This window comes from Aythya marila, assembly GCF_965140915.1.
Source record: "Aythya marila genome assembly, chromosome: 14".
Taxonomy (NCBI): Eukaryota; Metazoa; Chordata; class Aves; order Anseriformes; family Anatidae; genus Aythya; species Aythya marila.
In genome coordinates, this window is record NC_139055.1 from 5,312,903 (window position 1) to 5,556,695 (window position 243,793).

At 35.3% G+C, this 243,793-nt stretch overlaps 3 protein-coding genes across 10 annotated transcripts; 2 read left to right on the forward strand and 1 right to left on the reverse strand.

Annotated features, from left to right (window-relative positions):
* Window positions 1–26,801: 26,801 nt before the first annotated feature.
* On the forward strand, window positions 26,802–52,171 carry SPDL1 (spindle apparatus coiled-coil protein 1; the record flags this gene model as incomplete). 8 transcript variants are annotated; one of them, XM_082771630.1, is made up of 14 exons in its annotated part: window positions 26,981–27,103; window positions 27,482–27,558; window positions 27,847–27,894; window positions 28,920–29,095; window positions 31,746–31,922; window positions 32,494–32,688; window positions 32,963–33,112; window positions 34,636–34,734; window positions 35,585–35,695; window positions 38,434–38,574; window positions 40,542–40,648; window positions 42,014–42,201; window positions 42,754–43,099; window positions 51,323–52,171. In XM_082771630.1, the coding sequence occupies exons 4-14, from the start codon at window positions 28,937–28,939 to the stop codon at window positions 51,471–51,473; spliced, it is 1,824 nt and encodes a 607-aa protein (XP_082627756.1). In that variant the 5' UTR covers window positions 26,981–27,103; window positions 27,482–27,558; window positions 27,847–27,894; window positions 28,920–28,936. The 8 variants fall into 8 exon arrangements, with proteins under 8 accessions (XP_082627754.1, XP_082627755.1, XP_082627756.1 ...); XM_082771631.1 differs by lacking the exon at window positions 35,585–35,695; XM_082771624.1 differs by lacking the exon at window positions 51,323–52,171 and having other exon boundaries at window positions 42,754–43,304.
* A 2,874-nt stretch (window positions 52,172–55,045) lies between these two features.
* Window positions 55,046–243,127, forward strand: DOCK2 (dedicator of cytokinesis 2). Its single transcript, XM_082771334.1, has 52 exons — window positions 55,046–55,259; window positions 63,643–63,726; window positions 66,815–66,855; window positions 68,189–68,244; window positions 68,397–68,493; window positions 69,555–69,703; window positions 71,736–71,871; window positions 74,145–74,299; window positions 75,746–75,827; window positions 76,297–76,432; window positions 77,032–77,107; window positions 77,993–78,069; window positions 78,460–78,585; window positions 79,455–79,579; window positions 82,632–82,730; window positions 83,798–83,870; window positions 83,946–84,049; window positions 86,027–86,210; window positions 86,325–86,422; window positions 88,042–88,131; window positions 88,387–88,487; window positions 91,988–92,122; window positions 94,197–94,305; window positions 102,022–102,092; window positions 102,691–102,797; window positions 120,181–120,323; window positions 129,161–129,256; window positions 171,879–171,977; window positions 173,705–173,799; window positions 188,708–188,786; window positions 196,731–196,831; window positions 196,928–196,986; window positions 199,576–199,724; window positions 207,912–207,997; window positions 212,344–212,500; window positions 213,631–213,671; window positions 215,623–215,713; window positions 216,852–216,971; window positions 218,738–218,827; window positions 220,130–220,234; window positions 220,910–221,051; window positions 222,494–222,575; window positions 225,280–225,364; window positions 226,952–227,038; window positions 228,446–228,622; window positions 229,913–229,996; window positions 233,529–233,666; window positions 235,183–235,310; window positions 237,127–237,307; window positions 239,548–239,668; window positions 240,724–240,866; window positions 242,238–243,127. Exons 1-52 carry the CDS (start codon window positions 55,220–55,222, stop codon window positions 242,310–242,312), a joined length of 5,505 nt encoding a protein of 1,834 aa, XP_082627460.1. The 5' UTR covers window positions 55,046–55,219; the 3' UTR covers window positions 242,313–243,127.
* INSYN2B (inhibitory synaptic factor family member 2B) lies at window positions 136,097–143,883 on the reverse strand (the record flags this gene model as incomplete). The annotated part of the gene is made up of 3 exons (XM_082771335.1): window positions 136,097–136,283; window positions 139,814–139,888; window positions 142,493–143,883. 3 exons carry the CDS (start codon window positions 143,881–143,883, stop codon window positions 136,097–136,099), a joined length of 1,653 nt encoding a protein of 550 aa, XP_082627461.1.
* Window positions 243,128–243,793: the final 666 nt, after the last annotated feature.

A 243,793-nucleotide genomic window follows, 5' to 3' on the forward strand; every position in this document is an offset into this window, starting at 1 on the left:
TCCCTCACCACCAGTTTTCTCACTACAAATAAACATGAATAACCGTTGGGTCACAGACAGGTTGTGAAACATGTAAATTTGAAAGAAAGAGAGGACTTATGTACTGCCTTCACATCTGTAACAGAGAAGAATTGTTAAGTACTTGGCTTGAACTCTGCATACATTGGCTGTTTTCATTAGTCCTAACACGAGGACAAATTTTTGCAAGGAAATGTAAGAACAATGCAATCAGCATTAATCATAATGGTACCATACATATCAATAATTCATCTTTGATAATATCCAGCGGAAAACAAAATGTCCTTGTTTTCTTTCCCTCATTTCTGAATCATCTGCTGTTTCTTATAATATATTCCTACACTATGTTCAAATTACTGACTCTTAACAACATGACAAGATTCTAACTGATTATCTTAACAGTAAGCCTTTACAAATTCAACCTATGTATATTAACCTCATCCATCATGCTAATGATCTACACCTGTTAAAAGAGCTATACATAGTAGCTGAGAGCCTGAACATTTGCAAAACTGGCAGATTAAATACTAGCAAGATTTCAAGCTTATGATACAGGTAAGGAGTGGTTATTGTTCCCTCATGGGGTTCAATATTTGCAAAAGAACTACAGATATCCAGTTCATTGCCTGAAATGGGGGAACTGTGGAAAAAGAGAACTTTGACAGATTATGTTGCTCTTTATATTTTCCTTAAGTAGTTATCCTTAAAGCTCTTGTCACACTAGCAAAGCTTTCCATTCTTATAAGGACAGCTACAATGCACCGAATTATTCCCTCATCCAATTGTCTATTTGTAGCTACTTTCACTGTACACAAATCTACTCCTGATAAACACGGAACACAAAATAAAAAGCTTGCCATTAATAAACATGATCAGAAGATAAGGGGGGGTTGTTTGTTTTTTAAGTAATTGCTTTGAGGTACACAGTGTTTTGACAGAGTTGCATGTACCCAGTTTGGAACAGCAGAAATTGAAGTATTGAAGATAAATTCCTAGTACAGCTCTGAAACAAAGGACTTGTTATCATGTTAACACAGATGATCTTGTTATTTTTAATCCTCATAGTTAAGAGCAGCTAACTTTCCATATTCTGTTATCTCTTGGTATCTCTTCTTCATGTCACTGTCCTGCCCATAAGTATGGCACTAATTTTGCACATGGTCAAGGCTTCAGTCTCACACAACGTAAGTGGGAGCTACCAACCTATACGGGAGCATCATTCCACAGAAATTAAAGAACAACTGGATTTGGACCCCCCACTAACAGTAAAGGGAAAAGTGGATGATTTAAAATTCAGGAGATGATAGACCTAACTGCGTTTTCATAACATGGATAAGATCTTAAAAACTTCATAAGCACTGGAACACATCTACGTCATGTTCAAGACCCCAGTCTCATTTGCTATGATTAAAGAGTCTGAAAGAAAACAAAACAAAGTATAAAAAAAAGACTCTTAAGCCCCTGGAGGATGAAGAGGCATCTGCCAGACAGCGTATCTCTGGCATTAAAAAAAAAAAAAATGTTTATCTTGCCTAATCAAAATTAGGAAAAATAAAATTAGGAAAGATAAACCTTCAAAAGCATAAGTATCACAAAAGCATAAGTATCAGGCCTTGCTTTAGAACAACTGTTCAGATGCACCTAAGACCCCATGTCTCTAGCTTGCCTTAACCTACTACATAAGAATTGTTTCAATCACATTGGAGTTGATTGCCTTACAGAGGGATCAGGAAGCAAGGACACTACGTGAAAAGAAACGCAGAACTACGTGAAAAGCAGAACTTTGACTTTGCCAGCTGAAAAATAATACTTGAGTATAACAGCAGCATAAACTCTGACTTGTTAACTAGTATACTACTTTCCCTGAATTTCACTCGAATGAAAAAAGACCCATTTATAAAAATTAAAATGGAAGCAGGACAAATGTAGGGATGTTTGCTGATGAAATACCACTGATTCGTAATTCAACCTTAGCTTTTCTTTAAAAATAAAGCTACTTATTTGGTATCCCATACAAATACATCAGATGAACAGTTATAAGGAATTTTGCTAATAGCAAAGTTGCCTTCATGTTTTTCTACCCTAACCTCTTCTCTGTGATTGCATATGCTTGCAAAGAGGACAACTGAAACAGCTGACATGAAGATTTGTATTCCATTCAGGATGTGGTAAGCTGCTTGATCAGTCATTCCACCTTAATTTTGCAGTGACAGCTTTCCAGTAACTTAGCAGCATGCTATTGAGTATTGCTTTCAGAACCTGGAAGAGGTAATTTTTGCCAGAGGATAATACTATGACTTCATTGTTGGAAGATAAGCTATCATTGTTTAAAAGTCACTGGCAGAATTTCATAGTATAGAAGGTAAAAGATAAGCTTTCAGTAAAGTTTTCCATTCAGGCACATATCCATATCTTTATCTGTCTTTTTAGAAATTGCAGCTTGTCTGTGATTCACCTACCAGATTTTCTAGTATGGATTGCTTGAAAAAAATCCATCCCATTAAGCACTCAAATAATTGAAAAAACCCTAGGTGAAAAGACTTCAACCCCTTAAGATCTACACAAGATCTGTATCAGAGTCAGAAAAGGATACCAAAAATAACAAAGTGAACTGTCAGGAATAGACAGCAAGTCTATTGGGTCACATCAGGACTGTTGTATCCTTAGAAGATGTGTAATGATTCTACAAAGAAGATTCACATGAACTGGTACATATACCTGGCCCATGAACAGCTATGCAAACATAGTAACTTCAGTCTTCATTGTGTGTTAGCTAATTACCCTTCACAGGAGTACTAGGGCTAGCCTGGGTAATCGAGGCCCTGGAATGTGTCCAGAGCAGGGCTATGAAGCTAGTGAAGGGCCTGGAACACAAGTCCTACAAGGAGCAGCTGAACGAACTGGGATTGTTTAGTCTGGAGAAGAGAAGGCTCAGGGGAGACCTTATTGCTGTCTACAGCTATCTGAGACGAAGGTGTGGGGAGCTGGGTTTTGGCCTCTTCTCACAGGTAACTAGCAATAGGGCTAGAGGGAATGGCTTCATGTTGTGCCAGGGGAGGTTTAGGTGGAAAATTAGCAGAAATTTATTCTCTGAAAGAGTGGTCAGGCATTGGAAGGGGTTGCCCAGGGAAGTCACTGTTCCTGGGGGTGTTCAAGGAAAAGTTGAAAACTTCCTAGACAGTCTGTTCATGATAAAACTTTAGAAACTACCATGTTTGATAATCTCAAACCACTACCTTTACTCCTCCAATTGTTTTAATGACTCAGTCTGTGTTCTTTTCTTTTTTTTTTTTTTTTGGCAAAAGGTCTTATACGCTTTTAAGTGCCAACACAAATAAACATTCTATTTGTACACAGAGGAAAAATTGTGCAGATGGCTCTTAAACCAGTAGTTATTCAGAAAAAAAAAATAATAAAAAAATAATAATAAAAAATTAAATGTACTTGAGAAGGGCATAAAGATTTTTTTTTTTTTTTTTTTGTCTTTGTGTTTGCGCTTCTTCATTGCCAAAATAAAGTTAATGGGCTTCACAAAGATAGAACTATTTCTTTAAATGGTTTTTGTTACGAGATACAGCTCTACTAGCAGGAACTGAGATGATGAGAAGCCTTCAACTTACAGCACATATATATTGATGCTTCATAATGACTACTAGTCATAATACATTGATTTCTAGACAGCTCATTAAGAGTGAAGTATTTTAATATAACATACCCACTTATATACAAGTTAAACAGTCTGTTGAGGAGCATTAGCTGTAACATGCTCAAATATGTTTGACTAAAACTCAGATTTAGAAACAATAAAATTCTCAGATGCAGAGAGTCTCAAGAAAAACTTACCTAAACAGGACAAGCTATGGGTGAGTTAACTTTGATCGCTTTGCAAGGAGGAGGTAATACACTACATAGGATGAAGCTTTTTTTTTTTTTTTTTTTTTTTTCCCCCCTACAGATTAACTGTAAACTCCTAATTGTTGTTTTGCTGGATAACTTGAAAAACCTGAGATTGAATGGTGTTTTGTTTTGCCTTTTTTTTTTTTTCCCCTTTCTCAAGAAATGCATTAAGCAGCCCCTGTATTTAAAAACTCAATAGAAGTCGAAGATTTCATTATACTTTGCTTACTATCCCATTACACCAGGAAACATTCCAAACCATCAGCATCTACAACACAGATTCAATACCAAGACACAGCCAGTTTTCTAGCTTCAAGCAGCATCACCCTTAGAGAAAACCCACCACATACCTTGAAATCTAAAACCAGACATAGTTAACCGAGGCATAAAAACCTTATAAAGGGTTTCAGGCCTGACAATTTCTATAAACACATGGTGTAGCAATGATGTCACCACTACAGCTGTCCAAAGCAAATATAAATGCATCCCTCAGAAGTGACCAGATGATACCACAAAACTAACGTAACTCTTAAGTCCAAACAGTAAAAACCTCACAAATGTACAACCACCTAAATAAATTTTATCTGAGTTCTAAGTCTTGGGTCTCAAAGTCCAGTGGCCTTCTTTAAGCAACATTGTGTCATTTCATCACTCAGCCTTGATGATTCTGAGCACTACTTTGTCTCACTTTCAGTACTGTTGCTAACTGACTGGCAACCAAGAGCATTCAGAATAGTGCGTATGTTGCACAGATCAGGCCCACCATGCAGCTAGTTCTGAAGAATGGATATAAGAAAGTTTATGAGAAACTTTCTCTTAGAACTCACTGTAGAAGACGAATCAGAAAAGTTACACGGCAGCACTATCTTTCTACAATGAAAGCCAAACAAAATATAGACAGTGACCATCATTTAATCACTGACATTGGAACTACAGAATTCATGGTCCACAGGAAATCAATTAAAATAAAGGTAAAGGAATAATCATGTTTCCTTTTAAGAGCATTCCCAGACAGAAATTTTGTGAAGTTATAACTAAGACCAAAAAAAAAAAAAAAAAAAAAAAAAAAGACATTTAATTGCTTAATTACTTATTGGTCAAATACCACAAATGGTGGTTAACTGCTTATGTTCCTATTAGGGTAATTTTACCACAACTCTTCCTCTTCCTCCTACACCTCTTCCATCTATCACAGATATTCTTATTACTTCAGTAAAAAACTGCAGCTTGAAGTATTGCCTTTTTCAATGCAAAATACATCTACTTGAGTAGATGATATCAAAAACATATACTTGATTTAGAGATGCCTGTCTTATTACAGAAAGTTCAAGCCATGCACAAGTTTGTATGTGCATCTGTTTTAGTGCAAAACACTTAACCCATTGTATAGCGTAACCATTCAAGAGTAGCTACAAGTGGTTAGATTTCAGAAATAGAGCTAGGTGCAAGTATTTGCATTTAATGACAACAGTTTTGGGGGTTGGTCGATTTGGTGAGTAAATGTAATCAGAAGTGGTCAATGCCTTAACATGAAAAACTTAAAAACAATTCCCTTCAGTAAACAGCTGTGTTAAATCTCCCCAAATTAGTAAGCAACAACTACAGGTGAACTGTCTAAAAATCTGTATTCATTTTCCAAGACACTTTTCAATTAGCAAAAGGAGCAATCACAACTTTTGGATACAGTAAGGTCATACTGTATGCGCATAGTCAATGCTGGCAAAGGCACACAAAATTGATAATTTCTACTGTGGCTTAGACAATACAGATTGTAAATTGCTAACTGCTATCAAGACTCCAAAGGCCCCATCCATGTATGCTACTAGACAGACACTCACTCCACTAGCAATTTTTACTGTTAGAGATGTTGATATTTAGACAACTTAGGTAATTTAAGAGCTTTATATCTGGGGAAACCTGAAGTCTGTACTTTATGTCCTTAGGTGGCAACTATGAGCCCTCTTTACTCTTGTAAATCTTAGTTAACAGTAGTCTCCTGCTACACTGAGGAAGTTTTAGGGAATGTTTTTTTTTCGCAAATGTGATGTTCTCCTAAACTCTACAACAGGTTTATCCAAGGAGAGGACAATTTTCTTCTCAGAATTGACACTTAAGATGATCTCTCTCTAACAGGAGTCTTGGAGTATAAATATTTACAGTAAAGATGGATTTAAAATACCCATTTAATAATCAAGCTTTACAGGGCAAAGTAACTCAGTGTTGATCAGTTAGTAGTATTTCAACACATTTGTTGAAATTAACTCAACTGCTTTAGGACTAAATTTTCACTTGTTTGCTCCCATCATATCAAAACTATGTTCTTTTACACCTCAGGATATAACCAAGTCCTGTTGCTAAATTATGATCTACTTGCTAGAACTATTATTTATAGTGAAACAACTGAGTTTTCAGGAAGAAACAACTGAGCATTCAGGAAGATTCACAAGCTGAACAAGGTAAATAGTTTAACAGTAATAAGCAGAGTTTTTGCCTGCACAGAAAATAGAATAGAAATTATTTAAGCTATTTACTGACTGGATTTGACACACAGCTTATGTCCCAGCCAAAAGAGTAAGTATTTTGCCTGTTAATGAAGTAAATAAAAGGAAAAAAATAAGTTATAGAAACCATATAATGACAATACATTTCCACTAAAATTAAAGAAAATGAATACTACATTTCAGCTTCCAAAGGAAGAAGTCAAAGGGTTTTCAACACAAATACAAGTTCAATAGACATAATTTCCTAGTTTAGGATTTTAATTATTATTTTTATTAATAATAATAATTTCCTAATGTTGCCTCTTATCAGGGGGAAAAATACAACAAGGTAGCAGTTCTACTTCTCACTGGAACAAAGTTACAATCCATGCTCTCTAGGAAAGATCTATGAATCAGTGGAATTAACTCATCTACAACTATTTGACAATAGCTATGCAGCATATTACTAAAGGCAAGGATTTCCAAATGAAACAGTCCTCTAATTAGACATAAAGAGTGTTTTTTTGTTTCTTTTTCAGAAGTCACTGCTGTGAGGCAAGACAATAGAAATGGCACCATCTGCTAATAATTAAATTAGAGAATTTCAAAGCAACAGCTAAAAACACTAGCTGCTAGTGATTTATTTTTTAAACATATTTTTCAATTATACCACATGGAGGTCCACATTCTAATTATGTTTTACCTTGGAAACTACAAATCATGTGATCAAGGAATAATTACCTCATGGTCTAAAACAAAATAAAAGCTTTTCCCATTTTTATCTACAGTTATGACAGAACACATCTATGGCTTTACCACCTACTCCTGACTTTCTTCTCAATACGTGATAGTTAAACATATCTCAGAAATCACTTTAACCAGAATGTTGTCAGGAACAATCTAGAATATTCTCTTCCTTCTTGGTTTATGGTCAATATTTTATCAGATGCACAAAGATGATGTCAACATATAAATGTCCTACATTAAATTTTATTCTAAAAAGAAAAGAAATCAGCTTTACATTTAACTTTTCGGGGGGGGGGGGGAAGGAGAGGAGGGAACTTAGATTGCAAATTGGTTGATGAGCAAAGTCAGTTCATATAGAATTATCACAGCCAAATGAAAATGATTATTTTAAGTGAGCACTAGAATTGATGGCCTGTTGAGAACTGTTCAAGTGAAAACAATCTAAACTGAACAGAGTTTCTGAAAACATAGTTTTCACTTAGAATTTATTTGAATGAATACATAATTCAAAGTTATCTGCTAACTGTAAGTAAGAAGATCTATCACAGGGAATTAAGACCAGCAATCATAATAGTAACCTACAACACTCGAGTAAGAACAATAAGCCTTACGGCTGCCCCATCCCTTGTTAAGGGCAGCTTGCATTGCAGATGCTGGTAACCAGAATTCCTCATCCCCTCATCCAAAGATTTTTTGTCAGAATATCAATATAATACTACAAAAAGTGTGAAATAATTAAGATCTGGCTTTTGGTTACACTGGCTCCAAAATAACAAATCATCCAAGAACGTGAAGCAGCATCCTGTTTAAATCAAGGAGGTGGTCTTCTAAGCTGTAGAGTTTTTGATCCAAAAGATGATTTTATGAAGGAAAAAAAAATAAATCTGTTAAAAGAGTTATGTCTGGAAAAAGTTCGATAGCTACATATTCTCCTGTGGCCAACAGCTGCCAAGTCATAAGCCATGTCCACCATTAACAGGGTAGGCCCAATTCATTATTTGTTCCTCTCACTTTCCTTCCCCCGGGTTAACCTCCAGACAAAAACATAAAACATTAACAAGTCCCAGCTAATTACATTAACACTGCTATATCAGGCATTCGGAAGATATAACCTACTAGTGAATGAATGTATTGGATACCTCAATTGTGATATTATATAACCATTTGGGTAGAAAGAAAAAAAAAAAAAAAAAAGTAGCACATGGTACATTTGAAAAATAATGTATCACATATGCACACAACAGGTTTGAATATTTTTATTTTTCCTCAAAAATATAAGTGAAAATAGCTAATTTCTCCATAACCAGCAGGACATTTTTCCAGGCACCTACACCTAGTTACCCATTCATAAACATTACTGATGTGCATTCTCATGTCTAAATGGACTGCAATAGGTCAGCTGTACCCAGCAATATCAGAAATTCAGATAAGTCACTTTACTGATACTGAACTTGAGATTGTGCTGTAAAAGAAGGCACTGACAGACAAAAGTAACCATTCTCTAAATGCATCATTAACTTGCAAAGCCATTTAAGTGCGATGAGTTAAGAAGAAACCTAATTACCCTGAATTTTATAAATATAAGACCAATATTGTAGCAGACCCGTGGAAATACAGGCCAGTCAGTCTCACTTTGTGCCCATCAAGATCACGGTGCAGATCCCCCTAGAAGCTGTACAAAGGCATATGGAAAACACTGGTAATTGGCGACAGCCAAGATGGCTTCTTCACTCAGGGCAAGTCATGCCTTGCAAATCTGTCAGCCTTCTATGAGGGGATTATAGCACTAGTGAGGGAAGAACAACTGACATCATCTACGTGGAATTATGCAAAGCATTTGACACTGTCCCCCATGATAAACTTGTCTATAAATTGGAGAAACATGGATTTCATGGATGGACTGCTCAGTGGGTAAGGAACGGGCTGGATAGTTGTGCTCAAAGAGTTACAGTCAGAGACCAGTGACAAGTGGCATTCCTCAGTGACTGGTACTGGCACTGTTTAACATCTTTATTCATAACATGGACAGTAAAACTGAGCACATGCTCAGCACATTTGCCAATGACACAGAGCAATGCAGTCAGCACACTGGAGGGAAGGGATGGCATCCAGAGGGGCCTGTGCAGGCCTGAGTGGTGGGGCTGTGCAAACCTCACAGGGTTCAGCAAGGCCAATTGCAAGGTCCTGCAGCTGGGCCGGGGCAATCCTAAGAACAAGGGCTGGGCCAAAAACACATCGAGAACAGCCTTGAGGAAAAGAATCTGAGTGTGTTGGTTGATGAGAAGCTCGACACAAGCCAGCAGTGCGTACTCGCAGCCCACAAAGCCAACCATACCCTGGTCTGCACTAAAAGCAGATCAGAGCAGCAGGCAAGGGAGGGGGATTCTGCCCTTCTCTTGTAGGATCGCACCTGCAGCCTGCGCTCAGCTTTAAGGCCCCCAGCCCAAGAAGGATGTGAGCATATTAGAGTGAGTCCGCAAGAGGACCACAAACATGATCAAGGGGCTGGAGCAACGCTCCGGTGAAGAGAGGATGAGGGAGCTGCGCCTGTTCAGCCTGAAGAAGAGAAGGCTCCAGGGAGAGCTTACAGAGGTCTGCCAGTACCTAAATGGGGCCTACAGGAAAGCTGGAGAGGGACTCTTTGTCCTACCACTTCATTACCTGACAAGGGGTAATTAACTAAAAAAGGGTAGATTTAGATTAGGTACAAGGAAGAAATTCTTTACTATGAGGGGGGTGAGGCCCTGGCCCAGGCTGTGCAGGGAAGCTGTGGATACCCCACCCCTGGAAGTGCTCAAGGCCTGGCTGGGGGGGCCTTGGGCAGCCTGGATGAGGTGTTGGGGCCATGGCAGGGGCAGATTGGGAGTTGGTGGTCTTTAAGCTACCATCTAACTTAAGCCATTCTAGGATTCTTGCAATGTGGAAGGCTAGATGTTGGTCAGTGTTGCACAAATCCCCAAATCCATCAGGACATCAGAAAAACAGCATTTGCTGCTCTCACTGGACAAATACAGTGTTTTTCTCTGAAGTTTTTAGACTTCAAGACTTATAAAACTGAAAGTCTTTTAGGGTTGATGAGAACTCCAACACAGCCCACTTTACATAATCTATGAAAAACACCGCTTGCTTTTTCTCTCAACTCTAGTGATCCCACACTAGTGGAGTGCAAGCCTTGCTGCTAAAGAAATATCAGCATGGAACCACGGGGAGTAGGAGAGTGTTGTTTTTATTATTATTAAAAAAAAAAAAAAAAAAGTGCCTCATTCAGGCCTGGCAACAGCTTACAGCTGTCCCATATCACACCAAAGTATATCAAACCCTGTATCTTCTAACCATAGACAACAGGAGAAAACTAGAATACATCAAATGAGAGTATTCATGTACATAAACAAATGCAGATATTTCCAAGACAGCTTTAAATTGGTTTATTTAAATTAGCAACAGCATAAAACTCAGTGCATGCTAGTCAACTGTGGAATGATAGGCAATATGTCAACATACCCTGGGTTTCATCACCTCCTTTCCTGACAGTATTCCTTCATTGGATATAATTGTTACTTCTTATTCAACTATTTCTGAGTTGAAAAGTATGTTTATTAGGTCAAAATTACAATCAACGTATTTACTTAATGAACCATCTGACCCTAAGGTATTTTGTGTTTCTTTCTTAGATGCTTTGGGCCAGAGACTAATATACAGCTTCTTGCTTCTACTGCTTGAACTATCAGGGCTTGTCTAGATAGCATCAAGGCTACTAAGATACTATCAAGACTTGAAGTGAAATGACTTGGGCTGCTTTCTCATGTACTTCTGAACTCCTGTTAACTTGTTCTGAGTAGGAAATAACACTGCAATTATAAGTCTTAGATTCTATGTCCCTTCATTTTTTAAAAAGTAGATTTCTTTTGATTGCCATTATGAATATACATAAACCAAGTATTCAGCTGTGACATGTGTGAAGAGTTAATAAATTAGGAGTAAATTTCCAAGTAGTAAAAACAAAACTTGGGCTCAGTACTTTTGCGTGTATGCATCATTGTATTAAGCTTGTCATTCCCAGCATCTCTAAGATGGATTGTTTTGATTCTTTCCCAGGATCAAAGCACAGGAAGAATTTCCAGTTCATCCTCAAGATGAATTATATGACACACATTCATTCAGAACATGAATTGTTAACATTCATTACCTGCCACAGAAAATTTAACAGTATCCACTTCTAATACGTTCCAGTGCATCAAATAAGCAATGAGGAAAAACCACAAGCTGAGGATGGCAGAGAAGTCTATGAAATTAACTGTACAAATAAGTGGCTTACAGAGTGGGCAGCTACACGTAGCCAAGCTTACATTACTTATAACCTTATAAATTAGATTCAACTAGGATGCACCTAATTTGTACCTGGTATTAATAATAATAAATCATTGAGAAACACCAGTACTCTAACAAGCATCAGTGAACTGCCTTTTTTGGTTTTGTTTTCCTTAACTTGATCACAAAGGTTAAAGCAGAACATGAGCCTGGGGTAAACAGACTTGATTACCACATTTGGAGATATTTAGAACTGAGCAGATATTCAAGAAAAGCTGTCCAAACATAATGAGCTGCAGATGAAACCTATATACATGAGAAAGTTTAATACCCAAGCCAAGTCCAACTCCTCACAAAATGCTAAATTAATGTTAGATATACATGAGAGATACTGAATGTTAAAAATATTTTCATTTCAAGCCAGCAAGATGTATTGAGCTCATTTTTGCAGTAGACTGCTACTGTCAGTCTTAGGCCATATGCCTTCAGTTCCTCATTGTTCCTGTTCTGAGTTAAAGCTTAAGCCAAAGATGGCTTCATAGACTGGAGTTTAAGAAACCCTGGTCCAATGTGATCCATCACCATTTGTTTACTTGGCCTTCTATTAAAAAAAATGGGAAAAAGAGAGTCCTTTTCAAGCAGTTCAACTGTAATAACAATGCATCTACCCACACTATAAATAAAACACCTCAGTAGTTTTCTTCATTGCCAGATTACGTTTTTTTTTGTATGAACAGCCTTAGCTTTAACATTTAAGTGGCATGGTTCCAATATATAACTACTGAGAAGAATATTTGACCTTATTTATTAGCAATTAGTGGAAGAATAAACAGAGGATTAATTGATAGTGAGCTGCTCCACGTAGAAGTGGAAGTACATTGCTGAAGGATTAAGAATTATACTGTAAATCATACCAGTTACACTCAATGTAGCCCATTTCTCCTAACAGCAGTCAGGTAATGCTGTCAGGTAACTCCATACTATTACACTGTCCATACTATTACAATGTCCAAGATGAAAGACAGGTTTAACTCCTTCCAAGTTACATTTAAAAAAAAAAAAAAAATCAACTGAAATGATCTGTAAAAAAAAAAAAAAAAAAAAAAAGTTATTTCCATAACCAGTGGACAGAAAGACACCTCCAGAGACTTATTTGGAGAACAAGTGTTACTTATAAACTGAAACCCTCACATAAACTTGGGATATTTCTCTAGATCAGTCTCTGGAGGAGCTCTTTTACCTATTGTTCTTAGGTGGAACCTAGAGAGACTAACATCCCTAATGAATACTCCCTCCTAGGAGCTTCCTTTGACAAAGCTAGCTATGTTCTGTGCACATCCCAAAAGGATGAGAGGATCAAGCCATAGAAATATTTAGAACACTTCACTAGTGAAACATTTTGTTCCTGTTTAGCTCAGAAAAAAAAGTTAAAAATATCAAACAGTACCTTTATGGGATGGTTCCCTAAATCCCTAATGATCATCCATTCTTCATAACATATTCTAAATATCTGTGAGTTTACACGTGTGGGACAGGACAAAGTAGTTGAACGCATTGTGAAAGAATGGCTGAAAAGCAGCAATTCAAGAATGATTTTATACTATTTAACAAAAACATCTCAACAGCAAGAAAACTTCAGTGGAATAGTGAAAATCTGCAGCCACTGTGCTGCATATGAGAGCACAGGGTGTGTAAGGGTACTGTGAGTTCACAGCACAGAAGTGAGCTGGTTCATGACACAGTATGAACAATACCATGGACTAAGCACTGCTCTTGTGCACCCCAAAAGCTAACAAAGTTAGTTGGCAGTTTATTTATAAGAAAATGTTCAGCTTACATTATTTTCATGGTTTAAAAGGCACAGGCCAAAAAGTCATGTCAGGTCAAAACATTTGTGAATCAACCTTTGACAGTACTGGAGAAGACATCCCTCAGTGCAGTGCACTGGAGTAACCCCACAACACACTGCTACAAACTTAAACTTCTGTATTTTTTATTCAGCTCATTTACCAAGAAAAAATAATTCATACACTAAAAATACTTTAGTACAATCTGCATATTCAGTATGTGATGAGCAAATGAGATCACATATAACAGAAGATCTGATATTCACTTTAAGATTTAGTTTTCTACTTTCCTTAACTACACAATAAAGGCAAGGAGAGAACACAAATAACCAACAGACATGTCAACCAGAGGTAAAGAATTAAACAATAAACTAAGGCAAAAAACAGTAACACAGTGCTACCAGACAAAATAGTTTTTTCTGTCTACTTAGAAAAATTGCCTTGCTTGCACATTTGATGCTGATAAATGATTTTAAATAATCTTTGTGAACATCTGATCAAAATATGAAGTTTCACAAACATTTCAATTTAATATTAGTTATTAGAACAATAGCACTTTCTGCAGAATAGACAGTCAATTACAGACTGACTGAAGGCAGTTGGGCTGCTGATTCAGGTTATTTCAATTCTTGTCCTGAAATCTGGACTGGATACAGACTGCTACTACGAACTGATGCCTAGTATTTGGATAGTTGTATAAATAGCTTGTTTAAAAGTAACATAATGGAGGACTCCAGCAAACTTTAAGAAATTCATGCTAAAGCCAAACACTTCAGACCCCAGTTTGAAAAGCAGATAGCACCACCATAGGTAAATAGCTCCGTGCAAATATCTACACTTTCCTTTTTAACTGCAACTATCCATTATGTTTTGGTACCATAATATGCTAGAGGAAAGACACAAATACCAAACAAAAATGTAATTATTAAAAATATAATTAAGATCTAGATTTGCCAGTGCAGGTTTTATACACTGTTTCAACACATTGTTTTCCAGCTTGCTATTCTATTAAAGTTACACCACATCTATATATGCATTCTGATCATTCTGAGTAATATCCCAAATGCCTACAAAATAAAGCAGATCTTGGTTATTTCATACAACTTTCTCTTGCGATAATGCAACCAAAATTTCTGTACCTGAAAAAACAGTATAGCAAATTATGAATGGTAATTTAAAAACAAATTATTTTCTCCTTCATTCTCAACTATAAATTATGTTAATAATCAAAATGCCTTTTACAAGACTGCTATATTAAAAATAATCAAAATAACTCTTTAACAGTTCTATTCCAAAGGAAAAAAAATACATCTGTTTCTAATAAAGCTAGTTTACTACAAATGACTGCTTTCCACATTGTATTTTTTTTTTTTATTTTTTTTTTAAATTTTCTTCACTCACCTGTAATTCCAGAGACAAGATGCCTAAATAAAAAGAAGTTAAAAAAGGAGGAAGCAGCTCTGACAGCTAATGAGTTCTAGGGTCTGGATTATTTGCACGTAACAGGCTAAAGATCAGAAAGGAACAAATTATCTAGAAGCCAAAATATGTGAAGACCTGTAATGTCTACACTGAAGGCATCTTCAGAACTCTTGAGGAGAGGCATGTGCTCAACATTTAAGTACCTCAAACACTACTTGTTTGAAGATGCCAGCCAAAAATACTAAACAAAATGTGCTCCAATTCTTTTAACTCATATTCTATTGGAAGGAGTATTAATTACACAACCTTTTGCCAGTTTTGTGCCTAAAAATTAAACACATTTGATTCTATTCCCCCTGAAGGAAAAGTAGGAGTAAAGAAGCTATTACAAAGGTGCATAAGGAGTCAGCATAAGCTCTCTCAAAATAAAACCTGTGGTAAACAACTGAGTCAGTGGATGATTCTTCCTACTCCTCCCATCACATTTAAAGTTTGCCTAAGGAAAAGCCTTAATTGGGACTTGCATTGTCTAACTGGGAAGTGACTGCCAAAACAGTTTGTGCTAGATTTTAATTTTATATATATAAAATATATAAAAGTACTTTTTAGAAGTAACCTGAGATAATGCAATCTGTAAAATTTAAGGGCTTAAGTGATACTTAAAAGTTAAGTAATTAATGTTTTTCTTTTATTTGGTAGTGTATTGCACTTGTGTGACACAACAGGACAGAAGAAGTAATACATCCAATATTAACTTGGTTCAAGTTCCACACCAGGCTGTCTGGCTTCAGAGAAAACTATTTTGTGTTCAGAAAACCTCTAAAAACAGTAGAAAATTTCACAGAAGATGCATGCTAAAGACCCATCCTGAGGTCTGTCAGGATCATCTTGGAGGAAGCTGCACTCAATGAGGTGAAGCCAGCCCAACTGCATGGTGCAAGTATGAACTATTTAGTGAAGGTACTACATGTACATGAAAGTAGAAGTGTACCTTCCTTGTCATAGTCACTCTAAAACTAATCATACTTGCAGAAAAAAGCTTAAAGCAAAAATCTATTAGCTTTTATGAGACAAGATAAAGGCCCCAGGGCAACTTATTATGCTTTAAAAGAGAAGACTGTAGAGTTTGTTATCCTATATATGGGAGAAAACTAATGTAGCACTCGTTTCCTTTTTTTGACGAAGTTTATAGTAGTTATTTCCATCTCTACTATAACACATTGCTGGATGGATCCAAGCAATATTCAGTGGTTTGACTTAGGCAAGCACCTTATACTAGATGACTAATACCCTTCTCTCAGAAGATATGGAAAAATCTCACTGAATAATGTGTTATACTGATCAGCTAAAGCAAACATTTAAGATAGACCAGTGGAATCAGTCTACTTGATTGGTTGGACACATCAAATTTGACATGGAACTTAGTTATAATATAGGTGGCTTGCTTATAAAAGTGCCTCCTAATGAGCAAATAATATTTGAAAAGTGCTTAAGAGTATGACTACACTTACTGTTGTTTTTTTTTTTTTTTTCTTTTTTTCTCCCCACTCTGCAGATTCCTGCCTTTATAGGAAAAGTGAAGGGCTTATCTTCCAAAAACTCTGAACAAAATGGAGGTCTATACAGCTCAACAAATTAATCTCACACAAATTTAAAGCATCTGGTCTATAGAGAAATTTACTCATGCAAAAAACAACTTTGGTTGAGTTAAACCCTCTTCCACATCTGTTGCTCTTTGAATGAGCAAGCAAGTATATTGGAATGGCAAAAACTTAAAGGTGAACAAATCTCCTCAACTGATAAGATGTAGTTTGATTTCATAACAACTTCAAAGTCATAGCATGAAGTAGCTTTCTACTATGCCACACTAAATATAACATTACTCAGCTCACACAAAATACTTGCAAGTCAATTCATAAAACACAGCATAATGGCTCAGAGAAGTTATTCCACACATCATGGATTGACAGAGAATACAAACCCTATATGGAAAACCTTTAAGCTTCCATTTCTGAAGCCTGAATTCACTCAAAACATGATTAGAATATAAAAAAAATCAAAAGGAAAATAGTCCATTAAGTTAATATGGAATTATGTCATGTGAAGTACCACCACCTTCACTATGCTGTCCTAAATTCCTACAATTAAGTCTAAATGATAGAGCAGTGAAGGTAGAGTTTAAAAAGGCCTTAACAAGAAAAACTGTAACCTTTGCAATGAGTCATTTAATCACAAAGCAGAAGTCAGAGTTGCACAGAACATGACACTTAAGATTATCACTTCAGGCTGGATTAGTTTTAAAATCATTGTAAATCATTTCACTGAAGAGTTACAGAAATGCTTTTATTAGTGTTATCAAAGAATCAAGCAATCAGGGACAGGAAAAAAACCAACCAAGTTCTTCAATTGCAGCACTGATTTACATCCAATTAAATAGTTCACAACCACAGCACTAGTATCTGTACTTTCCTCACCAAATCTATTGGCTCTAACTACAGTATATAACCACAGCTGGCAGACCAGTGGAAAAAAGTCTGCATGTACCATGATAACAAGCCAAGAGTTGGAAGAAAAAGCACCTGGCATTGCTGGAGAAAACCAGCAGTTAGCTCAAGAGCTGAACAAGAGAGAAAGCTTATAAGACACATAAAATAAAGATAGAGGAAACGCAGACTGATTAATTTTGTTGCACATGTAAGTCACATGACTTCGCATCTGTGGCTGTCAGCATTTAAAAGCATCCAAAAGAAAAATCAAAAACCAACCCTGTGGACAAATGGAACATCTTGGCTATAGACCAGAGAATATGAACATCAGAATATGAACATCATATGGATAGGCTGCACCGATGGGCTGAGGTCAACTGCATGAAGTTCAACAAGGCCAAGTGCCGGGTCCTGCACCTGGGGCACAATAACCCCAAGCAGAGCTACAGGCTGGGAGAGGAATGGTTGGAGAGCTGCCAGGCAGAGAAGGACCTGGGAGTGATGGTGGATAGTCAGCTGAATGTGAGCCAGCAGTGTGCTCAGGTGGCCAAGGAGGCCAACGGCATCCTGGCTTGTATCAGAAACAGTGTGGCCAGCAGGGCTAGGGAGGTGATCGTCCCCCTGTACTCGGCTCTGGTGAGGCCGCACCTCGAGTACTGTGTTCAGTTTTGGGCCCCTCGCTACAAGAAGGACATCGAGGTGCTTGAGCGGGTGCAGAGAAGGGCGACGAAGCTGGTGAGGGGCCTGGAGAACAAGTCCTACGAGGAGCGGCTGAGGGAGCTGGGCTTGTTCAGCCTGGAGAAGAGGAGGCTCAGGGGCGACCTTATTGCTCTCTACAGGTACCTTAAAGGAGGCTGTAGCGAGGTGGGGGTTGGTCTGTTCTCCCACGTGCCTGGTGACAGGACGAGGGGGAATGGCCTAAAGTTGCGCCAGGGGAGTTTTAGGTTAGATGTTAGGAAGAACTTCTTTACTGAAAGGGTTGTTAGACACTGGAACAGGCTGCCCAGGGAAGTGGTGGAGTCACCATCCCTGGAGGTCTTTAAAAGACATTTAGATGTAGAGCTTAGGGATATGGTTTAGTGGGGACTGTTAGTGTTAGATCAGAGGTTGGACTCGATGATCTTGAGGTCTCTTCCAACCTAGAAATTCTGTGATTCTGTGATCATCTGAAGTGCCTTCATCATTTTTTTCTCTCTTTTTTTTTTTTTTTTTTTAAATATATGCATTCAAAACACAGGTTAAAAGCTGGTTAGGTGCTAAGGGGGGGGTTCAAGAAAGCTTACAAGATTAAAGAATTACACAGAAGGGAAACTGCAACTAAAACAATTGTGAAACCTACTAGAGAGTCAAATGGAATTAAAGGGGTTCAAGAAATGGTACCAGTTCTACTAATTCACATTGTATTTTCATAGCTGAGGAGGATGGGAGGACAAACTATCTTCTGCTTGAAGTCCCATGTCCCAGCTTCACTCTAAGTTGAGGAAAGCACATCTGTTTCGGTATCTATCACATAATACACTGTGCAGCAAAATAAGGGCATTTTCACTGCTTCCTTCATGATTACTGCTGTTTCTATAACATTTAAACTTGATATCAGATTGTAATTCTGTCTTATGACCCAGTAAGCTACGTATTTGAATTAGCAGAACAAGAAAGATTTAACTTCATTTCTATTTATAAACTGTCTATGCAGGATTTTACTAAGAGAAACTTTCCTCTAAAGGAATAGAAAACTGAACAGCACAACAGCACATGGGCAGAAGACAGTATTTCCACCATTCAACCTTGAATAACAGAATAAAATTAATGGTAGAGGCAGACCTGCCATAAAAGCAGCTTATTTAAATAGTCCAAAACAGGTGATGAATAAGAAGATACTAAGAGATACTAAAATTTTAGGTAAACAGGATGAATGCAAACCTCATTGTGAACTCAACACACACAAAAATACATTCATGATAAAACACAAATAATTTTTCAGCAGACATTGAAACCAAGTGGTACTCGCATTCTAGCTAAATTACCCATATAAGAAATGGAGACAGGTAAGCTCCAGTTCAGGGGCCTGGCTTACCCAAAGAATCAAAACAAGTAAGTCCACCTTAGTACTTTATCATAGTACTTAAAAAAAAAAAAAAAAAAAAAAAAAAAAAGCTTTGCATTTGGAGAAAGACAGTGACATCCAGTGGTACATTAGTTAATCAGGACCATCTTCTTTAGCTAATTTTGGAGATTTTGTTAAAGTCCTATTAGATAGTATCATTTACACCAAAGCTGGATCTCAGCTGCTAAGGTCAGCACACAACTTAAAAGGTCCCAAGACATTACAGACATATAACATACCACAGGTTTAAGAAAAAAAAAAAAAAAAAAAAAAGCAAACATGGTTTACTATTCCTTGATATGATCAGTGTGAAAAAAACAAAAAACCCATGAACTGTTAACACTTAACAACAGATCACTGTACCTCAAATTCTTAACAGAGGTTAGCTGTTTCCACTGCTACAATCATGAAGAAATGGCTATTTAATGAACACAAACATAACAATATCTGCTAATTCATACTTTATCTTAAGTATATGTATATATTATACGAATAGCATATGAATATAGTTTAGCTACACAAAGTACAATATCCTGATGAAGAGTACAGGAGAACCCAGGTGAATCACTAAGTTAAATGAATGCAATAGGGAAAAAAAAAATAAGAAAGCTGATCTAAGTTACATTTTAGCTTCCCTACCACCTTAATCTTCATTACTGAGAGTCTTTCAAGTAGAACTGCTAACCATCATACTGAACTTAAAGAGAATAGCACCCCCACAGTTTGTATTATGTAGTTATATCTTACGACATTCTACAATGAGGCAGACTCCTTAGTACTGATTGAGGGCTGAATAATGCGACCGTTTTCCTCCTTTCCTAATACTGAGGCAATCACCAAAAGGAAGGCTACATAGTTTGAATAAAAAGTGTCTCAGTGCTGACAAATGCTTGCATTTCTACTTTTAGCTGAAGAAAGTATGTGTTATTACTGCTGAGATATTCTATCTTCTGCCCAATTTCAAACTAGTACTTTTAGGAAACAGAGCCCGAGTTGTGACTTGTGCCAAAAACACACACACGCACCAATTTGTATATATTTATAAATTAACCAATTTACATATAATTTATATATATAAATTAGTATTTTAGCATGTAATTGCTATATAAAGTGATATTAGTTTTCTGAAGAGGTATGTTTGGCCCTAAAGAATGTGAATTTACTTGAGTCTGAATAGCACATCTAGACTAATTTTGGCTGAAGTAAAACTTCATAAAAGCAGATGCACTGCTTCACACTGCACGACACAGGAAGTCTTTCCCTTTGTGCTAACCTTTCAAGCTATTCATGGAATTTGGGTAAGAAGATCTATTATATTGTTAAAGACACTATAATCATAAATACAAAGCAGAAAATATTACTACAGTCCATGTTCACTGAAACATTTTTTGAACTTTTGCACTCTAAACTTACAAGATTAAACAGTTCTGTACATGAAGGTACATCATAAACATTACTTAGGATTTTGAAATTGAACTAGGATTATGCTGCTGATTTTCCATTAAAGCTATCAATTACTGTCATTACATAGTAAAGAAGTTAGGACTAAAAGTCCCAGAATTTTGCCGGGCTAAGCATGTATACAAAGGACACATTCAAATGATTAGAACCTTCCATTTTATCTTTCTAAATTATCATATCTTATTCAATACTACTCATTCCCCTACTTCTACTTCTCCTCTGTTTTCAAAAACAAATAAGCTAAGAAAACAATTCTGTGAGTGGGAATGGGTGGGGTGTTGGATCACAATTTTTTTTATGTATTTATGTATTTATTTATTTATTTTACAAACCTTCCAAAGTCTTAAAGAGATCTTTTAGCTGTTTGCTGTCAAGACTTTTACAGGTCCAGTCATTTTGAGCCTGCCAATCACAGAATGAATCTATTGAGTTGCTGTGGTTGATGACATGCTTGTAAACTGGCAGGGAAGCAGGCAGCTGAAAAGAAATTTAGATATTGTATGACATACCTTAAAGCCCCTTAAAACTAGTAGCTTTTCAGTCTGATAATTCTGAATGGGAGCTGTCAGGTATCAGATGTTATTAGACTCATTAACTTTAAGAACATCGGGTTTTATCCAGTTCATGCAGTCTCACATAGCATTATACACTTCCACGCTGAGAACAAGACCGCTTGATCCTAAATAGTATAAAAACACATTCATCAGTTCCACCTTAAAAGCGTTTAACTGCTTTTACTTTTTAAGAGGGGCTGGCACAGGGATAAGCATTGAAAGTAAAATCACAAGAAATTACTTTAAATCAAAAGCAATCATAAAAGTGGGAAAAATTGAAGTGAAATAAAGTACAGTTCAATTCATTTGTCTTCCTTATTACAGCCTAGGATAAACACACTTAAGCTTACCAAAATAGGAATAGTGAACAGTGCTGATACTAACTTAAGATTCTAGAATTTCAAGTTTCAGCTGGTTATAGAGCAATGAAACTCGATCACCGGTAATATTACTGATTATGGTTTGTGCATACCTATGTAAAATGACCACAAACTATTCCTATATCATGTTGTTTATAACATTGCTTTTATGCATAACATGTGGTTGTGTTTTGAACCTTAAGGAACTCCTTCAAGAAACAACTCAATTTTACTTTTTCACAACAATACCTTTAAGCATTGAAATATAGCTCTTAAAGCTTACCACTAGCTTTTTATTTTTACCATGTTTGTCAGTCATATATCTCTCAATTAGCATTTTTAGAAAGTACACACTAAACAGCAAATAGATGTATAGTATTATAGTATTCCTTAACAGGAAACTCATCATAGTCTTCTAAAATTTTCAAATGCTACCTAACAACAGTGAAAAATCTTATGAAACAAGAAAATTAAAACAGTAAACTACAGTTGAAGATTAACCTAAATTAACATTGCCCATAATTAACAACAATAGTTAGACAAAAATGGAGGAAAAAAAAAAAAAAAAAAAAACAACACAACAAGTTGGTTAGTGCATGTTTGTTCTCTCCCTGCACTTATACAAAACTCCTAATCTGACATACATTTGGGAAAAATGAAGGCATTTTATAGTAAGCCTGAAAAGCGGTTCAGGTGAAAGCTAAATTGGTTTTGATAGCTAAAAATCTAATGAGTTCCAGCTTGGAAAGCTGATTAAATGTTATATTCCATTTCATTCGAAATGCACAGTAACAGTGCTATAAATCCTGTCCAAAATGTATTGAAAAAATGTGATCATGTAATTTAATTTGAATTAAACTCATTTTAATGAAATTGAAGTTTCATTAAATAAAATTGTCTTAACAATTAATAGGTATCACCTGTTTCTCATTATACTCGGTCTTTATTATCACAAAGAAGGCTTCTAAGTAGCAACAACTGAGTGCTGTCCCACCTGCGCGGGGACTGCAAGTTGTACAAGCAAACAGTAATTAAGTGAGATACCCACAAGGTGGTGCTGGTGATACGCAACAGCTGGGTAACAAGCCAAGGCGATATGCATCTTCTGTTTCTTGTGAATTCTGGAAGACATTTCAAAGACGGGTAAACTATAATTTTGGCTATTTTATAAATACATTATTAATAATGCTAATGATGATATATGTATATTCTTATATGTGAAATGTGAATTTTGATGCTTGCGTGATGCTGTTATCAAACTGCATTTTTGGTGACGAGCAGAATAATACCTAAATACTGAGTTAGCTAAATATCATTGTAATGATTTAAATGATTTAAACACTAAATTACATCAACTAATGTTAATAACATGGAAAAAATAATGAAAATTTTGGATCAGTGTTAAATTATGGATCGATCATAATGGGTATCTAAACTGATATTGGATGTAAAGTTTAAGAGACCTCTTTAAGTACCACTTCAAAAAGGAAGTTTAAAATTCATTTGAGTTGCAATGCACTCCATGTGCTGTTAAACATGGTTTTTGAAAACAATTTCAGGTTAGAAATTAGGAGAAATTTATTTTTGGATAGAGTAGTTAAATGTTAGAAGGGTTTGCCCAGGGAGGTGGTAGAGCACCCATCATTGGGGGGTGTTAAAGGAAAGGTTGGACCTAGTGCTTAAGGACATGGTTTAGTGGGTGATATTGATGGCAGGGACAGTTGGACCAGATGATCGTGGATGGCTTTTCCAATCTTAATGATTCTATTAATTTAATTTGTTATGAGATTGATTTCTAGAGCTCCTAGGTTTAAACAACCATATTGCGAAACTTATTTTGTTATCTTTTACAAATTGTAACAGCTTTGTGATTCAATATTTTACAACTGTTATTTTAACCATAAATGTTTAGTAAGCTTTGAATAAACATCTAATTTGGCCTTGTTTTTTTACGGAAGGATGAAAAATATAAAATAGTTATATAAGGTACTAGTTTAGTTATAATGTAAATTTCCACCACAGCTTGACTCTGAATTTGTCCACTGAAGTATATATCCACTGAAGTACACGCACTTCTATAACTGGACCCATCTACTACATACATCTAAGAAGTTTATTGGTAAGGCTCCTAGCCCGTTTAAGCAATAGCAGAAAACATGATAAATTTATAATGGAGGGGAAAAAACAAACAAACAAACAAAAAAAAAAAAAAAACAACTTTTTTTTATAGCAGAGTAGCTGAAAGTCTGTATTTAGAAGAGACTCTTACCCCGAATGGATTTTTTTTTCCCCCTAAGCAATCATGTGAAGTGTCAGAAGGCTAGTTAATATGAAATTAGCAAGAAAAATGCAAAAGGTCTCTTTGTTTAGCTAACATGCTTGAAACAGTGAGATGAAGTGATTTGGATGAGGTCAACCACTAATAGGTTAGAGAGGATTAGAAACAGTATGTTACTGGCCCTCAATCTGTTGCTGTAATTACTGAACTGAGTGAGTTCTTTGCAAGAGAACCTAAGTATTAGTGTACTTGGAATTCACAGTAATAATCTACAGATCATGAATTCTGTTTAGTTGTAGGTGAAAGTGCCTCCTGTCAAAGAAAGCAGAACAGATATACCAACTAAAAAATGTGGAAGGGAATAAAATTTGGCTTTTAAAGGTTGCTCCAGCAAGTATATTAACATGGCTTTAGTACAAAATTGAGTTCTGAAACAATGAAGTATAGGTAAATGTCGGCAAATAAACAAAAAATCAACGGTAGTGTTCCAACAAGTTACTTAACCCTTGATCTGTTTAGCCAAAATGACTTAAGCAGCAAGTAATCAGCTTGTCGGTAGGCTGCTGTAACTCGCTTGCTTCCTGTAGTATTTGGGACGGTAAGTACAGTAGCAAAACAATCGTCAGCTCCCATGTTACACTGTCAAGATCCACTGAGCAATTAGCAGGTAAAGATTAAGAGTTGTTTTGAATGTGATTTGTTTTAACATAGATAAAGAAAACAAGCCTCCTCTACAGAATAAAGCCATATAATTGTTGTAATTACTCCATTGCTTAACACAGAATGCTTGCCTGCTAACAGAGATAAGACTTAGAAGGCATGCATTTACATTTCATACAGTCACCAGTGTACAGATTTAATTAAATTCATCTATCCAAATGTCAATGAACAAAACCACATAAGCTCCTTGCTCACAAAACATTAATGCATTAGTAACCCCTGGATTTGCAGAATCTCTATGGGAAAATAGCTGCTGTTGCAGTCATAAGCAGGAGAAAAGTTTCTACAACCAAATATATAGTTCCACTGGCAAGCTAACTGGCAAACTAAAGACAACCTAAGCTGATGTGAAACATGGAAACTGTCTTTTCAGAGCTAAGTGGGGGAAAAGCATTTTTCTCTGTAATGCCAAATTTACTACAGAAGATTAACTCAATGACCTTGTATTTCTATGCTCGTCTGCAACCACTTAAATTAAAATCTACTTTCCTACAAGCTAAGTACATTTCAATGCATCCTGGTATATAGCTGAGCTGCAAATACTACTATTATGTAGCTATTAAATTTTTTATCACTCTGTTGAATAATCATGTAGCACTCTGACAAAACAGTCATGCTACTTGACAAATGTGCATTGCAAGTAACTTATGAGCAACTAAAAGATGCACATATTTTATATTCACAAGTAGTATATGTGATCTGTAAAACAGTGTCTTTGTTGGTGCCAATTCAGGAAGGAAAAGAGAACAAATTCTGAAAATAATGGAATGGTTTAAATAATGAATTTGTAATTTTGTATGTAGGCTCTGAAGTCTGAAAAGCATAAATGAAAAATCTGGCCGGGGAAAATATCAAGGAGCTTGTTAATGCATTTCACGTATTAAATATCACCTACGATACACAACGGTGGAACTGAAGTGGGGGAGAAGCAAGCAGCTATTTTAACTAGTCTGTGGCTTAGCATGAAGTGATGGATAACCGACCTGGTGGAGTCATGGTGTTAATATAAAGTATTCACAATGCATTTTGCTTGTTTTGAAGCTGTACTCAGCAACTGTCAGGAGAACTACACGGATGTGTTAATTAAGTCGCTGTTATCTGTGTTTTTAAACCAGGGAGTTGAGCTGTGGGTATTTGGCATGGCTAATCACCCAGGGAATGCAGCAGAATCAGGATTAGAACAGAGGATTCTCTTGTTTCCTGCCCATGTTTTAATCAACTTGGCATTCTTGCCTGTCTAGACCACTTTGTATAACTATTAATTAATCCCATTTCTGTTGACAAAAGCTAGACCCACACATCTCGATTAAATAGCAGCATATATAATAATCTATGGTTTGGGCTGTTTTATTCTTGTCGTCTTCCTCTATAGTATTTCATGCCATGTGCTCATTTTCCAAGCCCTGGTTATCTTAAGACATCTATTTCTGTCCTCGTTGTTGCAAATAGGATTGTTACCCGTGCATCCACTTAAAGCCCATTGCTTGAATGTAACTTTGCATTAAAAAAGTTTTATTTCTGTCATGGTAGAATTTGTATTAGTATGTTTCTGTGCAGTGACTTTTGGTGTGGATGTTATGTCAGGTGCAAGAATAAGCCTACTATAGTCACAGATTGAAGGTGCAAACACAGATGAGTAAGTTAACCTTTTCCTGTAGAGGTTAAATTTAAAAATACTCAGGCTTCCTTTTAAGGTGGGGAAGAACAGCAGAGAGAAGTGTGCTTCCCTGTCAGTGTGCGGGTCCCAAGAAACACTCAGGGCTGGACATCAACAAGTGGTTACTTGTCGATGAGGTTTGCTCAGGGTGGATGTTATTCACATCTGTGCATTTTGGAGTACCTAACACCAGGAGATCCCTCCCTGGTGGAGAAAAGCAAGCTGAGCAGGTACTAAACAACATCGGGAGGCAGCCAAACGGTGGGAAGAAGTTCTGGAATCAGTGTTACCAGCACTGCACGACCCTTGGAGAGGCTTTAGGGAACCTCCCCAGGGCTGAGGGCAAGGCTGCTCTACGCCCCCTCAGCACCGCCCGCCCGCCTCACGTAACGGTCGCGGCGGGCGCGCGCCCCGCCCTCCTCAGCGGGCAGGCGGTGGCGGCTCTCGCGAGAGTTGGGGCGGCGGCGCGGAGGCGAGTTTGAACCCGGGAGCGGCGCGGGGCGGAGGTAATGGGAGGAGGGGGGGGGGGGGGCGGCGGTGGCAGCAACAGGAGGAGGCCGCCGGCAGCCGCCGCCCCTCACGGCACGGCGAGGGGCGGGGGGCGGCTCCTCTGTGCTCGGGGGGTTCCCTCCTGCACGGGGGGCGCCGCAGCCTGGGCGCGGCTGAAGTTTTCTGCGTGGAGCGGCGGTTGGGCGGCGGGTAGGCGAGGGCTGGAGCCTGCCGCGCGCAGCCTGACAGCGGGTGTGGGAGGGTGCCTGGCCCCGAGTAAGTAACTGGCGAAACTGTTCCGCTGTAGGATGAAAGGAGACGGGTTGTTTCATTGTCATTCCCTCTTATCTGCCCACCTCGTTAGCTGTTTATTCCCCTTAAAGCCCTGTTCTCAGGATCAGCCCCCGTAGGATTGGCCATGGGCGGCTGTGCCCCGTGTAGCAGCGTCGCCCTAAGACCGAAGCTGCCCGCTCAGTGCGCTGATCCCAAGCGGACAATGGAGAGCAGCGCTTCTTTGTGATCCTAAAGGCACGTTTCAGCTTCTCCCTAACAAGCAGTGTGTCAATAGGGAAATTATTGCTTTTCTTTTTCTTTTTTTTCTTCTATGTTTCTATCATAAAATTGAAAGCCTAAAATTCTCTTGGTTTTATCCAGTGAACGATTTGTTTAGAGCTAAAAGATCTTGTCTGTGGAACTGGAGCAGAGCATGCAGAAGAGCCTGGAGAAGCAGGGTGAGACCCCAGCCAACCCTCAGCACCCCTGCAGTGCTGGTGCAGCCCCCTCCCTGCTCCCCAGGCCCCCCACACTGCAGCCCTCCTTGGCAGCGCTGCCTGGTCTGGCGGTTCCTCAACTATCTGACAGCTGCCTCCAGAGACTTGAATAAGACTTGCATTTTTGTGGGGTTTTAGTTGGTAATCTGAATTTTCATGAGACAGCGTGGAGGCTGTACAGAAAAGGATTGCCATGAAGGACAGCAGCTTGTACTCTTCTGGACTAGACAACTGTTGCTTTCTTTGTAGGTGAGGTGAGAAAATAAGATCAAGCAAGATTTAAATGGAATTCTGAAGGTGAGTTAAAAATACTATTCAAATTTAATTTAGTAAGTTAGGAGCAATTAAATTACTGTATCTTAAATATTAGTGTGTTTTTGAAGTGAGGAGGAAGTAATCCCCTTTGATGTAAAGTCATACCAGGAGTTGTAGCTTAGTTTTGTTTATGTTACTATGTCTTGCTATTAAATGTTTAAATATTAAATTCTCATAGTGTAGGTGTACTTGTAGTACTAATAATGTTACTGATTATTCTTAGAGATTATAGGCATACCAACTTTGTGTCTTCCACTGGTTTATTTTAGTTTAAAGTTGCAAAACTAGTGTTTCAAGCACTTCACTAGGTAGATGTGGGGAAAAAACCTTTGTTACATAAAACTTAAAAAAAAAAAAAAAAAAAAAAAAAAAAATTGAAATTAAGGCATTGCACTTAAAATCATGACTCTTAGCAATACTCTTTTCTGAATCAAAGAGTCAAATTTACTTATGATTAAAACAAGTATCTTGGTAATGTTCAGAAGGGTATGTTCAGATGTGGTAGTAAGAAGTGGCAACAATTAATTTGTATATACAAAACCAAGATATTGAATGAGGAATGACTTGAATATTGAAGTAATATAAATTAGGAACATTGGCTTTGGATGACTTTGCATGAATTAAGTGTAATTTGTGTGCGCAAGTAATGTTATATATAGTTTGTGTGGTTTTGTTTTAATAACACAGAAAACATCCGTCACATGCATAATGGTGTTTTTAGAAGGTTGTTTCCTGGCCTTCAGTTACGCATCTCAAGATAGCTCTATGTAGTTGTTCCACTGCATGCTATCTATTCATGCTATATAGTCAGGAATCAGCTGACTGAATTTGTAGAGAAGCAACTATTCACAGGGTGGCATCTTAAGAGAGCTCTCTTTTCTGTCTTGTATTGATGAAAGATATACTCCTCTGTTTTGTTTAAGCAAGGAAATTCAGTAACTTCTTTAAGATTAATTACTGTAACTTACTGCAATACTTTCTTTAATAATTTGTTTTCAATCTTGAAGTAACAAAAGGAGGAAGAATGGAGACAGAGACCGTGTTAAGTCTTAGACAACAACTCAAGGAAGCAGAGAATGAGCGAAGGAAGGCAGCGCAATATGGCTTACATTTACTGGAGTCTCAAAGTGAAATTCAAAATCAGTTGGATCAAACACGTCGTGAATTGACGGAGAAAACTGAGGTGATGTTTTAAACTTGAAAAAAAAACAAGAAATTTCTTCTGTTTTCTGAAAGTCACAAGTTTTAAAGGCATTTAGGTTTAAATGCCTAAATGTCCAGATTAATTTTAATGAACTTTTTTACTTTAAGTATTTGTTGAGAGGGTTTTTTGTCACTTCTGTAAGATGTTGAGCACGCTCTTGTTTTCTAACTGGGTCAGGGTTTCATATTTTATTCTGCATCAAATGCTCAGTACCGCATAGGATTAATTGTCTCTATTGTGGAATGAATAATAGTTGCTTAAGTCAATTTGCTTTAGAATATGTGTATTGAATATGTTTAACAATTTGTTATGCTCTGCCTGTAAAGTTGGTATCACTTAAACTGTAAAAAAAAAACATGTTACCAGCGAGACTACAAAATGGGTTTCTTGGGCTGTATACTCTTTACAATTTTTAAATGCTAAGGCACTCTGAAATCATTAGTACATTTCTTTACAGTTTAGAAAAGAAAGTAGTGTAGTGTTACAGTATAGAGATATTATTTAGTCTTCCAGTCATCTTCTTGATAGTTGCACAAGAAAATTCCAGCCTAGGACATCCCTTCCACTTTTCCTAAACAATTTAATTTTGACTTTGTTTTTTCTCAGTCAGCCCATCCTTCAGATTTTCTGTTTCTCTTAATCTGGTCTTTTCCTGGCAGTACATTGCTATCCATTCCGTTGTGATAAAGCTAAAATGTGTTTCCTTGTGGCCAGCTGGAGTGTTGGCAGCACCCTGCTGTTGTGAATGAACACTAATAACTTATTTGATTGGTGTGCCGCTAGTAGGCTTAGTGCAAGAGGGGCAGTTGGAAAGCACAAGTAATGAAGAAGGCAGAGCAGGATCATCCTTCTCTGCAGGCAGCCTGTGGTGTGAACCTGCACACACAAGTTACGTTCCACTGCTGTAGACTGGAGCAAAGTTATGAGTTAAACTTCTGTGAACCAGTCCAACTTAGAGTTCAAGAGCTGGGGGAAAGAATAGTGTGCTTTCATCGAGTAGAATAACATCCTTTGTGAAAACTGCAGTTATTCAACAGCTTCTTAAGAACTTGATTTCCATACTTCTCGTTGGAATCTGACTTCCAAAGTAGTTATTGTGGACACATTAATTCCAATAGTAGTTGCCAAAATCTTTCAAAACACAGAAGTCTCTGTGCGCTTTTGTGAAAGTCCGCGTAGATATTTGATGGTAGACTTGCTTTACGTGGGTATGGCCGACAGTGCATTGCCAGGTCTTCATCATTGTTAAAGTCCATTCTGTATGTTTAACTTAAGCCTGTCCCTGATAAGCTGATGTCTAGGCAGCAGAGGTAGATTTCCTACTCGACGGATCTTAATTTTGTTGTTTCTTTTGCGTTCTGGTTTGTCTTCTAAGATTGATTTTAAAGAAAAATACTCCTACAACTTCAGAGTAACTACATTTTGGCATTTTTTTGCATTAGTTTCCTTGTTTATTTTCTTCCTTTTCCTTAATTGCTGGCTGAATGGAAAAGTAAAATTATGCTCCTCTCTATTGGTAGTGTATGTGTATGATCTGGCATACAGAGAAACAGATTAAAAAGCCCTTCATAAGTCTGGAAAGGCTGACAGGTTTTATAACAGAACACTAGGCAAGTTTGTCTTTACCAGGCATAGAACCCAACTGTTCTGTGGTAGGGGAACACTCAATACACTGTTACTAACTCTTAATACGATTGAGTTCCGTCTGTGGTAGAAATGACACATACACTCTCACTGTTAAACTTGCAAAAAAAAAAAAAAAAAAAAAAGAGGTGCCAATGCTTTATTTTGAATGGGAAATGCCATTTCCATGGAGGACAGAATACTACACAACCCACAACCAACTCACTCATAAAAATTGAGAGCAACGATGTAGGTTTTTTTTGTTCTTGGGTGTGACAATTCCCTACTTGGAACATCAACAAAAGGTTGTCCTGGTTTCAGTTAGAACAGAATTTTCTTCCTAGTAGCTGGTGGAATGCTGTGTTTTGGCTTAGGATGAGAAGAGTGCTGATAACACCCCGATGTTTTAATTGTTGCAGAGCAGTGCTTATACCAAGCCAAGGACATGTCAGCCTTTTGCCCTGTCCTGCCAACAGGCAGGCTGGGGGTGCAGTAAGAGCTGGGAGGGGACAGACCCAGGACAGGTGACCCGAACTAGCCAAAGGGGTATTCCATACCATCTGACGTCATGCTAAACAATATATAGGGGTGGCTAGGCGGGGGGAGGGGGCCGGACTGCTCGGGGTTAGGCTGGGCATCGGTCTGTGGGTGGTGAGCAATTGCATTGTGCATCACTTGTTTGTACATATTATTATTACTTTCCTATTATCACCATTGTATCATTATTATTATTATTGTTATTATTATTTTGTTATTATTATTTTCTTGTCTTATTAAACTGTCTTTATCTCAACTCACGGGCTTCACTTTCCATTTCTCTCCCCCGTCCCAGAGAGGGAGGGGGGAGGGTGAGCGAACGGCTGCGTGGTGTTTAGCTGTAGCCGGGTTAAACCACGACAAAGGTTGAGTGAGCTACAGGCTTTAAGCAGTTGGTGCCTTGGTGCAGAGCCTTTATTCAGTGCAATGACCATTATGTCTAGATTTATCACGATGTTATTTCTTGCAGAAATTTGAACAAGATAAATACTCTCTTCAAAGAGAAATTGAACTTAAGAATAGAATGCTGGAAAGCTTGAGTTTTGAATGTGATGCCCTTAAGCAACAGCAAAATATGCAACTGGAGAAACAGAAAGAACAACTTGCCAGAGTTCATGGACAAGAAATCAGTGACCTTAAAAACAAGGTTTGCACCTAATATACAGCTAAAATGTTACTAATAGCGTTTAAAAATGTTTTGAACTTTTAACTGTGTAGTTGTAACCAAAACAAATCTAATGAATAGTTGTAATATGTAGCCTTATCTTTCTTTGCCATATTCAGCAGTTTGATTTGGAACTGGGCTCACTTTTTTTCCAACTACTGTCACGGAAGTATTAAAACTATCATGATGGCTTTTATTAAAACAAGAACTAGAGTAAAAAGGTCAAGACAATAAGGCCGGATTTGTTGATTAAAAGAATCCAAGTAAATATTCTACAGCTTGCCAACAAGAAATGAATTATTGAGATCATAAAAGATGTCACAGGCCTAAATTATTGTTGTTAAAAAGGGAACGAGCTTGTTTAGTTGATGTTTAACAAAAATCTGCATAGCTACATTGTAAATTGCATACAATTCCAAAGCTTATTTTTAAAAGGTTACAATTTATTTTATATTTCTGAGACACTTCTTTGATTTGAACATGAGGCTGAAATATTGTGCTTCTAATAATTTACTTTAAAGTGGTACTACTTAATTGTCAAATGTCTTTTAAGTTGGAGAACCTGAAAGCAGAACTAGATGAAACCCGACTCTCAGAAAAACAATTGAGACACAAAGTGGATCATCAGAAAGAAATAATTGCTGCTAAATCAGAAGAGCTACACATGATGTCTGAACGTGTACATGAAACCATGTCTTCAGAAATGCTCAATCTTCAGATGGAGCTCACTGAACTAGAAAGTGTGAAGGTGTGTGGTTAGCACTTGAGTATTGTGTTTTTTTTTGCTCGCTGCAGTTTTAGGTGCTTTGTGTGTTTTGCTAGTTTGGCTTAGTAGGAAAAAATAATCACAGGAAAAAATATAGCAATAGCCTTAACAACTAGATTTTAATTCAACCTCTTCAAGATTATATTTTGTCTTAAAAAGTCATTTGTCAGTAACAAGCGTGTTTGTCTCATTTGGGTCTGCTTTTCTTGAATTTGCTTCATAAGCTTTTTATTTCATACTTGACTTCTGTATTTAGGCCAATGTTGAAGAAAAGCTGAATGAACTGCAGTACAGTAAAGAACAATTGGAACTCATAAACAGCAACTTACGTAATCAGCTGGAGCGTCTACAGGGAGAGAAAGAAGAGAGGGAAAAAGAAGTTGTTTCTTACTGTAACGCTTTAGAGGTATTCTCTTAATTTTATGCAACAGTGCTAGCTAATCCCTGAATTCCACAAGTGGTTGCTGCTAGATTTTCAATGAAGTAAGGAGAAGAGCTTTAAGGGGAGTTTGTTTTCAGGAGGGAGGAAGAGAATGCAGAAGAAATAAAGGCTAAATCATATTTAGTAGATCATAGAATCATAGAATATCCTGAGTTGGAAGGGACCCTTAAGGATCATCAAGTCCAACTCTTGACACCGCACAGGTCTACCCAAAAGTTCAGACCATGTGACTAAGTGCACAGTCCAATCTCTTCTTAAATTCAGACAGGCTCGGTGCAGTGACCACTTCCCTGGGGAGCCTGTTCCAGTGTGCAACCACCCTCTCTGTGAAGAACCCCCTCCTGATGTCAAGCCTAAATTTCCCCTGCCTCAGCTTAACCCCGTTCCCGCGGGTCCTGTCACTAGTGTTAATGGAGAAAAGGTCTCCTGCCTCTCGACACCCCCTTACGAGGAAGTTGTAGACTGTGATGAGGTCTCCCCTCAGCCTCCTCTTCTCCAGGCTGAACAGGCCCAGTGACCTCAGCCGTTCTTCGTACGTCTTCCCCTCCAGGCCTTTCACCATCTTCATAGCCCTCCTCTGGACACTCTCCAACAGTTTCATGTCCTTTTTACACTGTGGTGCCCAGAACTGCACACAGTACTCGAGGTGAGGCCGCACCAGCGCAGAGTAGAGCGGGACAATCACCTCCCTTGAGCTACTAGCGATGCCGTGCTTGATGCACCCTAGGACACGGTTGGCCCTCCTGGCTGCCAGGGCACACTGCTGGCTCATATTCAACTTGCTGTCTATCACGACCCCCAGATCCCTCTCTTCTAGGCTGCTCTCCAGCGTCTCATCGCCCAGTCTGTATGTGCAGCCAGGGTTTCCCTGTCCCAGGTGCAGGACCCGGCACTTGCTCTTATTGAACTTCATGCGGTTGGTGATCGCCCAGCTCTCCAACCTATCCAGATCCCTCTGCAAGGCCTTTCCACCCTCATTCAAGTCCACAACTCCAGATCTGTGTTAGCTGTTGACAGTTTGTCTCTGTATTGGCATTTCCTTGTGGAAGGCTGCACATGGAGATCCTTTGCATTGCAATATCCTGTTTTGTAGCAGGAACTTGTAACAGGTCACCTTACATGATTCCCATTTTTATTTCAAGGTCCTTTTGAATGCCTTGCAGAGTGCTGTTGGGGAGTGGAGTGCCTGTGACTACCACCATAGCAAGGATGATAGCATCAGTGTTGTCAATCCAACTGATAAATGTCCAAATTTTTCTTTAAAGGGTTTAGTTATGATATTATCTGTAAGAGCAAGTGGGATACTGGGCCTCCTAGTAAAATGATTTTCATTGTCTTTCTGGCTAGTACTGTATGTACAGTTAAATACTACTGTACAAGGTAATTTGTGCTAAATGTATGAGGAACAAAAAAGATAAAAGTGTTTGATTAAATGAATATGCAATACATCACATTTTTAAACTAGCTTTCTCTTTGCTTAAATCTAGAAAGCTCGTGAAGCTAATCAAGAGCTTCAGGTTCAGCTGGATCATGCAGTGCAGCAATCTTTGGACCCTACAAGTAAAGGCAATTCTCTCTTTGCTGAGGTACAACTATGCAACAGATGTCTGAGAATATGCAGAGAAGAGATCTTTTACCATAAGAAATCAGACTTATGTTATATTGAAAACATAAAAGTACCTGATCTATCTGGCACAAATCTCTATTCCTCAAATTCTTCTATTCCTTCAGTGTTGAACTGTCAAGGGACACCTCAGGAAAACAATTTGCATGCACAATCTAAAGCTGGGAAGATAATGACCTTAATGAAATGACTTAAAGTTGCCTGGTTATCAAGATGAAAGATGAAACTGAGGGTTCATAATAACAGTTCTGTCTGAAACTTTGCTCTAAGGAGTCTTGTTCAGCTGGTGACCTTTCTTTAATGCAGAAGATAATGAATGAAATTTTGAAAGATAATGTTAAATGCTACTTTTAAAGAGCATGTTGAAAAATGGTTGGATATTTGAACATTCAGGAGGGTTTTTGAATAAGAGTTTAGGTGGTATTAAATGCTGGCCTATATGCTGGCATTTTGTTTTCTGACCACCCTCACTGAATGGCTTCATTTGATACGCAGTTCATATCTATTTTAAACTATTTGTTCTGATACAGATAGTAAGAATCAATACTGGTACAGAATAGTTTTGTCTAACTGTTAGTTATTCCAATATCAAAAGAACAAAAGAAATCTCTTGTACTTGATTGACTAGAGTTCAGCTGCTTACAGGACTGTCTACTCAGTATTTATCTTGGAAGTTTTGACAGTAGCATGCTGTTGTTGGAAAAGCAGTGTTTTCAGAACCAACAGCAATTGCTAGTTAACTTTTTTTAACACTCAGAATCCAAGTGACAAGTGTTATTTTCATAGTAATAATTGTTAAAAATGTTCTATAGGTGGAGGACCGTAGGGCAGAAATGGAACGACAGCTGATCAGTGTGAAAATAAAATATCAGTCACTACAAAAACAGCATGCATTCACTAGAGAACAGTTGCAAAGAATGAAGGTATGACCGTTATTGTAATACTCCAGGGTTTCCTTGGGGTCTGATAAAGTAATGCTGTAAAACACAGGCTAGGGGATCTGATTCTCTTTGAACTGTGGTACATTAGTGCTGTTGTGTGGGTGGGGAGGAATGGGAGAGAAGACAAGTGGTATGTCATTGTGCTACTTAGCTTCAGTAGTATATCAACACTTTTTCTAATGCTACTGTTTAATTCTAGAATGCTAAGTTAAGCTGAAGGCACTGTCTGCTTATGCTGATAGTAGTTCTTAAATGGGTAAAACAGCTTCTGCCAGTCTAACTATTTTTTTTTGGCAGTTGCTTTTTCTTTTTCTAATTCTCATACTACATAAATAACTTGTGTTTTAACAGAGGTTCTCAGGAGTTAATGCCTTTGTAAGCAACAGAGAAAGCTTTCACTCTGTCATTTTATCACAGTTTTTCTTCCTCTGAGTTGCTTTTTTGTTGTTTCTTTTTTTGTTCCTATTTTTCTTCCTTCTCCCTATATTTAATGCAAGAATAGAAGTTATAAACGAACTGTAGTTAACACCTCTACTGGAGTATGTCCCTGCCCCTAGCAGGGGGGGTGGAATTAGGTTGTTGTTAAGGTCCCTTCCAACCAAAAGCATTCTATGATCATAACTTTCATCATAACTATTTCATCTAGACTTCCTTAGGTTGGCAACTTGTAGGTTAGTAAAATACTGTTGAGAACCATAGTTGGCCGAAGCTGCTCTATAAGACAATGTCAAGGGCCTGCTGCAAGATTGTCAACTGTTTTCATGTTGGCCTTATGGTTGCCTTATATGAGAAGGGATCATTCCAGTTGGATCATGCAGTTTGTCTGAGACGAGTACTGAAACTTAAGTGGTGATAAAGAGTAGCACTGAATATATAGAGCTGTGACTTAGCTTTTGTGGAGAAGCAAGTTGAAAATAACTAAAACACCACGAAGGACAATGGAAGAAGCACTATATAGCCAAGGAATGTTCATTGGAATTTCTCATTGAGAGCTGAAGATGAGAGTAAAATGGTTGAATAGAATCAGTTTCTTAGATTCCTTTTATCTCCTTGTATTGAGTGCAAGTCAGTGATTATATTGGCCGAATGGTTACATTTAAAGTTGTCATTCAGGACTAAGGCAAGTAGGTATCCCTTTTTTTAAAGTTAGTATTTGGAATTCCAGTTTGTGCTACTTTATCCTAATAAAATATCTGCTAGTACCAATGTTAGGGAGATGTCATTTGTTATGACCACTGTTTTGTTCAAGTTGGTATCTTAGGTCTCTGGTGGGATCTCTTCTGTTTTGCCTTGCATTGTGTAGCTGTGCTAAAACTGTGTGTATAGTACTGACTAGCCATCAGTTCACCTGACTCCAGTAGTGTAGTTCACATTGTTGCAACATCAGTTGTCAGCGTATTTGAATTGGGGTATTGACTGAGGACTTCTGAGCATCTGACTTCTGGACACAGTGTAAAGAATACTCCTCTAAAGGTTTTGCCATGGCTGGAGTATTTACCGCAGCTTGTAGTAGCCCTTCCAGTTTCTTCTTTTTTGTTGCTGTTGTTTTTATGTACTTGCACTGCACTTTGCAACTTTGACAGTTAGCAAGTAGGCTCTTAAGTGAGGGAGAAAGGCTATATGTCTACACCAGTGGGGAGTGCAAGTATAGTTTTAGTCAGCCATTGGCAGGTAAAATTTTATTTCCCCCTACATCCATTGGAAGTGAGGAGGAGGAGGAGATGACTGAATCTGTTTTAGATCTGATTTGGGTACAGAATCATCAATCTCTTCTATTTGATATACAAGATGAAATAGGGCAAATGTTCTTCGCTAGCTTGCTCTGTTAATCTGTAGTCTTAGCTTGTTTCAGTTGATCCTTTCTCTGCCACTTCTCCAAGTGTCTTATGGTGTTACTTCATCCATGCTGACTTAACTGTGAAACTTTCACCAGACATTTTTAACACTCCATTACGTGTTTACATAACTGCATTTCATATTCTTTCTTTAGTTGTTGGAATATCTGTTGTGTCCCTTGTAAATGGATGGGTTAAAAACCTTGTAGCATGATGTTATGCTAAATGTGAGAAAAATCTGCTCTAAATGCTAGATCTTGATTTATTTCTACTTTTATAATGAAAAAGGATTTTCCTGTGCTTGGAAGGGTGCCTTCTATGGAAGATGTAAAAGAAGCTGAAATTCTTGGATAAGTGTTACTGAGCATAAACTAAAGTGCTATATACCTCTGAATCAGAACTGCAAAAGAAAGTGTTTTTGTTTGGTTGGTTTTTAAACTTGTTGGGGAACTAGGTTTGTTTTTTTTTTGTTTGTTTGTTTTTGAACTGAGAAGTTCTTCATAGATGCATTTTAGCTCTGAATGAGCCTGCAATGTAGCTGAGTTCTAGTTAACTTGGTGTTTAAGCTTCAAATGCGAAATGTTTTGTGCACCTCCTTGACAGCATGGTTATAGGCTCTTTAGTCAATGAGGAGAGATGACACCTTAGGACCATGTTGTGTTCAGGAAGGTTTTGGCCGTTCTGGAGAGTTTTAGTATTAACAATTATAAGTTGACACTATGTTTAGTTGTCAGTATTGAGTTTAAACACCCAGTGGTTTTCTATATTTACAAATAGAAGCAAGAGGTTTGGGTATCCTGAGCTTTCTGAGTAAGAGGAAGACATGTTCTGTTGCTTAACTCAGTGCTTGTTATAAAAGTTTTTTCCTTTTTTTTTTTTTCCTAGCTGCAAATGACTACACTGCTACAGATGAAAGGCTCTCAGGCAGAATTTGAGCAGCTGGAACGCTTACAGTCAATGTTGGAGCAAAAGAATGGTGAAATAGAAGATCTTCTTATGAAAGTGAGACAATTAGAAAAATTTAAGGTATGTCATCTCTAAGCGGAAAACTCAGAAGGTAACGCATGAGGAGAAGGAACGATTAAAACTAAGGTCTATGCTTAGGTTTAAAAGGGATCCAAAGGCTTCTCATTCCTTGATATGACTGAAGTTCTTTTTTAGAACTGAAGAACACACAGTTCTGAAGTTCACATAAGCAAGAAACCCATTTTCTGTTCCCCTCCTTCCCCATTCCTGTTTAATGTCTTCATATTTTAGATAGTTACCTGTAGTGTTTAATTACTTGGTCAAAGTTCACTGAGCAATACGTTTTTTGTGTTTTTTTTTTTTTTTTTTTTTGAAGATGTATGCATGTCCTGGTTTCAGTTAGAACAGAATTTTCTTCCTAGTAGCTGGTGGAATGCTGTGTTTTGGCTTAGGATGAGAAGAGTGCTGATAACACCCCGATGTTTTAATTGTTGCAGAGCAGTGCTTATACCAAGCCAAGGACATGTCAGCCTTTTGCCCTGTCCTGCCAACAGGCAGGCTGGGGGTGCAGTAAGAGCTGGGAGGGGACAGACCCAGGACAGGTGACCCGAACTAGCCAAAGGGGTATTCCATACCATCTGACGTCATGCTAAACAATATATAGGGGTGGCTAGGCGGGGGGAGGGGGCCGGACTGCTCAGGGTTAGGCTGGGCATCGGTCTGTGGGTGGTGAGCAATTGCATTGTGCATCACTTGTTTGTACATATTATTAGTAGTAGTACTATTATCACCATTGTTATTATTATTATTGTTGTTATTATTATCATTATTGTTATTATTATTATTATTGTTATTATTATTTTTCCTGTCTTATTAAACTGTCTTTATCTCAACTCACGGGCTTCACTTTCCATTTCTCTCCCCCGTCCCAGAGAGGGAGGGGGAGGGTGAGCCAACAGCTGCGTGGTGTTTAGCTGCCAGCCGGGTTAAACCATGACAATGCATCAGTTTTTAGTCTCTCCAAGAGTTCTGATATATATGATATTTGCTGATATTATGATACCTTGACTCAGTAGCTGAAGTGCTCTTTTTTTTTTTTTTTATATCTGAATTGCTAAATGATTCTAGCAAAGCAACTTTTTCAGTATTTTTATGCAACTTGACAGCATCTTCTCTATTTTGGAAAGGGAGAAATACAGGACAACACATGTATGCACTATTCCAATGTTATTGATGTTTGTGTGTATTCAAAGTCTAAAACTGTAGCCTTGCTTACTTAATTAGCACTTTCTTATCATAGCTTTGGAATGCGAACTGAGGTTTATTAGCTTATGCTGTGGGATTAAGTTTTCCAGGATAGTGTCCTCTATTCTGCATTTAACCGAAGCAGCATAAAGCTAGGCTTAACCCATTTTAATAAGCAGTCAAGACAGCTTGGTTACTTTACCAGTTTTGTCACATGTAAGCTTGAGAGAGACTTTTTTTTTTTCCTTGTCTCTATGCACCAAATCTGTAGTGTCAGCAGGTGAAATAATAGATTCAAATAGCCATCAAAATTTCCTGTATTCAGTGACTGACAGGAGGTTCTGAGATCTGTCTGACAGTTTTTTAAATCTGAGTAGTCTTTTTTTTTTTTTTTTTTTTTTTTCCAAACCAAAAATTGTGACCAGAATGTCACATGAGACTCAAGTATTTTATGAAACACTTGGTACATCTGTGGCATCTTCAATGTGAACCGATTTTCTTATCTTAAATTTAATTGATTTTCAGATTTTTGGCAATTAAATTTGGGCTATTGACCAACGTGGCTTCTATTCTCTACCTTTGCAGGTCCATCTGTTGAATAACAGAGGACTGGCCACTTGCATGTTTGTAGCAAGTCAGGAAGTGCTCAGAGCAGCTCAGTTCTCTAGTATGTTTAAGCGTACCATGAAGCTTCTGTATAGAAGCACAGTGAAAGCTTCATCTGAGCTTATGTGCTTGTGAAAGTTCAGTAGTTAACAGCTTGACACTTCTTCTTCCGACAGACTTTATATGAGAATGTGGAAGAATGCAGAGCTAGTACTAGCTCGAAAGGAGAGTCCGAAGATGGTTACTATGCAGATTTGCTGCAAATGAAACTTGACAACTCGAAGTAAGTACCTAATGGTCCTAGGCCTAGAAGTTGGTTGCAGTGTGAATGTCTTCTAGCTATCTATTTCCCTTCTCCATGTTTTCTGTTCTCTGTGATGTTCACTGCATGTGGAAATATGCTCATTGCTTAATGCTGTGGAACCATCCTGTGTTTGTTACAAGAGCTCCAAGATGCTCTCTTTTCCATTATACTTATTGTTGTAACAAATGGCAGCAGAACCAGTTTGTATTAGTGCTGCTTCCTTTTAGAAACATTGTTAATACTCTATTACTTAGGTGATAACTCAAATATGTATGTATTCACATTTTTTAAAAGTACAAGTCTTTTAAGCTGTGTGGCAACTGTATGAAGCTTCTTCAATTCTATAGGCTGTATTTCTCTGTAAAAAGAGCCAGATAATACATAAAATGCCTTATGGCTCTACTTAGTTGAGCTGTGCTCTTTAGTTAGTGAATTCCATATCTATTCATTAGAAATTCTATCACGTCTGGATTCAGGACTGTTGTGAAGCCTTCAAATGGAAGTCTTGTGCTTCCTGGAGGAGACGATGGTCTGCTGTGGAAATTTTAGAGAATCACAGAATATTAGGGATTGGAAGGGACCTTGAAATACCATCTAGTCCAATCCCCCTGCCGGCACAGGAACACATCCAGATGGGTTTTGAAAGTCTCCAGAGGAGGAGACTCCATGACCCCCCTGGGCAACCTGTTGCAGTGTTCTGTCACCCTCACTGTAAAAAAGTTTTGTCTCATATTTAAGTGGAACCTCCTATGTTCCAGCTTACGCCCATTGGCCCTTGTCTTATCATCTGGACATAGAGAAGTTTATTACCTGATTGTTGCTGTTATGAGAAACTAGCATGATCTAAGTACTATAGGGTAACTGAAGAAAGATGGTTCTGCACTTGTGATGTGGAAATTAGTGACATATGAAACAGAGGCAAGGACATGCACTATCTTAACATAATTTTTTGTGTTGGTTACTTAGAGTAATACCTTTTCTTTATGTAAAGATTGTATTATCAATTACAGAAGTAGTTATGTAAACATACATGGACTTAAAAACAACAACAAAAAATAAACCCTAGTGAATTTGTAAGTCAGGGAGAGCTTCTTGAACCAGTTACATAATCATGTCTGCATTCTTGTAATACAGCTTTTTAATGCAGTTTTTAACACACACTGTGTCTCTGGTAACTCACTGTTCTTTGTTAATTTCAAGTAGGAAACTCTCCTTCTGCTGGAAGGTGGCTTTCTCTTCCTACTATTTTATAAATGTGAATTTTATGTGGAGTAGTTGAATGTTTAGTTAACTTTGTACATACTGCCTTAAAAAGAAACTGACTGTTGTTTTCTTCCAAAACAGTAAGGAAACTGAAACCTTGAAAAATGAACTGTCCTTGCAGAGGATGAAAGCTTTGTATGAAAGCCAAAGGGTTCTGGAAGTTGAAAGGAAGCTCTTCACAAATGAGAGGCATTTGCAAGCTTGTCAGAGTGAGAATATGAATTTGCGAGTTATGCTGGATGAGTTAAAAATGAAATATGAACCTGAAGGTAAAAATACTGCTTTTCCGTATGCAAAAAGAAAATACATGGATTTCTCAAACAGCCTGTTCAGTGCTGTTCAACTTAAGCTACTGCCTTCGTTCAAGATACAAATTAATGTTTAAATGGTGGTCTTTTGATAATAACCTGGTCCAAAACCTGTTGAACTGAAACAGTAACAAAAAAAAAAAACCCTACCTTGCTGAAGGATCTTACTTCAGTATGTATAGTAACGTTAATTTTAGGAGACTGAACAATACAAATATAGTGTTCTGAGGCAAATTTGTTTTGGTACTTGTCCAGACCCAAATGATTTGTTAGGAACAACAAAAAAAAAAAAGTAGAATGTATAGAGGGAAGTACATCTGGTCCATAGTTACCAATAATTAGTTATGTGAATGGGTGCTCTTTAAGCAATCTAAGTAACCTATTAAGAATTATTCTGAGGTCTTTAGTCACGTAAAATGCTCTTTACTAGTTTTGATGGCTATTAAGAACGGTGGAAAAGCTAATCCCAGCTTTTTACTTGTGTATAAAAAGTATATTGCTTTCTTTCCTTAGAGTTACTTAAAGTCACTAAAATTAAAAAGAAGAGGGAGAAGATTCCAGTGGACACTACCTGTGAATATCTGGACAGCAAAAATACTTCAGTAAAAGAAGCTGCTCTCACTCATTTGCCAAGTAAGGAGGAAGATAAAGTCACTTGCAAGAACTTGGAGCAAAGTGACTCTTCTCCCAAAAAACAAGTTCTTGAAGCACCACCAATAAACATAGCTCTTCAAATGATGCACAAAGTAATTGAACCTGACAGAGAAAGAAAGAGAGTTAAAACTGAAGATGAGAGTCATGACAACTACACTTCACATAGCAGCAGTGGAAATAATTCTTTGACTTCGACTGCCCCCAGGTCAGTGTCAACTTCTGTGTATGGTCAAGGCAATCAGCACAGACCTGCAACTCTTTTCTTTCGCTGCATGAACTATGCTATCCACTTCTTTATCTGTTTCCTCAGTGTTGCATGCAGAGTAATTCCTCAGCTCCGGCTGCCTGCGTTCAACCTCTTAAAGCCTTTTAGAAAGACTAAAATCATGGCTCATGGAAAAGACTCTTGAAACTCTAACAACCTTTGAAATAACTTTCCCATTACTTGAAAAAGTTTAAGGTGTGCAGATACTGTGACAGCTCACTCAGTTTGCTCTTCCTTCAGAAACAGGACTGTTTCTTGGTCCTTCAAAGCTGCTATATAGTTGGATTGCATCTTAAGGTAACAGTCAGTAGGTATCATGCTTCAGTCTCTGAAATTTGAGGACAGCTGGAATGAGGAATGATGTGGCTAAAAGCCTCAGAATTACTGAATATTTTAGTAATTATTAGTCCCACTTGGGTTAGCATCACTTGCAGTATACAAAATCATGTTTAATCATGCCACGAATTCATATTGGCAGGCCACTGACTTCACTAACCTGGTAACTTGAAATATAGCTGTTAAAATTAAGATCAATCTTTTCCTGAGGAAAAGAACTGAGAATTTTAGTTACTTTTTGTTAGATAGTAATTTGGCACAGTAATTATAACTTTTTTTTCACCTTGGTAAAAGGAATGTTGTTTTCCACCCACCAACCCCAAGGTGGTGCTTTTGTCTGCTGTTCATATTCATTATTACAATAAACGTAGTATTTTGGGGATAGCTTAAATGATACAAGCTTATATATCAATGATATTTGCTAGTAAAAATAACACTTCTTCCTAGCTTCCCATCACCCACCCCCCTTCCCTCTGAGCTTTCTTCAATATTTAAGGTGTGATTCTGTGCATATGTCTGATAGTTTCAATCACATGATCAAATAACTTTCAAAGAGAAAACAACAGAACATTTGTCAGAAATACAATGAAGTTGAGGGAATTTTTTTTTCCATTTTGTGAAACCTCCCACATGGAAGCCATTCTCTTTGGCTTTTCATGTAGTGATATAAGGCTGGAGAGAAAAGAATGGCTTGGGGATCTGAAGTGACTTGAAGCTTAAACCTTCCCTGTCTAGAAAGTTTTATTTCGTCTGTCCCCCCACAATCAAGCTTCCATATTTTTCCCCATGTCCAGTACACACACCGCTTTAATTTGTTGTTGCCTGCAGGGCTACTTGCTATGTTCTCCATAGCAGTAGCTTTGTATTCAACAGATTTTATGAACCATCCAATGAGGAAAGGGTGCGCTAAAATAACACAAACTTGAATTTAGTTGAGTATACAGAACTTTTTATATGTAACTTGTTACAGGATGAAGTGCAGATTCTTGATGATATCAACAAGGAACTGTTCACTGACACTGTTAAAATTAGCAGTGTAACCTGAGCTGGGATTTAAATGCTTTGGTTGAGGGGAAATGCTGTATCTTGATATCCAACATCCCAGAGGGCATATGTGTTTCAAACCAAGTCTCAGCCTGTTCTGGAATAAAAACGAAGAAAGCTTAAAGATACTCTAAGTTAATATGGCAATACTATACCTAATGCATAGGAAAGAATATGATAATTAGAACAGTATTTCAAGTCCTGTCAGTAACAAATACTTTTCAGACTGTTTTTATTGCATCTAGAATGGCAGAAGCTTCAAGGCTGGAGGAGGCCCAGCTATGTGGAAGTCTGTTCAGTAGATCCAAAGCTGCATTCAGATGTAATTGGATTGGTATTTTGACTATCAGATCAATTGTTCACGGTTGCATTAGATACAATTAACAGTTTTAAAGTAAGCAGACAGTGCAAGCTTCTGAAATGGTCTGGTAGAAAGAGCTGTTTAAATAGCTATGTCAGTGTATGCAGGGACTGTTCCTGAGGAGGAAGGAGCAGGGAAGTCAAGCTTGGGTGGTGAAAGTTGAGAGGAGTGATGTTGTTGTTTAATGATGGTGTTCTGTGCACATAAAGGAATAGCTATCATGTAACCTGGGTGTGAATATTTATCTTCATTTCCTCTTATTTATTTGGAAAAGAAGGTAAAATGTCTGCAAAGAGAAAGCTATTAGAAACAGTTTATGTGAATTGAAGAGGTAATCCTCTTGCGAGCTGAAGGGGTTGAGGAGGGAAAAATATGTTTTGGGATTGATGTGTTGAAAGTAGAGGGAAAAGAAGTGAAAGAAAACAGTCGTAGTTCAGGTGGGTGTTCGGTGTTGTAACTTTGTACCCATTGCCCTTGGTACACAAGAAAAATAAAATATAAATCATTAGCAGGGGAAGGAGGGACACCCCCACAAAACCACACACAGACACACAAATAACAGCACCATATCCACTTTTAAGGTGTTCAAAATGGTGTGAAGAACCAGTAAAGGGTAAATCCAGACCGAAGGTTCTATTTGTATTTGAAGTTACATTAATGGTCTATTAAATCCCCAATGAATGATCTTGTTAAGGAAACACTGAGGATTCCCTTAACCCTAATCTGTTATGACTTATTATGAAGTAGGAAGTTTTGGTAAAATCTGAGCTTTTGAGAAGCTGGCTTTTTAAACAAAGCACAGACTGTTCTGTGATGGACATGGGTAAAAACCCTACACAGTAATACTGCTAAATGCAGAGGCACAAAAATTGTGGCCAAGTTGAGCACAAATGTGGACCTGAAAATGGAGAGTTTGGGGGAAGAAGAAAATATTTGGCATTGGTGTGGTAGGTAATTGCCAGTATTGCCAGTATTTCCTCTATCTTGTGTGGAGGAAAATGGGATGCTTGAGCCAAGAAGGCTAATGTGGTCATTGGAGGGTGTTTTTTGTCACTGGAGTGGTATTTGTGCAATGATCTGTCTAGTTAAGTTGTTAGAGTTGCATGAAATGTGGCACTAGAAAGAGCCATAAAAAGTGTGAGTGGGTTGCAAACCTCATTTCTAGCACATGGTATTAGTAAGTGTTGTTATTCTAGCTTTGGAGTGATTGGGAAGTAGTCAGAGATGATCTGTATGTACTTAATGGTGGCAGATTTCTTTGCTTGTGGAAGTCTTGCTTGCTAATGTAATGCTTAGCAAGATAAAAATAGATAACTGAACTATTAGTATAAGTACACATTGCAGATGTGTTGACTTAGAAAAGTTTTACGGTAGCAAATGAAACATAGGAATTGTGATTGCTGAAAATGTGGTAGTTGAGACTAAAGGCTTAGATATTTTTGTGATTATTTTCAATTGTTACTGCTATTGTAATTGAGAGGTTATAGGTAGTGATATCTTCTTGGGCCAACTGTCTGTAAAAAGATAGAGATCTGTACAAAAATGCTTTTCTTCACTTCTGAAACTCAAATAGCAAGTTTCAGCCCTTGCTACTCAGTTTAGTTTGCCTTTATTAAAGGTTGTTTGTTTCAGTTTGAACTAAGGAAGGACTCGTGTGCCTAAAAGCTTACCTGTTCTTATAAGTTATTTAGATGGGTAGAGTATGGCAAACTTAACCTCATCTGGACTTGGGTTAAACAAGAATCTTTTAACAGAATGCCTGTGGCCATTTGGCTGAGCAAGAGATTCAGATAACTAATACTCCCTTCAAGGTTTTAAGCGTGACACCCATCCTCAGAAGGTAAAGTGGCATCTGATGAGACCAGTCAAGCTTCCTTAAGTGGGCAGAAGAACTATGTCATGCTTATGGAGTGTACAGAGATAAAACATGGTGGAATCATGTCATAGTTGAAAAAGGATTTATTTCAGAGTAAGTGTTTAATGGTCTTCTCTCTGCGTTATTTCCCTGTGCTGACACTGGATGGGATTCCCAGATGGTGTGGGGTTTGTTCTAGGAGCTGGCTTGGTATGAGGGTTGCTGGGATAGCCTGGGCTGGCTGCGAGATGCCCACCAAGCCATTCCTTTAGTCCCCCTTCCCAACAGGATGGAGAGAGAATAAGATGAAAAAGGTCATGGTGGAGATACACGGAGATCGAGTTTATTTTTGCCCAGTAATTTGCCCCGTAGGCAACTTGAAGATTAATGCCAATTAAATAATAGAGTAATAGTGAAAAATGAAGACAAAACAAAGATGTAAAAAATCACAATCATAAAAATAAAAAAATAACACAGTGAACAACTCCCGCCACTGCTTCCCAGGCTCAACTTTACTCCTTAATCCCAATTTTTACCTTGTCCCTTCTGAGCAGCACCAGGTAGATGAAGAGTGGCAGCTTGTAGTTGGTTCATGGCATGCTCTGCTGCTCCTTCCTCATGCTTTTGCTCTGCTCCAGCTTCGTTCCCTTCCATGGGGTATGGCCTGGAGATCTGCTCCGATTTGGTTCTCCATGGGCTGCAGGAGAACAACCTGCTTCACTGGGCTCATCTTGCTGGAGTGCAGGGCAGTCTCTGCTCGGGTGCCAGGAAAATCTGCCCATCCTTCTTTACTGACCTGGGTGTCTACAGGGTTGTTGCTCATGTGTTTTTTCCTCACTGTTGCTGTGCAGTTTTTTTCTTTAATCCTTTCTTAAATATGTTATCACAGGGGTGGTCCCCAGTGTTGCCATGAGCTGAGCCTGGGCCAGCAGCAGGTCTCTAGAGATGGCTCTGGCTGGCACAGGGGCAGACCCTGGTGCTTCTTGGAGGCCACTACTGCACTCACTTCCCCCACCAGCACCTTTCTACATAAACCTAATGCATGGCTTATCTGTCTTTATAAAACTGCTGGTGGCTAGCTTGCTTTTTTTTTTTTTTTTTTTTTTTTTTTGACTAGCTTGCTTTTTTTTTTTTTTTTAATAAATTAAAAAAATCGATTAGTTTTGCTTTGTGGCTGTGCAGCATTGTACTGGCAACAACAGCAAGGTACAGTTAGGAGTCAAGGAACAGGAAGTTAGTAGCTTCTTAGGAAAACTGTACAGTCAAGAGAAGAGTCCATAAAATTACTGTTACCTCTTGCTGGTCAACTATAGATTCATTTTGAAATTAACAATACTTCTTCAGAGAGAACTGTCTGTCACATAGCAGTTCTCAAACTTTTACACTAAAATACTTTAAGCAGACCTTGACTTTAAACTTAGAATAGTCAATAGATACTTACTCAATTACTTTGCCTTTGACTTTTATGAATTCAGAGTTGCTAAACTCACAGCTAGGTTTCTGTGGTGCAAAATGGGTTGTCTTAGAATATTGTTTAAGCTTTCTTATGGGAGGAGGTGAGTGTTGCTGAATTCAGCACTCAAGCACATGAATTGGACTATATGATTAAACAGAAAAGGTAGTTTAAAGTGTGACACTTCTGGGGCTGAATCTCAAAATCAAACATGCACATAAGCAGTCGTCAAGGCAGTATGGGTAAGAAGTGCAGGTGAGCATAAACTAATGTCACTTTTTAATAATACTGCTCATCAAAGTGCAGTGGACTGTACTAACACGTACATCCTTTTTAGAGTTAAATTGATGTGAACATTTATGCGAACATTTGAAATTACAATTGTATTTATAGGGTGGCTGCAGAGGTAGTAAATGTGGAGTTGAAACATGTTTGAGGTTCCCACTAACAGCAGTGAAATTATTTCTGTAATAGTCATGGCTGAGTATATTAAAAAGGTAGGAGAGCTTTTCCAGGATGCTCGAGATACATAGTGGTATTGTCTCCAACTTTGATTTGTGATTGAAAAACTACCCTTTCCAACTTCGTCCATCCAGGTAGTCATTGCTTGAGACACTTGAATGGCTTTGTGTTGTATTGGCGTTGTGGTGAACCCAGGAGTGGAACTGGTCAAGCCACTTTGTTTAGGTCTTCCAAAACTTAAGGCCTTGGTCTCTGGGTTAGAACTCCAGTTGTTCAGCAGATGGCAAGATGGTTCAGCTGGTGCATGGAGGCTATAGTTATTCTTTGCTGTAGACAGCAAAGAGCAGGTGAGCATTTTGTTACAAAATAATTTTGGAATTTAACTAAAAATGGATTTTGTCCCTTCTCTTGTTGCATGTAGTACCCTGAAGTATTTCCAGGCCAACTATAATACACTGAAGTGAAAGAGGTCTGGTGGGTGGAGCCCTGATGTGGGTTGCTGGTATTTATTTGTTTGGATGGTTAGCGGGAGCCTTACCTGTTCGTTATCACCTTAAAGCTTTTTTGTCACTTCTCAGTGTGTATTTACTGTAAGCCAAAATTTTTGTAAGTGGAAGTAAATTATGGTTATCTATTGCTGACCCAGATAGAAAAAAATGTAACCAACTTAAGGAGTTTACCACTATGAAATATCTCACTTTATTCTCATAAGTCAATATCAGTCTTCTGATATTGTTAACATAGTTTCAGGAACTTGGGTTACTTTCTGTTGACTTGTATACACATTTTGCTGTACTTTTGAAGCATAAAATTAAGTTGTTTTAATAGCTCTTAACTTTGAGATAGTGTGATGTTTCTTATAAAAATGTGATTTCGAGAGTTACTTTGCTACATCTACAGTATAGTATTAGGTGATTCCCTTCAAGGAGAGCGTTCTGTATAAATCAAATCATGCTGCTTTGGAACATATTTCAAGTTAATTCTGTTTTTGTTTGGTCTTTTTGGTTTGTTTGAAATTTTTCTTGGTTCTGTTTGTTTTTTTTTGTTGTTGTTGTTGTTTTTTTTGTTTTTTAAAATAGGGACTTGCTGGAAATTTTGGCCGCTAGACTCTTTGGATGGGCAGGGGGGTTGGACAGGTATTGTTTAAGGTGGAAGAGAGGGACCGCAGAAACAGATGCTTAGGCACGAGCAGTCCTTTCTTACCGATGCTAGGGAAACACAGGGTGAACTGCAGATTAAACACTAACCAGAAAATGATTACTAAGAATTCTCTTCTTCCCTGAATTAGGGGTTCTTGTTGTAATTGTGTAATTACTTGCAAGTTGCAGCACATCTAAAATGGAGTGCACCTGGTGGCAAGCAGATTATGGACAAAAAATGGTTACCCATCAGAATGACAGGTGTGGACTTGTTACCAAATGAATGCTGGAATGCAAACAGCCCTACAAAGGGGAGATGCACAGCAAACTATACTTGCTATTTAGTGTTTTGAGGCAGTGCTTATAGAAAACAATGTGCAGAATACTTAAAATGGTTAAGTGCTTTATTTGATATATGTGTGTGTAAAGATCAAGTTAGGAGGATTGGGGGAACATCTAAGTTGAGGCTCCCAAAATACTCCTATTCCAGTTGCTTTCATGTTTTTTGTCTTTAGGCATTTCTCTATTACAAATAAATCTCTAATGACTTTAGCAGTCCTTTTTGTTTGGAAAATTATTACTGAAAGCAGCTGTAGATTGTTGTGGACTGCTCACTAGTGGCTCTTCAGACTGCTACAAATTATTCAAGTTATTAGAGAACTGTTTTAGTGGAGATGTGTTGATAAGTCAGTGTAAAACTTGTGTTGGTATGTCAAGCAATGTGTAATTTGCAACTTCATTTTCCATAACTTGTTTTGCTGTTGAAACAATTATGTATAATAGTTAATTATTTGTAGGAGATCTGGAGATGCTACTATTAATTAGTTTTAATGACATTTGTATGCTTATTAAGTGATTCTTAATTAAAGCATCCAACTGTGCCGAGAGGTCTAATAATTGTTTTTTAACTTAACACTTTAACAGCTTTGCAGTAGCTAACACTGTATTCCTGTTTACATTCATATCAGAATTAAAACTTGTCACTGGACAAATTATGTAATTTCAAGCCTGAAGATCAAGTTCTTCCCATTTCTTGTTTTCAGATCTTCAGGAACTAAGATAAAGCAGTAATAATGCAAAAATGTGGTTGGAAACTAGTATCTTGTTTTATCTAGTCATCTTTTGTATTGTTAATGCAAAAGCTCAACTTGATCACACCCGTATAATGTTGCTGAGACTTCACTTGGAGCTTTATAGTGATGTGATCTTTGCATACATGGCACAATCAATGTGGTTTTTTTAAAGGCTGATCCCGACCAGTTACCAATTTCAGTAAGCTTTTTTGCTAGACTGCAGTAGATAAGAGGCAAAAAAAGACAATACGTGAAGTGATGAAATGTAAGGAGGAATGATACAAAGACAATTTTCACCTTAATTTATTCTTAATACTTCTTGCTCTCTTTGCACATGGATGCTCTTAAGCCAGTTGGCTTGCTCAGTTTTGCTTAACTTTTATATTAGCTCTGTTTTGTAATAACTAAATATGTATTTAGAATGGTTGCTTTGCCTGTAGGTTAACAACTGAATCCAGACTTGAAACTACGGAAAATGAAGATAAGAAGGAAAATATAATCACGACTGAGAAGAAAACAAAAAAGAAAAAATATACTACATTGTATGTGTCTTCTAAACCAACTCCTGAAACACAATGTGCTCAGCAGTAAAACTAATTTCCTGAAAGGAAGCTGGATAGTTTGGAGTCCTGCTTCAGCAGGAAATGCTGAGTAAACTTATGTTGCATGTAAATACACAGGTTGCTAAAAAAAAAAAATAAATAAATATTGATCTGCCTTGTTTTCTGAACAGTATGACTACATTAATGAAAGCTGCACTTTTGATGTCTTAACTTCCCAGAGAGCACCTGTTAAGTACCCTGGCAATGGGACCTGAAGCATTGCCTTGTCTTGAATCTTAGCTAAGATTCTACATGCTTGTTAGTCATCACTTGTTGGAAGCATAGTGCTATTCTGAATGATAAGTACTTGCTATAGAAACAGGGGTTAATGTTGATGCAGAAGGAAACTAAGTCATGAGCAATTGCTCCTGAATTTCTTTCAATTCCTGGATTCAGAATTCTTAATGATTTTTCCCCCTAATATGTAGTTGTTCAGCTTGCAGGCTGACCTGATTGTCAAGATGTATGTTCAATTTTTTATGCATTTTGTGGGTTGGTATACGTTTGAAACTTTACAGTCTTGTATTTGTATGAATAAATAAAATCAACTTTGCTTTTTATACCTTCATAAAATTAGTCTGTTGTGTTTGAGACAAAACATTTTTTTAAAATTGCCACTTTTTGATTGACAGATGTTTTCTTGGAAGTATTTTGTTTAAAAAGTACAACTCAATAAAAGCTAAGATATTGTAATGCATGTGCTGTGTCTTATTCTTAGATTAATCATGCCTTTCTGATATTTCATGCAGAATAATTTTGAGGGGAGCACATCTAAGCTAGTGCCTCTAAAGTTCCTGTATTTATATTGGCAATACAAGATTGAGCCTTCATGCTGTAGTTTAAGCTCCCTCTAGTGAATGGTTTAGCCATTTTCCAAGTAAAAGATTAAGATGAAAAAACTTTTTTTTTCTTCTTCTTTTTAAAGAAAATGAGGAAGATCTATGAGGAAGATCTATTGGAATAATCTTACAGCCCAAAGCTTTTAGTTTTTAAAGGTTGATCCACAACACTTCTGTCGGTATGTCTGAATCTAAGACCCCTGGCATACCTTCTTTACTCCAGAGGTGTAATTTTAAGCCCATGCCAGATGCTCATGGTCGGCATCAGGAGATAACAGAGTTGATAAAAGTCAACTTGCTGTGTAATGTTTGTTATATTCTAGTTTTGGTGAAATTCCTGTTCCATTTGGTAGCTGGCACTATAGCAGTGATGCTGACTGCCATTTCTTCACCACTCCCAGAAGAACCTCTAGATACTGTTTGTATAGGAAAAAAAAAAGCTTTTGCTGCAAGTTGGAGGACGTCTATCTCTTGCATAATCATAAGTGAATATATAATAGAATTCAATTGTATCACTTCCTCAAAATGAGAAACTTAATATCTCTCCATATCCTTCAGTCTTATTTATGAATTTAGTAAACTGAGAATCTCTCATTTCTGGTTTATAATATTCCACGATATTAGAGTAAGCTAGCAACTATCCATGGCCTAGTTCTTTTTCGTCTTGCCACTGATTTCACATGTACATACTAAATGAAAGAAATGCTTTCCATAGGGCAAAACATTAGAAGAAACCCTTTTATTATTTTCCACCAATAGTGAAATAGTTAATTTTGTTTACTGCACATGGTGATGCAACTAACACTACTAAAGTACGTAACAGTTTGAATTAGAGGAAAACAATATCACTTCAACAAATGAATGAAGCTGCTTAGAGTTATCTATTTATCCCTCAGCCCCCCCAAAAAAAGAAGGAAAAACAAAAACAAAAAAAAAAACACTATTGCTTTGCCTGCATTACTGTAGTTTCTTGAGTCTGTGGGTTTCACATAATAAATGCATGTTTACAACTCTCTTAAAGAATTTGATTTACCACATGGCAGAACATGGCCAGAATTGAGGCTTCTGTTGCCACAGCGTACTTACAGTATTGCTTTTTAAGTCTTTGGAGATGAAATTTCTGTATATCGTTTCTTTTCAAAATATAGTAGTCCTGTGTTGTGCCTGCTCTGTAAATGATGGGTACTTTAAAGCAAATAAATAAAGTAGTCTTATGAGACTTAAAGGATGAAGCATGTTTTTAAGTGAGTAAGTACTATATTGGAACAATTTTCTTCAGGACTTTTGTATTAGAGGGAAACATAACGAGGAAGACAAATATAGAACAAGACATTAAATGTGAGAATGCCCTTTAGGCCAAGTATTTTATGGGAAAGGGTGATTTGCTGCAGTAAGGATTCAGAGTAAGGAAAACAGTCATTGAAAGGAAGTTACAACTCAAAATCCATAGTAAAAAGAAAGATGAATTGGTTCAGTCTCAAAATCTACTTTTGAGAAGAGTATAAAATGGGTGTTCAATGGAAAAGAACAGTTAGGACACCATAGCTGAAATTGGTTGTCCTTAGATGGAGATGTTCTGAGTTGCTCTGAATCTAGCTCATGTTAATAAACAATACGGAGCTACAGTGTTACTTTTAAGCAAGTTAATTTTTCCCTATGAAATAATTAACCAAATCCTTCCACTAAGGTTAGCTAAAGTTTTATTTGTTTGTTTTGCCTCCAGAATAGGTTTTGGAACACAATGTGCAACAAGAGAAAGACTGGCAGTCTGGACTTCTCTTAACTGCTTGTTAAAATCAAGAACTGACAAGTCACGTGTCATGAAAGTCTATCCTCACAGATGCAGCACAGCACTGTTAAACTGTTTTCAGAAGCCATGATTGCTAAGATAGAAAGTAATATCCTGAGGAAAGGACTGTTATATGGATTTGTTGTACTGAGCTGGAGATAAGAATAAATCTTTCTATATATTTTCTATTTCTTAATGTTTTAAACTCACAAGTAAAGAATGTGAACTCAGGTGACATACTTGTTTTCAATCCCGTGCATTGTCCTTCATCCAAACGGTGAACAACTTTGCTTGATCTTTGCTTACCCAAAACATCACTATTTAAGTTCTCACACACCTATCTGTGTAAAGGTAAGGGCTGTAAATATTTAGTAATCCAGTTCTTGAAATTTTGTCTAGATAATGAGCTTTTAAGTGCTGATTTGTTTAGAAAATGAAGAGAAACTCCCCTTTTCTCTCCAAATGTAACATGAGAGAAATAAAGAGGAATGGGCGGAGTTTGAAATGTGGCTTTTTCTTCACCTCATTTCTCTGAGAGAATTTCTATTATGAAAAACAAATCCCTTTTCCAGGGCAGGTTAAAAGCAAGTTCATGTCTTGAAAAAGCCAAATCATCTAAAATCTGTTTATGTTGTAAGTTTAAGAAATGAAGGGCATTTCGAAACTGAAGTGTTCAGCGTGTAGAGGTGGTCACAGTGGCTGGGCTTTGCACATGCTACATGCCTTCCATGTAGGTGCAAGTTGAAGAGTAGTGCAGGAGAGCAGTGTAGTGGTTTTGCTTCTTTTCGCCTGCTGTTGTGTTACAGCCAGTATCATGCAACAGAAACACCCAGTTTGGGTTTCCCCTCCCCCATGACACTTGGGTACAATATCTCGAACTGAGAAAAGAGGAAGGAAGCTCACAGCTCAGAAGAGCAGCAAATCTCACAGAACCCTCACAGCTGCCTCAGCCAGCTTCAGGCTCCTCCTAGGCATCAGTAACAACAGCTGGGAGACAGATTTTGCTTCCAGCTCCTTTTGCTGGTTGCCCATCTCAAACTTCGCATCCTTTAAATCTTGTCTGCCTCAGTGGTGGGCATCCGTTGGAGCCTCGCAGACTCATGTACGATGGCGACATGGCGCAAGACAGACAAGAAGACTGGCGTGGGTATGTAACTCAGTAAACTGCTGTTTGAATTTTGTCCTCATAACTTCTGAACAGGATGTGGGCAGGTGTTTTCTCTAGTATGATAACATCCTCAACTTTATCACAGTAGTTTAACTGAAATGATCAATTTCATACAAAGTTTTAATTTTTCAAAGAGAATGGCAACTAGTGTGTGAATGCCAGCTTGGGAGATGTAACCCTTCCACCCCTCCGTGCTCCCACCCCTCTTGGATCTTGAACTCTAACAGTAACACAGCTTTTCCCACCTCTGTATTTTAGAAACACATTGAATAAGTAGCATATTGTTTAGTAAGCAGTAGCTAGAAGTTATGGTGAAACAAATGCTGGAGAAGGGGAATCCTATAGTCGCTTCTGAGAGATCATGAAGATGTTCACTTGAAGTTAGTGTTACTGAAAAAGTTGTATATGAGTAGTGGTAGTAAATTTCTTGTTTGAAAAGAATGCCACCTTCCAACATCAATTTTCCTTAAAATTAATAATGTTAATTTCCATAAAGGTCTGAATTACAGTTAAAATAAATAAACAGCATTTTAAAATTAGGAAGCAGCACTGAAGCACTTGAAACAAATACTCTGCTGAAGTTAACTGTGGGCTTCCAGTACAGAACATAGTTAATGTTATATTTCTTGTAGTTTATTTTACATACTACTGTGTAGTTATTAATCTGACATCCCCAAATTATTTTAAATGACTGTTATGTTAAGGAGGGTGTAACATTTTCATTAAAAACACTAAAAGCAATATTAAAAAAACATTAAAAAACCACCAAACTGGCTTCATGAAAAAATGAATCAGGGAATTAATAAGAGGAAAAGAATGTCTTCCTGTTCAACTTCCATGTGTAGCAGGGACAGAATTGTGAAATGGAAGTGCCTTGCTCTGGTGGCAGTTTATATTACAAAATGAAAGGTGTAAAGATTTTCATTTTTACAAATAGTAGAAAGTACTTCACTTAATTTTAACATATTTTTTTTCCTGGAAGCTACTGGTCTGGGGGACTATGACTGGATTTGTTGGATGTGGTGTCTGTATTGACATACCAGTGATAGATCATATTCACAAGAATAATAAAAAACAAATTTCACTTCTAGAGGCTTCTTACAGGGAACGTTATGATTGGAGTGTATTGGACATAATAACAACTGAAGTCTTATTTCTCCTGCACTAGTTTTTATCATGGGAGACCATTATGTGTTCTGACTTGATGTTCCGTGTGATGCATGCTAGTGAATTTTTGTGCATACCCCTCCAGTGGAGCAGCCTTGGGGGTATGACCAATGCATTTCCCCTGAGAAGGCCTGCTGTGGTTTGTTGACAGTGGAATTTGACAACATGTAACTTCATAGCCAGTAAAAGGCTGTTATGATCTTGTAGTCCTTATGGTATCTGAAAGCTGCAGCAAACCATGTATACTAAAAACAGTCTTGTGAAATCCCCCTGCTCTGGCAGGGGGATTGGTCTAGATGGTCTTTAAAGGTTACTTCCAATCCCTAACATTCTGTGATTCTGTGAAATATATTCAAAAATAAGGGTAATACAGTCCAGTGATGTTTGTTTCATGAAGGCGAAAAATGCATCTTGATTGAACAGTTCACTTCACTGTTCTACTTAAAATACCCTACTCAGGACATGCAATTTTACATAGTAGTAATTTTGTCTACCTCTGATCTAAGAATATTTAATTCAAAAAAACAGGAGTTTAACTAGAATCACTTATCGTGAACACTTTAATTTTAGCACATAAGAAGCAATCAAATACTAGCAAACATCTGATGGGTGTGTTTTAACATTGTTTAAACTGCAATACAGTTAACACGATGGGGAATTATCAAAAACTCAAAAGGAGTAGGATTTACTTCTGGCAATGAAACAGTGCTCTTGCTGCTTTCCCAAACACTGTCAGCTCTGACTATGGCATTCATTTCACAGTAGCTCATAAGACCTTACAATTGCAATTGTGATTATGTGCAGATACCAGTTCCTGAAACATGGCCTTCTAGAATACTGCTGCTCCTCCTCCCACCCGTCTCCACCCGTCTCCCCAATAAGACTTGTCTCCTCAAATCTGGTTATTTATGACAACCTGGAAGTCTTGAAAATGGTCTGTTAGTATAACAAGTCTATTTCAGCTCCTCATGTGTTAAAGACACATTTGTGTTACTCAAGTCAGTCACTTCACTGAATATTGCAATTTTTGTATCATGGGGGAATAGGGGGGCCTGGCACTTGGGAAATTTTCAGGTGCCAACACAGAGAACTGTACCTTGTGGACTGGGGGTCAGAACTAAGGAAACACTAACTGCTCTCATACAAGCATTTAGGACATCAGTGGTAGTTTAGTGTCAAAAAGACAGAAGATGGCGGCAAACTAAAATTTTATCTTTTTTATTTGCAAGTTATTTCGAAATCATTTCCTGCTGCGAATTAAGACGTGACTTAGCACTTGAACTACTGTTGAGTAGTTCAAAGAAGCCAACAGGCACCACTTGACAAAGAGATATCAGCAAATTGCTTGAATAATGAAATAAGATTAAGTGCATAAAATGGGAAAAGGTGCAATGGATTATCTGTGTTCTTAAGGAAATTCACTTGTGTTCAAACCTAGATGGGATTTATAGCTTTGATAAGTTTCTATTATGTATGTAATGGAAATGATGTATCCACTTTGTGAGGGAGCAGATGGAATTATGGTTAACACTATGATAATTCTCAAACACGGTACCTTTTCCTCTGCATTTATTAAAAACAACAAGAAAAAAGTAAACCCAGTTAGCCACAGAATAACTTGCTCTAAAGCAAAGACTATGACTTTGGCTGAGCCAGACTAGTAATGAACCACATGAGAACTGTTAAAAAAAAATAATAAAATAATCAAGTTTTGTGTTTGTGGGGGCTTAGCATTAGTCTGTAACGTTTGCAGCTGGCAGATATCAGATCTTAAAGAATCCATGACATGACCCATTTCAAAGCTGGAAAATAATAGCTGCTGTTTAAGATTGAGGTTGTGTGCACATTGAACATAGATTTCCTCTAATGTAGTTACCACAGCCATAACTGATTATTGCAATGCTCTACTAAGTGTTCTAGATGTCTCCTCCACGCATTCCAACTGTTTCTCAAAGAATGGCAGGTATAACTGTGGTTTCCAATAGGAAGTCCAAACCAGAATCTTATAATTAAAGCTCTAGAGTAGGTTGCTTGTGACACTGCAGACTTGGTGGTATTTCCTTCACCCCATGCTTGCTCCCATGCTGTTCTAGGGTGATTTTGATGTAAAAGAGAATCTGTGCAAGTTGTGTCATCACGTAGGGTAATAATACTATGACTTTACTCACAGTTTATATACCCACCCCAAGTCTGTTTCCTGGGTTATGTAAAGTTTTTCTATTAAACTCTATTAAAAGTCACTTCATACTTGTATGTCAGAAACAATGATATCAGTGTGTGAAGCTTATTCTTTACAAAGGGGAGTAGAGAAAATAACAATAGTCAAATGGACTTTCCAGCAATAATAAAATACCACTTAAATGAGTACTCACACATGTAATCTTTCCTTGTAGGCCTTCTTCACTAGGGAGCATTCAATTTCTGCTATTGCATAATCACTTGAAGTTAATAGATAACTACAAATTTAAGGAAGGTCAGCAAGGCTGAAAGAAAAGCTGCAGCTTATATACAGGAGTTCCTTTTCTTAGCCATGCCAAGAGTTGGCTCACACCCTGTTTTGTTTTCCTTAATTTATATTGGAAACTAAATGTATTTGTTCTTTAATTACATAGCTAGGTGAGAATAGCAGGAGAATCTTTGACCCAGAATAGGCTTAAAAACCAACCAGATAACAAACCAAAAAGTAATCAGGGATATAGTCACACTGAGGATTTAGTTACAGTTTTTTTTGGAAAGGTGTTCAAAGAGGTTTTTGGCAATTCAGTATTTTTATGCTCTTATTAATAGGAGGGAAAATAGCGTAACTACTTAATTTTACCTGTAGGAAACTCAAGGAATGATGAAGCCTGGAAAATAGAACAGCTATGCTGAAAGCACACTTTTGTCTCAGTAAAATCAAACAATATGGGCAAACTGAGTCTACTGAGAGGAAGTGCATTCAAATTGACAGTCTCCTCAAGACTGGAAGCTCTTTGACCTCTTTGGACTATTTTGTTTTCTACGTTTTTGTCTTCAAGTTTCTGATGAATGATTCTCATATTGAATTTGTGAGCTTTCAATTAACGGAGTACCTAACAACTTCCAGTTTGGTGTTCACTGATATCCACAAATTTTATAGTTTTTGTTTGTTTGTTTGTTTTTGAGAAATCAAGGAATACTGTTAGGACTGCATAGTATTTTCAGATGAGATATGTCAGTGTCCTTGCTGAGTAATTTCACACTATTTTTTATGAGAAGAAAACGGTAGCTGAACACAAGGCATTGATATGTCAAGAGAGAAGGTGAAATTTTTATATTACTACTCATAAAAGTAGAGTTATAATGTTTCAAAATAAAACAGAACAGGATTCTTGCTGAAGCTCTTCATTAGGACTCTTTGAATATTCAATATTGCTCCATGAGTTATCACATGGATATCATGCCAGATAATTATCCTACCATTGTCAAGTGAAATTAAGAGTCTACAGAATCACAGAATGTTAGGGATTGGAAGGGACCTTGAAAGATCATCTAGTCCTATCCCCCTGCCAGAGCAGGAACACCTAGATCAGCTCACACAGCAACACGTCACACAGGAAGAGCTGATTGAGCAAACCTGTACCTCAGAAGTCATTTTCAAATTCTTTTTAAGTGGAACGGTGGAAATTAGGCAAGGAAACCAACTAGTAAGAAAGCTGTGAGTAAAAAGTGAAAAAGGTAATGATCACACTTTTCTTAATAAGGAGGGCAAGGACTTCACAGGAAGTAAAATAAGCAGGAAAGACAGGTAGGAAGATTAGGTTAATGAATGGCTTCAGTGTTGCCAGTTTGTGAGATTTTCCTTGCTCACCATTCCTGTCTTGCATTAGTTTACAGTCTGGTATTTTTGATAAATACCGAGAATCTGGGCTTTTTAAGTACTTGAAGCCTGAGGGAATTTAGCTGGTTTTCATGACAGAATACTTTTGGCTGGATTAGTGAAGGGATCCTGGAGTGCTTTGTCTTTTGAATATTCCCAAACAAGCTACAAAGTATGATTTATTTATTTGTTTGTTTGTTTGTTTGTTTGTTTTATGGCTTGTCATCTTCTAAATTGAGGATGTGATCTAATTCAAACAATAAGTTAATTGTGTGTTTGTCCCAATAAGCAGTTCTTGAAATCTATATTTTAACAGGAATCCTACTCTGAACAAAAAGCAATTGGTTTCTTGGGAAGTCTATAAACATCTTGTACATGTTTTCATCATTATTTTGCTTTGGCAAACATATGCATACCTACGACATTTAATGAAAGAGGCTTCACAGTCATATATCTATCCAGTAGCATATATAAGTTTTACATATATCTAGTTGGAGGGATGATCATATGTTACACACTCCTATGTATGTGCTCTCACTGTAATCAATATGTAGGAATGAGATGGAAGCACAGGATATATTTTTTTTTAGCCTTCATACTCTTTTTTTTTTTTTTTTTTTTTTGCTACTGGGGTGGTTACTGTTAGATGTCTTATGCTACAGGTGCCTGAATGTCTGAGAGTGATGGCAGAGTTGGATTCTGAAGCTTCTTAGACTGTCTTTACAGCATGTCAGCATGTGTCACTTTCAGACGAACAAGAACTGATATGCTGGGCATGCTCCATGGGACTGATGGGAATCCCTTCCGTCTTCCATACAATTCAACACCTTTTTGTGCTTTAGTGGAGTTCTTCTTGGAAAATCTTTTATGTCAACAGTTTGACCTGTTGTTTTCTAGACTTGCTATTGGGTTTTAGAATGAATATTGGCATCTTCAAACAGATCGCACTGAGGCTAATCAGTGAATGCCCTGAGACAGCGTTCTTCAAAGTAAATTGACAACTTTCTTCACAGTAATTTGAAGGGGCCTTTATTTCAACTGTCTGGAGAGTTTGTTTTTATAAATCCTGTTGTGATTATCCTATCAGATAACATATGAATCCATATATTTGTGAAGTTGCAGTTAACAGAAGATACATTTGGATTTAATGGTCAACCTTTCATTGACTGTCCAGCTGTCCAGTGCTGTAAAAAATACATCTGGATGTAGCTGATGGCATTAGGTTGGTTGGTTGTAGCGTTTTTTGCAACTGTATAGGGGAAATGATTTCTTGTCATAAAATGTCTGGATATGTCTACAGTTAAGATGTTTTAAAGGAATTAGTTAAACTCTTCCTACTGAAAAATCCCAATACTACAGTAATATCTCTCTAATTATGTTTCCACTTACTCATTTAGAAAAGTCTTAGTTGGTAAAACCACTTCCGTAGTCAGTTAGTTACCACACTTTTCAATATATCAATTGCTATTAGATGAAGTTATTAACAGAGGTCTAAACCAATATGCAATGTAAATATGACTCAGTAATTTGTATCTATATTTTGAGACAGATGCATCTGGAAGTTGCATATTTTGAAATTTAGAGTATATTAGTCAACAGTAGTCTTAATCTACATGGACCTTTCAGGAAAACAGTAACAGCCTCAGCTCCACAATCTACACATAAACTCTGGAAACAAGTTGCAAATATCTGTAAATGTAATAGTACTTATAAGAGTCGTTAACTATCTTCATTTACTGAAATCTATTTTAAGACTAAAGCCAGTCTGAACGTAATTACATACCTACTACCTAAATTTAATTTTGTGTTGAGCTACGCCAGTTCTCTGAGAATGGCTCAGAAATCATCATAAGATTATCTTGAATAAATGGCGTAATCTGTAAAGCAGGCCCTCTCCAAGTTTTTATTTTATTTTATTTTATTTTATTTTATTTTATTTTATTTTATTTTATATTCAATCCCTGTTCTACCCAACCAGGAGAAGTGTTGACAAAAATAAGAACTTATTTTTGTTCAGATAAGGCTCTTAATTAAATATGAAATTCCTTCTAACTTGTTCCAGAAATATAATGAAATCATGGCCAAAAAAAAAAAAATAAAATATCCCAAGCTGGAAGGGACCCATAAGGATCAACTCCTAGCACCACTCAGGTCTACTCAAAAATTCAGATCATAACATCATTAATGGAACATATAAAAGTGAAAGGAATGAACTGATTTAGCTCTATGTTTCTACTTTGGGTGTTTACTTGAAAGGCAACTTCATTAGATATTTTAAACATGGTTTTAAGTAAAATATGTCACTAACATACATTTTGGCCTAGAGAAATCAGCATGCTTCATTCAGAAGCCTCAGAGAGAGAGAGGGAAGCAAAAAATATGTTGGAATAGGCTGAATGGAGGCAGATCTTTCTAGATGAGGTTCAAAATAGTTCAAAATATTGCATGTTTGGATTCTCTGTATGGATGGATGGACTGGGAGACTGTCATGAGAAAAGGAAGAAAAGCCCTGCACACTAGTATCTTTATGGCACAATAGACGTCATGGTTAGCAGTTAGTGTTCTGTCACTACTTGCACAGTTTAATTGTGGTTGTAGATTCACGTACTTTAAATAGTTTCTCTGGTTGATACTAGATTCAATAACCACTTCTAATCTGTAATGCTATTGTCTATAAACAAGCCCCTGAAGAAAAAAACGTACAGAAAAAAAGGCTTACCATAGCAGCCCACATCCTGCAGTCTTAGAATGTAACAACTAGCAAAGAAACTCATTTTTCTTGAATTCTGTCTGAAACTAAGTTGTTTTTTAAACCCATGCAGATAAGGTTATAATTGGAAGACTTTTTAAATCTGCCTCTTCTTTGTTCCTATTGGAGTGATTAAATACAGAAAATGAAGAAACTTTCTGCTGCTTCCAAATGAAATAGTTTCATGTTAAGATGAAGACAGTTTGCATGTGTTTCTCTGTCCCCATTATCCCCAGAATCACTGTACATTTCTGAAACTGTGCTTTAAATTCTTCGTCAGAGCAGTAGACAAATAGATTTGCATCACAATGAACATGTATATATTGAAGATATGCATCTAAATATGTGCTCTAAAGCATATAGAGTAGTTGCTATAAATGGCTTTGTTTTCTTGCAACAATGACCTTCGTAACATTTACATTTTCAGAAGAAAAGAGGTAAAAGTAATGATAGCAAATGAAGCTTGATGATAGAATTACAGTTCCACTTATTTATTTATCCTAGTCTATTCATGCTAGTATCAGAATCTTAATAAACATGTGCTTGTCAGTTCAATTGTAATGTATGGCTACATTGAAAACCAGTATTTTTGCCCTCTAATTTTTCAGCTATATACAATTTCAAAGGGACAGGAGCACAACAGCTAGCTCTACAAATTGGTGATGTGGTCCACATCTTGGAGTCCTGTGAAGGTAAGCCAGTGGACTTAAGGCTATAGTTTTCTTTATTTAAATAATTTAGTCTTTTTATTTCACACCAATTGCCTGTGTTACATAAGTAGTTGTCCAAATGGTGTTGGTATGTATTTGTATTATTGCTGCCAGTGTTCTATTTTGAGTAACGACTTAATCATTTTTGGAGAGCCACAACCAGAAATGTTACAGTACATGTGGTTTTCTTGGGATGCCATTATCAAATGAGGAAGTCATCAAGGTAGTTCGTGACATTCATGCCAGATTGTACTATACCTGACGGAAGATGCATTAGATTTGATGCAAGCATTAATGGAGCACATTTTTGCCTCTAAACTAAATATTTGTTGCTAGATATTTCTTATTGTTGCTAAATATTTGTTGCTATTCAGCACCATAGTATTCCTATATTATAAGAAGGAAATCAAGTATTTTTAAAGTATTCTGTAGGTCAGCATGATAAAAACACTTCTGAAAACCACTTGACATATTAAATGTACTAAACAACACAAGTCCACATCAAGTAATGCATAACAAATACTCAATATGCTGACCCGAGCTTGGGTATGTGGAGTTGGCATGTGGAGACAGCTGACCAACTGGCCTAAATGTAAAATAAGGACAAGCAGCAGAATAATAAGAGAGCATAAAACTTTGTAGATGTGTGAAGCTGAACTCATTGTTGATACCAGAGTGATAGTGTATTCCTTCTTATACCTTCATATATTTACTGAATTACCTCCCAAGTCCACTAAAGTGCTTAAGTTTTTATTAGTATAAAGCAAAGACATCAGAATTATATCAACTCAACATTTGGGTGTCTTTGCAAAAGTCACTGTAATAGATTTTTTGTTGTTGTTGTTCACAATCTGCAGTGATATAGTTGACCAGGTTAAAAATTAAAAATTAGATTTTAAAAGTTCTTCAAACTTTGCAAAACAACTATAAAATATCTTCATCCTACTTCCAGTGTCCGTTATCTGTATCATCTTAAATGCAGTGCATGTTAGAGAGCAATTGCTGCATTGTGCATTCTGAGAGACAGTTCAGAGTTGTAAGCCACTTTGGTCATAAGACTGCTAAGAATCTGAGGCTAGCTGTGCCCAGTCTATTCCACTGCACAGGTCTCTAAGCTGTTTGGAAATGGCAAGGTCTTTAAGAAAGGAGCATCTGAGAAACCACATTTCCAATGTTTCAGAGCTTTTTTTTTTTTTTGTGTGTGTGTGTGTGTATTCTTAAGAGTAATTCACTAATCACTATATTCACTATAAACATCACTGAAAAAAATGGATGTAAGTCATTAGACTACTAGTCAACGGATTGCATATTTAAAGCCATGAGTAACAATTCATGTTCTCCCCTAAAGGAAGAAGAAGAAAAGAACTCTGCATAATTCTTTAGGTTTTTTGCTGAAGGGAGAAAATATACTTGCAAACCAGAACCTCCTTATACTTGCATTGCCTCTGTTAATGGCAGAAACAACAATCATGTCAGGTTTCTGACCTGAAATGTGCTAAATTCATAGTCAAGTTTGTGAGGATAGCCTGGCAACTGAAGTGGTGATCTTATGGGGTTATTTTTTTATCTAAAAATCTGTTCTGAATCCTCTGCCCTAACGCCATGTCATAGCTTGTTTTTAAGAAATATGTTTGTCAATGAAGAAGTGCCATCTTTCATGTTGTGCACATGAGGAAGTAGATCTTCTATCAGATACCTTAAAAAGATGCTGTCAGCTGCAGCTGAAGGGTAACCAAGAGTAACAGTTTCTTCTCTGTGCACATTTTGTGCTATTTTTGTTTGTTTTAAATGTGCAAAATATGCATGCAGACCTTGTGTGTGTAGTCACAGCACATAGGATGAAAAGGGTTTTAAACATTTTTTTTTGTAAATTGGAGGCTATGTGAAAATCATTCAGCTTTAAAAGATTTGGAACTTTTCTTGCTGAGAAGATACTGGGGAAAAAAATCCTTGTGTTAAGAAAACACAAGGATCCTTGTGTTAAGAAAACACACAAAAAAAATATTCTTTCTTTCTTCTAGGTCAATAATTTCCCTGACTCTTTTAATTTTGCCTTTCTCACAATTCTGCTTGTTAACATTTGAGTTTTTTAATGCTTTAGTTGTATGGCTGACATACTAGTGCTGTGTTTGAAATTTTGAGGAAAAAAGGTGGTAGGGAAGAAGTATGTCTCTTCATGAAATTACAGTCAGAATAAGTAAGCTTCAAGTCATAAAATGCTTCCTTGGGAATGAACTAGAAGCCAATGCAAAGTCCAGTAATGCTGCTGTGCAGGTAATGTTTCATGATGATGGAATGTGTGTACAGTGGACATGGTTTCTGCTTTAATTTAGTAAGGTTGAACATGATTCTGTGTTCTTTGTAGAATTTTATTGCAATTTAACTGGGGCACAAATAGAACAGTCTGAATTTGTGTCCTAATTAGTACTGCTGCAGTATTGAACATCTGTTTCTTTCAGAAGGGGTTTCTAGTTGATGAATGGAGCAGGAGTCTTACAATAGCCCTTCATTTATTTTTTGACTTTCTGCCTTGAACTTTACAGTTAAAGCTGCTTACTTGAGTAAGGTCTAAAAGCTATAGTTTCTCATGGCAGAGTGACAGGTTTCTCTTCTAACACTGGGAAACTGTATGTCTAAGCTGTATACTGCCTCAGTTCAATACTACCCTTAGAACGCAATCAGAAATGCTTCACAGGCTTTGCAGTATCGTGAGTGATCTTAGTTGATACGTATATAAAAGGTAACGAAACAGCTTATCCTATCTTTTATATGCAAGTGTGGGAGTGTTATATTCTGCATAAGATATGTTCTTACTGTGCAAGACTTGAAAACAGATCACAGAATCATACTTGCCAATGTAAAAGTAGTGCCATTTCCTGCTACTCACTTGGCTTTAATCTACGTTTTTTTTGAAATAACTGGTTTTTTAAACATCCTGTGCCAGATGGTTCTTATATGGAGGGGAGGAAAAACAAAATGAAAACAAATAAACAACAATGAAAACTTTGTATGTTTCTTGAAGTACATGTTTTTATTCTAAGCTTCTGAGTGCACTCTTTCTTCCTTTTAGATTGGTACAAGGGTTATCTAGTGAGACATAAAGGATCAGAGGTAAGATCACACTATTCACTCCTATATGACGCTATTTTTAAAGAATCAGTTGATGAAGTGAGACTTCTTTTTAGAATGTCTTATTCTATTCTGATCACTGAAGCCAGCAATTTCCATCTTCATTCTTTTCAAGATGTAAAGAGCAGTGTTTGTTCTGGATAATGTTGGTAAATATTAAAAGTAAGCTCTGGGAGAAGGAAAGTAATGAAAAAATTACTGTGCTTTCAGGTTAACAAGCTTATCAAGGTATCAGTTGAAATAACTCTCTGGAATTAATTTGCTGCAAAATATTTCTGCATATTACCCCTTCCCACCCCCCCCTTAAAGGTATTAAAGGCTACATGCAATCTCAGGCTTTGTCAAGTACCATGTATGCATGTCAGTTATTGCATACAGAAAAATCTTACAAATCCCTAGCTCAATTACCAAGACTAGATTTGCTAGTTAACATGAAGGTTGTCATGTGTGCATTGATGATCAAACATTCCTTTAGGCTGTATAAAATGTTTTCACTGTCATAGAGCTAGGAATCATCAGATCATTTTGTCTGGTCACCTTTTTTCTACACAGGTCAATTGCATATCAATTTTGAGAATACTTTTCTGCTGCATATTGCTGATCATCTTACTGCATGGCCTAGGTATTACAAAATGAGCCCATGACCTCGATTGAGCTGGTGCCATTCATGCCTAGGAGGGCTTGAGAGTTTATGGCTTCATTAAATATCTCTATTTGTGCATTGCAAATGAAGCCTGTTATTTTTTCTTAGAATAATATTAGTGCTGTGCAGAATGATCTTGACTATTATGCTTGGAAGTAAGTTTTGAGTCTGAGTTAGCTAACCTTCCTGCCAGTGGGCATTTGTCTATTTGCCCTGAGCAATTTCTGCAGTCTATCAATATTTCTTTTACTAGATGTGCTGATCCTGTATCAGCATCTCTCCTTTGATAATCAAGCTGATCATAGACAAAAATGTTTCTTAACCGTATTTACAGTGTATGTGCTGTTTTCTAGGAGAGTAGAAGATTATGTCAGGAGATGGGGAAGTGAGGTGATGGCAGAAGATGTCCTTAATGAGAAAATGTAGTCCTATGCATTCTATTTTTGTACAAAAGGATATGACAATGCTGCTAATATTTGTCTGTCAAGCAGACAGGCATCTACGTGTGCAGAAAACCAAAGAGACAACAGTTAATTTGAAGACTACATGTTATGCTAATGATCATGGTTTTATGAAGAACAGTTGGTAGAAGTGTGTTTTGGAAAGCTCTCATTTGTTAAATGTTGGAGAATGATAACAAAGTGGATTGTAATTTTTCCCCTCTCTCAACAGGGAATATTTCCTAAATCTTTCATCCACATCAAGGAAGTTAATGTTGAAAAGAAAAGGTACTGAGTTTAACTATTGTTTTACATTAAGTATTTTGTCTGCTAAATAACGAGTCTTTACATACTTTATATGCCTTAAACACAACTCTAATAAACTTATTAAACTATGATTTATTTTTTTTCATTGTGCTAAATTTTCTTTCCTTTCATAGACACACAGAAAATGTAGTACCTGCTGAAATTCCTTTAGTTCAAGAAGTTACCACTACACTCTGGGAATGGGGAAGTATCTGGAAACAGCTCTATGTGGTATGACTTTGGTGTAACTTCCTGCTTTTAATTTCAACCTTTAGTATCATGTACCTGATGATTTTTTCATAGTTGTTCTCTGGGGAGTTGACAAGTTTCAGGATAAGCGTGTTAAACATAACTAAGTTGCATTTGAAAAATCTTCAACATGTTGGGGTGCTAGAACTCAAGTGGTAGTATGTAGCTATTAACAATGATCAATTTCTAGAATTCAGTCTCTTTCACTTTCAATATCGTAGTTTTACATTTCTTAAAGAGATAGAGACCTATTTTTTTCCAGCTTGGAGAAAACCATTTTTTTTTTTCTTGTGAACACTTTGGTTAATACATAAAATAAAAAGTAAAATGATTTTTGCATGTGTCTTTTTTGCATCTTTTTTGCAGAGTTTTGCATCTGTCTTTTGTATGTGATTGTAATTCCCACACTGTAGTGCTCTTACAAAAAAAAAAATATAGATAGATAGATAGATTACTTTGTAGTTTTCCCTCATTAATATATTCATTTTCTGAAGCCAGTCACTTCCCAGTCTTCCTCTAGTTAAAGTCGGGAAATAGAACACTTCTTGTTTCAGTGGATGACATTGGAACTTCTTTAGCGACTTCTAAGTGTTTTCTCACTTCTGTCTTAAATGTATTAATATCACAGTCAAATGTTTCCAGCATGCACTTATCAGTGTCTTACACAGAAATGAATTGCTTCTCTACTGGTGTCCCTGGATGAGACCTAGTTAATGACTTTCAGTCCACACACAGTTAAATAAAAACAAAATAATGTGTCTATCCTCATACAACATACTAGAAATTCCATGGGACGTTCTGTCCTTAAAAAACTGTGGAGGAAGGAAGTCAGGCTTCAGACAATTTCATATTGTCTAATAGGATTTGTGGAGTACTTAACAGATGTAAAGTTGCAAAACTGGACTTGGATTAATTGGGTATTTTAATTCTTGATCCTGCAATCATTTAGTATTAAATATGATGCATCCTTGAATTATCAAGGTTAATGTGTCACTTCAGCTTTCTACAAACCTTGAAAATTATTGTTTTCTTCTGTGTCCTAGACAAATAAGAAAGAGCGGTTCCAGCAGGTGCAGTCTATGATGTATGACTTAATGGAGTGGAGGTCACAGCTTCTCTCCGGGACTCTGCCAAAAGATGAGCTTAAAGAGCTCAAACAGAAGGTTACTTCCAAAATTGACTACGGTAACAAGTAAGTGGGCTATATTGCTTCTGAAAACTATGTCTTATTTTAAAGTACCCAGCTAGAACAGAGATGATGATGATAAACTTTTCCTGGTTGCAGTTTTGTAGGTCATTAATATGAGATGTGGACCTAGTAAATCATTCTTTTCAAACTTCTGTTACTCTTGAGGTAATAATATGTTGAGGGTCCTCATCCCACATGCATTATTATTAATTTTTTTACTATTAATTTATTTGTTAATTATAGAAACATGAACTTGTCAGTTGTAAGCATTTGAGGTCAGATGACTGGCCTTTATATCAATATAACATCAGTGTATTCTAAGCCCCCAAACTCATCTATCCCTTCACAAACACAACCTACCTCTGCTAGTGTTATGCAACACCTTGAGCAGTGGTGTCGAGAGACCTTAGTTGTACATAAATAGCAGAAGTCTGAAGTGTACAGAGCCTTTGTTAAAGGCAACTGTCCCCAGATATGCTAGGGAATTTCCAGACAGAAATCTGGTTCTGGTAATAGAAGTGAAACTACTGTAGATTGGATAGTGTTTGACAAAATGCCTTGTATGTTACTTGCTGAGGAAAGTCATTGTAGCACAACATATTTTTGGCAAAAATTTTATTATGTGGGGTTGAGCATCCACCATCTGATAAAAGGTGAAGAAAGTAAACCACTGCATAATAGGCATTTCATAGGCAGTAGAATCTGTTCATAAACTGTAAATGCTACTGCAAATGACTGTGGTTATTGTGGCCTGACAGCCCATATGCAGTTGAAAGTATTTAGCTGCTTGTGGCTTAGACACAAGCAATGACCTGATGTTATGAAATTCTTATCTTGTTCACTGAGGTTTGGATCTACAGATTTATGATAAATTGTATTTTTACAGAACATCCTATGGGAATATACATATCCTGTTATGCTATGTGGAGCTGAATGGTCAGTCCAGGACACATTTTTGCTTTGAAATGTTCCAATCAAAGAATCTTATTTCTGTCCAAGAGAACATCAACATTATTATTACTATTGTTATTATTATTATTATTATTATTATTATCCATCAGACGAGGAGGCAGTAAGCTGCTTTCTTGAAAGGAGCAAGAGTAAAGGTGATGTTTAAAATGGCTTGGGATTGGATAGAACAAGAGTGCAAAGTGGATAGTGTTTGCAAGTGGCTGAGAGTGTGGGGTTAAAAGTTGAGATATGTGAAGGAAACTTGCTGAACTCTGGAGAAGGAATAAAGGGAATGAAAGTGGAAATTGAGTGGTCATTGTGGGAGAGGAGATTGAACGCCAAGTCAGGAGAGGTGGCAGAAAGAAAATGATGCAAGATGAAGAGGGTCATCAGGTGTTACAGACTTCTTCAAACAACATAATGGTAGACAATACATTTTAGAAACTGATAAGTACAGTCTGACATGAAGTAGACCAGTTTTAGAGAGGGATGGTGGAGTAAGATCCTGGATAGACAAGAAAGTATATCTGACGACTGAGGTGACACCATAGCACCATCGGTAAGAACACATAGGACGTAGGGAGGTTGGACTTGAAAGTTATGAACACTGAAAAAAAATGAAGCAAAGGAAAAGAAAAAGGCATGACTTGTATAAGAGCAGAGGAGAAGAGAGTGTAGTTGTTAGTCAAGCAACAGGGCAACATGAGAAAAAGAGCAACAAAAAAGCAGAAGGTAACAGGAAAAACCTGTGCATATTGATTACAAAATTATGCATTAAAAACAAAAAAAAAAGATTAAGACTGCTTGAACTCATTGAACATAGTGAATCTATTTTAAATGCTAAGCATTTAAATGCTTTGACACCATCAGTTCCCAAAAAGAATAAATATTGGACAACAGCTTGAAAAGGAAATGGTAGTTTTTGCTTATTTTCTTTGTTCAGTAAAATATTGTTATATTTATTTAAACTTATTTTACTGCTTTAAAATTTGTTGTAAATCCTTGTGCATTGCATTTCCATGCTTTATTTTTATAGAAGGAAATGATTGATGAAAATGCCATATTGATCTGTCTGTTTTTGCAGGATACTTGAGCTAGATCTAATAGTTAGAGATGAAGATGGAAATATCTTGGATCCAGATAAAACCAGTGTCATCAGCCTATTTCATGCACATGAAGAAGCAACTAATAAAATCACTGAGCGAATTAAAGAGGAAATGGTAGGAATAATGGGCAAAACTTAAAGCTTCCTTTACTAAAAATCAAAATGAAAATTCAGTGCAAGGCTTGAAGGGTGCAAACTTCTACCTTAAAATTGCTAGAAATGCTTGCCTCTAACTTACCTTAGAGTAGATTCGCATTCATGTTTTATAAATATGGAGAAGCCTCAAATTGAGTTGTATTTGTGCACTGGATTCAGTCTGTGGGCTGGGCTGAAAGCCTGTCCATAAAGCTGGTTCTAAACACATTCTTTGCTTTCTAAATGCAAAAAGGTCTCCTAAATCCATCTGTGGGCTTACTCAGTAGGCTGCTTTGTGTATTGAGTAGTTACATACTTGGAGTTTAGGTTGTACCTTCTCACTAATCTAAGTTCTTTTTAAAAGAATCTTGTGAAAATGCTGGTTGGTTGCTGTAAGTTGCTGCTTATTAGTTGGTCTGAAGGAGTTAAAGAATTTAAGCTTGCTAACAAGGAGTTTGGTGAACTCAGAATAATCTTGTGGACCAGTACCAGTAGTTAACCACATCTAACCAAAGCTACTGAGGGCATATACATTTAATCTTCTAAAATACTAAGCAAGTGACTGTACTTCGTACTTCCTTGATCTCTTCATATTAAGTCTGTTCAGAGACTTAGAAGATACTTTAGTTCTTTTCTTCATTCATGAGAAAATAGTGATAAAGCAAGTACAATATCTGGCAAAAAAAAAAAAAAAAAAAAAAGGTGCCATCATGACACATCAATAATGCCCATGTCAAACTGCTGGAAAACACCTTTTGAGTTGTTCTCATCAGTGTCACTAAATAAATCTTGCTTCCCAGACATCAGCATGTAATTAACTGACAATACAAGGAAACTAAAACTTGTTTGTCTGCAACAGACTACATTGGCTTGTTTTAAAAACACAGCAAAACAATGGATAAGAAGAACTTTAGGACATCATCTGTTAAGTGGCTGTTTCTAGGTGTTTAAAATAAGATGTGGGTAGAATTTGGGTGTCTATTTTTGAGATGGTGATTCTGCTCAGCTGTGTCCTTTCCCCAGCATACCATTTTTTTGTTATTTGTCTTCAGAAAGTTGTATTTTTCTTATTTATGTTGCTGGTATGGTGAAACCTCATTACAATGCAGATAGTAGGCTTCCTCCTATATGCTACTGTGTTCGAAAAATTATATGGTGCAGATTTGTAGGTTTGGCTCTATAGTGGCAGCTTGACATTTTTTCTTCTGCTCTTTAAAAGTGACAGTTATGTCTCACCCTTCATTATAATTGTCCTGTGGCTAAAGAACTGACCTGGAGTATGGAAGTCAAATTAATCTCTTTTTCTAAAGGGCTTTAAGTTCTTACACCACTGGAAAAATATTCTGAAATCTTCTAGGCATGGTTCTTTATCAAAATTTTAATAAAGGATGTCAGAACAGTTCCACTGAAAGCAGTTCAATTTTCTTGGTAGTTAAGGTTTTGAATACATTGATTCAATGTGTGGAGGGGATATTAACCTGGCTTTTATCTCCCCAGTGAAATTAAGTATAAGATATTAAAGACAAGAAGATTTCTGGAGGTGAAGGGAAGAGAAACAGCATAACTATTGTGTTCCTTGAAAATATTTGTTAAATAAAGTAAACCCTGTTCCATTTCTGAAAGGAGACACCAATCGGGAAAGGATAATATGTTTAGAATCACATGGAAAGGAAATTCTTACTGATCATACTGAATAAGTCCTCTAAGTCCTGCAAAAGCTGGATTTAAGGCACCTCTGTCATCAGCTTTTTCATTATTTGCACAGTGAGGTAGCTCCCGAGGCCAGGTACAGTGTTTGGAAGAATCCAGTCTGAGTTTTTCATCTTCTTACATACATTGAAGGGTCTGGCAAGGGATCTTCCATACCTATGTCACTTCTGCATCTTCTAACTAACCTGCGAGCTTTCTTGCTTCATCATAGAAAAGGATGTCGATACACTGGAGACATATCGGGAAGCATCAGAAACTTACTTTCTGTTCATTTTCGTATTGCTAGACAATCTCTCTCTGAGTAACATACAGGGTAAAAGCTTTTGGTAGAAAGCAAGCCTTTTTTAAAAAAAAAAAAAACAACACACAATAAACAACAACAACAAAAAAACACAAATCTTGCTGTTTGATGGTTCTTTAAGTGAGCAGAATGTACTGATTTTTCAAGATCAACTACAATATGTAATAACAATTGAAATTGCTTCTGTTATCCTACCACTTTAATTCCTGGATGTAGCTTATGATTTTCCTTCTTCTGAATAGTCAAAGGATCAACCAGATTATGCATCATACTCCCGAATGTCTTCATCCCCCACCCATAGCCTATATGTCTTTGTGCGCAATTTTGTTTGCCGAATTGGAGAGGATGCAGAACTCTTTATGTCACTATATGATCCACAGAAATTAACAATTATAAGGTAAGTTTATTTATTTATTTAAGAGAAAAAAATCTAATGAGAGGAGCTGGCCATAATGAAGTACAGTAGTTGCCAACATGCCAGTAATGCAGAGAATATATAAATAAATGGAAGACAACCAAAAAAAAGGAAAGTGTGAATAGATTTAATTGCTGGCTATTAAAGCATTCTTGGATAATGGATCCTGAATATTTTGACAGATAACTTCTAGAGTGAGCATTTGAGAGTTTTGGAGAATCTCAAGACCACTTCAAAGTTAGAGATGACAGTACTGTTGGAGGGATTTGTGTTTTAAATAAAGACGATATAGTTGTCTTTAACTTCAGAGCTTTTACAGACTTCAGGAGAAAGAAACTTCATGTGGTAGTAACTGAGACATCATATATTGATGTTTATAAGACTGTCAATCCAGCCAATCAACTCAGTCATATTAGGTAGAGTCTGAGGCAGTTGTTAAAATGGGTTTTAAAAGGACGAAAAGGAAGAGAGAAACATGCAAATTCTAGAGGTAACTGTTCTTGTTGCTTATCCAAAGGTAACCTTGAGATTGTCTTCAGAAATTGATGGAGATCCTTCTTTTGTGGAAACATACCTCTCATATGACTTGACTGCTCATTTATTACTTTATTTTAGATGAAGAGGATACTGGAGTGCCAGAATACAAAACTGGAAATTAAGCATTGTCTTCCCTATTATACAGCTTTATGAAGTAGAATGAATTATACTGAACTCTGGAAGTTGCATAGTCAAACCTGCCTATCAAAGCAGAGCTGGCTTAGTTAAATCAGATAGTTCAAAGCCTTGTCCAGTCATGGTCTGATTATCAAGGATAGATAGTCAAGATCTTCTCTGTACTTTGCAAGTGCTCTAATCGCTCCATGTATGATCATTCTTAGTTGCATAAGGAAAAAGTAGTATTAGATTGCATCTATCTTTGGTCAGCTCCAGGCCTGAATCTGAAGTCTTGATTTGTTTTACCAGGCAATACGTACAGATGTAATTAACATTATTTTTATTCTTGCCATCTGGTAAAATTGGGTGCCTGGAAGAATGACTTGCAATGTCAGTGGATCGACTACATGACTTTCTTGATGGGTATTGTGGGTGTTGTGGGATCTGGAATGAAGTGCTGCAAAGTGAGGGGGAGGGAGAGAGAAAATGTGAGGAACTTCTAAACTCACAGGTGGAATAAGGTTCTGCTGACGATTCCTGTGAGATTATTATGATAACAATGTTTTCTCCAAAAAATTGCCATTCTGTCTAATGTGTAAGTTACTTTTCAGCGTTTACTGATGGTGTGTTGTATAGCGCTTGTCTTTTAGTCTGGTATTAGCTTCAGTCAGACTGTCTTCTGTTTTGCAACCTGTTTTCTATGTTTTCTTGATATACTGTGAAACAGAAGAATTATTAAATCACATGGTAATAAGAAATTTATCTTCAAAACAGTGAGAACTACTTGGTGAGATGGGGGAGTAAAGGCTTTCCAAAGGAAATTGATATGCTCAATAATCTGAAAGTAGTGTTCACAGTAAGTGCTTTCAGTTTTCCTTGTACCTTTCAAATCAGATTCTCTCTTTTCTGTGGCCGCTATCAGAATTTCTGAGAATGAGGAAGGAAGAAGTAGTCATCTTGTGATCAGCAAGATGATCACTCATTGGATGCTTTAGGGCAGTGCTTTTGATGTCCCTTCTTCAAATCAATTTGCACCTTTTTTCTAATGTCTGCTTCATCAGTTTAATGATGACTTTGATATTTTATCTGTTGTAGCTATTGATTGCTACTTTCTTCTTTTTATCTTAGCTTATGTTTTCCTCAAATTTGAAAGTCTTACACTATTTCTAATTTTCTGTTGACTTTTTTTTTTTTTTTTTTTTTCCCTTTCACTAGTTTTTCACTGGTTGTTGAGGCTTATTTTCTTACTGGAGAGCCTCCTTAAATTTCATGACCAAGTTCTTCCCCAAATAATACTTTAACTATCTTTTTTCTTTTTCTTTTAGGATCTTGGAAATAAAGACCTTAGCAGAGACAAAATTTATTTAGTTTGTCAAATAGTCCGAGTTGGAAGGATGGATCTCAAAGACAGTAACTCAAAGAAATACACACAAGGACTAAGGCGGCCTTTTGGAGTGGCAGGTAACTGATGTCTCCTGTACTCTATCTGAAGCAGGTGTTAAGTGATAATTGCCAACCTTGGACAATAAAATCTCTATGAAGACATGCCAGAATCTAAAATAGACATATCAACTATCTTGATAGTTGATAGTACTTTTGTACTTAACATTTGAAGTCCATAAAGACTGCACCTAGATTAGCATTTTAGTTATGTCAGAAATGTGCTTTTGAATTCCATTTCCTAATTATTCATGCTTACTGCTACAAAGTGCAAACCAAAACACAGTACCACAGTATTAATAACAAAATTCACTGTGGATGAAATAAAAACACTGATTATGTGCCAGGAAGACACATAACAGTGCACACACGTTATTTGCAAGATCAGATCAAAACTAGTCTGAAGCCATTCGCTCCTCACATAGCCTCACGTCTGTAGTGCGCTCTTTGCACTGAAAGTTCTCATCCACATATTTACTCCTACTGGGCTACGCCGCCTGCTAATGAGAATCTATATTTACCTCGAGGAACAAGAATATATAATACACAGTATTAATGGATAGGAGGAGATATTTAGCAATGCCATTTTATGTTTTGATAATTTTCTTTTATTTTTGTAGTTATGGATATTACTGATATCATAAAAGGAAAAGCTGAAAGTGATGAAGAAAAGCAGCACTTCATACCCTTCCATCCGTAAGACAATCATAAGTATCCTATTTCTGTACACGTTTCTACATCTGCTGGGTGGCAAAATGGCCCATAAATGTATACGTCTAGAAATATTCTCTTTCTGTCATCTGGTCCCATGTCCTATTTAAGAAAAAGCTAGTTAAATCATCATACCTTTAATGCAATAAGTTTTACAGCCATGAATGACTAGTAATTGATGTGCTTGAATTTACTTTGAACTTGAGAAAAATCTGAGTAAGAACTGGGTTTAGGTTTGAAAGTAGTTGAATTGTCACACGTTAACTATCTTGAAAGTAATTTTTAGAGGTTTTAGGCAACCAGACCAGCTGCCTAAAAATGCAACACTCAAAAGTCAAATGTCAATGTTCACTGGAAATATATTTGTGCATTCTACATAGCACTACCATTATGTAGTATGGAGAACTAATATAATTCTGGAAATAAACCAATGTATCAGACTTTGGCCTATTTTACTTATTTACAATTTTATCCAACTTGTCTGTTATTTGAGAATTTGGTCATAATTTCAAGAGGAGCTGAAATTCAAGTTCATTAGTCAGGCTGTTCATCAGGAAAACCTGGACTGCACAGGCATGTTGGTGAATGCTTTCAGGTTGTGCAAAATGACAGGCTTATGCATTGTGGTCAGTCTGTTACAGAGCACAGTTCCTTAAGTTGCTGAATTAATCTTTTTCTTCACTTCAGTCTACACATGGGTTTAGCACAAAAAGTCTGCAAATCAGAGCAAGAGATGATGAAATTACACAATTTATTATAATAAGTCCAAGTATGGCAAAGAGAACTGAGGCTGTTTGTTATCTATGTTCTGAATGGTATTTAAAATAGTTAGTGCTTAATTCCTAGTAGTCATTGTTTTTTCTCCTGCAGGGTAGTGGCAGAGAATGACTTTTTACACAGTCTCCTAAGCAAAATCACAGCATCAAAAGGAGACAGTGGTGGACAAGGTGAAGTACATTATTTTCTAAAATCAGATAACAAGGAATTTCAGTGGAGTTTCATTTCATATTGTTTACATTTTAGAGAAACACTTTTATGTTATACCTGTAACACCACCATGGACATGTGTACAACTTTGAAGCTGGAAGCGAAGAATCATGACTTAGTTGCAGAATGTAGGAGGCTATTTAAATTAGTATTTAAAAGTATTGGATGTTAAGCATTTATTTCCAACTAAAGCAAGTGGGAGAAATGAACTCTTGTAATTATTTTGGTCAGGAAATGAGAACACCATCCAAGGAGAGAGGTGTGTTTTTGTTGTGTGTTTTTTTCTTTCCTCTCTTTAGAAAAAGTGTGATTTTTTTCTTTTATTTTTTCTTTCCTCCTCCTTTTAATAGGTCTCTGGGTAACTGTCAAAATGCTTGTTGGAGATGTGATTCAAACTAGGAAGGACTATCCACACCTTGTAGACAGAACAACAGTTGTTGCTAGAAAACTAGGATTTCCTGAAATAATCATGCCAGGTAGGAGGTGCTTTGTTCTCTATCAGCAGCTGATTTTTGTGGTCATTCCTGGGTTAATGAGCATCAGCTATGACCTTAATTACTGATTTCAGTAAGGAGTAACTCAGAGAATCTAGAATTTACTCTTCATGTTAAACTCTGTTCCAAAATTACAGGTTTATATAAAATAGTGAAGTCCCTAGAAAGTATTACATAGTACTAAAACAGAAAAAATAAAATCAAGACAGTGAGGGATAATCTGAGGTCCTGATACATAGCTTCTTTCCTTGCTAAGGAAATGCTTACTAAAAATTTTAAGTTGCTTACTAAAAGTTTAACTTAACCTTATTTTTATTGTAACTTATCATTGTCCTTTAATTATAATAATAAATAGTAAATACATAAATGTTTTTACCCTCTCTTGATTTTGGATTTATGATTATGTATTTGCCAACTAAATTCACTCACTGTCAACAATTCTTCTTTAAAAAAAAATAAAAATCAATTCAAATCTCACTACTTTTAAGCTTAATTCACAGGAGAACTGTAATTTTGTTCACAGAAGACAATTAAAATAGTTCCTTCTAGAAAGGCAGCTCTTAATGTGGACAAAATTCAGTAATGGCATCCTGCTGTCACCTCACCAGCAGGTGTCAGTGCAGGATGAGAATCGGTTGAAGGCACTTTCAGGAACCTTGTTTGGTTCGTTTCACACGGCTCACTGAGATCTTCGCTAACAATAAAAGAGCTGAAAATTTTAAGTTCAGATGGAAAATGAGACGTTTTCTATGTTAATGTGTTCCACTGTAGAAAAACTCTTGTGAAGGTAATCCGACCCTTTGTTCTCACAGCATTTTCATTCATTTTTAACCTTTTCATTTCTTTTTTAGGAGATATAAGAAATGACATTTATATTACACTACTGTATGGAGACTTTGACAAATACAATAAAACAACTCAAAGAAATGTGGAAGTAATAATGTGTGTTTGTGATGAAGAAGGAAAAACTCTGCCAGTAAGTTTTTTTTCACTGCATAACAGAAAGACAGAAATACAAAAATGAAGTATGTTACAGAAGTAACCCTTAAACTTATTTAAAATTCTTATAAAATAACACAATAGAAAACATCAGTTCTCTCACTTATGTCATCTTTTGACAGATGAATTTTATGTTTACTGTGACAAATCTATTCAATTCTTGCACAGGTCTTGCATACAACTGTAAAACTACTGGAAAAGAGAAATGACACTGACCCATTTTAGCTGTGACTAAGGAACAAAGATTAAATGCTGTTCCTGACAATTATTACATTGTTTATCATCCCCCCCCCCCCCATTTTTTTTTGGGGGGGAGGGGGGGGAGGGAGAGAACGGAGGGGGAGGTGGAGAATTCTTGGAGGAACACATTTGTGCATTTAAATGTGCATTTACATTCTATTTCTTTCACTTATGTGAGCCTCTGATTTGTGCCAGAAGGACTGTCTGTTCTGTGAATAAAGTACATGGCAAATAACTACATTATTAGTGAAAACAGTGGAGTGTGGACACTGCACTTATACAACAAATATTTACAGTATCTTTTGTCTTGTCTATTTATGATTTTATGAATACTTGTCTTTTCCTTTGGATTTCTTAACATTAGTTCAATATTCAGTGGGATTTTTGGTCTTTCCTTTTTTGAGCTTTATACTGTTCTCTGAAACTCTACTGTGATCATGAGGGTGAAATCATTATGATAATTACTGAGATAAAATAAAACTGGAGAAATGCAGTGTGCTTCATGAGTTGCTGCAATGTCAGTGTGTTGATGAATTACAACTAAATATTTGACCTACAATATTGATTTAAAGCTTGAGTGAAGAAAACCCTAAACTCATGTAATGCCTAGGGTCCACAAAACAAATTGTAACCCTGATCAGAAAACACCTGACCATATGACTGGTGTGTATAGGAAATAACTGTTGTAATATAGACTTCACTGGCTTCTACTCTGTTGGTTGCAGTTACAGATAATATGCTTAAAATATATGCCAAAGTATTCACTAAAGAAATGAACCCAGTGTAATGCATTAAATCTTGCATTCATTCCAATGTTATATATTTTCAGTTCCATGGATGCACCTTTTCTCCAAATACTAGCAGAAAATTGGGTTGTCCCTTTGTCTATGATCTGACATAGATGTTCAAATAATGCCTGCTTTCTGGGGGCAATATGCCTTACACATGCTTAAATGACAATTTTTCAGGAACTGATTAAAACACTGTTGAAGACAAGTAATAACAAAAGCAAATGTTTTTCAATTTTAGCTTTCAAAAATAATCAAATATCACTAAACTTCTAAACCTATGATTTTTTTAAAAAACTTGGAAGTTTCTAATTATCGTACCCTATAATTCAGATTAAACACATGTTTATTAACATGGAACTTGCTGTTCCTGTTCAGGTATCAAATTAGTTTCAGGTGAAAGGGCTGGCACTACATTTTGTTGCAAATTAAAGGCCTTTTCTTTTCTAACTAAATGTCACAGAATGCATTCAAACATGTTGGTGTACAAACCTTGAAATAATCCCTTTGTGCAAATCGGGTATACCTTTATGTAGTTAAGTCACAGAGACCAGGCCTTAGAAATCAGGTATCAGCATCATACCTTACTTGTCACCAGATGTCCTTCCTGGTGTTTGAAGAAGATTTCTGTCACTGGATTTTTAACAGGAAAGTCGTAGTAGTTAGTGCAGTTTCTATGAGGCTAGCTTCATCTGTGCCATCAGTAGAGAACTTAGTATATTTGCTTCTTTCATGCATTGCAGTTTCACATCGATGCTTTATGAGGTGTCAGCAATTTTGCTTCATCCGCTATCATCGTTAGCAGTTATCCTACATGTACAAACCTCAACAGCAGTCAGACAGGAATGGGGGAAGTAGGTTGAGACTCTTTCCAGATTCACTAAGACTGAATTTCTCTGTTACAACAAATTTAACTTGACCAAAAGTCAAGTTAGAGCCATACTAGTTCTGACAGTCAGCATAGTGTAGTAACTTAGGCTGTCAAGTGTAACAAGGTAAGAAGTAAATAGCTAAAATTCATGGAGAAACAGGTGAATTGCAAGTTAAAACACAGAGGGAGAAAGTCCTTAAAGTGATTAGTAAGTACAGGTTATTGAAAAAAGAAATGCAGAAATTAAATTTAGCACAAGGGGCAGAAAATGTAAAAACAAGAAAAAATCAGAAATCCTCATTGGGAAAAAAATCCAGGAGAGTGTTATATTGGTGCATCTGTATCATTTTGTTCAGAAGTAACTTTTGGTACATAAACAATACTTATGAGACTGTGCTAAAATAGAGTATTTTAAAGTCAGGGGAAAAGTCAAAGAAATAATAAAGTGAAATAATTGTTGCATTGTGTTTCTTTCCCACTAATTGAGGTGATTGATGCCTTTGTTACTTCAGTTCCTCATTTGGAAGAGAAAGGGAGCCTCTCTGTTGGTTACCTAGCTTTCCTCACAGCCCGCTGTGAGCCTGTAAAAGGCCATCTACTTCTAGGCCCAGTATAATTCTGGAAAAATGTTCATTTTCCTTGTGTTCAGAGGGTTGGAAACAGCATCTCCTGTCAAAGCTTCCTTTCTGTTTGTTCTTTTGTTATCAGACAGGTCTTCCTGCCCCATGGTATGTGCCAGTCCCACACTTGTATCATTTCAGGACTGCATCTCCAGGCTCCCAGGCCTGAGAGAGGCCTGAGGGCCATGGCAGTGGCTTTGCCTTCCTGTTGCCCTGATTGCTGGGCCCTCAGGGAATGGTACTTGAGGTGTGAAGCATTCATTCCTTCAGTCCAGGGCTGCCGTGGGCTCCAGGGACTTTGGCCCTCAGTGAGCATGGCCTCAGCATGGCACAGTGAGGGCATGTAGTCCTGCACCCGTCCCATCAGGCGCTGAGGTAAACTAGGGGGCGGGATGGCAGAGGAGGCTCTTGATCGTCAGGTCAGCCGGTTTGGTTGGTTTTACACAAGTGACAATAACTGACAGAAATGAGTGAGCCGCTGTGAACTGTTTCTTTCCTCCTTTCTGTAAGAATGCTGTTTGCCTGGGAGCAGGAGACAAACCCGTGAGTGAATACAGATCAGTTCTCTACTACCAGGTCAAACAGCCACGCTGGATGGAAACATTAAAGGTAGGCTGCAGAAACTTTTCGCTAGCTCTATTTCCTCATTGCTTGTTGGTACCTCAGGTAATGTTGCACAGCATCAGCTTTTTATAAAATAGGTTTAAAATACCTTCACCCCGAATAAAACAAGGGTAGTGTCTTAGTCAGATATCAGTTATTAGGACTATGTGTTTACTGAGGTTTGAAATTTGGCTTAGAAAAATTATGTTAAGATCTTATCTAGCAAAACAAATGAGATCATCTTAGAAAACCTCACGTCCTAATAAGCTTCATGAAAGATGATATACTGCATTTGTTTTATTGCTGCGAAATATTAGAGATGAAGAACTTCAATTGCCTGAAAAAATCAGAAAGAGGCATTAAAAAATATTCTTTTAGACAGAAAAAAGCTGTTCTAAATTACTTTAGATATACACTACTAACTACTAAATCTGGCTTTAATGTATTTGAATAAAAAATACCTAGAAGCTTCTAGAAGTAGTTCTTATAAAGCATGTCTCTGGCTTGATAGTGTGATTTTTTTAAAATTTATTTTTTATGAAGACATCTACTGTCATGTATGGCAAGCCCACAGTCAGTAAGGGGTGGTGTGTCCCCAAGATAGCGCAGGGCAGGGAATGAATGTCATTTGTGTAATTTGAAATATTAATGTGTTTTTAAATGTATTTGTTGTTTGGAAAACATTGACTATTCCTGTGTTTTGGTTTGTGTACTATTTTGTTTTTTAAAATTCATATGTATTTCAGATGTCTGTATGGAAACATTTTAATAGAATTATTAACAGTAGATCCTTTTGTTAATAAAAGTGTAGTTACTATGAAGTGTGTTATGCAGTAAAAAATTTAAAGGGAAGTTGAGTTGTGAGTCAACTTGATGCAATACAGATCTAAATTTAGAATTATAAACATGTTGCTATTAATTTTTTTTTGTTAACAATTGGTCTTCTGTTGCATGCGTGTCACAATTACATATGCTACTTTAAAAATAAAGCAGTCATTATTTTTGGATACTACTCAAGGATTTGAAGAGGAATTTAATTATAAAAATATATGTATTTTCTGATTTTACTAAAGGTAGCAGTTCCTATTGAAGACATGCAAAGGATACATCTGCGCTTTATGTTCAGACACAGGTCATCTCAAGAGTGTGAGTAGAGAATTTTTACTTCAGTGAATTTTAATTCCTCGATCAGTAGCCAACTGCAAATCTTTTGTTTTGCAGCTAAAGATAAAGGAGAGAAGAATTTTGCAATGGCCTACATAAGGCTTATGAAGGAGGATGGAACAACTCTTCAAGATGGCATCCATGATTTGTTAGTCCTAAAGGTATTGGATTTTTTTTTTCTTTTTTCCTCCCTAAGAGACCTTTGTTTCACACTATCGTCTTTGACTGCATTGTTTATTGTCCTTGTGCTAAATTAATTTTATTAATACATTGAAGACAAGAATTATATTTTCATCTGAGGAAAAAAAAAGGTGCAACTTCTTCCTTGGCTGGTAAACATAATATTACATTTTAATTATAGTTAGATGATTTAAGAACAATGAGAGACACTTACTCTTCCTCATATTTTTATTGGGTATTGTGATTTTGGCTTTTCCTATTACAAAGGAAGTAATGTGAGAGCTAAGTACTTGGATATGTACCATTGTGCGGGCTGAAGAGAAGTGTTTTTTTGTTCACTTAGAGTCTTTATTACATGAACAATCACAGAATGTAATCTTAGAGAGTTGTTGATTCAATTTTATAGTTTCTCAGATACCAAACTGAAAGTTCCAGGAATTTGATTTTGGACATAAAGAACATTGTTTTTACTCACCCTGATTGGACATAGGTTGGATTTATGACTTTGTGACTTGAAGCAGGGAACGTATGTCTTGAGATTGTTTTTTGTTTTGCTTGTATTATTTCTTATGTTGGAGAACAAGTAGGAACTATGAACCAGGAAGCATTGCCAATTCACTAGAATATTTACTTGTTTCTTCTATTTCTTAGTGTTATTTTCAGTAAACTAGTTTGCTATAACAAATGGCAAGCGATACACATACAACTAAATCAAGTTGTACTTGATTTTCACTGCCTTCAGACATGGAATCTTTCTGACTTTTGGAACACGTTTTCAGGTCTTTTCAAAACGTCTAACTTGTCTCAAAAAAAATGGAAGTCAGAACCCTTCTGGTTCCAGAAATTCTGAGAAGTAATTACTTGGCAAGATTGATACAACCATGAAAGTCAGTAATACTGTCTTTTTTGCAGCTTAAGGATTACGTGTTTTGTCATTTTACATATATTTATAATCAGTTTTTTGAAACTTTCTTGTTTAGTAGGACAATGACTATAGTCATTGAAGCAGATACAAACTAAAACATTAGAAAATCATTCTAGATTGTTTTTTGCAAATCTTTGTATACATGCAATTGTAGTCTAAGAATATGATACAATGGATTGAATCAAATCTGTTGAGGTGTTATAGCTTCAAGTGACAGAGTTCATAAATGCATGGGGGGAACTTTCTTTACCAATTGTGTTAAAGAAAAATGATGTACTCTGTACAGTTAAGAATGCAGTTTTCATTGCCTCCCAGTCCTGAGTTGGAATCTAAAGTTGAGATGTAACAAATCTCAGTGAGAGCTATGGCATGCAGCTTGATGAAATGGTGTAGTAGGGAGAGAGGGGACATAGATCAGGAAATACATCTTGGGTCTTTGTGGTGTTCCTGCTATTGAAAACCATGAGTTCCATCATCTGTGTTGCTTATTCACTACAGCATATTGGCAAACGTAAAATATAATCTCACCATGTCCTTGTCTGTCCTGAAATTTTATGTTGAAGGTCCAGGTATGAAGCTGTAATAAACATATCAAAATAGAGTTGCTATTCTTACCCTATCAATCAATTTTTCTGTTCTTAAATTGTGTGCAGACATCATTACCATATGACCTGTATCCTGTGTACAGTCTTCAAGGTGATGCTCAGTAGTCTCATCTTCTATCTCTAGTCACATCTTAATGAGAAGTCTGATCTTGCTTTTATTCTGCTAGTGATATCATAATTCCTTCCTGAACCCTTAAAACACATATCTTTTCAATTTTTGAATTTTCACAGTATGTTCATTGTAGTCTTGTGAAGCCCATTTGCTGCTGGGGCTTTTGTTTTCTTTATTATTTTTATTGTGTTAATTTAATTGCATTCATTTAAGTCCATAGAAACATATCTTTTTATTTACTTTTACAAAATAACTCTACTTTTAAATCCAGTGTTGTGAAGTAAGTGATAAATGATAAATACATTATTTTTTTCAGGGTGACAGTAAAAAAATGGAGGATTCTAGTGCGTATTTGACATTACCTTCTACACGTCAACACATAGAAAATAAAGGAGCGACCATAGGCAGGAACTCAAGTATTGTAGGCGGCCTTTCAGTAAGCTCACGAGATGCATTTTATATTTCAACTCTGGTTTGTTCTACAAAGTTAACTCAGAATGGTATGTATCTTTTAAACAGGTAGACATTTTAGAAGGAAGACTTCTGCACAAATGAGAAATCACATATTAAATTTTAATGTTTGTCTAATTTTTGTTTAATTTATTTTCTATTAGTGGGCTTACTAGGTCTCTTGAAGTGGCGTATGAAGCCAGAGCTGCTACAGGAAAACCTGGAAAAACTGAAGATTGTGGATGGAGAGGAAGTTGTGAAAGTATATCTTTTGTTGGTGTTCTGGAAATAGTGCATAAGGATGCAATACTGGATTCCTTTCTGGACGCTTTTATCAGATTTCTACTTTGCCTTTTACTAATATTTTATGCAATATATATGGATGTGTATGTAGAAACACACATGATCACAAGTTTAAAATAATGCTGATAAGGACAGACATACATAGAACTGATCTTGAAATTAACAAAGCAAGAACACCTCTTTCTGTCTAGAACTATACTTTTTTCTTCTTAGTGCCTGATTCTACCCAGAGAACAGGCTTTCCATTTTGTCTTTGTCTTTCAAGATTCAGTTGATTCATCTGTTACGGGTTGTCAACTAGTCTAAACTTTGTGTGAGAGATCTTTAGTTGTATTGTGCTGTGACACATGCTAAATATCTTTGGAAAATCTTTCTGAAGTAAGAGTTTGTAATCTTATTTAAGATAGATTCTCTATTTTGATGCACAAAGAAGTAGAAGTAATAGTCTCCAAAATGACCAAAATTAATTATAAGATTGAAAGGAGTATTTTGCTGTGAAGTCTGAAATGATGAAAGAACAAATAAGTGGTTCTTGCTGTTAGATTTAATCAAATTAAGTGTGACTCCATTATTCAGATTAGGAGTCTCTTACATTTTTTGTTGTTTTTTTAAACTAAAGCAGTAGACACCTCTCCTGTTTCTTTGACACCTCTCCTGTTTCTTTTGGAGGAGGGAAAATTTATTAAAAAAAAAACAAAAACAAAAAAAAAAAACAATAAAACAATAGAGACTTATGAGTGGCTCAGGTCTTATGAGGAGTGGCTGATGGAGTTGATGTTTTTTTTTAGCATGGAGAAAAGGAGGTTTGGGGAGACCTTACCACACTCTACAATTACCTTAAAGAAGTCTATAGCAGAATGGGGATGAGTCTCTTCTCATAAGTACCAAGTGCTAAGACAAGAGGAAAGAGCCCTAAGTTGTGGTGGGGGGGGGGGGGGGGGGGGAGGAGAGGGAGGGAAAGTAGGTTGGATATTAGGGAAGAATTCTTCAATGAAAGAAGGGAATTGGTTGAGTTACCATCCCTGGAGGTCAAAATTCATAAATTCATTTAGATGTATAGCTTTGTGACATGCTTTAATAGTGGACTTGGCAGTGCTAGGTTAAGGGTTGGACTGGATGAACTTAGAGTTTTTTTCCAACCTAAATGATTCTGTGACTTGGTTTCCAAGTCACTGGGGAGCTATCCTTTGATTTAAAGAGATTTGAATATGAACACAGAAGTTGGAAGCATGTTTTTAATCACCATATGTAGGTAACAATAGCAACTACAATATGTATCGCTAAGGAACTAGGAATGCACTTTTAGATAACTATCATTAGTTTATGTAACATTTTTAGCTTAATTCCATAAGCTTTGAGCTATGTATATATTATTGATTGCTGATGTCTGAGGATTTAATTTCATAAATTAAAGAAACTAGAGCCTAAATCCTCAGAAATGTGTTCTAAATTTGGCTGATACTTCAGTAAAGGCCTCTAAAAATCCCCTCTTGAGAAAAAGTCTCCTATCTGAAAATTGAATTGTGTGGTTTTCAAGCTGAATTGGTTGTCAGTTTGTCTTTTCATGTTTTTGTATAGTTTCTCCAAGATACGCTGGATGCCCTGTTTAACATCATGATGGAACATTCCCACAGTAATGAGTATGATATCCTTGTCTTTGATGCACTGGTAAGAATGGGCAATGGGTGATTTAATCTGTCAATGTCAAGAATCCTATGAATGTGAATGAACTATCACATTGTTTATCTCAAGAAAGTAGACTCAAAATCTCTGCAGAGAAGATAGGATATTACTATTTCCAAAACTATTAAAAAAAAAAAGACACTTTAAAAATAGTGGTTTATCACAAATGTTTCAGGAGAGTAATGTTTTCATTTGAAGTGTGACTTTAAAAAAAGGCTAATTATGTCCATCTCTGTTCAGATATATATCATAGGACTCATTGCAGACCGTAAATTTCAGCATTTTAACACTGTTTTGGAAGCATATATCCAACAGCATTTTAGTGCAACCTTGGCATACAAGTAAGTCTTTTTCTTTTTTTTCTCTTTTTTCTTTATTCTAAAGCCTCTGCAATCAAATTAAATAAAGGAAATAGCGTTATTTTCTGATGTAGTTATTAAAATTGTTCTGACGCTGCTTTTGCTTATCTGGAAACAGACCTGCCTGTGAGAAACAGATGTGACCATAGGTAGAGTTAACTGACAAAAAGTAATTGATTTGTGGTTAAACAATTCTTTGACATTCATTTTTCTCATCTGAATTATGTTGCTGTGTCTACACATCATCTGTATCCTGTCAAATTTGTCAAAAATCTGCTATAAATCCTCTTCGTTTACATTCCTGATCTTAATCTGAAATGCTTTAAGTGGGGACCTGAGGATGTCATTAACCCATTTATTTATGTAGGTTTCCAGATATTCTCTTAGAGCAAACAAATTCACGGGGGAAAAAAAAATAAAAATAATCTTTGTATGCAGTTCACTATCTGGTACTGTACCTGAAAGGTTTAGGTGCATTTAAATCAAATTTTCAATTTTGTTACACGGTCTGTTGTGAACTGGAATCTTACTATTTACTACATGGTCCTTCCAGTGGGAAGGTAGAGTGGTTGGATCTTTCATATAATGCCCAAATGGGAAGATATGCTTTAATAGAAAAGAACAAAAACTGTGGGGACACATAGACACATTATGCAATAAATTTTATACTGGATTTGTTCCTTATTCTAAACATACTTTTGGAGGTGGCAGTAGGATAAAATTGCTTTGGCTTATGAAGAACTATGATGTTAATCAGTTTCTGCACGTCTCTGGGAAGTGCCAATAGGATATATATATTTCATTTACATTTTTTTTTATATATATATATATATATAATTGATGTATGAAATATAAATGCATATATATATATATATATTGTAAATATATATATATCATTCAGTCTTGTCCTGGCAGTTCAACTGATTGAAACAAGACTTTAATTGGAGATTTAAATAAAAGATAAAAGACCTTAGCTGAAAGTTTGGAATAGGTGAGAATATATTGTACTGTTCTGTGATGAATATGCACCAGTTCCAGTTCAACAGAAAAAGTTCCCCAGATGTTGTATTAGAAGATACGCTTGCTTGCAGTGCACAGTCAATCCTTTCTCATGTTCTAGGGAAGCTGAAGTCAGCTTTATTGAGCCCAGAAACCTCAAGCAACTAACTATGTGGTCTTTAATTCTCCTTCATTCCATATGTAATTAGCACATGCAATTTAATGCATTGGTATTGTGAAAGTAGAGAAGATCTGGTACAGAACCTCTTAGGACTGCCTAATTTGTTTGAAGTCTTTCGAAGACTTACCTGACTAGCATTTTCTAATGATTTAATCAAGGCTGCAGAGGCAAAATCATGGTTAAGGTTGTTCTCAAAATCTTGCATTTTCTTGGAGCCATTCATTCCTAGTATACCATGGATGATACAGTCTGTTTCAAGAATCATTTATGAAATACAGATAACTGTATATGGCCTAATTCATAGTCAGGAAGGAGATACTGTGTCTCAGACGTACTACGACCACTTTTCCTTTCACATGAAGGTGCCCCTAGGTTTGTGGAAAAGGAGAGTTGACTGTAGCAACTGCTTTCATTTCTGACATTTCATCATACTTGATGGCTGCAGTTCCTTGGAGGTGGACAGGAGGGTGATCTTGGAGTTCCATGCATCACTTCTGCTGATTCACATTTCAAACAATATCCATGATACATGAGAGGTTTAAAGAAAAAAACAAAACAAAAAAAAACTTTTTTGTTTCCTTCACTTGATATAAAGTAGTAAGACACATTAAACTAATTGTTTTGTGATCAAACATTAGTCTGATATTTTTCATAGGAGCATATTTTTAATGTTGGGTATTATCAGCAAAATATTACCTCTCCTTGCCTCTTTTCTTCACTTTTTTTCTTCACTTTTTTCTTTTCTTCCCTGCTCCTTTATACCCAGTGTCCAAGTTAAACACAAGTTCTTATACGCCTCTGGAGAGTTGAGCAGATACTCAAAAGCTCTGGATTGGAGGCGTGACAATTTATAGTACATGGAAATAAGTTGCCAGGTCAGCAGCAGATTAACTTTGGTCAGTAACTTTCCTGCAGTTAGTTGTCATTGTGTTATTAGAAGCATTTTCTGATGCTAGCAATGATGCATTGCTAATTATCCTTGCTCCAGTGTAATGTGAAGAGTTTTTGTAATAGCCTGTACTTAGACTGCAATGCCTAGATTCCCATTGTCAGGTGCCACTGATTAGGCCAATAGAATTTGTAGGTCAGTCAAGCAAGGAAGATTTGTTGAAAGTCATTCCTAAATAGATGTTTTGACTCCATTTAATGATACGGTCTTTTGGTCAAACTGTGAGGTCTTCACTCAGTTTCTGATTAGTCATCCATTTGTATGTAGTTCTTATGTAGAGTTACGAAAGGACTTAACATTGAGAGTTGAGGGACCTTGAGTGGACTGACACTGCATATAAGTTAGATAAATTTTATTCAAATTCAGTGTAAAGCTGTGAATTCAGAGAAGTGATATGAATCAGTAAATGGAAAAAAAAAAAAAAAAAAAAAAAGGATATAGTGCCCCAGAAGGCTGAGAGGCTGAAAGTATGATATTTTGGTTCTGCAATCTGGAGGCTGGTGCTGTGGGGCTGACAATGTTTATATTTTGTGCAGTAGCTAGAGGTTCTTGGAACTATTATTTCCATGTGAGTATGTCCCAGATAGAATAATTACTTCATAATGTTTCATCATTCCAGCTGGTGAACTGTTAAATTTCATCAACAACCAAGTACTCGTTTGAGTTTGTTTGGGGTAGGGGATAGTAGGTTCCTATCGTTGTATTGATCTGCAGGGAAAAAATAAAACACACTGATTTGATTTTTTTTTTATGGCCTTGTTATGATTAAGATTACATCCTTAATATTACTTCAATCATTTAGGATAAAACTAAAACTGTAAATATAGGGACTTTTATTTATAGATGAGCTTTTGCACTTTGATAACAGGCTATGTGTTGGTTTAGCAAAAACTACCTTTGGATACAAAACCAGGAGGTATTTTAAAAAAAAATACATACCTTAAGCAGATATTGCAGTGTACAGGAGAGTTGAAACATTTACAATTAGTTAATTTAAAGCATGTGGTGCTATTGAATCACTGGATTGCTACTTAATGCAGGTAGGTAGGCAGAAATAACATTTGTGCTAGCTTGCACATATATTTAATAACCATTTCTTAAAACACTTCCAGGATTGTGTGAAATTATGCTGCTAGTTTGAGATTTCAGATTTGTTTCTTGTTTGTGCAGTTAAGAATTTGCTCATTTCTTTTATTCTGATAGAGTTTGTGTGGCATTAACACAAAAGTAAATGCTGTATGTTTTGTTGTGTGAATACTTGATTAAGAATAAATATTCTCTTAGAGTTGGCAAATGAGTTAGAGAAATTAATTTTAGAAAAGGTTATTTTAAAAATGTCTTTTTTAACTACAGGAAGCTAATGAGTGTTCTGAAGACTTACTTGGATACCTCCAGCCGAGGAGAGCAATGTGAACCTATCCTAAGAACTCTGAAAGCACTGGAATATGTTTTCAAGTTCATTGTGAGATCAAGGACGTTATTTTCACAGTAAGTGCCCATGCTATAGCCACTTAACTATCAGTGCAATACCACAAAGAGTAGTAGACCTGTGAAACAGAAGAATTTGATTCCAGAACAGTTGTTCTTTTTTTTTTTTTTTTTTAATTATTTTTTGTAAATAAAACACAAACATTTTCTTATACTGCCACTGGCCTAAAATACAGACTTTGCTAAGATAACATTTTTTGAGAGGGAATGCTCAAATAATTGCTATGTGATTTACAGTGTAGGCTCCAGAGATGTATTTAGTAATAGCAGCCAATTTCAAAGGATGATTATTTCTTGTATCAGATGGCTTGGCCTAAGACCAGTGTATGCCCAAACATTGTGACAGATGGCATGAAGCCGTGTGTTTGTCCTTGAGATAGCTGTGTTCAGAAGTTCAGACTGCAAGGAACAAGGTAATTTTCAGTAATCATTGTCCAACTGAATGTAGAGTTACAGACAAGCAGGAGCTTATAAGAAATTCTAAAAGGACTAGATATGTATAGCTCAGCCAAACAGATGAGGTGTGTTGTTTATGAGTGGTATTCAGGTATAGGGAAAAGGGAGAGAAGGAGAAAGGAGTTGGAAGGAAGAAAACTATACTGTAATGACTGTGGCCCCCACTTCCTCCACTGGCCTTTAAGTATTCTCCCTGCATCCCAACGATCCCATCCACATCCTCTTTTTGCTCTTCATTCCTGCTCTCTCATTTATCCCCAGCTATTTCCCCCATAGTACTTGTTCCGTTGTTCCCCTGGAGATGCAGTGCCAGAAGATAGGTAGTGACAGATTCAGGACTGTGGGTACACCCAATTGTTGGCTGTAAAACTTGAGGGTTGGCAGCCAACAGAACAGGGAAGTGTTCTGGTTTTATCTGCTTTTTGGTAAGTAAGAGCACTAATACAACTTTTCTCTGTTACTCTGCCCAGTTTTTCAAAAACTCCACATGGATATATAGTTTTGTTAAATTAAGTATATTATTTGTTGAATTATGAAATTCTGACTGAAATAAGAGTAAATTCAGAAGTGGTTGGCTACTGGTAAATAGTCCCTTAGAAATAGTTTTGTCTCTAAGAACTTGCTATTTATAGATAGATACAGACAAACAAGATGAGAAGCTGTAAAAACAAAGGGGATGGCACTCATGGGGATAGAATATAGCTAGCAGTGCAAAAGCTTAGTTTTAATTTTTTTAATAGGTGTCATGGCAAAAGGGGATATTGTGAGCCTTGTTGGAGGAAGCATTGTGTAGAGCATTATGGAAAATTTGTTGTAAGGCTGATGGTCAGAGAAGCCAGGGATTTTTTGTTGCTTGTTTGTTTAAGTGTGTACATCTGACAGTCTATTATAAATGGAGTTGTTGCAATACGATGCATATTCAAGCGATTACCTGTACTTATCTATTTGTTTTAGTTTTCCTTACAACGACCTTAACCAAAGTTAACCAAAGGTCTGAAACTATATTCAGTTGGACAATTATTATTATAGACTGTAATTGTTCTTGTAAGAATATACCTGCTGAAAAAAATAAGGAATCAGTTAACAACAGTATATTCTGATACTGAATATCTGTCTCAAGTTTTTCTGATCTAACTTGTCACAGTCAAGACTGTCAGACTGGTCTATGAAAAAGGAGGAAATGTGGAAAAAATGGATTTGTATATTTTATTCCCTTGAAAGAAGTTGGGATTTAGGATTATTTTTTGAAGGTTTAAAATAGCCTTCTCTGAGACGAATCTTTTGTATTAATAGAGCTGAGACAGATCCTCACTTGGAAAGGGAACTTTCTTTTTTTTTTTTTTTTTTTTTTTTTTTTTTAAATAACTTAAAATATATGAGATTTTATTATTTAGAGGCTTTTTTCAAAAAAAAATCTGAAAACTTTGTTACATTGTGCTCAAGCTGAAGAATACTTACTAGAGTGAATAACAGATATAACAATTGGGGGAAATATCTATGTATGTAATATCGGATCAACTTTTAAAATCTATTTTTAAATTGTTTTTGAAACTTGGTACACTTAGAATGATGAAAGTTTCCTGATTCTGAAATGATAACACAGTGCATGTCTCAATAGATTATACGAAGGCAAAGAGCAAACAGAATTTGAAGAATCTATGAGGAGACTCTTTGAATCCATCAACAACCTGATGAAAAGCCAACATAAAACTACCATTTTGTTGCAGGTTGGTGTGTTCTTGGAAATTTTATTTTATTTTTATTTTTTAATTTGTTCTTGTATGTGGTTTTGTTTTGGCATTTTATTGTTTTCTTTCATTTTGGTTTTGAAATAGAGGGTAAGACACTCTTAGGTAGTTCATCTTTTGTTTCTCTTTTGTAACTGTCCTTTATTCAAGATCATGTTGCTTAGTAAAGTTGAAGTAGAAAAGGTCAGGAGAAGATAAATTTATATAACTTCAAACATGCAATGAGTGACTGAAAGAACTAAAATATGGATGCTAGAATTTCTCAAGGAATATAGGGAAGTGAAGCCTCCAGTGAGAGCTGAGCATTTCTTGAGTTTCTTCAGGTTGTGCTAAACAGGTATTCTGCCATCTTAGTTTGAAAAGTAAACTTGATAGTATCAGCATTTTGGAGGTGAGTTACTTAACTGAAAATAGTGTCAGTGTTTCCCATACGTGTCAGTGTTAATCATTCTTATGTTTTAGAACCCCATGCTTTAAGAAAACTAGAAAAGCAGGAACTATTAGGGCTATTAATATCAAACAATTGGTATATAGTTCCATATTGAAATAGAATGTTACCAGTGCTCTGTGCTTGAAGTAGGAAACAGAAGATTTTACTGGATTACTGCATTATTAATGCTTCATACATTCTTTCCCTGAACTCACTGTTTTATTAAGCTTGAGTTTTCCTTTGGTTCTGTGTTTTGATTCCTTTTGCTTTGAGGTTTAGTGGAAGACTGGATAAATTTTCTATCTTGAATAAATGTTCCCAGGTGACTGATGGTCTTGAGATTGGTATTCTCTGACACTGCCTGGAATGATGCATGCCTGCAAAAGAGCTAAACATCCGTACTACTTCAATTGTATAATACCATGATTATAGTAATGCTTTAAAAGCATTTGAAAACAATTCAGATTCTATCTGTGGTTATTTGACACTTATGTACAAATGTTCCGGGGAAAATTTTATACATTTGAAAGACATAGCATCAGAATCAGAAAACTTCAGAAGAAAAAAGATTTCTAACCAAAAGTAATACTGGAAGAGATTGTTTTTATAACACTGTTTGTTCTTATGGTAGTTATACTGTATTAGTATGTTAATCATCTACCAAATAGATCTTGGTGGCTTTTATGCTACTCAGGAGAGGCATGTCATGTCAGTGCATGAATGGAATGTGAAGTATCCCATTGTAGTTAAGGACCTGCTGCTGGAAATAAGTTTCTTGGAAAAACAAAATGAAACAAACAAACAAACAAACAAACAAACTGTCGTTAACTCAATAGGCATGTTGGTCACAGTAGCTTTCACAAAGGATGATACATATCTCAGTGACTATTTGGAGGAGACTTCAGTTATGGTACTTGAGCCTTCTCCTTTGGCAGGTAGATGAGAATTGTCTGTAACTGGCCAGAAAATTGGAGATCATTTCTGCGTTGGGTGAAATGGACCGGAAAGGGGTGGAAATAAATTTATAAATCTGCCTCTGCCTAAAACCAATACTGATTTTTCCCATTTAATTTTGGGACTTTAAACATTGTACTAGTACTTATTTAAATTTGCAGGGTAAGGGACAGGTTATTTTTCAGAGATACTGCAAAAGCCCATGATTTCATAGGTGTTATACCTTATAAACTCCCCAAATACCTGTGAAGTTTATTTGGGAAGATGTAAAGAATTATTCTGAAACCTAAAGTGTCTTTTGGTCTCTGCTGATTATTTTATTTTTTTAGACTCAGAAACTTGGAACTCAGTATTTTAGTATGTAATAATTTCTGAGTCACTTTTATTGATACCAGTCATACTCAGACTTGTGTCGAATATTAATTCAGTCAGGAGAAGATTGTTCGTAAAACTACATGTCATATGGAACAGCCTAGTCAGTGCCGGAAGCACTTTATTGTTTCAATTTAACTAATTTTATCTTCAGAGTGATATCTTACTTTCTAATCTGTAACATGCTGTATAAATTTATGAAAAGCTTAAAAATAAAAATAAAAATCTAGCTTTTCAATCTTCTGTTCTAAAATTAGCTGAAGTGAATAGATACTTTGATTTATCTGTCTTTCTCAAAGCTCAAGAAGCAAAATATGTGGTCATCTTTTCCAGTGTTATTTATGTAAGCTTTGAACAACCAAAAGGTTAAATTGTTAGTTTGTTGTAGGTAAACTAAAAATTCATATGTAAATCCAAATTAGCCTTTTTTGATACTAATGGAATCGATGAAGTTACCTCTTTTGCTTAAAGATGCAGACAATGCATTTCTCAAATTTACTACAATTAGGATCATCATTTCAGTATCCTAACTTTGCTGATGCAGAGCATTTTCTGATGTTTGAAAGCACTTGTATGAAGTGTGAAGTGGCCTGTTTTCAATTTTTAGAATGTTGATTTGTAAAGAGATTGCCACCGGTAGGCAAGATTGGGAATGTTATTAATTCACAAGTAAGAGATTCTATGTGGATGTGCAGAATTAAGGACTTCTCCTTTAAGGAGACTTAGTACATATTTACTTGTAATTCTTTAAAATGATAAGTTCAGAACTTAAGTAGTTCACTGCTGATGATACAGAAGTAGTCCAGGTCTTCTTCAATATGTAACCTGTTTGTTTGTTTGTTTTTAAATTTGTCTCAACAGGATGGTATTACAACTCTTGCATTTACCAGTTGCCTCTTTGTAGCCATTGCTGATGAATTCTTTAGATAGGGTTTTTCAGAAAGTTTATACTTCTGAGGATAAACCTTGTGAAATCTGGAAAGCTAGAAATAGATTTCCAGAACCTGCAAATAGTTCAAAGGAGAATTCAGGGGCCGGGGGGGGGGGGGGGGGGGTACTATGAAAACTGAAGTTTTCAGTAACTTTCCCTTCTGAAGATACGATTTCTATAAAGTATCTCTGTGTATATCATATCTTTTTTATTTTGAATAAAATCTGATCAATTACATGTATTTTTGAATTTCAGGTGATATGTTTTTATAAGGTCAAACTCTTGATATTTGATCTGTGCTCTGTGCCTATGCCTTTTCTCTGACAAGCCTATTCTCTGAACCTGAAATTAAAAGTGTAAGCCCTGCTTCTTTCCAAAAGTTGTGCTGTCTCTCGGGTGGATGCATCAGATTTGACCTACAGATAGTTTTGTCTTTTGCTAATATTGGCCATGCCCAGCTTGCTGTTAGGCCCTGATTTTAGTAAGTAGTACTCTCAATTCCACGCATGCTTTCAGAAACCTCATATGACACATTCTCAAGGTCATAGAATCAAAAAAAAGACGAAATTGTTTATGGCACTGAACAGCCTGAAAACAGTGTAGTATGAAGTTGCTATCTTATTACTCTCAATGTTTACCACACATTTTTGATCCATCCATACTGCTGTTGAATGATGCTGCAGTAGGTACTACGAGTTTAAAATGGTACAGAAATACATAGGTAATTTTTGAGAGAAGAAGGCTGGAAAGGTGCTGACAGTGATGCTTAGGTTGAGGTGTAAGTTGCAGTGTTGCCTTGATAGCAAATAAAATTAGACTAGGAAGCAAGGCATCAGTAGCTTCTGAGAATGTTCTTTTCATCTCATGCATACTTGAATATGTATAATGTAACATTGTAAATGAGGGCATCTAAAAAATTAAGCTTAGTCAGGAGTAAAGGTTAAAATAAATTTAACATTATATTATATATATATGAAATAATTCTCTACAAGGCTGTGGAGTTTCTGTGTCCCGCTTAAAAATTAATCTCTGAGGTCTGAACAATGCAGAACATTTTGTACTGCTTACTAGGAGATTTTTATGACTTCATTAAGGGCAGTGCTCAGTTGTGTCCATAGTGCATCATTTAAAGCAATTACTGCAAATGAAACTTAACAGTTTAAAAGAATGGATATACTTACTATTGTACTTCAGATGGTACTACAGATCTGAGTATAATGGTAGCTACATCCTTCCCTTTTCCCTCCTTGTACAGATACAAAATAGGTACTATATGGGAAGGCAAACAGCTTAATAATTCCTAGTGTCTCTGCAGTATTGCTTGAATTATTTCATGGTCACTGGTGGCACTATCCTTTGTCAAACATTTTTCAGAGCAACTGTGAATTAGTATAAAACAAAATTCAGAAAATCCTAATTGTACAGTATTTTCACCGACATATTACTGAAGTAAAACTGGACCTAGGACTAGTTTCTAGTCTACAAATTTACAGGTATCTGTACAGGTGTTTTAAATAGCCCCATTATTTCGCAGTCCTGTAGAGAATACATTTTATTCACCTATTTCAAGGAGGTACTAGTGGATAGTAGCAGAAGAAGATGTAATCTTGTTCAGGTGGCAGCAGCATTGAAATACTCCTTTGACCTTCCTGGAGTTGTGTATGAGTGGGGATGATGTATGCAGAGGAACGGTTTTATCTGAAGGCATTTTAAGCCAGCTTGATGTACTGTATATGCATCTTTGCCCCAGCCCAAATTCTTTCTTGTTGAATCAAGACCTGAATTATTTCTATGTAAAACAACAAACAAACAAACAAAAACAAAACAAACAAGTAAGAGCTGGCTAATATACTGCAGTAGACTCTCATAGGAATAAATTAATACAATAGCTTTATCCTTTTTAAAATATCTAAAAAGGAGCCAAAGAAAGCAACACCCTGATTGTATTTATTTTAATCTACCTATCCCCAATAAAGAAGAGACTAAGTTTTTAAAAAGGAATTTACAGTGTAGAGACTTACTGAGTCTACATAGGTTTGATTTTAAGACTTTTTTTTTGAGCAGCTCTTTCATCTTTGCAAGGTTTAGTACAGAAGCACTGTAATGTTGATAGCTAATCAGGAAACAGGAGACAGGTTCTTATTTAGTGACAAAACAAAAAGCTTGTCTAGCTATTGGCATATTAAAATTTCAAATTGATAACTGGAAAGAAAAACACTTTTTCCTTGGTCTTTTTCAGTAAAATGGGATATTCCTGCTAACATTCTCCTACTGCTGATTGTGTTTTCATGTGCTTTTCACTTTACTGTTGGCATTGCCTTGTTACTTACACTCCTGCTGCTCACTGGGAATATTTCAGTAAGCTCTACTTTTACTTTGCACATCTTAGTCCACCTATCATAACTGTTGTCTTATTCATGTACCTAAATTTCTTGTGAACAAACTGAAATATTGATACAGTGGTGGGATTGCTGTATATTTCAAACACTCAGTTTATGCATGTGAAGGGTCCATTCATAAATACTTGTTTGGACTAATCTTTGTCTGATAGTTTAAATATTTTTCTGGTTATATGAAACCAAGATCTAGAAACTCAGGAAAAGTAAATGTTTTGTGGCTGAGATTCTGTGACCTGTTGACTGTATGCAATATCATTCTGATACTTTTTTATTCAATGAGTTAGAATTCTCTCCATAGTAGCCAAAAATCAGATATTACTTCTGCTCTGACATCATTTGAGTGCAGCTTACCCTTTTCTCTTCAGCCACCAAAGTGATATAAGCAGTACAAAAAATTGTAAATTTTTTTAAAAGGATAGCATGCATACAGTAGTATGATTTTTTTTTTCCTCATTTATTCCATTTTATAGGAATGTACACCCAATGTGGCTCTGCATCAGATAGACACCAAGTTATGTAGTAATCCATGGAGTATCAGTATTCTTTTGCAGTTCCTGTTTTATGGTTGTTACACCTCTTGATAGGGCTTCTGCTGTTGGGAGAATTCCCTTCATGAGTTTTTGTGGGCTTGAGACTGTTTTCTAGTTTTTTCTCTGTTGTGTAAGTTTATGTAGGACAAAAACTTGGGTCTCATGGTTCAAGTACATTTTGGGGATTTTACTTCAAAATTTCCTTTTCAGTCTCTTCTGCAGAAGAGAAGAATTTTAGCTGAGTGGGTTAACATAGAGGTTGTATTGAGTTTTATTGAAATGACGGGAGAATCTCGTGTGGCACATAGCTGTAAGTATTAGCAAGACAGAGCTTTTTGCCCCATCATACTAAAATCATTGACTTTTGCTGTTTCTTCCTAGAAGCTATCAAATCACTTAACAGCAATTTGATATCAGCAGTCATTTCTGAAACACACATTGAGAGATGGAACATGCTTTTATAGTGTTGTTTTGGAAGCATATAATTGTCAAAACTCAGTGTTACCACTTGAAAATGCTTGGCCTGTGTATAGGCAAGCATAAGGATTAAAGAATTTGTATAGATGAGAGCGCTGTGGAGCCCTTTGTAATATTTTTTTTTGAATTAATGAATTTACTCTACATTTAAATCATTTGTTTTACCTTGTTTACAGGAACTATAAAGTGTTCTGAGACTTCCCCTGATGTGTATCAGTAGCTCATAATTAAAAAGCACAAGTACTTATAGTTAATCCAGTTCGTCATTTATTGTAATTTAAGTATGTATGGACTTCAGGGGCTAATGGCAAAACTCCTTTTTGGGCTTTTTAAAGTTAATTTGCGTTTCGTGTTTTGCCACTGTAAAGCTGGAAGTGCATTCTTTACTTATTACAATTCATATAAGCAAGTGACATAAAGCAAGAACTATGCTGATTTGAAAGGTGAGCAGTAAACTCCACTATTATGAGTGGAAAAAAAGTGTCTAATTTCAGCATGCATTTATTGGATAAAGGGCTTAATCAGTCCTGCAGTGTACATCGTATCACCTAGAAGAAAAGACACAGTCTTTGTGTAACCTGTAGTTTTGGGATTTCTTTTAGTAGCTCAGGAAGTATAATAGATGGAACATACCTATGATGGAAAATCAGAGCTATATCAGAAATAGAAGACTTTGCAGTAACTTAGTTCCCAGCAAAATGTTAGTAGCAAGTTACACCCTAAAGTTGCATAATAAGGTAAAGCAGCTATTAATTTTGTAATTCTCATTATCTGGACCATGAAGAGGTTAGTCAAATTAAAAATTTATATAATTTATTCTCTTTATTGTAGTTGGATTTATAGCAGCATGCTAATGTAATTCATGACTTCCAAGTGTTTTCTTCAATAGTAAATTCAGTGAAATCTAAAATCTTTCATCTCAAAAACAATTTTATGACAGTGAGTAGTGCAAGCTAGTCGTTGAGAATGTTTGTGTTTAAATGTTAGTGATGATTTTGAATTTGAGGATTACCTCTTGAGTATTCTTGTCCATGATCCTTGTCTTCTTTTAAGGTTTGCTGATTCCACAACATTATCAAAATACATCTCAGAAATGACTAGGAAAAATGATAACTTCAGATAGTTTAGCTGCAGAGGATTGGTTAGGGACATGATGCTCCATTTCATCTTCCACAGAAAGCGTAGCCTTTGGGGTGGTTAGGTGACTGTTATCCTTTCTGCCCTCTGCTTGGCACATGTCTGGGACAGACTGATATAGGTTATGATCAAATTGCTCCTGTAAACAGTGCTCAGTTTACATATGTGCATAATAAAGATGGTCATAGTGCCGGTGGTTTGCAAGCAGAATATGATTCAATTCATGCTATTGTATTGAAGTTCTTCTGCATATCTTCAGCATAAGACCCCTTGTGTAAGTACTGCTTTGTGATGAAATGGTATTAAAATATCATGTGAAGTTTTAGTTGAGAGAAGAAGCCCAAATTTATCACTTTGTTTTGCATGTTTCTGTTTCAGTGTTTGTATTCAGTGCTCTGTGTTGTGTTTGTACGACATATGCACAGATAAACGTACAAAAGTAACACGATTTGTATTTCAATTCAGGTTGCTGCTTTGAAGTATATACCATCAGTTCTTCATGATGTTGAAATGGTCTTTGATGCCAAGTTACTGAGGTGAGCTGATTTTGAACGTTTTATAGATGTATCTATCACATGATGTGTACAATTTAAAACTAATTTGTACCTGGAATTAATTATTAATTGGTTTATGTGAACAAAGCTATGGTTGTTTCTGCTGACTGAGACAGTGATAGAACTCTGGACATGTGTTGTTCTCATTTGATTTGACAGAATTGAATATTGAGGCCCAATTCTTAAGCAGTAACTCCATGAATGAAATGAACAAGTGGATGCTATCATTTTTTCCCCCTTGAATAAGTGCTATTCAAGAAAACCAAATCTGATTTTTGCAGTTAGAAATAAGTATGTTTATTTGTCAAAGAAGAATTGCCTCCACTGTACAAGAATAGTTTTACTGCCTTAAAAGAAAAAGGAAATAAACATTTGTAAACATGGCCAACATCTAGATCATTCTCATCTTGTTACTCTTGAAAATTATCTTTGTAACCTGTGATACAGGAAATAAATCTAAATCTTAAAAAAAATAAATAAATATTTAGAAATATATAGTACTTTGCTTTTGCTGTGTTTCTTATTAACACGTGATGAATTAATCTGTACTGTATTTATGACACTCTCCCTTTACATGCAGCCAACTGTTATATGAATTTTACACTTGCATTCCGCCAGTGAAACTACAGAAGCAGAAAGTGCAGTCCATGAAGGAAATAGTGCGCAGCAACCTTTTTAAAAAACAAGGTAAATATAAAATGCCTTTAAGGCTTTAAATAAGTAGGTGTGGAAATGTTGACTGACTTCTGTTTTGTGCAATTCATGTTTGAAATTGAGTAGAACTGATACTGAGAAAGTGTGAATTCTAGAAGTCTGACCTCTGGAGAGGATTAAGCTTTCTCAGATTGCTGTTGTGCAAAGCATAGTTGCTAGCAGAAAACACTGAACAGGTAGATCTCAGAGGAAGAGTTTTGTATTTTTCCTCTGATATAATGGTTAGATGGATAGAGCTTTATATCTATCCTTTGAACCCATTTGTAAACTCTATATTGAAATAGGAACATGAAATGAAACCTTGTGAAGACGGCTTATAGTATGTTATATAAGGCTTTTGCTTCAGTCGAAGAAAAATCCTGACTGTGCTGTAATATAGCTTAGCTGCAATGCAGTTCCTCTGTTTATAGGAATCAGTATTTTTCTTGACTTTTATCAGATCTTAGTGTCTTTTTTCATTCTCAGAACAGGAGTAAAAAATGATACCAACATGTTTATGCCTAGTTTGTGCTTAGTTTTCCTTTGTTCTGCTGCAGATGGGGAATTTTTTCTCAAGGAGTCCTAGCAGAGAAGCCTGGATTTTACCTGGTTGACTTCATCTTGACATTTAAGGGTTCTGCCTCCACTTTTGTGGACTGGATGGCTTACTTCTATCTTAGCATTGTACTGGTGTGTAAAAAGACCACAAGAGCTTTGAAAGGCAAAAGTTCTGCTCAAATGGTTGGCCATTCTCTCGTAATTTGTTTCTGACAATTTGTAGATAATGATTCTGGGAACTTTGCAGTTAGTGGCAAGTAGTACTGAGCATGGGTGGGCAGCTCTGCTCATCTCATTCTCATTGCTCTATATTGCCAGAAGAGTGATGCAGTTTGAACTAGCAAGGATAGATGGAAATTTGACTTTATTTTACAGCTATTAAGAGCAGATCAAACAAGTTAACTTTCAAACAGATCTAAAACTGTATTCATTTTTTTTTTCAGACAGTTTACTGTATTTCTATTTTCCAAGTAGTTACTGAGATATTATTGCACTACTGGTTACATTTACATCTGCTAAGATCAGAAGTATAAGTCTTAGCTTTTGTTTCTGCTTCTTGTAGGAAGTAGCATTTAAGACCAGAAAGAAAGACAACCTCTTCCAAAACTGAAAGACATTTGGGTTAAAATGGGTTAAATGGGTTAAATTTGGGTCTCCTCAAGAAACTGACTGCTCTTGCCTTGGACTGGCGCATGCTTCGTTGGGTTAGAAACTGGCTGGATAGCCGGGCCCAAAGAGTCGTGGTGAATGGAGTCAAGTCCAGTTGGAGGCCAGTCTGTCTCCCAGGGCTCAGTGCTGGGGCCGGTCCTCTTTAATATCTTCATCGATGATCTGGATGAGGGCATCGAGTGCACCCTCAGTAAGTTCGCAGATGACACCAAGTTAGGTGCGTGTGTCGATCTGCTTGAGGGTAGGAAAGCTCTGCAGGAGGATCTGGATAGGCTGCACTGATGGGCTGAGGTCAACTGCATGAAGTTCAACAAGGCCAAGTGCCGGGTCCTGCACCTGGGGCGCAATAACCCCAAGCAGAGCTACAGGCTGGGAGAGGAATGATTGGAGAGCTGCCAGGCAGAGAAGGACCTGGGAGTGATGGTTGACAGTCGGCTGAATATGAGCCAGCAGTGTGCTCAGGTGGCCAAGAAGGCCAACGGCATCCTGGCTTGTATCAGGAACAGTGTGACCAGCAGGGCTAGGGAGGTGATCGTCCCCCTGTACTCGGCTCTGGTGAGGCCGCACCTCGAGTACTGTGTTCAGTTTTGGGCCTCTCGCTACAAGAAGGACATGGAGGTGCTCGAGCGGGTGCAGAGAAGGGCGACGAAGCTGGTGAGGGGCCTGGAGAACAAGTCCTACGAGGAGCGGCTGAGGGAGCTGGGCTTGTTCAGCCTGGAGAAGAGGAGGCTCAGGGGCGACCTTATCGCTCTCTATAGGTACCTCAAGGGAGGCTGTAGCGAGGTGGGGGTTGGTCTGTTCTCCCACGTGCCTGGTGACAGGACGAGGGGGAATGGGCTTAAGTTGAGCCAGGGGAGGTTTAGGTCAGATGTTAGGAAGAACTTCTTTACTGAAAGGGTTGTGAGGCATTGGAACAGGCTGCCCAGGGAAGTGGTGGAGTCACCATCCCTGGAAGTCTTCAAAAGACGTTTAGATGTAGAGCTTAGGGATATGGTTTAGTGGGGACTGTTAGCGTTAGGTCAGAGGTTGGACTCGATGATCTTGAGGTCTCTTCCAACCTAGAAATTCTGTGATTCTGTCATTCTGTGAAAATAAGCCAATCTCTTGAAGTCTTTATCTCATTAGAATTCAGCTAGATACCTTGACTATGTTTAACATGGAGAAATTAACTGTAAGCAGTAATGTCCTTTTTGTGTGCATGTACAATACTAATGATGTTTGCAACATATATGTATGTAAGATACCAGCCTCAGCTCCTCAGATAATGACAATTTTATTCAATTTCCAGTAAACTAACTATCTGCCTCAATAGTTACAGATTTAAAGGAGCAGAGTAACTCTAGTTCTAATAGTACTGAGGATACTACTTGTTTTTGTCTGTATTTTGCTAAAGTTTCTGCTTTTAGTGTTGATACGTTAACTTCCAGCCAAATAGTTGTTTTGCTGAAAGAAAAATTCAGATTTTTATCATTCTGTCTGTGAATCTTACAAGCCAGAGAATAAGGGCAGGTACTGCTGTGGAATAACAATAGCTGGATATTTTTCTTTAAAGAAGCTTGTCATTGAAATGCATTTTTATTGGTTCATATATCAGGAGTCCTGGTCAGAAAAACAGCACCCTTTATAATAAGAAATAAATCCCTAAGAAAGATCCAGAAACAAGTAGCTGAACATAAAATAAGCTGTGTACTTCACAGTTCTGTTGACTTGCACCTTCCTCCTCCTGGTGTACACTAGTTCCTTCTTTCCATATCTATGTATGCTCCAGAAGAAAACAAGTGTTTTTTTCACCACATTGTTTATGACTGTTCAGGAGTAGGACTTTGTGCTGAGTGCTGTACAAAATCAGAAGAAAAAGCAGCTTGATAGGAGGAGCTTGCAGGCTCAGTAAAAGGAACTAAACAGTGTAACACTGCACGTCAGTGCACCAGCAGCGTAGTAGTTGTCTTTGCTGCATTTCTGCTGGGGGACACAGAGCTGTTCAAGTGTAGTTAGTTCTTTACAGCTTTTCTTAAACTGTCCAAATTCTGCAATATATATAGTTACATTGAAGGATGCCATAAATTATTGTGACCTGTACACTGTTACTTGTCTGCAGACTCTGCTCTTACTGGAAAACGTGGGAGCTGATGATTCTTAGTTTGGTTATTTAGGTCAGTCAGTTTCCTTATTGATATATGGGAACACCTATATCTTGCATTTGGTAGAAATATGTGTCAACTATACATATGCATCAATACAAGTCAACTACTGAAAATCAAACTTTGCTAGCAAGAGTAATGTTCATGTCAAGTAATATTAACCCTTGAAGCTGGATGTCTGGATTTGAATTAGAGAGTTTAGGATTTCCTTTATAGTACTTGAAGACAGATGTGTCTGTTTGCCTTAGTCTTATACAGTCTCTTTAAGTGTTTGTGCTCCCACAGATTTCTGCAGGGTGAAGTTATCTGTCTCTTTATTATTCATGTTATATGGTAATGTAAGATGCTTAATTTACCCCAGAAGAATATGTTGTCTTAACTTCATTTACAACATGTTAAGATCATATTTACATTTATTATGGAGATCATGCAGCATCATAATTTTTTCTCATAATAGTTTTTATTTATTTATTTATTTATTTTACATATTTGTTAAAGCACTAAAGCTTAGAGTCCAATCCAGTATTTAGAACATGATTTTCGGCGTTGTTCTCTGAATGCTCCACAAATGCATAAGTTACAGATTTGAAGATAGTGTCGCACGCTCAAAAGTATTCACTTGTTTTCAATAAATTAATGTTTTTATGGTGGGGCATTTGAGTCAGGTAACAAGCATGTGTATAATAATGACCAAATGCATCAAAAATGCATGGTAAAGTGGTAATCTCAACATATATATGTAGTATTTGAGAAACAGTTTTATTGACAAATATAGAAATAAAACAATATCTGAAGTATTACGTGAAATTTGAAGTATTCTGTAAGCTGATGCAAACTGTCAGAGGGCAAGTTCTTGGGGCATCAGCCTGTTGAGACAGACTACTTCCATTGGGCAGTAGTGTAATGTAGGCACCTTCAGTATTGACTAGGTTTGAGGCTGCCATATAAATATTATTTCTGTTTTCCTAATAACAGCTCTATACTTAATGCTTTCCAAGTATTTTGCTGCTTGTTGTCAACCGGAGCTTTATGTTAGATGTAGCTGAAAAAAAAGCTGAAAAAAAGAAACAAAACAAAACAAAAAACCACCTTTTTTAAAGTAATAAATAACTTCCATGTTTTCATGTACAGTTTAGTGCCAACAAGCCTTGAATCCAGGATCCACTGAGTATATGGGTATATGGCATTTTCTGACTGTACTGGTTTTGTAAAATGAGATTTAAACAAGAAATAAACTGTAGAACCAGTGCACAAGTACATCTCAAATCCTGTGTTCAGACAGTGGTCATCTGCTGGAGGGGGAGAAAGGCAAATAAAAGGTAAGGGAGATAGGGAAAGAATTATAGAGGAAAATACAATTTTGGCTAAATAAAACCAAACAATTTGCTTTATTTGTTGCAGTACATAATGGCTAAAGTATCCCTTAATCAATGCTTAGGGCAACTTACAGTTCCTTTTCTAGGTAGGAGACTTTGTTTCAGCCACCCTTGGCAATTTTTGCTGTTGCTTGCATTGTTTATATCATGCTTTTCTCATCAGTCTGTGTGCTTGTTGTGTGTCCTCCCTTCAAATCTGCAGTTTGTCCTAAGATGCACTTGCCCTTCTTTCTTAGATGTATTACTTAGTTGTGAAATGGTATCCCACTGTAAAGAGCCTGTAACTTTTACCCAATTGCACTGAAGGATATTTTCTTTCAGCTCTTTACTGAAGAATATGTTCGTATGTGGCAAATGTGTTTCTCTGGGGAATCTAGCCATTCTACAAACTTTCGATTTTTTATTTTTCATGTTATGGGAGTCATTCACCCTAGTTGATATTCTAATAGTAAATGAAAGGTCATTTCTATATTTATTCTGTCTTGTGCAACCACTGTATTTGTGACTTAAATATTGAACTAATTGCTGGTAGGAGAAGGGAATAGAGATGGGCAGGCTTTCTTTCCTTTTTGTTTTATCTAAAATACATGTATTTTTTTCCCATATTTCCTATGCTTACTTTGGATTTATCTATTTGACAGCTATCTGAAAATCATTTCATTGTAAGTATTTCTTTAGAATTTAGTTTAAATTCTGTGTAAAATGTTGTTTGGCAACTGTCCACAGTATGAAGTCATCACATTAGCTGAAAATCAGGTCACTTTAAAGAGGCTTCTGCAGATGATAATGAAGCAATGGTAATGTCTTGTTGCTAGTGAATATGTGTCTGTATATTTGTTAGACATATTAAGATCTCTGAGTATTTAACACTCGTAACTTAAAAGCATAAATTTCCTGGTCTGATATTTAACAACATGCTTTGGGCAAATGGTTGGGTTTTGCATGTAGTTAACCATTGCTGTCATATATTTAAACAATCTATAACAGTCCGTAAAGGAGCTGTGTGTAATAAAACAAAGTTGATTTTGCAAAGATAACAGAGGGTTATAGTTTAGAAGAACAGTTAAGAAATAGTCATCAGAGCTTAAGTGTGTTGCTTTGCTCTTGGTCTCTGCAACTCCCGCCCCAAACCTGCGGTCTTAATCTTTTCCCAAGCTATATTTGTGGTTTCTCCCTGTCAGCTCCAGATCTGGAACTTACTTTTGTATAAGATGGTTTTGTTTCTATTCAACTTCCATTCTATAAGGTTCCCAAAGGAGGAGTCAGAGGTTTGCTTTCCCATGACATGGCAAGTACCTTAATTTGATGCTTGTCTGTTTTTAGTGCTTTTTGCTGCTGATCTGCTGCAAATTTTCCAGAAGCAAAAGCAGTCTTTTCCCAGTTCTAAAGGTTGTCTTTATTCAGTGGTTATTAATCAAAAGTTAGTGAGATTCAAATCCAGTTACCATTATAGTCTGCTTAGCATGGTTTTTCTTTTATTACTCTAACAGGCCTTTGCTTTAGCTGCAGTCTGTTAATGCATAATGCTCTGTAAAGCTTTTATTGCTTGCAGATAAATAATAGTAATGGATTGCTGCTTGCTTGTAAATGCAGGTTGTCTGAAGTCAAGAAATACGTAGCTGGTATATCATAGAAAATGTCTACCTCAGAATATGGTGCAAGTTATATGAAGGGTATATATTTTCAATTTTGAAGTTTTTAGGGTAATAATGTGTTAAAAGTTTTGCTAAAAATATTTTTAATTCTGAGGAGCTTTTGTAAAAAAACAAAGTGGAGCTTTTGTGTACTGCTGACCAGATAATCAGCACGTTTTAATTTTTCCCAGACGAGTAGTTAGTAGATTCATTTAATCTTAGTTATAAATTCTAGAAGTGTACAAAACCTCCTTGTGCAATTTTGGCTAATATCAAACACTTGACAGCAAAACCATGCGGTGAGGACTGTAAATGCAGAATATAATACTTATTTAAAACCTTTACTGCCCTAGCTGTCTCACACTGGGTATTAAAATCCTGCTTATCTGAATAGGTCATTGTGATCCAAACTTGCTCTAGTAACTGAGAGTGAAAATCTATGCACTTTTTTAATATATACAAATCACAGTGTGTTTATATGTATATGGTGATTATATGCACAAGATCTACTTTAAGATGATCTTATTAATATGAAATATATAATTATATAACAATGCTGAGATGATAGTGTTTTTAGACGAGCCTGGGGAAATACCAGCTGATGTTTTTAATTATTAGTTTAAAATTAAAGATGATCCTCTGAAGAAGCAGTTTTCCAAAACAAAGAATTCAGGTGGATATCTTTTTAAAATAAAGCTAAAATGTATGCTGTGTAAGTCATTTTCTTGCTCATCAGAGAATATTTATGCTAACTAGAGAATATGCATTGAAAGATTTTGTATTTCAATGTTTTGATGAAGTGAGGGAATGATGTCTTTTTTTTTCTTCTTCTTTTTTTTTTTTTTTTTTTTTTTTTTTAAGAGTTTTAAGCTTACACATATCTGTACTTGACAATTTCCATTCACTGGGATGCATTTTTTTGCTGGGGTGCAGGGAATTTACCTTTTCCTATCATCAGTGCAACCCAGTGAGGGTCAAGTAGACTCTTCCAAGTATGTTTTCCTTTTCATGAGACCATTCCATGAAGAAGTTGTCATCCCTCTGACACTTACTGTGGCTACGTAACAAAGTTACTATTGCTTCGGTAGTATTCCCTTAATATGTGTTATGCCATTTAATCATAGAGCTTGTCTTTTGGGTGATGATCTTAGTATTTTCCTTTCACCTAAACTGTCTCTACATCACTAATGGCAGAAAATCAGTCTTGGGATAACTACAGGGTGTTTTTACTTGTAACTGATATTTTAAGATAATTTGCTTTTATGTTGTATTTTCATATTGTTTAGATTTAACCTGGAAGTTGTAAGTATTGCAGGGGAAAGTCCACAACATGTTTAATTTCTGGCACTGTGTAATGTGAAAAAAAAACAATATACAGTTATTTATCTGACTGATACTATAGTGGTATGAAAAAAAAATAAAAATCTGTACTGTGCTATTTTAATATTGAGCACAGTGAAGAGAAAACAAGTCCTTATTGTACATGACCATAGTTTAAAATAGAAATAAAACTCCAAAACCCAGCTTTTAATGTTCTACATCAAATACAATTGATTGTAAAATACATCACATTTAGCACTGTGTTTGTAGGGTGTGGACAATGCCTGATTCATTACTTGAAGCAATGAGGTGGAAGTAATTAACAAGAATGGAAGCACATGTAGTGTATTACAAAATACTATGCAGCATGATAATTTACAATATCATTAACTAAAGTTCACGTTTATCTAGAAGAGGTAGTGTTTTTTTATTTTGCTGAGAATATGGAATATACTTAACTAAAGTGCTAATTATGATGAAGTCTATTCATTTGCATTTTTCAGATTATCCATTTTTCCTCCAGCTTTAACACTTAGTCTCTTCCTAAGTAGTTCATTAGAGTACCAGTTGAGCTCATTCACCAATAGCAAGGTCAATACCCAGTGGTATTGTCTATAGATCCTACAATATAATTAGATTTCATATACTGGTAGTTCTCTTCCTTTACCCATTAATGTTCACCACTTTTTCTAAGGAAGTAGAGTTGAGATAACAGGAAAAAATGTTGTTTTGTTTGTTTGTTTGTTTTCAAAAAAAAAAAAAAGACATAAAAAAACTTCTTACAGATGGGTATGGTGGTTAATATGTTTCAGGGGCTGAATGTACTGGGAACTGCTTGTGCACTTTAACCATTAAGTTTTTGAATATTCTTATGTGATGTTTAAGCACATACGCAGACACTTTATCCAGTTTTTGCCTTCAGATAGTGTTGTGTCCCTCATTAAAGGACAAGAAATCTTAAACTTAATTTTGACATTTTCCTTGTAGATCTGTAGATGATTCCTTTTGTGAATATATCTGAGGGAAAGAAATGGTTGTCTTGTCCTTCATAAACACCCTTACTGGGATTTCAGTATCATTTGATGTAAGGAATGATCTCCTGGAAGATATTTTTCCCTTTGCATAACTGTATTTAATGGATTCATCTCTGTCTCTCTGGAAAGTCTCTTTTGGACCTGCTGAAAAAAGTTTTGGTAGAATTTCTTAATTTCTGTAAAAAGCATGTGTATTGATGCACACTTAGTTTTTAGGAAACCTATTGCCAAAATTTCACAACTACCTCTCTGTTTTTGACAAATAACCGTTTTTAGACATAAGTGTTTACCAATTGCATGAAATTTTTGCTGCTGTTATTGTTTCCAAGCTTACAGTGTTTGGAACTAGATTTTTATTTAAGATGAACATGGAATATTCACTGACATTATATTGAAATTTGTAAATCAGTTAGCCTTTGGAAAATTGTTTTTTATTGGTGTGAAATGAATATCAAATTCTTAATTGTACATGTATGTGAATATAAATAAAGTGTATATGTTCACATTGCTGCTTTTCACTTGGTATTCTCTAAAGGTCCACTCCCGACTAGGAGTTTGTGCAGTAGCAAAACACTGAGATCTGCTTCAAAGAATATAAAGTACAAGTAGGTCACACAGATGGTCATTGGCAGGGTTGGGAATAGAGCTTCAGTCTCTTGGCTCAAAATCCAGAGCCTCTGATCACTAGCTGCAGACATAGCTCCTGCATGTTCAGCATATGCAAAGCTCTTGCTGATTTCTGGAGGCAGCAGCATCAAGAGACATATGTTAGCAGTAGGGGTTAATTTGCCAAATGCTAGAAGAAATGCTGAAACTATAGTAATTGTTTTTCTAAAGGAAGAACTCCTATTTTATTTAAACAAAATTTTATTTAAACAAAATTTTATTTAAACAAAATTTTATTTAAACAAAAGTTTTATTTGTATTTGTCTGCAATTAGACTAGTTTCCTAATATTCATGTATATGTTACCAACTTCAGGTATCTGTGGAATGCCCTGATTCTTCAGTTTCACTGCTTGAAAGGTATCAATAGTCCATGTTGGTGATCTAGAAGAACAAACGTTTAGGTCAGATCTGAGATTTATCCCTTAGTACATATTTATATATGTCCTATATTGTTAAGATGTAGTTGAGTGAAACTGTCTGTCTGTTTGCAGTTGGTTGGTCCTATGCTATGTATATTGTGTGTTGTTACAGGTTAAAATGATAACATTTTAATTGCAGTATGATTTTCAATTCTATAATATTCAATTTAGTCAGTCCCATATAAAATAGGTAAACTGAAATTTGTTAGATTAGAGGTGCATTTCTGTGCCTCTAATTTTAATTGGCAGATAGAACCATAAATTATGCATATATCTAATACACAGTATATATTGATTTATATTTTTGTTTAATTTCAAGTTATGCTTCAGTAGCTGTTGGTCAGCTCTTTATGAAGAAACTGGGGACTGGATTTAATATAGCTCAGTAGATTGGAGTTATAAAAAGCTACATTGCCACTAATAAAAAGTAATTTTAACTTAGTAACAGGGATTAACACAATAAATGATGCAACAGCTGATTCACATATAATACTGTTGGCAGAAGCATTAATTCCTGCATCATTTTATAGGTTATACACTCTTCATTCTGTGTAATGAATATCCTCTGTCACATTTGTTAGAATCACATATGTTTGTTAAAACCTTACCTAGTCAGTTTGTTTCGTTGTATAGTATGATTCTTGAAACTGCTAACAGCAAAATGTAATGTATTATAAACAACAAATCTGAGTGATAGAAAACTTTGTCCAGTACGTATACATGTATTCCTGTAGTAAATGAAAGCGAGTTGTGAAATTCAAGCCACAAAGTGTATGCTCTGTAAAGCTTGTCCAGAAATCAAAATATTTTCATGACTTTTAATAATAAACTAGTGACAACTTGTAGGAGGAGAAGACATTGCTTTGTGTAATAAAGGACAAAGTGAATACCAGTGGGTTTGGCAATGTTTGTTTTGTACAGTGTGTTTGGTAATAATGTTTTTGTACAGTAGAGCCTCAGGAATCTAAGATTTTCCTGTTAGATACCGACATACGCTTTTGTGTTAGAGCAAAAAGGAAAATGACTCTTACTTTCATGTTCTTTAGAATCCTTGTTTCTCACAATTTGAATTTGATACATGGACTATGACCTCTTAGATAACATACATGTAGGTTTGCATAGCTGTATAATGCCTAACTTGCACAAGGAAGATAACTTCTGATCTTTTCTTCTTGTAAGCATCTACCTGAAAAATCAATGCTGTAAGTTCAGATAAGTGCAAGTAAGGATCTACTTAGGGAAATATTAAAGTTAAAATTATGACACCTAATTAGAATTATTTGATTTTTCTCTGCTGTTTCATCCAATTAAAGATGTGGAAATCTGTGTTTTGCTTTTGTCTTCAGGACTGATAAGAACTAAGTTGAAAAAAAAAGTTGAATGAATGCTAGTAATTTGATGAAGCATCTTTCAATTTTATTACTGCCAGAAACGAGTTACAGATAAAATAATAAGAAGAAGAACCTAGTTTCATAATAAGTTGTGATATGAGTACTTAAGCTGAAGTAATTTGTTTTTCATTTTCTGGGATTGTTTTCCTGCACTGTGTTCGACACAATTTTCCAGCATTTCAATATGTTTAAAAGTAGGAAATTGTTAATGAATTTTACTCTCCCTTTTTTAGCTACTGGGAAAACCCCAAAACACTGTTCATAAAGTCCCTTAAAAATATCTCTACACTGAAAAATAATCTCTCATGTGGATCTGCTCTTGAATTTTGTACTTAGCTTTAAAAAGATTCTTCTAAGAAACACTTCTTTATCCTTAAAGTATCACATCTCAAATCCTGTATTGCATACTTTTATTCATGCAGTTGTTTGACATGGATATGGAGGGCATATGCATATCTACAAGTATTTGTTTTCATGAATTTATAGTGACACATTGCGGGTTAAAGCCATTATTTTCTTGTGTTTATGGAGAAGTAAGTAACATGCTAGACATTTTGATAATTATCTGCTACTTGTAACATTTTCTTGGTCTTGACCCATTATGGTAAGTTTTTTAAATAAATACATCAAGATCTTTGCTTTTTGGAGGGAAATACAAATCTAGCTAGGTAAACTAACTTTAACAGTGAACTTCTAAATGTAAAACAGTCTGCTTATAACTCTGTCAAGTGGAAAAGAGAACAGCTGTATTACAAGAGTTGATACAAATCTCTTGCTTATTTTAGTTTAGTGTATCAATTAAACAAAATGTGGAAAGATGAAAGTTGGAATTCATCGATACTCCATTGTCCAAACACAAGGCAAACTTTTAAATCTGTTGGAGAGGACATGCTGACAAGCATTTGTGGCTGGCTGGCGGACTGCAATGATTGCGGACAAGCTGGAAAATGCACTGAATGCTCAGTGTTGCTTTAGCTATAGCAAAGGTGGCATTAGATGTTGTTTTGGCAGCCTTCCAGTAAATGACACAACTCAGCTCCCAGCCAGAGTTCAAGAAACTTAAAGCTGGGAATTGGATGCATTCTGCAGTACTTGAAGCTTGGTGGTGGTGTTCTGTGACCGTTAAGCCAGTACCTATTCTGCTGTCTAACCTTGCTGATGCTTGCCCGGAATGGTCAGCTCCAGCACTGTGTGCTGACTTTCTGCCTCAGTACTGGATTCCGGGACACACAGAACTCACTGCTTACAGTGCTGTCAGTCTATAGGTAATCTACAGTCTCTCTCCATCTTTGGCTTTAATTTTAACTTCATGACTTTTGTGCTCCCAACAAAGAGTTACATGGTAAATAACAGAGGGAAGACTTTCAGGAGAAGGATGCCTGCTGTTGTGAACAGATGTCCTTTGTGAAGAAGCATGGCACTGTAATTGTGCACTGACTGCCATCAGAAGTCTCTCCTTGTTGAAAGGATGTTGTTCACTGATTTTATTTTTAAGGCTTTGCTCTAAATCTGTATTCAAATGACACCTATGTCCTTATTAATTTGGCATGCCAGTTCAAGTGGGCATGAAACCATCCTAACAGATGGCTCTGACTGCAGTCTTGCCAGGTAATCAAGGGTAGTGTTTCCTAAGGGAGATAAAAGTGGTGTTAAATCTTTATTACTGTTTTGGCTGCACATATGAGGCAGTCAGGAATGAAGCACACCTGTGATTTTTGCCGAAGGAGACCCCAAATGTCTTTTCTAATGACATTATTGCATTAATGACATTAAGTTTGAGTTTCACTTACCTGGTACAGAAGAAATCATTAGCTATTTTCTAAAGAGTTCTAAATAGGGGAGTAACACAATTACACACAGCTATGTTTAATCCTTTACCAGAATGAATCTATCTGAACCTTAATGAAGCTATTACCAGGGAACTTTGCTCTGAGAAGTGTTAGAATTTGGGACTGATTAAAACGTATTCTAAAGAACAGTATTTCTTTTGAGGGACATTGATGGAACAAATGTTTTCTGTGTTCAAATACAGTTTGAGGCAATATGTTTTATTCTAGTTTCCAGGAAAGGCCAGTAAAACATTGATCAGTTATTTTTTCATGGATTTTAAAGTTTAAAAAGTGTGTATGTCTTTGCTGGCAATCTTTCTTCTTACATCATTTATCAAACAGAAAAAAAGCAACTAGCACTTAAATTTATGAAGCAAAAAAAGTAGCTAGTACCTTCCCCTTTCCGTGTCCCTCCCATCTGTGTTGAGCTTTCTTGAAAGGGTGTGTGGGTGTAGTGGGGGAAGATTGCTTGATGAACACAAGTTATCAAATACCATAACAGAAAACTTTACTTTGGCTATTTCTTTCTTATAGCTGTAAACTTTCCTTCCATAGGTTTCTTAATTCCTACTCAGCTTTTTTCTAGCCAATGATTTGTTGATGTTCAAATGAATACTTTGTTCATTTTGCTACTTAACTTGTGTGTTCATATCTTAATATTATAAGCTGGAATTTATATAGCCATTCAATAGAAATTTTTGTCCCATGGTAATAGGATTACTACATGTTTTATATAAAAAGCTGGTGAAATAGTGGTATAGTTTTAATGTAAATATCCTGTTGGAGGGAAGGGGGAAAAAAAAAAGAAGTCATGACTGTAGTTTTCTGTTAATATTAATCCATTTGCAAGCTCTGATTGAGATCAGGGGTCATTTGCTACAAATACTAGACCTTTTCAGTTATTTAGATTATATGAGTATCTTGGAATTGCATCCTAATATAGGATGACTTCAACTTATAAGGCTCTTACAACACTCATTTTTTTTTTCCTTTTCTAAGAATATTGTCTTTTATTTCTATTTAATACATTAAAAGTATATTATCTTAATTGTTCCCTACACAGAAAATGATGTAATTTTCCTGTATTGTGTTAAATAACAAGCTGAGTTTATGTAGGCGCCAGTCACAAAACAGAAGTATATAACCTTAATCTAAGCAAAGATAATTACCACAATCCATTCAATTTGCTTTTAAAAATGTATTGAACAGTTTTTGATTTTTTTTTTTAATGAAATAATATAGATAAGGCTAGTTCAACAACTTTTGAATTTCCTTATAGGTCAACCCTTCAAATTTGTTCACATCAGAAACTTCACAGTAAATAATTGATCGGCTGCATATGTTAAGTCCTTTTAATGGATTCTATATGTATCAGCTATGGACTTCTTTCATTTATAATGAAAATGTAATGGGAGTCATGAAGCTCACAGATAAATTAGCTTTTGAAACAGGAGGAAATCAATTATACTTTCTGCTTCAGCTGTCCTCTAAGGATGATTTTTTTTCCTTAGCAAGAAGCTCTGCTTTCTTGATATTTAACAAGTCTGGATGGCTTCATACGTAAGAGGAATTATGCCCAAGACTTATTTTTTTTACAAAAAGGTGTGTGTATGTTTGGTTTAGATGATTTGGACAGTTGGATTCTGGTTGGAAAAGTTTTAAATGGCCTCTGAAAACACTGGTATTAAGGAGTTCTAAATTCCTTCCAACAAAGAACTTTACTTCCATACTTCCTTAAGGTGGGCAGTGCATGGTCTCCTTTATACTTTCCAGTTATTGGTCTCACTGGCATGTGGTATTGCTGGCATGTGGAGTGAGGTGTAGTTTAGTGATTAGTACAGCCATAATATCTACCATGCAGTCCTGACAATTTCTATGTATAATTACAGATACAAAATGCACATCAACTAAAATAATAATAAATATTAACTAAAATACAGGACTTCATACACTCTCTTAATTCACTTTTGAAATGAAGTTCAGTAAGTACAGATTTTTATTATGATTTATAATGAAATTGCTTCCTGTAACTTTAAAAACTATCTAAAGACGTTTTTTGTATTTGCTACTGTCAGTCATTTCAAGGGTGATTTCAGTGGTTTAAGAGTTGAGCTGGATATTATTTATCCAGAAAAATGTAGAATGAAATTTTCGAAAGTTTTAAAGGTATTGCATATACCTTTTAACTTTGCTAATGATGTTTCTGTATTAGATTTTGGTCAAGAAGCTAATGGACTACATTTGTTACATTTATAACTGGTTATTAGAGGTGCTTCAAATGAGGAGATCAAGAAAGGAATGAATTTGCTAATTTGCATATTAAATCTGTTTGAGATAGCTGTATAATGTCTGATGTCTGGAGCTGCTGATTACATTATCAGTATTGGTAACTTTTGGAGAGGAGTTCTCTGTCTCCCTGGATGCAAATCCACACTGAAGTGCTTTAGGAGTGTTACTGTGCTCTACAGTATGATCCACTAAGTGCTTTACAAATACAGCTATTTTCTTGTTGAATTGGAGATGGATAGTCTGTGCCCTGCATTCAGTGCAGGAAAGTTGTGGGTTTGCATGTACACAAGCCGTAAGCTGTGTGAAATTCCTTTCTGTCTTGTTCCTTGAACAGGAAATGCAGTGTTGGTATATAGTCTATAATTGTGGTTTTATTACTGGGTTTGTAATTTAGTTGCTGAATAAGATTTCTCTTGTAACTTGGAAGAAGGGCTACCAAAAAAAAAAAAAAAAAGATTTTGTGGCATTACTAAGAGTAGAGGTACTTTCTGAGGAAAAAAATGATTCTGCCCTTAAGACATGATTAGAAGCTGCTGGCTTATATGACTAGGAGCTGTTACTTGAAATAAAAATAATCTTCTGCACTGGTGGCCTCTCTTGCTTCATCTGTAAAATTCAGGAATTTATAATCTTCCCATTCTTCTCATCCTTTACTTTCTTCCCCTCCTGCCATCTGGTATTAGTAGCCTTACTGGGGGGATTCCTAGTCCCTGCCTTGGTTTTAGATCACATAGTATAGTTTTGCTGTGGTTCACACTGGGTTTATCACTGAGTTCGAATAGTTTATATACAGGTAAAGGTTTTCTAAATAAGTCTTAAAAGGAAAAAAAAGTCCCATTTTCATTTTTGCTTGTAAAAACTGAATTTTCTAGTTACGTTCAATTATTTTTTCAGAAACACTGAGATCTCTTATTGACAGAAAATAGTATCCAAATGATGATATAAATATATTTCAAAAGAGTTAATGCTTACAACAGACGTAATTATAAGCAATAAGAATTCACTCAAGTGAAACAAGTAAGAACTTCATCTCTCTTCCAGTTAGTAGAATGTTTCTTTAGTGTCTTATAGACTGCTGCAAATTTCTTTTATTCTGAGGTAGAACCTTTGAATCTACATTTACTCCCGTTTTCTTCCCAGGTTATTTTAATATATTAAGTCTTTGAAGCATGTGCTTAGTATTATTCACAATGTGGCACTGTACTCTGTTTATGTAGCATTGTACAAGTAAGTTGCTACTTAAATCACTCCGTGATGTGTCAATAAATTAGGAAAAAACAAAAAACAAAAACAAAAAAAAAACACACAACTTTTGTACCTTTTATCCCTATTTAGTCAGTACTTTCACTGAAGTTATTTCAAATTTGTGCATCTTATCCCTAGAGCATTTCAGAAAGCACCTCTGTCCCAAAATGTCAATGTGTATGTGAGACCCTAATGTAATTTATTATAGTTTCTGTCACCTTCCTTAGATTTAATCGAGAATGGATATATGCGTAGCTCTCACTCGTCTGAGGCCTAAAAAGTTTTCATTAGTGTCCTTTTCCTGTCTGCATTTTTGTATATGTTCTTAGAAAGTATGTTTCAAAACAATGCAAGTAGAAAAATTCTGTTGTTTACAATAGAATATTACAATATTATAAATATTACTTCTAAGAGTATTTCTTCTTACGTTAAAATCCTTTCATTATTTAAACAGGGAGTATTTCTAGATGCTTTGTGTGTAAATTGAATATTTTTTCCCTAGGTGTTTGAGACAAATTAAACAGCACTCAGTATTTAGCTGAAACATTTTTTTTTTTCAGGGAGTTAATTTTTATTTTTATTTTTAGTTATTATATATATATGAGAAATACTGTAGACTTACAAAAATATTACACAGTAATAATTTACGCGTATCCCTGAGGCATGATTGCAAAATCAACAATTCCACATTGGAAGAGACTGTAGCTGTTTTAAAGGGTGTTATGTTTCACTGTTTGAAGTAGTATTTACTTGCAAATAGTGTTTCATGTATATTTGCTCTTAAGACATTTTTTTTTTCTTTCAGAATGTAGGGACATTCTGCTCCCTGTGATTACCAAAGAGCTGAAGGAATTACTGGAACAGAAAGATGATCAGCAGGTCCAAGAGAAGAAGTACTGTGTTGAATTACTCAACAGTATCCTGGAGGTTCTGAGCTGTCAAGACCCTGTAAGTATTGATGATGATGAAGATGGCCCAAGTCTGTAGTAAGCCTGAGCTGATTAAGTAATAAATTATTGATGCTGATGAATCTCATTTAAATTTTTAATATGAGTTAGTGTCAAATTGAACTTTTTTCTTATTTTTCATAAACTTTATTTAGAGCAGTTGATGTTTTAAAGGTGAAATGCTGAAATCTGTGCTGTGTCTTTCTTTTATTTCTCAGTTTTATGTTCCTTAGAAAGTCAGCTGCTGCAAATCACCATAGTGTTATTAAAAGTGCTAAGGTGGCATTGATTTTATCCTAACAGAGTTTCTGGCTAGTTTTGACCACTGAAGTTCTATGTTGTAACTACTGAAATTAATTAGAATGTGTTTCTAAGTATTTGGAATAATTTTCAAATTTAATACCATTTTATGAAAATCTTCAGTTTCTGAAAGGTATCATTTTTAATGCACAAATACTGTAGCTTATGCTTTCTGCTTTCAGCAACGTGCGCTGAGAACATTACTGTACATTTTGAGACTGTCATTTATCACTTGGGCACCTGTAATTTGGAGCAATTTAGAAATCATGGTCTGGGTGGTTACTGTCCTCATTTGAGTGAATATCTCATTGACTTTTTAGTCCCCAGCCTTTTAATGAGTAGTAGGTTATTCAATCAAGTTTCACCATCATTTGAGGAATTTCTTCTAGGAAGAGCTCATAACTGCATTAGGAAAGCTGTAATTCTTCCCTTGAACAGGTGCTTGTTTTATCCCGAGCTATACTTTTCTGATACATCTCCAAATTTTACAGGCCTTGGATAAAGGCAAGTTGTCTTTTTAGTCTGGTGTTCACTGTGGATCCTTGGGTCATTTTCTAGTAATGAAATCATTACAACATGCATCGTGATTTCATAATTTTTGGGGTATTCATAACAAGAGGCTTGTCTGTGCAGGAAAATCTGGACAGAGTGATCTTATAGTGTATATTATGAACTTTTTGTTTTTCATTTAAGTACCATAGGATGGATTGATATGAGGTGATTTTTGAGAGGTATTGGAAAGCTTGGATTTCAAATGGAATTCAAAAGAGGTGAAAGTACGATAGGGTAGAGTGTGAAGTTTTAAGTTTATTGGGCTATAATGTAAAGTAAACCAGTTATTTACCTTATGCTTGAACAGGTAAAACACAGCCACAAAGTGAGATAGATTTGTGCTCACTGCATGTGTACCACATACATTAATTTTAATTCCATATGTCTGTAGTAAAAGTGGCTGACATATCAAAGACTTGTTACCTCCTATTGAAAGTCTGGTTTGTAGTTCCCGGTTGCTTGAGTGAACAATAATTGCTGAATGCAGAACAGTATGAAGAAGCCTAACTCTTGTTGCTCGGTATTTGAGCAATCTGACTTAGGTGTCCTTGCCCATGGCAGGGGGTTGGAATTAGATAATCTTTAAGGTCCATTCCAACCCAATTCATTCTATGATTCCATGAGTATGCACGTATGCAGTCTGGTGCATTTTGAAGAGTAATTTCCAAGAGTATGAATTGAGATATCCCGAATGATGTAGAAATGCGATCAGCTGTTTTCCTCAGAGGAAGTATTTGAAAATGTTGATATTTAAAAAAAAAAAAAAAGCATTTTTTTTAAAGCATCTCATTTTATTAGTTCATTTAGCAAAAACCACCCCTTTCAACCTCTGTCTTGTTCTTTTTTTTCTGAGTTTGTTGCTGTTGGCACAAAGCCAGTTAGTAGTATGCTTGCTAACAGTAATTCTTGGAAAAAATGTCACTTAAATGTAGATATACACTTTAAAATACTTTAAGTGATATATTATCCTCAAAAATAATAAAGTCATAAAGTTTAAGGCATGGAAGATGATCTACCTCTGTATTGGTATATTTCCTGTATCCATTAATTTAGGAATAACTTGTAAATGAAGTGCAAAGATGATTGAATGGAAGAAAGTGTTTTAGTAAATTCTGTGTTTGAGAAGTTTGTTACTTCTGGTTTACGACAATTGCATGAATGAATTAAGCAGCGTATGCCTCGAGGATTTAAAAAAAAATTAGAAAAATATTCATTTTTTATTTGTGATCATTTTAGTTAAAAACTGCTTTGTTAGTGTGATACTGCTGAGAACTTCTGAAAGCTCTTACTTTTTTTTCTTGCTGATATTCTCCCTTGATATTAGACAGATGCTTAGCTGCATTTAAAATCAAATACACTTTTGTTATTGGGGAGAATATTAACTTTACTAATAGTTCCTTTGTTGATTTTTTTTTTTTAACCCATCAATATGATACATATGCTTAAGCAGATGGGCAACAGAGGTTTTGTGGCTAATTGTACTCTGTACATATTTGGACTCCAGTCCAATTAAATTTATATAATTATTTGTATAGAATGATGTTGTTTAAAAGCATAATATGAGTACTGTCCTTTTATTTCTATTCAAGGAGGTAGCCATGCAAGCTTGTTGCATTATGACAAACAACAGCTTTTTAGGCAACGTCACTAAATTTGCAGCTATTATGACAAAATTGAAGTATGTATCTTTAAAATAAATAAATTTACACATTTCTTCAATCACTTCTTTTAAGGAAGGTAGCCTATATAACTGGAGATGTTCTGTGAGATGTTTGGGTGGAAGTTATGTACAGACTGAGTTTGTAATAAATAATCGTGAATTTCTAATATAAGGAGAAAAGACTCTTGGAATGGGTTTAAATCTAATAGTATTATCAGCATATGACAACCCCTCTGGAGGAATTGTGTTCAAGTTTATAAGAAACATTGTAGAACAGCTGGGAAATCAACAAAAGAATCAGATTCTTCTGCTGAGGAAAATACATACTCTGGCTTGCCTTCTGGCAATGTAATTACTGATCAGAGGCAGCAAGGATGTTAGAATGAGTTTAGGTAACTGTCACCAAGTATGAGACTGCTTTTTTGTAACTACAACAGGAAATGGGTGACTATTAGTAGCACTTTTTCCTTTCCTTGACAGAATCCACAGATCATGATTTTCTTAAGCTGTGGTGAACACTTGTCTTTATTTAAAAAATAAAATATAATAAAAAAGAATTTTGAGGTATCTTATCTGAAGGAGGAAAAAAAATGACTAAAGGAAGGAAACATCTTTATAATGTGAAAATCACCAGAAGCAGAAGACAGACAAAGGTCTCAAAGAAGCCACAGTAGTTCTGTGTAGTCAAAATCTATATTTTGACATGCTCTTTAGACTTGATATAAGTTTTTAAACATATATTTCCCCTTGTTAAGGGTTCTGTGATATTAGCAGCTCTGCTCTCCTGTTTTGCCCTGTGTAGTTAGGGGAATGGGTAAGTTGGAATTGTTAGGTCCTTATCTTCAAACACTGTTCTCATCAGCTGTCTAGCTGCTGGGTTTTGTGGGTAACAAGTGCATTTTTAAGAACATTGGTTTATGGTAAGATCTATATTTTTCTGAATAGACAGTGTTAGGGATCTGGGTGAGATACTTAAGTTTGGTTTTCAATTGTCTCTATAGTAAACAGTTTTTGGACATAGATGACATTGTTTTGACTGAATCATTTCTAAAATCAGCTTCATAGCTTCAGTGTGCAAGTGCTTTCATCACCTGTAAAATACAGTTGTGGCTCAGAACTGCAGGACATGAACCACTGCTAAAGATCATGGTGAAATCTGTGACTTCTTGCTTCTAATTTAATTAAAATAGTGTATTTTCCCCCTTTCCAACAACTTCAATGTGTGCAGTCTGACAGTCTTTCAAAAGGTGACTTTGTCTTTAATCTGACATGTATCCTATAGTTTAATATTTACTGCATCAGAACCTTATTTTTTTTTTAATGATTACATGATTAAATGTAAACTTCTCTTGGAATCTGAGGTAAAATCTTGGTTGAGGCTACAGGTTGAAGTGAGATGCATCATCGTTTCCTATTTTGTTCACAAAGTCAGTAATTGTCAGCTGCATTTTAAGCTGTTGATTATGTTAGCAAACAAGTCTGGAAACACCTCAGAATTGTATAGACGTCACAGAACTGGATGCTTAAGACAGTACATAGGGTCTGGCTGGGGTAGAGTTCATTTTCTTTATGACAGCTCATATGATGCACTATGTTTTAGATTTGATACCAAAACAGTGTTGATAACTAAAATTTTCATTGTTGTTTTTTTCTTTAATAGTGCTTGCACAGTGTTAAGGCCTTCTCTGTTTGTCATTATTGTAAGGGAGAGTAGGTTAGGGTTGGGCAACAGTTTGGGAGGGGACGCAGCTGGTACAGCTGAAACAAATTGACCAAAGAGAGAACTCAAGTGGGTGTCTCAAACAGAGATTGTTTAGTTTTATAATTCTGGAGGAGTTGCTCAGTTAGTTCATTTTTTTCCCTGTCCAAATAACTGATATCTCTATTGTACTCTAAGGTACACAGTTGACTCTGAGACAACAGACTTGTTCTAATTTTTGTCCCACCCTGTGGAAGTTTAAATAGAACATGAAAGTTATTTCCAACAATAACTGTTATTACCCTGCACAGATGTTTTTAGAAAGTGAGATTTTGTTTGGTTTGGATTTTCTATTAACCAACTTGAGTGTACCATCACCCATCCTATCAATGAATCTGAAGGTAGTTGAACTCTGTAAGAAAACTTCCTGCTGCTGCCTGGAATAACCTGAATGAGCTTTGACTGTTTTATTCATTGGACACTCAGCAAATCCTTTTCAACACATAAGTCAAGCACGTTTTTGATGACCATTAAATGGAATAATACAATTCTTGTTTTCTAAAGCAACATTTATGTAAGGTACAAGTATGTTAATTTGGCTTCTGAATTTGGATTTAACCAAATAGACTGCAGTCAAATGGTGAGTTTTCCAGGTTTCCCTGGAAAGTATGTCATCCATGTGAAGTGAAATCTGATCTGTGGAAACACGTTGTCTATAGTGAGTTACTAAACTGTCTTCTCAAACTAGAAAATCTTAGTTAAAATAAAAGCTGAAATCTTGCACTTAGGCAATATATGAAATGTCAATATTGAATCCTTAATTGTTTCTTAGATGATCAAGAGGAAAGGCATACTCTGTTTCAAAAAGAAACCATTCTAATTTATGTCCTTACATTTCTCTGAAAATTCAAAGACTTTTGCATGCTTGAGCATATGTTGTATTTTCTTTCCAGGAAAGATATGTGATACACTACTTCTGAATTCAGAATAGAACTTATCTTTAACAATGGAGTCAAGGCTAAATGTTAAAACCATTATGTAATGTTCTGAATTATTATTAATAATAATGGTACAGCATATGCTGAAATGTGGAAGAAAGTGAAGCTAGATTATAAAATCTTTGCATTGAATTTATTTTTTTTTTACATGAAAAGGTGCTGTGGTTTAAGTTAGGATTTTTGCAAGCCTGCATTTTTATTTTATTAATATTTTTTATGTACTGATAATATTCAGCCAGCCACTTGGCTGTGTAGGCTATTAAGGTGATGTCTGCATTAGCAAGGAATGCTTCACAAGAGGAGTGAGCCTCTAGATTGATGTGGTTCCTCCTGCAGCTCCTGATGACTACTGTACAGGAGTTAGGTTGAGTTATATATGGTCTTAACATTATGTCTTCATTTTTAGCAGGGTTCCAATTGATTTAGGAAACAAACATGCAGGTGCAGGGTGTATAATTATATAAACCTGTGTTGTACTCCAGGTTGCTTTGCCTTTCCTCTACTGTTATACGTTTTATGACAGGTGACGAGCCATAGCCCCCCCCCCCCCCAATCTCCCGCTGTACTAGGATGCCTTTCTTCAACCATTGAGAACATTTGAAACAATATGCTAACTTTTAACTGGTACCCCCATGCACAAGGGTAACAAATGTTCTACACTTCAAAGCAAACCTTGGAATTATTTAATAAATATAATACTGAAAGAAAGGGTGGCAAACTGCTTTTGGAGTGAAGTACACAAAATCTGTCATTATTGTTAGAGTTCAAGAAAAACGTACAACAAAAAGGTTTGAAAACAAAACAGAAAAACTGTTTAGACCTTCGTAAGTAAAACTGCATTCATCAGGAGTAGGCTTTGATGATGCGTCAGAAACTTATTCAGAGTGTAGTTAAACACATCCTAATTATTTCCTGGAAATTATGTTTTATATCACAACAGTGCTAGCGAGTATGGAAAGCATTCAAGTTCAAAGAACAAACAGGATGCTGTTGACAGAAACATGAAATATCACTGAAAACAGCAAGTACTTGTAGCAAGAAAATGGTTTTCACTGCACAGCTCTCAAACATCTCCATGTCTGTGTACTAAAGTTGGCTGTTTCCTCCATTTTTTTGCTAATTTCCTCCATTTTTCTCACTAAGTGTAAGTTATATTTGTTAAGTAGACAACGTATAAATTCTGATAATGACCATACTTGATTGGAATAGGGTATTTTTTTCAGTAGTTTTCATTAACGTTTCCAGTGGAAGAGCAGGATTTGATGAGGTGGTGGTGTTTAGGCTCTAAAGGCAGCGGTAAGGTCAAACCTTATCTATATGTTTCCCCGTCCAAGAAATTACACTATTTCATGCACCTTGGTGGCATTTTTCTTTCCTGTTTTTTCTTTTTTCTTTTTTTTTTTTTTCTTTTCTTCCTCACTCTTGTTATGGTCTGTCTGCTTTTTTCCTTTTTCCAGCTTCTCGTGAGTTGATATCCTTTATTTTTCTTGTCCTTTATGCTCTGCCCCTAATTCTCAGTTGCATCGTCATAATGTGAAATGGTAGTGAAGAATCTGTGATCCAGCTAAATGCATTTGTAATGCATTAATACAGTCTTCAGAAACAGAAATACTTGAGATGGTAAAAGTAGCTTGTGTGGCATGTTAGTCCAATACAACTTGTACTGTTATACAGAGAATATTTCAAACTGCTTTTTAACTGTATAAAAAAAATAAATCCAAAAAGTGAAATAGTGAAATGCTTTTGAAGATACTCTGATGCCAAGGGCTTCCAACTGTTCAATAACCCAGCCTCAAGGCTGGATTTTTCTTTTGCTATTTAGAGATCAATTGTGCTGATACATTTCATCAGGAGGACTAAGCTATGTTGCTTCAGTGAATTTTAAGTTAGAGCTCACTGCATGTTGTAGATGCTTGTCTTGAAATAATATTGTGGCTCCTAGCACCCTCCTACTTCATTTTCAAAATCTGTTGACATATGCTGGTTCCTGTTTTAGTGTATGTAATACATAACTATACAAGATCAGTGTGGGACAGCTCAATGTGAGATCTTACAGAAAAAGAAGGTAGTTTCATGTTGGAAACACTGTAAATAACTTGGTTTTATACCTGATAGTATCTAATTACTCATGAGCCCAAGACTCTGAGATGACCAAGACCATTTTTGTGCAACACGGAGGATAAAAGACTTCGGTTGATATATAAAAGTTTATATATAAAGTCTCTCTCTCTCTCTATATATATATATCAACCAAAGTCTTTTATGTATATATATATATATATATATACATTTCTTTTCTCTAACAGCCAGCAGCTATGTTTTACTGGGCAAAAATGCAATTTTATCTCTTTTTTTTTTTTTCTTCTGGTAAATAATAATATTAAAGGCAACAGAAACAAGAACAATGTTTGATTAATTTTTAGAGTTGATTTGGGGAGAAATACACTGCAGGTTTTAATTTCACTCTGATATTTCCAGTGTTTTAAAATACATAGCCCCAACATACTGTATGATATAATACTTTTTTTTTTTATGTGAATACATTGTAGGTACTATCTAGAAACTTTTTAAATGCTGTGACAGGCTTGAATGTGTCACAGTGAAAGGACACAAAATACAATATACAATATAAGTGAAAGGACACACTGTCCCCATTTAGTCTTACTTCCAGGTATGAGGAAAGTCATATTGCATGAATTCAGAAGCAGCTTCTTCTGGGGTGGTATTGGAGCTCAGACACTTTACATATTGTACCCCAATGGTGTCTGTGGCTGTCCATCTGGGCTACACATGATGTTAAAAGAGGCGCCTTGTTTGGTGTATACTAACTTTTTATTCGTCTGAGCAGAAATTTCTTTAGAGCTTTTCTTTCCTCAGTTATATCACATGCTAATTTCTAAAGTTGTCTAGTGAGCAGAGTAAGCACGGTGAAGTTGGTAGGTATAAGGCTGTACTCCCCTACTCAATGTTTTAAAGTAAATCACCTAATATCCTTTTCCAAGCAACATGTGGGTAGTACTGATCATTTGAACCAAGTCGGTGATTATTTGCCATTGGGCTTCAAAGTTCACTCACACCATGGTGCTGACACCTGATGGGTCTCTAATGTACTCTCAGTTGACTCAACTAAACCAGTAATTTGGCAGTAGGGACAAAGAGCAGACCACTTTCTGTCCTCACAGATCTGCAAAGTGAAGTGAAGATAACATTTTCCACTAATAATTACATACTTTCTGACCTTAAGCTAAGAATATTTTTCATGTCCAAACAATGCCGAGGACCACTGACAGATGTGGAGAGCTGTGATTCAATTCACCTCAATCATCTGCTGCCAGTGTGTTGCTATTAAATTATAGTCTACTTATTGGGAAAAGAAACAAGTTCCTTGACTAAGAGATGGGCAGTGTCGATCTGAAACAAAAAAACAGGTATGGGATGCATAGAACTATTACTGGTGTCTGCCAAGTGGAAATTACTGGAATAATTGAGCAGTGCAAGCAAGAAGAATTAGTATTGTTCTTTCAACAGGGTGGTTAAATTAAACAGTTTTCAACATGGAAATCAATTTTTTTTTTGTCTTTTACAAGAGGTATAGATTTAATACAAAATATACATTTTTTCATTTACAGGCATCAACTTATCACCATATTCAAGAAATAATGGTACAGTTATTACGCACAGTGAACAGAACTGTTATTACAATGAGACGAGATGATCCCTTAATTGTGAGTAATATTTTAAAGTATTTTTAGTACTTTGAAACTCATTTCATCGTTATCCTGTAAAAATGCAAATACAATATTTTCAGAGACCTTGCTTGTGCACATTTATAGATTTAAAATTAAGAGCTTTACTCTTTTTATTTCATTCGACTGTGCTGCCATAGTGTTTTTCAATGTTTAGTTGAACACAGCAAGTGAGATTTGTGCTTTTTAAAACAACAACTAATAAAAACAAAATGCAAGCAAACAAAATCCCCTACATCTAAAGTTAATTGCTGTCTTATGTAAATAATCTAATTGGTTGCTCTGTTTCTTCTAGTTTTTCCACATCGTTTACTTTTTTGGTGAGCTTGAGTTGCTTGTGAAACGATTGCCATTCTTGGCTGTTTCTGTAGGAGGAAGTTGATGCCTTATGCGCACAGGGGAAATATCTGGGCATATGCTTGAAACAAGCACATGCCCAAGATTTTTGTGGTTATGCTGTGGCTTAAAAGTTGAATTCAAGGACAGATTCTGCAATTTATTCAGATTTAAGTATGCTATCTCACAGACTCTTCTCTGGACTTGGACTCTTTCTGAGAATGCAAGTCATTTGTGTTCAGAAGGAACTATGGAACTTGTCCTTCAGACTATGCACTTAAGAGAAAATGTGTATTATTTTTTAGTCTTAGAGAACTACATTATTCTGTAAAATCATGAACAACATTTATTTGATTGTTTCAACCACAAGAAGTACATTGCATGTCTTTGGAAGGGTACTGTATTGCCTTGTTCTGGAAAATTAAAATAAGTTTTTGATCCAGTTAGAGCATGGTTGTCTCCAAATAATCAGCCTCCTAATAACCTCATTCTTCAGAGGAGAATTTGAATGGTTTGAATGGTCTTGCCAGTGGTTGCTTCAAATATTCTAGTAGTAGATCTGAAAATTTCAGAAATATTATTACCTGTGCATCAGACTTCTGTTCTGGTGTGTGTGCAATTCTCTAGTAAGTATGTGTGGTCATAACTGGAAGAGGTTTTGAATGAAGGCGCAATGAGCTTGTCAGTTATCTACAGTGTTTGAAAACGCTTTCTGTACTTACAAAGAAAGTGTCATAAGAGTTATATGGATGATATAAACAATCTACTAAGGAGTATTTCTGGATACTGTGAATAGTAGATGAGGAAGTAAAATGAAACTTCTCATTATCCTATAATAAGTATCTTAATTGTCATGAAACAGTAGGAAACAAGCCGCTTACAGTCAGATTAAATCTGTTTTTTTTTGTTGTTGTTGTTGTTTTTTCTCCTGTGATTTGTTCATATATTTTATTTAAAAAGATCAAATCAATCGCGACTTTTGAAATTTGGATGTCTGAATGTTAATAATGCTCATCATCTGTGTGTATGTGTGTATTGGGCATTTTAGAGATTTTTTGAAGCAAAATTTCAAGTAGCTTTCTGGAGCTGAGGCAAGACCTCTCAACAGGACAATGTTTTACGTATGAAGAAATTGTAATGAACAAATTATTCTTCTACATTCATAAACAAAAATGAGCAAAACAAGCTCATGTCATATTCTGTGTAGTACTTCTAGTGCAGTCTCTTAATTTTGCTCATAAGCTTTAAAAGCTCTTGAAATGGCAAAACTTAAATGAAACAGTCAGGAAGTGTGGCTTTCTGCAGAATGCTTAGGTGAGCTCAAGTTGCTAAAAGTATGATGAGCTCTGCAAATAAAGGTGGGATGTGGAATAGCTGCAGTCAGTCTTCTGGTTTTAGTATTAATTTGCACCTGATGTTTTATGGATCAGAGTGATGTTTCAAATTGGACTACAACTCTTAGGGAACAGAAGGCTGCTCCAGATTCTTTGATCTGTTGCTGTGTTTCTGAATATTGCAAGTGTTTTAATTTTCTGCTGTGTAATTTTCCACAATTTGAAAATAGCGCTTATTGTGTGAAAAACAATGCCAATACCATCTTGCTAATATTGAGAATAATGGTTACAGTATAAAAGACCTCAGATTCTTCGGGAGTTTAAATGCTCTGCAGCTGATTAGAGTACTGGATTCAATTTGCCTGAGTGTTCTGTCTTCTGGCAGGGATAAGGTTTTCATAATCTTCTAGGTTGTTAGCAGACAGGGAGTTAAGGGGTTTTGGCTTAGAGTTTGCCTTGATCTTTGCTTGCTACAATGCCATTTGAACCTAGGGGAAGACTCTGCCTTGTGCTCAGCTGGTAACAACATGCTGCAAGCTTTGTTGGTGTAATTACTGGAAAGGGTCAGGCTAAGAAGGACAAGATCTCTTCAGGAGAAGTTGGTGGGAATGGCGAAGTAATTTGGCTATCTGTAGCTATGGCAGAGAAGACTTAAATGCCGCTGAAGGTTTCATTGTGATGTTTGGCAACTAAAGGCCTTAACAGTGTCTTGGTTATTTCCACTAGTAAAACAAACAAATAAATAAAACTCTCGAGTGTTTGTTCTTGAAGTGCTTCTAAACTTGTAATAAGGAAGGACAAGATTATTGTTGTGAGATTAGTTCTTCATGATCTGAGTCTCTACAAGGATTTAGGCTGTTAAAAGACATAGTGTTTCAGTCAAGTTCTACTTCAGTAATTATACAAGTAAAATGTATAGTAGTATGTAGAATAGGGAATTAGTTGTTTTCTGTACCATTTGGTTTATGTAACCAAAAATACTGTAAATGCACAGTGCACTTTTTAAAGGTCTCCTTAGGTACTCCCAAACTGGACTTTTGTTCACGTTGTCAGTTTAACATGGTCAAGAGGATGTAGAAAACGACTTTACTATACTGATACTGTCAAACAACTTTTCTGTGTAGAACGACTTTTCTGTATAGAAAAGTTTTTTGACAGTATCAGTATAAAATATTCTACAAATCATGACTTTGCTGTAAAGACACCAGGTGGAGATTCTTAATTATTATTTTTCAGTGATAGGCAAGATTAGAAGTTATCTTTCTGGACATACTAAGGACAACTAATATTTTGAGGGAAAATTAGTATCTCTTCAAAAAAAAAAAAAAAAAAAAGGAAAAAGTGAAAAGCCTGTAGCTGTTAACCAGAGCTACTCTAGACAGGACACTCTTGCGAAAACTATACTATTTGGGGAAATAATGACTAGAGGAACCATTCTGAGGAGTTGACATGGCTGGAAAATTCATTGTGTCCAGATAGACTAGCTAAAAACTTTTTTTATTCAGTTTTTAGATTGAGAAACTTTCTCTACCATAAAAACTGCAGAATGATCTCACGAAAGAACCATTCACTCATTTCACAGTTATTTTTCCTTTCTAAAGAACAATTAATTATTCACTTCCATTGTAATCTAAATACTGTTCGTTGTTAATCAACTTCTGAAGCTTAAGAAAAATCTAATTTTATTGAAAAATAAAATCTAAATAACTTAAAAATGTATACAATTTATATTTTATATACATTTCTTTATGAAGATAATCTGTATCTAAGATAGCATAATTGCTAAGTATTGTGGCTTTTTCAGAAGAGCTACAGTGAACCTTGTATGACCTGCTGATACATGACAGCAATCATTACTCTTTTCATACATTCTGTACTTTTAAAGAAAGTTAGCATATTCTGAAATTACTTTATTTGAAATTCCTTTTTAACGGAGTCAGCCTATGTACATGTTTTTCAGAGAAGCCTACAGCATTTTATGTGTAAGAGCTATCAAGTAGCTGTGGTGGTTTTTTTTTTGTTGTTGTTGTTCTGTTTTTAAGAGCATTCATATGTGTTTTTTAACATTTAATTCTTACTTAGGGAGCTAAGGAGTTTCAGGCATTGCAATATAATTTTCTAATTCAGAAAAATTATTTTAGCTGGTACCATTATTTGCTAATTATTTGTCCATTTAAATTGGTTTTCTAATCCTTACATCATATAGTTGTGTAGTGTGCATCTAACTTTATTATGTATATCAATTAATAATTCATTATTGAAATATTTTAAATAAAAATTGACATTACATTTTCACATAGTTTAGATGCTCCAGTTATGTCTTATGAATATATAATTTTTTACATATTTTGTGGGGCTAGGACAAACATATCTATGTTAAATTTAAACAAAACATAAACCAACTAAGCAATTTTACCTTCTTACAGTGGCTGATACATACTGTGGCTGATGTCTTATACTGTTACTTTTTAATGTAACAAATAGCCTTTTGCTCCAATGTCTTCAAAATTTTAAATAGAAAGCCTGTTTTTGTAACATACTGTGGAGAAGACTGGCTATAAAAATTTATTTGGTATGTTTGGTTTTATTGTGAAAATTTGATACTTATTCTGTTGTATGAGTAACTTCTGGCATACTTTTACTTCATTTTTGGTTAAGTTGTATTTTTTTGTTCCTGGTAGTCAGAGCTTCTGCAAGCCAGATGATGGTGGAGTCCTGTTCACGTTCTTTTCATTAAGGATTAACAATTGTGTACGGTTCTGAATTCCAAGATCAGACACTAAAATACAAAAAGTAGTAACCATTTAAATAAGTATATTTCAGTTTTTTAGAAGTATTGATGTTTGTTCAGATCATAAGAAAGACTTAGAGCCTTACTAGAACTTTTTTTTGGATAGACTTTCTCAAAGTAAATAGCATATTTTCATACTTCTATAGTTTTACTGACTACAAGAATTGATTTTTGTTATGTAGCAAACCAAAATACCATGGTTTGTTTAAATTCACTAATTTGGATTTCTTGATGCCTTTATTAAAGGCCTCATATTTCTGCAAGCCAAAACAAAATCAGGCAGCTTAAAATGAGCTTTGTTTGGTGCTTATTATTTGGCAAGGAGAAAGACAATAAGATGTTTCATACAGTAACATGTTATTGAAAATTAGCTCACTACAGAAAAAAAACAGTACTGATTTTGTTAGTATTACTCCTGCTGGTATTACTTATTATTATGCCTTTGACCCAGAAGGATATTCATCTTAAGATGATATTTTAATACACAAGAAACCTTTGCACACTAATAGATCCTTCAGTATATCAATTACACTAATGCAAAATAGGAATGCTGTTGGAATGCCAGCATAAGCAGTATGTGTATTTGAGTGTGATGTAAGGACATGCTCTTATGTAATTTAATTCTAATCTCTATTATATTCACAAATTGTTATTGAAGAGCTATCCTGGCTCACTAAAGGCATACTTGTTGCTAGTAAAATTTCATGTACAGCTTTTCTTCTTAAAAGCCTTTGAAGTAATGATAATTTTCTACCTGTCATTTCCATACTGACTGTACGTATCATGTTTTTTAAAACTGTCACCCTTTATAACCTTGGGAAATTAAGACCAGCAACAGAGCCTACTGACTTGTAAATGATGACCAGTTTTTGTCATTTCTGGTCTTTTCTGACATCAGTACAAAATTGTTTTTAAGGTGTCTTCAGATGTATAGCTAACCCTAAGAACTGGTGGAACACAGAAGTATAATAATACATTACAAATACATTTTGTTTTAAAAAATGAGGATCTAAGGGTTAATGTATTTAATATCATAGAATCATAGAATCATAGAATATCCTGAGTTGGAAGGGACCCTTAAGGATCATCAAGTCCAACTCTTGCAATATCATGGCACCATTTGAACTAATCAACTGGAGTAACTTTTAAGAAAGTTTATGCAGTACAGATTATTTTGTTAAATGTTATTTTTTATAACTGATTTTGTATTCTGTAGGCCAGTATGAACTCATTTACTCTTCTTAATGAGGGGAAAAAAAAAAAAAAAAAAAAGATATTTTGATATAGTGGTATAGATCTTAAATGTGTAGTGGCACAGGGTCAGTGTTGCTGTACAGCATGAACATACTGGAGCATGGTCCAGAGGGAGACCACCAGGGTGCCCAGACTGTGGGCTGCAGTGCTGCAGTGTATGGCACATGGAGACAGGCTGTAAAAATTGGGTTTGTTCAGTCTTCAGGAAGTGAAAGCTTAGGAGAAAGGTCTTATAGTCTGTCTAATTCTTGCCGAAGTAAAGGTGTGTTGGGATAGGGCAAGACATAACAATTACAAGTCATTTCAAATTCTGATCAGATGTTAGGGAAAACTTTTTCATTGTGGAGGTGGTCAAATTTTGGAAAAGGTCGCCCTTGGATGTTTTGAATTCTCTGTCTTTGACGATACCTGAAATTTAAATGCATCTAATTAGACCTCCTTTGAGAAGGGAATTAAGACTAGAATTAGTAAGGTATTCCCCCTTTTTTTTAATGTATGTTTTTAAGATTCTTTCCAGAGAAGTCTATTAAATGACAAACTTCTAAATGATTGCTCTTTAAAATGAACCGATAAAAGGACAAAACAATAAATACATGTCAGTGAGGATGTGAAATGACTATAATTATCCCCTTTGGGGAGAAGATTTTTTTTTTTTTGAACAATGTAAATTCCCCTGTACTTGCTCTTGATTATGCAGTTTGTTTAAAGATCCATAAAGTTCTTTCCATTTAGTTCATGTTGCTTATAAATAGGAAATGAAGATTGTACGTTTGACTAACATTGTCTTTTTAAAGTTGAAATTTAAACCTTATTTAAAAAAAAAAAGTCTTTGTTATAGCATATGAAAGTGTCATTGGGGAAAAAAAGAAAATCTTACAATTCCTTTTCAAAAAATAGTCTCTTCATGCGTCTTTATTCAGCGAGATGGTTTAATAAGTAAATTCAGTTCTTATTTATCAAACAAATGTTCTGTAGTGTTGTGAATTCATAAAGCCATGTTTTCAGATGTGTGCTGTCAAACTTCCTTCTGTTCTAGTGCTTTTTGAAATGTAAAAATAAATAAATAAATAAAAATAGTTTTTCCATATAAGGTCTGTAAGGAAGTCAAATCCACCAGAAACATTTTTTCTTCACCTTTTTTGTTTTTCTTCTTAACTCCTTTTTCTCGGGAACTGGATGATCAGATGATAGTTTTTGAGGTGAAGCTGAAGCTGGATTTTGCTCTTCATGTTCCAGTCTTTGCAAAATCTGATGAAATCTTCCTTCTTGTTGTCTGAAGTCATACTCTACGCTATAAGAAAATGAAGAGAGATGAGAAATTCCCTCTTTAAAAAATGTGTGGAAAAGGTGCTTACTTTGTTAGAATAACTTGGCATTATTCAATATCAGAGCCTGGTTAAAAGGCAGTAGAGGTTGCAGCCTTGAAAATAAGTTGATTTATTTACCTTTTCTAAGGGAATTCCCTTTCTTTACATGATATAAGAACTCCAGCATTGTGAAAAAAAAATGGGCCAAAAATCAAGGGAGAAGAAGTGAAATGTACTTGGATGACCTTTCAATGCATTTTATTCAATGGTTAGATTTTGATTCTGTGATCTAATTCACTCATATATTTGGCATGAATTCAAAACTCTCATATAATTAACTTGCTGAACGTGAGAAGTTTTTCTCCACTTGGGACCAAAAAAGAAAAGACATGCCTTTGAGATAGGTGGTATGAGTTAACAGGGAAGTAGATAGTAGAAGGCAACTCTCATTTTCTGTATGAAATGTCATAATTTATTGATGTCAAATAAGAGCTAAGATGATAAGAGTAACTCTGTGCACAGAAATAAAGGTAAGATTCAAAAGAATCAGTGTGGAAAATTATGAGTCTGATGCAACCAGTACAGTTAAGCAAAAACAAAGAAATGAGAAGAAGCGATGCTGCATGTCTATCCCTTATTTCAAACACCTTTTCTTGTCAGGTAAATGGGATTTGTATTGGCACTATCTGAAGTGGAGGCTTTTGCAGGAGGAATGGAGTGCAGGAAGAAGCTGTTTGCTTTTTTTTTTCCATAAAACAAGCATTTTTTTGAGGAAAAAATTACTATCTGAGGAATGCTGGGATGTCACATGTAGGCTCTGATCCTGCTTTGGGTACTGAGTAGGAGAAATGTCTAAAATTTGTTAACATGCATATTTTTAAAACACACTATTAATTGTAAGTGTGTGTATGTGCATCTAAATGTATAAACAGTGCTGAATTGTAAGTTAAATTTAACTAGAAGCTTGTTGCTCTTACAATTAATGTTTTTTTGTTTGTTTGTTTCTGTTTTTTTTTTTTTTTTTTTTTTTCTTTTTAATGAAATAAAGTAACTCAGTTGTCAAACAAAGCAATATCATTATTCTAATTTAGCAGAATTGGCTAAGGATCTCTTGGACAAAGAGTAATACATAATAAATATAAGGTATAGAAGAAAGTGATGTAAACAACAAATTTGACATGTCTTCCATTTTATCCTCTTAGGGCTAAAACTGCAAGTTAGTACTCCTCAGTCATAAATCAGGAACACTGGAGATGTACTCCTTTTATACTTAAGGAGTGCCTCTGTTCATGTTTCTTTTCTCTTCCCTTCTTCAAAGTTTCAAATTTAATGTTGGAGGGGTAAGTCTCTAGAGGCAAGAGATCAATTCGGTCTCAATTTAATACTTGGTCCTTGTATTCTGATATAACTGCTTGTTTTAATTTGCTATATTTATTTGTTTATTATAATACAAATATGTGTCATAGAGTCTAGAATGCAATTCCCAAGTCACTTCACATAACCCTGCTGATTAGGTGATAAAGGATAAGTGATGAAGATGATTCAGTGACACTAACACATCACTCTGCTGTGTTTGACTCACTACTGACTTAGGTTCTTGAAAAGCAGGAAAAGGGAGGAAGGTGAAACAGTTCCATATTTAATGACAATAGTGATGCTACATGGATAGAAAAAATACATGCACCGATCTTTTTGGCTACATGAAACAGGAATTACATGGGTCTGTCTAGAACAAAAACTGACGAGCACAGTTGCTTCCTTCAGAATGTTTTCCAATGGATCTGTAATGAACTTACAATGAATACTAGTTACTCAGAAGTCCTTTTATAATGGCCTCTTGTGGGATATCTCTGTAAGAGTGGAAACAATTAAGTTTCCTTGCTGTCTTCTGTTTTGTCTCTTAACGCTAGTAATTGTTCAGAGCAGGAACTGTATTCTTGTATGTATTCTGCTAACTATTGCAGTGTAAACCTCTAGGCAACCTTAACATCGAGAACTACCTAGTAAACCAAAAGGCACATCAATGTTTATCTGTTTCTTCTGTCCTTTATTTCAAATACTTGTGCTTTTTGCTCACAATCTCTCCTGTATTAGAACTAGGTAAACTGAAAGGGAGGGTAAGCATCTTAGTTTCTTCTTCCAAAGAGAGAAGATATCCTGTGGTAAAGGGTCAGAGATTGTTCAGTGGTTGTTCAGAGGCGGTGACTATGTAAAGGAAATCTTTATGGTTCCAGGTTTTCCTTTTTGTAGAGACTGAGTCCATGGTTTTGCATAATTCATGTAACTTCCTGCAGTAACCAATGTACTGTGGAGAAGACTAGCAATTTTTATCTCAGAGGAGATGTGTGATTTAATTTGTGATGTCAAGTGCTTTCAGAAGGATAAATATTCAATTCATTACGAGAGGTTTAGGACATCAGTTCTCAATTGAGTTATATGTAGGGCGATAATTTCCAATGCTTTGTCCAACCCTGACTTTACAGAACAAGTACATAAATCTGTTTAATATATTTGGCATAAGTAGAAAATGTGGTGTGAAAACCACATTCCTATGGGTATAGTCTATGTCTTATTTCCATTTTTAAAAGAATATTTTAAAGGCATAGTACTTACAAGCTGGCAAAGCTAATGGTCTGCCATACTCTTCGAAATGAAGAGAAACTTTTCTCTGTAAAAGAGTCTCCTACCCTTTTTTTTTTATTATTATTCTTGTAAATGTAAAGATGTATATATGTAAAATCTCAGGAACATATTAATATCTTTGAAGGGATCCAAATTTTCTAGGAGATCTTTCAAGTCAAGTTTATTCATTAATTATGCTGGGTCATAATTAATGACTCCAACACTTGTTTCTGTCAAGTTCATTTTCCACTAAGGTTTTGATTTTTTTTTCTCCTTTTTTTTTTTTTTTTTTGGTTTGTTTGTTTTGTTCCTTTTAATAAATGTTAAAATAATACAGCATATAAAAATGTGGTATGTATAGCAAAGTTTTTTGGTTTTGTTTTTATTGTGAGGGAGGAAGAAAGAAACAAATAAGCATCTGCTGATCTGCTGAAGTGAGAAGTGTGGGGGTGGTTATTGTATTTTGCACATAAACATGAACTGTAGCTGTAGCTTACTGGCATTTGTAGAACTCAGTGTTAATCTTTTCCAAAATCCAAATTTATTACAGAAATCTCAGCTTGAAAAATGTAACACAGGGCATTTCATCATCAGGAGCTGCTTCAAAGGTTTTCAAAGCATGGTGGTAATAGTAACACTGTGAAACTTTGGTGGAAATTCCTATTTGAGGCCTCAGATGTATAGTACTTCAGATAACACCAATCCTAATTATTCTGTATTTGAGGGGGAGAAATGGTTAAAACAACAACCCTTCACATATTCCCCTTGGTCTTTGGTTAAAAATTCTATTTATAGTAAAAAACAGACCTTTTATATCTGTGAACAGAACACAGTATTGTAAATTTGTGAGAGATAATCGGACAACAGGAAATTGTGCAGAGAAGTGCGGTACCTGTAAATGATACATGCGGTGTTCTGACAGGTGCTGCAGTTGTTGAGGTCTTGACCAGTGTGAAAAAAGTTGCGCCTGTAATAGACAGTAGTTTCATGTAATGCGTACTTGTAAATATATTAACATAGTTCTATGATTCTCTCATGAAGAAAGTTATGTTAATCATTTCTATTGTTCTTATTAAAAATTTCAGTGCCAAATTCTGTAATTCAAGGTTCCTTTACAAAACCCACCCCCCACACTTAATCATACTGTTGCTGCTTATAAACTCACTTTGAAATATTTGTATATCTATGCTTTTAGTGAATTAATTTGATTTCTACCCATATGCTTTCCATTCTTTCCCCTTTTCATGTCATCTCACTTTAGTATAAACAGTTCAGATTTTTAACATTAACAGCTAACAAATGAAGAGTGTTAAGAAAACAAGTAAGTGACTTAACAGTGACTAGAGGTGAATAAGTTGTAAGGTGGGGAGATTTGTATTAGGAACAATCTGAAGTCTCCTTACATCTCAAGAATGCAATAATGTTTATATTAAATACATTTTATTTGAATTAAAACAAATGAGGTGGTACCAAGATAATTTTCTGGTTCTTCCTGGAGTTAAAGGGGAGACTTTTCACATAGGTTGTTGTGCTACCTCCAGAAACACTTGCTTTGTTGAGTTTTGCTGCTGTATTTGCTAGATGATTCTAGCAAAATGGATGGATCTTGATCATGGAATCTCTGAAAAACTTCAGGACACTTGGCAAAAAATTTGTTTTCAGCCATGTGGTAACAGAAAAAAACAGAATGCTGAATGTATGCTTTACAGCAGGCTATTCTTTTTAATGGTTAGACACACAAACTTAATTGAAGCTTGTCCACTCTGTCATACATGATATATCATGTATACATAGGGGTAGGAATAGGAGGACTTGGTAGTGTTAGGGCAGAGGTTGGACTAGCTGATCTTGGAGGTCTCTTCCAACTTAGATGATTCTGTGATCCCTGAAGATCTCTATTTGTGTGGCAGTAGTAAAAAAGTAGTTTAGACTGCTTAAACTAGACTGCTTGCACTTGAACCTACTTGAATATTTTTCCCCCTTTGTGGTTCTTCTAAAGTAAACTTTTTTTTTTTTTTTTTTTTTTTCCTGTTATCAGTGTGTTTGTGGATTCTGTCAGCTGTGTCTAGGCTATTACAAACTTGGTGCAAGAAAATGGAGTGAAGATTACCACATGTATTCCTTAACTGTAGTCAGTTAATAGTATTGATACACATGATTTGATGCTAAAATGAAGGTTTTTGTTTTATGCACAAACCAATTATGCATAGATGATTAAATCTGGGTGCCTGAGTGTTGTAGTTTGTGCAGTATAGGGGCTGCTGGGGGGAAAGTAAACACCTTCCCAGCCAGACCCAGTACACTCAGCCAGTTGTGCTGTGTATGAAAGTAAATGTGTGGTAACCTAGACCTCAAAGTGTTTTGTCTTGTTTTGTTTTTAAAGGGGAAAAAAAAAGGAATTCTTTGATTTTCTTGATTCTTTGAAAGGTTTATTTGCTGTTTTCCCCAAAGATTAAAAGTACTTGATGAAAGTACTACATTATCATAAAAGATATCTAGGATACGTTTTAAAGCTATATTTATTGCAAGTTGGAACTGCTGGTAATGCTTTGTAAAGCATTATTAGGACATTGTAAAATCTTTTTTGAGCATAAAAATATCAAAAATTATACTTTGTCATATGAAAGTTCAGTTCTTCAGTCTTCTGATGTGAATTACATGGGTAGTATGATTATTATTTATAATGCATAAGTAAGTTACATATGTAATCATTGCAGCTTTGGCTAATAGACATGGCACTGTTTACTAAAAATAAATACAGATTGTGCATTCTTAATGACAGTACAGAAAGTGGTCTTTCTAAAATCTAAGATTCCTAAAAGATTTCTTGCTCAGAATCTTCATGCTGTATACTCATAGTTTTAACCCCTTTTAAGCACTAATCTCCACCTCCTGCAAAACTTTCCTTACACATTGAATATCTTGAAAGTAACCTGGCATTGTGCCTTTGTTTCTTGTAAAGACATTCTCCTTAAGCAGCTATTTTGTGTGTGCTATCATGAAATGTAACCAACAACGCAGTCCCCAACAAAAACAGGCTGCAGATGTTGTGCTTTGGCCACTAGTATATTTGCTTGCTCTTGAAGATAGGACTAATTTATTGAACAGAACATGTTTTTGCTGATATAAACTATTTTAGCAATAAGACTCTTGGCACTAAATGCATATCTGACCTTGATAGAGAAAGCTGGCTTGCTGTAGTTTTGTTGTATTGCATTAGTATATTAGACTGTTGGGTTTTGTTCCACAAGGTAGAGAGTTTAGCTAGATGGAAGCTGCCAGCTTTCATGTGTAGGTAGCATTGTATCTGACACCATAAATCTAAATAACAAAGAGAGTTAATAAACTGTCTCTCACACTGAGTTTACTAAAGGCAGTGTTAATTAAAGCCAAGCTGTAAAGAGACTTGCTTTTCTGTAGGGGCCTAAATATTGGAAAAACTGAATGAGATCATCTTTGTAAACTCATCTTTGAATATTTCAGGGAAAGATGTTTCAGTAAAAAAGGTTAAAAGAATGATAATATCTACTTCAGATTTTTGATATATTACCGATATTAAAATGCACCGTACCCTTCACTGAGGGCTCTGGATTTTTCAAGGTCTTGAATTACATTCAGAAGGACTTTAATCTTCTCCTGGTTCGACAGCAAGGATTCCTCTACAGACTGTAGCCTGCCTTGTAGGGCACATAGTTCACCATGTGCCAGATGAATTTGATTTATTTCACTAATCTCTTTGTTGGTTTGTGGGTCTGTTTCATTCCTTGGCAGATAAGACTTTATGTGAAATCCTTCTAAACAGCTGTTACACTGGGAAACGTCAGACGGGGGAGAATTTTTCTCAATTTCAGTATTGCATGAAGAAACAGATTTTGATGCATTACTGCTGGTCAATGACATTACTGCGTGATCATCATTTGTTAGTGTCACACAGCTGGAACCTGTTTTGTGCTCTCCTGCTTGTTGATGGTCTCTGAGGGAACAAGGAGATATGCTGTGATTTGATGGAAGTGATAATGGCGTAGTTTCCTGACTGCTTGCATCTGTGCTGACTACAAGCAGCTCAGAGTCACTTTTATCTCCTTCAAAAGAGTCAGAATGAGGATTACATTCACTGTAATTAGCAGAATGGTTTAGGCAAGCGTTTATTTTTTCACAATCAGATGACAGCATGCTCTTTTCATTGTTCTCATTGCTATTTATGATAGTAGAAGAATGTAGTGAATTACTTAAATTCACGGTTGTATCTGGTGCATCCGTGGAAGTATTGCTGTTTTGTGGAAAATTCACATAAATGTATTCAGGCACCTGTGTAGAAACAGTTGTCTTTTCTGTTACAGAGAAATCATCTGTATGGATAGGTCCATTTCTTTGTGCTTCTGATGGTCTTTGACTTAACTGACCATTTACCTTACTGTTCCTAAATCCATCTTCCAAATGATTAGTTATTCTTAAATAACAGAGGTCTGAAGACATAATGTCTTGCTCAGAAAGATTGCCATTTGCTTGGATGCAATTTTCAGCCTCGGTTGGCATTTCTGTTAATGATTTGCTTACTGCCAGTTTTTTTCTTCTAAAAACAGGGAAGTGTTTCCTGAGGCTAGGAGATGTTTGTATGGCAATATTTTGAAGCCCTTTCTGAGCCTTGGGAAAAGATGGAGACTGTAGCAAAAAATTGTGGTGCCTAGCTACTTCTTTATTTCTGGTCACTAATGCAATATCTTGGGCTGGATTAGTACCCAGTTCAGTGACACCTGCTGTCTTCATGTTCATCCCATCATCTTTGAAACGAACTTGCTGAGATTTGCTTCTGCGGTGGTGTGGCTGTCTCATAAAATCGACTGAATCCAGACTGTTTCTCTTCAGCAGCACTGGACGCATTTTCATGTTTTGCTGGGCCACCAAATCACAGTTTAAAGTCTGCAAATAATGTGTTTCTTTGCGACCCATTTCATTTGTCATTTGAGCTCTGTTTTATGGTTGTATTCCTTAGATGGAAACGAATACCTTACTAATGAAGCAACTAAGCCTTTCGTTCTTCTTCTTGTTATTGTATATCCATTTAGCTGACATGTTCTCTTTAGGGATACTCTTTCAAGTTTAATTGCTGATCAATCCAAACAGTAGAAAAAGATATTAAATATCAAATTTAAGGAAAGATTTTTTTGTAGCTGGAGAATCCAGAAATCCTTGTGTTGTGAAGCAAAGCAGACAGTTATGCTTATAGGTAACTAATGTAAAGGTCAGCTTGAGTCTATGGCTTTCCTGATGGCTCTTACTTGACAGTCAGCTCTCCATCAGTGATGCAGCTTTTTTATGTCTGTTACATATGTCTTACATGCATATTGTCTAAACAACAGGCTTTATAACTTTTTGGGGCACTTTCATTTCTGATGCATAGTTTTACTGATGGAATTACATCCATTAATACCAAACAGAATTGCTTTCTTTAGAAAGAATTTTTCTTCAGAAAATTTGTTAATGTTGCAGATGCAACTCATCTTTCCGTATAGTTAAGCAAAATGTAACCACTTCTGAGCAGGCAAAACTAATATCCAGTAGGGTTCACTGAGAGACATTATTTTGTGTGGTTGATACTTCCATTCATGTAAGTATGAGGCCAACTGTATCCAAGGGACTGTGTCATTTGGTCAAGTTCTGTAAGTACTTTGACATCTGAAGAGTGGTCCAGTGTGAATAACCAGCAAATGCACATTAATACGAAATGTTGCCTGAAAGTAAGAAGACAACAGTTGTAGATGAACAAACTACCAAATGTAATTTTCTTCTGCTACCTCTAACAACACTTAATTTCCAATGGTTTTATAACTTTGGCAGTGAGATCCTGGTATAAAAAATGATTGTTTTTTTCCTATAATTTTTGGAGCACCTGAAGTTTTCCTCACATGAAATGTCACAAAACAACTAAAAATGGAAAGAAAACATTCAGAGTAATAATTTTATTTTGTTGTGAACAGTACTCATGTGTAGGTTTGAATCAGGGGCCAAATCTAGATTTTAAGATTTAAGTCTTGTTTCAGATTTAACAAATGGCTAGTAAGTCTTGTTATGTATGAAGTATACAAGAAGTGCAAAATAAAAATTTGAGTACTTAATTTGGTGACAAGTTTTAAACTCAGCATTTAAATTTTTTTATTTTTAGTTGTTAATTTTTTGTGTTCATATCTGAGCATGATTCTTGCTTAAGAGAAAATAAGTTACTCTGATGTTTTAAAATGAGATTAATGCAAATGGAACTTCCTGTTGGGACATGAAATCTTTTCCTCACAGTATCCAATTTGTGGTGATCAGGACTGAAATCGGCTGCACAGGCATATAAAGCATTTCACTCAATTTGCATGCAAGAAACAGGACTCTAAAACTGTGGTTTGTCACTTCTCCAGAGCTCATAAAAAAGCAAATGTTAAATATTTTGAGTGACCATTTAGACTTATGGCTCTGAGAAAAAAATAAGATCAATTATATATTCATAGTGATGATGTATTGCATACAAAATAGAATTAGGAAGCACAGAAGTCAAATTGAACATTTTATTATGAGCTGACTGTTATCAAAATTTTACTTGCAAATGTTTTAGCCTTTCTCAATTGTAATACAACCACTAATTGTTTCTGTGTCCCAAAAATAAAGCTTTGACCCAATTGTCACAGCTGCCATTTCAATTATGAAGCTTCGTTTGCCACAAAGACACAGCATTCATAGGTTAAGGTGTAGTGAGCACTGACTACTTTCAAATTCTATGTATCTGTTACATAAAAATGGTATTATTAGTGAAACTTGAAGTGATAGTGAATTGTCACTGCAAATGCAGATTATGACCAAATCTCCTGCGTTGATGATGGTTTTTTCATAAGTTTGTGCTTAGGTGTAACATAGAAGATTCCTTTAAACTAGGCAGTCACCCTGTAGCAGGCTGAACAGTGGCATGTTCCAGTGACTCGAGGGTTACACAGTATTGTTTACTTCTCGGAATATGAAGCCTTGAGCAGCTAATATGTGGCACAACATGGCATGGGAAAGGCATCACAGTGCATCACTAATTCACTTACAATGTATTAGGGTTGAAGTAAGAAAATATAAAGGCAAGAGAGTAGGAAAAAAAGAAGACTGCTTCACATATAACTAGGAATCACATAGGCCAAAAGTAATCTTGTTACTTCAAGATTTTTATCTTAAGATTTTCATTTTAAGATTTTCATCTTAAAATTTGTTACTTTTATAGAATTTTGTTGGCAATCCTTGTTACACATTTAGACTCATGACTTTCTGAGTTAGAACAGAGGTGAGTATATACCGTATGTAGTTTTGTTCAAGTTATGTACATTTAAATTGCATGTGTTTTAGTCAAGACTTTTTCACTCCAGATGTAGTTTCTGTTCCTCACCCAAATAATCTGTGTTATAGATTTCGCTTCAAATGTGATTTCTCCTACCTACATTACAATAGTTTGGGCCCGCATTCAGACTATGCAACAAATAGTGCTAGACTGCTAAATCTAAAACTGTCTGATAGAATAGAATAGGGTTAAGAGGAGAAATTTGTGCTAAGTATGGGAAATATATTTAGGATTTTTAATAATCTGATAGGATTTGCTTTTATGATTACAGAATTACAAAGATTCTTAAGATTGGGGCTAATTTCCTAGCATGGTCTTAATTTAAGGCACTGTTTAACTGCTGATTTAATTACCATGACTGCTTGTATTACCTTAGTATACTTTTTTTTTTTTTTTTTTTTAAGCATTGCACAAACTTTACTATATTTAACTTAGAGGAATTGATGTAATGAGTGTAGTGGGAAAGATACTTTATTACGGGGTATAGCAAGCTTATATAGTCTTATGTAACTTTCTGGCAAAGTAATTTTAGCAAAGTAATAATACGCTATTCTATTATTAAGCTTTAGAAAAAAATGAGAATATCATGTGATTTCAATGCAGAGAAAAATGTTCCATAAAGTAACAGGAAACAAATATGTACATTAATTGTCAAGTAGCTTAAATCACTGTAATGCTTGTTCACTCTAAACAAATGCACACAATAAACAAGTCAAATAGTTTTTACAAATTAAGTTCCAGTGCCAAGTTATGAATTCTCATATTGTCCAGTAATTACTGGAGGCTTTTTACAGTTTTATTTGAGAATTTATCCAAATAATGCAGTAATATTCCCCACTTCCCATCACAGCTGCTATGCTCCAGGCAGACGGACTACTTTAAAGTTATAGTTACCCAATTAAATTCAGATAGGAGCTAACCCTACTCTAAATACAAGTAGAAAGCCTGTAAGGTTTTTATAAGAGCTCTCTACTTTGGCTATAGAAGGCAAGTGAGATAGATTATTGACTTCTTAATCTGCAAATTGCACATTTAATTCTGTACCATTTCTGTTACCTTTATTATCCACTGATCTGGGGTTAGTATGGATTGTTATAATGAGAGTTTCAATGCCGTTGTTCATATTAAAAAGTTGAAATATATATATATAGATAGCAATGCTAAAATATTTGTGTTTAAAACCCAAATTCACGAAATTCAGTAATTTACAGGTGTCTTTGTCTCCTAAGTCAACGTAACATTTCCAGTTAAAATGTTTAAATAGCATTGTCCCAAATCCAGCATATAATCTCTTGTACTTTTCTAGTACAAATATTTATGGGTTTTGTTTTGCTCATTATTTTGCATTGACTGAAGTATGAAGAATTCTAATGATCTATTTTATAGAAATTCCTCTAATATATTAATTATGTCACTCCTAAAAATGAATATATATATATATACACACACACATATATATAAAAATGCCAGTCTTAAATTTATCTGTTGTAATACTAGTAACAGTTTTGGTAGGAGAAATTTACTGGACTTGAATTTCTGCCAAGGTTCCATGACCTTGCATCCAGCCTCTTCCTTCCCTTTCCTTCTGTGGGCAGCTGCTCATCAATCTTGAGGAAGAGCCTTTTGCCATGGTTATTTTGCTTAATTAGCACAGTGGATTTGTTCCAGTCTCTTCATTCAGTGGTTGCTGAAGCAAGTGACCTACTAACTGTTTGATGGTTAATGCTTATGATTAAACACTGCTACTAATATGGTGCATATTTCATGCTCTTCATGACTCGAGTATGTGAATCTGACTATAGATATCATTAATTCCATTAATTACTCTTTATGGTTATTTTATACCATTAAAGCAAATTTTGATTTTTGAAGTCTGCTTTGTGCAGGTACTTCTGAACAGTGATTGTTAAACTACTTTTCTAATCTCAGAATCATTTCTGAGTATTTAGAAGTGCACAGACAGCTTAGTTAGTCAGCCAGGCAGAGAATGACCAGAAGAAATAGTATATTTTTCTTATAATTTTTCTTCAATCTTTCCTTTCCTCTCTCTCTTTGAAAGAGTCAAACATTATTTTGGTTTGTATTTTAGGTTAATGACTGAAGCTATGTGTAGAGGGATGCAGTTTTTAAGGATGAGTGGAGATTGTAGGAAACTGCGTAAATTGAAAAAGCATGTAGTGAAGGGCAGTAGTGATTTTGTAGGAGTATAGGTGTATTTGTGGTGGTTCTGCCCTTCTTCTGACTGAAGTGCAGCTGCAGTTTGATGAAAAAGTTGAATATTTGATCTGGTTTTCAGATTCATTTAGTTGTAGTTTGACATCTTGATTTTCCATTTTACTAGTCTGCTTTATAAAAAATGTTTTTTCTTTGTAGTGACAGTGTGTTGTAGTTGTAGTGTTCTGCTTTTCCTGTGTGCCAGAAAATAATTCTGGCCAAGCACTTAAAAATAACCAAAACGCTAGGCTAATAGCATTTTGTGAGGGCTTTCAGCAAGAACACGATCAGTGTAGTTTACCTTTTACTTCTGAGCATCAGAATGTTGTTGTACTTGTGTTTTGGCCAGATCCGAACTTGCTAGTTAATACCTGGATTCACAACTCAACAAGATGGAGGATTTTTTTCAAATGCAACTTTCTTACATCTTTGAGATTTCTGAAAATAGTGAAGAGCTCAGAGATTAGAGAGAATTCTGATGACTAATTTTACTAGTCATAGCAAAACTTGGCCCTAACTCTAAATATGCTAATGCTGTATTCCATCACAAGAAATTTCAAAAAAATAATCTAGTGCTGACTTTATCACAGTTCCACATCTTGGAAGAAAGATACTTTGTTGGTTTGTTGGTTTGTGGTCTTTTTTTCTTTTTGGAAAAAAAAAAAAAAAATCAGTGTCTGAAGTGGAATTTTTTTCAGTGACAAATATGAATTCACAATTTTTGTACATTGATTTGGATGTCAGTTGGCATCATGCTCACTTTCCATTTTGTTGTTTTGTGAACTTCAACAGTAGGTATTGGCCAAGTGGTTTAATTTAGTCTCTCTCTCTCTCTCTCTCTCTCTCTCTCTCTCTCTCTCTCTCTATATATATATATTTGTGTTTGTCTTTTTCTCCAAAATCATGAGAGATGTGAGAGATGTTGAGGATAAGCCAGATAGTATTTCTGAAATCTCTGCAGATTAAGTTGAAACACATAGCAGCAGATAGTATGAGGAGCTAGAGATGGATTTAAAATTTTGGGGGTTGGATGATTCTAACAATCTCTCCCCTTTTATTGCCCTTTTGTCATAATATATCCTAAGCTGAACTGCATTGGTTTCCCCTTATGCCTAAGCATAATCGTTAACAGTGGTGTGAAGTTGACTTTGTTTTCCGCTCCTTCCTCAAAGCTGAGTCATGTTTAGATGCTCTTTCTCTCTTCTTTTCAGTGCACAGTAAGTTTTAAAAGATATATGTTGGGAAAAAATACAAGACAGCTTGCTACATGTTTTTCTTTTTGAAATGTAAAACTTAAGGCTGGATGAAAAATACTCTATCCAAAAGGAAGTAATTTTTAAAATCTAAAAGTGTAATGTAATTTATTGGTTATTTACCTTTCAAAATTCTTACTGTTGTTCAATTTTTTCCTTGTTCAGTGTTCTCTCAAAGGTAACATCTAAAGCAACCATTGTTGTTAAGTCATTCTAGGATGATTTTTAATGAACAATTTAATTTTTTATAACATAAGAAACCCCAATGGAGTTTTTAGTCCTGTTTGTTTTTAACAGCATTTTTGTATTCAGTAAGGCCAGAAACAAATTCATCACAGTCCAGCAGCCTGCAGAATTATTTTTGATAGCTTCACCTTTAATTTAAGGTAGCCTTCATGTTTATAGCAGCCTCTTTTATAGTAGCATGAGGTTACTAGGGGATTTTGAGAGTCTGGAATAGAATAATAGAGAGACATTATGTAGGCCTCTTATATCATTCTCTGGAAATCATACTGGAGAAAAAAAAAAGGCAATTAATTTGAAAATAGACACCATCATCAGATATTTAAGCATAATTTTTCCCAATTATGAATGATACAAGATTTTGTAGCCATAAAGAAGTGTGATTTCATTTATCTCAGTCCCTGGGACAAGCACTCAGAAATACTAATGCTTTTGATATTTTTTCTGTGTTTGGAGTATCCCTCCTTGCACCACATGCATTCTGGAAATATGGGAAATGTGGTTTGGCTTAGGCTTGATGTGTTCATTTTCATCCTCTCTGCCTGTCTGAATCTCATCATCTGTTAGAAGAGGCATTGTATAGGCTTTGAGGAGATAGTGTTTTTACAGAGCACTTAGAGATTTGCTTATTTGCTAAATGTCAGAAAGTTCTTGTGTATATACAGCTGGAGCTGTGACTTGCACATGGTGTGGTGAAGGGACCTGTTGGCTCAGGTAAGCGCCTCATTGTCATGTTTCTGCTTAGACCCATTTAAGGTTTAAAAAGGAGATGTTTCCATCCAGTTGTTCCATGCAGAACTCAGACCACAACAGACGTAGCACATCAACAGTCTATAGTACTGCATTTTGTACAAAATGTACCCACATGAATACTAAAACTTTTTGAAAGTGTATGAAGTCACAGAGGCAATCTTTTCTATGTAACGCTTTGTTTAAGGGGCTTGTTAATATTTAATTGACCCTGTCATATTAGGATACTGACGTAAAGCTGCAGCTGCAACTATGTGACAGTGCTGATTCTCATTAAATATGCAGTGCTTTTACTTGGGGAAAAGTAAGCAGGGAAAAAATAGTTTTAAGTTTCCTATACAACCAATTGCATCATACAGCTTACATGATGATTATAGTCAAATAATGACTTTTGATCTTTTTAAGCAAAGAGCAGTACCCTAATTTGCACACAGTGTAGTAAAAGGGGATGCAAACTGATTGGGATTTCTTGCTACTAACGAATTAAATATATTTTAGTAATTTAAACTAGGTGTTTTTTTGTTTGTTTGCTTTCCTAAATGACTTTTCATGGATCTTGGTCCAGTAATCAAGCTGAAATATATAAAGATATAAGATATCTTTAGATATATCTTCAGATATAAGCTCTTAGCCTCTGAGCTACATAGGGTGCTGTTCAGGTCTGGTACAACAACTCTGTTGGAAAGCTTTACTCCAGAATTTGCTGGGAATTTACTATTAGACAGTTTCTGTCATATCTAAGATTATTTTTTTTAATTGTTTTTTGTCAAAATAGAGATGAAAACATATCACACTTTGCAGTTACCTATTAACCAATTAGGACCTTAGGACAGAGATATAATTGGCAGTCAATTATATTTAATGGTTATTAAATTTAATGGCCATAGTTAAGTCTAATAGTGTCACAAATTACAGCTGCTTTAATTTGTTTGCATTCTGCAGTGAAATGCTTAGCGATACTACATTGCTGAGCAATACTTTCTAGATAGGAGCATCTTTGGTTTCTTCTTTTCATTATTTTGTCTAATTTTCTGATAGACTTCAGTGGTGCTTTCAGGAGCTTCAAGGATCTTCTAGCTTTATGCTATTTAAACAAACTGCCTGATTTCATTCTGTAAGAGGACAATTTGTTTGCACAATCAGAAGGTAGCCTACAGACACTGTTAGGTCATCTAAGGTATTTTACTCCATGATATAACACATTTTAAGAAGTTAGGCAGATCCGAAGCAACTTAATTACTGTTGTGTATTGACAGAAGGGAATTGCATAGAACAAAGAGGGTCTTAATATGATTTTTTCCATTACTTCCATAGGGAGATTTATTCTTTCATGAATAAATTTCCTAGAATACTTGACTGTCAGATAGGTCTATCGTGTCATTCTTTAATGTTTTTCTGTTTTGCATAATACTGACTTTTTGGGTTTCTCTCTTTGAAGTAGTCATAGCTTTCAAGCATTTCCCATCTGCTCTCCTTTAGCCAAAGTATGTTTGATTTAACACTATTTTGCTTTTATAATTTATACTTCCAATGGTTTGGGTTGCTCCTCTGTTTCACAGCTCCTTTTTTACTAAAATCCAGAAAGATTATTTTACAACAAGTCTCTGTCATCAAAACAATATAAAAAGTATCATCTATATCTTGTGATAAGCAAACTGAACTTTGGCTCCCAAATTTTTATTAGGGTCTGCAAAGGACTATCTTGAAAAAGCCATAGATGTCTCATTTCTTTTATTTTACTCACAATGACGTTGCTTAAGTACAACTGTTTTTATGATGTGCTTTGTTTTGCTTCTCAGAATTAACTGTTAAAATTGAGTTGTGTAGGTTGCCCTGTTAATAATGCCGCTCTAAGTACAGATTATTTTGAGAGCCCTTTAGCTAATTCCCCTTTAGGTTATCTTTTATTTCACTATTTATATATATGCTGCCAAATATCCTCTACATTACTGTCCAATGTTTTGACACAATCTCAGTCTTCCCTTTTCATCTGTGTACCCTGGTTTTATGCCTGGCACCCAGTCAAAGAGGAAGCAGTGGTGAGCTGCCACTGGATGATTGAGGGTCCTGTCTGCAGATGCAGCCACAGACTACTCCTGATTTGAATTTATTCCTCTCTAGTCTGAAAGAAAGAGGGAATGGTTGGGAAAGCTCTGTTTCCAGGAGGTGTCTCTAACAAACTGGGTGAGTTTCTCGGAGCTTGTAAAACATATTAAGAGAGTATGAAAAGGAATATCAGGCAAAGTTGGAGAGAACACTTCTGGCCTCCTTTTGTGTTGCTCTGCATGAAAGCTTCATCTTTGGAAATTATGCATGAAAAACCAGTACATCATCTTTTCAGAAATGGAAAAATTATCCTCCCTCTCCCCCCCACCCCCCCGCAAAATCTGATGAAAAGCAGCTTTGCTTTTCTTGATGTAGCCTCTCTAAATATAACACTCAAGTTTTACGTTTCTGCACTGATTTTAAGCACAGTATCTCGATTAATTTAATATTTAAATAGGTAGGCATATTTATTCTGTTTGAGATGTAGATTTAAGTCCAAAATGGCAAAATTCTGAAATGATAAATTTTTAACTTTCAGGAGACTTGTATAGTATCATTTTTACAGCTTAGCTAGACACTCTAATAATCTGCATTTCTTTTTCCCTACCTTTTGAACATACGAAATAAGTAGTACCTATTTAAAGAGTTCCTTCAGCATATATTGAAAAGAGGCAATCATCACCTTTATGCTCTGATGTTAACATGAAATATTCTCACCTCATTATTTTCCAATCACAATTTTTTTTTTTCAACATGCAAATGTCCAAAACTTGCTCAGGATGTCAGACTCAAGTGAGACTCAAGTGCCTCCTTCATGACATTTGTATTCAAAGGTGACATATGGCAAACAAGTATTTGTTGTTGGCAAAAAAGAGATATGGCAAGAGCAGTCTGTCATACAGTGAGTGACTTGGTATGCAAATCTTGACGTTTTTGCAAAATTTGCTTCGTGTCTTTTTGATACAAAAATATAAGTATTCTCTTGAAGAAATAAAAGTTTTCTCTTAAAAAAGAAATCTTGAAGATGAGAAGGAAGAAGTTTTAGGAAGTATTTTACATAGTTTCTTGTGTAAGGGCATGGATGAAAATGAACTGAAAGTATAGATAAGCTGCAAGCAAGCTTTTGAAGGAAATATTTTTAGCTGAAAATGCATGTAAGGTGCAGAGCCTACATACTTAAAACAATTCTCCCAAAGTGCAAATTTGCAGACTGCAATGATACAATGGAAAAAGCTGACAGAAAGAAGGAAACATGAAACAGCAGAGAGAAATCTTTTAAATGACCTCTACGTGTACAGGGCTGATTATCAGTTAGTAAGACGTCTTACTGCCTTGAGTTTCACACAGTAAAGCAAAATGCTGTTTATGAAAGTGAGTGCATTTATTTTTGTGAGAGATAGAATAATTTGTGTAGCATAGTCTGGTATCTGGAGATTTCTTCAGTGAACAGGTTGTCTTGGATAGTATTCTTTGATTATTTATTCTCATTGGCCAGTACATAGAATATTCTGTTCTGATTGTGAGCATTGCCACAGAAGATTTCTGTCTATGTTTGTGTTCCTGTATGTGCTCAAATGTTCCCTTGTTCCCTGCTGCAGTGGTTTTTGGTAATGTTGAATGAACCTTGCTTAGCACCTAAGAAAGACGAATCTAAGAAGAGCATAAGATTTATTTATTTTTTTTAACTATATATATATTCAAGTAGTTCTAGCAGGTTTTGTGACCCACCTGAAGGTGGGATGAAGGTGAATGGAGAGAAGGATCTAACATAGATCAGTAATACAGGGTAGTATGTTATCGTCTATCTTGAAAAAGAAAAGGATTTCAGCAGAGGAAGAGATTATAGGATTTTGTTTTAGTGTTACATCAAGATATAAAAATTACTTCAGGTTGGTGAGACTGAGTAGAGGAGATACTGTGGTATTTACTTTAGCAAAAAATGATCTAAGCTGGGCAACTTTTAGGAATGAAAATTGACTGTGATATGTCTATACTTTGCTTGAGGTGATGCAGTGCCATTCTGCACAAAGTGTAGAAGATGCACTGAAAAATAGAGATGATAAATGAAGAGATGATAAAATGAGATTTTATTTTGGAGACTGTATTTAGGGGATGCTAATTCAAGGTTTATTTTGAGGAGATAAGAAACAACACATTTTTCTGATAGTAAGTGAATAAATTCCTTCCTACATATATAGCATAAAAGGCTTTTCCCCCACTCTTTTTTGGCAGTGTTAGTTTGCAAAGATAAGTGTACTTATAACTGAGAATTTTTTCTTGAAAAAATGCGTGAGTGCTTAAAGGGAAATGGAAGTTATCCAATGTGACAGGTTGGTGGGTTGGAAAGTGCCCAAATAGCTGTCTCATAGCATAAAATTTCACTGCTCTTTCTCATATAAGTCTGGTATTCTACTATTTTCTTGTTCATTGAAAAAAATATTTGGAAGTACTTGATTTCAGTGTAGAAGTGTGTGCATACATACTACACCTTAAATTATTGTAAATTTGCATACAGCCTTTATAAAAAGTTAACATTATCTATATCTGTAGGTAGATGTAGATATATAGATAGTCTGTGCATAGGCAGACATGCAGCTCTGAGAGTACGCTGCTTTGCAGGCCTCTGCTGTTTGATTCTAGCCATACTTGTTAATGAAATTTATCTTTTGATTTTTTTCTTTAGTTGTGTAGTTATAACAAGTAGGCCAACAACCAAACAATGTATTTGCTGAGTAGCAAACTAAAATCTAGATTTACATGGTTTCTGGAGTGACGGTTTCTCTTTTCCCTACTTTTTCTCTGTGTGTCTTTAAGACTGCTGTGGAAAGTTTATATTGTGTGTTGAATATATGGTTTTGGCACACTTCTCCTGGTATGATAACTGATATGTTAACTGAAACTTTTGAGTTCTGTCTGTTCTTCCGTCAGATGTCAGCTGTTCGTATATTACCAAAAAATTCTTTTCCATATCTCTTGATTACACGATTATTACCTTTTTCCATATCTCTTGATTATTATTATCTATTTCCATATCTCTTGATTATTATTCTTGGGGGGGGGGGGGGGCAGGATGGACATAACACATACTTCAGTCTTATTTCATGTCCTGTGTTGGTTCAACTAGCAGAGCACCAAACTAAAGATAGCAACATCATAAAATGTTATATGTTCTTGTCTGAATTTTTGGGTTTGTTTATTCAAAATCTTAGTGCTGGCGAGGAAAAAGAGACCGGGAGTGTGTATTTACTCCTTCCAGTTTCTGGAAGGTTACACTTGCTTCATGTCTGTGCTGAACTTCTTCCTTTACAGTGTTTAACACTTGTTTATTTCTGAAGGTAGTCTACATCTTTTCTAGACAGGAGAAGAAGCCTAATCTATCTCAAGTGCCTTATGATGATTTTGTAATGTAATCTCTTCCTGTCATCACACTGGATCTTGTTTAGTACCAGAGCAACAAAAAGTGATGGAGTTTGTTCTTATGCTACACAAATATTTTCATTAGAAAACTATTTTTTTTCTTTTGAGTGCTTGGCTCACATGGATGCTTTCAGGGATTTCTTCGATATGAGAATCTTGTGTTATGCAGAGATCTATATTCTTTATATGTTGGCTGTAGCATGCAGCATTAGGTTTCAGCTTTTATTTCAGTTTTCAAGATGTAGTTGGTAAGGTAAACATTCAACTGAGGCCCCATTTGCATAGAGATTAACAAGAAGGACTAAGTTTGTGATTTTGAAGTGTATCCATCCATTCAGTTTAACTTGGACAAAGTTTTATTCAAATTTCAATTCTATTTAATTGCATACTGAAAATAGATATATTTTGTTTTTTGATCCTACTGATTTGGACAAACAAAAAACCATTATTCCCCTGTTGGCATTATTTTACCCTCCTGTGCATAAAGCTTCTTTTTTGAAAAAGAAACATGATCTTTGCCTAGACTTGCATACACTGAGTATGATTTTTATCTCCTTGTGACCTGTAGAACCCTTAAATATGAATGTATATGCTCCTGTAACACTGGCATTGAAAAGAGTATTGCATGCTTTGTTAAATTTCAATTAATAAAATGTTATGAGGATGTTTGTGTGACCTTGAGAAAATTAACATATGCAGTATGCAAGAAGAAGTATGTAACCAAAAGAATATGCCATCTTCTGTAAAAAAAATAATAAAATAAAATAAATAAGTCTGTGGAGTTTTACAGAACACTGCTGTTTTCATTGCTGTATTTCTGGGTTTTGAAAACATCATAATGTTATCTTATATCTGTAGTACCTATGTATATTGGGATCACGTAGTAACATGACACTCTCTGCCCCAAGTTGTGTAATTTTTCATTGTGTGTATTTATGAATAATGTTGGTCAATATAACATATCATTTGATAATTGAAGACAATTCTGCTTTTTCTCTTAATTTGGTTGTTTGGTATAGCACAGGGCTCTACATGGGAATACAGGAATATTGGATTAACTCCTAATACTTAATACTATGATTCAATTTTAAAAATGGGGGCCACTACTTGAACAAGTGAAGTTAAGCAAGTTAAGCCTGGCTGAGAGGTTGAGCTTTACTTCTTCCTGCAGAGTTCCCAGTGGATCTGATAATATGATTTTAGGTCAGAATTGGCTCTTAACAGACCTGTTGAGAGTATAGCTAGAGGAAATGTGACTTGTCTTCTTTTGTGCAGTGAAGACTGGAACATACTAGGAACAGAGAGAAGTCTAATGTTAGGGCTATATGTGCAACGAAGGGAAAATCATGGACGTGTTTCCTTGTTAAACTGGATATGCAAACTTATTAGAGGGGATGCTGTTATTCAGAAAAGGGTATTCTAGGTGTACATACTTTCATTTTCCAGGCAGATTGTTCTGAATTCCTCAAGTAAGAAGTTACTGTATTAGGTGCTTTTTGAAATTTTAATTATAATTGTCTTATATCCATGCATGTCTTAGTACTGGAAAGAATGTTTCTTTAGTTCCTTTCCATTTGGAGGGTGTTTGATACGTTCTTCCTATTAGAATTGTTGGGGGATAGTGAAAAGGAAGAGTACAGAGGTAACGCTGTATTTGTACATTAAGCACCGTTTCCCTTTTCAACTATGCATATGTGGAATGTATGTAAGAGATTTACATTCCAGGAAAAATGACTATTTCTAACCTAAGCCATTTAAAAAGAGAAGTTGCTGAAGACTGACTTCTACACTTGAGTTGTTTCCATCATTGCAGTATTTGCTTACTTTCAGAAAACCAACTCTGGGCAGTCAACTTGGTGCAGTTCCTTAGCTTTCAGTTGGTTTCTGTATTACTGTGGGGTTTGTTGTTGTTTTCCAGATAATTTGCAAAGAGTGACATGGCAAGCGAGTAAAGAAAAATATTTAGCAATCTCCTGTTCTGCATTTCTAGTTCAAGTCTTGCAAGCATTGTATTTTCAGTTGTGATTCTCCAGGATGTCCATAACTTTAAAATAAACAAACAAGTAACTAAATTCTGGCCACTTCAGGATGTTGAGTATTCAATGAACGTAAGGAGGAGTCAACAGTTGCTCTCATATCACAAACCTTCTAGCATGTGTTGGGAGACGGTAAGAGAAGAAACTGTGCCGAAATGCATTCTCCATGGCTTCTGGATTTTCTATAGAAATAGAGAAACTGGTATGGAAAGCTTGTGCCAAATCTCATCATGGTAGCAGGGCTGGAATTTAAAATCTGCAATTTACAGCTTTGTCACCCGTACTCCTTCCAGCCAGTGGATGACGTCAGAAATGCAAGTGGCAGCATATTTTGCTCTAAAGAAATGCATTTTTTTTGTGTGTACTAGGCTGAGTATACTTTCCTCTATCTCTTTCTAACTTCTGGTTCTGAAACAAACAAACAAACAAACAAACAAAACAAACAAACAAACAACAACAACAACAAAAAAACACACAACAAACATTTTCCATGTGAGAGAATTGAATTATAGCAGTTAAGAGACTGGATTACCAGAAAATGGCTGGCAGTAACTGCTGGAGAGATTGAAATTATGCTTATTGGCTTTGGCAGGATATATGCAGAGAAAGAGACATTTCCTGTAAGCTCCCTGGTTTTGTTGCAAAAAGCTGCAGGTGGAGAAAAATATCTAGGTTGAGATATAATGAGCTGGGAACTCCTGAGAAAATGTTATTTATAATCATGCCTGCTTTTCAATACCAGAGCAACCTTTTTCTCAAGTTTTATCTTGCTGTAGTGTAGTCTGCTAAGACAACCTAAAGAACTGGCATGCCTTTTCTTTCAATTTTTGCAAAATGAAGCAGTGATATAATTGTCAATTGGACTGGTAGTTGAGATTCTTATATAAATTCTGTTTCATTTCATCCCCAAGCTATCATAAACCAGAATTATCCATTTGTGAGAAGGACTGTTGAGAAGAGTAGAGAAAGAGTGAAACCTTTGTTGATTATTTCTATCTGCTATGAGTCATTTTACCTCAAGATACACCACTCTGCTGATGTTGGCAAGTTCAGTGACATATATGTTGACAGATTCCAGTTGAATACATGAGAAGTGTGTGATGAAGAAAAGTCTTTGGGCTTGCTTGTTCGTTTGCTTTACAGTCATGTTTTCTGTTTTGTACAGCTGGTATCCTCAGTTTTCTGTGATTTTATTCTGTCATTTTATCACTGACTTTTGTTCTGTGTATTTTAATGTCCTGTGTATGGTTCAATGTTGCTTGTGAGGTGCACAGATTATGCAGGGCACATGCCTTTAAAAATAAATAGTAGCATTTAAAAATAAATTGCAGTTATTGCCTAGCTACCTTTTCTAAAAGTAGAGGTAAGTTGTTTTCCAGATGTTTCACTATGTGTGAGGAGATGATTAGAAAATAAAATACTTGAGTTAATTATTTGCAGCCTTGGAAGTACTGTAGCCTTACAATTGCTCTCTTTGCTTTCCAGCTCTCCCAGTGTTAGGAGCCCCAGGCACTGAATGTAAGCTTCTCTGCAACCCAGTTTGCTAGAGGTAGCAATTCTAAATTATAGCATTATTGCCATTTGTAGCATTATTTCAATATATTTAAGGCTTAAAATTGTTCTTTCTTCAAAGCCGTAGGATGGCAAATCACTCAAGTTTGGTCCCACTGGGGTAAAACAAACCAGTGGATGATGTGTTTTTCATACTTGATTCAAATACTATTCTTTTATCTTTTTTTGATTATTGCTGACTCAGGTAATGAGATTTTAAAGTTGTCTCAGTAGTAACATGTTAGGAGTGCTCAAAAATAACTACTTTTCCCCTTGATATTTAGAAGGAGTATAAGCTTATCTTTATCCAAAGCTTGTTTATTTGTGAATAAATTTTTGTTGGAAAAGTCCAAGTTACATAGGTACCCAAATGCCCATAAGGACTGAAGTGCTGAAGGTGCCAAGTTAAAATATATTAAAATATATACTAGGAGGATGAATTTATAGGTTTTCTATCTGCTTTGCATTTCTATTTGTGAACTAATTCTTTTAGTGCATTCAGTTCTGAATCTTGATAGTTTTTGTTAAGTCTCTCAGTATTAGCTTTCAAATGTCAATGTAAAGAAAATGGGACTCTGAGGTTAGAGGATTTTATTGAGATGTCTGGGTGTTGTAAAGTTAAAGGGAGAGGCTTAGTAACTATGGGTTTTTCAGCCTGCCACACACTATGTATATAGAAACAGAAGGAAGAAAATGTTACGCAGTTGCATAATCTTAGGAGGATGAAGGGCAGCATGAGGTGTTTGTGGTACATATAATGAGATAACAAGTTCCATATCATATTTAAGAGGAAAACAGTACAATGACAGGGAAAAAAGTGAGATGATATTTTAGCATGTATTTTGTGAAGGCATTTGGAATCAACCAGACCTTATGCCTAGTCTGTTTTGAATGGCTTTCAGAAGGGAGAGCTGCAACAATGTGGTTAAAAATCATGGAAGTGTAGATAAGCATTTCATTGTCCTCTGGCTTATGGTTAACCTTGATGTCATTTAGAGTTGTCAGAACAGAAAGGATGATAGGTCATCCTTTCATAATCTACTGTTGTGGTCACTACAGGAAAAAATTAAAACCTATGAACACAGCAAGGGTTCTGAACCTTGCTGAAGAAATAAGCATGCCATTTCTCTGGGCAACATAAGCAAATGTCCCAGTGATGTTGAAGAAAAAAAAAAAAAAAAAAGCAAAGCTATTTCTTTGCCTTTTATCAGATAGCCTTTCTAACTTGTATGGAGTCAAATTTTGGGTTTAGCTAACAAAGTTATTATTGGAGTAGTTAATTATTGATACTCATCTCTGTAATACATCTGTGCTGTCCTGAATTGTGTGGCACTTGCTTGTCTTTCATTGTTTGTTTTGTAATTCAGTCTTTTTTCAGCTGGCATTTTAAAGGTGTCTAGTAGTTGTGGAAATTGAAACAAACATACTCAAAAACCATACAGAAGTAAGCATCCTCAAAAACATCTTGTAGCCTGAAGATTGTTTTCCACATGGGAAAGCTGTAAACTTCAAAGGATACTGACAGATAGTATAGATCTAGTAGACTTAACAAACAGAAAATGCGTTCCTTGTATGTTGTGAAGTGTGTGAAATCCTTAAAAATGTATTCTGTAAGTTAATCACCGCAAGTAATTGCCTTAAAACCAATTTCCCTGTGCTTTCCAATACTTCTCTAAGCACAAGAATACAAAATGACCCAGGCAATGTGTGTTTTACATGATTGTAGCATCTGTAGTGATTTCGAAAATAAAACAGCAGGCTGTGCACATAAGTGGCTGCATCATGTGTAATATGGCCTGCCCTACTTTGGTGACTCTGGAACAAAGAACCCTTTCTTCTATTTTGTATCCTGGGATGTCTTCCTGGGGCCTGTTATTGTGACATCTATAATTTCATAGAAGTTATTTCCTTTCTTACTTCAGCCTTACAAGCAGTACATTGCCTTAGTGACTCTGTGGTGAGGTTATTTTCACAAAATTGTACTGTTTTTTATTTTAAACTATAATTTTATTTTAAAAGGGCTCTGTGGGTATAGCTTCTGGTGTTACTTGAATAAGTAGAAGTCTGATTAAGTGATTTTTTATTTTTTTTTGAAAATGTATTCCTGCAGTATTAACAAGAAAATGAAACAGTGCATAGTGTGTGTTTTGTCTTAGTTCAGACATGAATGGGCATGCAGTTTTTCCAATGTTGAACAAGAAACCAAGTTAATATATTGCCACAAAGCTTGGTAAGGCAGGCAACCTAAAATCTGTTAAAGAAGTTTTGGTTATCTTATACTGTTAGCAAAAATAGTTAGGTACACGTTTCAGTTTTCTTTAGTTTGTTCTTTATGTATCATAAAACTAAAAATAAAAACTTACTTGAAAAAAATAATTTTTGATAGAACCCACAAAAATGTTGCTGTGTGTAATCTGTCAATATTGCTGCATTATTCTCCTAACTACAAGTCCAGAAAAAATATAAAATGTAGGAATGTCTAACTGGCAGTCTAGAGGCATGTATATCCTTATAAATGGTAATGACGCAGTTCAGTGGGAATTGTGTGTTCACACATTCCCTCATTTTTGTTTTTTTCTGATTTCATATCGTGATAGAGATGTCTGTGTTCCTAGGTGCTATTTGTTTCATGGGTAGCTCTCAGAAAACTGTAGGATTCCCATATTTGTGTCTGGTGCAATAATTAATATCTCTCTATCTGTCATCAAACCATGCAGACTTCTCATACATTTTGCATGTCCCCATTTTACTAAATATGCTTGTACATTTAGGTTGTTTCCTCACTTAGTTTTTCATGAATTGCTGATGTGCCCCAAACCAGTCAGTGAGCACCAGTAGCAAGGAGGGAGAGCTCGCAACAGAAAAACACTTGTAAACAATTTGGGGTTTTGGCAGTTGCCAATAATAGCCATTCTAAACTACTCTGCTAGCTCACTGTCTGTGTGCTACATATTTATTTTCTTCAGTTTTCAAGAACATAGTCATCTTTCCACTACAGAATCTCTTCCCTACCCAGTTCTTTAAAATCCTGAATAATGTGTTCTTGAGTTCAATAGAATGCAAGTTCTTTTTTTTTTCTCCTCCAAAACTTTGATGACTATTACATAGAATTCCTGTTTTCATGCTTGATTACTCTGTTTTTCCAGAGCATCTGTGACTTCAGAGGAACAAACTACGCAGTCCAAACTAATGTCCTGGACTAAGGGAGCTCCAGTGCTGTTCCTGTGTTTCAAATTTGCTTTGTCCCTACTGGTTTATCCATTAGGTGTCCAAAATATAAATGATATTCTTTCTCCTGTTTGTTTCTAAATTGCTTTTTGTCATTATATTTTGTATAAATTATTTGTAATTATTTGCCCAAAATTTAGATAACTGTTTAAATGTTTGCAGTATATAGCACACTCATATGTCAGGACATCGCACCCAAAAGAAATCAAAAAAAGTTGCATTAGCTCACATGACTAGAGTACAATTTGAAAAAAGAAAATGGCTTTGGTGTAGTAGTTAAGGGAAGGAAATTGCAGGACATTCTATTGAAAATGCCCCTTAGCATATTGTTTTGTTGTTTTTTCCCACCCCTTTTTTAATCCTCTACAATATTGAATTCCTGATGCTAACCTTTGCAGTCTAGCAAGCTCTGTTTTAAGCTGTAGAGTATTAGCAGTATCCTTTAAAATAAAAGCAGAAGAATATTTTTTTATTATTATTCATAATAAAACATGCCTTGAAAATCGATAATCCATGGGAAATTTGATTCTGGTCCCTTTTGTAGTTAAGACCATAAGATTCACCACTAGCTTTCAAAACTCAGTTCTTCCTATTGGAAAGTTGCAACTGTAATTGAAAGGGCTTTGTGTGACTTGGAGCCATGCAGTAGATCACAAAGTACAGGCTTAGGAAGATATAATGTAGCATTCAGCACAGTGAGTTTATGCTAACTTAAAAGAGAAAAGAATCTGGTTTAGTTCATAAAGCATACCATAATTATGTCCTCAGGAGATAAGTTCTCTTAAAGTATCTCACAAATTCTTCTGAACATGTGATGGTATAGCATCTGTCAAGTACATGTTCTGTCATTCATAATTCTAAGAGTTTTTTGTATTCTATATTCATTACTGAATTAAAATGACACAAAATTACTTGCTTCATAAGCAGGTCCCTTTGTATCATCTCAAAGTACTTGTATATACTGATTGTATATACCATGACCTAGTAAGTTTTAATGAACAGTCTCAGTTCTGTAGTTCTGAAACTGCTGTTAAAGCTAATAGTATTAATAATTAATAAGTAATTAATATAGAAACCTCATTAGTGGAGGAGTAGATCGCATTAGTTCAAATCATCATGCTTTTATTTTTGTATGTTTTGTTATATATACACTGTTGTTTCCACACCTTCTGTATTACAGCAACTAATCATAAATATAAGAGCCTTGTAAAACTGCTTAGGAGATACATACAGAAAATATCAGAGGCATAACAAATGATATTTTTCTTATATCCCATTTCTTTGGCACTCTGACTCATTGATAAGACTGCTTATATATGGGTGTGATTTTAACTGTGCTTTCTGCTGGGAATGCAATTCCATCAGCTTTGCCAGCTGGTATTACCCAGTATACATCTATACTCCCAGCTTTTCTCTTTGATTGGCTCAGGAGTGTTAATGCCCTGGTTTGTCAGCAAGAGAGTCTGTTTAGGTGAAATCCTAGTTTAGTGATTAGGAAAAATCAAAAAGTCACCACAAACAGCCTTGAATATTTTGACCGTAAAGCAACCCAGAGAAAGAAGTGTCACTGGTGTATAGTTGTCATTCCGTGAAGACGGGTCGGGTATCAAGGTTTTGATACCTAACAAGTAATTTTGATATGCATGTCTGCTAAAATGCTGTAAAGTTTGAAAACTAGTTTCTGCTTGGAAGACCTGTTGTAACATAGTGCTGCTCTATCTATACTCACCGTTTATTCTGATTAGGATTTGTACATGTATATTTTTTTTCTGAGAGATTAATTTCAGAGTGAGGATATCATTTATTGTCAGAAGGATTTCCTTCCAAGATAGCAGAGGTGTTGCCTCTGAGTACAGTAATGTGTTGCAAAAAACCAAGCACCAATAAGCTGTAGCTTCTTGGAATTCTGTCTGCTTTTCTGTGAATTTACTGGCAAAATTTCTGTTCCAGCTTCAGAGAGCTGCTTTTGAAGCAAATTTAGAAGTTTACTGCCCAGATACAGTTTTAGAAGTGAGAACTAAGCTTTGGTCCCTCAACACCAGAGTTGAAAAAAGTAATTTATTAAAAATAAATTCCAACCATTTGTTAAATGTAACATTTGTCTTAAGAAAAATGATGTTTGTGTTCTTGGTAAAATTTACATTGTTAACTTAGTGTGTAGCACAGTCAATATGTTACATGTTTTCTGTCCTATGTTTCTGCAAGAGAGCACTTTTTATGTGTTTATATATATATGACATGTTATATACATATGACCCATTTATATATTCACTGTGTAGGTTAAAACAAACATTTTTTTTTCTATTGTGTGTTTATTTTTGTTTGTTTGTTTTGGTTGTTTGATTTATTTTATTTTATTTTTTAAGGCAGGCACTATGTTTAAGATAGCTTTAAAGAAAGGCACTAAAAGCTCTGTCTTTAGTCAATGTGTATTTGCAGGGTGTACTGGGTATGTCTTCTGTTCACCTTTTGTTTACCACAAAGTGGAATAGGCCACAGTTAGACAGCTTTCAATCTACAAGAACAGCAGTCAAAATGAGTTTAAATATGGAGATAAAGACAAATGTTTCTTATTTAAATTAAACTGTAAATAGTATTATAACTTTCAATTTATAATCTAGTTTTATTATTCATTTAACAAAATTAAACCAGTTACCAGAGTACCAATGCAATGTTCATAATTTGGAAAGAGACAAATTACAATTGGTGCTGCCAGCTGCCAAATTAAAATCACTTTTGCATTAGTGTGCATTTAAAATATCAGAAACAAGTACCAGGCTCCTCACAAAAAACAGTCTGAGTTTATCTGAGTGTTTCAGCTGCTAAAAAAAAAAAAAAAAAAAAAAAAAAAAAAAAAAAGAAAAGAACAGAAGAAAAAAAAAGGAAAAAATATTTTTTAGAATTAATTTAAATTTCTCAATGACTTGGATCTTATTGGCTGGCTTAGCGCTGTGTAAATAAATAACAGTACTAGACATTACAAAGGCAGACTCTGACCTAGAAAAAGGGTTATCCAACCAGGCAAGGTTGCTGGTTTTAATCTCAGCCTAAGAGATGGCTGAATATTGGTGTCTGCAAATGCTTAATTACTGGTTTGCATGTACCTTGATAAAATATAAAATATTCTTCAAAGGGCATGTATGGTGCTAAACAGACTTAAGGATTTTTCCATGAATGTCTTCAGGATTGGTGAGATTTTCATGGCCTTTTGACAAAACCCATTGTGTTTTGAAAGCTCAATTGCAGCTGTGTTGTTGCTTAAATAGAGGTGGTTAAAAAATCTTATATAAATGACACAAATATGTATTAGTGGATTTCTCAGATATTTGCTATTTATTAATCTTAAACGTATGGCCCTGATAGATTTGTAAGTTTAATGGATGAGGGTTGTTGCAGAATTTTTTTATTGAGCTTGATTTTCGCTGTAAAACAAATTCTAAACAAGAGGAAAGTTTCTGAAGCTCTGTGTGTAACTTCTGTGATAAAGCTTTGTTTTGACAATCCAGAAATGTATTATATTAGACTCATCTGTGATTGTGCGTTTGAGTTTTTAATTTAATTTTTCTGTTCTTGTCTTCAGTAAGTGCAGCTGAAAAGGAACAAAATCAATTAAAGGGTGACTGAGTTCTGGGAATAGAGGAGGTGGCTCTATTTTGTTTTAAAGATGTGAATCAGCAGTTAAGACATGTGTCTTCCCGATATGCGTAGATTTAAAATATACAGCTTAGAAATAAAAGAAGCTACCACACTCTATATATATGTACAGGAATAGATTGCTGAATTCAAGCCATTTCTTTTAGACACAGTTGTCAATCTCTACTGTAGTCAGTATGTTTTGTTTTGTAGTCCTATATACCTGGCAATTATTTTTTTTTTTCCTGCTGTTAAGTATTATATCAGGGGACTAACTCCTGTTCATCCCAGCCGTTGGTTTACTTCCTTAAAGTTCCCATATCAGTTTACAGAGCTTTCACCTGTAAGAGAGTGTCCAAACTTTAGTACAATAAATAAATAAGTTATGATTGGGGGGGGAAGCATATTTTTAATCTTACTCTCTATGCTTTAGATGTTTCTGTGGAATGCTGACTGCATTCTCTTTACCATGGGAATGAGTGCACTGGGATGGTTGGCAGGACAAGCCTTGTTTTGCCAACTTGACTGACCATCTGGAGTAATGGAATCAAGGAAATAGAATAGCACTTAGAATAAGAAATTAGTGAAATTAGCAATGTTGACAGCACAGGAAATTTCAGGATTGTCAGTGGATATCTTATGTACCAGAGTAGGAAGGTTTTTCTGGCCTGCAAGAGCAATCTGAAAACTAGCTAGAAGTAATTGTGATAGAGGAATTAGCAGGTAGCAGAAGGGAAGGAAAGACAAGCAGCATGAAGCTGCATAGATCCCTGAAGGTAAGGTTGAAAGATTTTACCTGATGCAGCGGAGCTGAGATTAGGAGTGTGGACAGTAGTGTTTAAGCAAGAAGGTGAAATAGCTGATGTTATTAGTACCTTGTGTTCTGCGAAAGCTAGTACAGTTTTCATGGAATGATTGTCCATTAGAAATAATTGACTTCTCACTCTGTACCAAATAATATTATTGGTGATTTATTTGCATGTACACCTCAAAGGTGAACACAATGTTAATGTTCTGGGAAAAGTAGGAAATTGCACAACTGTTTTCGAGCACAGACGTATGAAAAGATTCAGTCATACACAGTCTTCATCCTAGCCATGGACTGTAGAAATTCTGGGATGGATTTATGGCAACAAAATTCAGCAGCAGTAAAAGCACTGTAGAGAATTTAATTTTTAATATTGTTGGGAAATGAGCATAAAGGTTTGTTCTATTTTATTAAAAAAAAAAAAAAAAAAAAAAAAAAGAAAAGGCACCAAACATTCTGAAAAACATCATGCTGCTTGTATGTCATACCATAAAACTTTGTCTTACCGCTTTTATCTATGTTTAAGAAAGTCTTAAATGAAATAATTTTGAAATTGCCTTGATTGTCTGGCTTGCAGATTATCTTTAAATCTTATACAGCAGCTGCTATTATGATTTCATTGAGTTACAAAATTGGCCTGTGTTTTTCAGTGTGGTAACCTATTAACTTATATAGATGCATATGCTTCTGGCTAGAGCATATGAATGTAAAGAAAACAGTAGAACAAGCTAAATGGGCATTTAGAACATCTGTCTTTGTGTTAAAAAGGGAGATTTAAATATAATTACAATGTTTTTGGCCATCAGAAATGCTTGAATTATTAGAAATTATTGATGTTTGCATTTTGTTTCCTTTGTAATGATGTACGTAGTGTTACATATGTACACTATGGCTCTGTGTTGGTAAAGCTTTCTGTTAATGAGAATAAATGTTATTTAAGTAACTATATGAAATAAATATCCTTCTTAGTCATTCCAGAAGTACTGCTGCATGAAAATTATTCAAAGAACAGCCATTGAAATGTTTCTACGATATGAGTACTGAAGTGTAGCTTCAGTCTACATTATTTCTGTTGCTGTTTGGTTTTCCAGTGCATTTGCTTTATTTATTCTTGTGGTGCTGGTATTATTTGAAGTTACTACAGCAACCTGTCACCATTTACTATCATAAAGTATGCTGGGATTTAGTTGCTAGGTGTTGAAGTTTGTTGTCTTACCCATATGACCCTAATATTTTTCAGTTGCTTCTTTTCTTGTATATGTTGCATCCACAGCTAATGTGCACTTGAATAACAGATGTTTTTTTTTCTTTTTGCTTTAGCCAATATTTTGCAATGCTTATACTAAAGGAAGCCAGCATTATAGTTCATTAAAATTTTATATAAATTATGTGGTTGGCTTTTTTTTTTTTTTTTTTTTTTAAATGGATGGGGAGTTTGAATAGTTTCTGAGACACTTCCTTCTGTTTCACTTTCATTTGACTTTCTCTGTGCTTCTGGTCCTGACAGAATTGTAGTGTTCGTACCATCTATTTTGTTTGTTCTTTACCCAAGTTTTGAAAGAATATCAGCAAATCAGTTAATTCAAGAAGTATAATTCAGTGCTGCTTCTGTTCCTGGATTCTTTTGTATTTAAATGTGTGTGAAGGTTTTAAAATTGGAAAGCATACATTTTGTTGCATCTCTTCGAATTGATCCAATGTATTCCAAAGTTATATCTGATAATTCTTCTGTGAGTATTCTCTCATCAGTTGAATGTTTACTTAGATACTTTATATATATATATATATATATATATATATACATATGACCTAGTTTTAATCAGCCTCTCTGTTCTAATTCATGAGATAAATCCTCAACGCAGCTGAAATGACTTGTTGGGATTCTACTTGAAGTTCATCTTGTTTGCTGCAACCTTTTTCATACTATTCAATCACTATATGCAATGCTTGATTAAATGAAATACTTTTTTGAATCCTAAGCATTAGACTATTGTATTTGTAGGTAGTGCTTGGTTCTGAATTTCCTCTGTCTGTCTAGTGAGCATGCAGCCCGCATTCAAAGTGTAATAAGTAGTTCTTGTGCAGAACTTACTGTATTTTCAAGCAGTTCATGTTCTTTGCATATTCTAGTAGGAGAATTAAACAGCATGGGAGAATTTAAATGAATACATAGAGATTTGCAGATTTGATCACAGCTCTCCCCAGTCCTAAATGACACTGAAGTTCTAGAAGTGATAATGGTGATGCTGAGACAGCATGGGTACTTGAATGATCTGAGGCTGCATTTGAGGAGTGAATGTTTATTGCTGGTGTTTGGGGATTAGGAGGGGAGGGGCAAGCTTTTAACCTATGAAGGAGCTAGCAGTTAATTTCTAATAGTTGAGATTGCAGACAAGAAAATTATTAGATATGAAATGGTATTTGTGTATTTCCCTGCTTAACAGCTGCATGGAAATGATGGAGGAAGTTTTTTTAGCACACCAGCTTTACTGACAGCTTTATTTATCTACTTATCATTCAGTCACACTAATATGAATTTGATAGTTTTGTTGCAAGGTGGTATATGTGATCTTTGTTTATGGCTCTTTTCAGTAATCAATCAATCATCTGGTAATTTTAAAATGACAATACAATTTTAAAATGACAATATAATAAGAACAGATATAGCTAGACACATTTTAGAAGTTGGTTTCAACAACAACAAAAAAAACCTTCTTAAAGTCTTTATGCCTTTAAGCAACATAAAAGGTCTATTTAAAGCTTGCAAAGAAATGCTACTTATTTCAAGAAGTGATTATTTAATATTAGTGCAGAAAGGCATTTTCTGGCATATGTTTAACTACTAAAAACACAAGCTGTTTTTCATGTATAATATTCTCTAACTTCTGTCAGTAATTTTTTTCAAAATCAAGACATCAGAAGGAAAAACACAGTTTCAATATTGAATCATTTGAAATTCATTCATTATTACTTCCAGCTTCATATTTAACATCACAGAAAACACTTTTCTAACCCATAACTGTAAAAGTGAACTACTACAGCAGGAAAATCAGCATTTCTTTTTAAAAAAGCATCATTACCCGAGAACACGATACCTTACCTGAAATCTTTGGCTTTACCCGCAGAAAATGTGTCTTCCTAGTCTTACAAAGTAGACAAGCCTGTTACTAGCACTAGTGTCACTCCAAAAGAAGGTATAATAGGTCCTTTATATTGTAATTTTCACTGTTTGTATGCCAGAAGTGTAGTGGGTCTGCTCACGTAGGAATAAATAAAAAAAATAAAAAGGCAGTACAAACTGAACAGCAGCTAACATATGAAACTGAAAGACCTCTAGTGGCCACAACCTGAAGTTAAAGAGGGCTTCCCTTTAAGTGGTACACAAAATGGTCGGGGATGGCAAACTGCAGCTGATACTTTGGTAATGTGTGCCTGTGTTGCCTTTCTGGCGTAACAAAAGTGTAAAGTGAATCTGAGTTAAACTGAGAATCTGGTTAGTAACAAGGGGAAATAAGCTTCTGGTCAGAGGGACAGGGGAGTCACCTCTAGCTATCCTAAACAAGCATGATGAAAAGGTTCAAATCAAGCTAGAAAGTTATTTTGTATCATCTCCTTCATAATCTCTTCTTTTAATATAGTGAAGGCAGGTTCAATTTAAAACAAGAATTCAGGCAATTAGAATGCGTCAATAAGGAGGATTCTTTTCTGTCTTACAGGTATACTAACAATAGTTAAGCCTGCTACCACTGAGATATGAGGAATATCTTTCTGAGTCTCAGTCAAAGGCAGTGAAAACCTAGGCTTATAGATAATTTTATATTTTGCAACACTTCATCTTAAGGAATTGAGAAAAAAAGTATTTCCTTTTGAGGAAGTTTGGAGTTTTGAGAGATGAAAATAATAGTATTTTATAGAAGCTTTAGAGTTCTGTAGTAGTTACTTAAACATCTGTAAAATATATCCTTTCTTGCACTATTTCTTCCTGTAAAATACCATAGCCTTTGTTTCTAGGATGATTAGAAAGTTTTGATCAAATATATTTTTTCTTCCTATGAATTCATAATGAAAGAATCCTAGGAAATATCACTTGCCTTTTAAGAGTCTTATAGTAATACTGAGTTGTATTTTATATATAAAGTTTTCTGGTTGCAGATTGTGTGCTTCCATGTGCTTTTCATAAATGGTGCAGATTTTTTCTCCAGAGCCTATTGCCAAGGTAGCTTTTGAATTACCCTCTCTGAGTTCTTACTATGTTTCGCATATGGGCTTGTGAAAGTTGTCATTTGATATTATTTTAATATCCTTTAAAAATAATTATTAGGCATTTGGAATAGGTCTGATTTAGAAAGAATAAAGTCCAATATCTAAATTAATCTAGATGTGTGTTATGTTTCAATTGATTTTTTCTTGTTTTCTTTCAGAGTCATTTTGTTGCATGCATGACAGCAATCTTAAACCAGATGAACAACCAGCATTACTCAGTTTACATTGAAACTTTTCAGACAAGTTCAGAGCTAGTGGTGAGTACAAAACAAACACATAGATGATAATTAATTAGAATTATTTTATTAGCTATGAAAAATAAAGTGTTGTTTTGAACTATCTTGCCTGATTCTTCTTAGCATGAAGTCCGTTTATGTACATTTTCTGCCTCTCCATCATTTTATTGCCTCCCTCTTCTAATGGTGTCTTTGTACAATACTAAGATCAGAAATTTGGAAAGATATAAATGTCACTATTGTTGTCCATAGCACTTAGGAAGTAATTTAATAATCAAGCATTAAGTAATGGGATCTTTGTTTCACTCTGTTTTGAGGAGAAACAACAACAAAAAAACATACCACCACCACCAACAAAAAACAGCAGCAAAGCAATCCCTGACTATTCCAACCCTTCATCCACATTTTGCACATCGTGATCTAGTTCCACTGTTGGTCAAGATAATGTGTGCTAAATGCAATTAAATGCAACTTTTTATATCAGTTGTTCCTGGCATAAATTAATGATATTTGGTGTGCATTTCTGTTTCGTACCATTGGTCACTGGTTTCAGGAGACCTTTTTCCCTTAATTTATACTCCTGACATAAGTCCAAAATAAGTCTAGGTATTGGCTAAGGTTTTGTTTACATGATCTATGGGTTCTCCATGGAAGTAATACGTTCAGTTGGCAAGATTTGTCCGCTTTCCTTTCTTTGTTATAGTCAGTGTTGTGCCATAACTGAAATTCTAGCAGATCAAATCATGGCTAAATTTTGCAATTCTTCATGTGCCTGAATTTACCTGAAAACATAGGAGTATTTTAAAATAACTTCAGCTTCCAAGCAGTTTATGTACTTCAGGTACTTGGTCCTAGATAATATCTAGAAATTCTAATGAAGACTATCAGGTGTAGTAATACTTCATCTGCTTGAACAGATCTGAAGAGCACATTTAAAAAACAAAACAAAACAAAACAAACTCTTTTTTTTTTTTTCTCCATTTATAAAGGCATCAATTTGTTGTCTTCTTGAGCATAAGCATGTCAGTGAAGATAAAGACTGTTTTTCAAACCATGGTGTTGAAAGCTATTGTTCACTTTTTTCTCTAAGTAATTTGACAAAGTACAAATGTTGCAGAGAACTGCTTGTGAGGTTTTGGTAATACATGTAGATGATGACATTTCATCTTGCTAGCCTCAGATTTTTAGCTGACTTGCTCAGAAATTCAGGGGTAAAACTGCATATATGCACTATACATGAAATAGAGCTTGAATTATGATGTTCATTTTATTTTTGTTCAGTATACCAGAATCTCTAAATAGTTGTTGGAAAAATATATATTTTTTGGAGGATTTTCTGTCTGTGCCTTAAATTTTTTATTTAGAATACTAAAATTAGACTAAATCGACTAAGTAGAAAAGTGTATTGTTTTTCAGATCTGTTAATTTGTTATGCATTATGAGACTGGCTAAATAGTATGCAATTCAGCAGCTTTCCTATATATAGTACTAAAACTTTTTATTTCCATTCATTTATGGCATATCTTTTCTTAAGAGCTCAACGTAACAACTTTCTTCATTTTGATTCTGGGGCTGCTCTTTTGCAGGACTTCAGTTCCAACCCTGGGTTTACTGGTATCAGCGGGATTTTTTTCCATTAACTTCACTAGGAGCAGAGTGGAGCCCTCCCTCTTAGTTCTTTAATTGCAGCAGGAACACTTATGTGACTGTGTAACACAAAGTTTATTTACTGTATTTTGCTGTTCTAGGACTTCTTGATGGAAACATTCATAATGTTCAAAGATCTCATTGGAAAAAATGTTTACCCTTCAGACTGGATAGCAATGAGCATGGTGCAGAACAGGTAAAGTGGGGCTGGAAGTTCAGTGCTTGTGTTTTGTGTGCTTCTGAAAAGTGAACTTGTTTTATATCTTCTGAAAAAAAGTGAAGTTTTGCCATTCCAACTAAGATAATACCATTCCAATTTGGTGAATGTCAAGAAGAGGTCAACATCTGAAATAATTTACTGACGATACATTAAATAGCTAGCTGCCTGTGCTCTAAATCCAGTTACAACAAAGGAAAGAATAAGTAACATTGAAGTGGAAGTAGATAGTTGGTTTGTACGGTCGGTGACAGTCAACAGAAGCTAAACTGTAAAAGGCCAGTTAAATCTTAATTGTACCATTTCAGCATGTCCTCAGTGAGTTAACTGTGATGCACGAGCTAGAAAGCAATTTTTTTTTTTTTTTTTTCCTAAGCTGATATGCTTTGTTGGATTGCTGAAAAGATCACAAAGACCAGGTCTTTGAGGGCATCTCTGTATTTGTAGGAGAAGTCTGGGTCCAGGATGCTTTTTGAGGAAGTGTATTGCTATCTTATGTATCATCTGGGGATTCATTGAGATTGATTACTTCAAACATCTACATTACCTATGTAGATCAAGTTGTCATCTAAGCAGAAGCTTGTATAATCAAGTTTATCATACTTGCTGCTATTTACTCTATGAGAAATTGCTATTAATAAGGTATCTTTGAGAACTCCAATATAATAAAATTAACTAAAGGAAAAATATCTTAAACCGTGCAGATTGTACACTTTAACCTGTGGCTATAATCTGTCTGATTTGGTGTTGTCATAAATGATAGTGGGATAAGCCAAGCATTGGTTGATCATGAGAATGTTGGTTGATCCTGTGTATTGCCCATTGGAATGGTTTATTGCATATTCATTTAAATTATTATTATATAAGATGATGTGCTGTTTGCTTTTAAGGCATATCGTTATTCCCAAAGCCTCTTAATTGGCCAAAGACAATTCCCAAAGTGAGGCAGAGGCTCACTGATGTGGGAGTGTTCTTATTAGCAACTGAGAATCAACAGAGTACTTTAACAGAGAGGAAACAGAATGTTTTCTTGTTTGTTTGTTTGTTTTTATTTACTTTTCCTCTTTCCTTCCATTAACAGTAAGTTGGGAAGAATGTTCTTTTTCATGTCATGCTAGATGGGGCAGAACACTTTGGGAAATAGTAAAATCCTCACTGAGGTCATAATACCTGATATAATAGCTGAGTTATTTTTGTGATCCTTCATGGTCAATTTAATTAACTTTTGTTAATGAGGGTTGCTTACTGCACACTTCTTCCTAGTTGCTGCTGCTTGTAAGTGCACTTTATTCCACTTGTGGTACATAGATGATTGGCTATCAGCTTATTAAAAGCAGTAATTCCTAGGTACATGGCTTTGTGGGGAAATGCTTTTTCTGGTTTAGGTAAAACTGTATGGTCCACTTCATCTCTCAGGTATTCATAATTTTAATTTAGAGGCACATCATTTCTCCCAAGAAATACCCATACCTCATTGTCTTCCTGAACTGCATAGGATCTGAGATTCACTGAGTAAAAGAAATGGTTATGGCAGTTAGCAATTGAAACATTCACATCCCTTCTGTTCCTCTGGGCTTTGAAATGGTAATTGCTCAGACTGAGTTTGAAAACACTTGATTATATCATAATTAGTGCATTGAATCAGTTTTGGTTAGAGTCCAGTCTGAAGTGGTTTCATAAGCATATCCATTGTTTCTGTGTCCATATGATTTGTTTTTTGAATCTTGTCAACATTATACTTAGGTATTTTAGTCTACTTTAGGTAAACTAAAAATAAAATTCTACAGGACTTTTTCACCAGTGCATCTTAAGGTTGGACACTATTTGCTGAAAAAGTCCATGTGAGATAAGCATAGGGTATTTTCTAACACCAGTAGTTAAGCTTTTTATAAAATATGTTTTCATTACCTGTGTCTGTGATTGTTTTCAGACATAATTCAGAGTCAAGTGATCCCTAGACCGTTTTAAGTCTAACTTGAAGAGTTTAGCACTGACGGTATTTGGCAAAACAGCTGGAAATATTGCTGATTTTCTTTCATTATACATACTAAAAATAGCTGCTTTTTCGCAGATGAACTGCTTGGTAACACCCTCAAGACCTGGTACCTCAAGATCTCATGTAGCTCATATGTTGTAGTGGCACTATTAGTTCAGGAAAATCTAATTATGGCTTCAAATCAGTGCCACCTGCAACCCCAGATATCTCACCATTCGTCAGACTACCAGCAACTGTATGTTGTATCATTAGGTCCTGGCCAACCTGCAGAATGAGGCAGAAGAAGTTCCAATTCTTCACCTAGCACAGGGTAACATTTGAAGAAATGGAAAGTAGGGATTTAGGGATTTCAGACCTTTTTTTTTTTTTTTTTTTTTTTTGGTAACATTGGTGAATGGCTTAGTTAAACATGACTTCTGAAAAAGTAAAATAAAATAAAATTCCACACTATACATATGCATATTTCTCATCAACAGTATCTTTGAATAGAAAAAGTCTTTTCAGAGCAAGTAGCTGGTTATAGTATTGATCTGTGAATTACAAAAAAAAAAAAGAAAAAAAAAAGTTGATTCGTGCTTTATGAGGAGATGGCATTTATAAAGTTGCAAGCACAGCCTTTAACAAGTGCATGCAACAAGTTTAGTAGCTGTTGGACTGCATTTTCTTTTAGACATTAAGAATAAAAAAACTTGGGCTGGTATTAACAATTTAAGAACGTTTTTCAAGAATGACAGAATGGTTTGGGAAAGAAGGGATACTGAATGCAGTTGCAGGAAGTATGGGAACATGCCTTTTTTAAACAAGTTTAATTTAAATACAGATGGGAGGGATGCTGCAAACTGTATATTGCTGCTGAAAACACAGTCTTCCATCTATCTGTTGGTGGAAATGGAAACTTCTATTTTCACATTTTAGAAATATTTGCTACTGTTACTGGTATTGATGTCAGTGGATATTGTGACTATGCACAAGTGCTAGTGGAACTGACTCTACACAAGGTAAACAAATCCAGTTAATAAGACTGTGCTTTATTCTTTACTCCAGCTGGTGCTGGAGTTCAGTCTGAGACTTGGTTCTGTCTCTGACAATTGTGATGGGATTTTTAAATAGTGAATATCAAATTACATATCAAAATAGGAAAAAAAAAATCCTTAATATTACTTTCTTGATTATTAATAGGAAGTGATTCTATTCTCAGAGGAAAACTCTGTTTTATTCTATACAGATATGTTTCAACAGTTGGCATAAAACATTGCCTGTCTCATTGTTTGTCTTGCAGAGAATAAAAAGGGGTGTTTATTTATTTATTCCTAGGAGGAAAAAAATGCAAACACTTCAAGTTAGTTTTTGCTCTTGTTTTCAGGCATGCATTAGGAGTTAAGATTGGTTTATGTAACTAAATATGGATGACAGCGTTGCAGTTTATCCTGAGCAAATAAGACAGAATTTGAAAGGCTGATCTATTGTGTACAAGTTTTTTTTTTCTTGTTTCTTTTGGTCTCGTTTTCCTTGGGAAACATTTGGCTGGCCTAAGCAGGCTTGACAGAAATGCATCTGTCTTTATCAAGTGCTTGAATTTTCAGGGGGTCAGGCAGAAGGCATTTTCACACATGCTTATGGCATATAGCATAACTTTGTAAATTAAGTACATGAAAAAGTATTCTAAGCAACAAGTGTAAATGTCTAATGAAAATATCCCTTAGTGTATGAATGCACAAGAAGGTATATGAAACATAACAGCTTCAGATGGCTTGTACTGTTCAGTCATCATTTTAATCATTAGTGATAAGATGTGCACTTAGAGGGTTTGTTTCTGCTGTGAGACTAAAAATGTGCTGAAATGAAATTTCCCTCTGTGTGTGTGTATATATAACGCATATGTAATGGTCCTTTCAGAGGTAGAACATTTTATTTATTAATTTATTGTTCTTCTACATTGGATATTTGGTGCACAGTGTCCCCAGATTGATGGATTTGTATTTCCTTTCCATTAAATCTAGGGAACTCTGTTTCCTACTTGTCTTTCCAAGTTCTCACAAAAGTCAGTACTTTAATAGAACAAATGGAATAAGATTTGCCTTGGGAAATGGAATAAGGCAGATAAAGAGAAGAGGCAGTTGTTTCATTGTGGATTGTAAGCTTACTTCCATGGAGAGTTAAAATTCCAGCTGCAGCTGATATGTCTGACTGAGCCATTCAGTGCTTTGCTGTCTTATAAACAGAACATCTCTTACAACCATGTGTGATTAAATCTGGTTCAGCCTGATGTAACCCTACATTTCAATCAATCGCTTCTTCCTAATACTTAGTACTACAGTATGTTTACTCACACTAACTGTATGTTGCCCGTTGTTAGCCATGTTATGCAATTGTCTGCTTACTGAGCACCTAAACAATTATGCGGTGACTGCAGCAGATCATCCAAGGCCATCTTGACTGCAGCAAGACAGGCTATTGCATATCATGGTCACAGTACACATTAGGTGTGTATTACGTTTGATGGTAGTCATTTAGTCTTTCATCTAAAATGTAGAGAGAAAACATGCTGTGAGTCATCCTTTTCCCCTCCCACTGCAAAGTGGCTCATCTTTCTTGGGGCTGATTCCTAGGATGCTCATGCTCGTAGAGTACAAGTTCTTCAATTACAAGTGAAAATCTCAGTGAGGAGAACAACCCAACTCAGAAGAACTTGTTAATGTGGTGTTTTCAGAAATTCGGCAAGATATAAACTGTTGTATGTGTACTGAAAACACCTGTTGTATGGGTACTGAAAAATTCAGTACCCATAATTTTCATCAGATGTAGAAGCTATACCGCAATCTGTCCATGCTCTCTTTTCTGACAAGTAACTTCAATCAATGCTTCATATCTGAAGATATTTCTAGGAAATTAAAAATGAGACAACTGCATATATGTAACATTATTTTGAACAGCTATCTTGTATTTTTGAAAGCTACATCACAAAATAACCCTGTTGGTGTACTATGAATTTAATGCATAATGATCTTTTTAAGACCTAATCTTTTGGTTCGGTGCAACTACCACTGTATTGATACAGTTTCAGTTGTGAAGTAGTAAACTCAAGTAAGTAACACTTAGACAAAAGGGAAATGCATATTTGTCTGTAATTACAGTTTGTATTCTTATCTTCAGAAAAAGTCAGGCTTCCTTGGAAGTTAAAAAAAAATAAAAAATACACAATCTATATTGAATGTGTTTACTTGCTAAGTATTTTCAATAAGAATGTCTGGAAAAAATAGAAAGTACATATACTGTTATAAAATAATACAAGTAGAGAGAATTTATTTCAAATACAGAAAATTTATTAAATGGGGAAAAGAAAAAGCAAAGCCCAAATACTTTTTTTTTTTTTTTTTAACCTTTAAAATGTTTTGTTGAGATCATAAATAAAATACAGAGCCTGAATGCAGAGCTTTAAAAACCAACTAAATGACAACAACAAGAAAAAAAAAAAAAAAGCCCACTTAGTATTAAGCACTGGCTATCCACAGCGTTATCCATTACTTTAATGTAATAGTGCAATTTTAATCATTTGACGTTTGAATAATAGGAGTATTTCTTTCTGTAAATTTATTTATCAAACTATCACCTTTGCACAAGTATTAGATATATAAAAATGAGGACTAAATGATATATAGAAATATTGCAGTAAGGGTAAATCAGTGTTAGCAGAGGGGAAACAAATATGACAGTATTTATTAGTGTATGGCATTCTGAAGCAACTATGTTAAGTCACGTATGGTTCTGACTTTGTATCTTTTATTCCCAGTCTTGATCTAGCACCAAAGACGTGTGATTTTTATTTTATTTTATTTTTAATCAAGATATTACTACTCTGAAAACAATTAGCTGAAGTACATGAAAAAGGAGAGCAAACTCAAGTTAAAAGATACTCATAGTATAAAGAAAATTACTGAGAATGCTTTTCCAAATATGTTACTTGTATCAGGAAGTATTATGCCAGCTTTTTATCCACTTGGTTCTCCAGCTTTGATGTTTCTTGAAAGCATGCTAAAGATCACATTTTCAAAAGAGATTTGCATGTACCTAATATACAGTTTCAAAAAATTAATTTGTATCCAAAATGGGAGATAAGCAGTTTTTAAAACATGCTGTAAGTAGATGCTGAATTAAGAGCTGCGTATAAACAGATTGCTAGCAAAATAGACATCTCTAATGGAAACTGTCATGTTTTGCATTTGATTGTACAGCAGCAAAACAATTGCTCATTCTTGTCTTTGTCTAGGTGTTGCTTTTGTACTACTGTCAAAATACCTCTGATATTTTGTAGCATGTAGTGGTTTTGTATGCTTGGCATAGCTATTCAAGGTAAATTTTTCAAATAATAAGCACTCTACTAATAAAGAAATTGAATTGTACAAAACAAGTTTTAACTGAGACAGGAGAAGCTGGGTAATAGTTACTTCTAAGCAGTTGTTTTCTGACCATGCTGTTTGCATAGAGTCTTGTCATACATTGACATAAGCGTTTAGGAAAATTCTAATAAAAAACCAATTTTCATTCGGTCTGAATGGTACAAAAATTCTGCTTCAGTCTGTAGTAATACTGAATTGAAACAAAGGAAGAAATATGATTAAATTATACTACTTTCTTTGCACCAGTGGTCATATTTTTCCAGTTACAATGGAAGTGAATTGCTTCTTAAGTGTTGACATTATGATGCTCTTAATAACAAGATTTCACATGGCTGCAAGGTTTTTAAGTAGTATTTCTTTTTTACATTGCCCTTCATTTCTAAATTAATGATAGTTTGCCAGTTTGTTAGCAGATTATTTCTGTGGTTAACTTGTAAAGATTTTTTGTTATCTAGCCATTATCTTCACCTGTTTTCTCAGTCTTTCTCCTGCTGTTTTGGTCACTGAAATAGTAAATGTATGTTTCTGATTTCGCCTGTCACATTGATTGATTGCCTGGTCTCTCTGTGTACTTAATATCTTCAGGTGTAGTTTATAATTCCTGGTCATTGTTTCAGCCATTGATAATGATCAGCATTTGTGATTGTGTCTGACCTGCTTTGCAAGTCTCCTTAATTTCACATGCCGTCTTGTAGCTCTACATGTAAGAAAGAAGAGGAAAGATGACAGAGGCCCACAAGAGAATTGACTTTAGTAGCTGCTTCTCCTTTGTGCCTGCTTCATGTTAAAAAAAGGTGTCCTCTGCAAAGGCATGAGGATGCTCCTATCAAGTCAACATAAATGATATGGAAGCATTATTTTGGCTCTGTTTTCCCTACTCTAGTCTTCATTTAATTGGCATAACTAGCAAGACCATGCCTGTCACAGCTCAGTATAGACCTTCAAAATAATAGTTGATGCATCTCCTAGGCTTTGAAAGAACTCTCATATTCTTTCATGATCAAGTAGAGGGTTCACTAATGAAAGTGCTGATTGATTGGCCTTTGGGGATTACAAACACAAACTTGCCAAACTAAAGTTAATGCAGCTCCTCCTGTCTTTAATTGTGGGCCATGTTCTCTGAAGGAAAAGCGCATAGGGCATTTGGGAAGAAGAATTGAATTTTAAAGCGTTTTTGTGTCTTCATTGTTTTTCAGATATGGTATTAAAAATGCAAATTTTTAAAGGTTTCTTGGAGTAAGACTTTTCACAACACGGGAAATAATGTTCTTTTCAAGCTTTTTTTTTTTTTTCTTTTTTCCAATTATCCAGTAAAAGTCCATATTCGATTACATCTTTGCAGATATTGCAGTGTAGTCATACCTTCATACCTTTAGAAGACGTAGTGAACATGGGTTTGGGTTCACAGATAACTAGATGACTGAATTCAGTCTTCACCTCAGTATCTGGATTACTTATATCAAAGTTGAAACCGTGAACTTCCAAATTTTATGCTGTATTGTGTGAACTTGGGAAGACTCTCAAGTCACTCTCACTGCTCTTAGACTATTGATTTAGGAAGGATTCATGTATGAGAGTCAGAGGGATGGTGCACTCATGGTTTTGGTCTTTCATAAAATTTTGTGGGCCCAGAATTTTATTTCTTTTATTTAGTTTGGCTACTCAGAAAATTGTATGTTCAGAGCTAAGTGAAGAACATTGTTTGAACTGTGAGCAGAAGAGGAGTGCTGAGTCTACTGAGTGCTCAGCCTTTTTGCAACACCAAGCTCGTTTATTTACATGGCTATTCATGGTTTTAAATACAAAGGGATATTAGACTACTGTTTGTAATTATCTTGGCCACAGTGTTCTGAAACTAGATGCAGAGAAAGATGTCTTTGGCAAAGCCACTGAAGAACAGCAATGCCTATTTAAGTTGATAGATTGCAGTGGAGAGCCATTACTTAAAAATAATTTCTTAATGCAGTTTCCTTTGGCTTTACCTTCATGCATAAAGTCTGCTAAAGTTCACTTTTTTATTATTATTATTTTTTAACTGTAATCATCTCTTTGATTTATGCTATAAGGAGCTGGTGCACTAGTTCTAACTTGTTTGCTATAAATAACTTGGAGTTCCAGATCTATTTTTTAGGTTTATCCCCTATTTGCACTTCAAAAGCAGAGACAATGTGCAGACCTATGTTACTACTAAATAATCACTTCTAAGGAATAACCTAGGAACCCTACTTTGATTAGCATCATGACTACATGACTGCTTATGACTACATCTTTTCTCTTTTTCACTCCCTCTATTTAAATTTGTCTGGAAAAAAACTGGAAATAAAATCTTTGTCTTAACATGACATACATTTTCAGCTTTTTTGGTCTTAGATTGTTAGTATATTTTACAGTGCTATTTGAGCCATATTTAGAATATACATCCAGTGGTGTAGGATTCTATTCTTTGGGCTTTAATATGAAGACTTCTTATAGTGCTTGTCAGAATTTGAAATCAATTTATCTGCCAGTAAAATAAATAAAAGTAGAAGCAGTAGGACACTGAGAAGGGTACAGGACATAGCAGCAGCTGAACCATGATGATCCTTTTGCTCTTCTAAGCCAAAGCCTTGCCTTTGTATATTTAAATTAAGAGCAGAGACTTTGGCCTTGAAGATCGTCCATAAATCTCCAGGCCTAAGAGGCTGGTAAACGAGAATAACAAATGCTTATAAACTCAGAAATTATAATTGAAATGACTGTGGGTAAAGGAATTTTAATTATTTTAGATCAAAATTGCTTCAATCAATGAGAAAATAAATTCCATATTACTCAGGTAACCGTAGAGATCTCTCATAATTGAACGCTTGAAATAATATATTTATAGCCCCTTGTAGTGATTAAAGTTAGTGGCAAATGTGAACAAGAGAAGTTTAATAACAAAAAACATCTAATTGAATTACATGTATGAGAAACCAAAATCCCGTCCTTTAATCAGTCTAAAGTTGGAAAGCAGAACTGAGCAGATCTCTCCACATTCCAAGGAAGGATCTACTATGGAAGGAAAGGGATGGGGAGCAGATTGTGGCCCTCACAATCCACGAGGAAACTGTTGGCAACCTGCTACAGCACTTAGATGTACACAAGTCGATGGGGCCGGATGGGATCCACCCAAGGGTGTTGAGAGAACTGTTGGAAGAACTGGCCAAGACACTTTCCATAATTTATCAGCAGTCCTGGCTATCAGAGGAGGTCCCAGTCAACTGGTGGCTAGCAAACGTGATGCCCATCTACAAGAAGGGCTGGAAGGTAGACCTGGGAAACTATAGGCCTGTTAGTTTGACCTCAGTGACAGGAAAGCTCATGGAGCAGGTCATCTTGAGTGTTATCACGTGGCACTTGCAGGCAAGCAGGTGGTCAGGCCCAGTCAGCATGGGTTTATGAAAGGCAGGTCCTGCTTGACAAACCTGATCTTCTAGGACAAAGTGACGTGCTTGGTGGATGAGGGAAATGCTGTGGATGTGGTCTACCTTGACTTCAGTAAGGCTTTTGACACTGTTTCCCACAGCAGTCTCCTCAAGAAACTGGATGCTCTTGGCTTGGACTGGTGTACGCTTCGTTGGGTTAGAAACTAGCTGGCTAACCAGGCCCAAAGAGTCGTGGTGAATGGAGTTAAATCCAGTTGGAGGCCGGTCACTAGTGGAGTCCCCCAGGGCTCAATACTAGGGCCAGTTTTCTTTAACATCTTTATTGATGATCTGGATGAGGGGATCGAGTGCACCCTCAGTAAGTTCGCAGATGACACCAAGTTAGGTGCGTGTGTTGATCTGCTCGAGGGCAGGAAGGCTCTGCAGGAGGATCTGGATAGGCTGCACCGATGGGCTGAGGTCAACTGCATGAAGTTCAACAAGGCCAAGTGCCGGGTCCTGCACCTGGGGCACAACAACCCCAGCAGCACTACAGGCTGGGAGATGAGTGATTGGAAAGCTGCCTGGCGGAGAAGGACCTGGGAGTATTGGTTGGTAGTCGGCTGAATATGAGCCAGCAGTGTGCTCAGGTGGCCAAGAAGGCCAACAGCATCCTGGCTTGCAAAAGAAACAGTGTGGCCAGCAGGGCTAGGGAAGTGATTGTCCCCCTGTACTCAGCTCTGGTGAGGCCGCACCTCGAGTACTGTGTTCAGTTTTGGGCCCCTCGCTACAAGAAGGACATGGAGGTGCTCGAGCGGGTGCAGAGAAGGGCGACGAAGCTGGTGAGAGGCCTGGAGAACAAGTCCTACGAGGAGCGGCTGAGGGAGCTGGGCTTGTTCAGCCTGGAGAAGAGGAGGCTCAGGGGCGACCGTACCGCTCTCTACAGGTACCTTAAAGGAGGCTGTAGCGAGGTGGGGGTTGGTCTGTTCTCCCACGTGCCTGGTGACAGGACAAGGGGGAATGGGCTAAAGTTGCACCAGGGGAGGTTTAGGTTGGATACTAGGAAGAACTTCTTTACCGAAAGGGTTGTTAGGCATTGTAATAGGCTGCCCAGGGAAGTGGTTGAATCACCATCCCTGGAGGTCTTTAAAAGACATTTAGATGTAGAGCTTAGGGATATGGTTTAGTGGAGGACTTGTTAGTGTTAGGTCAGAGGTTGGACTAGGTGATCTTGGAGGTCCCTTCCAACCTAGATGATTCTGTGATTCTGTAAGTTATGTTGCACTGTGACAAGATAATTACTTTCAGTCATTTTTCAAGATAATTTATTCTGAAGTTGGATAGTATGTGCTACATTTTCCTGAGCTGTTCCAGGGTCCAGTCTTTTTATGATCTTTTTCTATCTGTATCTTCTCTGTTATGTCAGTTATAATATGTGACTAACATTATGAATAATCATGTAATGAGAATGATTTCTCCAATCAAATGAGTTATCTTTCTCCTCTTGGAGCAATGTTTAGTTCTTTAAAGAGGAATATTTTTTTTCAATATTCATTAAAATTATACTTTGCGTTTTCATCAAAATCTCAGTGTTTATGTGAAGTGAACCTGTTTCACTTCACACTTGTGGCTAGTCAATAAATATGCCCTTCTTCTGAAGGGGGAAACTGAAGCATATATGTATTAAGTCACTGAGGTAGGTACAGCATGGCATTGGCAGGAGCCAGGAATAGAATTCAAACCTACTGCCTTACAATGACAGAAATAGACTCATCCTCCAGGCAAAATACAAAAGCATGAAAATATTTGGAACTTGACAGCATGGAAGTATTGCATGCTTTTTGAAAATGTGTCATTCTAGTATATCAGATAAAAGATATCTGTGAGAAAGAAAGAGATATTCACACAAAATAGCATACGTAGGATTATATTGTATAGAACTCTATCAATATTTTTAATATGCTCAGTAATTTTTTCTGGACATTAAATACATTCTTATACTTTTTGTAAAGTGTCCTTGGGGCTTTTTATGTATGGCAAACATTAAACCGCAAGCTCTTCACAAAAATTTTAAAATATGGTACACACAAAATACATCCATATTATGAAGCAGACTCACACCAGTATAGTTCATGCACATTTGGGTCATTATGATTATTTCTACTCTATTTTGCACTGTATTTCTGTGCTAAAAGGCAAAGTACTTCAAAGTCTTTTTTTTTTTTTTAATTGTAAGGCATATTATCAGCACCATACTAGGTTCTGCCCAAACAGGATATTTAGGTGGTGGGTTAAGATGTGAAAAAAACAGAAGATGGGAAAGGGAAAAATAATCACAAAGACTGAGGACACTCCCTTCTACCCCAACAGAAAACTTTGAGTGAAGGGAAAACTGTGAGCAGTTGCAGCTTAAGGACTTGATTATGTGAGTTGGCAATAATTTACTTTGTAAATCAAAGGAGAAGCTAGAGCAATATAGTTCTAGAGAAAAGATGTGACACTAAAAGGGCCTTGACCCAAATTTTCTACTTGGAATAGTACCTCTACTGTTCTGTTTATGCTGGAAGACCAGGATACTATGTCTGTGTTCTGTCTAACCATGTATTTATTTTTTTGTTGTGTGTGTGGACCATTTTTTTTTAGAATTCCTTTTTAAGCAAAATCTTAAACTCTTTTTATCAAGTATCAGGCAGTTCTGTAGAGATAAAGGTACCCATGAGAGTAAAGCATTAGCAAAGAATATGTTGAGTTTGTTGTGGGTAGTGGGGGGCAGCGTGCTGAGGAAATCTCATCTCCCAGAATAAGACTAAGCCACAGAAGAGGCCAAAAGCGAAGTACGATAGCCTATTCAGACCAACATAAGCTGAAATTGTGGTGGATAGACAGGGCAGTTCCATGAGCATGTAGAGGTTGTTTATAGAGAGTGGTGATAGCCTGGAAGAACAGTGTTGAGCAAAATGAGGTCTCTTGAACTTGAAGTGATTTGATGACACTCAGCATTTCACAGATCAGACCCTTAATTCAACTGGCAAAATTAGCTGAACTAGCGCTAGTGAAGATTAGATCAAATTGCTTCCTAGACCATTGGACACAAGTTCATCCAAAAGCATGCGATAATGAGGCAGAGAAACACAGCACCCTTAGAAATGCAGTACCTTCCAGTGGCACACTTACTGTAGTAGTTCAAATTATACTGTCTATCTGATCACATGAAATAAGAAAGAAATCAGAGGAAATAGGAAGACACAGCACTGTGTACAAACTATTTCATTTCCTTGATCACATCAATGTTACAGAGTAATGTTAGATGGATAGACAGAAGGCTTTAGCCCTTACAGTTTATTTATTTATTTTTATTTTTTTATTTTTTAGTGATAAGACCTACATCCATTTCACCTGGTATTTTTTTTCTGACAGTGGCTTGTTAAAGATTCCTAGGAACAGTATAACAGAGCTGGGAGTAAAGTAACACTGATTTCTGTGTTCTCCCAGCCTCCAGTGACTGATGACATTTAGTAGTCCTCCTCTGATTTTTGTCTTTGATGCATCTAATAGCTGATATAAAATACAGGTATTCACAGCATCCTGTAGAAATGATTTTCACAGCTTATTTCTTATTTTGAATATACACCATGATTTTGCTCAGTGTTGTGCACTTCTTGCATGAAAAACAGCAAACAGTAGGTCTCTGTTGTTTCTGTGGTACTTCAAATTTTATAGGTTCTACCATAACCCTCTGTAGTCATATTGTGTCCCTTGACTGAAGAAACCAAGTATTAGCCACAGTCCATTAAATGTAATCATGTAATCATTTTTGTCACATTTGTTTGCTTTTCTACTCTCTCTCTCTCTGGTATTTCTTTATCCTTTTGATGAGAGCCTAGAACAGCACACAGTATCCAACACTAGGATGCAACTTTCCTTTGACAGTAACACATGGATACCCTGTGTTCTCTTAACATTTGCTACTAATTCAAATTAATTTATTGGTTTTTTTTGTTTTGTTTTTTGTTTTGTTTTGTTTTTTTTTTGTTTTGTTTTTTTGTGTTTGTTTGTTTTTTTTCCTGATGCCATTAAACAGTTATTTTTATTTTTGTTTGTTTGTTTGTTTTGTTTTGTTTTGTTTTGGTGGACCTGCTTTTTACAACTATTAGATCTTTTTCCTGATTGGTAATAGCTAGTTGATAGTGAGTGACTGCGCTTGAGTAGGATTGTTTTTCCCTTGTGTTCAGGACTTTCAGGCTGCAGTACATTTGTCCCCACAGTGTTTGCAACAAAAATATTTCAACTTAAAACTAATAATTTTAGCTTTGAAGTAGAGGGAATAGGATGATTTGCTTTTCAAATTCTAAATTGAATGAAACTATTTATTACACTTTATAAATTTACTGCAATACACTTGATCTTTATTTTACAAATACATTGTGCTGGAAAGTTAAACAAAGAAATCTGCTGTACAAATGTCATTTAATCTTGCTGCTTTAATAATAAGTACAAATAGTTGTTGCTTTTCAAGCTAGAGGCATCACATTTACACTCTTCTACTTGGAGAATACTATGTATCAACTCAGCTTTGAATGTGGTTTTATAATCCACCTGAGGAGGAAGATGGACAGAGGTGTCATCTTCATCTCCAGTCACCTATGAGAAAACTAAAAAGTTTTCTTTTAATTGGGAAAATGCAGTGGCAGCTCCTAACTAATGAGTGCAGGAGCTCTTTCAGCTGTCAAACCTATGAGGATAATGCAATAACATCTTGTAAATGAACTGCTCTTTCACACAGAAGGTAAAATTGTGTCTGAAAACACAATATATTTTTTCAAGAATATAATGTTTTATGCAGCAGAGGAAAGAAAAGATGTCTGAATTTTTCAGGAAAAATCAATAAACTTTTTGACAGCTATGCTTAAAATTGGTGATGCATAAGTAACATGTCACATACAGAATGAACCTGTTGTGTTCTTGTATGTGTGAACCTGGATTCTTTAGTGTCTTCAGTGTTTAAAAGTGTTTTCATCAATCAGAATTCTACACAAGATTAGAGTAGAATTCCAAAGAATATATTTATTGATCTGTGTCTTTTTTCTTTTTTTTTTTTTTTTTTTCTTCAGGGTGTTCTTGAGAGCCATCAACAAATTTGCAGAGACGATGAACCAAAAATTTCTGGAGAATATGAATTTTGAAGTCCAAGTAAGTATTAAGGTTTTTAGCTGAGTAGAAGTAGCACATATATTCTAGTCTGTCATTCTGGTCTCTCAGAGCCCTTCTGATATTTTGTTGGTAGTAAAAATACTATTAATTTGAGTTCTGTGGGATCAGACTATCTTTGATATGATGTGAAAATTTGACTTCAGTTGTTCATGATAAGGGACAAAACTGAGGAATTTTGCACTGTAATTCACTTAAAATAGGCAAGCAGACAACCCCTTCCCTTTTCCCCCCCTTTATCCCCCTTTTGTTTTGGGGGGGGAAAGTGTGTTCAGAAAGGCAGCCTTTGAGATGTAATGCATATAACTTTTACAATATCACATATATGTACATAGGGTAGAATGAGTTGAAATTTGTTTGATGCTTAGATTATTTGCCAGTTAGAATTTATTTTTAATTTTTATCTTGCCTGATATTTCTTTCTTTATTTTTCTCCTTCACTTTTTACTTGCTTGTTTTTTGAGCATTTGCTTTCAAAAATAATTTAAATATGGGCTTTTGTTAGTGTGCTTACTGTCATTCTTTTTAACATATCTACTTTGCCATGCACGACAAAACAAATAAAATGTATTTGGTGGACATAAGTATGGCTACCAGAACCATGCTAGCTACTGTAAAGATTGTGTATATGTAAAAATTTTACCAAGGCACTCAATACCTGTTTAAAATTTTAAAGAAACAGTCTAACCTTGGAACTTTTATTTAAGATAAACTTCCTGTGGTGTTTCTGCACTTTCCAGAATGTTATCAAACATAACCAGGGACATAGGAGTTAAACACTGAACCTTGTAGTTCAAGGGAATATATTAATGCTTGTGCTTTTACTCATGGCTTGTCAAATATCTGAAGGCTTTGAGTAACCTGAACAACATTATGGTAAATGAATAATGCCATTAAAGAACTGTAGTTTTCACAAGAGACTTAAAAGTGGAAGTCAAGCAGATATTTATTTTTTCTTCATGAATAAAAGTTCTGAAGACACCCTATCTATAACAGCACCCTAAATACACCTTTTTTAAAAAGCTGCTGTTGGACTGAAAATGCCAGAACAATGCAAAATATATTGTCTAATCTTTTCTTAATTAAAAATCTAAATTTGGACACCCACAGTTATCTGTACTTATTCAGATCATAGCTCAAAATTTAATGTCTTAAATATTGCTATTGTTTTTCATGTTTACATGGTTTGAAAAAAATCTATACATAGATAAGAGTTTTGCTACTACTCAGACTGTGTAGACTTGAGTACAGAAAAGCACTTAAAGCAAAAAAAAATTAAAAAATAAATAAATATATATATATATATTTGAATTGAGAAACCTGAGAGATCCTTTAGTTGATCTTCTTCATTTTCTGAGGATCAATTTTGTCTTGAGCTATATAGTTCAAGAAAACTTTTAATCATTACTAGGAAATGAGAACAAAAAAACAGATATAATTTGTTTAATGAAGTTCATAAGCAAGCATGAGCATTAACTCCAGGTAAATGGGTTCCTTCCATTGTTTATTAAATAGTTTCCTTCACAGTTTCTCTCTAAGGCTGTTACTATTTTTAGATTTAATATTTGCCTTTCAACTGTTGTTTTCAAGTATTTTTAGTTCAAAACAAACAAGCTATCCTTCTTTGTGTAGCTGCTGTGGTACTTGCATATTTTTATTTTACCTGTTAAGGTACCAAGAGTCTAGTATAATGTAGGTTTTGTTTTAACTGCTGTTTTGCAAAAGAAAATTCTAAATCAAGCTTAATTTCATTTTTATTTAACCATTATCTCATTGATGGGTTTTCTGGATACAGAACAGTGATGAGAAAATCAAGTCAAAGTTTGAGATGCTTTTCCTGCATAGGAGAGCAAGTCTTTGGGATGTCTTTAAGGTGTCTGTATTCAAAAGAAATTTAGGGTTTTTAAATAAATACTTACTTTAATGAAAATAAACAATACATTTACATTTCATACAGAATGTATTTATTGCCAAAAGTCTGCAGATAGAAACAAATGCCAGCATATTGCTCTTTAGTATTTAGTTCAAACTCTTGCGTTATAAATATTACAATGCAGTGAAAGTATCAGTAGGCAAAAATTGGCAGTTGATGGAAGCTTGGTATCAGAAAGATAGATTCAAAACTTCTAACCAGTTTGGAATTTCTCTATATAGAACAATATATATACTATACTATACTATATATATAATATAATTATATACTATAATATATATTGAGCAATATATACTATATTCTATAGGAATAGTGTATGTCAGCATGGTGAAAATGTTGGAGTTGCATACTGGCAAAGTTGAAAAATTATGTTAAATTATATTACAAAGAATGAATTCTTTGTAAATGAGCAAATGATTTATACTGTTTTAGGATCATGTTTTCTTATGCATGGTTATTAACAAATAGTTATTAACAAACAATTATAGAAAAACCCTAATTAAAAGTAATTAAAAGAAAGCCATTTAAAGCACAGTGAAGTAGATCTGAGCATTTCTCACTTGGCAGAGTGGTTACGTGACTGTGTAGCAGACAACCCAGCCAAACAAAACAAGTAGACTGTGAAGTAATTGAGCAAATAAAAAATAATACATCTAGAGCAAAAGCAATGCAGAATTTTGTGCTAGTCTGTTGAAGGTTGTTAAATGGAGGATAAAAGGTTCCTGGCCTTTTTCCTGCTTCCAAAGCAGAATTGCTTTTTTACTCACAAAGTGATTCAGGCAGACAGTGAAGAAGAGGTATCATTTAGGACCTGTAAAAGGATGTGGCTGCAATCTTTAAAACTCTTCACAAACTTAAAGCCATAGGTTCAGTGATGAATACTTACCTCAGAGACAAATACCAGAGCTGCACAGCACAGCAGTGATGTGCCATTCTACATAAATTTTCTGCCTTAGCCTGTAATAAACTGGGCACATGGAGTCCATTTATGTGAAAAGCCCTTTTTAAAATTCCAGTGCTTAGTTATCTACAATAGGTCTGAATATTGTGACTGTCACTGGCAGTGGTCAGCCAGGAAGTGCCATAGCTGTTGTTTGGTTTGAGAGTCATTATAAAAGATTCTTACAGGTAACTTAAAAGAAGTTGCATGATGTCTGAATTTATATGCCTGTAGGGCAAGTAAGTCGTTTGTTTGTTTGTTTTAGTGTTTTGGTTTTTGTTTGTTTGTTTGTTTTGGGGGGTGAGGGTGGGAAGTTGTTGTTTTTTGAGTGCTGCATGCAGACTTTATATTCTAGATGTATTCAGATCTGCTTCAGGCACTCTTGGAAATCAAATCAGATTTAGAAATCGCAGGTGTTGTTCAATGTAATAATCAACATAACCTAGTATAATAAAGACAGGAATAACTAAGAGGCATTTGGTACAGAATATTTACAGTTGTGTTGAAATAGAAAATTGAGAGTTGCAGAAGAAACAATTTTATTGGGGAGAAGAGAGTGTATTGCTATTGTGTTTGACCAAAAATAGACCATGAAGCAAAGACGGAAGAAGGCTTGCAATTGTCATGGTACTCTAAGTTCATAAATGCATACTGTACATGTATAAACAAGGTAGGAATCTTGCATCATACATTAATGGGCATTACTCAGTACTGAAATTAAACTGGAAAATATAGACAATGCATGCAAATCTGAAGTTTAATAGGAGTTGCTGGAATAGGTAAAAAAAACTTCCATATTTAGCAGTTTATATCCTCTTCTTGTCTCTGTATTTGAAATACATTGTTGAATTTAAGTTAAACACAAAGAATCATAGAATATTCTGAGTTGGAAGGGCCTAACAATTATCATCAAGTCCAACTCTTGGCTTGATACAGGACTACCTAAAAATGAAGCCATATGTCTGAGAGCATGGTCCAAATCCTTTTTGAAATCTGGCAGGCTTGGTGCCATGACTGTGAGTATTGAATCAGACTATCCTGGAAGTCTGTGAAATGTTTCTCACTTAAACATTCTAAAAAACTGACTCATCAGACATCTGCCTGAAGGGATTTAGCTGATTTTACTTTGGGCATAATCTGGATTAAGTGACCTGTCAGGTTTCCTTCCAGATGTGTTCTGTATTTACAATGAGAATAAATTCACTGAAGGGTAAACCATACCACCAAAGGTTTGCAAGTACAGAAAGTGTAATAGTTTAAGCTATTTTATTCAGGATGAATATAGTAAGGAGATGTATTGATGGCACACAAGGAAAATTCAAAAAAAAAAAAAAAAAAAAAAGTAAATTAGTAAAGCAAGTCTAAGTTTAGACATTCTTCCTAAAACCATGATGGTCTGTCTTAATGGTGTTCAGTGTCTTCTTTGATTTCTTTGTTGCATTTTGTGTTAATTAAAAGTCTTATCTGTGAGTTTATAAATTGTTTATATTTTCTCTTTTCCCTCTTCACTATCTGCATGTGCTCTCAGTATTGCAGTTTTGATTTTTATTACACAGTCACTGAAGCACTGTTTTAAAAGTGTGGATAAGGATTTAGTCAGATTTTGCAAATGTCTGGCCAGCTTGGTGAAAATAAATTATTGGTACTGAAGAAGTAAAATGCTGAACAGTTTTTGAGAGAGAGAGAGAGAGAATTGCAAATCACCTAAGAAATCAGATATGACAAATGTCTAGTAGCTTTATTACCAAGTGTCTCTTTTCCTTGGAAATAATAGATACAATACAGAAAGCAAACCAATGCTTGAAAGACCTTTTGAAATTCTTTTATGTGACTCTAGGCAAGTTGGTTGTGCAGACCTGCCTTTTCTTCTATGTATTTACTAAACATGCTGTCACAAAGAGGAGTGCCATGAAGATTGGGTGTGATTTCTTAGGGAGTTACTTGTAAATTAGGCTCAATCATAAATAAAATTAGTATTAGTATCTATTCTTTCTGTGCTTTATTATTTTAGAATGCATATTTCAGTGCATTAGAGGATTGTATGATTGATGTAAACACTCATTTTAGCCTGTGTAATAACTCTTGGGTAATGTATTGCATACTAATATTCTTCAATGCAAAGCCATTGGCTGCATGCTCATGGGGAGTTAGCCTACAAAGGAAATTGATTTCTTATGTAAAGCTAATAAAGTCATTGTCAGAGTCCGATACTCTGTAACCAGGTTCTTTTAGATGCTCCACACATGTGGGTTGTAATGTTGAATATCAAATTTACTTAGATGAAGATAGCTTATGTTACATGAGGTTTCTGACTTAGCAGAGTCTTACAGAAAACACAACAAAAGTGTAACTTAGACTTTGTAAATTTTAACAATTGCAATACACTGTTCAGTTACAATACCAATGTGATTCCTGTTACCAATCTCTGTAATATGCTCACAGTCATGAAGCTGGTTGTCCCTGGTCTCTGGGAAGGATTAAGTGGGTTGATGGAAGCTCAAAACTTCTGCTATTTTCAAAAATATTTTGTTAATTGCTTAGTTTTTATATTCTATGTTGAGCTGAGCCACATATGCATTCCCTCCATGCTGGTCTGGCTATCTCAGAAATATCTCAGAGATATTCACTCTTTTGTAATTAACTTGGGGTGAAACATTTATACCACCAGTTCATCCAGTCAACTGGGATACAGTCAGTTGACCCACTCATCTGACAGAGCTGTTTATCTCAAACAAAGGCCCTGCTCTGGTCCCCTTTGTGGTGAAATACCCACATTGTTCTGTACTGTTCCAGTCAGACACTGCATCTCAGTATGAATTGTAGTGAATAACTGCTGACTAATTATAGGAAAGGGTCACTTCTCAGCTCTAGCTTGGTCTCTGAGGGCTCTGTCCCCAAGCCAACAGCTCATCACTGGAGCTCATGTCGACAAGCAGCAAAGTGTGAGCATTCATGCTCAGCAAGAGAGTTCTGATCCTCGTTTTGTGTCACTGTCCTACTTTATTTCAGCCCTATCATGTGCTAGATAACTTGATACTCAAATGCAAAACATCTTGGAATGTTATTGTGGGCTTAAGAGAAATCAAAACTTGTATCATAGATAAACATTTTGCATTTTTCACCTATCCACTTTTTATTATTCAAAGATTACCTTGCCCCGCTGGGTTTTCATGTTATTTTTGGTATTCAAAAGTTTGAAAGTTACACTGTTGTAATTCAGAACGCTGCATTTTTTTTTCAGTCATCAGAATATTCTGTGAAAAAAAATAAAAGTATTTTATAAATAAGGATATTGTGTCTTTAGGGTGTATTTCTAACAAAGGTAGCATTGAACTTGGAATTATTATGTGAATAAATGCAGTGATAAGACATTGTTTTTCTGCCCATAAACAGGAGTGATTGGAGAAATGTTCATTTTACAGGTGTAATTAACGCATGCAAACTGTATTCCCTATATATTGATAAATACATCTGACAGACTCTAAATTGATCAAATTAGTCTTCAATAACTTTGATAAGGGGATGTAGAGGCTTTTAAGAGCATAAATAATGTTTTTCCTGGGGAAAATGCTCTGAATTAGCATGTTAGTGTACTGTCAAACATTAGACATGAACATAATGTAAATGTTTTTATTAATGGGGAAAGATCTACAGCTTTACCTAGTGCTAATATTCAAATGTAATTTTTAATAAGGCTGTGATTGGTGTGGATGAATTCAGACCATCTTTGAATTGTATAAATGTCGCCAATCAAATGCCATTTGAATCTGCTCATCTATACCAAGTCTTCTGAACTGCAAATATGTACAGACAGAAACAGCTAAAGACTTTTGGATAAACAAGTCTGTTAAGTAGAGCTTTAGGTGGGCTTCCCAGGAATAAATGTAACACATGATCTTTTTGATGTTACAGAGAGGATATTTTCAAGTTTTACTTATTTTAGGAAAGATCTGTGGTTTTGTGTGCTGGTATCTATTCTATATGGTTACTTGTGCACAGGAGGGTTTTCCAGGCAATAAAGGACAAAGGTCACATAAGTTTTTGATGAAACATTAGATTCCTAGAGTATTTAATGTGGATTCCCAACATAGGATTGTATCTCACCATTTAAAATCATTTAAAAGCTCTTAGTTATGGCTTTTTTTTCTTTTTTTCTTTTTCTTTTTCTTTTTCTTTTTTTCTTTTTTTTTTCCATCCTTCAAATTGCTGTTGATTGCACTTACTGTTTTCTTTCTACTTTCTCCCTGATACCTATTACACATATTTTTAGTTGCAAATATCTTTTTACCTTTAAGTAAATGAAGTATTTAGATCTATTAGTATTTAGTATCTAGAACTATTGTTGACTATTTAGAAGCTTCTTAGAGCATTATTTACTTCCTTGAATTTGTTTTTCCTACTGCAGTTTCTTTTTTCCCTCCCACCTCTAGCATATGAGAGAAGTATTTTATTTTGATTGCCTGGAGAACAAGTAATCTGCCTTCAGAAATGAAAGGCTCTGCAATGGAAATATAGGCTTACTTTCTCAGTACATGACGCAGTACTAACAGTATTTATTCAGGGCAGTATTTTGTCCTTGTTTCATGTAGACAGCTCTTAACAAAATATACTTGAATTTCACACACATTATTGTTGAATTAGAGCTCACAGAGAAGAGGGTAGATACTTTCTGAAGTAGGTGTCAAACAAAGTGTAATTACATTGGGTGCCCTTAGGTCCGAGCTGTTAAGATTCACTTGCTTGTAATGTATTTCACTTCTGCTGTGGTTCATGGTTTAGTGTTGTTAGCTAATGAATCTCATATAAATGTATTTTAGCAGTATTCATTCAGCTGCTGTACTATCAAGAGGAAATGTGTAGTAGTGGTTATTAAATTTCAACTTTCTTGCATTTCTGCTAATTGCATAATACTAATGATGTACAACTTTGCATAATATAAAAATCTCAAATTGTTTGCATCATTTGGTTTCATAAATTATTCAGTATTATGCGTAGTTTAGTATTGCTTGGCTTTGCTCAAAACCATTATAATTTCCTTATATTTAATTTACAGCTGTGGAACAACTATTTTCATTTGGCTGTGGCTTTTATTACCCAAGATTCACTGCAACTAGAAAACTTTTCTCATGCAAAATACAACAAAATCCAGAACAAGTAAGCAAAAATATATACTTCATCATATGTCTTTATTTTTTTTATTAAAATGATGATAAAGATCATGGTAAAGATACTTTTTTTTTTTTTTTCTAGATATGGAGATATGAGACGTTTAATTGGCTTTGCTATCCGTGATATGTGGTACAAACTTGGTGAGTAGGCAAATGAACTTAATTACAACCGAAAGCGTAACATATTGCATGTTTTGCTGAAAAATATCTGATGTGAAATGTTTTTGTAAATATTTGTGGAATTTGACACTGTAAGATGTTTTCACTCTCGTGACTAAACTTGGTACTGACACGAGATACTGTCTGAGTATCATCTATTATTTATTACTACAAGAACTCCCAAACTTCTCTCAAATTTCAAAGATGGCTGGACTTTATTTTGCTGAAATTTAGAACCAAATAACTTTTCCCAGAGTAGGTTGCTCCTGATTCATGTTAAGTGTGTGTATCTTAAAGGTAGTCATGGCAAAAGTCTTTTTTGGTTGCTGAATATATAGTAAGTTCTTTGAAATTAAAATGTCAAACAATTAGAGCTCTTGTTACATCCCATCAAAGGGTCACCTTCATGAATACAAGGCAAGATTCAAACCGGTTGACTGGATGTGAAAGGGAAGGCATGATTTATCCTGAACAAAGTACCATAAGCAGAATATGAGGGATGTTAAAAACTGTGTTACTTAATTTATAGATCTTAAGGACCCACTAAGCAGATAACTGTATACAGGTGAACTGTGTTTTTACCTGGTAATCTTTCTGTATGCACATTGATTGAGGGCTCATCCATTTCAGTTGTTAGGCAAATAATAATAATAATAATAATAATCCTGATTTCCATTAAACAGGAAATTCTCTTTTGGCAAGAGGTTTAGGCTGATGAAGTATCCAGTTTATGATTTCCACCAAATGGGTAATAACACAACAGTTGAAGATATTACATAGGAAGTTGAAGATGCTGTTTCTGACTGATTTTTAGGATGAACTTGAACTTTATCTTCTCTCAGGCAGGCAGGGGAGATTTAACTTCCTGTTTTCTTGCAATAAGTTTGTTATTGATTGTGCTAAGAACAGCAGTGCTAACAAGAAATATTCAAGATGCATTAAGGAAAAAATCTTTTGAAGACACTGTTTTAGAGAGTAAAAAATTATTCTGAAATTTATACCAGGATGGAATGTCCAGTCTAGTAGTGTCAGTGTTACCACGGATAGACAGCTCTTCAGGTTGGAGCATGTATACAGCTAATTTCATAAAGAAATCAGCATATGGCATTCGTGTGGGTAGTGCATTGTATGTTTTCCTTTTCCATATAATTTATTATTTTATTCATAAATACAGTATTGGGCAGTACACATATCTGTCTGCCTGATACACCATATTTGTTGCAAAGAAATGTTATTTCAAAACAAGGGGATATTAAAAAAAAAAAAAAAAGGCTTTTTCTATAGCTTTAATAAAAAGGAGTCTGCAATCTGAAAAGCAGTACAATGTCTTGAGTATAAACCATGCTGGAGGTTTACAGCAAGATTGATACAAATTGTCTTGTTCTTTGAGGCAGATGATCTTCCTTTGTCCATTTAAGTCGTTGTGATGTTTGAGATGTTACTCTTGATCTCTGAAAAGGAAATAACAGTTGCTGATGGCAGCATAGTCTTTCAAAAGATTTTTTTTCCCTGTCCAGACAGTCATGTGCTAAGGTCTTTTTTTGGTTTTTGGTTTTGAGCCTTGGTCAGGCAATGGATATTGCTATAATTTAGCTTAAGATTTCTGCTTTTTTTTTTTTTTTTTTTTTTACTCATATAAGAGGATTTTGTTGGAGATTATTTTTACAGGTAAAGGAATGATACATGATGCATAATACATGAAGGATACATGATACATAATACATGAATTTCTGTGGTTTTCAAAATACCTGTTATTATAGGTCTTATAGGGTAGATATACCTACCCTATTAAAGTGATTCAGTTGTCATAAGATTTTTTTCTATCTTGACATTACTGATTGTACTAGGATTAGTAATAATTTTTATCAACATGACTGGAAGAAAAATAATGTTGCAAACTATTAACTATTGACATCATTGTTCAGTTATGCTTAAAGTTACAACATCATGGCACCCATGTGAGGGAAGAATTAGGTTACTTTTATTTATGGAATAAGTCCAGTCATATCTTTTTGTGAGAATATTTGAATATTTTAATTTCCTTATAAGCTTCAGGCAGATATTCTGAGACAGGTCATTGGATTTTGATGGTGGTCTAATCCATCTCTCTCTCTTTTTTTTTTTTTCTTTTTTTTTTAACACTATGTGGCATTCCATTCGAAGCTCTCTTGCTGAGAGAATTTGAAGGATTCCTAGTTTATTATTATTATTATTATTATTATTATTATTATTATTATTATTATTATTATTATTATTACTTTCTACTCAAATAATTTAAAAGAGGATGTTTACCGGTAAAAAAACAAAACGTTCATACAAAATCTCAACTCAGCTGGCATACGTTTATATTTCTGGCATTGAATTCTGGCATCTTGGAATGAGGGTATATTTATTAATTTTTTTTTTATCTTTTGAAAAGGGGTACAGATGAAGTTCTGAAGTTCTGAGTCTGTTATTACCATACGCAGTTGAAAAAAAAAATGCTTTAAATGATTGCATGCCCTTAAATGTTTTTTTCCTAAACATTTTTTCCCTCTCCTCTCAAATATCTAATGTGTAATTTTATTTTAGGCCAGAATAAAATTTGCTTTATTCCGGGGATGGTTGGACCCATCCTGGAAATGACACTTATTCCAGAGGTTGAACTACGAAAAGCCACGATCCCAATTTTCTTTGACATGATGCTGTGTGAATATCAAAGGACAGGAGAATTCAAAAAGGTAACTACAAATTTAATATATATATATTTTTAAATGTCACGTAGTCAGTTTATATCTGGCAAATATTTGTTGTGTGGGTTTCTCTGTTTTGAAAAAGTAAAATTCAAAATATTGAGAATAAAAGAAAGAGCTCTTGCACAAGCCAGTTTAGGCTTTCCAAAGTGGATTAGTTTGAATTGAGAAAAACTTCTTTCATAATGACAACAATAAGGCACTAGACAAGAGCCCAGAGAGTTTAGAGAATCTTCATCAGAAATTTCAAAATTTTACTGAAGAATGTCCTGAGTGGCAAGACATTACATTGAAGTCAGTCCGTTGTTAAATAATAGGTAGAATTAAATGATTTCCAGGGGTCCCTTCTCGTTTAAATTTTTCATGATTCCTGTTTGGAACATAGATCTTTACAAAACAAAATTTTAAATTCTTAATAAGGAGTGTCTGACAGAAGTTTCAGTGAGTAGTTTTAAATGAATTGCACATTAATAGATTTTCAAATAAACTTTTTAAAATACGTACTTTGTGAAAAATAACCCCTGTGAAGATCTGACATTCCAAAAATGTTTTCTAAAGGAGTTTTAGGGGAAAAAAAAAAAAAAAAAGAATATTTAAAAAGTATTTTAAAATCACAAATATTGCATATTTTTGATAGGATGGTGGAATAGGGCACTTGGGAGCATGGTCTAGATCTCTTTCCACTGCTTAATATGTGCATTTGGACAGTTAGCATCTGTCAGTTTCTCTCCTAGCTGACTTTTTCATTCTCTGCAGACTCTTTGGGCATGGATTTCTTTTTTTTTTTTCTTTTTTTTTTTTTTCTTTTCTGAGTTTGCACACTGCCTTTCACAGTAAATTTTAACTTGGAGCTTCAGGCTCTGTAGTTGCACAAATAATGAATTCAGAACAATCCGTGTAACAGTAAGCGACAAACAAAAAGTCGTAATTTTGGACATTCGTAGGAAAGTAGATATAAACATGTCACTTATACCAAGCCAATGTTTAATACTCTAAATCATGTGGGGCATTTCTGTGTCAGTTAAGTGTGGAACAAACCAGCAGATGGAATTGCATTTTGGTCTGTATTCCAGAGCGCAAAGCTTTTGATTCAAGGCCAAGATTAAAAACTACTTCACATTTCTGCATCTGTTCCATACATGTCCTAATAGTTCTGTATTTGACTTCTCAAAAATATTTTACTGCTTCTTGCCTTATACTTCATCTCTTGGGAGGGATGTAGAGGTTTGTACAGACCAAAAATCATGGAAACTTATCAGTCAAACTGACTGATTAGCAAGAACAATAGTTTAAGAGCCTGGCAGATGCTAGATACTTAAATCGCTCCTAATGCTAATATAAATAAGTTTCAAGAGATAATTCTTCAGTGCTGAGGAACAGGAGCATTCATTTTAGTAGTGTAAGAATAGTTTTATCAGATGACACTAAAATGATTTCATAATTTAACTGTGGAGTGTCATTGGATTATAACCTGTTTCAGATTTAGTTGGTCAAGAATTGTGGTATTTATTCTCTCCACCATATTGATGAGGTAGTTAAGATCAATTTCTCTAAAATTTCTGCTGTATGATGAAGTTCAGTTAAAACAAAATTGTGTTGAAGTTTTTTTGCTGATGAGAGAGAGGAGAAAAAAACACAGACATCTTTACTCGTAGTCTATACTGGCAGTAGAACTAGAGTTTGTCTGCTATCTGCCACATCATTTAATAAGCTTTCCCCAAAATATTGATTTCATTAGTTGTGGTACTGTGCTGAGATGTGTGTGGCAGCACTCTTTTCTGTGTGTATGTATGTGTTAGGTTGGTACTAGCTCAAAAGACTGTGTCCTGTTTTATGTATACAGTATATGTGTGTTTATTGATCAGACTCTTTCCAAAAAGTTCACAACAAATGAGGTAAAGATATAAAGTTGTTTAAACTTATCAGTAGTTTCATTTATTTTCACTCTTTTCAGAAAATAATTAGTCCCAGAGAAAGCAAAATTCCACATCTGGTTATCTCAAGAATGGCATACTACTCTCTCTCCCTCCTCCATCTCTCCCTCCTTCTGTCTCTCTCTTCCTCTCTCTCTCTCTCTCATTAAATTAAGTATATGTGTAGACGTATGGCATGCCAAGGCATTTTCTTCTCAATCCTTCTTGGTTTCGTAATTTCTGTTCACCCAAATTTATTTAATATATTATTTAAGCTTGCAGTTTTACTTTTAAAGATGTAGGGAGGGAGAAATTAATATCTAATTGTAGGCATCCAGGCACTGTCTGTCACTAGATCAGATGTACAAAGGGAAGTTAGTTGCCTATTGGTTGGACACATGATGTTAAAAGAATTCCATCCTCCAAATTATTTTTACCCATCTTTCCTTGATAGACCAGGTTGTACAGCTCATCAAGACTTCCCAAAGCAAGGCACATCATAAAGCAAACTACATCTATTCTATCTAACTGATAATTTGAGGCTAGAAGCTAAAAGAAGCTTACTTAAAAAAAAAAAAAAAAAAAAAAAAAAAAGCAGGGGGGCGAAATTGCTCTTTTTGGAGTAAATAAAATTATCATTGAAATAAATGTGGATTCAAGTTATGTTACGGATTTTAACTTGGCTTAGGAAAGATTAATTCATCTGTGTTTATATTTCTGTTCAAATAAATCATTCTGTTTGTGTTTGGTATTTTCACTTTAATACCTTCCTTGGTTTCTACCAATTGCTGAAGCCATCTGGGTAAGTATTCTGTAATTACTTTCCTTCCTGATCTTGGTTGAAAACAGCAAATAATGCTGACCAATTGACCAATGATGTGTACTTGGGCTTACGTACTTTTTGATAGGTTTATTGGATAAGTGTTTATTCTTAGCAACATGGCATGTTGAAATCATGTAATTTTCTGAGATAAAATCTGTGAAATGTTAATAAATTAGTGAACGTGTTTTCAACAAGCTCCTCTGACGTGTGCTTTATAATTGCTTTAAATACCCATATTTCTTATTCTCGTTTCATGATATTTTATTACATGCAAGGATTTCAGATGGATGTGAGATCATTCCACTATCAGAAACCAAGTTTAGATGGCTTGGTGCTTCAGATAGATCTATGTAGAAAAAATGGAGATGTTGTGTAGTTGATTTGGAAGTGTGTTCAAAGCTGCAGGAATTTCTTTGGTCTACAAGGTAGATAAGAGGTGGTTTTAAAACCTAGTTAATACCAGTTACAAGTAGGCACACTACTTAAGTTAGAAGAGAAATATCCCTTTATGGCACAGGTTCATTAAAATTTTCTCCTACATTTCTGCCAGCTTTTTTATTTATTTTGGTTCAAGAAACAAGCTGCTTTTTTTTTTTTTTTCTTCTCCTTTACTCCAGCTTGTTGAGAAACTGCAGGAAAAATGCTTAGAAAGAGGTTTTTGTTCAGGTCCCGAATCTGTGAAATTATTGCCTCTTACAGCAGTCATCAATACCCTGCCTGCTGAATAAGTACTAGGAAAGATTTAAAGGTGGATAATTTTTAACCAGTGCTTGACTTGCACTGTATTCACGGGTTTCTGCATTACTGCAGTAAGTCCACAGACATGAGCTCTACAAAATGATGGGATTGGATGTTTTGTGTTAATACTGCCTTGTCCTCAAACTGCTGTGTATCTGCATTACCCATACTAATAGACAAATAGGCACTAGCACATCCAAATGAATTCTGAGCCCTTTAAACTACTTTTTCAGCCTGGACCAGCCAAACAAATTTTCTTTCTGTGCTGTTTCTTTATACCTCTGCTATATTTCAATGATAGTTCTTTATTTTCTCGTATTGGTATGGTATGTACTGTTTCTCTGGCAATCTTTAATTTGGATTCTAATTACAGAAAAGAGCTACTATTAGAGTAGCAAAACCTCCAAATGACAGAGAGAACAAAGAATTGTTCTGGATCATGACATATTAGCTCTCCTAGCAAACCAGAATTCTTTATGGCCTCTCAAGAATAAATAAGGTTCCCTCTTATTTGATACACCTATTTAAAAAAAAAATGCAGAAAGAGTATTAATGTAGTAATACTTTTCTACTTAAATCAGATTAAATCAGAAAATCAGAATAGGATACTGCTGTTTCCAGTAAACATTTTTCAATTTTCTCTGAAAAACTTATGATAAGTAATTCTCTTAAGTAAGCCTCTGAGATCTGAAGTCATTAACTATTTTGGGAAGCATTGTCTCCTTTTCAGTGTGCCACAGAGATTAAATATTTGCTGCAAACTTTGTTGAAATATTGGATGGCTATGTGGTGCTCAGTTCTACTGGAGTTAGTTCTATACTGCTATTAACATTTCTATTTGTCATATGCGTAGTATGCGTGTTTGGTTTGCATACATTCACATTCAGCAATGACCTTTTTTATATGTAAGCATCTCACTGATAAAAAATAGAAATATATATCCTGTTTTCCCCTTCCTCTACTTTCTTCATTCAGATTTCCACACTATTTTAACTATTTCATAAAACAGTGCATTTAAAATGATGATATTCATATTTTCGTGGTTACTTTTGTAAGTACATTACTTTTGTACTCAGTCATCTCAAAATATGCTACATGTGGTGCTGAGTTGGCAAAGTTGTCTGTCAGTGGCATTATATAGCATGTACTACACAGCATGTATCCAAGTTCTTGTGTTATCACATCAACTCCTTGTGAAGTGTTCAAATATTTCTATTTAAAGCACATCTATCAGTTGCTGCATTGGGTACTGTATGCACAATTTTGGATTCACATGTTTGCAGCTGTGACTTTGTTGGTTTTCTTTGGTTTGATAAATATGTAGTGGTTGAAATTGCTCCTTCCCCCACACTACCCTTAGCAAAAAAGGAGTGTAGCCTAATTTTCTGTTCTTCATTTTTTGCTTTTTGTGTAATGAATGTAGAAGTCAGGCTACTCAAGACATTCTTTCAAAGCTCCTTGAGAGAAGCAACAACCAGTCTTCTGTCCCCACAGCAGTTTGCAGAATCAGGATGACCCAGCAGATCTCAGGCTGGATGCATGGCTTCTTGCTGTCATTTTGATGAATACAGGTTGAGTAATCCTGCTAGTTCTACGGTCTCAGTATGGGATTATATTGTGAGGAAAGGAAACCTGAGAATTTTTTACAGTAAATAGGTAGTGAGCATGTAATACTTTTTCATTAGCTTTAAAATAAATGTGAATAGAATGGATTTTCTTATGTTGCCCTCAGGGGCAGTTCTAAGGATGTTCCAGTAGAGATTTTTACATATTATGTAGCTTATATGTCTCTTTCTTTTTTTAAGGTGTTATTTTAACATTTTCTTACATCTTGATTTTAAGGGCAAAATCACTTGATTGGATTATTTTCTGAAATAAATGATCTTTGCTATTAGCTGGTCCCATTCAACCGAATCTCAGGACACAAAAAATGAAGGACACATAATATTATGGAGAAAAAACTGGGAATACTTGGCCATCATGATTGCTAAGCCTTGGGCTTAGCTACTTTGGCAAGAATTGAATGTTTTGATGATGATATATTTAAGTGAGGAAAAATATCTAGCATTGTGGTCATCTGATAGCATCACATGTAAAACATTATAGCATTTCTCTCTACCATGAAAAGCTGCCAGTTCTCTTAAGGGATGATCTGGATCCTCATCTGTCAAAGCTTTCAATTACACTGAAATACTGGGACAAAACAGAATTATTTATATGCCAAAAATCTTGTTCTTGAATAATTTTCTGTGTCAGCACAGTAGTGAATTCTCTGACACAATGCTTTTTTTTTTATCTCTTTATCCACATAGAGCAATAGAGATTGATTTCAACATAGCTCTAATTTTGTAATTTTTTGTTTGTCTGTTTTTCTGTGCGTCTTGATGGGTTAATGTCTTGTCTAGAACTTTGTGGTAGATTTTTCTCATTTTTCTTGAAAATACTATGTGAAAGGACATGAAAGGCTTCTTATATCCGAGGCTAAATTTTATTAGAACGCAAAAATTTCTTTAATACCAAGAGAAGCCTTTTTCAGATGTGCTTTCTGCTTCAAATGAGCTCATGGCTTCTCTCAAATATCTTCTAATCTGTGCTCTTCTGCATTCTTGTCTTTCCTGTGCTACATCTTTAGAAGAAATTTCACATCTGAGCTTGCATGTTTACTCTCAGAGCACTAGCTATCTTTGTTTTTTTATCTCTAGTTGACTCATAGGGCAATAGAACAGACAATGTAAATGAGCAGTCTTCCTTTCTGCTATCTTAACACACTGTATTTAACAATACAACATGTACAATACCTACACAAAATATTAGAAACAAAAAATGAATATAATATTTGCCAGATCTAAGTAATCTATTCATACGATATTCAAAAATTTTAGGTAAAATATGGGGATGTGGAATGAGACGTGGTGACTGTGTCAAGATCAAAAACAGACAATCAAAGCCACATCAAGTTTTTAGGAGTGTTTCAAAAACATTATAAATTTTTTATTCTCCAATTGTGCAATTCCTTTACAAATCTATATCAAGTTGATTTCTCATATTATACCGGAACATACAATTAGTTGGATAAGAACAAGGAATGACTTAGCTGCAGTAAGACGTTGAGATCCATCTATTGCACTTCCTTTCAGAGGGCATACCCAAATGAAATGGCAGTGTAGTGAATTGGTATATGCAGACTTTCAGCAGTGCTGAAAGTACAGCCTATGAATCAAGGTGATGAATCTTGAAATGCTTTTATAAATTCTCAGGCTTGAATATAACAAGACAAAAAGATGTCAAAGAATGAAGAGTCAAAGAAAAGTCAGAAAAGGGGCTTAGAAGCAATGAAGGTATTCAGTGAAGGCTAAGCACAGAACAAGGTCAAACCAACTTAGGTAACCAGAGAGTATAAAAGGTATTCCCTTCGTAGTTAGAGCCAGTTAGAAATTGGTTAATAGAAGAATGGTTCTGCCTTGAAGGGGATTTCCTTTGGTGATATAGTTATTATTTGTGCTGGGTTTCCAGCATGAAGGTGCAAAAATACATCAGTTTCTTTACAGGACAATATTTGAAGCTTGAGAGAAATTATGCAAATGGACTGACTGCCTTTTAGTGATTTTTATTATCATTATTTTATTATCATTATTTTTATTATCATTATTTTAAAGCCTGCAACACTTTCATGTCAGTATTTCTTTTTGCTAAGTTTATTGAACTAAATTATCTTCTGCCATGTAGTATTTCTATGTTACATCACTTTTAATTAGTCTTCTGTTTTCCACAGTTAACATGTTATTTTAAAATCAGTTCTTTGGAGCACTTCATGTTTTTCTGAATTGTTTTAGATCATGTCTGAAGGACACCAGTGGGCCAGTACACCCAGTAATTTGGTCCAAAATGCATGGGTCTACACCAGAGTGTATTAATGGGGGTATATTTTTCTTGAAACCATCTCCCAGTACATTGACAATTGATATCAATTATTTTAAATAAACAAATACAAAATACCTTGGTATTTTTCATTTTATATGTAATAAACAAATAAATAAATCATCTTTTTTATCTCTGTATAACTTTGCAATAACATTTTTGAGAATGCATATCCTAATGTTTTAGTAATGTACTTGGAGAGGGGAAAAAACAAACACACACACACACTATATGAATGTAATGTAGTTTCTATGGTTTTCATTACCTGGGCTTGAATACAGTCTGCATAAAATATGGTAAAGCCTGAAAAAGTAATTACAAATATCATCTGAACATGTTAGATTGGATTAACCCTTTCAAAATGATAAGGCAATTTCCTGTGTGTAAAGTATTGCAAGTGCTTTGAAGTGACAAATCATAATTTTATATTCATATCGCAACAACACAATGGCATTTTTAAGCCTTTATGTAATTCAAGTGTGAACCTGCAAAGTGCTGGGTTGAAATATAATCTGACATGTACTTCTGTTTATTTAAGAGGTAATGGAGTATTGCTAACCTAGAAATTCTCCAGAGATTTTGTTGGAGTTAATGACACTGAAGAGGTGCCAAGCCATCAGTACTGACAACTTGAATACATACTTGTAACAACAGTTTTGCAAGTTACCATTAGTTTCCAGATATCTGATATAGCTACATAAATATATTCTTCTGATACCAATTTGCAATGTGTTTCATCTCCAGATACTTGCTCAGTTTTGATTTTTTTTTTTTCTTTCTTAGTTTGAAAATGAAATCATTTTGAAGTTGGACCATGAGGTGGAAGGAGGACGTGGAGATGAACACTACATGCAGTTGTTTGAGTCAATGTAAGTAGTGGATGACAGCGAATGTCTTCAGGATTTGTTATCTTATTGTTCTATCTTCTCAAATTGGTGAATTTCTTTATAATGAAGTCAAAACTAAGAAGATTTTTTTCCGTCAAGGGACTAGAAATAGCATACTGTTTCAGTAAACCTGGTTTGCATTGTAGTTTTGCCCATTGAAACTGTTTGCATAATTGTTTTTCAGTATTTTGTATTCCACCAATGTTATGAAGAAATTATACTTAACTTTACTTTCTCTACCCAACTTCAAAGCAAAGATAATCCAAACTTTTTACTTTCCCCATTTTTGCTTGTAGCCTTCCTTGTTTTTATGTCACAATAATAAGAAAAGAGCATTTTGAACAGTCTGTCTTGCTTTCTCAATGTCTAGGTATTGTAAAGGGATATGATTTAATAAAAATGTTTTGAAGAAGTTCTAAAAGCTGATATAGCACCTCCTCATTGTTTTGGCCATCTACGTTTTTATTCTCACACATTGTAGCTGCGTCTTCATTAGAGGCAGGGGCATGTGCAATTTGCTGGACAGTGGTGGTACCTTTGTGCCTACCTCTGAGACTGTTCTTGGCTTTGTGACTTACAGACTGTAGCAGTGAGAAAAATATAACTCCTCACATGCTTTTTCAAGCACCAATGACCTAACTAGTTATTAAGTTTAAAAACGCTATAGCACTTCTGCTACATCAGAAACTAGACATAGACGTTGTAGCATTGACTGTGTGTTTTTGATGCTCTCACAGCCTGCTACTTTGTATGTATTGTATTTTTGTGTGGGGGCGTAGCCGTCTTTGCAAATCGCATCCCAGTTCATGTGAAGCATGAAATCCCTGTGTATGCCACAATAGAAAAAATCTGTATTTAAGGAAAACATAATCTTGTAAATACTCTATTATATGAACAATTAATGTGTAAATACTATGTAAATAATATTTAATTATATTCTAATTAGAATCCCCATTTAAATCAAATACCATTTGAGTCAAACACCATTTAAATATTGATTAGTTTAGCTTCCCTCCTATGATGAGACAGATGAAGTATAGAGAGGCAGGATTGAAAACAGTACTAACACTTCTTAAGCTACAGAAAACTTCATTGAAACTTATATGTTAGCAAGGAAAGATGAAGTCTTAAAAATGTCATTTTCACTTCCTATTATGCAATGCCTATGTAAACTGAGAGCAATAAACTGTTGTTTCATCTTTGAATGTTTACTGTTTGGCTACCAGTCTTAGGAAATATTCAGACTAGCTCTTGGTATGACCTAGAAGAGACCTGAAAGTAGATAGTTTTCTCAGTTGCACTGCTACAAAGGCTGAACTATGCTGCCTGCCTAAACTGTCAGTACAATTCATCATCTCTAATACTGGGGATTCAGTAGACACAGTGGGCATTTATTGCAGTGCTTAGGTTTCCTTGCAGCTAGTAAGTTTTCTTCCAAACATGTATACTAAATCTTCCTTGCCTCAGTTTAAGCCAGTTATTTCTTGTTTTATCCACATAACGAATCATTTATTCTGTTTTTCTTCATAGAAGATTTTAAAAGAATGGAAGGTTGCTGTCAAGTTTCCTTTACTCTTCTCTTTAGGGTTAACAGCCCCAATATTTCAATTTATTATATACCATGTTTTCTGCACATTCCTACAATCTTTACAGCTGTTTTGAAATACTACGCTACCTTAAAGCTGGAGAATGTATTCAAACTGAGATGTAAGACACGCTAAGAGAAAAATATTCCTTCATTCTCATATATAAGACACATTTGACAATTAGATCCTTTTTCTGAGCTGTGTAACATTGTTTGCAATCTTTTCAGTTTACTCTTGCTTTCGATTATTTTTCTAGAGAATACCTATCCAGATAAACCCCATCTTGCAGCAATGCAGTTGATTTGTCTCATCAGATATCCTACATAACGTTTGATCTTCCTGGTTTTCCAGGGTACCTTCCTTTCCCTTTGACTTACCTTTTAACATTTTTACTGTATTTTTTTCTCTGTACTCTCTCACACTCTACAATACATCAAGACACTTAAAGATTTCCAACTCTAAAGATGTCACTTCATATTATCTTCAGATTTTTTGTTTCATCCTTGAAGTTCTCTAATGATGTATGTAGAGGGATAGTTGAAACAGAGGCTGGTGACCTGTCTGCTGTAGGACCCTGTTATCTCCAGTCATTTTAATTTTCCTTCCATCACACTTTCTTCAGCCCTCTGTCCCCATCTGCCTGTCCTGACTGAATAGTTAAATTTTAACTATTAAAATTTTAACTATTAAAACTAACACAGTTAAGTTGTACTCCAGATTTTTTCCTTTGGTCTCATTTTCATCAACTAATTTCCTGTAACTGTGCACAGTTCCAGTTGTCACCTAAATGCAGATATTTAGGTGAGCCAATAGCTGTATTCTGGTGCTTACCTGTGCAACCAGCACTTACCCACACTAGTTGGTTGCTGTGAACTTGCCAGTGCCTATCAAATTAAACAGGGTCAGCAGAAATCTAAACAGCAATCCTTATTGTTGTACATAGTTCTAAATTCTAGCATGCACTATGACAGAATTATGTCCTCTGCTGTCATGCTGTCAACATCATGGAAGAGCTGGGATAATATGGAACAGATGAGAAGGCATTGTTAATTAGCACAGTAGACAAGGCTACCCCATTGCAGGAAATGGAGGAGAATCAAAATCAAGCTTTTTGAATGCAAGTTGTGCTGAACCTCTTCTCGGACTCAGATAATGAATCCTGACATGTTTTAGTTACTAATGTAGGTGACTGTACTTGCCCTTGTTAGCATTTTATCCCATTTCTAATATGTACATACATAAAATAATTCATCCTGTGTAGTATTCCAGTCTTCTCTATAAATCTGAGGCCTTCTTACTTTCTTTTCCACAAATACCATTTAACATGCTCCAGCCTATTTTATTGGTTGTCAAGTCTTCAGATCATTTAATATTTAACATCCAGTTAAACACAGTTAAGTTTGCTGTATGCTTAATATCAAAAGCCATGTTTCGGTAATTTAATTATTTCAGTTATTTCTTCAAGCGGTTAGCCGTTATCTCTCACATCTTGTACAATATAAATGTTCTTTCAGGCACATGTCCACACACTCTGTTTCGGGAAAAAAAACAACTCTGTTTTCAACCTTTGGACTTTTCCTTTGGATAGGAATAAACATTAGGTGTGTTTTTATTCTGAGTGAGAACTTTGAGACTGAGTACTTTGCTGAGACCCCAGTCTAGGCCCAAGCTTGGAGGGTTTCTTTGCAGTCAAAGATATTATGAATATGTAGTTTCTGAAGAAAGTTAATGTGATTCTGAGGAGTATAAACTTATTTTTGTGATTAATTAAAACTAAAAATTATATAATGAAAGTTAAAAACTGAGTATTTCTTTAAAAATTAATCATAAATTATTAAGTGAATTTGCATACAGATTGAGAAAAAACTAAGAGGCCAGGAATTATGAATAATATATCCTTGAAACTGCTCAACTTTAGCACACAGAATAGTTTCAGGGTGGGTTTTGCAATTGCTATCTTGTTCCTACCATTTTCCTACGAGGTGCATGGTGATTTTGATGTATTATTATATTTGCCTGATATACAAGTAATTACTTTTGTGCATACATAAATATATATATGCACACACACATATAGGACAATAGCTACACTTGTAATTATATATACTCTTAAATCAGTCCAATACTTAATAGGAACAGCATATGCTAATATTTTGTTAATGTAAGTAGGAATCTGCTGATATTGTATAAAACTGACTTTCCTGTAGTTTTTATCAAAAGGTGACTAACTGCATTTTTGAACCCACAGAAATTTTGTTTGCTTTTGCTTATTTCTAAAGGGCAAATTGCTTTGGTAGGGTCTGGTTAGTGAATGTCTTTTTAGACTTAAAATTTGTTGATTCAAACTTTCTACTGACACATAACCATACCAAGAGAAGGAAAAAATGATTGTATTTTATTGTGCATGATAACCAAGGAAAGTGAAGTCTAATGTTTATTTCCATAGCATGGCACTGAAGAGAACTGAATTCATGTTATACCACAGGTGCAATTTTATTTGATTCTGGAATTGTGAGTATTGCCTTGAATTTGCAGTAATTGTTGGACAGGAAAAATGAATACATATATGTCATCTTGTATGACTCTGGATGCCTAAATTATCAGCCCACAAAGGGAATTTACAATGCAGTCTGCAGTTGCTGTAGCTCTAATTCTATGTTTGCCTTCATGTCCAAACATAGTTTCAGCTGATGGCCTGCTGATTTTGACAGTACTCTAAAATCATTTTGTTTGTGTTTGCAGTCTTACAGAGTGTGCAAGTCAGTATCCTGGCATTTTTAACTTGGTTGAAAGCTTCGTCAACCTAGTTAAAGGTCTCCTGGAGAAGCTGCTGGATTACCGAACTGTGATGAATGATGAAAGCAAGGACAATCGCATGAGCTGCACTGTAAACTTGCTGGTATGTTCTCTCTTGTAATTCTTGTATGAGAATTTCATAATCCAGTCACCAAAGGTGAAAGTAAATCTTTGTGGAGAAGGGACTGGTCTACAGTGCTCAAATAATGATTCAAACTTGTTTTATTCATTTGCATGGATATATGCATAAACATGCAATGTCCATTCAGTTCTTCAATATTGCATGTTTTATCCACTTTTATTCTGTGAATAAATAATGAAGTCCACTACTTACACACCTTTACCTGTTGATAGGCTTAGTGTAACAGTGGGTATTTGCAAAGTAAAGTTTTGGAACAACACAAGGAACTTACCTGCTTTCTGCTTTAGCAGCTCAGCAATTCTATTTTTTAAATCTGGGGAAGAAGCATGCAAGATACACCTGCAGTAAGGTGCTGAAGATATTTAAGTCTCTTATCTAGTTGTAGGCCACCCCATCTTTTGTTCTATTACTATTTCATAGTGAGAACATCACATACAGATATTCCTCCACCAGGAAGTTTACTCTAAGCAGAAAATGAACATTTATCAGCTTTAAAGGTGGAAAAGAGAACATGATGCATATATACATGCACAGACTCACAGTTCCTTAATAATCACTGTGCAAGGTGGTATACATTTCTGCAATTCTTAAGGAGGCAATCTTTGTGATGTTTTGCACAGCCAAGCACCTCAAATACATGCTAAAGTGTTATGCTGATAAAAACGGACTTATACCTGTAATGAGCCCCTTTACAGACATTGCACAATAATGTTGCTTGCATAAATATCAATAAATACCAGCTTCTATCATGGCCACCAAGTGTAGCCAGAGCATGTAGTTTGTTATATTAATGCTTTTGGATAACGATATTATCTTCTTCTCCAACAGGAAAACATTCACTGATGATTTCATTAATGAACTGGAAGAAGTGTACATATATTATTAATTTGTAATAAAAACAAGTACTAATAACTAATTATAATATTAATCGAAGCAGCAGTAGTGCCAGGCTTAAGCTTAAGATAGTTTGTATGTAATGTGTCTCTTGCACTCTAATATTAGCAAGAAAAGCAAAACCTCAGCAAAATATTCATATCTTGTGCTTTAATAAAAGAAATTAGGAAATAACTTTTAAACGTTTGTGTCTCTAGAACTTCTACAAGGACATTAACCGTGAAGGGATGTATATCAGGTATGGTTGCTGCTCTGGTTGGTCTGCTTTGGAGATGGCAATAATGTTCTCTTATATATTATCTTATACTATTATTATATATTATTATTATTATTTTATCACTGTACTTGAATTTCTGTTACTTAATGGTAGTTTACTATCCACAATGACTCTGTTGTAGCCCTGGTCTCATTTATATTTTTAATCTATTTTTTGTCTGGCCCTCAGCAATTTGGTGTTCATTAAATGTATTCATTGGCAGCATTTTTTTCTCCAGGCATGAACTTCTAGCTGATCCAAATCACTCAACATTCATTGTCTATTGTTTTAAATACAGAAAATGTAGTTAGACCTGAGGTTTGATGGAAGGTGTATCATACATTTAGAATGGCACGAAAAAACAAGTTCTCTAGAATTGTGCAGTCTGCCAAGTCTCTTTAAATATGCAACACCACATGTAATGCAGAATTACTGGTAAAACATTTTTCTCTAAGAGCTATAGCTATACTGGCAAATTATTTTTTGCATGACATAGCCTCTTACTGTCCCCAAGGGTTTTGCACATGAGCTACAGCAAATCTTGCTGTTTAAGTGCTCAGTTTCCTGCCTCTCTGTTCATTCTACAAAATCTGCACAATCTCCTCCCCCTTAGCTACTGTAGTGCAAAGACCAGAATCCCAGCTGGGATGAGCATTGAAGGTGCTAAATATGGAGCTATGAACTGGAGTGGATGGGAACGAAACAATGCTCCCTGTGGGACGTTGCTGAGGGGGGCACATTTTAAGTGGCATCAACAACTGAGAATAGTAACACCTTGTATTGCGAAGGTTATTATTTTTTTTTTTTTTTCTTTCCTATCTGGCTGGTGGAAGAGGTGTGTCTTAAGTCCCGTGGAAGGCATTGGTTGGGATGATAGCAGCAATGCTGCTGTAGGGATCAAGAACATTGCCAATATAAAACAGATATTCTGCCCTTACCACCTTGCCAAGTTGTACAGGGACCTGCTTTATCTTTCTCGACATGCATTTTCCTTTTTTATTCTTTACCATTTTTTTAACCATTGTGCTTTCATCTATTTACGTGCAATGTATTTATATGCAATCAAAAACTGCTACAGTGAAAGGCAGCTCTTTTTATTATTGAATCATAGAATCATCTAGGTTGGAAAAGACCTTGAAGATCATCAAACCCAACCATGAACCTGACATACCAATTCCCATCACTAAACTATGTCCCTTAGTGCCACATCCAGGCATCACTTAAATACCCCCAGGGATAGGGTCTCCACCACTCCCCTGGGCGGCCTTTCCCAATGATTAATCACCATTTTTGTGAAGAAATTCATCCTGATATCCAGTTTAAACATCCTCTGTCACAGCTTGAGGCAACGTTGCCTCGTGTCCTATCACTTGTCACCTCAAAAAAGAGACCAACAGCTTCCTTTCAGGTGGTTGTAGAGAGCAGTGAGGTGTTCCCTCAGCCTTCTTTTGTCCAGCCTAAATAACCCCAGTTCCCTCAGCTGCTTCTCATAAGTCTTTGTTTTCTAGTCCCTTCACCAGCCTCTTGCACTTTATTATACATATTTATACACAAAAGCAGCCCTTTTGTAGTGAGGAGTCCAAAACTAACAATAACAATAACAGTCCAGAAATAATGGGCACAGAGGTCTGATGTAGACCTCAAGCCAAAGCACACTTCTTCCCCCCAGAAGTGGAGTTCTTAGTTCTCACAAAGAGGTTAGCTCTTTCCCCTACTTTTTTTCACAATGTTTCAGTATACAAAGAGGACAAAAAAGCCTGAAAAAAATGTGCAGACATTAGCCTCTCTCGGAGCACTCTTGAAGACCCTTTGGGTAGTGACTGCATGACATCTTTCAGGTTTCCATTATCTAGAAGTTATCTAGAATATTTTTGATACTTAGAATTCAAGTCAGGTTACTATCTGGACTAACTCTTGTTCTCTCCTCTAACAGATATTTGTATAAATTACGAGATCTTCATTTAGACTGTGAGAATTACACAGAAGCTGCCTATACCCTTCTGCTCCATACATGGCTCTTGAAGGTTAGATTTTTCTAAAGTCAATATATAATTAAGCTTTTGCATTTTTAAAATTTACAAATAAAAAAAGTGTTTGTCTTAATTTCCAATACACTGTATTTTAGTTACTTTCCTCAGGAGTGCTCAAGTTTCTACTTTCAAATACTGTCATAGGTCAAAAAAAAAAATAACGTTAATTGTTGAAATTTTACTTTCAATAAATGATTCGATGTCACGTGTTGGTAAAACTAAATATTATGGCAAAAATATTTTTCAAAGTGAAAAGAGTGTGTGCAAGTTCTGAAGCTATTTAGCTTCCTTGTGTTTTTCATTTTACTACTTTCTTGCTGTTCCAAATATAGCAATTATAAGAATTAAACACTTTTTTAAGTTATCACAGGGGGACACCTGACTTGCAATTTTAAATAGTATGTACCACAGTGACAAATTATGCCTCCTTTCTTTCATAGTTGCTAATTATTTTCTCTACAGCTAGTATTTATTCTCATTGTAACTGATGTTTTCAGTAGAGATGATCAGTAAGAAGCATTTCCATTTCAAGGGAAAATTCAAAATGTAAAGTTTTTTGAACATTAATTTAAGATTTCTTGTGGAATTTATTTTTGTGCAGAACCATCTAAATTTTGCATTCCACAGTACTGTTTTAATTAAACTTCTTTTTGACTTTTCTGATCATGCAAAAATACAAGGTGTGTATATAATGTATTGGTGTAGATAAAGATGATGTGCATGTATTTTATACAAAAAAAAAAAAAATCAGTCAAGATGACATTACTTAAAATGATCCAACTTGCTCCCTTAGTTTTTTATTCAGCTCATTGGCACAGGGACTGGAGAGGAACATGGTTTTAAAAATGTTATGTCTAGTCTTGTTTATTACATGAAATACAGCATTTTTGAAGAGGTGCTGAAAATGTTGTCAGTGCCTTTCCCAGTATCTTTGTGGAAGGGTAAAAAAAAAAAAGACAGGAAAAAAATAAATAAATAAATAAAGCACTTGCAGTATCCCAGATTTGGTGAAGGTTTGAGGGGAAAGATGTTAAATTCCAACATCTGTGTTTGGTTTTGTTTGTTTGTTTGTTTTGTTTTGTTTTGTTTCCTTTTGTTTTTGTCTGTTTTTTTAATGTGTTTTTATCCTCAGTGGTCAGATGAACAGTGTGCACCCCAAGTCATGTCAACAGAGTTCCAGTGTTCACAGACCTATCGACACTTGAAGGAGAATTTGTATGAGAAGATCATAGAATACTTTGACAAAGGAAAGGTAGAGCTGTAGAGTTCTTTCACACCACAAATTTTTCTTGATGTGTTATTTTGTGTTGTAACATTTAATGAGTATTCTCTGAAGAAAATGTTTGTTTCATTATTGCATATGAAATCCTTTTTGAAATGTGGGTCAAGTAAAAGTTGTGTCCTGAAGGCTTATTCACATGGTACATCTGTTCAATATGAACATGTTCTTTCAATAATCATATTTATAAAGAAAGAAGTCAGTGTTCCTGACAGTGGTGCTGTCAGGCAGTAATAATAACTGTTGAATATACTTTCCTTTAATAGGGAAAGAATACAGACTATACAGGTTGCATTTCTAAACTACTCAGTCATTATCCCCCCCCCAAAAAAAAACAGACAGAGGTTGTTGTTTTTTTTTCCAGAGAAGTCAGTTTATTGCATCCCAAACTTAAAATGTATCTGTTTGATGTTCAACACCTGAGTTTAGTTCAGTTTCTCTGAAATCTGTTAATACATGTGAAATCACTGGTAGAAGAGGGACCTGTCCCCCACCCCCACCACGTAAAGCAAAAGATTAGAAAGCATGGAAAAATGCTGCACCACTGCAAAGTCCAATCTTACAAACCTGTAAGTCAGTATGTCTTGTTCAGCTGTAATCAAGGGTATGAAGGGGGGTAGTCAATTCATCACTGGTTCTTGCAAAATAGAACTGTAACACCCCCACAAAAGTCCCTCCTTTAACTCAGCAGGTAGAGATTTTTTCAGTGCTTCAGCAACATGCAGAAAATTTAGTACCATTTAATGCATTATTTTTTTTCCTGGCATCTGAAGTAACTATGATGTAGTGGTCCCCACCCACAGTGTCAGAATAACCAAATCCTTGCGATTTGTATTCTACCTAGCATTCCTGTTCTCCTCAGATACACCAGAGTAGGTTTGCAAGCAGCTGAATGCACCTCTCGGACTCAGAACTATCTTGCCTAGGGGTATATAGCCCTACATAAAAATGGTCATAATGCATATGACCACCAGCAACCTTACATCAGTAGAGAATTAGGCTCAGAAAAACTGTTTTGTCTCCTTTACTCCAAATAGAAGATTTGCAGAATTTGAGAAATATCCTCAGGAGAGAGAGTTTCAGTTTGCTTTAGGACCATTTTTTGTGCTACATTCCAGAAATACCTTTAGCAGATGAGAGCAACTGTCCTAGTCTTCCCATGTAGTTCTGTAATTCCTTACAGTAATTTTCAGAGGTAGCTATTAAATAGTGTGCAAAGAAACAAGCTGTTGCTCTGAGCAAGTGGTAATTTAAGTGTAAACCTTGTAATTTTCTAGCTGCCTAAGGGAGCTGTCATATGCCAGGCTACCTATGAGTATGTATGTCTCAGAATTCCTTGTAAAATGCAATGTTTGTTTTAAAGAGAAGCGTGTATCGGTCCCCTCATAAACTGCTCCTGTGCTTGGAGTATATTCTATATATTATGTACCCTAGTGATTTATGATTGTTGTTTATTGTATCTGAAAGTTCAGGTGACTTTTGGTAACCTCACTGTAAGAAAAAAAAAGTAGGTTTACTTATTCCTTCCGATAATGAACCATAAAATACTTTCGTTCTCTACATTAATCTGCTTTCCTGAAGTTTATGATTGCCTTGGGTGTTCCATTCTAAATATGCAGTTAATAAATGACTGCAATATAAAGACAGCATAATCAATACAACTGAAGCTAAACAGTGATGTGTTAAAGACTTGTTTGTTATTACTGAACTTACTTTTTGAATATGTGGTTATGTTGCAGATGTGGGAAGAAGCCATATCTTTATGCAAAGAACTTGCAGAGCAGTATGAAAAGGAAGTTTTTGACTATGAGCTTCTAAGCCAAAACCTGGTAAGATTCCATACAGATCTTCAATTATTTTAGTCACAGAAATTAGTAGTTTAGAGCTATCAGAAAGATAGAGCTGCTTATGAGCTTGTAGTCTACCATTGATTTTTAATTAATTTGTCAAGGAATCATGTTGCTGTATTGTGAAATTCCAGTGGAAGACATTCATAAAGAACTATTTATTCAAGTTGCATGGACATTATTGTACTTATTACAGTATTTTGAAACTCCTATCAAGGAGATGAGCATGTTCTCTTTTTCTGCAACAAAAAGATGATGTGATGGGACAGGCTTTTGAGGCCTTTGTGGTACTTTATGTTAGAAAAAACATTTGGCTGTATTTTTCCTTGGAATTTTTGTTTAAATTTTAGGAAAGAAATCTGTCCAAATCAGGTATGAGGGAAGAAATACATCACAAGGAATTACAACTAGGTTCAAAGGCTAGAAGGAAGAAAGGTTTTGATGTTTATTTTTTTTAAGCAGATTTAATGAAAGTAGTTGAACATTTAAGTGAAATAATCCAAAAAGAAAACCCCAGCCAACATACCTTCTTTTCTTCCACCTTCAAGATTCCACACTTCCACGATCTTTACCATATGCTTAGAGTTCATTCAGTAGACATCCCTGAATCTTTCTGCAAGAAAAACAAGGGAGTCAAAACATGATGTTCTTGAATAACGTAGTGTGTAATGAAAGCTTTTTTTCCTTCCACTAAATGTTATGTCTTTACCTTTTCATTTGTGATAATATTTTTGCCAATTCCATTTAAGTTGCAGTGTTGCACATCTCATCAGTATAGCACAGGAAATAAAAGCAGTAAAATCACATGACATTACATTTTTTTTATGAAAGCTATCATTCATGTTTACATCATTAGTACCATAGCATGATGCTAGAGCAAAAGCTTGAGTTGATGCTTACCTCAGAAAACATTTGAGGCATGGATTTTTTCTAAATGCATTATTTCACTGATGTTATCTGTTACACTTACAAAATATGCAAAGAATGGCTTCAGTAATTGCTTTTTTTTTTTTTTTTTTTTTTTCTTTCCACACCAGTAAATTAAGGGTAGACTTGATTCAGAGGTCAAATAATTGAAATAGAAGCCATATTCATTAAGCTAGGTATTATATTTAATGTACCACAGCAGTGTCCTATGCACATTAACTGTTTATTGCTGTAGCTTAGCAACTCATAATTGATTGCTCTTGCATATCAGCTGATAGCTATAATACTATTGTAGAGGGTAAAAAAAAATAAATAAAACAAACCAGATGTAATTGTTGTGGTTGGTTTTGCCCTTAGATTCAACAAGCGAAGTTCTATGAAAACATCATGAAAATTCTGAGGCCGAAACCAGACTATTTTGCTGTTGGATATTATGGCCAAGGATTCCCTACATTTCTAAGGGTAAACCTGAATATTTTTTTTATTTCTAACCTATTTTCATATGCTTCTAAAATTATAGGTATATTGTTGCAAATGAGTCGCTGGGGATATTTGACCTGGATTTATTTTTGCTTGGATGCAAGTAAAAGTAGCCTGAATATTTGATGTTTTCTTCTAGAAAAAAAAAAAAATCCTTTCTTACATACTAATGAATGAATACAATGAATATGGTAGCTTTTCTCATACATGAAAAGCAATGAAAGACCCCTTTTTCCCAGTCTTAAAGGCCAAAGATGCCTTGAAAGCATTGGAAAACAATAGTGAAAATGTGCTAACCAAAGGAAGCCTGCACCTTGTGCTCTGGTTTTATATAAGTATTTTGTTAAATGAAGCAAACTAAACCACAAATAAGCACATTTGAGGATAGACTTGACTGTAAATGAGGGCATTCCATAACACCAAGGAGAAGGAGCATGCAGAACAAACTTATATATTACTATTCAGAAACTGTGAAACTTGAAACATAGAATGTGTTTGAAAGACTTTCTTGAGAGACTCCTTTACTTGAGAGACAAGAACAAAAGGAATTTCTTTACTTTACTTACATCTATGGTGTCTTTGTATTGATAAACACACACCTGCAACTTCTGCCTCAGCGTCAAGGAATCTGGTATTTATTCCTTTTATTCCTTGCAGAACAAAGTATTCATCTATCGTGGGAAGGAATATGAGAGGAGAGAGGACTTCCAGGCACAGCTGATGAGTCAGTTTCCCAATGCAGAGAAGATGAACACCACTTCAGCACCTGGAGAGGATGTGAAAAACTCTCCTGGCCAATGTATCCTTAAACATATGGGAGATTAGAGATTCAAAGTGGTTTGGGGAAACTTGTTTCTATCAGAGGTTGACCTGTGTGCAACAATAATATCCTGGGAGGGGTGAAAGGTTCTTACAGTGGCAGCACAGTTTGCAATTGTACTTATGTCCTGCATGTCTCTTATGGATTGTTTCTAAGGTGTTTGCTCCTGTTTCTTACACAATTCTAAGGTGTAGAATTTTTTGTTCAAGTTCGTGTCTAGTTTACCTTTACTGTCTCTGAGAGGCAAAAACAGACAAACATTCAAATTGGCTAAAGTTAATGCAGCAACTTGTCTTATTATCTCATATTCCTACCTTTTGTGACTTGATATTAAATTCTTTTCGTCCTAGAATATTGTTCTGACAGGCACTGTACTTGGATATCACATGTATATCTTGGCCACATAAAATATGTCTTTTGTCACTCTCAGAAATTTCCTAGGAATATTGATGCATGCTAATCATTAACCACCTTCCAGAATGCCCTAAATTATTATTGTTGTTTATAAGTACTGTAACAGCTGCTTGCACACATTTTTACTTCATGTTCTGGTTTAAAGTGTTACTGGCTGAGCAGATTATGAGACCACCTCATTATATCAGAAACTTTTTTCACTTGTTGATTTTCCTTTATAGATTTTCAAGGTAATATTATAATGGTTCATATGTTCTTTTAAGTTTGTTCTCATGCAACCTGCTGGAGAAGTAACACTACTTTATTTTTACATGCAGACTGAACTAAAAGAGTATTACAGGCTTGTCCACAATAGCACATTGTTTGAGAGCCACATTTCCATAAACTTCTTTTGTCTCTTAAATATTTTTATTTTATCTTGAGGATATTATTCTATCCTTTCTTAAAGTAGATTTTTTTCAGTTATATTTGCAAGTTTCAAAAGATATATTAAATGAGAAAAAGTTATATAATCTAACTGGAAAGTATGAGATTTAAATATACTGAAACACATAAGAATACTATATATTTATTTACAAACGTATTAGTCAGATTAAATCATAACACTTCATAGGAAAAGCAACTCCCAGGTAGATGGGCTACTCAAGTACAGATTTCAAAAAACAGCATGACGTTATAAATGCTTAAAGCTAAGTAGTTAAATTGGTAACAGATGATGCTGACGTTATAAGTTGGCTTTGCTTTAAAACTTAATTGATGATTCGGTGTGATAAATTATGCTGTAGGTGTTTGAGCTCAGTGAAAAATAAAAATGCCCAGTTTAAAATTCATGTTAGTAAATTTTTGCTTATTTCTATTAACATTGTTTCCCTTTTTGGCCAAGAAAGCTCCACGAATGAAACTCCAAAGCCTGCAGATTTTTCATCAAGAAATATATTTTTCCTTTCACAGCAACTAGTATTTCATAATGATAGTTAATAGTACAACCTTAACATTCACAATTTAAGACATACAGTGTTTTACAGTGCAACCAGTCCTAGAGGAGCAACCTAGGTTCAAAAATAAGGCAGTACCTGACCAAATTATAAAGTAAGTGAATTTCTGCAATAGATAAGCTAATGGAAGTCAGTCTGTACTCCTGATTTTACAACTGGTTATTTTGTGAACTCAGACATTTGCCAAGGAGTCTTAGAACTTCTATTGTCTTAGTTTATTGACTTATGCATCCCTTAGACATTTCATGAAAGAACAACTACCACTTAAGGAATAACACATGGTTACAAGGTATGGTGGTATCCATGCTTTGTGTCCAAGGTCTCCAGTTTTCAACAGAGCTTGTGAAACAAGTGGTGAAGAGGGGGGTCCTTTGAGGTTACTGGGCAGTATGAGCAAGTTTGAATTGAAGGCTCTTGTACAATATAATCTTGTTATAATTTACCTTGCCAAGTGCAAAGCACTTGGTGGCAAAATGGTTCCCACTGTTACCACAATCAAGATTGTGTTGAGAAATATGGGAAGTGAATTGTCCAAAATATTTTGGAGAACTGACTGCCTAACTCTTTCTGACTCCTAACCCACTGCAGAATAGGTTCAACATGTTACATTCTGATTAAGCATTTTGATTACATATGAAAAATAATGCTTCCTTCTAATAGATCATGCAAAAACACAGCACATATTGGAATATTGGCTGACCTGATACACGTGAGATTTTTAACTCCCAGTCCATTCTGCCTGATTTTTTTGCAGTTTGATAGAAAAGCTGTTAGACTAGAGGACGATTCCTAGTAGGGTAATTGAAGAAACCTATGGACTTTTATGTTTGCAAACATGGTTAATAAAAGCTTTTGCTTATCACTAGCATGTCAGTGAAAAAAATCAAGAGAATATTTGTAAGCTTGTACCTTAAGGACAACATAAAGTACAAGCACTATCATTTAAGGTAGCATATATTTTCTTTCTATTCTTTTAATTGCCTCGTGAAAATGCAAGCTATGATTATATCTTCTGAACTGAAACAGGCATCTTGAGTTTAATGCTCCCCCAATAATCTTATACAGCTGCATTTTTTCATGAAAGGGAAGCTTTGCAATGCCTACACTGTTAGAAAAAAAAATTAATAATTTATTTAATAACATTTGTATTGTGACTTCCCAAAAAGAGACTGAAGATAGAAAGTTTTTATCAGCAGAGATTAATTAATTCATAACTGGTCCACACTTCGATTCAAACCAACTTTCACCACTGTGTGCAGCCTTCTTTTTAGAATCTTTCCTGAAATTGCACTAAGTTTAGAGTAGGAAAATATGAATTGCCTCCCCACACACACACCAAAGTAAAAACAGCAGATGCAAACACAAATCTTATACAGTAAGATAAATAAATGAACTGTGGTCCCAATTTCAACGTTTATTCATTTTAAAATCAGAATTTCACAAGACACCTTGTAAAAATGTCCTGTTAGACTAGATTTCAGTGTAGTGCCAGCCACGTTTTGGACTCATAATGGATTTATTTAGGGAAGTGCTCCATATAAAGTACAGTCTTTTGTTACATAGGAGATTTAGTAATTACTCATCTCAGCTGTAGTATTCTGCCAAATTGTGAATTTAATCTAGTGTTAGAGGAAGGATTTATTCTTATGAGTGTACTTTATTGGGCACTTAATTGTTAGTTACATTAGTTGCTGGCAATACATTTGTTCTATCAAAAAGCTTTAAAACATCTGTCCTTTCAGATGGAACTATATAAAATGATCTAGCTAGATATGGCACCATTTTGCCACTATTTAACTGTTGTTTTTGTTTTGTTTTGTTTTGTTTTGTTTCTTCATTGACAAAGATAGTCTTAGTAGGTGGAATAACAACTGTTTGGGGTCCCTTCATTTATGCGTTTCTTTAGGCTTCCAAAACATGGCTTAGCTGTGCTGTAAAATGTTTCTGAGATTTTTTTTGCTGTGCAAAATTAACTTTTATTTGACATTGGTTTAAACAGAACATAAAAACTATAAATCAGAGAGAGATTACTTTATGTGGGCAACAGAATACTTAGTCAAAACTGTATCCAGTGCTGAAGAGTGAGTGGTTATGAGTCCCATTGATGCTCACAGTGATTGAGATGATTCATTAACTAAATAGAAAAAAAACATAACATGAATTTGCAAGAGATTTCTTTATATCGATTCTCCCTCTGCAAGTGTTTATATACATTTTCTTATCTGTCACAAGAAATGATTAATTATGGCTTTAGGTATTCAGTTTATTGAATAGCTATTGTTCTGCATTGATAGCTGAAATGTTAGAAGTGATTAAATTGATTGGAAATGGGACATGGCTGAAAAAACATGTGTTTCAGTACAAGTGAGTCTCTGTTGACTCAATTATTTTTTAAAAAGTATACTCCTTTTAAGTGGTACTGTAAAGCAGACAAGCAGTGAGCCTGACACAGTAATAGTACAAGAAAGTAAAAATCTTTTATAGACCTTCTTCTACTGTGTCTAATACCGATCTGGAAGTTTTAGCATTTTTTGTTCCTGGAAATTGCACCCAGTCACAAGTTGAAACATACTTAAAAAGTTGTGCGTACTGACCCTGGTTTATAGATACAGACAAAGTGGTTGTCTCCTGAATTTTCAGTAGTGTTTTATTTATTTATTTATTTTTATTTTCTGGAGCATTAAATTTCCTTTCAATTAAAAACTCAACTGATTCAAGATGAAATGTTTCACTGTGATAACAGGAGACATAAACTTATTAATTCTGTATTTTACAATAGTCTTTTTTAAATCTTTCAGTTTTTATAAGTCCAACAATGTCCACCGGTTCCACTATTCAAGACCTGTCAGAAAAGGATCTGTTGACCCTGAAAATGAATTTGCTGTAAGTAAGCAAATGACACATTTCTGTTAGATATGACTGACTGAATTCTAATCTAGATCTTCTCTTAGTCTGAGATTGCTCATTACAGAACCTGTATCTTTACGGTCTGGTTCAAAAATGATTAAAAACCAGATTCCTCTGCTTCAGTGCTATTCCTATGTACTTGGTGGTATATCACTGTTTCATGTGCAAGTAAGCATCATGTATATTCAACATATTTGCATTAAGCAGTAACATTTTCAGGTACTGATTTTCATTATGAAACAAGATAACATGTAAGTAAATACCAAATGGTTTGCCTCTTGTAGTTTACAATGCTTGTCAGCTCCCAACTTGACATGAAGTGGTGTGTTGTCTGCTTTCATTAGTCCTGTGAAATCTTTATAAACCAGAGTGCTGCCTATATCATTTTTATTCCCACACATAATGTTGTAATGTTGAGAAATAGTCTTTATTGTTCAAATAGTCTAGGAATTCTGCAACACCATAAATTACTTTTCAGTGTCATGCATAAAAAATGTGGTATGTTTCTGTATTTTAGTTTAGCAAGTGTTTAAAAGAAATCAGATATTTTGTAGTTTACATCATGAAAACATACCATCTGATCTTCATGGCTAAGGCTGTCCTCAATGGGAACAGCGATTTATTTCAAAAGTATTTAAAGAAGAAAAAAAAAGAAAAAAAAATCATGCTGACCATAATGTCAGCAAAATAATGACTAAATTTCACATAACAAGCTTCTTATGCACCATTAAGTGTTTCAAATGCCAGATCTACACTGACATCCGACCTTTGCACTTTATTATCAAGATTCATGATGCACATTGGCTTTGTTTCTGGATTGGAGAGTTCAGAAACCAAGTATATGTAGTCCTTGAAATTGTTTTACAAATAATTAAATGGTGACTGTCTTCATTGTTAATGATGGTAAATAGTATTCAGACTTCCTTCAGATACATGGAAATTGGGTAGAATATGTGGAATTGGAGTACATTTTCATTGCATTCATTATTACACTTCTCACTACTGGCAGCTGAAATATAAGTATATATATTACATCATATAAGTATATATATTACATCAGCTGATACCACTACAATAAGAAGCAGTAGGACAAATGAACTAGTGGCATTTTAAAATACCAACATGTAGTCTTGTTCAGAAGGAATGGTAAGGAGTAAGAATGCTGGCAAATTGTTATAGGGCAATTTCTGCTTTTAATTGCAGAAATACTTTTTGAAAGTAGAGGGAGACAGTATCTGGGTAGAGAATGTAAGAGTAGGTCATTTGGTCATTTAGCCGCAGACATTCAACCTGTAATGGCAAAGGAATGGATACTAAATTCAATGTTCAAGGGTAATTTTCTATTTTCTCTGCTTTGTGCAGGCGTAGTGCATGAGGATGACCTTATCTGAAATCAGAAAATGATTTGTTCAAATACCTATGCTGGATTCATTTTTGCAGTCTTTTTATGCAAAAATAAATATGCATATGTTTTCCATCTTCACCCTTACATTTCAGAAGATAGAAAAGATTGAAGTTTTAAATCCTGAAGTATCATTTTCTCCTTTATATCTTTTTTAATAGTCTATGTGGATTGAGAGAACATCATTTGTTATAGCGTACAAACTTCCTGGTATTTTACGATGGTTTGAGGTCATCTCCATGTCACAGGTATGTATTAGCATGCTAAGAACCTGTAAAACGTGTATATATATGAATCCTCATCTACAGAATAGTTATCAAGTTTATCACACAAAGTAAACATTACTTATTTTTAAACATACAAAGCTGATAGAATTTGTTGACCTGCCTCTTCCAAGTTCCTCATTAAAAAAAATAAATAAAAAGAGAAAGAATCCTGCTTCTCTCACTTAAGCTAACCAGCTGACTTTTTTTCCTTCTAATTTCCTTATTTTCTCTCTATTCTTTTACCTGCACTTTTCAATGCAGTTGCTGTCTACTTCCATGCAGAATGATCTGCTGCATGGCACAATCTCCCTTTTCTCCTCAGAACTTTTATTTAAAACACTGTTAGCTTTCTATCTTTATTTCATGCTCTTGCATCGTCTGGTCTTGAACCCCGCTATGTTTAGCATCAGAGGTTCATACCCCCATTCTAGTTTGAAGGGTATGAGTGTTAGGGTTTCTTTTGTTTTGTTTTTAAGAAAAGTTTAATTTTCCTATTATACTCTTTTATTCTTTTCCTCTTGTTATTACACGTCATGGCATGTTACAAATAAGCTGCTTGGATCAAAAGACTTTGTCATTTGCCTGGGTTGTGTCTTGTAGCATTATAGATGCAACATCATTCTCTGAGTTTAAATCAGCCACTGAATGAGTGAAGGCTCAGGCACTTCATTTGCATGTTCTACAATGTGCCTAACTCATCAGAACAGGGAATGGCATACAGATACACCCAAGGATGGATTGCTACTCCTTGCCCTGGCTTCAGCTGGTGCATTCTGTGGGTTTGCCTCTTCACAACATCTCTCCTGCGTGTCAAGCAGCATTTCACAAGCCACAGACACTACAGAGAGGGTGTGCTTCCATGTGCACAAAGACTGTTTACATCTCATTATGGAATATGATAATGGTGGTGTCAAACCAAGCGCTATTACTGGATTTCTGATCCATTTAAGAAAGTACCTAGGAATCATCATTACATAAATATAGCTAAGATACCTTTAATGCAAATTCTATCATAGGACATTGAGATAAAGAGAATTAGGCTTTTGTTCTCTTTCTATGCATTGAAGTGTACAAAATGTTTACAACGTAAATGGTGTAAACAATAGGAGATGATTTGAATCATCTGTCAGAATGAAGTAGCAAATACTAATCTCTGACTTGAAGTTTCTTTGTGTAATGCATTCATGGAATACAGGTAAAATCCAAGTTACAGAAACTACAGAGAAAATGAATTCTTAAAAATGAAAGATTTTAAGTTTCAAGTATACAAATATTTTTTTTCTCAAAAATGATTTAACAAGTCTAAATGTGTATTTGAATTTATCTGGATCAAGTTATTACCTTAAATAAAGATTTACTAAATATTTTTCATCTTTTATTTCTTTATAGACTACAATTAGTCCTTTAGAGAATGCTATTGAGACCATGTCCATGACAAATGAAAAAATTTTGATGATGATTAACCAATACCAGAGTGATGAGAACCTTCCTATTAATCCACTTTCTATGCTTCTGAATGGAATTGTTGATCCAGCTGTAATGGGTGGTTTTGCTAAGTATGAGAAGGTAGGAGTTTTTAAGTCAATGTAAAGGTTATATTCAGATGTTTTATATCCTAATTCTACTTGATCATGATACACTTCTGTCCGAAGTGGCCGTGGAAGCTAGGCTGGGAATATGAAATCCACAAAGACCCTTTTATGCTGATCACACCTGATCAGTAGTCTTTCAAATCAGAAAGTAGCATACATGCAATAAAGGTATTGGGAGAGTAACTGAAGCTCAATATAAATAGCAGTCATGAGGGCTTTCATATATATTTAATATATAAATATATATATAGGGTTTTTATTACATTTTGTAATGAAAAACATCAGACATCAAAAGGTTTGCTCTGGAGTAAATAAATCAAGTTCATCCTGTAGTAGGTCTGTAGGATTTAGATGTAGGTTATCTATTATGTTGTTATCAGTGTTTCTCAGCAATTGCAGCCTTTCTGCAGAGCAGTTTTTGTTAAAAATGAGAACACAAATAAAAACTGCTCTGCCAATGTCTAGAGTAACTGAACTGTAGCAAGTTTGTGCCTAAGGCCAACTTGGTTTAAAAATAATAATAATATAAAAACAATAAAGAAAAAGGAATGTTTAAAAACTCATATTCATTTTGTTTGCATTCTAAATTACTAAGGTTTGGGATGAACTTGAATGTAAGGCTACTCCAAAGCTGTAGAGTGTTATTATTTCTGCCTCTAATTTCTTGATGGAAAGTATGCACTTTGTTCAGCAGGCTTGGCATGTCAAACAGACTGCAGGTTTGCTGAGTGGATGGTATATATGTATGTATGTATACACACCAAATATATATATGCAATAAAAATGATGTGCTCTGGAGGAGTATGACAGGCTGTTAGTCCTAAAGTACCACTTTTGTAAACACACAAACAAATGACTACATGTATGCAACATCTAGCTCTGCTTATGTATGACAGTTCATACTTGATTGTATTAACACTGGCTGATGTTAGTGTAGGGCACCTGAATAAAATGATAATGTAAAATGTGGCACTCCAAATTTATGCTTTTTAGTTTCAGTGCAAGCTTACAAAACAAACAAGAATTTGGTTTCTTGTATTAAGTGTCTCAGACTGAGAAATGTTGGATAAAGACTGAAAATCTTAACAAAAAAGAACACTCCAGTTCTCAATTAATATATGAAATTATCAGTAGCATTACCGGGCTAAGGAGCATGGATATGTCTCTTTATCTAATAACCAATATTATGGGCACCAGCTGTAGTCACTGGAGCAATCACTGATCTCTTTATCTGATGGAATGAATTCTTTTTTCTCTTTCTAAGGCTTTCTTTACAGAAGAATATATCAGAGACCATCCAGAGGATCAAGAAAAGCTGAATAGACTTAAAGATCTAATTGCTTGGCAGGTAACATCTTACTGGCAGCAGTTATCTGAAGCTTCCTCAGCTTTTTTTTTTTTTTCTTTTCTGTTTTTCAGTTCCCTTGTAGCATCATTTAGATTATTGTGTTGTTTTTCTATACTCAGAGGAAACTTTCTATTGCTTGTTTGTTTGTTTGTTTGTTTTCAGTTTCCCCAAAGTGAGGAGGAACAGAAAAATAAGATTCTGGTTAGAAATTTCCTGTTCTATTCCTTTTCTTTTAGAGTATATGTAGTTGTAAAAGGACTTTCTATTTATAATCTTATTTAGGTATGAATAATTTCCCTTAAGAAGGACAAAGGATTTAAACCATCAGTTTTGATGTGCCTAACAGAAAGCGTGTATTCCTTTACAAACCTGCTAAGATCACTGGCAAAACAACATTAACCATAATTCCTTACTGTCTGCTGTAGCATGTATTTGCTGAAGTGTTCTTGGGGATCTAAGCAATCCCATTTTTTTTTTTATTTTTATCTTTATTTTTTCATATGTGCCTAAACTGGAGGAATGGCTCAATTTCAAAATTACATCTTACTTCCTGAAGATTATCATTATACCGTCCTTTAGGAGTTAACTGAAATGTCATCTGAATCAGAGAAATTATCCATACATCTCCTTATGGCCTGGGGAAAGCAGTAGGCCAGAAAAGTACTTGAACTTACTATTTAGAACGGTTTACCAAAAGCCATGTGTAGCAGGCTACATTAGTGATTTAAAATAATCAACATTTCAAAACTCAGGTGTGTATTCAACTGAAGTCAAAAGGACTTCATGAACTGATGGGAAAACAAGGATTTTTAAACATCATAAATTGTCTTTGTAAATATATCTTTCTTAGAGATGACTGTGTCTTTTGTGTTTTTTGTTGTTGTTGCTTGTTTGTGGATTAGTTTGTTTGTTTGTTTTACATTAGGAATCTTAAGGAATGCTAGTTGCTTACAGGATTTACTTAAACTCAGTGACCGTTCACGACTCATGCTACACATCTTTTATGTGACACACAGCATGGAAGACCATTAGTAAATATTTGTTAAGCTATATCTCCAGAGGAAAGTGGAATATTCTGTCTATACTAGCAGCACCAAGGTTGTTTCTTGTTTTATTTTTAGTGTACATACAATAAGCCAACCAACCTGCAGAGCCCTTTTATCCTTGAAGAGAAAAATGCACCTACAGGAGGTAGTAGCAGGAAAAAAATGTTTTTTTTTGCTGAGATTCAAAGGAAAAAGGCTCTTCTCATTGTCCTAAACATTTGTTATGATAAGACAAGGTAGAAAAACCTGCTCTCAGAAATCATCAGCTCTATTTGCATTATCTAGTCCAAACAGAAATTATTGGCAACGATATATAGCAAAATAAATGACTGTTAGAGACTTGAATTTTTGCACATTTGTAGTTTGTGAAGAAATCTCTATGAGGTCTTCTGAAATGTAAATGATTTAAATGAGAAAGAAGAATCGTTTACTGTTTAAATTAATGTGTACAGCAACTGCTCTATCCAAGTATAATAAAGTGATCTCTCTTTCATGAGGCATTTAATGAAATAATATGAGTTGATATGATATTTTGCTATCAGAAGTGTCTGGTCCAACAGATTAATTAAATCTGGACTTACCTATCTTCCATATCTCTTTCTTATCTAAACTCATTTTAAAAAAATCCTTCTTGCTGTTTTAATCTGATGCCATCTTAATAAAAGGGTACATTATCTCAGTTTTCATGGACCAAAATGAGCAAGAATTAACAATTTATTCCTCTTTCAGAAATGAAGCTTTCAAATAGTTTTAATTGAAAGTTTTTTTCTGTTTTGTGGTGTTTCTTCCTGTCTCATTTTGATTCAGCTTGGAAATTTCTTTGAGTCACCAACCTTAACAGCTTTTTTCTGTATTGTTGCCCAACTCTGACTCTGTATAGTGTCACTTTCTGACCATCAGAAGTACTAAGTGGATGCTGTACCATGTGTGGCATTAGAACTAATATAGTTATTTGGTTCTGTCCCCATAAATCCTTTTAAAGGGGACAAACAGATCTGTCTGTAATAGATCTGCTTTAATACCATGTTTTTAAAATGTATATTGAATTGAACTACCAAAAAATATGATAATGTCAATGGAAAGTGATGTATACAATATTAATTGTATTTATATGGTCAGAACACAAAAAGTAAGTATAGAATCTAAGTGGATTAAAAAAAAAAAAAAAAAAAGCATTACTGGGAAATAGCTAAAAGTCTGTAGTAAAGCAGTTAGAAAAGGGTAGCCACATCTGTTGAACAAATCTCATAAATCATCATCTTCAAAGACTGAAGAATAATGAAATGCCTTTATATTTTAAAGAGAAACACCATGAAGTTTCTCTTTGTGACCACACATTATTATTTAAACAGCCTGTAGAAGTGTGTCATCATCTTTGGAGATAAGTTTTGTTTTGTTTGTTTTTAATTGATATTATTACACTAATACAATAGCAAATATAATAGTAGCAATATAAAAGCAAAGAAAGGAATTGTAGGGAAGAGGGGCTAGAAAGTAGTATTGCTATCATATTTGCTTCATTGTAAATTTTTGTTTGTTTGTTTGTTTTGTATTTGGTTAGAAAGCTATTCCTTCTGGCAAAGTTGAAGGATTTTTAAGAAATTCAAGTGCAAGGAATTATTTGATGAACTGATACAAAGATACCTTTTTCTAAATGTCTTTAGTCATGTATTTTCCTCCAAGGCAGTTGGTAAGTTGTTCTTTTGAATCTAGTAGGAGGAGCCAGAGATCTTAACCCCTCTGGTGACCTCTCACTGACCCCATCCTGGAAATAAGGAAGGCACAGGCATAAAGTGGAGAAAAGCCAGCTTGGTTAGTGATGACTGCCTCTGGTCATGGCTTGAGTTGTTCGTTTTTTGTACTGAAGCATTATCTTAATGATTTTTTTCTTTATGTGTGGGGAATGGAAGGGAAGTCTGCAGAGTAAATTCAAAGAGAAAGGAAGAGGTCATCTCTTAGTAACCATGCATTAACATGCTAAATTGCTGTAGTAATTGTAGAAGTGATCATATGCTTAAGCCCCAAGTAAATTGATTCAAATTTTACCCAGTCACTCTTTTATTCTAAAGAGAAGAATTTGAAATGATTTGCCTGGAGTCCAGTTGGATATTTTGCATCCTTACCATATTTCTAGTAAACTATGGCGTGCATCTTCATAAGCAGGTAGTCTACAGGTTTTTTGCTTTTTTAAAATTCACATGGTGTGTTTATCTCAAACAATTAACACAAAATGCATAGGAGAGAAAAAGCAATCACTATAGCTGAGCAAGCCCACTTTTCGGCTCGTACTGATTTGCCTCTTTGCTGGTAAAAAATTCTGTGGAATGTTTTTGCTCCCGATCATCTCATTTTCAGCTAACGAATCTATCCATCAATAACAGTAACAGTTTGTAGTTGATTTAGCAGATACTTAAAATGCAGTTACAGGGGTTGTCAGAGCCAGTTTAATATTCTCTCTTGTTTTCTTCTATTTTCACCTCTTCAAGATACCTTTCCTTGGGGCCGGAATTAAAATTCACGAAAGAAGAGTTTCCGATAATCTTCGCCCTTTCCATGACCGAATGGAGGAATGTTTCAAGCATTTAAAAGTTAAAGTGGAAAAACAATATGGAGCAAGAGAATTGGTATTGCTGTCCTTTTATTTTTTATTTTTTCCTACTCCTGTGCTTTCTCTACTTAATATATATCTTGTTCTTTCCTAACCAAATGCGCATACACTTTTGTTGCTTGTGGGTTTACTTGTAATCTGAAAGTAATTGGACCTGAGTTTCATAGTCAGAGAGTTGATTAATTCTCTAACCTGTCAAGTATTCCTCGTTTGGAAGATTTGGAGTATTGTATTATTTCCATTAAAAATGCAATTATTTTCTGTCTTATAAGGAAGCAAATTCTTATATAAATTCTTATAAAAGCAAATTTTCATGTTTCTCCACTTCGTCATTTTTGTTAGAAGCTTAGAGCATTGATGTGCAATTGGTCTTGCTGTGTTAGCCACTTCCAGCTGCATTGTAAAGTAAAATCTATGATGTATATAAAACTAAAAATATTAGTTGAGACCAAGCTGAAATGTATGGGAATTGAAGGATAGCTTCACAGAGCCTTTAGACAATTTTTGAATAAAAATCTACCTGAGCTTGTGCAGGCTAGCACAAAGGATATTTTTGGCTGTTTTTCTGTGACACCATTTGCATTGGAAATTATTTTAGTGTTGTCTTTAACATTGATTATTTCATAAGGGAATTTATGTATTCTTTTAAAGGGGAGAATAATAGCAAGTTTCTAATCTAAATTATGGGTACTGTGCTGTGTTACACACCTATATGATGTGAATTGCAAATATTTTTTCTGTACATTCTCGTTATTTTCAGTCTCATGTCACCAACAACAGAGGTTGTAATCCACAATTAGCAATCTTGCTTAATGCTTGTACCCTTCATCACTCTTTTTGGGATCATCAATTAGGAAAGAATTTTGCAGGAGCAGAGAACACACTTTCTTTGTGAATCTTTCTTTTATTAAAATCTCTACTTCTATTCCCCAACATTTTCAACATTCTAGCTTTTTTTTTTTTTTTTTTCTTTTAATATATCTTTTAAATTTAATCCTGGAGATTTTTCCTGAAGTGGTCTATGAACAACACTAGGGGTGCAGTACCTGTTGCACTCCCTTTGAATATTCTTTAATTCATGGTACATTGCAGTAGAATATGTTCTGGCACGATTAGTGTCCTTCAAGCAAGGACAAAATAAAGCTATTTGGCCAAGCAAGTGCTCTAAAGTGCTCTCAAATGCTTGCTGTAGGTCTGTTCAGAAGTAGATCAGCAGACACTGTTTAATACTTTTTTTCAGACACAAAGTTAATTATGTAAATTGTAGCTTATTTAGCTTATCATATCTTATTTATTATTATTTAGCTTATCACTTACCATAGCTTAGCTTATCACTTATCATAGCATTTGAGAGGTCTTTAGGCTAAGAGTAAGAGTTTATCCAGAGAGAGGGAATAATCACAATCGCAATAACTTCAACTATGCCAAATGTTTGCAACACATCTGTGCTATCTTTAAAACCTAGAGAAAAAGGATGGAACATGGTTCACACAAACGTGTTTGATAAAATGTTTATCCTTCCTATTTTATAGCCAGATTTTGATGACAAGAGAGTAGGACGTCCAAGATCAATGCTGAGATCCTATCGTCAGTTGTCAGTTATTTCACTGACTTCCATGAATTCAGACTGCAGTACTCCAAACAAAATTGCTTCAGAAAGGTTGGTTACAAACATAATACTATTTTTCTTTCAGTCCTGTTTTTTAGCCAGTTTTAGGGGATGAAACTTAAAAGATTTACAAGAAACATAAAATTAAAAAAGCATTCAAGTATAAATCCCACTAGTAGTCTTTTCTGACTATGCCAAAATGATATTTAACTGTGGCTAATATTTCCTCTGGTTTTAAAGATACATTATTTCAACCTTAATAGACAAAATACACTTGATTCTCACTCAAAAAGACATTTCTTTTTCAGGAAACAAATATTTTATAACTTAAATGGGGGTTAGAACTATGTGATCTTTAAGGTCCCTTCCAACCCAAGCCCTTCTATGATTCTATAATACAATTTGAAAAACACAAATATCTGGGTTCTTTTGCCTCTTTGAGTCAGTACAGCTTTTAACTTGCTATCTTCTTTTTGTGAAAATTGGAGAAGAGGGAAGCCTTTACAAGCTTACAAGTGAAGAGGTAGAACTTTTTAGTAAAGCCTGTCATCATTAAAATGTTTTGCCTAATATGCTTTCTTAACTGCAGCTCTAGGGTGAGGGCTTTATAGACTGAGAGAACAGTTGTAGGTGTGTTCATTTAGCTTTTTCATCTAAAAGTTAACTGCTTAATAAATTATCCTTTGGGCACATAAAGCCTTTTTCAGAAACAAAGCAGATATAAAATTAATCCCGCTGAGCAGTGCTTGATTATGATTTTTGTAAAATCTGTTCTATCTTTTCGAGTAGTTGTTTTTTAAGAAGTAAAAAGTCCAAAGGTGTATGATGCTAACTTGGAAGAGTATCTGCTTAAGGTACCACCATCTTCTTGCATATTTGACTGCCAGTTCAGTGTTTAACACTACTTAATTACATTTTAAATGCTCATAGGTTTTGAGGTTTCTAATACCTTATGAAATTCCCCAGGTGTTCTTCCTACCCTTTGACTTCCACTCAGCAAGGGTGTTGCACACAAATGTGATTTGTCATTTCTGCCACCTCGTGTCCCTAACAAAGCAGGGCACTTCCTGTGATACCATTCAACGACATCTAAGTAGCTAAATCATGCACATATTGTTAATTCACATGATATTAATTATTTTCCAGGATGGGTCAGCAAATTTACCATACTACCTTGTTTTATCGATTTGTAAGTTGTAAAATAATTTGAACCCTATGTGCAATAGGATAATTTCATTAGCAGAGAGGGAGTAAAGCTGTCATCCATTTCCCACTTGTTTTTTCTTAATTAAAGAGTAGCCCAATATTTAAACCCTAAATATTAGAGGAATGGAGGAGGGAGATTTTGTTTTATCAGTAGGTATGCGTATTGCTGTCCAATATGGTGAAATAAATAAGAGGATGCACTTAAAATGTGCGTATAAATAGTATTATTCCTGTTCAACATCCAAAATAGCATGTCTCGCTTTCAGCACCATCATCACCCCACATAAAGCTGCCGTATGAGCTCTGACCCTGTTTAGTTTAGGAGTCCTTGAGTTAATGCACACATCTTCAAAGAGAAATTTGCACTTAATATTTAACAATCTTTGTAATATTTTAAGACATTGTAATACCTCCTGAGGGCATCTTATTAGCAACAACAGTTGCCAGCTGAAACATATCATATACTTTCTGCCAGTGTGTGCAAGGTTGCATTGAAAGTCAAAAGGGATGACCTGCATTAATTGAGGGTGAATCAGAAGCTCAAAAGACTGTAGAAAAAAGAGTATGGAAAATGGGGAAATGATGTCAGAATACCAGTGGCTTTTAAAATATTATTCAACAACTTTTCTTTTCTTTTTTTTCTTTTCTTTTGCTCCTGCAGCTTTGATCTGGAAGTAGTGCTACCAAAGCCAGTAAAATCAGAATCAGAGGAGAATGGTCTACAAATTAATCCTCACCCTGAAGTTAAGATGAGGAGGTCCAAAAAAAGAACAAAAAGAAGCAGTGTGGTGTTTGCTGATGAGAAGACAGCACCTGATATTTCTATCTCTGATATGAAATGTGTATGTTACTGGTTTAGACTTGTATTTTATAATCCATAAAAAGAGGACATTAATCACTCACTTAGCAAAAAATATATATTTCACATAGAACTCTAGCTATCAAAAAATGAATTATGCAGGATACAAAAGTGATCTGACCTGCCACAAAAGAAATTTGCAGGATACTAAAAAGGGAACAAATCAATGGAAAAATCAGAACATTTCTATGTGCTAAGAATGACAGATAACACAGTGTTGAAGCTGCACAGTTCTGAAGCTTGCTTAACTTAAAATGGAGTACAACATTGGGAGGGTTAAGGTAGCTTTCCTGTGGAGAGGCAATTCACTGTGCTGACATTTCATGGCAGCTCCTTGTAGTCAGGGCTGTTTCAAAAGTGATGAGCCCTGTACTTTTTGTACCTTGTTACGGAACATGCAGCTGTTAGGAAACTGCAAGATTGCAAACAGAGTTCCTTAAATGGTGCCAGAATGAAGTTTGGAAGCACGGGCATCTCTTGCTTTGTAGATCATCTTGAGTGCCTTACATAACTTACACAGTGCATTTATTTATTTTAATGCTTTAGTCCTCAGGAGACTTTTCTTCTTTAAGTGTAAAAAGAAATAATACAATCTGAAAGATGTACTTTTGATAGGCAAGCCCTGCATGAATTAAAATGTCAGGCACTACCAGACTGCTGAATTACATGGAAAAAGAGTGCAAATCATTTGATCAAAAAATTTTTGGCAGAATCATCAAAGGCAAAGTGAATTGAATAGAAAGCTAAGATTCTTTCAAAGGATGGAGATCTTAAGTCATAACTCTTCTAACTGTTCTAGTAAAGTCTTACCAGAGATGTTGCTTTATCTTTGCATATGAACTTGAAACTGGCAAGCAGTTAAATTCATGCCTGATAAAGTATTTTCTCTTTTTCTTGGTCCAAGATTTCAATGACCCTTAAAAGAATAAAGGGAGGGTGTATTGAAGAAAGAAACTATCCAATGGGTGTGTTCACCTGCCTTTTCTTAAGTTCAGAAAAACATTTGATTCATTGCATAATTGTGTGATTTCACAGTTGAGAAAACTTTGAATGGAGAAGGAAAAGCCTCTGAACTAGTTTATTGGTCTGTCTGGACATTTTCTGGGAAGCACACTACAGCAGGAAAAATGCCCTGCATTAAATATGCCCACAGCTTCCCTATTCAGCAAGTATATTTTGTTCAGACTGTAGTCACTAGTTTCAAAAGACAAAATATATGTTCACAAATGATAGTAAATACATATAATGTAACAGGTTTAGGTTCTTAATTGTTTGTTTATGTAATATAAACACATGCATAATTTCTTCATTCTATAGTGAGGAGGCGAGGAAGGTTGGAATTTTTCGTATTTTTTGCTGCTACAAAGCAGAGTGACATACTCCTACTGAAAACAGGCAGCACTAGAAACTTAAAGCTATGTCAGAAGAAAATACTGATCTTTGAACACTGAGCACAGACCTTAATTACTTGTGGAAGAGCAGTGCTCCAAGTAGTATTTGAGTTGAAATATTTTATGTGTCTTAGCTGAGAGAAGCTACAATAAAGCAAACACATTTTCAGAAATGAAGGAAGAATTACTTTGAGCTAGATCCTGCAATCTGCCACATGTCCCTAGTCTTTGAGCTTTGAATTGTAGTGAAACTTGTAGAGGATTGTGATTGTCTCATGCTCTCATACAAGAGAGACAGGAAGCATGCAGGCATGTTTTGAGAAGCAGTAGTATACAAAACCAAGTAGCATCTTTGCCCTTTGATTACATTACGTACAGATCCACCTAACTGTGTATAGTGTTGCAGGATTTATTTATTTATTTATTTATTTATTGCTTCAGGAAAGTAGTGACAAGCCTTGTAACAGCCAAGCTTGCTACTACATTAATTTAATAGAGAAAAATATTTTCAAAACTTATTTTTACCTTGCAAAACACAGTCAGAGCTGGCTGATGACATACCAAAGATGGTAGGAACACCATTCTACACTTCCAGATTACATAATCTCTTTTAGCTACCTTTTTTAGAGTAATGTTTTTTCTATGTCAAATGAGAAGTATTAATCTAACTAGAAATTCCACAAAGAACTAGGATTGGGCACATTCATTTATTTATTTATTTTATATGCTTTTCACAAAACATTATTTTGCCTAGATATTTGTTTTGCATATCTTAGTTCATCATTAAGGGCTTTTCTTATTATTTATTATTATTGTTATTGTTATTAAACAGCTGTCAAGGAAGTATGAGTTCATGAGTGACACCAACCTCTCAGAGCATGTAGTGGCACCTCAGAAGACATCTGTCCTCAAGCAGATGAGCTCTGTCAGTCGTTCTATGCCAACTATTCCGGGTAAGCTGCTTATAGTAAGATGATGAGCATTCTTCATTTCTTGGCTACTTAAGAAAATGTAGCACTGAAGTGTTTGCTCCAAGCAGAAGCAGGTAGCTGTCTCTGTGTGGTTCTGTGGCTCTAAGACAAACACTACAATTTAAGTGTGTGCTGTACACGTGAGGCTGGACTGCTACTATTGCTTGATAACTCTGTGCTGCCTAGTAGTAACATACTGAAAGTCTTATTTCTGGAGCTCTTAATTTTGCTTCCTTTTATAGTGTGAACATTCAACATGCCTTGAAAGAGGCAAGGATTTTTTATCTTCCCTCATCTGAAGGGCCTCGCTTGCAGAAGGAAGGGGTTCTGTAGTCTTCAGTTACAGCTCAGTGTGTTAGATACAGAGCATTTCTTTGTTTCAAATCCTTTTGCTTTGGCAGATGAATTTCCCCAAAGGTTGCCTAGTATTAGGAATTTCAATTGATGCTGTTAATATTAGAGAGGAATCTTGTAAGCCTTGCTCACAGCAAGAGGAAGGGGAAATGAAGTAACACAACTGCCCCCTAGAAAGCGTGATAACTGTGTGATAAAGAAGGGAAAACTGTAAGTGAAGGTGGAACTCATTTCTAGGTCAAGGTATACAGAGAAAACGTTGCACGATTTCAGTATCCTTTCCCCCCATCTACTTCCATAGCACATCCAGTTCTCAGCCTGCCCTTCATCTAGCCCTGTTATTGTTCCTATCTTTCCAGATGCCTATAACAGACATTTAGTACAATGCAACAGTAATTTCCTGCCCAGATTGTCATAGCCTGCTGCTTCTTCTTTTTATCTACATGTATTTTTCTTCTTTGAACAAATGTATTGATTTTTTTTTCACTGTTCACTTTCAATGTAATGAAGTTTAGTGTTAAAATGGGGAAATTTTTGCTTATTTTTGTATTCTGAGAATAAGATTAGATTGTAAAAGTCTCATTTCTCTCTAGTAATTGCAGTAGTTTATTTCAAATTCTACTTTGTATTGCACTCTATCGTTGTTTTTTTTTTCTTTTCAACCAATCTGTTTCTGTTCTAAGGATTAACTCTGTCCGTCAGCCCTGTGTCACCTGATGAAACAATTGCATCACATAGGCTGAGTCAGCCAGTGTTTCCTTCCACCTCAGATGGTGACAAGAGAACCGTCAAAAAAAAGAAAGTGAACCAGTTATTTAAAACAATGGTAAGTTCTGACAATGGTAAATTCTGTGTGTTGGGGGGGGGGGGGGGGAGTGTTACCTCTTCAAATATTTTAAGCTATGAAAATCAAGTCGATTTAAAATTCCATAAGACTGTAAGTGAAACTTTTATCTTTTTTTCCTTACTTCTCTTATCAAAGAGAGGAGTGGAAACTGTGCGTAAGAAACATTTGCCCCTGGCTGTGCTTTCTGGAATAAGAATGTACTTCATACGTTTAACAAAGGCACAGATGTGCAGTTCTGCATCTGTTCCACAAGAGGTCTCATTTGACCTACCGATTTTTTCTGAATTATGTAACACTTATTAGCAAAAGAGGAAAGCAATTATTTCTTGTTCAATTTAATTACATTGGGCAGTTTACACTAGTATCAGAGTAAGATAAGGATAGCATATACAGTAAAACATTCAGAGTGTGAGTTAGTTTCTGGTGTTAGGGATGATCATGAGAAAGTAGAAATTGGCTTACACTGGAGTGTAAATCGTGTTGCTTTAAACAATTGACCTTCTTTCTGTGTAGTAAACTTTTCTTTGGCTTATGTGGAAATTTCAAAAAAAAAATTAAACACCATTGAATTTAAACAACGACAACAAAAATACAGCTATATATCTATTGCTATCTAACTATTCAGTGGAGTTATCAAGATTCAAAAGTTTTACTATTTTTTCAGGTAGTGGAAGGATGAAATTCAATGCAGATGCTGTTATCTACTTACGTGTAGTATCTAAGCATTCTGTGACACTTGTAATATTTTACACATCACCTCTGTGCTGATATTTCGTATTTCAAACTTTTCATATTCATCAATTAGTTAGTGGAGTCTTTAAAGAAAAAAAAAAAAAAGAGATACCTTTAGGAAGGTTAATCAGCATTTGGGTATTTTCATACTCGTATTTTCCTAGTAAGAACAAGAATACTCTTAATTTGAAGCCTGTAGGGTTTCACTTATGTTTGATTTATCAGGTAATGCTCTTTTAAGACTGAGGAGTAACAGCTTTTCAGCATGATCTCATCCACACACATTCAAACCTAAACAGAATATAAAATGGAAAAAATGTCCCATTTCTGAAGTCTGAAAAAGCATTGAATAAATCCACTTAATTCCCTTCTATAGTGCTGCCACTGTATCATTGAAATCACGTGGACAGGTTTAAATACAGATTTATAGTTTTGCAAAGTAGGGAAACAAGTTTAAAATATCCAGGATTTGGTCAATGCCTTTTTCTTTAGTCAGAGGTTAAGGAAAAAATCTAGTAATGAATATAAATATTACTGAAAGCAAAAACATTAATCATATTAACATATGGCACTCAGTTCCTCTCTCTTTTTTTTTTTTTTTTTTTTTTTTTTTTTCAGCGTATTTCCAAAGTTCTAGAAGATGGAAAGTACTCTGTGGAGCACCATTTCAAATCTCCATCTACAGATCTGTAATTAATTCCTGTAATTAAATGATTAAATGACCACTTTTCAACCAAAAATAATTATATATACATGTATGTATATATCCTACTTTAGACAACTGTCTACTGTAAAGAAAGGCACCGATAACAGGTGACTGAGGGAGAATATAAACAGTATTCAGGGTTCTGATCAGTTATGTGATATAAATACAGGAATAATATTTCAAGCAAATACTCCAGGATGGGTTCACTAGGATATAAAATGAAAGTTTATTGAGCCTGTGGTTATACAAATCATTGTGTGCTCCCTGGTGATAAAACTCACTCCTGGGAAGAAAGATGTTAAAAGGCCATCTGCAGTGCTTGCCGTATAATGTAAGTCCTATCCTGTTCTTTTCAAAGAGCACAGAAGTTATCCTTTTGTGCAGCTTGTATAGGCACACTCCACTTATCTTTAAACTACTGCTGGCAAGGTTGTCAAGGCAACTGGTGGCTCAGCACGAAATAGTCACTTCGAGTGTGCTCTGTGGCCCTAGTTGGATTTACACTCCTTGGGTCCCTCTGCTATTCCCAACGCACTGCTCTATATCCTCAAATCTTACTCAGGGTGATGTCCATGATTCTGACACCATATGCCCAAGTTATTTTCAGAGTAGCGGGTACTGTATTGAACACATGCAAAAGTTTATTTACACATGTACAAGTTGATTTTATATCCATCAGTATGATAGATACAAGCTGCATTTTTCTACTGTTCATCAATAAAATAATAAAACTTTATTTGCCTTGAACCTTTCTCACTGGAATCTCTAGATGTCATCACATATGTGTTTAATAGCATCTTACTGTCATCAAATGAACTCTAAAAGCCCAAGGCTTCTGCTTTCCAAATAAGTTTTCTGTGTCCCTACAACTTAAGAGGCAGAGTTGGAAGATAATGCCTTATCAGCATGAAGATAGACAGCACAGGTCAGCATCTCATTTTTCTTTAAACCTGCCAGTTATTTCTAAAGGCAAGTATATTGTCCAAAATTAAAAGTTGCCATTTAAATGGGTTTGGGTAAGAGAAAGAGATTAACATTATTCTTGCTGAGTGATAGAATCAACAGAAAGGCAACTTCGGTTTGTTCTAAGCCTAACTATTGCTCTAAACAATCTTACGTTTAACTTTAAATAAGCTAATTAGCTTAGACTCATTGCTAGTTGTCAGTTTGAGGCTGTTTTCTACAGAAATAATTAGCAAGTGAGAAGTTTGAAATATTTGCCATTGAAGCTAATACTTCACCAAAACAAATTTTTGCCTAAAATAACAGTAGAGAGAGAGAGAGAGAGAGAAAAAAAAAAAAAAAAAAGTCCAGTTTTAACACTAACTATAGGATTTTTGTCATGAAAATTGGCACTTTTTTTTTTTTTTTTCTTCATTTGCCTTTTACAGCAACTTGAAAATGCTTCCGAAGAAGCATAAACGAAGAACAAAACTTTTCTAGAAAAACCAACTCAGTTTAATTGGGT

Excerpts from the sequence above, each read along its gene's own strand:
- DOCK2 (XM_082771334.1), top strand. The coding sequence starts at position 55,220 with ATGGCGACATGGCGCAAGACAGACAAGAAGACTGGCGTGG. Across the intron at positions 84,050-86,026 it reads ATGATTTGTTAGTCCTAAAG|GGTGACAGTAAAAAAATGGA; the intron begins GTATTGGATTTT and ends TATTTTTTTCAG. Across the intron at positions 225,365-226,951 it reads ACCCTGAAAATGAATTTGCT|TCTATGTGGATTGAGAGAAC; the intron begins GTAAGTAAGCAA and ends CTTTTTTAATAG.